At 39.8% G+C, this 288,358-nt stretch overlaps 2 protein-coding genes across 6 annotated transcripts; one reads left to right on the top strand and one right to left on the bottom strand.

Annotated features, from left to right (window-relative positions):
* Positions 1 to 75,277: 75,277 nt before the first annotated feature.
* Positions 75,278 to 250,468, top strand: fggy (FGGY carbohydrate kinase domain containing). 5 transcript variants are annotated; one of them, XM_052011828.1, is made up of 13 exons: positions 75,278 to 75,438; positions 85,489 to 85,577; positions 120,755 to 120,870; positions 148,132 to 148,260; positions 158,238 to 158,341; positions 172,649 to 172,756; positions 176,760 to 176,821; positions 184,393 to 184,540; positions 193,324 to 193,398; positions 196,129 to 196,249; positions 220,428 to 220,522; positions 244,344 to 244,405; positions 250,181 to 250,468. In XM_052011828.1, the coding sequence occupies exons 1-13, from the start codon at positions 75,310 to 75,312 to the stop codon at positions 250,260 to 250,262; spliced, it is 1,320 nt and encodes a 439-aa protein (XP_051867788.1). In that variant the 5' UTR covers positions 75,278 to 75,309; the 3' UTR covers positions 250,263 to 250,468. The 5 variants fall into 5 exon arrangements, with proteins under 5 accessions (XP_051867788.1, XP_051867783.1, XP_051867784.1 ...); XM_052011823.1 differs by lacking the exon at positions 148,132 to 148,260 and having other exon boundaries at positions 75,284 to 75,438; XM_052011824.1 differs by lacking the exon at positions 220,428 to 220,522 and having other exon boundaries at positions 75,284 to 75,438.
* A 6,092-nt stretch (positions 250,469 to 256,560) lies between these two features.
* LOC127567733 (E3 ubiquitin-protein ligase RNF170-like) lies at positions 256,561 to 274,570 on the bottom strand. The gene is made up of 6 exons (XM_052010716.1): positions 274,567 to 274,570; positions 272,908 to 272,981; positions 268,544 to 268,652; positions 260,933 to 261,006; positions 259,397 to 259,507; positions 256,561 to 257,071 (listed from the first exon to the last, which is right to left on the bottom strand). Exons 1-6 carry the CDS (start codon positions 274,568 to 274,570, stop codon positions 256,778 to 256,780), a joined length of 666 nt encoding a protein of 221 aa, XP_051866676.1. The 3' UTR covers positions 256,561 to 256,777.
* Positions 274,571 to 288,358: the final 13,788 nt, after the last annotated feature.

Genomic DNA, 288,358 nt, shown 5'->3' with positions numbered 1-288,358 from the left:
CAGACAGTCCCAAGGGAGATAGAGAGAGTAGATAGTTCAGGAACGAAACTTGTAATGGATCTTTTAAAGATCTTGTAAAGATTCCCCATCTTTAGCCAGAGGAAATTTCTGCTCATCCGGTACTCAGTGTTAAGCAAACAGTCTAATGATTTAGAGACAGTGAAGATCTTCAAGATACTCAATGCGTGACAACAGGTCATCTGCCTGATGCCTTATTTTGAACTGAAGGAGAAATTAAATTAAGGACTGTGTTCCATAAAATAGACAAACTATTCTTTGAATAAATCTCAAGCCCCAAGGTTTGGTCATGAAGACTTAGCTCAACAAAAAACAAGCTTTCCTTGTTTTGAGATGGCACAGGCACAGCCATGTGGATCCAAGTTTTCACATTGACATTCAGTTGAAGAAGGAAACAGAAATTTTATTAGATCTAATCAAGATTTGGTTTTGCTGCTCTTGGCTGAGCTTGGATCAAACAGTACAGAGAATGCTACTCATTATTTAAGACTTTTAAAATTCCTACTTATTCCCTTTTCTCTTCAGCTTTCACTGAGTCATGTTAGAATATGGTTCCAAGGCAGTGAGCAGCTGTCTGGTGCTTCATCTAACTGCCCATCCTTCATGTGTGAAGCCAGACAGTCAGTGGCAGCTGGTGATTTGACAGTGGTGACTGGAGGAAGCCAGGAAGGGAGGTGGAAATATCATAGCTGAGCCTGATGCTCATCCAAAAGCTACATTTGTACATTTTGTAGCAGGGGGTCACTAGGTGTGAAAAAGGATGAGAGACCCACCCCCCCACCACTACCTTATTTTCCCACATGTGGCATTGTCCAACCCTGACTGGCATCTTGGATGAGACCAGCTATCAGACTGAGTCTCAGACTGTAATGGTTTGTGTGGTTCAATATTACTCTGGAGAATTGCATTTACTGAATAAACCATCATGAAATTTCTAGTTCAAATTTTCCATATTTTTTGGCTGTGACACATTTAGTTAATTCTCAGGAACCTGCAGCAATTCATGTTTGACTGTTTATAACAGTGAGTGGCCAACTAGAAATTTGGAGCATGGAGTTCCAAGGCTATCTATAACTTCTAAATACTGATCATAATTGCCAGTTCTCAATCATGTAGTGATATCTGATTATATTCTGAATTACAACAAGCAGATGGGTCAATTTTAACTCTTCCTTATTGGCAGGAAAAGAATGGGTGGAACAGTTAAAATGGAGCAGCTCCATTTTCTGAGCTGTTCCTAGAATTGCTGGTTTTAACATCATGGTTTTAGTGGTGAACAAGTCTCCAGTGGGAACTTACTAGGAAAAAAATACGTTTCTATCACATACTTGGAACAGAAATGGAATTTTAATACAGCCCCAAACAGGTCGCCCTGTTCGATGGAGGTTGAGAAACTTGCGAGGCTACTGATGATATCTGAAAAAAATCTTTATTTAGCATCCATGAGTGTTTCTCCTGGCTCCAATAGAAAAATTTGATTTCTACTATCCATCATGCACTGCCCATTCCCACCAACAATGTTTAGATATTTACCACTTTTAATGTGGCAAAATGTTATGAAACACCATGATTTGACACATAAGGAGATATTAGGACAGATGAGGTAAGGACCATCTTAAAGGAGGAAACTGAGTTACAGAGACACATAGGTTTAGGGGAGGACTTCAATAGCTTAAATCCTTGGGAGCTGGAGGTACAGTGCCAGTTGCAGATTGATTCAAATCAGTGGCCTAATGAGCCAGAATTGGAGGACAACGGATTGTCTGGGAGTTTTGTGGCTTGGGGAACTTACAGAGATAGGGAAGGACAGTGCCTTGCAGATTTGAAACTAAAGGTAAAAATGTTCAAGTCAAGAATCTGCTTAACTCAAAGTTAATGCGTGTTAGCAAGCTCAGGGGTAATAGATCAATGGGAATTTGTGTAAGTTCTAACACAAGCAGTGGTGTTTTTAGATAAACTGAATTTACCAAGGGTGGAAGATGGGAAGCTAGTCGAGAGATCATGGATATGGTTGAGTGTGGACTGCAGCATTCAAATGAGGCCAGGCCATCATAATCGACCAGCCTCTGAATCAAACTCTCCCATACAATTGCTGTTGAATCCCACTGAGCTTCAGCCAGGAGTTATTATTAGGTCTAAGTAGAGTCTGAAAAACAGGACTATCAAACTAGTATAGCAAAGAGCAGTCAATCCAGGGACAGGAAATGAGGGAAATTTGGGGATGATCTCAATGATATCAGCAACGTGGGCTTAGGTAGGCAAACCTATCTATCAGACTATCACATAATTGTAACAGCATAAAATCAAATAGATCTACTCTACCCATCCCCAAATGGAGGAAGTTGCAATAGCCTAACAAAAAAGTGAACAAAAAAATTGTTTTTTTCTCCCATATCGTATCAGGACTAAGCTTGTCTACTGGGTACAATGGAACTTCCATTGGCATCAAGTTATGTGTTCAGAACAATGGTATTTAAGTGTTTCAGACAAAATCCTTTCCAGATGCAAACCTCAGATACTCTGCTGTGTAGAGGGATCATTGGGCCACTGCGGAGATCCAATGTTGGCAGTCTTGAAGCCAAAAACAGAGTTGCTTTTGTTTTTTTAAATCTGTCAGCACATTGTCAGGTTACTGTATGTCATCCTGAGGGGTGGATGGGGATGGAGAGTTTGTGCAATAATAGAATGAAAAAAAATATTGAGGCTATTATTATATGTTTGAATCTTATATCAGAACATTCAAAGACAACACCAGAAGAATTTATAAAAGAGCTAGCATTTGAAAACTCTCGCTCCCAACTCCAAATTACTGAGTTCCCAGGTAACATAACCGCAATGATGATGAATGATGTCTTAATGTGCCTCTTACTGAAGGTCTTGGCCCAATGAAGTAATCAGCATTGCAATAAAATGTTAAATAGTCAAGCCAGGATCTGCATAGTCTGTTTTCTGGCAGCAGGATCCTGGCGGAAATAGCAGTCTGACCAAAATAGTCTAAAGAATTACTTTCCTTAGAACACTTGGTGCGTCAGAAGGAGGAGAACTTTCCCCACAGACTTTGCAGGTGTTCCTGGGTCGTACCAGCTCCAGCTTCCCCCCTAAATGAAGGAACCCCTTTACCTGTCAATCACTGCAATAATCATCAGGGATTCTACTCCTTATCTCAAAATTTCAGCACATGCTCTCCAATCAGATTATGAATCTGAATGGACATTTAGGCAATTCCAGGAATTTTAATAGAACTGAAGTCCTGTGTCATGTGGTGACAAGCACATGGGAAAATCCTTCATCTTGTGTGTTCCAATCTTAATACCGGGTGGAGCTGAGTAGAAACAAAACACTGTCTCACCTTAATCACAGGATAACTGAAACAGATAGCAATATGCTTACTCTTTGGAAGAGTCATGCTTAGTTCCAAATCCCTGCTTTTTATCCATAATCCTATAATTTCCTCATCCCAGTATTTGGTCAACTCCCTTCCAAAATTACTTGTGAAATCAACTTCTTCCATCTTTTCAGGTACAGTATTCCAGATCCCTACAACAAACATGAAAACATTTCTCCCTTTGCTCTTTACATACCTTATGCCAATGATTTAAAACCTGTGGCATCTTGCCAGAAAGAACAGCCTTTTCCCATCTCCTGTAAACCTCTCATCATCCTGTATATCTCTATTGACAACCCTCTCTCTCTCAACCCCTCCTCATAACTGAAGTCCTTCAGTCATGGCAACCCTCTGATAAACCCATTCTGTTGCCTTTCTGAGGAGTGCTGCCCAGAATTGTCCATAGTACTATAGCTGAAATCTAACTGTCGAATTTAGCATGATTTTTTTCCATTTCTATTCCATTTCTCCTATTTATAAATGGAAGTCCCACATATGTTTCATTAACCAATATCCTAAAATGCTCTATAGACCTGTAAACAGAAAACCAATTGTAAGAGAACAGGATTTTGGATAAAAAGCTGGGACTTTGGAACTAAGATGATTAGAGGCCATAAAAGATATTTGGTCATTGGGACAGAGAGCATGAATGAGATACTAAACAATTACCTTACATCAGTCTTTACTAAGGAAGAAGATACTTCGGGAACCTTAGAAAGGTAAAGGTAATTGAGATTCTGAACGGGTAAACTGATAAAGAGGATGTGGTAGAAAGGCTACTGCACTTAAAGTGGATAAATCACTTGGTGCAGATTAGATGCATCTTAGGTCATGAAGGAAGTAAGAGCTATTACTATAGATACAGAAGTGGTATCTGAAGGCAGGAGATTTGCAAATTTTACAGCCTTCCTTAGATGGGGTGTCAGACAGCCCTGCTCTTGTAGATAGGATATTTGTGTGGCTCTTCCAGTTAAGCTTCTGGACAGTGGTGACTCCCAACTTATTGATGGTGGAAGATTAGGTGATGGTAATGCTACTGAATACCAAACGGTGATAGGCACTCTTGTTGCCTACCACTTTCATGGCATGAATGCTACCTGCAACTTATCAACTCATGTCCGATTTTGTCTGTCTTGAAGCATGCAGGCTCAGACTGCTTCATTTGCTAAGAAGTTGAAAATGGAATTGAACATTATGCAATTATCAGTGAACATCGTTACTTCTGACTTTATGATGAAAGGAAGATTCCTGACGAAGCAGCTGAAGAGGGTTGGGCCTAGGACCCTACCCTGAGGATGTCCTTCAGTGATATATTGGGGCTGGAATAATCGATTGTCAGCAAACACAACCTTCTTTGTTTGAGGTATGACTCTAACCATTGGAGTGCGTTCTTTTCATGCCCATAATCTTCATTTTTACCAGGATGTCTTGATGCCACACTCAGTCAAATGCCATCTTAATTTCAAAGATAGTCACTCTTGTCTCAGCTCTGGAATTCAGCTTATGGTCCACATTTGGGTCATGATTGTGATGAGGTCTGGAGTCAAGTTATCTGAGCAAAACCTGGATCCATTAAAACAGAGTGCTGTTTCTGAATCCTATTTGTTAGAAATCATTGTTCAGTGTGTTTATGGGTGCATCAAATGAAGCAATCTGCAAGGCTAGTGGTGCATCTTACAATAGAGGAAGAAGATCTATTCATTTACCTTGACCATGTGTGTGAGGTCGAGGATCCTGTACTGCACCCAGGTGTTTGGCTACTGGCACTGACTTCCAATGCAGCCTCCTGCAACTGGTGCTTGACAGAATATCTTGAGAGATCCTTGGCCCCATGGGTGTAAAATATTTTTTCTTCTCTCCACATCATCCACTCAATGGATTGAGTGACTTAGTAGAGGTGTACAAGATGATAAGAGGCAAAGATCGAGTGGACAGTCAGAGACTTTTTCCCAGTGTGACAATGGCTAACACGAGGGGACATAATTTTAAGGTGATTGGAGGAAGGTATAAGGGGGATGTCAGGGTAAGTTTTTTTTACACAGTGAGTGGTGGGTGCGTGGAACGCACTGACTGCAGAGGTTGTGGGGGCAGATACATTAAGGACATTTAAGAGACTCTTAGACACGTGAATGATAGAAAAATAGGGGGCTATGTGGGAGGGAAGGGTTAGATAGATCTTAGAGCAGGATAAAATGTCTGCACAACATTGTGGGCCAACAGGCCTGTACTGTGCTGTAGTGTTCTATGTTCAACTGACATCTGAGAAATGGGGGAAACACTCCATCTTGTGCTATTTGTAGGCATAAACCACCTCCCCTTTAAAGGATGCTCCAAATGGTGCTGACCACTCCAGGTGCTGAGGTAGACACACTCATTTCTGAGTTCAATAAAAGTGTGATGGACACTGGCTGGTTGCACCAAACACAGAAATGAGTTCTAAGCATGAATTTCCCATCCAACTTCCTCCGGCTCAAATGGTCGCAAGTTAATTATGCATTATGAGTCCTGCAATAATTTCAAACCATAATCCAAGTTCTATGCTTACAAGTTTACAAAACGTTTTTGGGTTCAATTCAATATTGTCTGCTAACGTTTTCTCATAACTTGGCTTTATCTCCTGTACAAACATTTTCAGTTCTGTCCTATACTTTCTGTAATCTTCCTGCTGATAAATTGAACTTTACTCTTGGCATCTGTCAAAGGCTTCTATTTTCTGTTTTATTTTAACTTTTACTTCCTTTGTCAACCAGGCTGCATTAACTTTGGGTGCTCTCCCTGATTCCCTGAAAGGAATATGACTAGTTCATAACTGAACTCTCTTGTCCCTGAATGCCTTTCATTGCTCTGCTATTGCTTTAACCTGTAAAAGGAACAGAGACAAAATCAAGCTGCTCTCCTGAACTAACCAAAATCTGAATGGATTCATTGTCAAGAGCCAGCCTGATGTCCTAGAGAGGGGATTACAGGTTCCAGAGCAGGAGGACAAGTTGACCTGCTGGGCTTGTCCTCCTTCTCTACATTTCACAACTCCCAACTCCCACATTCTTTTGTCTACGTTCTCACCCTCTACCTCTCCCATTCACTCGTTGACCAGTTAACCTTGTTAATAGCTATCCCCATGCTCACCCCGGTTTTACCCTATCAGAGACATACCCCTCCCCCACCCTCCCACAGTTTAACAAACTCATTTTCAGTCCGATGAAGGGTCTCCGACCTGAAACATTGACACTTTTCTCTTCTCACTGATGCGGCCTAACCTGCTAAGTAGTTCCGGCATATTCTGTTTTTGTTTTAAATTTCCAGCATCTGCAATTTTTTTTTGCTTTTCCGTCTTTTCTATTGTTGGCCAACGTTCTATGTTCTTTGTGCCTCTCAAGGAAGAAAATAGTGAGACCGCGTTTGAAAACTGGCCATTGGACAATGTTACATGTTCACCAGCTATCACACTTAATACAATTTAGTAGGTCTGACTTGAACACCAAATGAAGTTCAGTCCTTGCAATCGTTACTCAGATTTGGTGCATTAATCAAATCACTTCCAAGGCACCCCCTTGTCAACTGATAACACTAATCTTAGGAAACAAATTGCATTGATTACTTTTGTTGCTGTTCATGCAGCAATAGAAAAACTCACACATTTTTCCATTGCTTCTTTGTGGATTTCAAATGCCTTTGTGCATAATAAATTCACATCGTGATACCCAACCCTCTCAAAAATAGAACATCTGCTCATTTATCTGACTCTATTTTGTGAGGCATTACTTTGCAAATATTGGCTATCCATTTCCTACATTACATGATTTCAATGGCACTTCCTCTGTTGTAAAATACTTCAGGATATCCCATGGTTAAGAGTTGAGATATACTTTTGGTCTCCATAGTTATGAAAGGATATGCTAGGGAGTACAGTTTCAGAACAAGAGTTCACCCATTTCAGGGCGATATGAGGAGGAACTCCTTCTCTCAGATGGTAATGAATCTTTGGAATTTGTTACCCAAGAGTGCTGTGTAGACAGAGTCATTGAATGCATTCACGGCAGAGGTTGACAGAACTTTAAAAACAAGGTCCTATTGGGAGAGAGAAAGAAAGTAATGTTGAGGCCAAGATTAGATCAGCCATGATCTTAATTAATGGGGAGCAGGCTCAAAGGAGTGACTGGCCTAGTTCTGATCCTATTACTTTTGGTCTTATGCTGAGGAAGTCCTATTCAAATATGGTTTTCTTTCTGTGAATACACTTCTAGATATTACAGGGTCTGTACCAGACTGTTAGTTTCTGAAGACCTAATATTAGATAGATATTGCTGCACAACATAAGATCTTGCTGTGAGTCAGGTGGGTGATTTATGCAACCAATTAGAAAACTGGTAAGCAGCAAAAACAAAGGCTTAGTTGGTCTTATTTCTTCTGCCCTCTACCTCCGCATCTTATCTCTCCAACTTTCTTCCTTTCTCTTTAAATTGAGGTGCTAGGAACCTCTAGTTCTTCTGTGATGGAGTCTTATAATCCTAAGTAGCAGATTGTTGTCTTATCAGACCTACCAAGTTTGATCAAACAGTCTACAGCAGAGTGACACATTAATGCAAGGAAGAGTTTGGCTCATGTCCTTTGTGTGTTAGTCACTTTCCAGATTTTGCCATTGGATATTGATTATGAGTCAGGAACCTTGTTGATGTTATACCTCCATTGCCCAGAGGCAAGAAGACCAATTGCTATACGGCCAAGACAGCTCACCAGCACCTCTACTTCCTCAGGAGGCTAAAGAAATTTGGTTTGTCCCCTTTGACTCTCACCAACTTTTACCGATGCACCATAGAAAGCATCTTATCTGGATGTATCACGGCTTGGTATGGCAACTGCTCTTCCCAGGACCGCAAGAAACTGCAGAGAGTTGTGGACACAGCCCAGCGCATCACGGACACCAGCCTCCCCTCCTTGGACTCTGTCTTTACCTCTCATTGTCTTGGTGAAGCAGTCAGCATAATCAAAGACCCCACCCAGTCGGGACATTCTCTCTTCTCTCCTCTTCCATCGGGTAGAAGATACAGGAGCCTGAGGGCACGTACCACCAGACTTAAGGACAGCTTCTACCCCACTGTGATAAGACTATTGAATGGTTCCTTTATACAATGAGATGGACTATGACCTCACGATCTACCTTGTTGTGACCTTGCACCTTGTTGCACTGCACTTTCTCTGTAGCTGTGACACTTTACTCTGTACTGTTATTGTTTTTACCTGTACTACATCAATGGACTCCGTACTAACTCAATGTAACTGCACTGTGTAATGAATTGACCTGTACGATCGTATGCAAGACAAGCTTTTCACTGTACCTCGGTACAAGTGACAATAATAAACCAATACCAATAATGAGAACAACAAAGAGCAGAAATAAAATTTACCATAGTGCATAAAATTCAGGCAAGAAGTGAATGCACATTAAATACAAATATCGAAAAGTTGCATCCCTTTTGCTACACTCCTCCGTTAAATTTGTGAAAGCAAATTTCATTGTTTCCCCCACTGTTGAAATATCCTCAATGTCATCATTTTTGCTGCATTTGTGCAGTAGATATAAACTAAATGCAGTTAGTTAAGGCGAGTAAATACTATTGCAAGGACCATTTTATTGGACAATAAGCTTTAATCAACCTTTCTAGCACTACCTGGTAAAATGTACAATATTTAGCAAGATATTTTGAAGTTTGAGGGGAGATTTCTTAAAAAAAAAATCACTATATTTAAACTTGAAAAAGATCCCCCTTTTTTATTCCTTCTTAATCCAATCATTCAATCCATTTTAATTTACTTTTCTGTACCTGATTTGACATTGAACTTACTCACTTTAATTCACTTTCTTTCTCAGTGCTTCCACTATTTATTTCTCAGTCTTTATACTGTATATCAATGGTTAAGGATATACCCTGTCAGTCAACCTGTTGACTTGGGTCTCAGGTGCTCTGTTTCCCTTATTAGTTTGCACTTAGAGCAATTTTGTTAATAAGTGCTTCTTGAGCTGAATGATCCAGCGCAAACCATCAGATGCTTGGCTACACCTAACTCTGGCACGATATATTTGCCTAGTAAGCCATGAGAGCACATTTATCCCCAATTTAGAGGGAACTATAAAATTCATATCAACAAACAACCTACTGGAGTAACTCAGCATCTGAGTTCCTCCTGCATCTGTGGGGAAAAAGGAATTGTCGAAGTTTTGGGTCAAAACCCTGGATCAGGACCATAAAATTCATACATTGGTTTTAATGATCTTTACAAAATTCCTCTGAGGGACACAAAGAACGTCTCACTGTTTTCAATTAAATCAAGCCACTGTGAAGCAACCTCCTTTAATTAGCCTTTGGAGCAGCAAGACACCATTTGTTGTACCACACCCAAAATTGTCAGTTCATATTTATTTTATCATTTTTTGATAATTAACTTGTACTTGGAGTACAAGGCAGTGCCAGAGAGGTTGATTAACATTTATCATACATTAAAAGGGTCTTTGCAACAGTATTTACTAGCTTCTATACTTGGAGTGTCTGTGCGAGAAAAAACTACATGGCTGTGGGCCAAATGTCAGTGAAGTCTTAAAATAAATCACAATTAGCGTTTTATGTATCTATTATATTCCTTCAACAAAATCAATACTGAAATTCACTAAAACACATCAGTTTTAAGTCTTTCATACAATATCACTTCTGCACAGTCTAATTAATCACAAACAATTTTTTAGTTATACTTTGCCAAGTAGGATCTACAATGTGACATACAAAGATTTCTATCTTACTATTTATTTTCTTTTAAAAGGATTGGAATCCATTGCAGATATTTTTATTTCCTGTTCACTTCTCATTCCAATACATTATTTTAAAGCTCATAAACAGACTCAGTAATTTGGCTATGAAGTATTTAGGAGAACAATGATCAATTCAGTTTTGCAGAATGCAAGACTCTAGCCTTTGCATATTCAATCTTGTGCTCATCAGAGTGCAACATATTAATGCTAAAAAATGTAAAATGTTCCACTTTAGACACACAGCTAAAACACACTGGAAACACACAGCCTTTGGCATGATCTAAAATAATTTCTTTGCCTAATTTCAAAAAAGCCTATATTACTTCCTCAGTAGGACAATGTTTCTGTTTCAATATCCAGTAAGTCAACCTGTGACTTCTAAGTAAGTAGCCAAGACTCTCTTATTTTTCCTTCCCTGCTCATAAGCTTCTATTCATCCTGAACTCAGCTGCCTGTGTCCTAACTTGCACAGTCTAGTTCAGTCTTTCCTTCTGTGTGCACTTAACCACATTAACACCTGATCCAGTGATACCTCAAACTTAAAATGTCCACACGCATGTTTAAATCTCTCTATGACTTCGCCCCTTGTGTTTTTATTGCCCTAAGAAGATAAGGAAGAAGGCACATATGACAGGACAATCTTCTAGAAGAGGGAAGGAGTAAAGGGCAGAAGGGTCCTCAGCTGATAGCCATAACCAATATGAGCCTTCAGGGAGAAGTAATTGTCCACCTACTTCACCAAGCAGTAATGGTTAAGATGACTCTGCTTCTGAACTGATTTGCTGACATACTACATCCATAAATATAGTTATACAGGAGGTTCAGAACCACATTTCCATTGACTGTTAAGGTCATGATAAAATCTCATCTGCAGCATTTTACAGTATGCAGTATACTGATGCTTTAGGGAGTTCACAAACTGTCTTCAAATCAGGAAAGCAGATGTCATTATGTTTTCCCTTGGCAGAGTGCACCAGGCCACATGACCATATGGCCTCACCAGTCATCCAGGCTACGCAGTGATGCAGGACACTATTGACTGTGCTCACATCACCTTGAGGGCACTTCCATATGATTTGGAGGTGGAACACCAATGCAAGAAGGTGCAACCGGTGAGCAATCATACCAAGCACATCATGAATTTTGGCATCCAGATAATAGTTATTCTGCTTTTGCTTTGCACCAGCCTGCTGTGTGCTCCATTAAGCACTATACCAAACCAAAGATTGGGTTCTGAGAGCTAGGTCCATTCTTTGACCATCTGGTTCTTGGCTCCTGTGTAAAACCCATACACAAGAGGACATTGTACAGATAACAAAAGCCATCTTGCCACCTGTAAATTCATTGAGCAACTTTAGAAATGTTAATTAGAGCATCCATTACAAAATCCTTGGCTAGTAGTGGGGCTGAGACCATTGAAGAGAGGCGATGCTCATATTCAATCCTTCCCTCATCCCACAAAGTTTTCGGTTGGTACACCAAAAATGATATAAACACACACCTCTCACATTTTTCCATCCCACCTCAGCATAATGAAAGTCTTCTGCTTCTTTTCTTCAGATGGCCAAAAATTTCAAAAACATGTCATTATTGAACAGCAAAGCCAAAGGACACCATCACTTAATCTGATGTTCCCAGTTTCCAGCTCAGTTACAGGTAACATTTTGCAAGGGAGAGAAGATTGGCTGTGTGTAAGGAAACAGTGTAGGCATAAAAGGGTCTTTTTCAGGTTGGCAAGCTGTAACAAAGGGTATGACATAAGGACCAGTGCTGAATCCTCAGCTTTTTCTGATTTGCATCAATTGTTTGGATGGAGGCAAGGTTGCTACGTTATCTGATGACCCAGAGATAGGTAGGAAAGCAAGTTGTAAAGAGGACATAGGAGGGTGTTTGTGGTCATTATGGTTCAATTGCGGTCAGTATGTGCCAGAAATGAGATATATGTGTGAGGCCTGTTGCAGTGGTGTGCTGGAGCTGGTGGGGCACATAAAAGTTAGAACTAGTCCTGTTTGATAGAGATTATTGGGGCGTGAGTATTGGGAGCCTGGTAAATCGAGCAGTTGCTGAGGCTAGTAGTATGGTTGATAGAAGATGGATTTTGAAGAAGGGCTAAGCTGAGAGTGTTTAAAAATGAGTATTGGCTCTCTTCAATGACCTTAGCGCTACTATTTGCCAAATATTCCGTAATAGGTGTCCCAGTTAAAGCTAGCATTCTCTCACTGGTGGCTAGAGAGGGATCATCAGCTGACCTTCATCACTGAAGGTCAGCTGATGATACCTCTCTCACCCCCCAGAGAGTGAATGCTAGCTTTATTGAATTATTGAATTTTACTGCATTGAGGTGTTCAGCACAGCACATTTCAATAATGTCGCACACTTGGTGAAGGTCAGCTGACAATACTTCTCTTACCCCCAGGAAAAGAATTGACATCAACATCCACTTCTGACCCTTCTCAGGTGGAGGACCTCTCTAAAGCAGTGGCTACATTTCAAAAGTAATTAATTGGCAGCAAATCCCTTTGAGATGTACAGAATGGTAGATAAATGGAAGTCAGTTTCTTTCTTTGTCCCTTTCTTTCCTGCTCCTCTCCACCTTAGCAGAGAAGGCCTCCAGCATAGTATCGGAAATGCTGGTTGCCTCCTCACACCTCTGCCTTTCAGTCCAGTCAGCAAGCTGTGATGATGTTTGGAATCGCATACTCTGTTGGCTTAGCCACAAAGAATCTTGACTGATTTTAATTAGGGCAAGCTGGCATGAACTGGTGCTTGCCACTTATGAAATTGGATAATAGCAGGTCAGGCTAATCAGAGGAACTGGCTGGATACTGAAACCATAATAAGGAGCAAGCAGCATGCGTTTCATGCATGATCTTCATGGGTTGTGGGTTAATCGCCATAGCAATGCTAGAGCACGTTTCCCAGCACTTCAATTTATTCTGCATTATCTTTCTCACATAATTCTTTTCTTACTGCTGAGCCAACTTCCTAAGAAGATGTTCATCATCCTGTTGCTCACTGTTTTAACTTGAAAGTATGCCACAACTTGCTGAAGGGGATTCAGTCATCCAGTGCTGCACCATTCAGCCTCATCCTGTCTTCAAATATACATGCATGTGTTTCTCACTTGGATAGTGATGAAGGCACAAACTACTTTAAATGAGACACAAGAGATTCCGCAGATGCTGCAGTCTAGAGCAGTTTCTCTCTAAAGATGCTGCCTGACCTACTGAGTTCCTCCAGCATTTTGTGTGTGTAACTACTTTAACTAATTCAGGTCAAGTTAGGGTTGAGACCTATTATTTTGTTGGTCAATATTGCTCAGGTTGCAAATAATATATTTATCAGCAGAATTCAGAGTAGTTCAATTGTGTTCTGAGGAAGCATCACTGGATGATATTATCCTTTAGTATTGGCTTCTTACATAATGTTCAATCTTGTCAAATAAAATGGATGAATATAGTAGAATTTGGGAGAAGAAAGTACAACTTTCTATTGTAAAATACTACTTTTGTGTGAGAATACTAGGCATTTTATTTTGCAGTAAACATCATGCCTATGTGCATATTGAGTTCGTGCGTGTATACAGCTGACAGCATTGTCAAACCTTTGGCTTGGAAGGCCATTTTCAGGTTGAAAAGTGGCTCCACAAGCTAAAGTTGTTGCTAGCATTTCCATGCAAGTGAGGTGATGGTGCATAGAGACCACTCAGCATGACAAAGGATGAATAATGCTTATTAAACATCACTTGTGCAAAACTCTGTTGCTTATACGAGACGCATGAGATTATTAAAACAGGTCTTGCCTGGAGGACTGAAGCTGCTTCTGTGTTAATTAAAGGGTTCAAACCTATCTGGATCACTGCCAGATAATGCAAGGCATCCATCTTCCTCCAGGTCAAGGCCTCTTTAAGGCTTTTTCTGTGGGCTATTGATCTCACATAGTCCTTGGTAATGTCCTCTGCACGGTGCTCACAACCAAACATCTACCCAATCCTTGTTCCTAATAATCTGCATGAATTCTGAAGCATCCACCCAAATCCATCACCTGGATCCACCCAGTCACCTTCATGAGCTACCCCTTCCCATGACCCCAAACTACCTAGTTATCTGCATGTTACATCTCTGAACCATCCAGTTATCTCCCTGACCTACCCTGTCAACTCCTCAAACCACCCCATCAGCTGCCAGACACACCAAGTGATCTGCTGAAACCTCTCTGGCAATATTCTTGCTTTAGCATGGAGATCTGTGAAACAGCTATTGTGTCATGGTGCCTTGGGCCTCATGTTCAGTAGAATATTAGAATGTCCCTTTAGAAGCATTCCATATGGCAGACAAAATACTTCCACGGGCCAAATATTGTCCATGGGCTATAGTTTTGACACCTCTGATAGGGTACTTTCAGGTAATATGATGCACATTGATAACATTTTGCAGTCATATGATTCTGAAAGAAATAAACATTTTGACTGTTTGCTTGTCTGGAGAAGAGCCTGAGAAATGGAATATTTCCTATTGCAGGTGCTGAATATGTATTCTCAGTTGGATGCAGAAAAAAATACTCTGAACAGGCTCATCAATCTCAGGAGAACCACCCCATATATGCCAATCTGTCATCTTCCATTTCCAAATGGAAAAACTCCCTCTTTTCTTGTTTCCTCCTTACTACACTTATACTTGATATTATCCTTGCATGACACCATCACTTGTAACATTCTGGGCTGCTTATTGGATTATCTAATACTGCTGAAGGGCATTATTACCATCCTGTAGCTCTCTCTCTTGTTCATAGAAATAATGTGGGAACAGGAAAATATTCATTTGCTGTAGGTTACAGTAAATTTCAGTCCTTGAAGGGTTAATGGCATCTCAGACTCACACTATTTTACTGCCACTTTATTCCCTGATATGGTTTTTACCAGAAAGGGATTGCAGAATGTTGGTAATGATGTCAGCAATAGATGGATGATTTCCTGGCCATCACAAGATGATCTGTGCAATGAACTGCTTCTAGTTTCAGGCCTCTGTACGGTGCTCATCTGTCTGATGCAACATTTCAGGTTATGTAGTAATGCTTAATAAATAGGGAGGATGACTTAACATGGTGTGTTTTATCAGTTGGAGCTCTGATTTTTCTATAAGCTTATTGGTAATTTTATTTCACACAAGCATAGATGAATCTGTTGAAGAATTTGAAACTGCAAAGCAGCTTTAACAGAATATACTTAGAGTTCTCATGCTCGCAGTTCATAAAGCTGTTGTGCTCACAATTTATTTCTACTAATGCATTCCCTTCCTCTCTTTCAGAGGAATTTTCCCCAGGTATAATTTTCCTCATATTTGCTGAGGCTAATTGTAGCTACTGAAATTGGCTTATGGGGGATAGATCAGGAATACCTCTGATTTAATTTCCAGGTTGCTATCTGATAAACTACTAAAAGCCCATCTGGACAGTCATGCTACATTTGTCCTTGCTCAATTTGTCTCAATTTTCATTTCTACTGGAAAGCAAAATATTATCTGTTTTGTATTAGCACCTAATCACCTATTCTGCATTCAGTGAGATCATGGATGATCTGGGACCTAAGGGCCTTTGTCTCATGTCCTTAAACAATTTTAGCTAACAAAAATACATCATCAGATTTCAGATCAGCAATTGACATAGTATCAGTAGTAAAAGAATGATCATAACTTCTGAAATATTTTGCACATAATGTTGTTTCTTAACTTCACTCCTGAAAAAAATCTGCATCTAATTTTTAAAGCTAAAATTTGTAAAGGTGTAAGTTTTAACTGCTGAACATTTCAAGCATTTGCTATTTCTTATTTCTGAATTACAGCATCTGCGGCATTTTGCTTTTGTCTAGTCCTTGACTGTGTCCTCTATTTCTGGATTCCCAACAGCTACAGAAGTAGTTTCTTTCAGTCTATCCAGTCAGTTCCCCTGATATCTTGAAAGTTTTAATAAAGTCGCTCCTTTATCATCTAAATTCCTGATGGCGTAATCTCTCAAGACACATTTCACTGTGTGTTTCGATTTACATGTGACTAATAAATAAATATCTATATATCCCTGTGATTTAACCCTTGTAATCAAGACAACATTCCAGCAAATCTACACTACACACAAGGCCAGAATTTCTCATATTTTCATTCGACATAGGAGGTCATTCAGCCCATCATTAATTGCCAGCTCTCAGAGCATATGCATTAATCAAATTCCCTCATTTATTTAATCTGTAATTTATTTTCTCTCTTATGCCCATGAATGCCCTCATCTCTCCCACCACCCACCTACAGTTGTGGTAATTTACAGGAGCTAATTAATCTACCAATCAGCATGTTTTGGGGATGTGGGAGGAAACCAGAGCATCCAGAGAAAACCCATACAGTTACTGGGTGAATGTCTAAACTCCACACAGATAGCACCCTGGCTTAGGATGAAATTTGGGTCACTGAAACTGTGAAACATTGAACACAACACTCCAAGTGTGATCAGAACAGGCGTCTTTGAACACTGAGCAAAAGTCCTTGCATTGCAGCCCTCCAAATATAAAAGACAATATCTTCTTTGTCTTTTTACTTTGCACTGTCCATGCCATTTTAATGATCCATGTATTTACATGAACTAGTTCACCAAAGCGTATGAGATGATGAACTTATACACAGCTTCAACAAGGCTGAGGTCCTCTATCAACCAGTCGCTGTTGCATCATGTTACTCTCTGATAATAAAGCTTCATGGTGAGAACCCAGAAAATGTAGACCAGTTCCCATATCTCAGGAGCAACAGCTCAGCAAAGGCAGTCATCAATGATGAAATTCACCACCACCTTCAATGTAACAGCACAGCATTTAGTCAACTGACGAAGAGGGTATTTGAAAATCAAGCCCTCAAACCTGGCACAAAACTCTGGTCAACTGTGCAACAGTAGTCCCTGTTCTCCTTTATGTTTGTGATAATTGGACAACCTACAACAGGTACCTCAAGACACTGGAAATGTTGTCTCCACAAAATCCTCCAAATTCACTCAAAGAATAAATGAACCAATGCCAGTTTCCCCTCCAAGACCAACATACCCAGCACTGAGGCTCCAGTTCCTCTCACTCAGCTATGTTGGGCAGGCCACAGCACTTGCATGCCCAACACCAGGCTCCTGAAACAGATACTCTCTTCCAAGCTCTGACATGGTGCACAGCTGGACAGAGGAAAAGCTTCAAGGACATGCTCAAAGGTTCCTTGAAGAACTGCAACATATCTTCTGGCTCATGGAAATCTTTAGTCCATGGCCATCGAAGTGGAGGGGAAGCATTTGGGGTGGTACTTAGAACGGTATTTAGAACAAAGCCATGGATTAGAAGCACACAGAAGTCCTGTGTTAGCAGTCGACCACCTCACAAACCACTCACCCTTTCAGCCACCACCCGCACTATCTGTGGAAGAACTTGAAGCTCCTGCATCTCCTCATTAGACACCTCAGACCCCACAGAACCAGTTATCCTTGATCCCAAGGGACTCTCTAAGAAGAGAAGAAGAAGGTAATAAAGTGCTTCTGTATCACATTAACTTCTGGATTGAACATATTGCACATATCTTCTGTCATTTTATCCATTAACAGGCCTCACAATAACATAGATTTATCTTTTTATGTTACTAAAGGCCTTTGTGTTTGTAATAATCCTTGTGAGCAAAAGGAAACCAAGTGATGTGTATACATAGATCATTATCTGCTCTATTGATATATTGATATTTATCTACTTTATGATAATAACAGCCATTATCTACTCAATATGAAATGACTTGCAGGATTTGAGAACTTCAAGGTGATTAAAAAAAGCTGTTATTATCCTACCTTAAAATACACAAGAGGCAATTCATGATTAAAATATTAAAACATGGCTGACCTAAATAGAAGATTCTTTATTAGTTGATTAATGGTTGTGCATTCCCCCCACTTCTGCCCCCCCCCCACACACACACACTTCCCTGTGATTCAACAACTAGTTCTAAATTCTGGATAAGAAACATAAATAACTGATCCAAAAACATTACATTTGTAAAATAAATCACATATTCACAACTATCACAAATAAAAAAGCGAAATAGTAAGAGATTCTATTTATTTAAATGGAACAAAAGTTCACAAATTGAACAGTTATAAATGTATTATATCCTGGCCTGCTACGTGGATAGATTTCAAGGTCCATGAAACCTGAAGCTAAGTTAGAGAACTCTTAGCCGACTAAACAATTAGCCAATTGTTTCTTCCTTATCATTATATCTAGTGTGGTACTGTAGAGCTAGTAAGTTCAGTAGTAATAAGCTATAAAAGACATTAATCCTTCAGAAATGTGAGTTGTTTTCATTAGTCAATTTAATAAATTGCATTCAGCAATCTCTGAGGGGAACGGCAAAGCAACTCTTATACTTGAATATGAAAATCAAGTTCCATCATCTTGACGCAAAAGTGATGGAAATACAAGCAACTGATCTGCACCTGTAAAGGAATAGGCAACATAAGCCTTCGATGTTTAATTGTGTTGGCTATGTTTCTGAAACTGAAACAAGTCTGCACATGTACTATGAAACTCAGAAACACAGGACTTATGGACAGATTTGGGTGGTGGTGGAGGGAGGAGGGAGGAGGGGTGAGGGTGGAGGAGGGTGGCTGGTGGACTGGGCCAAAGGGGTGGTGAGAGGGTTTCATCAGTTCACCCAGCTATTGAACTCCCATGGAGTCCAATAGTGGAGCAGTCTTGCTGGGATTCCACAGCACTAGTCTGAGGAATTGCCACTGCTGCAGGATCTGAAATCCTATTGGTTTCAATGGGGTTTGCAAGACATGGATTTTAGGCATCAATGAGTAAGCTAATTTACTTCCTAAAAATTGCATTGCTTTACCATTTTTCTAATTATTTCTTTGTGTTTTAGGTGCTTTTAGAATTTTTTTTAAACAGTTAAGAACTTTCTTAATGCTTTACTTCAAAGTTAATATTTGTTAATAAATGTTTCTGAATGTCAGAGAGATATAAACAACCTTTAAGATCCCTGATTGTTCCAACACCAAAACAAAAGCTCCCATTCCAGCTTTGCCAGCTATCGAGGTATTTTAGGGACAGTCTCAGCAATATGGTCCAGGTTCTGTCCTAACAATGACATTGCACTCCAGGTTGTGGAGGGCCAGTGTTGTCCACTCAACTCCCACACTTACTGACATGGTAAGAGGAAAAATGGATCCACATCCACAAAAAGACTGACTTACCAAGTAAGCTTTAAAGAAAGAAACAGGGAAATGACAAAGTGAATTAGAGATAAGTCAGGTAGAGAATGTGAAATGAACTGTGGGAGAGAAAGAAAAAACACAAAATAAAAGCAAGGAAGGAAATTTTTAAAAGTCTCTAAGAAATTCACTGTTTGAAGGAATAAGACCCCATCATTTCAATTATTCCCTTTCTGAGTCAGAACGATTGATTAATAATTATTATGTTGTTAACAACATGTTGACTTCTATCAATTACCGGGTTTTATTATCTGTGTTAGTTCATTGATAATCATTGTACAATCCAACAAATTGTTATTGGGGAGACTAAAGGATGAGTTGTTTATGTGAGGCAAACAGTGAAATGGCATTTGGCAACTCTAGAAATGCTGTATTTGTTATTTCCCTGGGCTTGTTGACCAATTTGGAAATTAATATTAGATAGATATTTTACCAGGTGCCTTAATGTACCAAAGAATTTAAAAAACTAGTCTAATCTCTGCTTGATATTGATCATCTTGATGATCTAATCATGGCAGGTATCGCTTTAGTAATTTTTAGGATTAGGGTCTTTACTAAGGGTCTTTGCTTAGTACTGAACAACTAAAAGTGCAAAAGGGAAAAATTTCATCCCATCTAATCGCTAAAATGTTACTGTACCTGATCTATCCAGTGGACAGTGCAGTAATGAAATATGTCACTGGAGAAATCTACTACACTTAATTGCATAAATAGGCTCCACATAATTTAGAGCATTTTTGGGGGCAGGGGGCTTATGGACATAGAGAGGTAAGGCTAAATTACCCAAAAATCAAGAGATAGGCCTAATGACATTTTCCTGTACCTAAAATATTCATTTTGATATGGAGACTCCAAACTAAAGTGTATACATTAAGATGCAGCATTCATTATAAAATGTATTACAGAAAACAAAATAAACAGAGGGAATGAAACACTAGAAAAATATTTTTAAAAATAATCTCTAACAATAATTAAGTTCTGAAGAACTGAGACACACATTAAGAGTCATGTTATTCAGGTTTAAACAAAGACTCATATATAACTAAATGGGCTGGTCCTAAATTTCTCCGCCTTGTTTAATAGAGATCAAATGGAGAAGTGCTGCAACTTAATGCTCATTATCATAGTTTTCAATGCCAACTCAGTAGTAGGACAGGCAAATGAACAGCAGCTTCTGTATTTCTGTGTTTAATTGTGCATGTGTGAACGACAAAAGTTGCTGTTGGATTTATTCCATAATGACAATACCAGCACCAACCACAGATTCACCGTTACTCAGGAATGGAAACTTAGACCTTTACTTGGAGTTAATCATACATTTCAAAACATTGCTGTGCACTTCTATCAACCTATGCAGAGTGGAGGAAGTTTCCAGTTAATCATGCAAACAATTATTTATTGTACTTTCAATGTGTGTTTACGAGTAAGTACATACAAACTATAATTTCAATCAATGTTTTTGAGCTGATCATTCCCAAGTGTATAAACAGCTGCTGGAGAAAATAACTGAAAGTGCTTTCAAAATGAAAGGAAGGGAGAGTTTTAAAAGATGCTTCTAATTAAAACTAGGGAGCCAATGACTCAGCAAAGTATCAGTTGCAACTACTTGCAATGATACCAAAATATTTCCTCAAGCAATTTTTTGCTGCAGAAAATCATTTGCTTTATCATGCAATTAACCATCAATAACTGCTTAAAGAGCAAAATAATGCACCTTTCTTTACCTTTGTGTGTGTATATCTGTGTCTGAGTTTCTGCTTCTTTCTCTTTTGTCTGGATTTCTTCCCCTGTCATCTTCTGTCTATTTATCTGACATCTCATTTCTCAGCCAGTGAATTTTGTGGAAAGTTTCATGATTCATTTCCAAAAAATACTGGAGTTGCAATAAAAGATCGGCTACAATATTATTGAAAGGCAGTGCTGACATGAGAGGCCTAATGTCTTGCTTCTGTTTCTAATGCTTTTATATTCTTACTTTAGGGGAAACAAATTTATAAATATTGTTTCTAGTCATATGGAGCACACATTATTTGAGGGTATAATTGTTCAGTCCCTTCAGTGGAGACTTTTGGACTCAATAAACATCCAATGACATGCCTAGTGTCTTAAATACAGTCCTGATCTTCTCCACCTTACTCATGCAGTGTGGAGGTAGATAAATCAGGTGCAAGAATATTGCAAGCATGGAAAATTAAGTTGGACTCTGAAATGCAGTGGAAAACAGCAGGACTTTCTACTGACCCAAAATCCTGACCTTTGCTGTCCAGAAGAATACTGGGATTCTCAACAATATGAGCCTTCTTGGTGGCATTACAGAAAAATGTTTTCAATGAGCTGACCTCTTTCCAGCAAAACTTTATCAGCTACCTTTCTCTGGCTGATGGGGAAAATGTTCCCATATCATTATGGACTCTCACCAAAGTTTTGATGATGCACTGACCTCTTGCACTTTTGCAGGGTCAAGAGTAGAATTGCACAATAGTCCCTTTCAGACCAATGGAACTTTCCAAGGATTTTCAAATTAACTATGGTGTTGCACTGTAAATTTCAGAATTTTCTTGTGATCTTAAAATCTTTACTATGTCACAAACCTTCTAGTATTTTCAGCAAAAAGGATTCAAGATGTCAGCTAAAAAAAATTTTGGAGTAATGTGATTGGTTTGTCTACATTTTAATTAGCAATTATTGCTCAGTACTCACTTCCAACTGATGTTTGGTGCTTTCATTCTTGCCTTTTGATTTGTAAGTTTCTATGGTATTTGCCACTATTCTGTGAATATGCAATTTGGACCAATAAATTAACACTAAAAGATTTTGCTTATTTTGGATATAGTAGAATCAAGATTCTGAACTAAATCAAGGGCAAAGAACATTTATTTAGTCATTTTGTTTTAATACATTATTAGTTTGAGATGGATAACAAGTTGTACAAATTTTCAATGATAAGGAATTTATTTTAAACTCTACCTGAACAACTAAATTGAGCCTTGCTTCAATCTCTTATCTGATGGACAGTTCATGGGATTGTGCTGGACCTGCCCCACTGCCCTGAAGCTTAATGCTGTCAAAGGCCTTTGAACTGCTTTTAAATGACTCTAATAATCGGACATCAAAATCAGCTCAAATGAATATAAATAAAAAAGGAGTAAAATATTAAAATATTAGCAAATAATAAAAATACTAAAATTTAAATAAACTGTAAACCCCTAATATGCACTTTTCTCATCAATGTCAAAACCATTCAGATGATTGGATTAGCTGTCTGCATGCCAGCCAGCCAGCCCTGGTAAAGAATTTACCAGGGTTGGCTACCTGGTGTAAAGTATTTCACATCAGGTCCCTCTCTCTGGCACATCAGTGCTTCCTTGCTGGATTCAATCCACCTGCATCTGACATCCTCACCCTCCCTTGACCTGGTCACTTTGTTTGACCAAGAATACACAGAAGTCCAAATCAAACTAAACCACAAAAGGGTAACAGCTGGCTATGCCTCTGACAGTGCTGCTTTACTTTATGATTGGAAGAATATGACTGAAGAATACTATTACTTTAATTTAATTAGCAGCTGAAAGCTTAAAGTTTTAGGGGGTCTGTAAACATAGAGTCAGAGTTGTACAGCACAGAAACAGGCCCTTTGGCCCACCACATCCATGCTGAACCTTTTGCCCATCCACACTAATCACATTAAGGTTATTGGGAATTACTGTGGTATCTTGATCAGCTGGGTAAGTGGGCCAAGGAATGGCAAATGGAGTTTAATTCAAATAAGGGCGAGGTGTTAGATTTTGGGAAGTCAATCCAAGGTAGGACTTTCACAGAGAATGGTAGGGCCCAGGGGAGACTTGTAGTTCAGAGAGACCTAGGAGTACAAGTACATAGTTCCCTGAATGTGGCTCACAGGTAGACAAGGTGGTGAAGAAGGCTTTTGGCATGCTGGCCTTCATCAGTCAGGGCACTGAGTATAGAAGTTGGGAGTTTATATTGCAGTTTTACAAGATGTTGGCGAGGCCACACTTGGAGTATTGTGATCAGTTTTGGTCACCCTGCTTTCGGAAAGATGCCATTAAGTTGGAAAGAGTGCAGAAAAGATTTACAAGGATGTTGCCAAGACTCAAGGGACTGGGTTATAGGGAGATGTTGGGCAGGCTTGGTCTTTATTTGTTGGAGTGTAGGAGACTGAGGGGTGATCTTATGGAGGTGTATAAAATCATGAGGGGCATAGATAGGGTGAATGCACTCAATCTTTTTCAGAGGACTGGGGAATCAAGAACTGGAGAGCATAGGTCAATGGTGAGAGAGGAAAGATTTAATAGGCACTGAAGGGCAACTTTTTCCACATAGAGGGTGGTACATGTATGGAATGAGCTGACAGAGGAAGCAGTTAAGGTAGGTAAAATAACAACATTTAAAAGACACTTGGATAGTTACATGGATAGGAAACATCTGGAGGGATATGGGTCAAACGTAGGCAAGTGCAACTAGCTTAGATGAGGATCTTGGTCTGCATGGACAAGTTGGACTGAAGGGCCTGTTTCTGTACTGTATGACTCTATGACATTTGCCCACATTAATCCTATGTCCTTCTGTGCCTTGTCTATTCAAGTGTCTGTCCAAATGTCTCTTAAACACAGTGATTCCAACACTGGCAGTGAGTTCCAGATATCAACCACTTTCTGTGTAAAAAAAACTTTCCCCTCAAATCCTCTTTAAAACTCCATCCTCTCATCTTAAACCTATGCCCTCTTAATTTTGGTACCACTGCCACAGGAAAAAGATTCTGATTATCTACTCTTATAATTTTCTCTACCTCTACTAATATTAGCCTCCTTTGCTCCAGGGAAAACAAGCCCAACCTATCCAATCTTTCCCCATTACTAAAGTCCTCCAGTCAAAACAACATCCTGATGAGTGTTCTCTGCACTCTCTCCAGCACAATCACAGCATTCCTATAGCAGTTTGGCTACCAGAACTGCACACATCACACCAAGTGTGCTCTTACCAGTGTTTTGTAAGGTTGCAACATAATGCCCCTACTTTTATATTCTATGCCCTGACCTATGAAGGCAAGCACCTACTCACCTGTGTTGCCACTTTCAGGGAAAAATGGATTTGAAATCAAAAGGTCCCTCTGTTCATCAACATTTCTCAGTGCCTTACATGTCCTACTCCCGTATGATTTCCCAAAATGCAAACCAGTGATCATTCAACAGCAACCAAGATTCAAAAAAAAGTCTAATTATATCATAGATTACATTTAATGCAATTAATCTATAATAAATTCCCACTTAATTTTTAAAACACCAAGCTCTGCAAAAGTTTTCATGGAAAAAAACAACTCCTGTAGTCTTAACTTGCCCGATCACCAGTGCTTCAAAACATAACCATTTTCAGAGCAAGTTTCATGAACATCTCACAACAAAAAGTTTATATTGCAATGACAACGCCCATCCAAATGAGGTAAATAATTAAGAAAAATGTCACCATACACCAGATAAATCCTGCACATAAATTTGCTATCGGATGCAGTAGCCTGATTGCATGCTATACCTATATTCAAAGAATCTCTGATACATATGGAGGGATACTTAACTCTGAATATCAACATTTAATATTTACTCTCCTTTTAAAAATATTCTACTTAGAGTTTGTAAAATGATTAAGTCTGGATTAATATATATCCTTTGGATCTAATCAAGTTGCATTCATCTATTAGGTATCTGCAAATGTATATAACATAGGATAGCTAATTTTTAGAAAGAATATGTAATCATTCCAGATCCATCTGCATATGTGGGAAACTATCCAATTGTTTAAATATAAAATGGGATTTCATAATTTCAGTGATTCATGAATGCTTGTAGATACTCAGAATAATTATTAACCTTAAATTTGCTGGTGACATTTGTGGATGAACATAACGCTGAAATTCATATCAGATGTAGAATTAGGAAGAGTACATTCTGTTTTGATGTAGCCAAATGCTATGAAGGTCAATGGTTCATACATCATAAAATTACAAACAGTAATGCAATTAATCATTGAAAGTGAACATTTAGTATTCAGGGCAGAGCTGTACCTTACTCCATATTCTTGTGACTCATTTATGAAATGGATGTAAATTGAAATGTTTTATTAGTGTCTTCTTTAACCTTTTTTCTGAAAGAGAATTGAGTGGCTGATATCCAGTTCTCATTGAAGTGGGAGACCTTGAATATGTTGGCGTTCTCAGACAGCCAGACGGCCATGAAAACTTTGCTTCAAGGTCTATTACATTGGACATGAAGAAGAACTGGCAGTGGTTTCCAACCCTGTTTAAAATAAGTACACATGACCCTAAGGTGAGAGTAGAATTGGGGTGCCTTCTATGAAGAATAGCCAAGCAAAATTCAGTGCTTAAGGTCACAGATGAGAAATGTTCCATTTGGACAACAAAACAAGAGCTTATCTGAACAAAATGAGAAAAGGCAAGACTAGCACTGAAATATAATTCATATTAGGAATCCATCTCTCTGGATTGTCAAATGAAACTATGCAAATTGCAACTTCAATCTCTGCCTTTAAGAGCCTCCTCAAAATCTATGTTTTTCAGTGGACTTTGGAACACTTGATTATTTTGCCATTAGTCAGGACCACCCTTCTGATGCAAGAACATAAGGCCATAAGAAATAGAAGCCATCCAGCACCTCACTCCCACTCTGCTATCTAATGAGATTGTGGCTGATCTTTTACCTCAGCATCATTTTATAGCACTAACACTATATTCCTCAATTCACCTAATATCAATAAATCTATTGATCTTTATCACTAGCCTTTGATGAAGAAGTTTCTCCTCATCACAGTCCAGAATGACCAACCCCTTATTTTGAGATTGTTAGCTCTACTTCTAGGTACCCCACCTGGGGTAAATATTAACTCCAAGTCAACTCTTGCAAGAATTTTTGTACACTTCATTGAGTTCACTGCTCATTCTTCAGAACTGAAGAGAGTGTCTGCCCAATGTGCTGAATCTTTCCTCACACAATAAAGCTGCTCTCCTAGGAATTAACCTACTGAATATTCACTGTACTCCCACTATCAAAATTATATCCTCCTTTAGGTAGAGAGACTAGACCTTGACATAGTACTAACATCAATGCATGTGCTCATTCTTATCCAAATGATGGAAGCAAGGTCATTGATGAAGCAGTTGAAGATGGCTGGGCCTAGGACACTGCCTTGATGAACCCCTGCAGTAAGATATAGGGCTGCAAAGAGTGACCTCCAATAACCACAACCATCTTCCTTTCATGAGGCATGGCTCTACCTATTGAAATGTTTTCCTGTTGATGCCCAACGTCTTCAGTTTTATCAGACCTTTTTGATGCCACACTTAGTTAAATGTTGCCTTGATGTCATGAAGAGGCAATTTTGCCTCACCTCTGGAATTCTGCTCATTGGTCCACGTTTGCACTAAGGCTGCAGTAATTGCGTGCAGTAATGTGATTTTGACCTTAATCCTACAAAACTATGGGAGTCATAGAGGTGGTTGGTGGGTGTCTGCTCGTGGCATACGGCACTTCCATGTTCCTGATAGAAGCAATAAAAGATGCTAACTTATGTGACATCATCAGCAACCCTGCAGATGGAGCACCACATCAATTCACTATATGGCTCAGTCCAGTTCTGGATAGACTTCCACCTTGTGTCCATGACACTCATGATTAGGTTACCAGTGTCACGCCAGTAGACCAGAGGGCTGACAGGGGTATGTGGAAGTTGAATGTAAACTGCTGACCCCAGAAAATGTTGTGGAACTATACAGGTTGAAGAACCATAGAGCTTCTCTTTGACTCCCTGATGCAGTAATGTGAAGCAACCAAGGAGAAAATCAAAAAGTTCTTCAGTCTCAAACATGTTCAGAAATCAAGACAGAGTCAGAGGGAATTGATGATCCAGAAAAGTATGCAGAATCTGCTCCTCCTATAGTGAATGGGAGTGGATGTGGAGGAGGAGCTTCAAGACGTGAAGAGTCCATAAACTTTCCTCCTTGTCTCGAAACCTTCCATGGTCATTTTCTGATCCAGAGTCTGCTTCATGGAGCAGGATGAGACATGGTCACACTACTTCTTCCAAAGTTTCACAGGGAGAGCTCTGTGATCCACAGCCTTGTCAGCTCAGTAACTTGCTCTCAGCTGGACATATTGAGGATCTGCAAATCCTTCTATGCCAGTCTTTATGACCACAGACAACACAGCTTCCTGGAACATCTTATCCTGCAGAGATATTAGATGACAGGAAGCAGGAGAGTCCAGACCGGCTACTAACTCAGTGACGTTCCATCCATTCCCCTGAGATGAATACAATCCAGATGCAATGACTTACTGGCCGAGTTGTACTTGGCTCAGTGTGAATGGACAGCCTCGGAATTGTGGAAGTGTGCTCTGCTATGCTTCTAGATAGCGCCATGTCAAAATCCATTAGAAAGGGCATCATCACTCTCATCTACAAGTATACGTCTATGGGAGTGTTAGGACATCAGAAATTGGAGACCATTTCACCGTTGAATGTGTATTACAAGGTTCTGTTCATGGTCGTCACCAGTTGAGTCAAGTCTGATCTGGAGTAGGTGATTCCCCTGCACTGTAGTCAACAGGGAAATCTCCGGGTTACAATTGTCTGTGTGCAGGACAGGGGGGTAGGCATGTGCTTTTCCAGCTTGCAGCACGAGAGGCCTTTGACAGAATATCGCACAAAAACATGAAGGACGTGCTCTCCGAAATAGGCTTTGGAAATTGGATACAACTGCTCTGCACAGACAGCAGTAGTGAAGTCCAAATTAGAAGGATGGCAAATGGAAAGCTTCCCCATCAAATCTGGAGTCAGGCAAGGCTGTCCACTCTGTCTTGCTTAGGTGTTGTACCAAACCCTTTGCTGAATCTATCAGGAAGGACAAGGGTGTTAGAGGGGTGACAATGCCAGGCAGTGGAGGCACTCAGTTCAAAGCCTCCATGTACAAGGGCAACAACACTGTCTTCTGCTCGGACCCATGGTTCATCTGCAGATTGATCAATATCTGAGACTAGTTTGAACTGGCCTTGGTAGCACAGAAAGAGTGAGGCCATGTTCTTTGACAACTGGCCCAAATGGTTCTCTGTAGCCTTCACTGTCTGGTCTGACTATCTGGTTCAGAGGAGCCAGGGTGTGTGGCAAGAGTTGTCTGGAGCAGACAGCCAAGCTGAAACAGAAAATGCGAAAGTGTGAATGGTGCTCCCTTTTGATGGCAGACTAGAACCCAGTCATCAAGTGAGAAGCACTCTCAGTATTACCGTGTGTGACAGGAAAGCAACTTTGACCACAAGTGCACTATGCAGTGGCCAGCATGGTATGTCCTGCAGGCCTTATGGGAGAAGGTGATGGTGTATTCTGTGTGATGGTTACTTGAACAGACTGTTAAAGTCATTTGGCAGAATGACTCTTCACCAAAACTCACAAGCAAGCACCAAGGACCCCACCTGGCTGGGAGTGAGAGGGGCCCTCTCACTGTCAGATCCTTCCTGCACAGCTGGAGTCTTGCTTCCAATGCACATTACCCTTGAGAAAGCGGCATTGCAGATAGGACAATCATCTACCTTCTAATGGAATGTGCATTTGCCAAGAATATCTCCATGTCGAGGTCACCCAAGCAGCTGTGTAACACAGGATTTCCTGATCTACAGCCTTTACCCATGGATACATACTAAGTCACATCAATTGCCACTGGAAGATCATCAACTCAGTGAAAGATGCATTTTGCTCTGCCTAAAACTTGTTGGTTTTCCAGTATAAGGAGATGTCCACAAGAACATGATGTGAAATGACACATTCCAAGGTGCAGGAGTATGAGCTAAGGAAAACTGGAGCTTGCTGCAGCTACCACAAAGGCTCTGTGGCGAAGAGACATGACTAAAATATAACCTTCAAATAAAAAAAATCTGTAGTAAATTATATTATATAAATTATATAAATAATTACACACAGTTATTTATTTACTCTGAATTGTGTACCTGCCTTGGCTTATAACTCCAGCAAAAATAACGGTGCCTCCCAGTAAAATTGATCCTCTTCAATACCAAATAAATTCAACCATGCAAGGGAAAAATAAGTTCTGATAGTCATGTCTAGTTACATGAGGGCTATTACAGAAAAAAGTTTGGATTGTAACCCTCCCATTAGTAACATAGTTACACAAGATAAATTAATAAGGCTGCATTAACATCATGGAACAATCCAAATTGATAGTAATTAATGTAAATGCAATACTTCAGCAGAGGAAGACTGGTGGGCTGAAAACTCGGTTTCTGTGCCAAATAACTCAATGACTCTTACAGAAGAAAGTAACATAATCAAGACTTCGGGTATGTATAAAAACAATGTCTACCTACCTGCCAATCTTGTATGCTAAAGATTCAAGTCCTAGAATGGTCAAAAATTACCAGTTTGATGTCTACTGCTGTACATATATTTTTATAGAGTTATTTTTTTTATATAAATTATTGAGGCATCATAATGATGGTGTGTCATAAATTTTGTCTTAAAATATGAGGAGGTTTTATTAGACAAAAATCCCCATTTGTAATATTGAATAGATTCACTCCTCTTCTGATAGTTACCTCAAGCTAATAACACAAACCTTGGCAAACCGCGTGCAGTCATATTAAAATTAGACAGAGCATTTAAAAAGTAAGCAACCAGAATTGATTTTAATTTTGTCGAATTGCTGTCAAAGTTCAGTTGATTTTAATGGAGGTCCTGTACATTATTTACTAGTTCTTTAAAGGAAAGCAGGATATAGATCAGTTGGAAAACTGGGCAAAGCTTTGGCAGAAGGTATTTAATCCCAACAAGTGCGAGGTCTTGCATTTTGGGAACTCAAATAGAGGCAGAACATATATAGTAAATGGTAAGGCAGTAAGTCATGATGATGAACAGACGGACTTGGGTTTCAAGTCTATAGTTCCCTGAAAGTGGCAACACAGGTGGATAGGGTTATGAAGAAGGCATATGGCAATGCCTGGCTTCATAATTTGAGATAAAGAATATAAAAGTTGGGATGTTATGTTACAAAACACTGGTTAGACCGCACTTGGAGATTGTGTGCAGTTTTGGTCATCACACTATAGGGAGGATGTGGTAGCATTGGAGAGAGAGGAGAAGAGATTCACCAGGACATTGCCTGGATTGGAGAACATTAGTTATGTGGAGATATCGGATAGGCTGTAGGGATTGCTCCCCTTGGAGTGAAGGAGGCTGAGTGGTGACTTGATTGAAATATGTAAAATTATAAGATGCATAGATAGTGGTATTAAAAGCAAGGGGGTGAGGTGAGAGGAAGGAATTTTAAAGGGGATTTGTGGGGTAAATTTCTTACACAAAGTGTGGTTGATATCTGGAACTCGCTGCCAGAAGAGATGGTGGAGTCAGATACAATCACCATGTTAAAAAACATTTAGACAGACACTTGAATGGTCAAGGCACAGAAGGATATGGATGTAATTTGGGCTAATGGGATTAGTCTGGGTGGGCAAAAAGGTTGGCATGGAGGTGATGGGCTGAAGGGCCTGTTTCTGTGCTGGACAACTCTATGAGAATAATTTTGTTAAATAAATTGTAGCACATATTATGCCAGCTGTTTAAAGCCTTATTGCTTGGTGATTTTGATATTGTTGTTAATTAGCTTGGGGAACAAAGGCATATAAGGACAGCACTCTTGTAAAGTGTTGTGCAATTTGCTATAATAGGTCATTTATTATTCCATTCAGGTCTCAAGGACAAGTAGAAGCTGGGACGAAAGCCAATCCAGGACAGTAAAATACTTTTACCTGGATTAATTTTTAATTTAAAGAAATCATTTAGTTCTGAAAATTTCCAGAAGAAGAATACCACCTCATATTACCATAAATGACTTGCAGTTACAGCAAAGCCATTTGCATTACCATTTCCTGCAATGGTAACAATGAGATTCAGTAATATACCACATCAACCTAATTAAACTACCATAGTATTTGCTTGGTCTAGATTTGATCTCAACCAATAACAAAATTTTTTAGAGGGTAATCTTTGAATTTCAGTCTGACTTGTAACTTGATAGAGTAGCTTTCCCACTCACTGTGGAACTTGTCTGATTACCAATCCATTGATATCAATGGAAACCACAAGAGATGGATTCTACATGCAGTCGGTGATCTAGTCTACTTCTCAGGTGGCCTCATTTCTCTAGAAAAAAAAGCTGAAGAGGGAATTGATAGTAGTCTTCAAGTTCATGAAATGTTTTAATGGGGGAGATGTCAAAAATATGTTTCCACTCTCTACGATACTAACATCAAGTTCATAAATATAAGAACGTCTCTAATAAACAAAACAGGTAACTTAAACTAATAAGTAATTCAGGAACAGTGTCTTTGGTCACAGAATGGTTTGAACGTGGAACATATTATAATGAGATTTAATTGAAGTATATAGCATAGTGGCAGTCAGGGGAAAACTGGATAAAGATGACTGAGAAAGGCATAGTAGGTTATGCTGACTGAATGGGGTGAAACAGGATTGTAAGAGGCACATATGAACTGTTAACAATTGTACTGACCAGCCATACCAACATCTTGTTTTGTGCTGTATGTTCTATGTAATCTGTTATTGCTTACATGACAAGATGGAAAATTACCTCCAATATTTCATAGTTGAGTTATACATTTTCATCAGCTTGGCTTTGACGCAGAAGGCTTATGCTCCATTCTAGCAAGGTCATGAATTAGGGTGAAACCAGCATGTTAGCAAAATATGCTTATTCCCTCATACCATTATTGAAGGTCCTGTCAATGCAATAGCCATTTGACCACTCCAATACTCTACAGACTAGCCTCCAAGTTGCACCCACTGTAAATGCCAATTCAGTAAAAACACTTCTGTCTATTTTTTCAGGAATTTCTTTCCTAAACCTCTCACATCCTTTCAGTGTTAGTCATGAGTTAAATTCTTGCCTGAAAATTATGGGTTCAAGTTCCCAAATGTTCTTTCGTATGTATGGGGTGTTCATAAGTCGGGCTTCTGTAACCCGGTGAGGGCCCGTAACCATAAACTAAATATCTGTGAACAACAGATGCCAGTCCTGATGAAGGGTCAAACCCGAAACGTCGGCTGCCCATTTCCCTCTAGATGCTGCCTGACCCACTGAGTTTCTCCAGTGCTTTATGTGTTGCTCCAGATTTCCAGCATCTGCAGTCTCTTGTGTCTCTAAATATCTGTGAAACTGATTTTTCAATTCTTCAAATGCTTCATTATTGTCACACTGATATTTTGATTTATTTCACATTAGGCTCACAAAACCCTTATAAGTCACAGGCCTATTCCTTTATTATACTCCACTGTGGATCACATAGCATTATATATCACAACAGCTTATAATCAATGTAATCTCAGCTACACTTTTAACAGTCATTAGCACTGTTTTCAATCTACTGATACTAGAGTATGTATTATTTAAAAAATGGAACTGAAAGGATGTAATTTCACTATAGTGCTCAGATGACATCCATAAACCAGTTGAGCTTCTTTCTCCTGATTTACGATATCATCAGAGCCCCTTGAGGAAATTATAACCCTGATTACTCACTGAACCATACTTAATTAAATATGGATGGACAATCAGAATTTCTCTTTTCCCTTGATTCTTACATTGTAATTCTGTTCATGTTCCCAATACATCAAATTACTGGTAATTAACTACTATTGGAACATTTAAAAAATGTTGTTATTTTTATTTTACTTTCTAAGTTATACAAAATACTAATAACCTTTTATTTATATTACTACTTGAAACCATTTGTGAGTTTAATATTACAAATGTTATGCATGGCATCCTTTTTGTCATATTGTCATGATAAACTTAAGGTAACTCTACCATGTATCTACTTTTTATATCATACTGTTAGTATTCAGCTGCCATTATTAGTTATTAAGCTGTTAGTTCCATTGTAAATCCAACTACACGCTGTGATCTAGTACAATAATTTTCATAGCTAAGACAATCTATATCACTGGATGTTTACCTGAAAATATGCAAATTGGAAGGGCATTATTGTGTTATTACTAGAATGGATTCAATTCCTGAACGTACATATTACTAATGCAGTGTCATCATTATGGACTCATTTCTATTACGAACATTATGCATCATTTACTAGAACTTGAGTTGGCAGAATTTGCTTGTGTCATTGTGGTTGATAGATAAATTCTACTGGATATTTATAATTGCATTGATTACTTCTGTTATAAAAAATAATTGAATTGAGCTGCGATATGGGAATGTGTCTGATAGAGATCTTTAGTTATAATGATAGAAAGAGAAAACTACTTAATGGGATATCACAGCAAAAAATGGCCAAGTTCTGGAAACTAAATATAAAAGTATAGTAATTACAAAATGCTTGAAAATTGAAATAAAATGTTGGCAATACACAACAGATCAATATCTGTAAATCCAAAGGATTTGAATTGTACATTCTAAGAGTTTCAAATCTGAAATATTAACCTGTGTTTTCTCTTTGAATCTGATTGACGTGTTCTCTATTTCCAGCATCCTATTTTGCTCTTGAAAATTACATGCTTTCATAGCCTAAATTCAGCAGTGGGTAAGCAAAGAGAAGCCATTCTTAGAACTAAGAGGCAAAAGAAATAAATAATTAGAGTTCATGCGGGTAAAGGAAAGATAAACAAATGCACTTCTTAAGATTTAAAGAATGTCTGTGGATAAGAAGTATACACCTAGCATCTTTTTTTAGACATTCAGAAGGCTAAGAACTACATAATATATTAACTTAAAAGTAAGGAGATATAGTATGAGGGTCAGTGGAATAAAATGAGAGAATAATGAGTTATAACACACTCCATGGATCATACTGCTCTTTTCAACTAGCATTAGGTCTGGATTTCAAATAGGTTTTAGAGTAGGGTGGCAAGAGATATTGTTGCTGCTGGTGGAACAAAGGTAGGGTATGGGCAGTAGAGGAACAAAGAGTTTTGGCTAGAAGTGTTACACAGGAGTAAGAGATTGAAATAATGCCCAGCAAGATACAGATAAAATTAAAAACAGGGACAAGCACTTTACGTTTGAGATTTTGGGGAACCCGAAACCAATATCTGCCAGTAAGGACAATGTTAATGATCATGCAGAACCTTTAGAGAAATAGGATACAGGGAGCAGAGTTTTGATTGAGGTGCATTACAAAGATAGTAGATGGAAAGTCATAAAGAGAAACCATTGGGAGTGTGAACTCTCGAGGTGAATAAAGCACAGTAAATGTTTCATTGGCTAATGAGTTGAGGCAGGGGTGAAACAGACAGCATACCACTGTTCAAAATGGTCGACTTTGTAATGGGAGGATAAAAATGTTGAAAAAACAACCAGGGATTGTACAGGATTCCATGTTTGGAAACAATATGATTCAGCACAGATGGTGACTCGATATAGAGCATGATTAGTGGAGTCAGTGGGAGTGCACGCTGCTCACTACAGGTTATGGCAAAGTCGGGAGCAGTGGTTTAATGCCTGCACTACACCAGCCCATTCTCTTACTTTTCTTTCACAGATTTGTGGTGGTGGTGTGGGTGGGATAGGGGAGAACAGGGTGGCAGGGATGGAGTGGGATGGGCAGACAGAACATACAAAGAAGAAGGGTAGGAGGAAAAATTAAGTTACTTGCTCTGAATTGCAATGAAAAAGAGCACGGTAGTGGAAAATAGGAAGCTGAGTGGAAAGCCACCCATAAAATCCTACATAAGCACCCCCTAGCTATTTCCCCATTTCATTAATACCACCTCTCATGTGAGGTGATTTTTGCTTTCCTGCACAGCTTATGTACTTTCATCTGGAGAAATTGCTTGGCGCTAGTGAGGATATGACAAGTGATTAACAGAGAACATGGGAACCCATGAAAAAGGCAGAAGAATTGTGGAACTTATAACTCACAGTACAAACTTCAAAAGGCTGTTTTAGGAATATTACATTTACATGCAGACATGGAAGTCAATGTGTTGATACATGCAACTTGTCTACATTTCTCACTTGTCGCAATTTCAGAGAAACTTTTTATTGTTGCGGGAATTAAAAGCACCTTATATGGTAGTAATGTCATGTGGTAGTAATGAACACTCATATGGTTCAGAAGATAGACAAGTGTATAGACTCCACTTACCATATCTGCAAAAAAACTGCAGTTTCCCACAAATTGCAATTTTTTCCCTGTATCCAGAGACTGGCAGTGATCTATTTAAAATTTTTTTCAATATCTCTACATGAGGGAACTGTACTTTGATCTGACATCTCTTGCCACTGCAAAAGAATGAATGTCAGACATTCGGAACAGCATTCCTGAGACAAGAGTTATTTTTACTGTTAAGATACATCGTTATATGATTGTTCCTAATATCAAATGTCTAGCATGGATTTTGGTCAAGAAAGCATCACCGGGTATTTAAAGGAATGTACATTTTATACTTTTTTCTCTCTATTTATGCAATTCTGTATCAGCATTTTGTTTCTTGATGCTTGTCTTGGTGATGGTATAATCTATCTCTTCTAAGCACTTCTAAAGAGAGAGCAAAATTTTGGTGGCACATTAGTGATCCTGAGTAGAGATCCCTTAATTCACAAGTGGCCAATCCTTTCTCTCATTTCAGTCAATGGGTGTCCTTGCCGTAATTGCTATGACATGATTAAGAGGAGTAGTTGGCTACTCCTGATTTCTAACTGCTATACTTTCATGAAGCCCAGGGGACGTGGAAAGATAGAACAAAGAATGAGGACCTATCTTTGCTTATGTACTGGCTGCCCGTTTCTAATTAGTTGGACGGGTTTGGACAGACTTTAGCTACCACTAATTAACATAAAGCATGCTGCTCATGTGTTTTCAAGGGGACAATCCAAATAGGGGTTATCCTTCCAGGAGCTTCTTGCAACCTGAAGCCTGACCTCAACAAGGTGTCACAGTGCTGTTAAATACAAATAGTTCAATGCTTGAGGCCTCTAATTCTGAGAGTTCTTTGTTGAGGTCTGGAATTGCTACTCATTCTATGCTTTCCCAAAATCACCAGTGGCACTGCTAAGTTCTGTCAAGAACCTTTGAAGATTCCCCACAGGTTGGTAAGTGAAGCTCCTGCTAAATAAAATGGACTGACCTGGAGCTTCCTCTGAGTGGTTGGACATTTGATGTGGCAACTTGCCTGGATGCCAAACCTTCATCACCCTGAACAAATCTTCTGGTGCAAATTTCCTCAAGAAGTTTGACTTTGACCTGACTGACAAGACCAGTCAATTGCAAATGCCACAGAGATGTTTTGACAGCCAGTGAAGTCATGCTCCCAAGCTGAAATACATGCCAACATTAACTGTGGAAGTTCACACTCTGCTGCTGGGTACCACAGAATGGTGATTATCTGTATAGAGTTCCATGTGAAAGTGCTCATGATTTTCAGAACTTTCAGGCCATTTAGTGTGCAGCTTGAATGGGGTGGTTGCCGATGCAGCTTATCCTTCCTCCTGTTACAACATCCAATATTGCTTTCTATTGGTGTTTAATGCATTGCAAAGTGACTGCCTCTTAAATATATGTATCTGGGATGGTTTCCTGACAAGTGCTAATATAATGGGGCTGCTTTGTTTTATTTTCTTCCACCACATTTTCTTTTATGCATTACGCCAAGTGAATAACAACTTTTATTTATATAATAGCCTCAACAAAAAAAATCCTAAAGTGCCTCACGGAAGCATATTGTTGTTGGAGTCATTTGATACTGCTGCCAGCCTTGGTGTTAGGAAGCACACAATGCAATCTCCATTGTAATGTGCTTTTTGTCTCCTTAAATAAGAAAAGCTTCAAAGTTCCCTTCAGATTTCACAAGTGGCAACTGTTTCACTTGTGATACCTGCACATGGATGAGTTGAGAGCATCAATGCAAACTCAGTGTGTTATCTTAGATTTTATTGGCCTTCTTTTCACAAGCAATAACCAGAAAATTAGCAAATGCCATGCCCATACTACTGAATGCCACTATCAAATGCCATTAGCTAAAGACTGGGGCAACATTTCCTATTAGGCACAGAACTAGAGGTTGAATTGAAGGAACTTGTAATTTGCCCCATCCTGAATTGATGCCAGCATAAGACGTAATGCTAAAAGCAATTTCCAGTTTAAATTAACCCAGACAATCCTGAGAGTACAAAAGGCCAAACTGAAGTCCATAATGCATGATTCAACAATCCTGGTTCAGCAAGTTTGGTTAAAATTGCATTTGAACTTTTATATTTAAGGGACAGAATTCCAATCAAGGTAGAGGTCCCAGCCACTAAAAGCTTTACTTGCTGTAATCTGTGTGCAGCTACAGTTTCTCACATTCATGACATTAATGTATGATTCTATTAAAATAAAATTAATTATATAGGGATAATTGTCCATATACTGCAAACATATTACAAACCTTTGCATTGTATTTTCAGAATGTTATCTTCTCCACATATCAAGTGTTCCAACCAGTTTGGGGAAATGTTCAGGTTTCAATTCTGCAGTGCTGCACACAAATATTTGAGATGATGGAGCTATTGATTGCTGTTCCATTGATTTCAATATCGAGTAAGAAAACAGGTGGGACAAAAGAACAGAGATTAGTGTCCTCCATTTATGGCATTGATGCAAGGGACAAAAAGTTAAGATTTGTTCACTGGAATTTGTTATTTATGAAAAGTAATTACCCCATATAAGATGATAACTCCAGGATAAATATCCTTAAATTATGCTAATTGTTGTGGCATTTTTTTCTAAACAAAATCACATTGATAACACTGATTTGACACAGTTATCATTAAACCCTGAGAAGGGACTTTGAATTAACTCCAATTGATAGGACGAATATCTTCTGGTTGCAAATAACATTAGACAGTTTCAAACCAAATTCTAGACTCACCAGGATCCTAGCAGAAAACTACCAGAATATGATAATACCACTCAGAGTCTATAAAATTGATAGGATATGGAAATAGATGTAAGGACATGTGGAACAATGTAAAGGTAATTGTGCTTTGCAATTCTAATGTCATTCTGAGGAATATTGATGTTGACACTGGATGTCTAAGATCAAAAAAAATATTTAATTCTATCAATATTGACAATCCCCTCTTAAACATATTTAAATTATTTAAAAGCATTGTATGTGGTTGTCATCCATTATAAAGTTATTATTGGTCACACAAATGCAATAAAACAGGCCTAAAGAACATATCCAAAGAACCTCTATTTCTCATGAAATATTATTTGTTTCTTCTGCAGAATAATTTAGGAAGAGCAAAAAAGCTTGCAATTTAAAAAAAACTAAAAGACCATGACGGAAAAAGATAGGACTATTTTTGTAATCATTTTTAAATCATGCATGTTAATAGGCTCATAGTTTCAAATTTTCTCCACAATGTATCATTTCAAAAGAACTGTTCATGCTGTGTGGTAAAAGCACGAAGTAGGGTGGGGGAAGCAGAGTGCTCAAATTCCCAAGGGACCAGCTTAGAGTAATGAAATAAATAAGTATTGCCAGAACTGCATTACCAGCACACGCATGCCCCGTGCAAGATGAAGATAAAATGGTAACATCTGGAAAATTATATAAAATCTATATAGTATTTAAAATGAAGCTATGATGATCCATTTTTAAGAATTGCTATATGAATATGTGAACCCTAAAGGTCCAGTCTAAGAGGATAACATTTTGCTTTCCAATTGGGATTTCTGCTGAAATATACAGTAAAAGTTATAAAGGTTAATTGGAGGAATAGCAGCTATTTTTTTTTGTAGAAATGTACAAATCCATCCTTCATGCAAGATATTCACTCCTGTCCATCAACAGGACACCCTGGACACAGTATGTACTACCTAGAAAAAGCACTACATCAACTTGCCAAAACTTCTTCACAGAACCTCCCAAATGCGCAATCTTTATCTCTACAAGGGCCACAGCAGCAGACACATGAGAGTGCTACCACAAGCAAGTTCCCCTCTAAGCCACACATATATTGTTGCTTCTACTTTTTTGCTGGGTCTAAATACCAGAACTCCCTATCTAGCAGAATTGCAGGAAAAACTTCACAACAATGACTGCAGCAGTTCAAGATGGCAGCTCATAACCAAGGACAATAAACATTGGCCTCAGTAGATAGAGTCATAGAACACAGAAACAGGGCTGTTAACCTGTTGTGTCCCTGCCTGTCATCAATTATTTATCTATACAAGTCGCAGTTTCCAGCATTTGGCCCATGGTCTTCCCTGCCATGGCATTTCAATTGTTCATCTAAATACTTTGTAAATGTTGTGACAGTGCCTCAACCATCTCCTTAGGCAGTACGTTCCACACTTCAACCACACTCTGGGTGAGATTCTCCAAGTCTCCTCTAAATTTCCTACCTTATACCCATATCCACTATTTCTTTGAACTTTCCCCACACTTGAATAACTTAAAAATATTCAAAAGGAAAATAATAAATGCTTGAAATCATAAATAAAAACAGAAAATGCTTCAAGTTCTCAGCAAAACTGGCAGCCTGTATTAACAGAGAAACAGCATAAATATTTCAAGTCCTCTGATATTAATTGTTTCCGTTTCCCCAGGTGTTGTCAGAAATATTGAGCATTTCCAGCATTTTGTTTTTATTTCAAAAAAATCCATTTCCATTTTAAAAACTACTGTTGTTTCTGTTGCTAAGGATATCTGTTTTCTGATAAGAATTTCTATTTTTTAATAAACCTCTGCAACAGCAAAATCCTCCACCCTTCCTCCTCTGTAGTTATTTTTTTCCTGCTTGTTATTGGTGCACCCAGTCTTTGAATGTTTACTCCTTCTTAATCTCATCAATCCCACCCACACACAAATTTTATCGCAACTTTGCATAATAATCTATATTTTATTAAATTGTATTAAATAGGATACATTTACAGTTTCATTGCCAACTCAAGTGGTATATTTGGTCTTGACAATGTATAAAATGCTCCAAATGTCAGAAAATATGTGTTATGGTGTCCCCATTTCTTTACAGAGACTGCAGCTATCCAACTTAGAGATAAATTCAAAAATAGGCTGTTTGTTTCTATAAATGTTAAGGTCACAGTTCTATTTTTTTAATTTTTTACATTTAAAAAAATGTCTATTTTTCACTCCTGCATTCACCTTTCTTTCCCTCTATTTTGTTTCCTTTACATGATCTTATATTATATACATATGCTAACTTCCAAATCTTTTGTAGAGTGTGCTATTTTGTTTTGGTCTATGGTGTTGTGGTTTGTTCATTGTTGACCACAAAATACTGGCCATTATCTTTACATTGCCTGCCAACTAACACTATCCACGTTGGAAAGGAATAGAAATGATAAATAATTTATTTGGTATTATTGACATGATAAATGTACTCTAATGTGCTTCTCCTTGATAAATCTGTAAAATGTGTACATCCTACTACATAATTTAAGATATTGAAATGCTGTACAACTGGTTGCAGTAGCTGTAGAGGCAGTCTTTTGTTGATGAGGCAGCTCTGTTGGGATGGTTGTAGCCTTGAGCTTCCGGGTGCAGAATCTTAGTTTGTCCTTGGAATATAGGGCTGCTCAAAAATCCAGTGATTGTGTATACTACCCATAATCTGCTCTTTTCCTTAGTTCTCTGAAGGTACAGGATGCTCCCTTGATAGGTTTTTCCATGCTCTTGGTACTGGGTAACCAAACTTTGTACTTACTGATTTGTACATGTTCTCCCAATGACTGTGTGGACTTCCTCTGTCTGCTCTGGTTTCTTCCCACATTCCAAAGATGTACAGATTGGTAGGTTAAATGGTCACTGTGTGAGTAAGTGGTAGGACCTGGGAGGTGTTGGATTAATGGGCATTTGGGGAGAATAAAATGGAATTATTAGAGAATTACTGTAAGTAGTTGCTTAGTGATCTGCATGGGCTTGGTATGCTGAAAGGCCTGATTCCATGCTGTGTGACTGTATAACAAGAGCAGTTCAGAAATCATCTCCAATACACTGCTACTTAAACTCTTTGTTTTGTCAAATGTGGCAGTGGTAAGACTTCTATAATTGGAAGCCCAATCCTCACTGGCAAAGAAAATAGTTTTAAAAAGAAGTTGAAATTCTTCATACAAACCTGCATTATAGTCATATTCCCCTCATGGTTCTGAAGGTTCTTTATTACATAGTTTTACATAGAACACTACAGCACAGTACAGGCCCTTCAGCCCACAATGTTGTGCCGACATTTTATCCTGCTTTAAGATCTATCTAACCCTTCCCTCCCACACAGCTCCCTATTTTCCTATCATTCATGTGTCTCTCTAAGAGTCTCCTAAATGTCCCTAATGTATCTGCCCCCACAACCTCTGCCGGCAGTGCGTTTCATGCACCCACCACTCTCTGTGTAAAAAACTTACTCCTGACAGCCCCCTTATACCTTCCTCCAATCACCTTAAAATTATGTCCCTCGTGTTAGCCATTGTTGCCCTGGGAAAACGTCTTTGACTGTCCACTCGATCTATGCCTCTTATCATCTTGTACACCTCTATCAAGTCACCTCTCATCATCCTTCTCTCTAGCTCGCTCAACCTATCCTCATAAGACATGCTCTCCAGTCCAGGCAACACCCTGGTAAATCTCCACTGCGCCCTCTCTAAAGCTTCCACATCCTTTCTATAATGAGGCAACCAGAAGTGAACACAATACATCAAGTGTGGTCTGACCAGAGTTCTATAGAGCTGCAACATCACCTCGCGGCTCTTGGACTCAATACCCCGACTAATGAAGGCCAATACACCATACGCCTTCTTAACAACCCTATTGACCTGCGTGGAAACCTGAGGGATCTATGGGCTTGGACCCCAAGATCCCTCTGTTCCTCCACACTGCTAAGAGTCCCGCCATTAACCTTGTATTCTGCCTTCGAATTCAATCTCCCGAAGTGTATCACTTCACACTTATCCAGGTTGAACTCCATCTACCACTTCTCAGCCCAGCTCTGCATTCTATCAATATCCTGTTGTAAACTACAGCAACCTTCTACACTATCCACAACACCACCAACCTTTGTATCATCAGCAGACTTACTAACCCACCCTTCCACATCCTCATCCAAGTCATTTATAAAAATCAGAAAGAGCAGGGGTCCCAGAACAGATCCCTGCGGAACACCACTGATTACTGACCTCCAGGCAGAATACGCTCCATCTACCACCACCCTCTGTCTTCTATGGGCGAGCCAATTCTGAATTCACACAGTCAAGTTTCCCTGGATCCCATGCCTCCTGACTTTCTGAGTAAGCTTTCCATGAGGAACCTTATCAAACACCTTACTAAAATCCATGTACACCACATCTACTGCTCTACCTTCATCAATGTGCTTTGTCACATCCTCAAAGAATTCAATCAGGCTTGTGAGGCATGACCTGCCTCTCACAAAGCCATGCTGACTGTCCCTAATCAGCCTATGCTTCTCTAAATGCCCATAAATCCTGTCTCTAAGAATCTTCTCCAGTAATTTGCCCACCACTGAAGTAAGACTCACTGGTCTGTAATTTCCAGGGTTATCCCTACTTCCTTTCTTAAACAAAGGAACAACATTTGCCACCCTCCAATCATCTGGCACTACTCCTGTGGCCAGTGAGGATGCAACGATTCATCGCCAAAGGCGCAGCAATCTCTTACCTAGTGGACAATTCCTTCAGGACATCCTCCCTTTCTACAGCTGTGACACTGTCCCTGATCAGCAAAACCACTCCCCCACCTCTTTTAGCTCCACCCCTGTCCCTTTTGAAACATCTAAACCCTGGAATATCCAGCAGCCATTCCTGCCCTTGCGACAGCCAAGTCTCCGTAATGGCCACCACGTCATAGTTCCACGTACTTACCCACACTCTAAGTTTATCAGCCTTTTTCCTGATACTTCTCGCATTAGACACATTTCAGTCCATCCAATTGACTGCAATTTTGCCCTTTCAACTGCCTATCCTTCCTCACAGTCTTTCTACACTCTACATCTTACTTGTACAGTAAATGAACCAAGCTTTGAACTATCACTCTGGTTCCCATCCCCCTACCAAACTAGTTTAAACCCTCCCCAACAGTTCTAGCAAACCTGCCTGCAAGATTATTGGTCCCCCTCCATTTCAGGTGGAACCAGTCCCTTTTGTACAGGTCATACCTTTCCCAGAAGAGATCCCAATGATCAATAAATCTGAAACCCTGCCCCCTGCACCAATTTCTCAGCCACGCATTCATCTTCCAAGTCATCCTATTCTTACCTTCACTGGCATGTGGCACAGGCAGCAATCCAGAGATTACTACCCTTGAGGTCCTGCTTTTCAGCTTCCTAACTCCCTATATTCCCTCTTCAGGACCTCATCTCTTTCCCTACCTAGTTCCTTGGTACCAATATGTACCACGATCTCTGGCTGTTCACCCTCCCCCTTCAGAATGCTGTGGATCTGATCCGAGATGTCCCTGACCCTGGCACCAGCGAGGCAACATTCCATCCGGGAGTCTCTTTCACGTCCACAGTATCTCCTGTCTGCCCCCCTTACTATGGAATCCACTATCACTACCGCTCTTCTCTTCTCCCCCCTTCCCTTCTGCACCACATGACTAGGCTCGGTGCCAGAGACCTGGTCACTGCGGCTTTCCTCTGGTAGGCCGTCCCCCCCAGCAGTATCCAAAGCAGTATACCTGTTATTGAGGGGAACAGCCACAGGGGTACTCTGCACTATCTGCCTATTCTCCGTCCTTCTCCTGACAGTCACCCAGCTACCTGCCTCTTGCAGCCTCGGAGTGACTGCCTCCCTGTAGCTCTTGTCTCCCTGTACTCCCCGGTATCCCATAGGAGCTGAAGGTCATCCAGCTGCAGCTCCAGTTCCCTAACACTGTCTGTAAGGAGCTGCAGCTGGATGCACCTTGTGCAGATGTAGTTATCAGGGAGACTGGATGTCTCCCAGAACTCCCACATCTCACAAGCTGAACACACCACTGACCCTGGAGCCATTCTCACTACTCTTCATGACAGGGAACACCAAATCAAAGAAAGAAAGAAAGACACTTACTGGATACTTACCTTCGCCTCTTCTCCCTGAAGCCTCTTGAACCAAAGCCTCAGCTCCCCACTCTAACACTGGCCCACTCACACAATGGCCGCTCCGCTTATACTTGCCTCACCTTTATTTGCTGCTGTTGATAAGCCAATCAGCAGGTAACAATATGCAAATATGCCTTGTTTAGACTCTTGCAAGGTGAAACTCACCAGCTCAAGCACAGAGACTCACCTCTTTTCAAACGTCCCGCTCAAAATCTCGCTCCAACTCCCGACTCTGCAAGTCATTTATTGAAAATGCCTCTGATTCAGATTCCTAACTAAAGGCAGTCTCAGTAGTTAACAATTCCTTGGCCATAAAAAAAAAGGTAAATACTATGAGTCTGCAATCTCATGAGATCTTTCCTCTTCTCTTACTAGTTCTACTTGCTCTACATGGATGAATCGTGAACTATTTGGTGCATTTTCCACAAAGTGACCTACATTTTCTGGGGTTCTATTGTTTTTTGGAGATAGGGGAAATATTTGAATCTATTTACTCTGGCCTCTTAATCTTGAGAACAACACAAAGGGAGAAAAGTTGTAAGACTTATCTTCTGTTCAGAGATGATTAGGCAGATTTTGCACCTGTTATAAGAACAAATGTCAGCACTCACTGTTATTACTTTTAGAGACTGACAGCAGCTTCTGGTTTCTATACAGATTCACATAAAAATGAAAATCTTGAGGTTTCTATTGATGATACTCTACACCTTGACAGAGGATGTTATGACGCTCTTTACCCAGAATTAGAGAACTAAAGTGAATTCAACTTTTTATATAGACTGTTTTGGCTTTAAAAATAAGTAAAAATGATAACAACATGTTGAATGAGGAATAACATAATTTTAAACAGTGTACAAAGCCATAATTATAGCAGAGCAATCTATCACTAAAAAAATATTTTATCCACTGGGGTTTAATTTCTCAGAATAACTACTTAAAAATTCCTTGAATTCTCCAATAATAAAAAGCAATTAATTTTAAATTTATATTTCAGCCTCAACTTGCTATGTATTTCCCAATATTTATTTTGCTGTACGTAAAATGTTATGTGAAAAAATTTTTTTACTTGCAATTCTGACAATTTTTCAATCCAAATGGCTCTTCCATTTAATGATATCTGTGACAGTGCATGCCCTATGTCCTTTATACAAGGCACCAGACTGCAATTTGTCAGAAGAAATCCACACCAAAGAGCCATTTTTAGACACTAAACAATGGGTGTGCTGCTCTTAGGCAATTTTTAACCCAGTTTTACAAGTGTATGGAAATAAAAATCTACATTACCATATAAAATTTGGCATTCCAGTCTTTCACATTGCAGCTATAGGAGTGCCACTGTGGGCAAACACAATGCCAATTTAGTAGTCTTGCAAAATCAGGACTAAAGGTTATATGTGCTCACGGAATGAATTGTCCTGATATGATGTGAATGCTAGTGAGAGTCCTTCAACTCCACATTTTCTACCTCTACACTGCATTTGTGTACTCAGCCAGTCTGAAGTAACATTAGTATAATGCGATGCATTTGGGATTTTAGGACCTTGTAATAAAACTGCCAAAGTCTGCATTACTGTCTTTTAAGAGAGAAAAAAATCTTTATTCATCATTTTAACCTTTTGTAGATTAAAGTAGTATTTCTGCAACAAAATGAAAAATATAACAAGATTAGGACTTCTGCATTTTAAAAGCATTGAAGGAGGTGACAAAAAACATAAAACAAATGTGTCCAGTCTGAAGAAGTGGCAGCATGAAATAATTCAGTCTGGGCAAAGTTCACGTGTATGTGCAGAATACTAAGATCATAATGCAGGGCATTTTATCAATTCTGAGAAAATCTGCATTATTTCCTGGACTGCTATTAATCTCCTCAGTAATAAAAGTAAACGGCATTGAAAGTGAAATGTAAGTTCACAGTATGATCTTAGGCTACATTTCTAACACTACTTTATCACTTTACAGAATACCTAAGATTACAAAGTGGGCAATTTCCCAACTGCTTAACATTTTTACAATCTTTTTTGAATTTATATTAATTTTTCATAGAAATATATAATTTGGTACATGATGATACATTTTTAAGAACCATCAGTAATTAACGTGTCATCATGTACCAATTTATACCTTTCTACGATATCAGTAATTTTTAACACATTTTGAACATGGATTTATCATGTATCCTATGATCTTAACCGTTCTTCAATTCCAAAATCCCAGAGTTCACAGGCTAAAAGCCTCATAACTATGTAGAACACGTAGGTGGAACCAGGTTATGAGTGAGGCAGACTGATTCCTGGAGAACAGATGAAATGGAGCTGGAGGCACATTGGGACAGGCACAGATGAGTGAAAAAAAACAGAAATATAACTGAAGAGATCAATGGGTTGGGTAACAAGAAGGTAATGAAGCATAAAGGGCAAGGAGCCAGAACAGGAAGAATACTGAAGGATGAGGAGAGGTGCAGCTGATGATGGCCAAATCAACATAAAGCTCCTGTAGTTTGGAAATGGGGCTTGAGGTTTGAGTAATGAAAGTAGAAATAGGACTATTGCTTGGAAAACCAATATCCTAGTGCTTTTTCTTTCCCATGGGTGAAGGATGATAAGCAGTCAATTCTAGGTTATTTTTTCCTATTTGGAAAATTCAAAAAGCACTTCCTGTTGAAGGTCACACTGGTAACCCCAACACAATTTCCACATCAAGAACACATAGAATTACGTCAATTTATCTCCATTACATCACTGGATTTATTCGTAAACCTCTTATACCCAAGGCCTCTAATTATGGTCTTCTCCACAAATTAAAGCATTTTCATTATGTCCATGCTATCACAACACTTCACAGTTTTAAAGACATCCATTAGGTCTATTCAGAGACACAAAAGACTGCAGCTGCTGGAATCTGGAGCAACACAAAAGGCACTGGCAGAACTCAGCGGGCCAGGCAAGATCTATGGAGGGAAATGGACATTCAACGTTTTGGGTCAAGACCCTTCATCTGGACTGGAAAGAAAGTGGGAGATAGCCAATATTAAAAGGTGGAGGGAAGGGGTGGAGCAAGAGCTAGCAGGTGATGGGTGGATCCATTTGAGGGGGGTGGGGTGACAGGCAGATGAGGGCAGGAATGACGTCCAAAGCTAGGAGGTGATAGGTGGAAGTGGAATATGATAGGAGAGGATGGTGGAGCATGGAATAAAGGGAATGGAAGTGGGGAGGGGAAACAGTGGGAGGAGTGTATCAGTGATGGGCTGAGGGAGAGGGTGTGGGAGGGGAAAGAAATAGGGTGATGGGGCCAGTTGAATCAGGAGGAAAGAGAACAAAAAGGGGGAAAAAAAGGAAAAATAGGGGAAAAGGGACAGAGGGGGAGTGGTTACTGGAGGTCTGAGAATTCACTGCCAGGTTGGAGACTGCCCAGGTGGAATATGATGTGTTGTTCCTCATATTCTGCTTGTTCCTCATGCAGCAAAGTCTCACAGGTAAAGTTTAATCCATATTCCCAAAAATTTGCATCCATCTCAAGCTGCTGACCCCAATAAATTCTACTATTTTTGATTTAGGGTTTCTTGACCCAAAAGAAGTGGCAAGAACATTCACTTCCAAACCTCTAGAATAAGAAAATTCAAATGGGTCAAACTAGTTTATAACCAGCTCAGGGGACTGAATTATTAGACTTTGTGGGCTAGTTAATTGGGCTCACTGAAAACTAAGTTCAATGAACAAAATTCAGACACTTAATTGCTATTTCATTGGTTGCCACGGCTAGTTTAATTTTTCATAACTGTTCAGTTGAAAATAATTGGCTACCAAGTGCTTAGCAGAATAAATCACACCATCTGTGTTTGCACAAGGTTGGCTTGGTTTCTGCCCCCCCAGCACAACTCAAAGCCAGTTTGGAAACATATGTATCAAAATAAGCTGGGTATAAGGGTATGAACAGGTGTGTTCCTGCTCTGGCTGCACAAGATAATTTCAGCGTAAAGACAGCTAGAAGTCAGGGTAATAGAAAAATGAGGTTATCCTCAAGGGAAAATCACTTTGGAAAACAAAGAAGGGAGGGGGAGATATACTTGATAATGGTACTGTGAAGCAGGTGGCATTTTCTAAATAGATCCATTATGACTGTAACGTTACAATAAAATTGTACATCACTTGAACCTTATTCATTTTTGAGAACTCCTATGTAAAAACAGGAATACATCTGGAATATGAGATTTTAATTAGGCAAGTTGAAATACTAGAACTATTTTCTATAGGAAAGAGAAAGTTATAAAGCAGTTTGGTCTTGGAGAATGAGTGATACAGTATCCCAATTTAAAGTTATGAAGGAGGAAAAGTTTCTCTCTGGAGGGATTTTGGGAGACACACTAGTTAGTGCTACTGATTCACAACTCCAGGGGCCCAGATTCAAATATGATCTCGGATGCTGTGTGTGTGGAGTTTGTATATTCACTGCATGGGTTTCCACTGGATGTTCTGGTCTTCTCCCACGTTCCAGAGATGTGCTAATGAGTTAATTTGCCACAGTAAACTACCCATTAATATAGATAAGTGGCAAAAGAATTAAAGAGAAGTTCATGGACGTGTGAGAGAGAAGAGATTGTCGGGCAACAAGGAAATTAAAAGAGGGTAATAGGACAGATGTGTTTGCTCTGCTGGGAGCCAGTATAGGCTGAATGGTGACCTTTTGTTTTGCAGTAAGTAAGCAAACGTGTTTTGGCAGTGCCATTGTATCTCATGAGGGTCAATAGAGGCTATGGGAAGATAAAAGAACATACGGGACTGCAGGACTAATTTTGACTGCTGCAGCAAAACACCAGCATGGATGGATGTTTGGTCTCCTGATATAACAGATAGATAGATGTTTTGTATATTTCAGACCAACAGTCTTCAATGACCAAAGCCCATAACCAAGAGTGGTTCAGTAGCACTTGATCGAACAGTCAAAGTCCTCAAGGATACATTTGCAAGAGGGGAGTTACGAGAGATGGCGATAGAGCCAATGTTAGGGAAGATCCTATCTGACCTCATCAGTCTATTTGCTGTAAACATTTTTGTCGGTGACTTCATTGGTAAGTGCAACCATCACTCAGATCTTGTGGAGGGAGCACCAGATGCACCTGAAATAAGGTGCCAAGCTGGTAAATCTATCACCCAGGACAATGTGTAAGCTAACACATAACATATGTAAGAAAAATGGAGGATTATAGACTGCATAGGTGGGAAGGGTTAGATTGATCATGGAGTAGGTTTATATAGGTCAGCACAACATTGTGGGCCAACGGCCCGTACTGTGCTGTACTGTTCTATGTTCTATCTGAAGAAGCAGCATGCAGTAAAGAGTTAAGCAATTCCAAACCAATAAATCTGGTCAAAAATCTGCAGTTTTGCCATAAGCACTCATGAATGTAGGATAATTTACAAATTAAAGGATTCTCATAACATCTGCATGCTCAACGAATGTGGAGCGCAGCAAAAGAGTACAAAATACAAGGTCAAAGAGACAAATATCTTCAGCCAGAAATAAATGAACCTTCTCAGTTTCCTCCTGACACCGCCACACCCCTCAACCATCTCAATTTGCACCATGTGAAAACAAAATTTGATTCAGCTTTGGGCTTGACAACATACCAGTTGCTGTTTAGCAAACATGCTCTAAGATAACCACATCTCTAGACATGCTGATACTAAGCAACCACAACATTTGCACTTACTAACATAAGGGAAAATTACCCAAGCATGTTATAATCACAATAAAAGGGCAAATCCAATACAGCCAATTATCACTCCATGCGGTAGAGCAGTGGTTAGCGTAATGGTATTACAGCGCCAGCGACCTGGGTTCAATTCCGGCCGCTGTCTGTAAGGAGCTGGTACGTCCTCCCCGCGTCTGCATGGGTTTCTCCCGGGTGTTCCGGCTTCCTCCCACATTCCAAAGACGGACGGGTTAGGAAGATGTGGGCATGCTATGTTGGCGCCGGAAGTGCAGTGACAGGTGCGGGCTGCCCCCAGAACACTCTACATAAAGACACATTTCACTGTTTCGATGTACATGTGACTAATAAAGATATCTCATCTTATCTCATTATAACAGTAAGAGATGTCAACAGTATCTTCCGTAAGTAATCTGCTCAGTTTGAGCTCCAATAAAACCATTCAGTCTTGAAACTCCCACACATAAAGAGCAGCTGAGTTTTAAGGATAAATAATTCGTAGATCACAGATATTCCCAGTGGTTTAAGAGGGGAAAGCACCACATGATGCATTACTGCTTGAAAATGGTGATGGGAGCAGCACTAGGCGAAAAGCAGGTCAGACTGGTTAAAATATCCACCAATATTCATTAAGCTCAACCGCTGGCATTTGTAGCAACATGCCTAGTTCGAGTCTAGGATCCAAGGGCACAGCCTCAGAATAAGGGGACATCCCTTTAAAACTGAGATGAGGAATTTCTTCAGCCAGAGGGTGATGAATCTGTGGAATTCGTTACCACAGAGGGCCATGGAGGCCAAGTCATTGGGTGTAAAGGCAGGGATTGATAGGTTCTTATTTGGTGAGGAGGGTGAGGGTTACGGGGAGAAGGCAGGTGCAGAGGGTTGAAAAATTCAGCCAGGATGGAATGGCGGAGCAGACTCGGTGAGCCGAATGGCCTAATCCTGCCCTTATTATGTTATGGCCTCTTAATTAATTACAACCGAGCAAAAACATGAAACGATTCAATTTGGAACTGGATTCCACACCGTGATTCTGCCTCGCCGCAATCTTTGAAATTAGAAAATCAAACTGGAGATTTTAAAGCAAGTTTGGACTTTTATTTTCACCAGTGGTTCTAACTGGTGACCAGCCAAGAGGTTGCGGTGGGCCGATTGCGGGTCAAAGTACGCTTGGGTCCATCGGCTCTCCGTAGCGCGGCTGCGTCAGCTGGACCTTGGCGGCGGAGAGCGGGAGAGCACGTCCCCCGGGTACGTTACACAACTTACACTGGTGATTCACTCTCAGGCTGCCGGAAACACCGACACTGGCTGCTCCCGCGGGCACGGGAACGGGTGAACCGCGTGCACGCGCGCATTTCACCCTCTCCGCGCCACCGCCGAGCCGAGCGGTTGAAGCGCGCCGCCGCCTCTCCCCTCTCGTCTCCCTGACGACGGCCCGCGGCGTGTTGCACCCTGGGACCGGCCCAGACCTCCGGGCGACGCGTGTCCGAAGCGCGTCCACGACCCACTCCATCGACGACCAATCAACAGTAGCTGGTGAGAGCAAACACCACCCTATCCGCCCAAACACAACCACCGCCCCTGATGTCTAGAACTTGTCCGAGCCAGACTTCTGGCCTCGCTATCTCAGCGTCTGTTTGCTGGAGGTGGCGGTCTCTGTGTAGTTAAGGCCATATTTCCCCGTAGAATTGTTATTTCCCTCCCTGACTGCTGATAGCCCGGGCACAGTACTGTGTATACTGATATCCTACAGTAATGAATAGAAAATGCTGCAGATACTCAGGTTAGGCAGCGTCTTTGGAGAAATAACGCACTTGTTGCCTGACCCACTGTGTAGTTGTACAATTAATTACCAAATCCCATTCCGGGGTGGTTCACTGGTACCCTGGAGAAGGAGAGGCTGTTATGACAATTGAATTAGATAGGCTTGATTTTGGAGAGAATGCAATGGCAGAAGATCTACTCTCCGTCAAACAGGATGCCAAGCTTGCATATGGTTAGATTCAAACTTAAGACAGGGGCCAGGGAATGTGTTATAGCAAGGATATTCATAGTGTTGTGTGGCACTACAATTGTGCTAAATGGAATTGACTTGGAACAGATCTGGCGGGTCATACTGGGCATCCATATGGACATTCGGCAGCAATTGAAATATGCATCACAATCTAACCTTGTGCTCTGGTATATTCTTCACTCTACCTTTATTATCAAGCCAGGGGATCTGCCCTGGTTTAGTGAGGAATGCTGGGAGCAGCACCAGGCTTACCAAAAAATGAGGTTCCAACAGAGCGAAGCTGAAACACAGGACTGCATGCAGGACAAGCAGTAAAAACAGTACGCAATTGTGCTTTTCCAACAAATGGAGCAAATCAAAGCTCTGCAGTTCTGTCACATAAACATCTGCATGCAGTGGATGGCTGAATAGTTAAAGGAAGGAAACTCCATCTTCAATGGTGCTGTGTCCCAGTAACTGAATGATGAAGCCAAGCTTGAAGCATTCACAACCACATTCATTCAGAAGTGCCAAATGCATGATCTATGCTTCCTCCTGAGATCTCAATCAACACAGAAGCCATTCATCAGCTAATTCAATTCACTCCAGGTGATATCAAGAAATGGCTGAGAGTACCAAATGCAGCAAAGGCTTTGGGACCAGACAATATAACACCTGTGCTCCAGCATGAGCTGTGCATTGAGCAAAGCTGTTCCACTTCAGTTACAACAATGGAGTCTACCCAGAAATGTGGAAAATTGCCTAGATAGGCTCTGTTTGTAAAAAGCAGGATAAATCCAGTCTGGCCAGTTAGTTTCCAAACAGGTCCTCTCAATCATCAGCAAAGTAATGGAAGGTGTCACGGATTGTGCTATCTTGTGGCACTTGTTCACCAATTAACTGCTTACTGATGCCCAGTTCGGCTACAGACCTCACCACAGTCTTGATCCAGTTGCTGAATTCCAGAGTCGAGGTGAGTGTGACTCCCCTTGACATCAAGACAGCATTTAACTGAGTGTCGCCTCAGGGAGTTAGGATGAAACTGAAGTCAGTGGACATAAAGGGGAAAGTACTCCAATGTGTGGGATCATACCTGTCACAAAGGAAATGGTTACAGTTGTTGAAGGCCGGCTATCCAAACCCATGGAAATCACCATAGAATTTTCTCAGAGCAGTGTCATAGGCCCAGCTATCTTCAGCAGCTTTGTCAATGACCTTCCACTAGAAGATCAGAAGTAGGGATGTTTGATGATAATCACAGAATGTTCAATCCTATTTGATTTGCTCACTAAAGGAAATAAGCCATGCTGCATGCTGGAAGACTTGGACAACATTCAGGCATTAGGCTCATAAGTGGCAAGTAACATTCCTGCCACAAAGGTGCCAGGCAATGACCACCTCCAACAAGAGAGAGCCTAGACACCTATTCTTGACATTCAATGCTATTTCTAACATTGAGTCTGCATCATCAACATCCTAGGGGTCACATTTTCCAGAAACTCAGTTGGACTAGATACTGTTGCTCCAAGAGCAGGTCAGAGGCTGAGTATCCTTTGGCAAGTGTCTCACTTGCAGGCAGCCCAAAACCTTCCCACTATTTACAAGGAGAGTAATGAAGTATTCTCTACTAAGCTGGATGAATGCAACTCCACCAACACCAAGAATCTCAACACCATTCAGGACAAAACAGCCCACTTGATTGCTCCTCAGTCTGGAGGCCTAAACAATCATTTTTTCCACCACTGACACCACCTCATCAATCTTCCCTTCCAATTTGCATAGCATTTTGAAATGTATTGATGTTCCTTCTTGCTGCTGGGTCTAAATCCTGGAATTCATTCCCCAACATTATTTATTGTATGGCCACCTTCTGGTACCACAACAGAAGGGAGACATACAATAAGTAATGGCCTTTTCAATGACACGTAGTTCCCAAAAAATGAATAAATAAAAAGAAAACAATTCAAGAACAAAGATTTTGGCAAATGGCAGTGAAGGAAAAAGAGTCTGAAGGCAGTGTTTTTTTTGTGTGCCTGAGTAGAAACACTTGGGGATGTGGGGAAAATGTATAAGTATCCAGAGGCAGAATTTTATCAGCTTGAACTGATGAAGTAAGTGGAAATGTTAATTTGAACAGAGAGAGTGCTGTAGAAAATGGTACCTGTATGACTTTTATGAAAGAGGATCTAGCGCAATATCTCTGTTGCAGAGAGAACGGAGTAAGCTGACATGTTGAAAAGCCAGATGCCATTCCCCACCTTTTATTGGATTAAAAATCTAGTCATTATGAAGCATTGAATTCTTGGGATTAACTACAATGCTTTATTGTTAATGCAACAATTCTGAAGTCGATGCCTTCAACATTTATAATTCCTCCTTCAGGCTTCATTTACTTTCTCCACAAACACAGATGAAGGAATGTTTAACATACCCATTGCTTATGGTGCAAAGCCTATGTAACAACTTGTTTTCACATGCCGTGCCTTTTCTTGAGTCGACAGATATTTGGCAAATGTGTTGTTTTTTTTGAAGCTGTCAGCCTGCTTTTTCTAAGCACATGTAAACAAACGCAAGAGCCATAATGAAAAAGTTTGCAGTTGATGCAGAAATTCGCCATGTGGTTGATAATGAGGGAGAAAGCTGCAGAACTGGTTAGTGGTGTAGAAAGCTGATAAATGAAATATAGTTCAAAGAAGTGTAAGGTAATAAATGGGAAGGTAAGTAAGGGAAGAGAATATACAATAAATGATTCAAAGCTCTGAAGTATAGAGGGAATGATGGATTATGGAGTAGATGTCCACATTTCAATGAAAGTGGCAGGACAGGTTGAAAAACTAATTAAGAGACATGCAGTATTTTGTTCAAATTATGGAATATAAGATCAGCGAAGTCTTTGTCAAACAGTATAAAGACTGCAAACATATGAATAAGGAGCAGTAGGCCACTCAGCTCCTCAAGCCTCCTCCTTTCAATAAGATTATGTTTTATCTGATTGTAACCTCGACTCCACATTCCTGCTTACATGTGATAACCTTTCACTCTCTTGCATATCAAGAATCTGTCCATTTCTACCTTACAAGTATTCAGAGATTCTGCTGCCACTGCATTTCCGTAGACTCACAGTCCATTGAGATAAATAAAAAATCCTAATCCCTGTCTTATTGGGAAATACTTTATTTTTTAAAATAAATGTAGATTCTCCAAAATGAAGAAATTCACAACCCACTTAACCCACTCTGTCAAGACCCCTCAGGTCTTATTAGTTTTAATCTTATCATCTATCTTCCAAACTCCAGTGAATACAAGCCTAGTTTGTCCAACCTTTCCTTATAGATAACTTGTCCATTTCAATTATCCAATTAGGCCATAGATAGAGAACTGAATCCATCTCTGGCTATCATATTAAGTAGAGGCATGAAAGCACTAGTAGGGTACATGGAAGATTTACAAGAGTACAAGAGTAGGGAATTTTCATTATGAGAAATGATTAGCTATGCAGGAGTTATTTACTTCGGAACATCATAGGTTTTGATAGGCCTGCGGAGAGTGGAAGGATTTACTTCCCTTAGCAAAGACATTAATAACTAGGGGTATAAATCTTAGGTGCAGTAGTTGATGAAAGAGAGTTGAGGAAATTTGTTTTAACTGAGAAGTTGATGGGATCAGGACCATATTGCCTGAAAGAGTGGTAGAGGCAGAAACACAGATTCATTTACAAAGTACTTGGCTGAGTCTACGGCCAGATCAGCCATGATCTTATTGAATGGTGGAGCAGGCTCAACAGGCCAGATGGCCTAGTTCTGCTCCTATTTCTTATGTTCTTATGAGCCTCTTTCTGTGCCTTATATTTTTGTGATTCTAAATAGAACTCCCTTCTTCTTCATTGATAAGCTTTCCTCCAAAGAGAAATTTTATCTTTCAAACTACATGCTTTTCTCAAGATTTAATTCAATTTGCCATAATGTCAGTCTCCCATAATGCTGCCACACAGATTTTATGACACCTATCAAACGGCGTGGAAAATGATATGAGAAATAACTGAGGGTGGGGTAGTGGTGGTGGTGATAATAACCTGACCTGACTAGTAGAAACAAGAAGGCAGGGACTTAAATTTCCCAAGTTAATTACCCTCCAGGAAGTCACCAGCACCCTACTGTTTGAGTTTATAACCTACTCTACTGAGGACACCCAACAGAGAGTGAGGAGGTGGAGGGGAGGGCTGGGGGAGGATGGAGGCATGGAAGGAGTAGGAGGTGGATCTTTCTTTACATGTATATACAATCCTGATGTTGCTCCCATGAGACTAAGCTGCCAGATTCCCATTTCCAGCCTCCAGGTAGTCAATTCCCAAAAATATGGCCCTGTTGTTACGATTGTCAAGGCTGCAGTCTCCTTAGCCTTGCATGGTGATTTGAAAATAACCTGTCTCCCATCTGCCCCCACCCCACTCCACTGCTAAAACTGAAGGCCAAGTATGTGCATAGTAAAGAGAAATGATAACAACAAACAAAATGGAATTACTTGGGGTTGATTATTGACCACTCTTTGAAAGCTTCAGGTTAATGGGAAACATTTACCATTCAATATGCAGAATGCTGCTTTGTTGTAAAAGCAGCTGATGAATTAAATGCTGATACAAATCCAACAGTTGATATTGGCTCTTTTGAATCATTGAAAGTTACGAAACAAAACAAAAATGAGGGAAGAGCATTTAATTCATTAAGGCAGCTTCAGATGATTATTTATTATGGAATTTGCTTCTACACCACTTGTATACATTCTGTATTTCTTTGTTCATGGGTCACAGCTAAACTGGCAAAGCTTATTGTCCATTTGTAGTTGCCTTAAGTTTGTGGTTGTTGGTATCCTTGACTCGCTGTCTTTATGATAATTGTTTCCATAATAGTGTAACATAGAGACTTTCAGATATTGATTCAACATGAAGGGATTATGATATATGTTCAAATGAAGATAGTAGATGACTTGGAGAGAAACTTGGTGTGATGAGATGCTACATGACAATTTCATTCCTTTTCTTTTCAGTGTAAAGCTAGTGATAAAGGGAGGTGATATAGGAATAAACTTCCGTACTTCCTCTTTAAAATGCAGTCAGACAGATTTAAGAAATCATGAGTTTATTTTTCCAAGAAATATTGATGTTTTCCACTTGAGAATTTCATTTGATTTTAAGGCCAGGATCTTTTCTGAGTTTCTGCTTCTTCGGTTCTGCTTATCTACTGACCTTTGAGAGAAAAGATTTTGGAAGCTCCAACCTTGCCCAAGCTCTGTGAATGTTCTCCAATGAGTAGGTGAAAATAAGAAATTAAATAAGGTCCTCCCAGTTTACCAATGCCTGACTTGCGTACAGCCAGTACATACAAACACGCGTTTGGGAGACCAGTAGGATGGACTTGCCGGGTGCTGTGTGGCAGCTGGCATCTTCTGTTGTGTGCGAACTCGGTTCACGGCCACATTTCCAACTTGTGAACTGTTCAGATTACATACGGTCCACAGGAACGAAACCCTGTTGTAATCTGGGGAAGACCTGTATAGTCAGTCTCTTTATGATAATCGGATATTTCATTCCTTAAAACATAAATCATGCCAATTCCATACATTTGTAAAGTACATTGAACAAGAAGTCCCTGCATTGAGATTTTCCTCCTCTTTAAATGTCAGACACCTCACAAATTTGAATATTGAAAACAGAATTTGCTTTTCAATGGTGAAGGCAGCAAGTATTATCACTTGACAATCCAAACTGAAGGCAGCCATTGTCATTAAAAACAGGAATGTCTGGTACAACAATGTATCAATGTCAGACTACCTGGTACACTTGGTTCTTCAGGTACACTTACCATATATGCTATAGGGTGTTTAGCTGAAGGGATAGTTATAAAGCATATACTTAGTTGGATTGACTGAGGAAAAATTTAAAACAGCTGACCAACTGGGAGAAAAGTGAAAAAACGATTTAGTGTGATATATATTCTTTTAAAAAAAAGCTAGTAAATAAAAAAGTTCCCTCTTTCATGATTCAGTAAGTTTACACAGTGAAGTGGCTGAGTGACAGTGACCAGAAATATCCCAGGATTTATTCTCCAATCTGTGGCAGTCTTAGCCATGGCATGGGTGTGATGTTATTAAAATTAGTTTCAGTATTACTGCATGAGGGAGAAGAAAAACAGCCGGGATTCACACTACTGATTCCTCAGTGACCCCTGCTGGAAATGACACATTTAAATGGTTGTTGGGAAAGGAGGATGAAGCTTCATTGCAGTATCCCCAACTTGAATATCCAATCAAAGCTCTCATGCTTGAAAAATCCTGATTTGGATAAGGTACTGGTGTGTGACCAGCATCAGTGTGTTCAGCATTAAAGGAAAGGGGGGAGAAAAAAATTGGTAAGATTTTTGTAAAACAGGCATATAAAATTAACAGCAAAATGTTTCACTCAGGTGGAGAGTAAGTTCTATAGTACAAAGAACTGCAGAACTGACATGGAAGAAATTCACAACTGAATGAAAAAGAAAACATTGAGGGACAGCTTAACTGAAATGTATTCAGAGGACAGGTTGAACATAACCCATCAAAAACAATTCTGGACATTATTACAAGAAGGAAATGTAATCAGCAGTATGAACCATAAATTAATTAGATTAAATTACTGCATGGTTACCCTTCAGTCAAGGAAAATATTAAAACAGTTACTTAAGAAAATTAGTTGATTTTGTTAAAAGATAAATTGTGAAGAAACCTAGACATTAAAATAAAAATACAGAGCAAGTTATTGGTTGAAAAATTGGGACCCAGCACTGCACAGCATACTAAGTCTTCAAAATAGCAAACACTCCCATGTGGGCACTATTCCAGCCAGAAGTATACTATCTACAAAATGGATAAGTATAAGCACATTGAAATCCTTTACCTGTGCCTAAAGGAGACAGTGATCAATTTTCCATGTGCTTACACTTTGGTTGAATTTGGTGCTCCAATGTTAATTTGTCACAAGGCAGGCAATGGCTGCAGTCAAGGATATACCCACCGAACAGAACACCTGCATTAAAGAATGTAGCTTCCTCGCATATAGAACCTGAATGAACAGGAGTATTCATCCTAACGTTGAATTTATGTTCTGGGGATAAGAACGTTCGTGCTGTCAGGAAAGTTTGACTTCGAATTTTTTGCATTTTTCCAGCATTTTGGAACCACTAAAGTTCTGTTTTGTAAGCCAAACCTGGTTCCTCATGGTAATGGTAGAAAATATTTGAAGTATGAAAATAAATGTAGCTGTACTGACTTGAATACAACAGTGCATGTAAAGTTAAAATGAATGGGTTAACCCCTTCTGTTAAAATAGTGAATATAGGACAGTAAAACAAACATGCAAAGTATTCATTTGCTATTACCTGTATCAGTAATTTATAACCATGTTGTTTCTTGTGAACTTTTCAAAAAGGATTATTTTCTTCCATTGGAGATATTGGGCCAGATCTTGCTGTCCTGGTCACATACTTGCCTAGTCCAGATACAGATAGCAAATTGTGCTTGTCTGGATCCCAATAGTGTGTTTTGAGCAGCATCAGGACTTTGGGCAGAGTAGTAAGGAAGCTCCTTCCCAGGAAATGCCTTATAAGGCTTTGACACCAACAAAGCTATTGCTTCAGCTTTGTCAGTTTTAAATGCTGTGAATGGTTTTAATAGTTTTCACAATGAGATATTTAAAATTTATTAAAATTGAAGTAAATAATATAAAATAACAAAATTATGTATTATTTTTAACAAGAAGAAAAGTTAACTAAAATACCCTAAAACATAAATAATTAAGAATATTAAAGCAAGATTATTAACAAGGAACTTTATGTTCCCCCTGTCACCGATATGAACAGTCCTAGAATCCTCATTGAAATCAGTGGCTCAGGTTCAGGCCATTATACTGAGATTCCCCACTGCAATGACTGGTGAATTTTAGCAAGACTTGGCTCTGTTGCTGGAGGTTCAGTCTTCTGATTCTTATGGTAAGGCAGCAACTTCTGATTCAACAATGAGCACTCAGAAATCCTTGACTTACTGCCATTTAAATACCTATATTCAGGAGGTTCCACTAGGCATATGGACCTAAATTTTGTGCTCATTATCAGTTAGGGGTAGCATGGCAGCAATCTATTACATAATTAATATTAATGTAATTCATATTTTCCCTTGCATTTAAGACTAAATAATTAACATATGTTATAGAAAGCAAGGAATTAAGTTGAGTCCCATGGAACCCCACTCATAACAGATTTCTAGTCAGAAAAACACCTGTTAACAGTTTCAGGTTCAATATGGCAGTCTCTCTTGGATGTCATGCCTTTTGCTTTTTGACCAGCCTGCTGTAAGAGATCTTTCCAAAATCCACCTAGACTACATGAAATTCAGTGCCCTCATTAACCCTCCTCATTTCCTCCTCAAGGAATTCACTCGTTAGTTCGACAGGACCTTACCTCAACAAATGATGAATATTCCTGACTAATCTATGCCTTTTTAACTGGAAGTTTATATTGTCCTTTAGGATTGATTCCAATAATTTGGACACCACTAAAATTAAACCAACTGGCCTGTATTTACTCAGATTATCCCATCCTCTCTTCTAAAAGATTAGAAGCTAGGTTAGAAGTCTTCCAATCATCTGATGTCACTCTTGGAGCCAGGGAGGATGGAAAAAACATATGCAGAACTCGCATAATTTCATCATTTGGTTCTTTTTGCAGCCTGGGATATATTTCCAGACCGAATAGATTTATCCACCTTCAAAGATGTTGAACTTAATACTTCTTACTTTAGTATGTTTATCCTTTCCATATTTCACACTTGTTCTTAAGAACATCAAGCATCATCCCTCTCTTCTGTGAACACAGCCACAAAATATTCATAGTATTACGGAATCATAAAGTAATTACAACACAGAAGGAGGTTTTTCCCCTCATTGTGTCTGTGCTGGTTGAAAAAGAACTACCCAACCTAATCTTCACTTCGAACACTCAATCTGTAGCCCTGCATTTTGCTTTTCTTCAAGTATACATCAGGGTACTTTTAAATGTTTCTCTTTCTGCCACATTTATAGGTCTTGAATTTCAAAACCCTATCATCATCTGGGTGAAAAGACTTTTCATCTCCCCACTGGACCACCCAATAACTTTATGTCTCCTTAGTTAAAGGAAATAGATCTTTTCTATTCACTGCTTCTTGCCCACCATAATTCATACACTTCAATTAAATCAACCCTCAACCTCTTCTGTCTAATCTATCCAATCTTTCCTCATGGTTAAGCATTTCCATTCCTGGCAATATTTTCATAAATTTCCTCTGGACTTTCTCCATTAAGAATACTATCCACAGTCTCCACTTCCACATGTAGGTTAAATTTTGTCCCTAAAAAAACCCTGCTGTTTCCTTAGTTTTCCTCTTGTGGTGTATGTACTAGTAAAACACCTTTGGATTTTCTTTGATTTTACTTGCCAGTAATTTTTCATACTCTTCTTTTGCCTTCTTAATTTCACTCTTACACTTTCTGTACTTCTAGGTTTTCTGTTATATTAAGCTCTCAGCATCTTGCAGAGGCTTCCCTTATGCTTTACCATCTATGTATTTTGTCATCCCAGAGATCAGATATTTAGCAGTGCTACTCTTTCTTTGTGCAGTCATGTTTACCCTCAACCCTTGAATGTCCATGAATGCTTTTGTGCTCTGAGACTGAATAACCTTCAATTATGTGTTTCTAGTTCACTTTTCGTAAATAACTTTTCAGTCCAGTAAAATTGATCTTAGCCCAGTCTACCCAAAAGATCATTTTCCTTTTCTACGACTGTGTTAAATCCAACTGAATTATTATGAACACTATTGCCAAAATGCTCTCCTACTGATGCTCTTTCCACCTGCCCAGCTTCAATCCCTCACATTAATTGAGAATTGCCCCTTTCTTGTTAAGCTTCCTATACACTGGTTAAATATGTTACACTAGTCTTTCGCCTCTTTAAGCTGTGTCTTAATACTAACTAAAACATCATATTTTCACACCTCCATCAGCGTTTTCAACTATTCATATGCCTGATTAACTAAGCTTACACTTCGATATATGCCATTAAATGCAGCTAAACTAACCAAACTCCTTGTTTGTCTATTTTCCAATGTTTGTTCACTCGTCATTCAAAGTTCTCTATGTAATATCTTGCCTTCCATTTCAGTTCTGCTTTTCTCCCTTTAAAATCAGTGCTTAGCTTCCCATCCCCCTGACCAGCCTCTTTAAACGCTCTGCAACAACATCAGCAAACCTGCGTGTGAGGATGTTGGTCCTGGCCCTATTGGAGTGCAAATCTTCCGGTCTGTACAGTTCTCACCTTCCTCAGAATTGACTCAATGTCTAAGAAGCTAAAACCCTCCTTCCTGAACTATTTCTGTAGACACACATTCATCTTCACTGTTCTTCTATTTCCTTACTTACTGGGCTGTGGCACAGGGAACAATTGGTATATGCTACCTTTGTGGTCCTATAAATCTGCCTGCAGTACTTCATTTTCTTTTCGGCACCAATGTGGACCATGATATCTGACAGATTACACTTCACCTTCAGAATGTTCTGCAGCCATTTAGTAATGTCCTTGATTGTGGCACCAGGGAGGCACCCTGGAATCATGTCTGTGACCACAGTAACAAATGTTTTCTCCCCTAGTTATAGAATCCCCTGTAACAATTGCTGTATTGACTATCCCTCTCCCTCCTCGTATGGAGATGGCCTTGCCTGTGGTTCCCATCAGTATTTAAAACCAATTTCTGGACAGTGAACAGACACCATTTGTCTACTCTCTTTTGCAAGTATTATCCACAAAACACTCAGCCTTGTGGATGAAGTTTAATGATATCAGCTACTGCTCAAGCTTCTCCAGGTGATATTCTTTGCACCTGTGATGTTTAGGATATGGGAGGTATTCCACATTCAACTGGATATATATTCCACTGGTCTGAGGTGCCTTGTATTGAACCCTTCTATTAGATAACCCACCAAGCAGAAATAAAGTACCAGAATAGCATCTCTTTCACCTGCTTCATTAAGATCTATAGGAGCAATAGTTTGTGGAACTGGGCCCTATGTTACTCATCTGCATATGAATACATTCCAAATAGCTATGAAAGCTAAACCCTCCTGTATTTGTACCAACTAATGTTCCAAAAATCTGTGTCGTCCCCTGTTGACAATAATTACCAGGTAATCACGTCTACTGACCACCTCACTGATTGCACAAATGTCACTAGCAAATAGCCTTTTATCACTGACTAGCACTATAAAACAAACTACAAATCAAGGTCAGTTAAATTAAATGCTAACTGCATAAGTAACAAAAATTCTAAAAAAGGATCAACTACTAAAACATTTAGAGTTGCCCCACTGGTCAAAATTGCTGATTTTGTTTTCTGTATGAAAAGTACTGCGTGGAACTAGTCTCTGTGCAACTTATCTGCTTGTGCATAAACTGTAACAGACAGGTTAGAGCATGCAACCGGGTACTGCCACTTTACACAAACATGCAAATCCCTTACTCCACACAACATAATAGTATGCTGTGACAAATTGTAAATACAGGTGACCCCCGCATTAAGGGGAGGGAGGGAGCAGGTTGCATTCTTAGAAAACGGTCTGCATTGTGGTTTTCTGTAACGTGAAGCTGCGTCACCTATGCATGTTACGAAACAAAGCAACATTTGGTGTTTGTTTGTTTACTTTTTTTTCACATAAATTCCTTGTGAGCAAATTTTATTCCGTATCTCAAATTTTTGTGTAGTGATTTGTGAATTCTGTAGGGGCTAATTTAGAGTCATAGAGGAATATAGCACGGACAGAGACCATTCAGCCCAATTGGTCCGTGCTGACCACAGCATCCTCCCTGCTAGTCCCAGTTGCCTGCGTTCGGCATCTAACTGTCCAAGCCCCTCTCCTCTATGTATCTATCCAAATGCATCTTAAATGTTGCAATTGTACCCACCTCAACCACTTCCTCTGGCAGGTCATTCCAGGTACCCCCTGTAACTCAGGCCTTCCAGTCCAGGCAGCATCCTCTAAATCTCTTCTGCACCCTCTCCAGCTTGATGATGTCTTTCCTATAACAGGGTGACCAAAACTGTACACAATACACCAAGTGCGCCCTCACCAACTATTTGTATAACTGCAACATAATGTCCCTACTCCTAAGCTCCATGCCCTGATTGATGAAGGTCAGCATGCTAAACTTCTTCACCATTCTGTCTACTTGCGGAGCCACTTTCAGCGAACTGTGCACTTGTACTTCCAGGTCCCTCTGTTCCACAACACTTGTCAATGCCCTGCCATTCACTGTATAGGTCCTACCCTGGTTTGAATGTCCAAAATGCATTACCTCACACTTATCTAAGTTGAAAACCATTTGCCGTTCCTCAGCCCATCTCTTTGTAATTCATTGTAATCTGCTTCACTATCAACAAGATCCCCTAATTTAGTATCATCAGCAAATTTGCTAATCGTGACGTGCATTCACATCCAAATCATTTGCATACATAATGAATAACAGAGATCCCAACACTGACCCCTGAGGCACCCCCATTAGTCGCAGGCCTCCAGTCAGAGAACTAACCTTCAACCATCACCCTCTGCTTCCTATTATCAAGCCAATTCTGAATCCACCTTGCTAGCTCCTTCTGAATCCCATGTGACCTAACCTTCCAGATCAGCCTGCCTGAGGGACCTTGTCAAAGACCTTACTAAAGTCCATATAGACAACATCCACTGCCTTACCTTCATCTATCCCCTTAGTTACCTCTTTGAAAAACTCCAAAAGATTCATCAGACATGACCTCCCACGCACAAAACCATGCTGACTATCCCTGATCAGACCGTGACTATCCAAGTGATGATAGATCTTGTCCATCAGAATTTGCTCCAGTAACTTCCCTACAGCTGAAGTCAGGTTCACGAGCCTGTGGTTCCCTGGGCTGTCCTTGCTACCCTTCTTGAAGATTGGAATAACATTAGCCACCCTGCAGTCTTCTGGAACCTTGCCAGTGGCCAGTGATGAAGCAAATATCTCTACAAGGGCCTGTGCGATCTCTTCCCTGGCCTTCCCTAAGGTCTGGGAGTGCACTTGGTCAAGCCCTGGGGATTTACCCACCTTTAATGCACTTTAAGGCTGCAAGTACCTCCTTTCTTGTAATATACCTATGACATAAGATCTCACTACTTATTACCCTCATCTCTCTGGCATCCATGATATTCTCCTTAGTAAACACTGAGGAGAAATAGACATTAAAAACCTTGGCCATCTCCTGTGACTAAACATATTGGCGGCCCTTATGGTCTTTAAGAGGACCCGGTCTCTCCGCAGTCACCTTTTTACTGTTAATATCTCTTGGGATTATCTTTAACCTTGCCTGCCAAATCCATCTCATATCCTCTTTTTGCCCTCCTGATTTTCCTCTTAAGCCTGGTTTTAAACATTTTATATTTGTTGAGGGATTCATTTGTACCCAGCTGCCTAAAAGCAATGTACGCTTCCTTTTTTTTGCCTGACCAGAGCCTCGATATCTCTCGTCAGCCAAGATTCCCTGAACTTGGTGTCTACCCTTCACTCTAACAGGAACATGCTGCCCCTGACCTCTTGATGTGACCCTTTTAAAAGCCTCCCACTTGCCAACTGTTCCTTTGCCTTTAAATAGAGTTACTCAGTTGACCCCAGCTAGATCCTGCCTAATGCCTTCAAAGCTGGCCCTGCTCCAGTTCAGGACTTTAACCTATGGATCTGTTCTATCTTTTTCGATAACGATTTTAAAACTAATAGAATTGTGGTCACTCGACCCAAAGCGCTCCCCAACTGCCACGTCAGTTACTTGACCTGCTTCGTTCCCTTAGAGGAGGTCCAGTATTGCTCCTACCCAAGTAGGTTCCTCTAAATATTGCATGAGGAAACTTCCTTGGACAGACCACACAATTCCACCCATCCAGGCCCTTTGCACTCTGGGTGGCCCAGTTGATACCGGGAAAATTGAAATCTCCCACTAGCACTACCCTACTATTCTCACAACTATGTGCAATTTCTTGACACATCTGCTCCTCAAGTTCCCAGTGACTATTGGGGGTCCTAAAATATAGCCCTATCAAGGTGACCATCCCCTTCTTATCTCTAAGTTCTACCCAAATGGCCTCATTAACTGATCCCTCAAGAATTTCCTCTCTTAGCACTGCTGTTATGTCCTCCCTTATCAAAAAGGCAACACCCTCTTTACTCTTACGTGTTCCTTTGTCACACCTAAAGCATCGGTATCCCAAGACATTCAGCTGCCAGTCCTGCCCTCCTCTCAACCACGTTTTTGTTATGGCCACAATATCCCAGTCCCTAGAGGCAATCCGCACCCTCAGTTCGTCTGCCTTACCTTTTAAACTATGTACATTGAAGTAGATGCAATTTAAAGCAGTGGTCCTATCTGCCCTTTTACTGTAAATGACTTCCATTACCTCAGCGGCCATTACATGGGGGTTGTCTGTATGGGTATTTAAAATGAGTTGCCAAGAAATTCACTTACATTTGATTGCATTCTTTCAGAGTTGTGTAACTGAAAATTGATTTTGTTTTTCTGGAGTGAAACACAATAAATGATGTTTCTGGTTTGTTTTGCATCAGTCCAAAATTTTAACTGGACAATTTTAGGCATGAGTCACCCTTGCTACCGTGATGTGGTTTACTTTGGAGAAATGCAGAGTAACAGGGGTCATGTCCTGCCTATCGTTATGCTGGGACAGCATGGTCTTATCAGCAGTGGGACGCTTGCCTGGTATATGATTTACTTGTGTTCATTCTAGGTCTTTCTTACTTGGCAAAGTACCAATTCAACTGCCACTCCCTCCCCCAGCAATGCTCAATGATCTCCAGCCCAACCACCACCCCATGATATAGACACCCCACTGAAAATATTGATCATTGACTAGAATAGCCACTCTGATTGCAATTCCAAAATCCCCAATACCTCTTTCAAATAAATTATTGTGGCCCGATAGATCATACTCCTTTCAAACTATGCTGACCCCATTTTCCTACTTCCTGTTTCATGCTATACAGGTCTGATCCCCAATTCCCCTTTTCCAACAGTGCAGATCCGATTCCCCATCCCCTCTTCTAGCCACAACATAGACTGGATTACTTACAAAAATGTGCAACATAAAGTCACTTGGGCCTCTGGAGGAAATGAAGTTTTCAGCAGAGGGCCAATGGCCAAAATAATTGTTGCCATTCTGAGGATGCACTAGAATTTCTGGGAAAATTTATTTAAATTAAGAATAGCTTGTTTCTACTTGTACTTAACTATTCGTTTCTACCAAAGCAGTAACAAGAGTGCTGAACAAATAGTTAATGTATTCATTTTGGGAAGTGTTATCCATATTTCAAAGTGGCTGCAGCTGGTGCAGAGGGAAATAACCTTCATGACAACATCCAATACACTGCAGAGATTAATTTAGAAAAACCCTAATTTTAGTAGGCTTATTCTTTATGTGTTAAGTACTTAATTAAAACATTATAATTTGACTTTTAAAAATCAAGAGCTCATTATGGCAGTTTTCTGCTGCAAATAATAATGACTGAATGAAATAGGGCTAATTCATTTCTGTCCTCCAAATGATCTGATAGATATATTGTCTCCCATTTGTGCCTTCAGATTTGAATAGCTTTAAGTGATAACTACCCAACACGGTGAAAAAAATGTTTCTCACAGCATCAAGCTGGTGCATTAGTTGAAAAGCTAATTGTTGACAAAATAGGCTCACAGTTGCCATGTATGTAGCTTTCTAGCTTCAGCCAAAACTACTGATTGAACTTATTTTAAAAAAAATTGGATTTGGGAGTTTTTACTGGAGCTCATTGATTTCCAAACAAGGACAAGCAGAAATGTCTGCAAGAGGCTATATTTCCAATGCACAATACCATTCCCGAGTTCTGACCATAAATGAGAAGGTCTATGTTTGAGAAGGCCTGGTATGGATCCAACTTTCTTAATTTTTATTAGTGCCACTATTCTCCATACTGTTTTGATGTTGTGCAACAGTGTTTCATATGTAGAACTGATAATGCACTTTAGTCTGCTATCACTTGTTGAGCAAAAGGAAACAATTTTGTCTTCTGAATATACTCTACACCCCAGACTTTGAAATATTGAGGGAGTGACTTCAAAAAATAGATTGAGATCAAAAGAGTTTTGCTCTTTTTACTTCAAATTGTATAAGTGTCACTTTTGCCTTTATGCATGACAGCCATTTTCAGTATCGCAAATCTGAAAACTACTAGATAACAGGTTTTCCAGGGCAAATTTAGCTGCTCACCTACTTGTCTTCCAGAAATTGGGTGGCTTGTGCATACTATGTGTGTGGCCAGAAAACCACAGGGATAAACCAAAGCAAAATACTGCGAATGCCAGTAATCTCAAGTGAAGCAGAAAATGGTGGAAGTACTCTGCAGGTCAAGCAGCATATGTAAAAAGAAAAAACAATTAACACTTCAAGTTGATAACCTTTCTTTAGTTTGGCCATGAACTTAAAACTTTAACTCTGTTTTTCTCTCCACAGACTCTACTTGATGTGCTGAGTATTTCCAGAATTATCGGTTTAGTGGGTGGTGTTGAGGTTTTGTCAAGGTGAAAAGGTGCACAAGTGATGGGGAGTGATTGGAGCTGTGAATAGGTCGCAGGGAGTCAACAAGGGAGCAATAAGGAAGCAACAGAGCAGCAGCAAGTGGAGCAGTGAGAAGACAATGTGCCAAGTAGCAAGAAGATGGTGGGGGTAGTGAGAACTATGATAAATGTGTCTTTAAGCATAACAAAAAATTACAATTTGATTATGAATGGGTAAAATAAAACATGTTACTTGTGTGTAGCCCTCAGAAGTAGCTGGGATTTTAAATTTGGCCTGCCCTGCAAAAAAAATGTGCACCATAAATCCACATTCTTTTTCATACTTAAAACGAAATTGCAGTCAGCAGTGAAGCAAATTTGCGCATGGTAACCTCAAAGAAACTCCTCACAAGAACAAAAGTGCTCCCCGTAGAGGAAGCTTTTCCAACAGATCAAAAAGATTTCTGGAGTCCAGTATGCTGCAACTGGTAGGAAAATCTCTGACAGCCTTGCACTGCTCAGCGATACCATAGCCTATGTGCAGGATAGAGGGGTGGATGCCTGCCTGGTCGGTTTGGACCAGGAGAAAGCCTTGGACAGGATATCACACACATACATGTTGGATGTGCTCTCCAAAATGGGTTTTGGGGAGGGAATCAGAATTGGATCCAACTGCTCTACACAGATATCTGTAGTGCAGTCCAAATCAATGGGTGGGAGACAGATAGTTTCCTGATCAAGTCTGGAGTCTGGCAGGGTTGTCCACTCTCCCCTGTCTTGTTTGTGTGCTGCATAGAACCCTTTGCCATTAGGAAGGATGAAAGCATAAGAAGGGTGACATTGCCAGGCAGTAGAGGCACACAAGTCAAAACCTCTCCTGCTCGGAGCCACGGTTAGTTCGCAGATTGATCAGCATCTGTGACCAGTTCGAGTTGGCATCCAAGGCCAGAGTCAACCGCAATAAGAGAGAGGTCATGCTCTTCGGTAAGTGGCCCGCATGATCCAATGTCCCTTCATCGTCAGGCCTGATTACCTGAAGGTGCTGGGGATCTGGTTTGGAGGGGCTGAGATGTGTAACAAGAATTGGCTGGAGCAGATTGGAAAGGTAAAATAAAAATCTTGTTTGTGGAAATAACATTCTCTGTCAATAACTGGGAAGAACTTGGTCATCAGGTGCTATATGCTCTCAGGGCTGCTGTACCCAGGATGTCTTCCTGGGGGTCCAAGATGGAGCGAGTCTGATGGGTTACAAGTCCCCTGAGAATGGAGGCAAAAGTGTACCCAACATTGCCCTCATCCTGATGACCACCTTCATGTGTGGCTGTACCAGTTGGTGTGTGGACCCAAAGTATGTGGGCACCACGTGTCACCTTGTGCTGAGGTTTTACCTGTCCCTGGTGTTGCAGAAGATAGGTCTGGTCCCTTTACTGTGCAACACCCCAATCAGCTGGACATTGCTGCACTACCTGTCCTTTGTGGAAGAATTTTTCCAAGTAAACACCTTTGACCACAAGTCCATCAGACAGTGGTCAGCGCGGAATGTACTGCAGACACTGTGGGACAGGGACACTATGGATTCTGTGGGTTTGTTCCCTGAGCAAACGGTCCAAACCATATGGCAGAATGCCTCATTGCCAGGTCTGACCAACCAGCAACAAGACCTCGCTTGGCTGGTGGTGAGAGGTGCCCTCCCAGTCAGAGCTTTCCTCTACAGATGACATACCACCCCAAATGTACGCTTCCCTCAGGACGGCTGCGGTGGGGAAGAAATGGTCACCCACCTCTTTGCAACTGTAGATTTGCTAAGAGGGTGTGGAGTCGGATGCAAGGGTCCCCGTCCTGGTTCATCTGTAGCAGTTATTTGACAGAGGACTCTCTGATCTACGGGCTGCTCCTGGGGACACAGAACGAGACAGACATCAAGTGCTGCTGGAAGATAATCAACTCAGTGAAAGACACCCTTTGGAAATTGTTGGTCTTCCAGCACAGCGAGATGTCCGTAAGGGAATGCTGCAGACTGGCACAGTCCAGGTTGCAGGAGTATGTGCTGAGGGACGCACTGAAACTCAGTGCAACAATGCTGAGGCTCTGTGCAGAAGGACCACAGCCTAGCCTCCTTCGGCTACTGTACATGGAGTGGCAGAGTTGGATGGGGAAGCCCCTCAAACAATGAAAGGGTATCACCTCAGGGAGCCACATAAGTGGCAATGGTGCTATGTTTGTGTTTTTTTAAAAGTTTACACTGCTGAATGTGATGAATGTTAAGGTTTTGCTTTTGCTCTTTTTCATGCTCTGCATATATTTTTTTATTATGAATAAAGTATATTTTTGAAATAAAAGAAATTAACTATGATGTCACCAAACTGGCTGAGCAGCCAGTCACATTAAAGAAATCTCAGGCGGCACATCAGAAAGCAAAATGAATATTTTAAAATTAACTTTTAAACATTATACTAATAAAGAACAGAACATACATATGGTTATCATGGAACATAAAATATCATAAGTAAATATTTAATTTTTATTTTAAAATTATTTTGCTTAGAAAATGGATTGTATAGTAGTTTGTCTTTGTGAGCTGTGTTTTTATTTCTATGAAAAATAAAACATAATTGAAACTCGGAGATTTATCAGATGGATCATCAAGTCTGAATTTCGTTCTGGTTCCTCCATGTACAGAGCAACCTGGGATTTATCAATGCGTAATACATGCCTGGGCAACAGCTAGTTGTTTTCATTGATGCTTGCTTAGCCCATTCCAGTCAAGAGTCATTCATGTATAAACAGGGCTTTAAAGCACCTATGAGGCTTATTTCATTATTACTTAAAGGAGAAGAGTCAATATCACTTACCCTGTGCTTCTAATTTTACACTTACAGCACAATTGATAATCATAGTTCGATTGTATAACAGTTGAACATTTATTCATTGAGTTCATTTTCATTGGGGTGAAGAGAGACCAGATTTTGCATCATTTGAGTACCCGAATGTAAAATAATGCACTAAGTTGAAATTACTTATTTTAATTTTTGTGCATGAACTGCAGTTATTGTCTTACTTTAAGAACCATTTCAAAGTTTTTGATGTTGATTTCATTACTTAGCTCCTTGTGGAATGCTGCAACAGCTTTGGAATTATAAATCATCTATAAAGTTATTATTTCATCATTTACAGGGGAAGTTAGTTCTTCAATAAAGTTATCTGCAGGTCAGGTATTCTGCTAAATGACAAGGTGGTCATATGTTTTTCAAAATAGCTGGGACACATAGAGGCTGTACTGTGGCACAAATGGAGGAGAATAAAAATGGGATTGCTATTGCTGGTTTTTGATGATTAGTATGGATTCAGTGTGCTAAAGGGCCTGCTTCCTTGCTGTATGACTCTGACTCTATGATAATTCATATCTACATCCAAATTTAATTTTAGGTTAATTCACTTTTTAATTGTGGATAAGGAACATTATGTGAAACTTTGGAAGGAATTTCAGTGAATTAGAAGTAACAAAAATTAGATTTCTTACATTATCCCATCATTATTTTGTTATAAATGAATGATCAGATCTTTCTTATTTGTGACTTACTTACTTCATAGGTTGACTCAACATGCACTACTACATGGGGATTGATGTGGGGACTTCAAGTGTACGGGGAGCACTTGTCGACCAAAATGGCAAAGTGACGGTACAGGCTGAACAACCAATTCAGATCTGGGAGCCGCAACCAGATTACTATGAGCAGTCTTCTGCTGATATCTGGGCAGCGTGCTGTACTGTTTCAAAGGTACATATATCAAAATGTTTGCATGACAATATTGAACAAAAGACCTATTCATAGAGTAAGCTGTATTTTTGTAGCACAGGAATTCAGCACCTTGTCTACTCTGTTTAAGTCATTGAAATCTAACACTCTAGTTTTATGTCAATTCTCAATGCATTTGTAAATATTAATGACAATGATACAAGTAACCTTAGTCCATATGCCAGTTGGCGTGAGGTACATGATTATTAATGCAGAATTTCTAACTTGCTTTTAGTGAGCAATTGGCAAACAATTTCCTCTATAAAACCAAACTTTCCTGGCATGAGATGTTGAGCCATTATGATTTTTTTCTAGATGAACTGGATGTTGAGCCACTGGAAAATAGCACTGTTGTGATTATTTCTGGAACTACCTCATTTTTTTTTCTCTTTGCTGTACTTCTACATTATATTTAACTGTTTCTCAATAGCCAGAAATAGACTTTGTTACCGAGAATAATCTGTTTACTCTGGAAAGTGAGAGGCTGAGAATGATGTCCATTGCAGTAAAGTGGCACAGATAATTCCATTTGTTTGCCACTGTTACTGAACTGCCAGAAGGGCCAGCGCACTTAAGGGCTGGTGGGCTGGTCTTCATGAACACATTAAATAAAACAGCAAATGTAATCAGTGTCAAAATAACAGGCACTCTATTGCTCTTGCAGTATTTGTGATATCGCTGTGTTATCTTTCAATGACTTCATCATAGGCTGGTATGCCAGGGTTGATTTTTTAGTCTCAGTCACATACTGGTGGTACATGTTATATTTCAGTAATCGATATGTAGAACAAAATTTCTCCCTAAAATGTTCCCACATTTTAACTGGATATTGGAGGAAAAAAACGATGCCCTCTGGATAGGAGGCCTAAAATTTGGCTTTAAGTGTGACCATGGCACTGGATATCAAATGCAAAAATCCAAGAAGTTTACAGTCTTTTCGATCTGTGTTGTACATGGTATGATACACAATAGTTCTCAGCAGCTAGTTTCATATGGATTTTAAGACTATTTATTTCATGGATAGAACATGAATTGGAGGAAAAGGGGAAAAAAAAGGTATAGGCAAGAGATATTTAAAATAACGCACAATTTTGTGATTAGAATCTCTACAGTTTAGAAACTTAATTAGAAATCCACATAGGTGAATTTTGAAGAAAGACTCGGGGAGAATCAAAGAAAATTTCCAATCAGTACACAGAGAAAAATATAGATTATAATGGCAAAAATTAACATTCAATTTTATTACATTTCTTTTCATCTTTCAGAAAATAGCTCAGATGGTTGATTTGAGCCATATCCGAGGTATTGGCTTTGACGCCACCTGCTCTCTTGTTGTACTTGATGAAAACTTTGAACCTCTAGCTGTGAATGCAGGTAAATCTGTTGCTCCTTCCTATCAGAAAGATATATATCGATCTATGATATAATCCCATTCAAAACATTTCAAAGGCATTGCAGCTATAGTTGTGATAATGTTACATAACATAATTAAAAGACAAAAAAATTCATGACATGTAGTGCTTTATACAATAACATTATGTAACATGGCCAGCTTTGCTAAAAGTTAAAAACCTACCTTTGGAGCCATGCAGAGGTATATCTCCTAGAAATTGGGCTACACAATATTGTTTTCCGACTATTGACCAAGAGATTACAATTTTACAGATTGGCAGGATTGTTATGAGCCCATCCGTTCCACCCTAATTTTCCTACCAACCCTCTACCCCGGGGTAAGTTACAGGAACCAATTAATCTACCACCCAGCATGTCTTTGGGATATGGGAAGAAAGCAGAGCACCTAGGGTAAATCCATGAAGTCACAGGGAGAACAAGCAAACTCCATGTAGATAGCACTGGAGGTTAAGGTTGAATCCAAGTTGCTGGAACTGTGAGGCACCAGTACCAAACCCCTGTGGTTCAGTTATCTCCTTAGAAATCAGTCTTCATGTTAATGGCATTGAAATGTTGATCAGGCAGATTTAGTAGAAGAATGAATTAATCCATCTTGTAATTTCAAATCTTGGATCCACGTAGATTCCATCCATTGCCAAAATTAAATCTTTCCTTTACAGTGTAGAACATCTGAATATATTTTCTGGTAATTTTCAATTACTTCATAATATTTTAAAAAAGGAAAATCCAGATTCTTAGATACCGAAATCTACATTATTAATTGATTTTCTTTTTGAAAGATTTTGCCCAATAAAATACAAAACACAAGCACAGATTTTCCTGTATTTGGTTTGTTTGATATAGATTAAATTGTGTTCATTAAAGTTTATTCTAAGTACAGCATAAGATTTGCCTTCCTACAGCATGCGATAAATTGTTAGAAAATTAAGCATCAGTGCCAGAAAACATTTGCTATTTGACAATGTGTTGTAATATTTGGATTGCAGCTTCTGTTTTTTGACATATGGAATAATGCTATTAAGAGATCTGTTATCCTGTGGTTTTAATGGTTTTCTGCTACACATGATGTAGGGGTGAACAACAGGAACATTATCATGTGGATGGATCATCGAGCAGTTGATCAAGTAGACCGAATAAATCAAACAAAACACTGTGTGCTAGGCTACGTGGGTGGAGTGATGTCCCCAGAAATGCAGCCACCTAAACTTCTTTGGTTAAAAGAAGTAAGTTTTTACTTTTAAACCTGTTACCTTGCTATCAATGTGCTTCAAACAAGTAATATTGAAAAAACATTCTCAGTGAAACAAAAGTTTACAAAAATATGGATCATAACTATTTTAGTTCTGCACTTTTCTCCAGAAGGAAACTTCCCCAGACAAATAGATATTTTCAGCCCCTTTCCATTTCAGCAATACAGTATATATGATTAAAGAGAACATTTAAATATTAAGCATTTTGCATATAGGGGATTAAAATTGTAAAAGATTGTGATTGTTGTCCTTATTCAGCATGTCATTCATAGATTATCTTTTCAGGATTCATTTTCATTTTTGTTGAATGCCTCTGCATTTAATTTTCCCTTATTTTCAGCTAGAATGGTAAAACCTGGGGTTTTACTTTATAAGCAATTCCCTAGCTGAAAGGGTGGGTGGTACATTCAAAGCAGAGTTTTTAAAAGGAGATTTCTTGAGCATGGAAATTTGAGGTAATTTAAAGCAAGATTTCACTTCTGTAAAGCTTTCTTCATCACGGAGGATAAGGCAATTCAAGCACAGGTGTGCAGACTGCTGGTGGCTGTATTTGTAAGGAGTAAATGATAAATGACTCTGACATCAGATGGTATTCTGCTTTAATGTATACTTTAATAGCAGTGTTGTTCTAACCAAAAATCTAGCAGGTGTCTTCTCTGGTACTCCTAGTAAGCAGATGTCCAATTAAAACGTCTATGAATCAGCTAATTCTAGATACCATTCTTGTAGGTGACATAATTTTCATCAGGAAATGGAAAGTAAATCTTGTAAGAACTCATGATTTGCACCATCCTGTCACCCCCCTCCCCCCAAGTAAATAGCTCCTAATTTGAAGTATATTTTGTTAGGAATTTCACTTATGTGATGTAACTGAAGGTTATGTTGGCAGTTCTATAGTGGTCAGCTAACTGGGTGAGTTCTAATCCTGCCATGCCTGCCTGCTGTTGTATCCATAAACCTACCTAAAATTGTATTTTCTACAGAAGTGAAATAATCTTATTTCTGTAAATTTTGGTGAAATTACAATCTCCCACCTGTGTTCCCAGAGTAAAAGCTGAGGAACAGCAAGCCTGACAAAATATGATAGAATTCAGGTACAACGGGGTTGTTCTCAAAATGCTGCATCCTACAAATTTACACGGGGACAGGGTGAGCAGAATGAACCCAGCATGTAGGTCGGAGACACAAGAGGCTGCAGATGCTGTAAAGTAGAGCAAAAGTCAAACTTCAAAAATCAACTGATCAAGCAGCATCTGTGGAGGCAAAGGGATAGTCGACTTTTCAGATCAAGACCCTGCATCAGGACTGAGAGTGTAGAGGGAAGATAGCCAGTATAATGAGGTGAGAAGGAGGTGTGAGGCAAGGGCTGGTGCTTGATAGGTGGAACCAGGAAAGCAAGGGGATGGTGGGTAGATGGTGCGGGTGGGGGTGGAGGTGGGAAACAGTGGCTGGTGGATGATAGGTAGAGGAAGATAAGGAGCGAGGAAAAATAAAGGGCAGATGGAGCCAAGTCATCTGGAGCTTGTAGATAATTGAATCAAGAGAAGAGAGGCATTTCTAGTTTAGTCCTGGGTCCTGGCCTAGATACTGCAATGGAAAGTTGATAATATGAAAGGTCATTGACCTGAAGTGTTAATTCGCTCTCTCTCTCGCTCTCTCTCTCTCTTTCCATTTTCTGTGTATATATGAGAACTTGTAAGTTGGGATCTTGACTTTGGATACACCTGATGCAGGGTTTCAACCCAAAAACGTTGTTAATCCCTTTCCCATCACAGAACCTACTCAACCCCAGCTGATTGTTTGTTGCTCTTGACTTTGGATAACTGCTCTATACGGTGGGGTCTGTGCACTAGTGGTGCTTTGGCTTTGCTTGAGCTTGTTATTTCAGATTCTGTACGACTCTTGGGGTTTCAGGATATTAATCATTAAAAAGTTCAAAGATTGTATATTAAGGTTAAGGTGTTCATCATTATTTCTAATTAGGTGGAGCTTTGAAAGAATGTTGCGTTACAAGTATTTTCATACCTGCACAAATACTACAACAGAAATGCACCTGCTGGCAAAGGATGTGGTTAGTGTAATTTAGCCAGAAACATTACTCACATAGAATCAAGTCTTCAGATTTGTATGTCCTTCCATAATTCAGTCATGCAGTTTTTATTGACTGCATGGTCTTCAGTACCAACTATGTCTACTGGTTTTAATAATGAGTAGGCAGTGTGTTGTAAGTGACTGGGAACAGCTGACTATGGAAGTAATTCTGCTTCTTTGAGTTCATTTTCCTATTCAAGTTATGTATGAGATGTACATTATTTTATTTTAATTCTCATAAATTATTTAACTAAGTATAGACCACGGAAGCACCTTGTTCAAATTGTATTCACAATTGTAGTGAAAGCGATTCATTTTATTAAATATATTGCTTGACCGCAAAAATTGTTTGCAATAATTACTGAACTGTATTAATTAGAAATTTAATAACATGTTTATGTTTAAATTTTGGAGTTAAATTGATACCATACCAGAAATAATATATTAAACCTTTCATGTTGACATATGGCTTGTAAATGTTTGTCAGATGCAAGCTAGAATTTATTTTTTTTTGTTCCTTACTACCCTATCCAGAATAAGTTTTTCTTTCTTCATCTGGACCTAATAATGCCTGCAGCTGTGTTAATATGTGCCAAATGTGAACTAGTTTCTGTCTGATTTGAGCAGCTGGAGTCTTCTAACCTTATAAACATAGAAAAGCCACAGTAACAAGGTTCAGGATGTGAAAAATCAACAAAGCTAAGGGTCTAGCCTTAGTCCCTTAGAAATAGCTTTGTGTCAATTTTCCATGGGCATTTCTGAGTATGGTACAAAGCTATACAATCAGAAAGGTCCCAGGTTTGATCTCTAATCTGTGCTGAGGTCAGTCAGGGCAGCATTTTGAGTACTACTTTTTGCCTTATTATTCCTTGTATTAACCAGACCCACCTGGCATGACTTAGGAGCCATGTTTTTATAATGACCAACTTCTTTGCCCCTTTCATTCTGCTAGTTTTAGGGAGAAAGTACAGTAAAATGTTATATTGAGAGAACTTGACATTAGCAGAAAGCATCATGGGTTAACTAGTGCACAAGGTAAGGCATAAATCTAAAACGTTGTTTTGTGGCATGATCATCTTGAGCAATTCAACTGATGAATCAATTTAACCATGTTTCCATATACAATAGATCGTTCAAAGAAGCTTATATTGAATTACCTTAGGAGTGTATAAATTTGAAATAGTTAACCAAGATTACAATCGAAACACATGTTCAATGGAGGAAATTCTGAACTGAGGAATCAAAGGCGTAAGGTCCCCTGTATGAATTGCAGACCTGATGAAGCGCAGACCTGATGAAGCTTCTACTTTTTAAAGAGTTGTTGTACTATGCTGTGCTATGTTGTACCATTTTTTAAACAACATATACTGTAACAGAATTAGATTAGGAGAAATTGGTGTATGCATATGGCCTAGTAAATGTAACTTGGGGCATAAGCTCACAGTCGTATTCTTAGAGTTGATCTGGTGAGAGTTACCGTGAATATATGGACCTTGCACATTCACTATTCTTGATGTGTTAACAAAAGGTTATATCTTGCTATTTCTTAATTAAGTGTTTTAGACACTGCAACTGGGTTCTTATATCTTTTCATTTATAAGATTAGTAGCAGTAGCAAAAATCTGACATAGTATTATTTCCTAGCTTTCCAGGATTGCGATATACAATTGTACTAGACCAGGTGTCAATCTCCTCTTTCCTGGGCTGACAAGTTTTTCAATTTCCAGCATTGACCTCAACAGTCAATCAGGGAGATTGACAACTGTTTCTAGCTTCTCTTTTGTTTAGGATGACACCTGCATATATTGTCATCAGGTTAGCCAGAATACTGGCCAGCAGCCTTTGTACAAAAGAGAGGATATTAATGTTCAGCTAGTTTCGAATCACAGAAACAAATTTGCACAAGGTGCCAAAGCAGCTTTCGTAGTGTCTCTATCCTGTGACATTAACCTAAACCTACAATTTAATGAATGTGATGGAATGTCCACTGAGGAACAAATAAAACCCTGTGCATAATAAGCCATTATTATCCATACACCACACATCACAGCAGAGCTGTAGAAGTGCTCCAAGAGAGATTCAAGTGTTTGGTAGGTCCTATCAATGCACCTCAGATTTGTAGTGGTGTGTAGTATCCAGGAGACATGGAATTGATGAGATAAGGCATGAACAACATTCGCCAACAGATAATGAAGATCTGAGTGAATGTGAGGAAGCAGCAGAAGAAAATGGGTCATTTAAACACCTTGAGGAAGGGCAGCAAGGGATGAGTTAATCACAGAACAATTGTGTGACTTGCTTGTTTTCCTAAACTGAAAAAATAGACTGCATTTACAATTCTTGTTACATCTTTCACCCTCCTGTAATCCTATAACAAAGAACATTGATACCATTCAGCCAACTCATATATCAATGACAATGTAGACTCAGAAGCTGCCTTAAAACCACATTGCAGACCACAGAGCCAAAAGTGATTAAGATGACGAATTTAATCCCCAACACAAGAATTGATTTCAGTTCATCTCTAGTTTAGTGCCAATTCATGCTGCTTTCATATAAGAAGGTTTTCTAAATTGACTGCTCCCATGTATACCTCCCCTAGTAGCCCAAGCAAAGGTGCTGGAAGGCTGTTACCCATGCTGAGATACTTGAGATACTTATATTGGCAACTTTTGTTTTTTTGACCATTGAAAGCCAAATTACAAACCCTTGTGTCTTGGCTCCTCCTGTCCTTTTAATCCAACTAATTTCATGATACTGCACATGTTCTGCTGGAGTCCTTCATATTTTCAGTCTCAATACTGAAGTTCCTCAAAAGGACTTCGGATATCTTGTATAACTCCCTGTGAGAGGAAATCTCATTGTCTACTGCACAATAAAAATACCAACAATGTTGACTCCACAAAATCCTCCAAATTCACTGGAATGTAAACTGAACCAATGTCAGTGTCTCCCAGGCCAGCATCCACATTATTGAGGCTCCAGTTAGGTATATTTGACAGGCCATGCCCAAAACAGACACTCTATTTCAAGCTCTGTCAATGAGAAGAGATTATCAGGTGGACAGAGAATAAAAGATTCAAGGATATGCTGAAAGCCACCTTAAAGAAATGCAAGATCTCTACTGAATCCTTGGAATCTTTGGCCCATGACCACTTAAGCATTCAGGATGGTACTGAAAACCTTGAGTCCATATGTCAGGAACACACACAAGTGTAAGCAGTGGAAGGAACAGACCACTTCACAAACTAGCCACTCACTTGCCCCATTAGGCATTCATTACCTGCCCCATCTGTGGAAGAGTCCTCAGTTCCCACATTGGCTGAGCCCACAAAACAGGAATGGATTCTTAGGCATTCCTTTAATGCCGAGGGAATGCCCGATAAATTGATTTCCTTTTTGCAGCTTAGTCCCTCAAGTCCTCATCACTAAACTGCTCTGATTAGCCATGTCCTGAGCTTTCTCTGTAATCAAGATCTGCCACAGCTCTCCAGTACTTGGTGTTCATCTCATACACACTTATCTGCCACCTTACTGAGATCGCGCATCATTCCATTGATTTTGTTGGTGCTTGGTAGGAATGGACATGTTAGAAGTGCATCTTCAGGTAAATTGTTTTCTCAGATGCCTTCAACATGCTGCTGGTGCTAAAAATGGACACAAAGAAAAAGTTAAGGTGAAATTGAAAGATTAGATACTGGCAAATGCCAATATTTAGATTGCATTCAGAAACTGTGAAGCTTGGTGAAGATTTGGTAATGTTATTGAAGGACTAGATGTGACAATACAGGTGAACTGCCAACTTGACCTTCTCTAATGTTCATGACTTTTCTTGCACCACAGATCCCCAGGGATTATTTCCCTTGCATTTTTCCAGTTCAGATATAAAGCCCTTGACCTGATTCATTGACTCTTGTTTCTCTCCCCACTTGATGCTACCTGACCTTTTGGCTAGTTCCAGAATTCTGTTTTTGTTTCAGCATCTGCAGGCTTTTGCTCCTAGTACTAGAATTGGACTCAAACTGCGTTGAACATCCAGGCAATGGCAACTGTAGGACTGCAGCTTTTCAGAAGTAGTGTTTTCTTAGAAATGTGAGACGTAGTAAGATGATGAAATCTGCTGTAAAGAAGATGTGCAGAAGTAAAGCTTCATGACCCTGACTGAGAAACTCCTTCCTACAACTCCAAAGGATGGCACTATGCAGTTAATAAAAAAAATTATGCACATTTATGGGTGTCTTCCTGTCTGCTGGGAAATACAGTTCCTGACCTTTTGGCAGGATTTTGATTATCCTAACTTTTTTTCTGGCATAAAACTCCTCAAATGATAGCAACAATAGTGCAGTGCTCAAAATTTGCTTTTAACTGCACGAGTCTCAAAAATAAGCATTTCTGTTTACTCACAGAACAAACCAACATTCATTCTGCATTATCTGTTGCCTCCTGCATCCTTAAATACAACCTCATATGTGTGCTTTCACTGCTTTTCCCATGGAGGTCAGAGTCATGGTCACTGGCTGAATAGATTACAGGGAAATAAATGGGAGATTATAATTGATGGGATTGCTCTGAGAGCTGGCGTAGATTTCATGGCCCAATTGGCCTCCTTCCATGTCTTAAGGAAATATGAGGTCATGGGTGCAGGATCATTCCAAATTTCTGTTGCTGATCGCTGCTACATCTCATGGTTTGCTGCTTACTGCTACATTAAGGAGGTGAACCAAACTCCATAGTAAAAGTGAGAAGGCTTCATCTGCTCACAGATATGTGTATTTGCCTAAATTGCAGGTTCTTCCTTAGTGCAGGCAATCATAGATTGCACTCCTGTTCTTACAGAGACCTCCCTGACAACTTTCTGTCAAGACCACCTGGCTATAAAGCCAGAGAGTCTCTGGCTTCCTTGATTAAAGAACATGCTTCCTGCAGGCACTTTTTTTTCACCATCCTGTCCAGGTATTTCTGATTCCTGGGGAACACCTTCAAACCTTCTTCCTGTTGTTGCAAAATCCATTCACTTGGTAGCAATATTCCCCCAGAGCTGGAAGAGTGCTTTTTGTTTTACGTATTTCATGTTCCTTTAAGAGCTGACTGCAGAGGATGCATCTGGGAAGCTAAATGCCAGCAGCAGTGAGAACTTTCAGTAAATAATTAAGAATGTTGTGCTGAAATCGGTACTGTCAGTTTCAGTGCAGTGTTATACAGGGAAACACAACCGTGTTATTCCATGGACATTGCATTTGGCGACCTCGTTCTTCAAGTGACTTTCACAAACAGCCTTAGGATGAGCCACAAAGGCACCTTAATGTCATTACATGGTAGTTATTCAACTTCTACACCCTAATCCTTATATTTAAAAATAAAAAGAATTCTTCCATACGTGTGTTTACTAAAAAATTGCTTTGATTGTCAGTTCTGCTCAACTAAATGTGCATAGACTCCTTTCCAAAACATTTATTCTTCCTTGTCAAAGGTCAAAACACCATCTGGTGAATTTTAAGGTGGTCATTGGACTGATGCATTTGAATGCTGAAACCTTGAAACAGAAGGTCGAATTATTGAAATGTTGAATTTACTTTGCACTATCTTAAATTGTATTAGTTGTTGGAGCATATGGTCATGTTATAGAACTGAATGCGCAGAAGTGAGTACAACTGGCACCCATTACCGTTGCACAGGTTTTATTAGTTGTGATTAAAAATTAATGTCTCCTCCATAATTTAGCATATGTAACATCCCGTCACAGAATATAGGCACGAAGGTGAGAAGAAGACTGATCATTAAATCTACAATATAAGTTTCGGCAACTGTCCACGAGGTACTATTGGCAGAGGCTGAGATTAGGTTCGTAGTCTTTTTAACTGGGACTAACACATGACACAAGAAGATTCCAACTGGAAGGAGACAGAAAATTCTTCCTTGTTGAATTGAGATTTATCAGGGGCAGTGACAGTTAATAGCAATGGTATTTGATGCTCATCTTGAAGAAAGCTGGCCACATAGACTGCAGTACCACCCTGATGTCAATTTTAGCATTTCCAACATCAATTGATTTTCATGCCTCAGTTCTTGGGGATCTCTGGTATCCAGCTTTGGTGTCATCAAGTAGTCTGAGCAGCCAATCACATTCAAGAATTGTCACGGATGGCAGAAAAGGAAACTAAATATATGCCAGTTCTCCTTTTGGAGGGTCAGAGTCTCATTGACAGTGGTTCTGGACTTATGTGTTTAACAGCAAACAATCTGCTGGAGGAACTTAGAGGATTGAACAGCATCTGTTGGGGGGAAAGGAATTGTCAACATTTTGGTCCAAAACCCTGCATCAGGACAATACCAAGCTTCGACCTGAAACGTTGATAATTCCTTTCCTCCCACAGATGCTGTTTGACCCATTGAGTTCCCACAGCAAATTGTTTGTTGCTCCAGGTTCAAGCATCTGCAGTCTCTTGTGTCTCTTCTGTGTTCGACATATGTCTATAGTCTAGAAGTTGGTGCCAGTGTCAATGTGTAAGGAACAATTAATGATGACAGTTTTGCTGTCATTGAATTGCAAAATCTGAGCTACGCACTTAACTTTTTTGATGGTTCCATAGTAGTGTAGAGGTTAGTGTAACGCTATTACAGCGCCAGCGACCCAGGTTTGATTCCGGCCAAAGTCTGTAAGGATGTGTCTGTGTGGGTTTCCTCTGGGTGCTCCAGTTTCCTCCCACATTCCAAAAACGTACGAATTAGGAAGTTGTGGGCATGCTATGTTGGTGCTGGAAGCGTGGCGACACTTGCGGGCTGCCCCCAGAACACTCCACTCTACGCAAAAATATGTGTTTCACTGTGTGTTTCAATGTACATGCGACTAATAAAGAAATCTTAAAAATGAACCGGAAGTCAAAGGCATCTGATTTGCTTCACCACTGGACTTGCCACTAAGTTTAGAGTTGGAGCAGGAATGCACTGAGCTGAGGATGGATGCATTTTGTGTCTGGCTGCATCTTGTGTCTGGCTGCTCAGCTTTATTGCTGGTGTTGATTGGTTGATGTAACTTTTGACTGTGTTTGTTGACCTTCATTAAAAATCTAAGTGCAGATAAATGATTACTTTTTATTTGATGCTGTGTTTTTAATTAATTCCTAATACTTAGTGTTTTAAAGTAATTTTACTTTTTAAATTAATTTTTAAATTAAAAAATGCAGATATTTTGAACTTCTTAATTCTCTGATTGTTAGGCTGTTTAAAAACTGTTCAAAGGTCAAAAAGCCATGAATCATTTTGGGGAAGGCACCTCAGAAAATGCCACTTGAGGCCTGATCACTGCTTGCTTCTTGCCTTGTGTTGTAGGAAGGCTCCAGCAGCTAGCCCTCCAGCTTAATTTATTGCTCCCAGAGAACCACAAAAATATAATGCAAGGCATGGGTAGAGGGCCATGTCGAAGATAGTTCTGCCCAATGTTTTTTCATTCATATGAACCGTTTCCCACTTGGACTGACTTCAGCTGTAAAATGCAGAACATTGAAGAGTGATTAAAATGTTGAAAAACATAAATGGTTAGAAATTCATTCTGGCTAGATGCATCAGCAAAGCATTCTGTCTCCAATATTCAACGAAACACAATAAATTTCAAATCAATTAATTTTAAAATAACATTTAGATTCAATTTTTGCTGTGATTCTTTTAAAAATTAGAACTTTTTTAAAGAATGTGATTATGTGTTAATCTTTACATTTTTATTTGTGATTTATTATGCTAACAAATATATACGTCTTTGTAAGTGGATTAATTTACATGTAGCAGTTTATAAAAAAATGTGATAATTAGTTTTAAATATTCTGTGCAGCAGCACTTAAAATCAAAGAGACAAAAAATCTGATAAGTACCACATGAAAAGGATATTTTCTTGTTTTTGGAACGAAGTTAACTGTGTTTATTGTTTGAACTTGCCAGAAACTGCGAAGCATTTGCTGGGAAAAAGCTGGTCATTTCTTTGATCTCCCTGATTTTCTGTCTTGGAAAGCCACAGGTGCAACTACAAGGTATTTGTTTACATAAAGTCTGGTACTGCTGCAATAAAGATTGTTCATTACTCCAGTGGGAATCTTCAGGGAGAAAGAAGTAAACCATGCCAAAATGGTTGGGGGTGTTGCAGATGTAGTTTTGGCAACTTTCCAGTTGGACCTTCTGATACTGAGCCAGAAGATGAGATCATCTTGAGGCTTGAGGACAAGCTAATCCTGGACAATGTGCCTTAATTTGACAAAGTAAAGATTGTTCAGTGAAACAGTCTTTATAAATTTCCTCATGGGGTGCAGGGTGGGGGTAGAATTTGCAGGTGATGTTGTGGATTGGACCCATACTATGAAAGAGAACTGCTGTTCTCTTGGCTGACATTTGCAAACTCCCTCTTCCACTGCCTGGCATGACTCAGTGTGTCTGTACTCTCAGTAAAATAGTGGTTTCATGTGAAATATGAGAGGCATATGCAGTTTTCTATTTCAAGAAAATGATCTCAAGGAGTGAATGTGTTTCTGTTAGTTCTTGTACACAGAATCAGGATGAAATGGTTTAATGATGGGAAGATGAGAGCAAACATTGATAGTTGTCACCATATGTAATGTTACCTTCTGAGAAAACAAAATAGTAACTGGGACAAAAAAAAGATTGTAGGTTTGAACAAAAACAAAACAAGCTATTTTTGGAAATTCAGTTGTTGCACACAAGTATGTTAGAGTATTTGAAAGCATTTTAGAAGCAAGAAATTGAAATGTGATGGAAAATCTTGTGGAACATCAAATTAATTTTATATTTCACAAATGGAGGTATTCTAACTGAATATCGCCCTTTTATATAAGTAACTGTGTTACAATTTTGTATCATTGCTTAACATGTAATTGTTTTTGTAAAACTAGTGTAAAGTCTGCTCTGTGCCAGATTCTGGAGCATAAATTTCAGTCTGACATTCCAAGGCAATACCAGGAGAATGCTGGCCTGTCCAAAGTGCTGACTTTCAAATGAATTGTCAAAAAGGGGCCTTTTCTGCCTTCACAAGCGGATGTAAAAAAATCCTAGATATTCAAAGAAGAGCAGAACTCTGCAGTATTTCCTGGGTGACACCTTGCCTTTAACCACCATTTCTGAAGAATCTCTGCCAGGGCTTATCAATCCCCACTCCCTCTTGGCCTCCAGTCCCGTGCTCTCCTCTGACTCCCTCCCTCTGAATACTTCCCCATCCTTCTCCCAAATAGAACAACAGCCAGAATTCCTCCTGGCATTCAAATCCTTTCTCTCCTCATCCCCACCTATTCCCATTCCAAGTCGAAGGCTCTAAAGACCTCTGTCCCCCTAACCTTGCAAGCCTGGTCTTATGAGAGGAGGACCAGGTGGCATGCATGTACACACCATCTGTTGCAACTAATGCTTTCCACTTTGGTTGTAACTGGTGTTTAATATTGTAGCCCAATAACTAAAATAGTTGTTGGCCCACTGCATCTGTGATGTTCTAGTGGGATCCAATGGATGCACTAAAATTTCTAGATTATTATCTTGTAATTATCAATATGCCATTGTTTCCACAGGCCTGCCATATTCAAATCAGCTTTCCTTTTGTTACATTATAACTGTGACTACAGCTCAAACGCACTTTAACTTCTGAGCACTTTGGAATATCCTGAAAGAATATCATGAAATATGCTAAGTAGATACATGGTCTTCCACATTAAAAAAAATCTACCGATGCAGTGTTTTAAATGAAGTAATCTTTCAAAGGCTCTTCACAGGAATGTTTACAAAGTATCGACACTATGCTACGAAAGGAGATATCAGCGCAAATGAATATGCTTGCTTAAAGTGGTAGACATTAAGGCATGTTTCACGGGAGGAAAGAGAAATAATGGGTAGGATGTTTAGAAATGGATTCCAGAGCTTAAGGCCTCACTAGTGGAATGCACAGTTACTGATAATTTAGCTATTAAAATGGGGTTGGGGGCAAGACTTGGAAGTACTGCACCAATGAAATGTGCATAAACCATTTTAGATTTGAAAAAAAATGTTGAATTTATAATGATTGCATTACTGTATGATATGCTCTTATTTTTTTTATTCTTGGATTTAAACACTGGGATACATGCAGGGAGTTTGCTGCTGGTGATTTCTGTATTTATATCACTAACAAGCAAAAAAATGAATGGTCATGTACTCAAGTTACATACCTTATTACTAAATTGATTTTAATACATTAATTTCTTCTTCCTTTCCAGTTCACTAGTAGTATCTGTTCAAAATTTACTCTTATAATTATGTTGCCATCTACGCTTTTTGAGATTAGAGGTATATGACTTTGAAACACCCCACCAATGTGATATTTTTGACATTGTGTGCAGAATGCATACTATGTTTTGGCATGGAGGAAAATACATAAGTATTCATAAAACAGAAAGGTAATGTAAAAATTATAACAAGTATAGAATCAATTCACCAATCATGCCAGCCCAATAATTATATTTGGGAACTATTTAATATCACATATTAAAACCTTGAAATTGGATTCTATCCATTTTTTTTGCTACATCTACTGGGTGCTCAGTTTGTACAAACACCATATTGGGGGTCACCAAAGATATTGTTAAATAAGGACATCCTTGCATTAAGAACTCACTATTGTTGTTTTCTTCCATTTACAAGTGGCACATTTGTGCATTCACAGATTTGCATCTGCTGTCTCATTCATCCACTACCTATTGGGAAGCAAATCAGTGCATTAAAGTGTACTCTCCTTCATCTTATTGGCGGACTGTGTAGAAAATAGAGAGGGAGGGGCATGGAAAATGTTAGGAAGGAATACATGGGTCAGGAAGGAGAAACAGGAGATGGAGCAGGTGGGATTCAGAGACAGGGGAAAGGTGAAACAATGAATTGTACTCTGATGGGGCATTCCACACAAATGGAGTGGTTCAGATTGGGATCCTGTCTGGATACTGCCATTGTAAGCTGTGCACAAATGCTGCAATCTTTCTTAGAGCAGACTCTGAGCAAAAGAAAAACAAATGAAAATCAGTACAGGGAATCAGTGAAAATGAAATTCATGTCCCAGCAGAGACCTTTTCAGATCATATTTGTTCCTGACTTGCCATGTGATTTACACCTTGCTTAACTGTAAGAGATCAAGGAAAGTCGTAAAGTGTGACTTTTTGATTTAGTTTCTGATTGATCAGTCAGAAACTGTTACTACACACGTTTGTGACCTTATCACGTGTGTGAATGATGACAGGAAAATGGCACCCATGCAAAGGTAAATTACAAGCAGTAAATGTCCAGCCCAATTTTCGGATGGGTGGACTTTGACAGGAAATGGGTGCACACTTTAAGTATGCATAAAACACTTTTTATGTGCAATTTATGCATATACGAGATGCAATTCTTTTTCAATCCAATTTCTAGCCTTGACATTTATAATTGAAAGTCACTATTTCAAGAGGTTCCCATCAATTTTTGTGAATTTCTTTTTAATTACATAGATTTGCAGTTTTAGATAAACCCTTTCAGCTTTCTGATGTAGAACTCTACCAAAGTGAAGTCAGCAGCTAAAAGCTATATTATGTTTGGCTGAATGGAAATCTCTCCCAGGCTCCAAACTGCAGCTGACATGGGAGGAAGCCTTCCAAAGAATTAAAAATTTTCAATATTGTATTAAAGTCAAGTGATATTGTTAAGGAACAAATATTATTCTTGGGCATTGGTTTGTGCCAAACGGGTGCCATGTTTGCTTACAAAACAAAAGTAACTGCAATTTGAAACCATTTTCTTTTGGTTATGGACTGCATTGATGTATTCTGAGGGCATAGTATTCTGGCCAGTGACTTGAATGGGAATATTCATGCAGCTGATAATGTGCAACAGAATAAACTGTAGAATTGAGCTGTCCTTGCACATTACTGCTGCTGGTAAGTGATGCAAGAGATAACATCTTTGTCTCCCTTGCTAATTTGTCTTTATCCTTCTTTATATTGGCAGCAAGCTGAGTGAAGGTTTGCCATGCTTGCCTCCTGACAACTGCGTCCTCCATCATACATTCTTGGGTAGCATCCCGGCACTCCTTGAAACTTACCTCCAAGTTTTTGATGGACAACTTTATTTTTTTCTTATGCCTGTTACATTTTTACATTAAAGATGGAGTATAATCTTTAATTATACACCATTAATCAAGGTTAAGGACTGCAGTGGTTCAAGAAGGCAGTTTACTATCATCTTGGGTATACAGCGATGAGTTTTAAATGAGAAACTAGGACTGCAGATGCTGGAATCTAGATTAAAAACACTACGATGCTGGAGGAACTCAGCAGGCCAGGCAGCATCTGTGGAGAAAAGCAGGCAGTTGACGTTTCAGGTCAGGACCCTTCTTCAGGACTGAAGGTAGGAAAAGGGGAAGCCCAATATATAGGAGGGAAAAGCAGAGCAGTGATAGGTGGACAAAAAAGGGGAGGCTGGGTGGGCACAGGGATTTGCCCACCCCGTCAAAGGGACCTTTCCTTAGTGCCAGACAGATTGAAATAGCTTAATGAGGTTTTTGACTATGTAGCCATCATTGGCTTTGCATTTCTTAGCTGGCACAGTATCGGAGTCATGTAAAACCAAGTACTTCTTTAATTCCATTTTATAAAATTTTGGATCATAGAAAGAGCTAATTTGTCCTTATGCTGCCACTTTGAAAGAGGTATCCAAATTATCCCAATCTCCTGTTCTTTCTCATAGCCTTGTATTTGAGAACTTTAAAGGTGCCATAGGTATCTTTACTGTAATTATGCTAATTTTTAAATTTTTTACATTGAACATTTTTCTCTGAGAGTGACAGCTTAGGGTTAATAATAATGAATATTATAATATTATTATAATAATATAATATAATAATATTATCCCAGCAAAGAAGCACACCCAGGTATTTGATCCACATAGTTTTCTACCAAACCCCGCTATTTCTATTGACTCAGTTACACTAGGGGGTACGGATTCCCATGTTACCACTATTAGTTTCTGGTGGATGAGGATTTGGTCCAGAGTTTGTTCTGCAGATTCACAGTTCTGGATGTATATTTAATAGAAACAATGGGGGTTAAAATTTCTGGCGTTGTGGTTCAGCTCCTGTGGGTTGCCTACTCAAGAGGCAGAACCAGGATAGACTGGGTTACTGATCCATTTAGTAGCCATCATGAATTCTGATTGGGAGCAGGCAAGTCCTCAACGTGTTAGACATTTTATCAATCATCTTTAAAAATCCATATTTGGAACATCTGTGGGAAGCAATGTTGCAGTTAGCAGTCCACATATGGTGTCCTCAAATAACTGCACTGAATTTGTCAGAAATGTGAATAACAGCTGTAGGAGACTAACAATTTCTTGGCTCCATTGAAAATGATGAAAGCACGTTGTGCTACATGTTCATCATCAAAGTTTGGATCTCCTTAAAATTCACCGTAGTAGCTGAATTTTCTGATTGAAAGTAAGCTGAAGGGAAGCTGTCAAATTTTATTTTTAAGTTTAACCAAAGGAAATTTGACCATTTGTACTTATCTAACATTCAGCGTTAAGAGTGAAATTGAAAACTGATGCAATAAGGCCCATATTTTCTTCTGTTGATAATTTTAGCAAAAATACATTCAAAAGGAGGAAAGAAAGACATAGAGCTGCAACAGACTTTTTATGTGTTTGACTGCTGCTGTAAGTCTGTTTCCATCCTTAAATGTGTTCATGGAATTTAACAAAAACATTGTAATTGGTTAAAGTCGACTGTGTCTTTATCAAAAGTTATGTCAAAAAACATACATGCAGAATTAAGGTAGGGATATACAAGCAAGATGTGAGATCTAACCTGCTGCATAGAACTGATGTTAGCTTATTAAAGGAGAACATTTCTTGGCATCATGGCAGTTTTCCCACAGTGATGAAATGTCTGTATAGTATGAGAATTCTATAGTGACTAGCCAATGAAGGCATTGTTCTGCACATGTAATGGAGGCAAGAAGCCATGTGCAAAACAAATGGGGACAATGCAGGTTAGATCTCCATGATTTTTGTATGTATTTTGCTGGAAGATGAGGAGTAGATGTCGGTCCTTGTTTGCTAGCTCTAAATAGTCATTATAGTATTGGTGACCTGTCATATCCCCTCCTGATATTTGCTTCTGCTAACTTCCATGAAACTAAATATCGCAAGAGGAGCATCATGGGCAGCCATTACCACTGTAGCCATTTACTACTGGTGCCCAAATTCAAATTTCTATCCATGGTCCATATCATCAGTCTGTACTTTAGAATCTACCTCAGTCAGCCTGTACTTTAGAATTTATCCCAATTAACATATTTAGTTTTTCTATGCATGCAAAATCAAAGTGAAGGATTCTGAGCCCTGTAAGTGGATAGATTTGAAAGTTGGCATGAGGTGAAATATTTAGAAGTTGGCTGGGCATCAAGTATCCAAGACAGATTTGACAACTTCTGTATTTAAACCAAACACTCCAGACTGCTATTGGAAAATGCCCTCAGGAGAAATATGGTGTCAATTTAAATATGTTAATCTCTTAATAAAAAAAAACATCGACAGCAGTTTTGGAATCTGGCAATAAATATTGTAGCTGTGCAGATTCTTTCTTAAGTGTCTTTGTGAAAGCTATTCTAACCAGGAATTGCATTGGTTCCTTTAGGAAAGTTTGGACAAATTTTTTGTTGGGATTGTGCTAAAATAGTGACTATTGCAGTTAATATCTTTTGGTTTGAGGCTGCCCACTTGGTCACAGTATTTAGCAATTGCCCAGGCCTTGGTCATAATGAGTGCTATTCATGCAGTTGTATCAAGGAACCAAGTGAATGACTGCAGCCATCAGCACAAGAGCCCTTTGAACACAGGAGAGAGGGGATCTTTTACTTGGCTAGCTTGGCATGAAATTGCGGTTGCTACAGTCCTCTTCATTGGCAAGGCCAACAAGGCCAGAGAAGATGGTGGTAAGTTATCTTCTTGAACTGCTGAGATCTTCTGGTAAAAGAATTTCACAATGCTGTTGTAGAGGGAGTTCCAGGGTTTAGATCCAGTGAGCATGAAGGCATGGCATAGAACAGCTGGAAGCACTGAATACAACAAAGGTTCTGAGACCAGGCAATAAGATCATAGATGAAGGCAGGGTGGTAGACTTTGACAAGATCATGCATGGTAGGCTGTTCCAGAAGGTTGAGGCACATGGGATCCAGAGTGAGCTGGCTAATTGTATCTAAAATTGGCTTGCTGATAGGAAGGAGTGGGTAAAGGTGGAAGGATGCTTTTCTGATTGAATGTCTGTGACCAGTGATGTACCACAGGTGTTGCTATGGGACCCTTGTCATTTGTGGTAAATATTAATGACATGGACGTGAATGTAGGAGGTATGATTAGTAAGTTTGTGGATGACATAGTTTGATTAGTAAGTTTGTAAGTTGGTGGTTTGTGGATAGCAAGGAAGGTTGTCTAAGATTACAGCAGGATATAAATCAGATGGAAAGTTGGGCAGAGCATTTTCAGATGGAATTTAATCCCATAGTGTGAAGCAATGCATTTTGAGACGTCAGATAAGGCTAGGACATCTACAGTAAATGCTAGGGTGCTAAGGAATGTTGATGAACAGAGGGACCTTGGGATTCAAGACCATAGTACCTTGAAAGTGGCAACACAGATAAATAGGGTGACGAAGGAGTGGGGTGTGCTTGCCTTCATAGATCAGGGCATATAATATAAAAGTTGGGATGTTGCAACTTTACAGAACACTGCACTTGGAGCATTGTGTGCAATTCTGGTTGCCACGCTGTTGGAAGAATGTGACTGCGCTGGAGAGTGCAGAGGATATTCACCAGGGTGCTGCCTGGATTGGAGAACTGTAGTCATGGGGAGAGATTGGCTAGGCTAGACTTGTTTTCCTGGAGCAAAGGAGGCTGAGGTAATACCTGATAGATCTATATAAAATTACAAGAGGCATAGAAATTGTAGATAGTAAGAATCTTTTTTTCCCATGGTAGGGGTATCAAAAATGAGGGGAAATCAGTTTAAAGTGAGAGGAAGGAGTATTAAAGGGGATTTGAGGGGAAAGATTTTTACATAGAGTGGTTAATATCTGAAACTCCCTGCCAAGGGAGGTGGTGGAATCAGATACAGTCACTATGTTTAAGAGACATTTGGACAAGCACTTGAATAGGCATGGCAGAGAAAAATATGGACCTAGTATAAGCAAATGGGATTAGTCTAGATGGACAAAAAAGACAGTATGGATATGGTGAGCTGCAGGGCTGTTTCTGTGATTTTCTGTGAATTTTATGACTCTAATGTCCCAGCCGTAGGACAGCACTACAAAACTAGCCACACTTCTAGCCAAGCTGTTCTTATACAGTTGAAATACAGGACACCTACCAAACAAAGGGATATTATCAAGATAAATCCACTACGCGACTTGGAGAGGCACCTGCAGCTGATGGTGTTCCAATGTGCCTGCTGTCCTCATCCTTCTTGGTGGCAGAATCACCAGATTGGGAGGTGATGTTGGATGAGCATAGGCAAGTAACAGGTGTATTTTGTAGATGGTACATTCTGTAGCCATGGTGTATCGGTGGTGGGGAGAATTAGTGTTTAGAACAATGAGGTATCAATCAAGCAGGCCGCTTGTCTTGGATGCTTTTGAGCTTCCTGACTGTTAGTAGAGCTGCATTCAATCTATAACCAAGCATTCCTTTGGACTGCTAGTTTGTACTTTGCAGATTATAGAAAGGCTTTTGGCTGTCAGGAGGTGTGTCTCTTGCCAAAAGGTACCCAGCCTCAGACATGCTGTTTCATAATATCTAATTGGCTCATCCAGCTGAGTTTCTGGTCAGTGGTGATTCCCCATGAGGTTGATGGCGGGGCCTCAGTGATGATAATGCTTTTGAATATTAAGCATAGGTGGTTAGACTCTTGTTGTTGGTGATAATTGCTTGACACATGTTTGGTGCAAATATTTCTTGCCACTTATTTGCCCATGTGTGAATGTTATCTAGGTTTCGTTGCATTCTGACAGATGGCTTCAATTTCTGAGTATTTATGAATGGAAATGAACATTGCACAATCATCAGAAAACCACCCCACTTCTCGCCTTATGATGGAAGGAAAGTCATTGATGAAGAGTTGAATATGGTTGTGCCTAGAACTTCTGCGTCAGTGTCCTGACATTGGGATGATTAACCATAAATTGAACTCCCTTTTTGTCAGATAAGACTCCAACCATTGTAGACCTTTCCACTTGTTTTCTATTAAATTCAGGTTTAGCAGTGATGCCACATTTTTCAAATGCTGCCTTGATGTCAGGGGCCATCACTGTCATCTCCAGCTTTCAGTTCTTTGGTCCATGTCTGGAACCCAGTGGTTGTTGGCAAAACCCAAACTGAACATCAGTGAGCAGGTTATTGCAGTAAGGTCCATGAGGTTACAGGTCATGGTGGTATGAATTTCTTCTGCTGCCGATAATCCACAGCACCTCATGATTTCTCAGTTTTGAGCTGTTCTGGGTTAATCCCATTTAGCATGATGGGAGTGCCATACAACATGTTGGAGGATGTCTTTGGTGTGAAAGCTGAACTTTACCTCTACAGAGAATGTATGATTTTCACTTTTACCAATGCTGCCACTGACAAATGCATGTTTAGCTGGTAGATTGCCAAGGATGAGGTCAATTAGCTTTGAGAACCTTGCTTGCACAGTGTAAAATATGTGAAAATGTTAATGGACACATTAGTAATTTAAAAGACCATAATTATCAATACTGTATGCAGTTTACATTACATCATGTAACTTGTTTTGCTTGCTACTTTAAGATATGTTAATTTGCAGTATTCACACCTTTGTGGAAATGTAAATCATATTAGCATCCTTCCTTTCACCCACCACAGCATACTTAAATAGAAACAGTAAGTAATATTTATGTAATTTTGTAAATGCAGTTGTATGTAATTAATTTCAAATCTCTAAATACTTGAGAGTAATGAGATAACTCACAAAAATTGGTACCATTTTAGACATTTTTTATTCACAGTTTTTGATAAAGATTATGGACATTCTGAAATATTGTGCAAAACAGATATTGTAACTTTGTTGAAATCTGCACCAAATCAAATTTCATCCCTCATTCCCAGTCCTTCCCTTCTGTTTCTATTTTCACTCATTGTCATTGCAAACTCCCAGAAGATAGTAACAGATTATAGGCAAAGAAAATAACATTTTTTCATCAGTTCACAGATGAGTTTTAAATAACAATTCCCAAATGTTATTTTTACAAATGGGAATCCATGTGCAAAGCCCTTTTGGTTTTTCTTGGATACCAAATGAATTATCAGACACAAAATATATGCTTCAGGATGAAGTATTTTTTCTCGCTCCATAAAGGTATAATTTGTAACAATGTATGCAATCTAGTTGACAATATCTGAGTCGGTCATTGCTGAATGGACTATGCTGCATTTACAGTAAAACACTAATAATCCACTTTCCGATTGTTCGGCATTTAACTCACCAAGTGCTGCTTTGCGTGCTTTCTTTAACACACCGGGGTCCAGGGTTCCCATGATCCCTTCAACGTACCAGCATTCAAGGTTCTCGCTCCCTTCAACATACCAGAGCCAGGGATCTCAAGACTACCTTCAACATACTGTGTGGCCCAGGGTTCCCACACTCCCTTCAAAACATCAATGAGTTATTTTTTAATTATAGCTTGACAATATTTTTTGAGATATACTAAATCATTATCGAGGCAGAAAAATAAATTTGGAGGTTTTATAAAGTTTAGCAGTTCTTGTCCATTGATGTGAAAACGAATGTGTAAAGACTCTGTGTCATAGTCACATACTCACGTGAAAGCTTTTATTATTTAAAATACATTCACAGTGGTCACAATGACATGAAGACACCCTACTTCACTCTTTTTTCCTCCTAACCCCATAGTTCATGGGGTCATTCTTTTCCATGACTCTCCCTCTTAGTTTTTATTGGAATTCTTCCTTTCTAAATTGAAGCTTCATTCTAGCCACTCATGTAGGCACTTTACTACCTACTCCCTTCATTTCGTGTTGGTTTGCTTCTTCCTTCCGTAGTTTATATTGGTACCCTTTTTCTTCCATCTTACTTCATGTTAGCATTCTTCTTCCTTTTACAATCAATTAAAGCTGAAGTTCATCTAGCCTTTTCCCCAAGTATAAACTTGCACTATTGTGTCCTCCTTCAATTCAAAATCATGCTTTTCAAATGAGGTTCCTCAATTTCATGATGCACAAACACCTTTTCTTCTTCCCTTTTCAGCTAATACTGGTATTCTTCCTTTCCCACAGCCCCTTTCCAGTTAACACTGGCGCTTTCCTTGTTTCCTGGCTTAAGTTGGCATGCCTTCCTAATCTTTCAGTTCCTTCACTCACATTATTCAACTTCTTGGAACAGCAGTAGATGGAAAACTTGGGGTGTGCCACTTGCAGAGGAGCCAGAAGCAACACTGAGTGCAGAAGCTAGAGCCAGCAGTGAGTGGGACAAGCAATCACCACTAATTTTTGTCCACAAGTGTAGGTAATTGGACACAGTCCTAAAATTGCTGCTTGTCGTCATGAATGGGAGACTCTAACCTTGCAAGAAACAAGAAACTTAACTGATTTTCCCCCCTCCTAGCCTAAGAACTGCGATGGTCAGGAAAATCTGCTGTATTAAATAAAGATAGACAATTAAAATGCAGTGGAAGAATTCTGTAAGGAGGGCACTGGGTATGCCTGGATCAAAATGAATTGACCTCATGAAATGTCTTAATATCTTATTTGGCAGTTTATTTCTGGATTCCCATGTCATCACTAAGATCACAAGAAAGGGTTTCCAAGGCCAAAGCTCAGATGAGATGGAAAGTGAAAGGTGCCTGTGGGATGTCAGACCTACCCAGGGAAGAAAAAATATTTTAAGTAATTGAAAGGCAAAAAACTGCAGATGCTGGAAAACAGAAATAAAAACACAGAATGCTGGAAATATTCAACAGTAGAGAGAGCATCTGTGATGAGTAAAAATATCAGAGATAATGTTTCAGGTTGTCGACCTTTCATCAGAAGTAAACAAAGTGAAAAAGATAAATCAAATATGTTTTAAGTTGCGGAAAAGGAGGGGTGGAGAGAAAAAATTATTTTGTTTGTTCTCCAGTCACCCCATTTCTTTGTAATTTAAAACTTGTTTGATTTATAACTTTTCTCATTTCTGATTAAAAGTCATCAATATGAAGTGTTAATTCTGCTTTTCCTCCAGGAAAATTGCCTGACCTTCTGAGCATTTCCAGCATTTCATGTTATTATATCAGATTAACAGCATCCTCAATTTTTTGCTTTTCATTTAAAGATAGTGGATGCTGGAAATACAGCAGCTCGTGCATTATGTATGGGAAGAAGAAAATTTATTTATCTTTGCAGGCTGATAATGTTTCTGTAAAGTCCTGATACAAATTGGAGAGGCTGGTTATCTGAAATTGTAGAATTCAATGTCCTAAAGACTGTAAATTGGAAGTTGGGCTTTGTTGTATGAGAGGCCAAAGTCAGAGAGGTCGGATCAGGAATGGGATGGAGAATTAAAATGGCAGACAACTAGAATCTCACGGTCACCCATGTCGAATAAAAGGTAGTATTTTGTAAAGTGGTCACCCAGTCTATATTTGTTTACTCCCAGCTGACCCCATGTGAATGGTCATGCAAATATCACTCCAACAAAAACAATGAACGCGTCAAACTTAATTGTGAATGAATAGTTTTGGCATGTGCTCTGGATGCCAAGGAACAATTTTGCAGAATTGACCTCCATCCCTACCATAGCCACTATAACAGCCCATTTGCAACCTAGATGTCTTTTTTGATCTCAAGATGAACTTCCAGTTCCATACCTTGTCCAATACAAATGTTGCCTTTGAAACATCTTCCACATCCATCCGTGTTTCTGAAACTCTCATTGAGCCCTGTTTCACCTTCATACTTGAATTTTCCAAAGCACTCCTTGCCTTTCTCCCATCCTCCACCCTCTGTCAACCTTTGCTCATTCAACAGCCTTGCTGCCTTAAACCACTATTCATTCATCATCTCTGTCTTCACTAACCTACATTGGTTCAGTTTATAATATGTTTCTTTCATGGCCTTTTCCATTCCAAATTCCATAACATCCTGCAGTGCTATAACCTTAATCTTTTGGTTCCTCTGACGTGTGTTCTTTCAGTTCCCTCCTGTCAAATCAGGCTGTAGCTCCAGTTTCCTGTGCCCAAAAATCTGGAATTCCCACCCTAAACTCTTCTGCATCTCAACCTCTCTCTCATTTTTATGAAACGTCCTTAAAACCACTTTGACCAAGTTTCAGTCAACCCTCCTAATATTTCATTCTTTAACCTGGCACCCATTTGTTTTGATTATGGCTCTGTGAAATAATATGGGCTTTCTAATACAAGTGACCTCCAACTTACCAGGGTAGGGGTTCCATTCCTTGAAAAAAGTCCGTATCATAATTTTCCATAATGAGAAGCTGTGGCATCTGCAATGCAGGTTTATTTATTTACTTTTTTTTCCACATAAAATTCATAAGAGCAAAGTTTTATTCCATATCCCAAATTTTTTGATAGTGATTTGTGAATTTTAAAAGGGTGAATTTCTGTTCCCTTAACGTCTGTAACGTGGTGATCGGCTGTAAATGAAGTAGTCTGTTTAAATGTAAGCTATTGATGAAGCACAACAATTAAATTTGAGACTACCTTCAATCTTTCTATATCTAATCTATTAACATAAAAATTAATTTGTTGGATAAAATTTTACTGATGGCACAATCAGCATGGCTAGGAAGTTCTTGCCAGCTGTAATGCACATCACAATTACTTTCTCAGATGGACTCGATATATGGATTTATGTAAATTATACTGGTTACAGTGCAAGTTTTTACAAATGCCAATTATTAAATACACATATGCATTGATGATTTAGTGACATGATATACTGATTCCCAGAAAAACAAAAACCAAAATCACCAATAAATTGCATAATGAGCAAATGTGCCCTTTGTGAAGTCAAATTCTGATAGGATATAGACAATAAATGGTAGGGAACTTAGGAGCATTGATGAACGGAGGGACCTTGAGGTGCAAGCCCATAGTTCATTGAAAGTGGTGACACAGATAGGGCAGTGAAGAATGCATTTTATATGCTTGTCTCCATAGGCCGAATCATTGAGTATAAGAGATGGGATGTCAGGTTACAGCTGAATGCATTTGGCATGCTTGCCTTCATAGGCTGAAGCATTGAGTATAATAATTGAGGTGTCATGTTGCAATTGTACAAAACATTGGTTAGACTGCACTTGCAGCATTGTGTACAGTCTGGTTGCCACTATACAGGAAGGATATGGGAGCAACAGAAAGAGTGCAGAAGAAATTTATCAGGATGTTGACTGGAATGGAGGGTTGTGGTTATAGGGAGAGATTGTAACATGGGAGGCTGAGGGATGACCTTGTATGTTTATAAAATTATGAGGCCATAGATAGAATAGGTAATCAAAGTATTTTTCCTAGGGCACGGGAGTCTAGAACTAGAGGGCACAGCTTTAAGGTGAGAGGGGAGAAAGTCAAAGGAGATCTGAGGGGTAATTTTTTTCACACAGAGAGTGGTCATCTGGAATGAGCTGCCAGAGGAGGCAGTAGAGGCATATACAATTACAAAGTTCAGAAGACATTTAGACAGGTACATGGATAGGAAAAGCATAGAGGAATATGGGCCTAATGCAAGCAAATGGGATTATCATAGATAGGCATCACAGTGGGCATGGAAGAGGTGGGCCGAAAGGGCCCATTTCTGTGTTGTATGTTTCTATGATTGTGTGATTAACACGGCTGTTTGACCATTATTAGATAATGCATAAGTTAATATACATAAAATATGAAAATATTTTGATGGTACTGTTTAATAACTTGCAGTTTTCCTTTCATTAAAACATATATTTATTTCCTATATTTGTTGACTTGGGGAGCAAGTGGAAAAAGATCTTTCCAATTGTGACCTGGGAAGGTATCATTAGGAAGCTCAATGAACCATGCTGTGAGGGCATAGTGGGCTGTAAGGGAGTAATTCTGATTTCTATAAGTTAAATGAGCCACTCAACACAGTAAATAGCAGACATTGTAGAAAGACTGGAAAGTAGAAAGTCTAAAAATAGAGGGCATTGGTTTAAGGTGAGATGGGGAAGACTGAAAGGGGACCCGAGAGGCAACTTTTCACACAGAGGGTGATGGCTATATGGAACGAGTTGCCAGAGCAAATAGTAGCGACAGGTAAAATTACAACATTTAAATGACATTTGGACAGGTACATGGATAGGAAAGATTTGGAGAGATATGGGCCAAATGCAAGCAAATGGGACTGGCTCACAAAGAGTTGGGCCAAAGGGTCTGTTTCCATGCTGTATAACTCTATGTCTATTTTCTTCACCTGCAAATATCATAATGCATTACCATTATCGCTGCAAAACTTTCTGGAATATTATCCCTCTTGATAATGGGGGATTTATTTTTCATTCTTAACAGTAATAATCTGGGTTGGGCATGGTAATCACAATGGCAAATGTTTTTCTTCAGTTTCCAAGTTGATATAGTCTCTTTCCTGAACATAAAGTTATGCAGCCAATTCAAAAGGCCATCTAAGTGGATAAAAGAGGTAATCCCAACGTTTTGCCCCATAGTTGAGAGCTCCATTCACAGGGGAAGTGAGTCAGAATATCAGACTGTGATGGTATAGCCCTGCATCTGAACCACATTTCTGCAAGAGTGGCTTTTCTGATACAAGGATGGAGTGGCAAATTTGCCTTGGTACTGTTGAGGCTCTTTTTACAAAAAGCTATGTTTCCTTTTCTGCTCACTTACACCTTTGTATATTTTTACTTATATATAACTTGTACAGGAAAATTACCATAAGGGCACAGAAAAATGTATGGAAACTGTGTTTATAGCCTACAAAAAATGCAGATAATGGTAAAAATGGGGAGGAGTGATGTATAATAGTTAAGACTGCAAGGACGATTTAGATCAAACATGGAATTGAACAGACAAACGTTAAATTAAATTTAATATTGATAAATGCCATATTGAGTGAAAAATGTGCAACAAGTATCCATTGAATATTGAATTAGCACAGGAGAGTATAAAAATAACCTGGAGGCTACAGTAGACTGTGCTTTTTCATTGTCTAGACACTGTGGTGCAGTAATTAAAATGAACAAAATGTAGAAACACAGAGCATGAACAGTTGAAACAAGGTTTCTTTAATGCACTAGTCAAATTAGGACTATGCACATCTTTTGTGCCAAGCTGAAAATGGAAATGTATAGGTTAGATTAGAGAGGTTCAAAGAAGAATGAACTCAAGTGTACAGGAAGATGGGCTTCAAAAAAAGAGGATTAGATAAACATATTATATCGTCATTTCTGAAGCTTATAAAATATTAATGATATATATCCTGCAAATCTAGCAAGCTACTACAGAGTAATATGATGAGAAAGGTAATTTACAACAAAATAAGTTTAAAACAACTGAATGTTGTCTCTTCAAAATGTGTAAATGTTTGGAATAATTGACCAGATAAATTGGTAGAAGTATTGACATCAGGAGACTATAGTATGGAAATAGATGTTAGCTGTGAGACTAGAGGGACAAGCTAGGCAGTATAAATGACCTCTTATCAATTTATCATGTTTCATTGTCCTTGTGTTTAGTCTCAAAACATGAGTTTTCAATCTGAAACATTCCAAATTTTCACATTTAAATTTAATTTTGACCTGATTTAAAAAAAAGAATGTTTATAACACCTTTCACACCTTCAGAATGAATGAAAATACATAATACAAAAACAATTATTTTGAAGTGTTTGGAGCAAACATCGGAAACACAAAATATCACTCCATTAACAGCATTGAGATAAATGATCAATTGATTTATTTTTGGTGGTGTTCATTAGGGATTAAAAAGACACTGGATAAAATTTCCCAATACTACTCCCATCTTTGGATCAATGTACAAGTCCTCCCAGGAGGTGGCTTTTGTCAGGAGTGTACACAGATTCACAAAAATCCTGGAATAAAAAAAAGAGAGAAAATTAAGTGTTTTAGTTGAGTGTGCTGCGCCTTTCTAAAATGTAATGGAAAAAGGGGATGCAAAGTAATGTCATGTATGTTCTTTCAGTTTTCTTTGTATCTTTTTATGTAAGACTAATGCCAGACTGCATTGCTTTCATTACTTCATCACATCCCTTTTAAACTTTCCATTTGTGTTTTGTATAGGGCTGAACAATGCATCTGATAATATTTGACTCAAATACCCGAGCTAACTCCACCTTCTTCTTGTCACCATTTTCACCATAGGATTAGCATTTGTTCTTTGATGCAGCTCTTGGTTTGAGATTGTTCTCAGAAAATTCTGGGGATCCTCTGCAGTTACTTTCTGCAGAAGATCTCTATACAGTGAGCAATTATTATAGCACTCCAAGCCATGTGACAACACATGGAGGATGTTGCTTTTGAAATTCCTTAACTTTGCCATTTTCCCCAGTTCCCAGACATACTGCTATTCTTCAACACAGGAAAGAACAAGTTGTTTCATTTTATTTTTTAATAACATAATTCATTTGGAATCCCAGGATTCAATTCTTTTCTCATTGCAAGCATGAAAAAAAAATCAAATTTTGCATACAGGGTATTGATTTTTATTTATCCATGACTTTTTAAAATAAAAACAATTCTAGTGGGGCATTATATTGCAAAAGTTTGTATCCACACATATAGATTGTCAGTAGATATTAACCACTGGGTGTAGGAAAATGGAACTTCACTAATTAGCTAGCTTCCATATAAGAAAATGTTTGTTTTTAAGAGACTGATGCTAGAATCTGGAGCAATAATCTGCTGGAGGAATTCAGCAGGTTGAGCTGCATTTGTGGGAGGAAAGGAATTGTTGATGTTTCATGTTGAAACCCCAGGTCCTGATGCTGTTTGACCCACTGAGTTCCTCCAGCAGATTGTCTGTTGCTTGTTTTTAACTCCTTAAGCCTGACAATAATGGAAATCCTTTTCCAGTTTCTGTTCTACCTTTAGTTTTACTAAAAAAGTGTGTGCCAATTCACAGACCATGGACCTTTGGGAACATTACACCATAACCACTGGCAGTACATGACAACAATCTGGCTGACTTCAGATTTTCCACAGAAGGTGGCAAGAGAAAAAAAAATCAGAATAAAATAATATGAATATTTTTTCAAAAATCAAGTGCTGCATTTGTATTTATCTTATACGATCTCTGCAGAAATGGTAAATATTTTTGAAATCTCTAGCAATGATACACAGTAACCCTTGCCTGTGGCATACGAACAGATAACTCCTGTGAACTGATTTCTTCCCACCACCTGCTTAATTAGATGAGATATTCTAATTTATGAAATAAAATCCTCATCTCTGATTTTTATTGCATAAATTCTGATAATTTTGTGTCAAATTATTGCAAAGAATAAATAGAGATAGAAAAAAAAATAAAAACTTAGTTCCTTGGGACGTCCTGGGTTTCTTCCTTTTCTCTGGATGGCCCTGCAATGCTATCACAAAACCATCTGGAACTGTTGTGAAATGGTAACTAATACCAGATGAAATGCAGTAAATATCAGGGACCAGGATCTGACCAATTAAGTTCCAACATTTAATATGATATTGAAAAAGTGCAGGAACTTTCTGTTCTATATTAAAATTGAGAGGTGGCAGATGGAATACCATTACTGTGACAAATATGTTATCCTATTTTGCAAACAATAAAAGTAGTAAGCATACAGTGAAGAGGAAAACCACTGAGAAATAGGCTAAGGTAACTATTAGCTCAACTAGGCAGCATTACAGAAGAAACGTGGATGTTGATAGTAATTTTTTACTTTATGTTAACCTTCAGTAGAACTGTATAAATACAAATATTATTCATATTTGAACGCAATCAAGAAATGAAGCATAAATTATACTTGATATTGCTCTGTTTCTTCAATGTGAAGTAGTGGTTCAAGTTTCATAGTCACAAATATAGAATTTTGCTGATTTCCCCATTAGCACATTTCAGGTTGAGTAGTTTTCTGAGTATTGCGTACTCACTGATATCAACTAGCTTTGACTGATGTCATGCCTCCACCTTTTAAAAAGGAGGTAAACACTGAATCAAACCACAGATGAATTTATTTTCACAAATCAGTGTGAACTCCTGGAAATTCAATAATGAATTGGTTTAATGTAGATGTTCCTGGTACAGTAACTGCCGAATGTGCATGAGTAGTTTTGGGTTTTTGGAGAAGGCTGTATTCTGTGTCTTTTTTTTGGAAATAATTTTATTTTGGAATAAAAAAAACTCTGCCTCAATCCCTTGGGCCAATGGTCACTGAAGGCTTTGACTGTCCATTGAATGATGAGTGCTACCCATCAGGTACGCATGTAGCCTCAGAAGAGTGGTAGACAATCAGGATGTATAGACCCCTATACCATCTGCGCTGCTTGAACCTATGAATGGTAATCATAGCCAGGCCTAGGAGCAGTCAAACAAGGAGGTCGCTTGATCAGTCTCCCTCCTCTATCCTGTGGGCACAAAGATCAGGAGTGTGGCACTGAGGTGCAGACTGAATTTGAGGAGTTTCCCTTTCTGGTAATGAAAAAAGGATTGTAACTTTTTACACCTCTGTGTATGCATGGACTTCTCAGGCTACCAAAATTGCACGTTTTATGAGAGAACTTCAACCTGCTTTAAAATTCACTGCATGGAGCTGCTGTGATACTCCAACCCAAGTCCTGTTTGGAAAAGGGAACACACAGACAGAAAATGCTCTGGTAGGGATTGTGTAGTTTGGGAACCACTGCACTGAAGAATGGCAGCATGGGGACTAGTGAAGTAGACATCTTTTTTCATGGATGCCAACCATGAAATCATGGCTGGAGCAGAGGAGACTGAGGGGAAAACCTTGCCCCATGGCAAAGGTGTCCAAGACCAGATGACATAGGTTTAAGTTGAGGAGTAAGAGATTTAGGAGGATCTTAGGAAGAATTTTTCCACCCAAAGGGTCCTCTCCTACCAGATCCCTCCTCCTTCAGCCTTTTGCCTCTTCCACCTATCACCTCTCAGCTTCTTACATCATTCCTTTTCATCCCCCATCCGCCACCCACCTACCTTCCCCCTCACCTGGACTCACCCATCACCTGCCAGCTTGTGCTCCTCCCCCTCCCCCTACCTTTTTATTCTGGCTTCTGCCCTCTTCCTTTCCAGTCCTGATGAAGGGTCTCGACCTGAAATGTCGACTGTTTATTGCCCTCTGTAGATGCTGTCTGACCTGCTGAGTTCCTCCAGCATTTTGTGTGTGTTGCTGTGAAGTGAGCTCCATAGCCTAGTCCTAGGGTATACTTGCTATAGAAGGAGCACAGTGAAAATTCACCAGCTGGGTTTCTAGAACAGCATGTCTCTTATATGAGGAGAAGTTTATAAACTAGGCTTCTATCTGGAATTCAGAAGAATAAGAGATGACCTCATTGAAACGTACAAAATTCTTAGAGGGCTTGACAGAGAGCACATTTCTGTTGGCTGAAGAGTCTAGAATTGGGATTCTGAGTCTTAAAATAAAGAGCAAAAGAACAAACTGCTGGAGGAACTTAAGCAACATCTGTGGAGGGAAAAGAATGATCAATGTTTTGAGTCTAGAGCCTGCATAAAGACTGAGAGCATTGAGAGAGAATAGCCAGTATAAAGAGGAGAGGGAGAGGGGTGAGGCAGGAGCTAGAGGGGGCTTTGGAAAAAAGAAGGTAGGAAAATCCAAGTTGATAGGGGGAGAGAGAGAGAGAGAGAGGTGGTGGTGGAACACAGGGGGTAATGACCCTCGTTCCATCCACCTATCACCCACACACATCCCACAGGGTCTCCTATCCCCTCCTCTATCTGGTTCCAGCTGCCCATCAGTGCTCCCTGATCTGGTTCCGCTTATCACCCTCTAGCCTTTGTCTCTACCTTCACCATTCCCTCCCCCCACCTGGCTCCTTCTGCCATTTTTTTCCCCTGCTTGGATCCATCTGCCCATAATCCCTCACTCCACCTTGGTCCACCTGTCATCTACCAGCCCCTGCCTTACCCCTCCCCCCTTCTCTTACTGATGCAGAGCCTCGACCCAAAAAGTCGACACTTCCTTTCCTTCCACAGACAGTGCCTGACCTGCTGAGTTCCTCCAGCAATTTGTTTTTTTTTACTCCAGATTCAGCACCTGCAGTCTCTTGTGTTTCTTCTTGAAATAAAGGGTAGGTTATTTAGGACTGAAACAAGGAGAATTTTCTTTAGTGGTGAATTTTTGGAATTCATTAGGACAGTGCAGGTTTAGTTACTGATTGCATTCAAAACTGAGAACAATAGATTTCTGGATTTTAGGACAATTGAAGGATGTTGGGAAAGGATAAGAAAATAGTGTTGAGAGAGAGAGTCAGCTATGATCCTGTTGAATAGTGGAGTAAGCTAGAGGAGCCAAATATCCTTCTTCCATTCCTACTTGTTATGTTCTTATGTGGCAGGCATTTCAAAAACATATACATGGTGCCACAGGATATTTAATCAGTTTCTAGTGCTTCACTTGTGAGCAACTTGATTTTAACTTAGAAAAACTTTAATTAACTATTTACTAATGTTATTTGTATGTATCAGATAATTTCTTAGTAAATTAAATATTATTAATCTGTATAAACATCTGAGATGTGCCTGCAAGTCTGTGGATCCCAAAAAAACACATTCAAAGTGAATGCCCTCTCTGAATTGTGGTAATTTGCCCAAACTTCCCATTCTCATCTCTTCAATCTGGAGTAGTAAATTTTGTAGGTGAGACGTGCTTAATTGGATGCAAAAATCATTAACAAAGATCATTCAAAACTGATTTATAATTGATGTAACTTATATTTAAATTATCTATTTTCTTGCTCTACATCAGTTAATTTCACCTATTTTGTGCTGAAAGTACAAGCTGGAAATTCTGCAGCCAGTTCTGCTCACATAACACTGTTATGAAATGGAAGCCACAGTAAGCCTGCTCAGAGTGAGTAGACTCTGGGTACCTGCTCAGCCAGGCAAGATGACCTCAGAACCACTTTTCTGCAATCACACCATTTCCCTTGATTCACTTGATATCCAAAAATCGGTCCCAGTTGTGAATACACTCAGTGACTGAGTCTCCAAAGTCCTCTTGCATATAGAATTCCAAAGACTCATTGCTGTCTGGTGGAAGCAATTTCATTTCCCAGGTTTGGAATATCTGATTCCTTGTTTTGAGACAGTAACTCTTGGTTCAAGTCACCTCAGCATTGGTAACATGATCCCAACATCTATCCTGTCAAGTTCCAAAATTTTCTATGTTTCAATGGGATCATATCTAATTCCTCTAACCTCCTAAGAGTATAGGGCCAGACTGCCCAATATAATTCATTATCTCCATAACCTCAACTCCTTATATGGACCACATACCTGGTTGCAGCCACTAATTCCAAATCCTTTTGGCGGGTGCCCTCTCCTAGTCCGCAACCCCTGATCCTGCTCCGTAGTGAAGATTTCCCTACCCTCTTCCAGATATTGATCATTAGTGAAGATTATCTTCCCCCTAAAACAAAAAGTCGTGGCCCTGCTCATTGGTGACAAATTCTCTCTCATTCCCTGAACCCGGATCACAAACGTTCCTGGGAATCCTGCCGATCCCAGCCCACTGACTTTCCTAGGCTCTCCTCTGCCTGCCCTGTCGTCCTTCCTTCACTTGCCCCAGTTTGGTCACAGAGAGCACATTTTCCATTGTGAAGAAAGTGCTGCAACTCCTCCATTATGCTGGTGGCTCATGATCTAAATGGTCATATGAACCCCACTCTCAAATTTAAGGGGCATACCTTTGATCTTTTAAAATGACCCGATAAATTTAAGCACAATATAGCTAGTTATTAAGTGTCCAACTTAAGTCCAAATTTTTAGTACATCAATATTAAGTCATTTTGCTTTTTGAAAATAAATTGTACAAAGAGGAGTTAGAGCCTCTGAAGTTTAGTAAAACAAGAGGCCTTATTGAAAAGGTGCGAGACTGTTTTCTCAGACTAAACGATTAGCTTGTTTAAGAATTGGATGATGTCAATTTCTTAACTCAAATTGTTTTGAATCTTTACAATTTTCTACCCTAGTGGGCTGCCTTTGCTCAGCCGATGAATATGTTCAATGGTGAGATCAATTGAACTTCTGATACGAAGAAAGTCAAGAAATTAGGGGGTTCAGGGTACTTGATATGGAACTTCAGCCAAGGTCCTATTGAATGGCAACAATGACCACGCCTTGATGATATATATACTGGTTTAATTTTTTATTTTCTAAGATTTCATACTGTCCAAAAACTAAAACTTCAAGTACCATTATGAAAATTAATGAAATGCATGAATGAACATCTATCCAAAGATAATATTTTTACCAACTCGATCAATATGCCAACTATATGTCAGTTCACACCAGTCACCTTTTTCTCCTTTGTTACTTAAAAAGTTAGATGAATACTAAAAAATGGACAACAGTACTTAGATGATTGGCAAAAATGTAGATATGAAAAGTGGATTGAGCATTCATTATTCATGAGGCCAAACTTTATAAAATAGCTCTTTACTTGCCTAATGGTGAATAGTGACAGATCCTTTGAAAACAAAGCTGACTTTGGCTTGAAGCCAAAAGACAGTATTCCCTTTCGCATTTCCAGACAGATGGTTTTGAAATGGTCAATAATTAAACCAACTAACTCTGCAATTTAACGTATGCATCCTGTTCATCAAATAATCTGAGATATTTTAGTTGATTCACTGACTTAATCTGGGTTCAAGTTTGAAAGCAGAAAGAATTCTGCATGGTTTGCAGCTAATTATTCATTGTATTGTTGTCTAGTTAGTTTTTTTTTGCAAAAAAGCACAGCTGTGTGGAATTTAATACATCATATATCCAGACTGAAAAATCTATCCCCACTGTTTCTCATCCCTATGCAAAAGAGCCATTTTACATTGGATGATTTGTTGATTGGTCAACATTAAAACCTAAAATATGCAAAAATGTTTTGAAGTCACCAGTGACAATATTGTAATAATTCTAATATAAGTGGAAGGCGTAATCAAGATGCGGCCTGTGTCTGTTGGGCTTTTAATGGGTTTTTGATGAGATGTTGCCTTGTAGACTCATGACTAAGGCCACAGCATGTGGAGCATAGCCAACTAAATAATGGATTACAAACTGGCTCTCAAACTACGTAAAGGGGTTTTAGGTGGAAAATGTAAAGCTGTGTCCCAAAAATGCCACTGTTATTTAGCTCCATCAAAAATTACAGACTTAATTGCATAATGTAGTTAATGTTGAGTAATGTGCAAAGCTTCAGAAATGATGTTTAAATGGCAACTTAACTTACATTTTGGTAATTGTGTAGCATTCCGTTTTAGTAGGAGGAATAAGGATGCTACTTATTCCATGCTAAAAAACGGCAAAGGAGCAAAGGGATATGGATGTATAGATTCATAAATCATTAAAAGTAGCAACACAAGTTAATAAGGCCATTAAAGAGCAGGCAAATCACTGGGATTCAAATGCTGAGAAATTTGTTAAATTTTTTATTGGACCTTGTTTAGACCATGCTTGGAATGTAACACCAAAGGGATATTGTACATGAGGGAAAATATGCATGTGTTTACAAGGATGATAGCAGAGCTAAAAGGTGGTAACTGAGCATGCTTCTCTAGAAGAGGGAAGACTAAAAGTTAACCTAATAGATCTTCAAAGTTATGATTAATTACTACAACATAAAGTGATCGATTTAAATAGCATTGTTGGTGGCACAGCACTTAGTGCTGCTGCCTCAAAGCTCTAGAGATCTGGGTTTGATTCTGACCTTGTGCTGTCTGTATGGAGTTTGCACATTCTCTCTGTGATTGTGTGGGTTTCCCCCAGGTGTTCTAGTGTCCTCCCATATTCCAAAGATGTGCTGGCTACAAAATTATCCCTTAGTGTAAGTTAATGGCTGGAAGAATCAAAGTGGGGTTGATGGGCATATATGAGAACGAATAAATTGCAAAGGTACAGGGAAATAAGGAGAGGGAAAATGGGTTGCTGCCTTGTGACCTGGTGTGGACCTGATGGGCTATATCTCCTCTTTCTTTGGCATCAGAAAAAAGTAATATAGTTCAGGGATGGTAGTTAAGTATATAAGGAAAAACAATTAAAGCGTACTTTGAGGCATTGAAGCAAACAGAGTGGAAGGAGGCTTACATGGAGTCTAAACACTTGAGCAGCCTGGTTGGGATGAATATTCTATTCTTGTGTTGCAAATTCTGTGTGATTGGTACAGTTTACATTAAAGCTAGCATGTCAACAATGATAAAATATCATGTATTTATGACAGTTTGATATTACATATTTGCCTCCAGCAGGTGAATTGCTGGAAGCAAATCTACAGTCAAAACACTCAAAAAAAAACTTAAGCAGTAGCAAAGCCCCCTGGAATTATTTTATGTTTCCAACTGGAACTTTAGTGAGTGGCAAACATAAAGGCACCACCATTCATGGAGAAGTAGGGAGGTGCCAGATGATGTGATAACTGTTGTGGGAACCTACAAGAACACAAGAAAATAGGAGCAGGACTAGGCCTTTCAGCTAAACTCTAAAGCCTGCCCCACTTTTCAATATGATCTTGGCTGATCTGTCCCAAGCCTCTTCTGTGCCAGTTCCTCATAGCTCTGTTCCCCAGTCCTTCAAAAATTTATCTTTCACTTCTTTTTAAATACCTCCGGTGATTTAGCCTTCGCACCCCTTCAAGGTAGGATATTCCAGAGATACATCACCATCTGTGAGAAGCATGGCAAAGGTAACAAAACAACATTAATATTGATAATGTCCATATGCTGCCCAGCAATCAAACAAATGGACATTCTGGCTGGGAGTCAGAAGTGTAGAGTCTGGATATCAGTGAATAACTTGCTTCTGATGCCACAGAGCCTTTTCACCATCTACAACATACAAGTCAGGAGCATAATGAAATACTCCCCCACTTAACTGGATGAGTGCAACTTCAACGATATTCAAGAAGGCGTAAACATTTATCACCTCCACCACTATTGTACCATAGCTACAGTCTGTGCCAAGTGAAAAATGCTTTGCTAGATCACTAGGACCTCCCAAACCCTTGATTTCTACCATCAAGAAGGACCAAGGCAGCAGGTGTATGGGGACAACACAACCTGCAAATTCCCCTTCATGACACACATCATTCTGGCTAACATGACCATTCCTTCTTCATCGCCAGGTTTATATCTTGGAACTCCAAGCAAACAGCTCTTTGGGATTACTTTCACCAGGACAATGACAGATTGGCAATAATTGTTGGTATTGTTGCTTCTGCCTGTATTCTGTAAAAGAATTATGAAAAAGAATGCCAGCACCAAAAGGACACTGTGAGGTACCTTCCAATAATTGGGTGATAGAAGAAGCCTTGCAATTGTTAGTGAGAGTTAACTTGGAATGGATTTTTAGGATTGGGAGCTTTTGCTTATACTATATGCTAAGAAGTTGTTTTGCCAGCTTTCAATTGAAGCATATAGTAAGACAAGAAATTATAATCTGTAATTTACTCAACCTATGAGAAAAGAAAGTTGTGCAATGAATTTGTTAGCAAAGGATTGTGCTTATTACAACAGAACCACATGTATCTAATGTTTTAAACATACTTTGACTCGCCTGAAATATACAATCAAAAGGAATAATATGTTACATTGCAGGTGCAACATATGTCACCCAGACAGTGTCTAAAATTAGGAAACAAATTACACCAGTTACTTGGCATTCCACTGAATATGCATCATGAGTTTATTTTGGGAGCTGCTAACTCAGTGATAGAAGAACCGAGAGTGGCAAAAAAAATTGCTGGAATGTGATAATTATCAATCACTACCAGACCTGTAGTCTGATTTTTCTTTTACTGGCATGAAAAATCAATAAATAGCACAAGTTTTCAATTCAAAATGTAAGAATCTGATTAATGCTAAGTGTTGCTTATTTTGTAATCATGACACTTAAGTCTAGTTACTGTTTCACAATTTATTCTGCAACAGCATTTCTCTTACTTTCATTCTACCTTCTCCTCCTTCCTCCAATCACACCCCCATTTTCTCTGTAATCACACACAGTTGTAACTGTTTAGATGTGTTCTACCACTTTTAATAAACACTGTTTTTCTGTTCTATCTTTTTTATATTATGGATTCACGGTCTCTTTACACATTTAATATGGGGAAAGCTTTTTTCTGCTTCTTTCTTAAACAGTGACCTAACCATATCTGTCTATCACCGTCTCCCTCCATCTATTTGATTTTTTTTTCATCTTGAACAACCCTTGTTCTTTATTCCCAGTCATTTTCTCCTGGTAATGATTTTTATTTGGTTTGTTTTTTATTGGATGTGCTGAATATACTTCTTCCTGTCCTACTCCATTTTACATAGAAGACTTTGATGCTGCTTTCCCACCGTCATCCAGATTTAGGAAGTGTATTACCTCAGATTACAACCCACTTTTTCCTTCTCATGACCCACCTTAGTCTCTTCCTTTCCCTTTCTGCACTTCTGTTTCTCTTCCTGACGATAAGATTTTCACCATCATATATTGCAAGTCCTATATGACTGTTTCTCTGCCTGAGGATAAGATTTTCACCATCATATATTGCAAATCCTATATGACTGTTTCTCTGCCTGAGGATAAAATTTTCACCATCATATATTGCAAATCCTATATGACTGTTTCTCTGCCTGAGGATAAGATTTTCACCATCATATATTGCAAATCCTATATGACTGTTTCTCTGCCTGAGGATAAGATTTTCACCATCATATATTGCAAATCCTGTATGACTGTTTCTCTGCCTGAGGATAAGATTTTCACCATCATATATTGCAAATCCTATATGACTGTTTCTCTGCCTGAGGATAAGATTTTCACCATCATATATTGCAAGTCCTATATGACTGTTTCTCTGCCTGAGGATAAAATTTTCACCATCATATATTGCAAATCCTATATGACTGTTTCTCTGCCTGAGGATAAGATTTTCACCATCATATATTGCAAATCCTGTATGACTGTTTCTCTGCCTGAGGATAAGATTTTCACCAACATATTTTGCAAGTACTATATGACTGTGTGGCCAGCCACAGCTCAAATGCCATCTATAAATTTGCGATGACACTACTGTTGTTGGTAGAACCTCAGATGACGACGATGAGACGTAAAAGAGTGAGATAGATTGGCTGGTAGAGCAATGTCGCAACAACAATCTCGCACGCAACGACAGCAACACCAAGGAATTGATTGTGGACTTCAGGAAGGGGGAGTCGGGAGAGCACACACCAGTCCTCATTGAGGGGTCAGCGGTGGAAAGGGTGAGCAGCTTCAAGTTCCTGGGTGTCAACATCTCAGAGGATCTATCCTAGGCCCAACACATTGATGCGATCACGAAGAAGACAAGCCAGCGGCTCTACTTTGTTGGGAGTTTGAGGAGATTTGGTATGTCATCAAAGACTCTTGCAAATTTCTATAAGTGTACAATGGAGAGCATTCTGACTGGTTGCATCACTGCCTAGTATGGAGGCTCCAATGCACAGGATTGCAAGTCATGTAACAGATGAGAAAGTTGAAGCAAATATAGAGGTTAAAGTGAACAGGAAGGGGCAAGGCAAGGAGCAAGAAAGGTCTGATGGGCTAAATTGCATTTATTTTAATGCATGATGCCTGATAGGTAAAGCAGGTGAACTTAGGGCATGGATAGGTACATAGGATTGGGATATTATAGCTATTATGGAAACATAGTAGAGGGATGGATAGGAATTGTGGTTCACTGTTCCGGGGTACAGATGCTATAGGCATGGTAGAGGTGGAGGTAGGAGAGGGGGAGTTGCTTTATTGATTCAGGAGAATATCATAGCAGTACTTACAGAGGATATTCCTGGGGGAATATCCAATGAGGCCATATGGGTAGAATTTAGAAATAAGAATGGAGTGATCACTGTGATGGGATTGTACTTTAAGCCACCCAACAGTCAATAGTCAAATATGTAGGGAGACCACAGATAGGAATAGTAAAGTTGTAATATTGACTGGAACTTTGAAAAGTGGTGACAAAGTTTGACAGGGTGGTGAAGAAGGTGTGTGGCATGCTTGCCTTCACCATTTGGGGCAATGAGTACAAGAGTTGGGACATCATGTTACAGCTGTACAAGATGTAGGTGAGACCACACTTGGAGAGCTATGTGTACAGTTCTGGTTGCTATGCTATAGGAAGAATGTGATTAAGCAGAGAGGGTACAGAAAAGTTTTACAAGGATGTTGCTGGGATTGGAGAACGTGTTATAAGGAGAGACTGGATAGGCTGGGACTTTTTTCTCTGGAGTGAAGGAGGCTGAGGGGTGATCTTATGGAGGTTTATAAAATCATGAGGGACATAGATAAAATAGATAATTATAGTCTTTTTCCGAGGGTGGGGGAGTCTAAAACTAGAGGGCATAGGTTTAATGTGGCAGAGGAAAAATTTAAAGGGTACCTGAAGGGCAAGTTTGTCACACACAGGGTGGTGGGTATTTGGAGTGTGCTGCCAGAAGAAGTGGTAGAGGTGGGTACAGTTGCAATGTTTAAAAGACATTTGGACAGATGCATGGATAGGAAAGGTTTAGAGAGATATGGATCAAATGCAGGAAAATGGGATTAGCTCGGAAAGGTACACACATAAATGCTGGAGGAACACAGCAGGTCAGGCAGCATCTATGGAGGGAAATAAACGGTCGATGTTTCAGGCGAGGCTCTTCATCAGGACTGGGACCCTTCATCAGGATTGGGAAGTCCTGATGAAGGGTCTCGGCATGAAACGTCGACTGTTTATTTCCCTCCATAGATGCTGCATGACTTGCTGTGTTCCTCTATTATTTTGTATGTGTTACTTCAGAATCCAGCATCTGCAGAATGTCTTGTGTCTTAGCTTAGGAAGGTACTTGGTTGGCATGGACAAATTGGGCTGAAGGACCTATTTCCTTGCTGTGTAATTCTATGACTCTATAAACCTAATCCTTTTCAAAGTCTATCCAATTTCCTGTGCTGCTGTTCTCAAACTAAAGCACTACCTTTTGTGTTTAATTGTCTTTATGGTCTCATTCTGTGTATTCTTTTCTGACCCTACAACCTCAAATTGAGTGCAAAGAGAAAGCTGTTCTTTGGCCCCCTTGCAAGGCTGATTCCTGCATTCAGAATAATGTGGCCACTGAAATTCATCAGGTTGCATGGGAAGATTCACTGTAATATTGTTGCGTTCAAAAAGTGGCTGAGCTAGCCATGTAGATGATCAAGCTCCCAAGATTTGGGATGGGATTTTCTGCAACCGTCATGGCCTTGCAGTACCTGGATCTGCTTTGCTGCATTGAGTTGCCAGAATAGACCACCATGAATTTCAGAGGGTTACCAGTGAGGGTATTTGCTGAGTCATAATATTGACATAAAGTGAATAGCTCTCTGCTGCTTGTAGAAATTATACCATTGTAGAATCATAGACCGTTTGGCTTATAGTGTCGTCGTTAACCAAAAATCTATAACCCAACGGGTTGTGAATCTTCAAGTGCTTATCCAGCTACTTTTCAACTCTGGTGAGAGTTCCAGCCTCTACATCCTTTGAGGAATTTAGTTCCAGAACCTCACCGGTAGTTGAAGGGAGTTTCCAGTGGGGTTCCACAGGGCTTAGTACCAGGGCTTACCTTGTGTTAGATTTAACTGAACCAGTCCTTAATGTGAGGTTCACAATTATGAAGCTTGCTGAGACCGAGTGAGGCAGAATGCTCTAGATTACATGAAGATATCAATGGACTGATTAGATGGACACCAAAGGTGTAAATCTGGAGAACTGTGAGGTTATACATTTTGGGAGGTCAAAAAAGACAAGGGAATACACAATAAGAGTGTGGAGAACCATTCTCACAGTGCCTGTTCACAAACCCTTGAGGGTAGCAAGGCAGTTAAGTAAGACAGTTGAGAAGGCATGTGGGATTCTTGCCTTAATTGGATGAGGCATCATTTTAAGCATTAAATCTCCCCTCAGTCTGATCTGTTCCAGAGAAAACAACATCAGTGTCTCCTTACAACTACAATTTTCCAGACCTGCTGTCATGCTTGTAAAATTTCTCATAACCCTCATTATCATATCCTTCCTGTCAGTTCGTGACCAGAACTGCACATGGGACTTCATCTTCTTATGAATGCTGTATACTGTTCTATGCATCCTAGTTGCTGTTATTGAGATTGGCTGTTTTTTTAAAATTCTAGATTTTTTTATTTACTGGAAATTAAATTCCCAGTTTGCATGTTGAAATTTGATCATGAGTCGCTAATCAGTAGTTCAGAACTCTGGGTGAAAACCCAGTAACTTAACTTCTATGCTACTATAACCATCAACTGATGGTATCCATCAGAATAATTGCAGTTTAACTGACTGACCTGTTGTTAGTTGGTCTATCTCTTTCTCCCTTTTTATGAACATAAGAGGAAGAATCAGGAGGGATCCCTTTGGTCCCTTGTGACTGATCTTTTATCTCAATGCCACTTTCCTGCAGTAATCCCTATAAACCTATCATTCTTGTTCTTAAACTGGAGTATTACAGATGGAAGCTTCCTGTCCCTGTCCTTCGGCACCACGTTGGGTGGGGGGGCTTTACAGTGGCAAAGGTGACATAGAGTGGTGCAGTGTTATAGCAGTTAGTGTGACTGTCTCACAGCTCACATGAGCCAGGTTCAATCCTGATCTCAGGTACACTCCCTGCATTGAATTTGCATGTTCTCCTACTGACTGCTTGGGTTTTTCCCAGGTGCTCTGTGGTTTCCTCCCACATCCTAAAGATGTGTTGATAGGTTATTTGGTACTGTGGCAAGAGATTCAAAGAGGAATTGATAGTTATGTGAGAGGAAATAAGTTGAGAGGAAATCAAGGGAGGGATTACTCTGCTGGTGCCAGCATGGAGGTGATGGGCTGAATGACCTCCTGCATAGTAATATTGTAGCCAAAGAGCTACAACCCCTCCTATTTACCCCTTTTGCCTTTGTTGATTAAAAACTGTAAGCGGGATCGTTCAGCTGCAGCTGCTACAGGGAAGAAAGGGTCATCTAGCAGTTTACTAGACAGTTGGAAGAAATTGCATAGATAATTCATTTTGATTTTCTTTCTTTATCTAGCTAATTTTTACTTTGAAAAATCAGTTTCTATGGGCCAACCTGATGTTTGCCTTCTCGCTTTTCACATTCTGAAGAAGAGTCATTGGCATGATATCTTAACTTTGTTTCTCCTTCCATGGATGCTGCCTGACCTGCTAAGTTCTTCCAGAATTTCCTGTTTTTGTTTTGAATCCCCAGCATCAGCAAGTTTTTGCTCCAAATCCTTTATTTATACCCTGACCTGGCTTGCTTGGCACTGCACTTAAATAGATTTGTCACAAAATCAGATTCCTCATATTAAAAAGTACCGAAATGGTGAGGGCTATGAATTCAGAAAATGCTGGCAAAATTCAGCAAGGCTGGCGACATCTGTGGAAAGAGCAACAGTCAATATCTCAGATTTCCAGCATCTGTACTTTTCTTTTAATTTTCATTTGAGGACAATGAATTGTTGTGAAATTAAACTTTCAGTTCCTGGGCATTTATAAAAGGTGTTTATCAGTTTATTGACAGTGTGATTGCAATATTTATGGTGTAAATTGTTCAATCTCTATGAAAAGGAGCATACAGCGCCAGACGGCATGGCTTCCCTAAAGAGCAAGACCACTTTGAAGGCACTCGTTACTATCAAACAACTCTCTGGGCATTTGTCAATGCAACGGCAGACCAAACAGAATGAAATAATGAAGGTGAATATATGATACCTTAGCAGTGTCTACAGCCCCATCATCTTTACAGCCTTCACTTTGTCGCCATGCTTTTAGGGAGCAGACTGATGAGATGGCTGGATTCCAGGGTATGAGGGTTATTGATACCAGCAGAGAACCCTTAACAGCAAACATTTTGGGGGACACACACATTAGGCATGCTGAAACAGGTTCTGCAATCTTGACTTCATAATTGGAGTATTACTCTACAAGCCCAACATGGTGTCAGAAATCAATGGGATCTGCTATTTAAAACTTCCAGAATTATAGAGAGGAAAAACTCCTCAGTCAGGTGATCAGGAAGATGATCAGCAAGCAGAGGAGACAGCAGAAACAACTGAAGATGATGTACAGCACCAATAATGTTTATGTATGGAGCCATAAAAGGGTAGTTTGTTCTTTAGATATCAATAGAAAACTGGTGAAATGGCCATTAGCTCCTAAAGTGAAAACAGCTTCTCTTAATCTTGTTCATAATATATTGATCCTGTGAATGACATACTCTGCTGTCATTCCTTGCTATGTTATTTCACACTTCAACAACAATCACAGCGTTAACTTTTCTGCTTTCATGGAGTGAGTCTTTACATTTAAAGTATTCCTGCTGTGCTTGTCTTCTCCTTATTTATGAAAATAAAACACATGAAAAGTACAAATGAACTAATCATAATCTGATAGCTGCAGAAGGAATAATGTTATCAAATAGTAATGTGGTCAAATAAATTGCTACGTCACAATGCTAAAGGATGTTAATTCCACAATCAGCAGCAGCTTTTCACATGGATAAAAAACGTCAGCGTAAGGAAATACTGGAGCAGAGTATGAATTTCACTGCCAGGTTCTAGTAAAGAAACTATATTATCACATCTCAAATCTGATGATATTAACTAAACATGCTATCTCAAGGCTTTGTTTGACAGCTTATTTAAGATAAAAAAAATTATAATTAGAGTTTACCTGTGAGTACAAGGAAATATTCAAAGTCCTGATTCCCATGCTAGTTTTGGATGTTTGAATAGAGGTGTGAGTTAGATAGTCGCCCAGTTATCAGTAATTAAGCCTGGTATATTTTGATTCATAGATTTAATTTACATCTGCTAGCTGACTTTCTACCCCTTTCAGCTGGATAGTTGGCATTAGGCGGTAGAAAATTACTCATCTCAGTAAGTGTCTGCTGAGACCAGGATAACACCTTGATTAGTGCCAAGCTCATAAACAAAGGTCTTCTGATCTAGAACAGTAGATGAGACCTCAGCACATAGACCCAAACTTTCCTTTTGGGACTCTGAGGTGCACCAACTGAATCAATATAGAAATATACACACTGGTGATTTACAGCAGCAGATCCATTGTTTTTTTCTTATCTGGAACAAAAGTTTAGACTTTCCAACATGCATCTTCTTTCTAAATTACATTCAGCTACATATATAGAATGCTAATTTTATACAGAAAGATATCCTGGGCTTTATTAACCCACAGACAAGAAAATTGAGAGGATGCTGGTCAAAATGAAGAAATGTAGTGACAAGTGGCATATGTCCTTACAATTTCATCTATCTGTCATCATCAACCATGCTAACTCTTTAAATCACTACCTACTCCCCAATTCCCATGCTTAGTACCCAACCCTATTTAAGTTGCCTGAGTATCCTGACTCGTATACTGTTGTTGTTACTGTAAATGTACTCATCTCCTTGTAAACCTTTAACATGCAATAGAGAGTCTGCAATTCCTTTTAATGGCAAGTGAGTGACAATTGGTATATTGGAATACATTAGCAGTCTCACTTGAGGGCAAAGGGGAACTGAGAAAAAAGGAACTGTTTGAGATGGTTTTTTTATCAACAAGCTAAGACATGCAAGTCTCAAAATTCTTTCAAAATGAAATTGTCCATTCTGTAAGAAAAATGGAGGCTGTGGCAATGTATTGGGCTCCTCCGATATTTTGGAATTGATCATGCATTGGACTTCTTTTTTCCTGACGATCAGAAATTGTAAGTGATTTGGATTATCACCAACAGACATAAAAAAAACTGGCCTGACTTGATGCTGCTCGACTTGCTATTTTACCAGCATTTTCTGTTTATCATACTATAAATTTGTAAATATCAGCAATATTGTTTATGATACTGAATCAGTGAGAAATAGACAGTAACTGCTTCCTTTACCTTATTTTCTAGATCTCTCTGTACCTTGGTTTGTAAATGGACCTACTCTGCACAAACGGGCTGGGATGACTCCTTCTGGAAGCAGATTGGACTCGAAGATTTAACAGTCAACAATCATTCTAAAATAGGTACATTGCAATGACAGTTATTAACATGAATGTGTTTATTTGGGTATTTTAAAATGGGATATTTAGTATTTGTGTGCTGTTTATCATATAATAGAGATGTGTGGTTTGGTGCTGCTGCTATATATAGTTCTTATAATGAAACAAAATTCCTGGCTAATGCCTCGAGTACAGGAGGTTCTCTAATATATTCGTGTGAGATTGTTTTAGGTTCCTTCCAGTTGGCTGACCCAGGGAGTATTTTGCTTTATTTAGAAGGTGAGAAGCTTTTGGATGCATTATTGGTCCAGTAATCTAAGCTTGCCAATGAAATAAATGCAAATACACTTCTACAAATCAATATATTAAGTTTCTGGTGGTTACAGCACATTCCTATTGGCTGAAATGTGGACTAAAACTGTGGTGAATATTCAGTTTGCTTCGAACTGGAAATCCAAATTGAAAACATACGGGCATTCTAATCAGAATAATGTGTAAGTGATGTGATGTTACAAAGTTTAACTCATCAAGCACCATTTTACATTTGATTTTACCTCATAGCTTGGGCCAGGAGAAAAGTACATCTCTTTTTATGATGATAACTGCTCTGATCTGTGATAATCATGTAGCCCTCACAAAAATAATTTTACATTGCTTTCTGACTTGCTCCTTGCAGCTACTTTCCACTCCCATTTGATGTTGATGCTACTCTAAGGATAGAACATGATTATTAAAAGAAGTGGTTGTTATTGTAAGGAAATATAAAATTAGTCAAATTTTTCCCTTTTATGCTCCAACTTACTGTCCAGAAAACTGGAGCAATGGGCTTCTCTTCAGTTTTAGGATATTTGGCAAAAAATTGAGGTAACTAATACTGGCAATAATGAGATTATTGTCAATATAGTTTTGGATACACAAGATGAACAACAAAACTTAAAATGGGAATCTTCAGAGTAAAACAAGATGTTCTTCATTATATTAAAAATAACCTGGTACACTACTTGTTCACCTCTGAGGTATGGGATTTGAGTCCAGACCAACTAATGGAAGGAACATCTTCTTTTCTGCTGGCTGAAGAGCGTCTGTTGTGAAAGTAATTTGACGAACATCTTTCCACCTCATTGCCTATAATTCTAGACAAAACATAACAAAGTGTCAATTTTGTTTCAAGAGGTACTAAGTGCACTTGATGTAGGGAATGGGAAAAATACATAAAAAGTGGGTTGTGTTATTTTGGACTGTGGCAGAGGTATAGTGTATGAGTCAGAACATTGTTTTTGCTACGTATTCCCTGTACTGCTCTTCTTCTATGGGGTTATTTCTCCCCCCACCCCCCACCCATCCCCACTACTGTCCTTCCCCATTCTGCTACTTAACCTCTCTGTTGCCCCTTGCCCTTTAGGGGAAGTTATCCATAGAGTGGATGTGGGAATGTACCTTTTAAACATAAAACATAGAAAATAGGAGCAGGGGTACACCATTCAGCCCTGCAGAACTGTTAAACCATTCAAAAGAGTAATAGCTGATCATCAACATCTTTCTTACGCTTTCTTCCCACACCCCTTCATCCCTGCAGCATTAAAAAATATAATTGCTTCCTTCTTGAACATATTCAATGACTTGGCCTCCAGTGCCTTTTGTGGTGGAGAATTTCAAAGGTTCACCACTCTTCGGGTGAAGAAATTTTTCCTGATCTCTGTTTTATTGGTATTGGTTTATTATTGTCACTTGTACCGAGGTACAGTGAAAAATTTGTCTTGCATACTGATCGTACAGGTCAATTCATTACACAGTGCATTGAGGTAGTACAGAGTGCATTGAGGTAGTACAGGGTAAAAACAATAACAAAATACAAAGTGTCACAGTTACAGGGAAGTGCATTGCTGGTAGACAATAAGGTGCAAAGTCAAACAAGGTAGATTGTGAGGTCAAGAGTCCATCTCATTGTATAAGGGAACCATTCAATAGTCTTATCACCGTGGGATAGAAGCTGTCCTTGAGCCTAGTGGTATGTGCCCTCAGGCTCCTGTATCTTCTGCCTGATAGGAGAGGAGAGAAGAGAGAATGACCTGGGTGGGTGTGGTCTTTGATTATGCTGGCTGCTTCACCAAGGCAGCGAGAGGTATTGACAGAGTCCATGGAGGGGAGGCTGGTTTCTGTGATGCGCTGGGCTGTGTCCACAGCTCTCTGCAGTTTCTCGTGGTCCTGGGCAGAGCAGTTGCCATACCAAGCCATGGTGCATCCAGATAGGAGATAGGATGCGATAGAAGTTGGTGAGTGTCAAAGGGGCCATGCCAAATTTCCTTAGCCTCCTGAGGAAGTAGAGGCGCTGGTGAGCTTTCTTGGCTGTGGCGTCTACATGGCTGGACCAGGACAGGCTTTTGGTGATGTTCACTCCTGGGAACTTGAAGCTCTCAACCCTCTTGACCTCAGCACCATTGATGTAGCCCCCTTTGATGTAGCATGTACACCGCCCCCTTTCCTGAAGTCAATGACGAGCTCTTTTGTTTTGCTGACATTGATAGGAAGGTAGTTGTCGTGACACCATGTCACTAAGCTCTCTATCTCCTTCCTGTATTCTGACTCATCATTATTTGAGATACAGCCTACTACGGTGATATCATCTGCAAACTTATAGCTGGAGTTAGAGCAGAATCTGGCCACACAGTCATGAGTATATAGAGAGTAGAGTAGAGGTCTGAGGACGCAGCCGTGTGGGGCACCAGTGTTGAGAATAATTGTGTTGGAGGTATTGCTGCCTATCTTCACTGATTGCAATCTGTTGGTCAGAAAGTCAAGGATCCAGTTACAGAGGGAGGTGTTGAATCCCAGGTCTTGGAGTTTGGTGACCAGTTTGCTTGAAATTATAGTATTGAAGGTGGAGCTGTAGTCAATAAACAATAGTCTAACGTAGGTGTCTTTGCTGTCCAGATGCTCCAGAGATGAGTGTAGGGCCAGGGAAATGGCATCCGCTGTGGACCTGTTTCGGCGATAGGCGAATTGCAGTGGGTCAAGATTGTCTGGTAGGCTGGAGTTGATGCGTGCCATGACCAGCCTCTCAAAGCACTTCATGATGGTGGATGTCAGAGCCACTGGTCGGTAGTCATTAAGGCATGTTACCTTGTTTTTCTTCAGTACTGGGATGATAGTAGTCTTCTTAAAATAGGTGGGAACCTCAGATTGAAGCAGGGAGAGGTTAAATACATCTGTAAATACCCCCACCAGCTGATCAGCACAAAATCTGAGCACACGGCCAGGGACACCATCTGGGCCAGATGCTTTCCTTGGGTTCACTCTCTGGAAAACTGATCTTATGTCCTCGATGGTGACCACAGGTTCAGTTGCATTGGAGGCTGTCAGGGTGGGTGGTGACAATCTACTTTCCTTCTGTTCAAAACGTGCATAGAATGTGTTAAGCTCATCAGGAAGGGATGTGCTTTTGTTAGCTATGCAGCCTGTCTTCGTTTTGTAGCCCATTATAGCATGTAAGCCCTGCCATTATCTGACGACTGGTCTGGGATTTTGAATCGGTATCGTCTCTTGGCATTCCTGATGGCTTTCCGGAGGTCATATCTCAATTTCTTGTAAAGGTCAGGGTCACCAGATTTGAATGCAGCAGTCCTTGACTTCAGTAAGGTGTGGATCTCCCAGTTCATCCATGATTTCAGGTTTGGGAACACCCGTATTGTCCTCTTTGGTACACAGTCCTCAACACACTTGCTGATAAAGTCTGTGATGGTGGTGACATACTCATCAAGGCTGGCAGCTGAGTCTTTGAACATGGACCAGTCCACTGACTCAAAGCAGTTGCCTAGAAGCTCATCTATTTCCTCAGACCAGCACTGCATGACTCTCTGTACTGGATCCTCCCGTTTCAGTTTCTGTTTGTATGCAGGGAGAAGGAGCACAGCCTGGTGGTCAGATTTACCAAAATGAGGGCGAGGGGTGGCTCGGAAGGCATCTTTGATGGTTGTATAGCAATAGTCAAGGGTGTTAGGGCCCCTGGTGGAGCAGGAGACGTGCTAGTAGTACTTTGGTAACACACTCTTGAGCTTGGCCTGGTTGAAGTCACCTGCAATAATGAAGAGGGCCTCAGGGTATCCTGTCTCAAGGTTGTTGACCACAGAGTATAGTTCATTGAGTGTAGGCTTCATGTCAGTCTGTGGTGGGATGTAGACTGCCATCAGGATAGCTGAAGTGAACTCCCATGCCAGGTAGTATGGTTGACACTTCCCTGTTAGATATTCCAGGCTGGGTGAGCAGGATTGACACGTCCAAGGACCACAACTTATTGATTAAAAAGTTAGGATTTTATAGATTTCTATGAAAACTCCTCTCGTTCTTCTAAACTTCTATGAATATGGGCCTAATCAAATCAATGTCTCATTATTGTATCAGTCCAAGGACCACAGAAATCAGTCTAATAAACATTTGTTGTATTCCCTCCATGATAAGGAGATCACTCAACACTCCATCTGGGGTCTCATCAAGGCCCATTTGCAATGTATCATTTGCCTTTCCAGCTGCTTACTGCACCTGAACATTGCTTTCAGTGACTGATGCATAAGGACACTCAGGTCTGGCTGTACCTCCTCTTTTCCCAATTTATCACCATTCAGATAATAATGTCTTTTTACAACCAAAGCAGATAACTGCACATTCGTTCACATTATAGTGCATCTGCCAATTTGCCTACGTCACATTGGAGCTTCACTGATTCTAATCACCACTCATATTATTCCACCACCCCCCTCCCAGCTTTCTGTCATATGTAAGCTTGGAAATTATACATTTAGTTCCCTCATCCAAATCATTGATATATATTGATATATACTGTGAATAACTGGGGTCCAGGCATTGATTCCTGCAACTCTGCACTGTTCATCACCTGGAAAGAGACTCATTTGTTCCAACTCTTTGTTTCCTGTCTGTTAACCAATTCTCAATCTATGCCAGTATATCCCCCCACCCCTCACTCCATCCCATGGGCTTTAATTTTGCACACCAACCTCTAACATAGGACCTTATCAAAAGCATTCTGAAAGTCCAAATACACCACATCTACTAGCTCTCCCATGTCCATTCTACTAATTACATCTTCAAAAAATTCCAGTAGATTTACTCAGTATAATTTATCTTCCATCAATCCACGTTGACTTTGTCCAATCTTGTGAATGATTTCCAAGTGTTCAGTTATTACATCTTTTATAGTATTTTCCAGTATTTTCATCACAATTAAGATGAGGCTAAATGATCTGGAAATCCGTGTTTTTATTCTCTCCTTTTTAAATAGTGGGGTTTCCTTTGCCACCCTACAATCTGTAGGTACTGTTCCAGAGATTTTTGGAAGATGACCACAATTACATCTACTATTTCCAGGTCCACTTCATAGTTCCCTGGGATGCAGATTATCAGGCCTGATGATCTGTCAGTCTTAAACCCAAGTGTTTTCCGTAGCACTATTTCTTTACTAATCTGATTTATTTTGGTTCCTTCCTGTTACCAGACCCTGATTTCCTAATATATCTGGGAGGCTATTTATGTCCTCCTTTTTGAAGACAGAACCAAAGTATATGTTTAATTCTTCAGCCACTTTCTTTTAATCCCAATTGTAATTTCCCCTGCTTCTGACTGCAGGGGATCTACATTTGCCTTCACTAATCTTTTTTCTTCATGTGTTCCTTGCACAAGAAACACAGAAAGATAGTCTGCAGGCAGAACAAGGAATTAGGAGGGCAAATGAAATATTGGCTTTTATTGCAGGAGAGATAATGGACAAAAGTATGTTGAGTCCTTGAGTATATCCAAGGATGAGATAGGTGGACCATTGGACGACAGAGGACTTAGGTCTAATGAGGATTAGCCAGTAAAGTGGAGTTAAAGCCAATGATCAAATTAGTAATTTTATTATTGTATTGGGGTATTATGCTTTGACAGATGTGATTTTTTTTTGCTTTCAAGGAATCCTGGAATAGATATCCTGGAATATCTATTCCACTGTGTAATCTTAGATTGTTATTTATTTCTTCACAGTAATTAATCAGCTAACTTGCAGAAAACAGACATGTTATCTTGCATGAGAATCATTCAGTATTAAGGCTTAGCAACCATGAAATGCATATTCAGTTTTGTACTCCAGCTCAATTATCTTGTCAAGTACAGGCATGACTTTTCATTTTATGCATTTAAAGATGCCAAAAACCTTGAAAATTCAAATAACTTTTTGCTTATGCAGGATTCTGAAGTAATACATTATTACTGGTGAATATTATTAAGTGGAATTATGTGAAATCTGAAATGAAAACAGGAAGTTCAGTTCAGGCAGCATCTATGGAGAGACAAACAGAATTGATGTTTCAATTCAATGATTTTTCTTCAGAACTGGAAAAGTGAGAAAGTAATCGTGTTTTATGAAAGAGAGGGTGGAAAGAACAAAAGGAATCTCTGTGATAGAGTAGAGAATATACAAGAATGTAGGTGACATAAATGTGTTGGTCCCATCTAAGGGAGGGTGTTAGATGCTTGTTAACCATAGCTAATCTAGCTGGAGAAGGTATACATAGAGAAAGATGGATGAGCGTAGAAGGAAGAGAAAAAGAAAAAATAAATGATGCTATGACGTTGAGATGCAGAACACAGCAATTGCTGGAAATCTGAAAAAAAATTGGAAATATTCATTATTTCTTTAGCAACTTTAGAGAGAGAAAAACTGACTTAATATTGCAGCTAGATGACCTGACATCACCTACCAGCCCCTGTCTCATCCTTCCCTCTCACCTCTTTGTACCGACTATCTTCCCTTTACACTCTCAATCCTGATGCAGGGTTACAACCCGATACATTGACCATCCCTTTGCTTCCACAGATGCTGCTTGACCCACTGAGTTCCTTCATTGAAAGAGGCTTTGAGCACATGAGCAGGAGTATTTTACTATAGTTACACAGAGCAATGGTTAGACTACACCTGGAGTATTATGTACAGTTTCAATCTCCTTAGTTAAGAAAGGGAAAGACTGCAACAAAGATCCTTTGGACTGATTTGTGGATGGTTGCATTGTCATATGAGGCGAGATTAGTTCAGTAGGTTTGTATTCACTAGATTTTAGAAGAGTGAGAGGAGATCTTACTGAAATGTACACAATTGTGACAGGACTTGATGGGCTGAATGCAGGGAAAACGCTTCCCCTAGTGTGATGTCCGGAACGAAGGATGACCATCTTAGGATATGGGGTAAGACATTTAGTACTGACATGAGGACAAATTTCTTTACTCAGAAAGTGGTGAAACTATGGAATTCCCCACACAGAAGGAAGTGGAGGGGAAGTCACTGAACATATTTCAGGAGATAGATTTCTAGACACAAAAGGCATTGAGGGATATGGAGAGTGCATGGGAATAAGGTATTGAGGTAGAGGATCTACTATGATCATATTCAATGCCAGAGGAGGCTGAAAAGACCGCAAGGCCTACTCCTGTTCCTGTTTTTTATGTTTGTATGTTCTATGTGCATTTAAGTGGAGAAGGGGTGAAAACAGAATGCAGGAAGTGAAGTAGACATGATTGAAAGCCCAGTCAACCATAGTAGAGGGAAGGGCATGGCTAAGAACTAACTTAACTATACCTTCTCCCATCCTGCATTTAGGATCTTAATCCTTCTAGTTTCGCCGACTCTGTTGTAGCTGTTCTGATGATGAAACTTTCCACACCAGTGCTTTTGAGATGTTTTCCTTTTCTCCTCTGAAGAAAGATTGGGCAGGCTAAGCATGTAACCATTGGAGCTTAAAAGGGTGGGAGGGGTCTTAATTGAAACATATGAGATCCTGAGAGATCTTGACAAGGTGAATGTGAGAAGATGTTTCCTTTTGAGAACTGAGGGTCACGATTTAAAAATGAGGGTCACCCATTTAAGATAGAGATTAAGCCACATTTTTTCTCTCAGCGAGTCATGACTCTTTGGAACTCTTCTTCAAAGGGCAATGGAAGCAGAGTCTGAACATTTTAAGACAGAGGTAGACAGATTCTCAATAAGAAAGAGGATGAGAGCTTATGGGGTAGGTAGAAATACAGTGCTGAGGTTACAGCCATGATCTTATTGGATGGTAGAACAGGCTGAGTGGCCAGCTTCTGATCCTAACTTGTATGGTTGTATATAGTTTGGGTCCCAGTAGCAGTTGTGTTTCCCAAAATAAAAATGCTATCTGAGTTGTTGGAAAAAGTAAAATGGGGGGTGGGGGTGGTGCAAGGCACGTTAACAGCAAAATGGATGCCCTATACCTATCAGTGGATATCCACTCACACTCATTTACACACTTGAGGTAAGCATGTCTTGTTTTGGAAAACAGTTAGTGCTTATGAAGACCTCACTTCCTGAAGGACCAGAGTCAATTAGGCCAAAGGTATCAGAATGAGAAATGAATTCCTGATGAACTGTGATATTGGACACTCCAGTCATTGCCTTTTGTTCTGCGAGTAATACTGAACAAAGAAGAATATTTCAGGGAATTAATACCCCACTCTCAACAGGCACTTTTCCCTAATGCTACCGTTGATATCTGCAGATTCTATTACATCTTCCTGCAACAATTATGTGGAAGTGTCCTAAAAACCTTTGAGCTATTACACAGCTAACTACAGAGTTATGCTAGTTGCTGCAAGGATATATGCAACACATAGAATTGACATATTCAGTCATGGTACTGGTGAATAATGGCCAGAATCTTGGCTGAATTTATGAATGTGCCTTCCCTCCTCAGACCTACCTCTATTGCATAGCCGTGAAACATGAGTTTTGATCCTAGGCTATCCATCCCTTGCCTACAGATTCATAGCTGATGTAGGCTTCCGACCACTTCATTTATCAAATTTCTCCTGTAAAGAATGGCCTGCATCAGTATATTACCTTGCATAACCCAGTGCACTTTACAGTCCTTCAAAAATGTAACCATTGTTGTAATACGGGAATCATAACAGCCATTTTGTACTTACAGAGATTCTACAAATAGCAATATGAATATAACCAGCTAATCTGTTTCAGCAATATTAATTGAAGGATAGTATTGGCCACGACCCTGAGGTGAACTCTCTAGAGCTTTTTATTGTTTAAATGTAAACTCTTAAACTCTCATGTCATCTGTTCTACAAAGTTTGCTGATTTTCTATGCTGATGAGAACCCTTCATTTTAGGTCTTTTTTTCTCCTTAGCAGCTGTTCATTTTTATTGTAGTGGATGAACTGTTTAAATTGTAGGGTTACACCCTTACAACAGAACAAAGCCGTAAAAAAACCTATTGGTAAAGTGTTTCCCTGGGCCAAGCATTCAGTCAAGGCTGAGGCTCTTCTGTTCCATTGCAACCCTCATAATTCCTGGAATGCAACTTCCCTGGGATACTGGTGGCCTCTCCTTATCTCCACCTCTTCATTAGTTGCAGTAAATGGACTGGAAATCTAAATTGTTATAATTACATAATTTTGCAGAGAAGATGAACAGTTAGTACTTCACCTAAAGCTTGCTACCCCGTGATGTTATAAAATTAATATGTCTAGAATAAATATTCCTGCACTAAATAAACTGCAATTCCTATAAAATATTTTTAGTTTAAGTGTTAATGCAGATTATGATAATTTATGACACAATGTTTAAATTGAAGGCTATAGTAAGACAAATGGCATTAAGTCTTTGCTCTGTGAGATAATGTTTGTGCAGTATTTTCTTTATTGATATTTTATTCACTTGGTCATTTCCATTTAGTCAGCAATAAATTTTGTTACCAATCCCACCAATGTAAATTAAAGTTGCCAGACAGATTAATGATCAGTAGCAGGTTTAAACAGGGTTGCTCCTGTTCTTGTAAAAATTCCAGAATACTTCTTCAATTCTAAGTGATATTTTTTTGGCAGTAATAAGATCTATTGGTGCATGTTATCTATCTCCTTAGTACACTATAAAATAAACAGAATGATAGGTGCAAGGAATCAGCTGCAATTAGAGTGCTTGGTAATTCTAATGGAGATTTTGCACCATGGACAAAAAAGATAAAAAGAGTAGTTGCTCCTCCCAGGCTCCCCATACTTCCAAACAGTCCACAATAATGTCTTGGCCATCCCAACTAGATGTACATCAAGAAAGCTGAAAATTTATTGAGTGCCCAGAGCCTGTAAAATCAATCAACCCTTACCTTATTTTTCAAGAACGAAGGTAAGTAGTGCCTTCTCCAGACCAGATGAAGGGTCTTGACCCAAGAAGCCAACTATCCATTTCCCTCCACAGATGCTGCCTGACCCGCTGAGTTCCTCTAGCATCTTACTTATTTCTCCAGGTCCCGGTGTCTGCAGTCTCTTGTGTCTCTTTAGATGAATCAGCATTGTGTTTCTCTGACTGTATCCAGCAAATTGACCTTTTCAATGTATGGGATACACCTATCAAACAATAGTGTTTTCACAGCACCTATGCATTCTGTTTAATCTGCAAATGACTTCTTTTACCACTGAAATGTATAGATTTGAGTGCTGTGGTCTTGTATACTGATGCCTATCTTTTTGTGGCAGCTGAAAACCTCAACAATTTGAAAGCTTACTAACAGCGGTGCTTTTTTTTTGCAAAACTTTTAAATTTAGTGTTCAAGATTTAATGTCATGGTGATTGTTGTACCATTTAACAAACAATGATTTCTTGAAGTAAGCCTCTGCCTTGGCCAGCCATCTCAAGCACATTTTTTTCCTCTTGCAGATTTTCAGTGAATCAACACCATGTGTAATCACAGTGAGTCTAGGCAATTGTATCAACTGCTGACATATACACTAATAATCCAGAAGCTATATTGTTTACAAGAATCTGCTCACTGAATTAAGAAGAGTCTTGACCATGCTTGAAGCTCTTTTTAAGATGGAAGCCAATGACCACAGAGATCAGAATTTACAGATTAAAGTGGCTAGAATATTGCAGTCAAATAGCAGAGGAGTCTGAAGTATTAATTGGTAATGAGATAAGTGTCTAATTCATTTACATAAACAACTTTTGATTCCTGGGAGAATCATTTCCACTTGGCCTTTTGTGGAACCTCTTGTGATAGGTTATCTTATATAAGCCTGCATTTTACTGAGTGGAGCCAATTTACCACATTTGCTACTGAGATTCCCCATTGTCCTGCACTTACCTGGTTTATATCCACAAGGTCAAACTTGCTTGCTGGGATTACCATAGAACCTTGTTGGCAAGGCCTTTTATAGCTCCAGGGCTTCACATAATGTAATTGTGCCATAAAAGCATACAATATCATTGAAACAATCTTTAAGAAAACTCTCAAATACTGTATGAATGTACCATACTGTAGTACAAGGACAAAGGAGGGAATTTATGTCTGGAGCCAGAGCAAGTGGACAAGGTACTAAGCAGGTACTTCACATTAGTATTCACCCAGGAGAAGGCCACGGAGGTTAATGAGATCAGTGATGGGTATGTTGATATTCGAATGCATGTTGGTATCAAAAAGGAGATGTCGGAGCTCTTGAAGAACACTTAACTGGATGTCCCCAGGGCCTGATGGTATCTATCCCGGGTTAATGTGAGTGACAAGAGAGGAGATTGCTGGGTCTGTGATCTCTGTATCCTCCTTAGCCACAGGCAAGGTCCCAGAGGACTGGAGAACAGCCAGTTCTGTGACAGTAAAGACAACCAGGAAATTATAGGCCGGTGAGCCTTACATCAGCGGTCGGGAAATTATTGGAGAAGATTCTCAGAGATAGGATTCACTTGCATCTGGAAAAGCATAGACTTATTAGGGATAGTCAGTATGGGTTTGTGTGGGGCAAGTCATGTCTTACAAATGACTGAGTTTTTTTGAGGAGGTGACAAAGATGATTGATGAGGGGAGAGCATGGAGAGGGGAAGGCTTTAAATAAGGTCCCTCATGGTAGGCTGATCCAGAAAATTAAGGCACATGGGATCCATGGAGACTTAGTAGATTGATTTCAAAATTGGCTTGACCACAGAAGACAGAGGGTAATGGTGGAGGGGTGTTATTTTGACTAAAGGTCTGTGACCAGTGTGTTCCACAAGGAGCAGTGCTGGGATCTCTGTTGTTTGTGATGTTTATAAATGATTTGGATGAAAATGTAGGTGGGCTAATTAGTAAGTTTGCAGGTGACACAAAAATTGGCAGAGTAGTAGATAGTGAGGATGTTTGTCAAAGGATTCAGCAGGATATAGACCAGTTGGAAATGTGGGTGGAGAAATACGGCAGACGGAGTTTAACCTGGAGAAGCGTGAGGTGTGCACTTTGAGAGGTTAAATGTAAGAGGAAAGCATACAGTAAATGGCAGGATCCTTGAGCATTGATGTACAGAGGGATCTGGAGGTGCAAGTCCATAGCTCCCTGAAAGTGGCAACACAAGTGCATAGGGTGGTAAAGAAGGAATAGGCTGCTTATCTTCATCGATTGAGGCATTGAGTATAAAAGAAGGGAAGTTGTGTTGCAATTGTATAAAACTTTGGTTAGGCCATATTTGGAGTCTTGTGTTCAGTTCTGGTCACTGTCGAAAGGATGTGGAGGCTTTGGAGAGGGTGCAGAAGAGGTTCATCAGGATGTTGCCTGGATTAGAGGTTGGACAAACTTGGATTGTTTTCTCTGGGGCATTGCGAGCTGCAGGTTGACCTGAAGTATATAAAATTATGAAAGGCACAGATAGGGTAGATAGTCAGGGTCGTTTTCACAGGATGGAAATGTTAGATACTAGGTTTAAGGTGAGAGGGGGAACTGTTTAAAGGAAGTTTACCAAGTAAGTTTTTTACACATAGAGTGGTAGGTGCCTGGAATGCACTGCTGGGGAAGTGGTGGAAGCAGATATGATAGTAACGTTTAAAAGGCATATAGATGGGCACATGAACATGCAGAAAATGGAGGGATATAGACCATGTGCAGGCAGATGGAATTAGAATCGGCATTGTCGGCACAGTCATGGTGGGCTGAAAGGCCTGTTTCTGTGCTGTACTGTTCTCTGTTCTCAATGTTTGTCAGCCATACAGATGTAAATGCAATTAGTAAAATCAAATAAAAGTTATAATTCATTATAAATATTCACTTCTTAAGGAACAAAAATTAAAATGCAATAAGAGCAGAAATAGAGCAGTTCAGAAAGAAGTAGGAATACTAATCATTGTTGGGATAAAATACGAGCATGCTTGATATGTATGACTGGTAGTGCATGTAGCCCTATCATTAGCTCCAGCAATATTTGTAGAATTAAAAATTGCAAAGCTATTGTGCATAAAACTCATTTCAGATCCCAAGATCATGTGAATTAAGTTTGGAGCCTTAACGTGCTTTAAGAGCATGAGGGATTGTGAGTGCCATTATGAAAAGGGCACTGAAAGGCATGCCTATGCCCTCATATTGAAACTTGCTTCTTAAATAAGCCAAATGTAGCAGTGTTGTTCATGGATCATGTATTTTTTGATGCGAATGATAACTTAATTTACAAGGACCACAGGAGTATTATAATTAAATAAATTCTGAAAGGTGGCTTCATCTGAAAATGTACTCACTTTCCTATGAATATTTTATGCTGAGCTATTTACATGGGCATCTGCTTGTACTTCTGAATGAGCAGACATTTTCTGCAACTAAATATTCAGAAGATTGAAACCATTGCCTTTAGTTCCAGCTGTAAGTTCTGCTCTCTAATCTACAACTCCAGCCCTCTCTAACTAGTTTCTAGGCTGAAACAGACCAACTGTGACCCTAGAATCGTATTTAGCTCTGAAATAAAATACTGAACAAACATTTGCTTTATTACCAGGTCATCTCTATTACATAGCCTATTTTTTGCTGCTGCCTCAGCACACCTACTGCTGAAATTCTCATCTATTCTTTATAGAATCATTGCAAATTTACATCACAGTGGGAAGCAATTCAGTCCATTAGTTCTATGCCAGTTGAGAAGAGCCACCCTACCTAAACTTACCTTACAGCAATTGATCCATAGGCCTGCAGGTCACAACTCCTGAAGTACACATCAAGAATTGATTCCAGTAGTATGCCCAACACTCAAGTTTCAATAACTGGCTTATAATTATCTTTCCCTCCCTTTTTAAACAACATTAGCAGTCGACCAACACTTCAGCACCATTCATGTAGGGATGTTTAAAAAGACCTTTGGCAATCTCGCCCCTTGTTTCTTTAATATCCCAGGATACATCTCATCCAGACCAATGATTTAGCCACTTCTAAAGGTGCTTTCATTCCTTAAAATATATATCCAATCTTTCACACACCTCCTCCTAAGCTATAACATCAGCAGTTGTAGCCTCTTTATGTCCTCTTAAAACTTACTTTCCTACCTATCTCTGTGTCATGAGCAAATTTAACAACTTTACCCTTGGCATCTTCTTCCACATCACTTATATAAATTGTAAAAAGTTAAGGCCTAGCTCAGATCCCTGTGGCACACTACATACTACATCTTGCCAACCAAAGCAAGACCCATTTATGCCTACACCTAGTTTCCTGTTAGCCAGCCAAACTTCTGTCCATGCCAGTATGTTACGCCTACATCATGAGCTTTTATTTTCCATGTAAACCTTTGAATGCAGCACCCTTATTAAATGCCTCCTGGAAACTAAATATATTACATCCACTGGTTTCCCTAGATCTGCAGCACATGTTACTTTTTCAAAGAACTCCAATAAACTAGTCAAATATAATTTCTCTTTCTCGGAACTACATTGACTTTGCCCGATTACCTTGAATTTTTCACAGTATCCTCCTGTAACATTCTTTAGTACTGTCAAAGTCCCAAACTCTGTAATTTTCCTCTGAATCTCTACATTTCTGCCTTTTGTTTTTACAGCTACCCCCCCACCACCCCCCCCCCACACACACACACACACACACACACACACACACACACACACACACACACACACACACACACACACACACACACTCCCAGCTTGTTGTGGAGGAGTTGCACCTTCCTGCTGAAGCTGCCCCTCACTTCAGCTCCATATTGCATCTTGACAGAGTTTGGCAGTGAGATTGTGAGAACAAGGGATAACTGGAATGTGATGGAACCAGACTAAAGTAAGAGGACAGTTTTAAGAATGGGCCGTAGTCTTTAAAAGATGTTTGTGAATTGTTATCTCCTAATATTTGTGATCTCACAATGAGTCATTTCCTGTGTATTGGGAGCACAATTTTGATATTTAAGTTAGCAACATTATGTGAATGGCCAGTTCAGGCACAGCACACATCCATATTACAGCAGTTGCAATGTACCTGTGCCAAAGTTCCAGTATCAAACCTTTTGTAATTTGTAATAGCTGGCACTAAAAATCACTCAGAAATTAGACAACTGAATGAGAAAGCATGCAAATGTGTAAACGTAAAAATACCATTGACCTTTGTTTGGCTATCCATTCTGGACTGTTCTGCCTTATTTCCACCTTTCTCTTTCTCAAAACTTATGGGTTTCTTCCCAGGAATTCATTAATTTCCGAATGGAATGCTGTTCCTTTGTCAGCACTTTCTGCACATGTTGATAAATCTAACCTATAAGTTAAAAGCCTTAAATGCTCTAAAGTTATTTTTGTTATATTTAATTTTTAGAGTCCTCTTGGCATGCATAAAATGTCCTGAGCGCTAAATGTGTACTTGCATTTTGAAGCAACTTTGAGTACTGACCAGGATGCTCATCTGCTTGACTCATTATCAGGGTGTTCACTTATGCTCAAAAGACCTGACAAGGTGGGTCTTTATGATTGTTTTTCATGTAGAGATTGCCTCAGGAGTGAGATGTCTTCCTCTGGGAACTTGATTCCCAACGCTTCAGTGTTGTACAGCCCAGTGCGTTCACAGAATGGCTTTGAGAGCTGGTGAGGTCTTACTGCCCCGGCTCGCTGGCAAAATTGGAACTGTTATTGGGGCATTGAAGGTTTGTCACTGTTGCTGGCATTCAGAAATATCCAGTAGCACATAGGACCAATTTATACATTTAAAACTGTTAAACATATTAAATATATAAATTTAATTTACACAACACTTTAAAAAAACTCCTGTGTATTGGGAGCACAATTTTGATATTTAAATTAACTGAAGACAATTATAAACATTGAAACTATCTGAAATAAATAGGAAAAGTTCTGCTTATCTTTCTCCTTGCAGTAGATGTCTCCCATTAATTTGAATGAGGCTTTCATCAGGTTTAGTCTATCACAGGTTCAGTGGGCAAATTGCTAGCCCATCAGTTGGGAAGTCTATGATGGTTCCTGCGACCCTGTTGGGCTCCATTGGTCCAGCAGAGGGGCAGCTAGCAGCCAAGGCCAGGGTGGAAAATGCCGTTGCTAGATTATTTTCACATCATTGCTGGAAACCAAGACATCTGGAGGGAAGCAGGAAAATACCAGCATTACCACTGGAGTAAGCATGGAAGTTCCAGACCTATCTACCTTTTGCCTCCTTCTGTGGTACCTCATTATAGAGCAGTTTTGTTTTTATCTTGTACTCAACCAAAGCCCAATCATGTGAAGTACTAAAATGAATATCTTGGATTAGCAGTTATGTAAATTGGGAAACACTAAGCTGTGGAAAGCACTGTAACCCCTGAAATATTCAAGAGTATATTCCATAAAAATATTCTTTTGTAGCACTGATTTCTATCATATGCTTTGGGATTTCAACTAACCCAGCCAGATGGGGTAAAACTATCTCAGACAGCTGATGAAGCCCCAAGTGACATTTGTGCTGTCTGAAACCATCTAAATTCACAGCACAACCTGTCTTCTAGCTCTGTTCAGTTGGCACTGATTCAGTGATGCTATATGGGAACTGGGGAAAGTGGGAGCTGTTCTCTACACAACTTGGTGGAGAGATTATAAAGGTTGCTATCCATTGGATTAGTATCATTAAATGCCTGATTTACAAATTTGTGATACTTTGAGTTTCTTTAAAGTAAAAACTCTACGGGTTCTGCACCATATATCATATCTTGGCACTTCATTCTTCATTTTGATGTAAATATTGGCTCTGAAATTACACTTTGGATGTTCATGAATGAGCACTCAATACAAAATTCCTCACTGTATGTTATATTTGTTGTAACATGAACCCTTCAGTTTAGGTGGGTTAAACATATATTTCCAACTGTACAAAAACACTCTAATTCTAATTGTTTCTGTAAATATTAGACAGAATTGGAAGATACTTTTTGAAAATTAAGTTTTCTTCATCCCTACTCAGTAAATGATGCTGAGATCTGCTTCCACAAGTGTTGCTTTCCCTGTTCTTTTACGCAAATGGCTGTTTTTCAGAACTGAAACTGGCTAATCTAGCTAATCATGCAGGACCATGGAATCATGGAGATGCCTTCAAGCAACTGTTATGGCTGCCAATCAGCAATAGGAACACTGACTGAACTTCCCATTTCTAATTCAGAACACGAAGAGTAATTGTAGTGTTTAGTACCGACCTTACTAACCCAGCACAGACACAACGTCACAAAACAAGGTATGCCGTTTATCCATTAGACCATCAAAACAAAAACCTCTTCTATGATTTCAACAAAAGAACGATTACACTGCTTGAATGACTATTGGAGATGTATGGATGAGAAGATGGGTTCAGTTTTTATTCTTCCGTCTTATTTTGAGATTCCTTCATTGCCTTCCCTCAAATAAGAAAGTGAACACACAGACTATACCTAGATGTACAATTTAGTTGGTATTTAAGAATTGATGAAATGGCTTAATTCCTTCCCCCCGCTAGCCACCACCCCCCCCCAAATGTCTCAGGACTAATGTTATGAACTTGCATTGCCAACATTGAACTTAGTGTGATCGAAGCCATAGCAAAAACTTTTGTGAAGAGTCGGGCAGAGCTAGTGGATTATTCCAATAAGAACAAAAGCTTACAAACGGACAAATCACGTGCAGCCTTTGACAAGGCGCCGCACATGAGGCTGCTAAGCAAGATATGTAGGAGCCCATGGTATTACAGGAAAGGTACCAGCATGGATAGAAGATTGGCTGACTGGCAGAAGACAAAGAGTGGGAATAAAGGTGGCCTTTCTTGATTGGCTGATCGTGACTAGTGGTGTTCTGCAGGGGTCGGTATTGGGTTCACTACTTTTCACGTTATATGTTAATGATCTGGATGACAGAATTGATGACTACCGACCAGTGGCTCTGACATCCACCATCATGTAGTGCTTTGAGAGGCTGGTGATGGCACACATCAACTCCAGCCTCCTAGACAACCTCGACCCACTGCAATTCGCCTATCGCTGAAACAAGTCTACAGCGGATGCCATCTCCCTGGCCCTACAGTAAAAACACCTACTTTAGACTATTGTTTATTGACTACAGCTCCGTCTTCAATACTATAATTCCAAGCAAACTCATAACCAAACTCCAAGACCTGGGACTCAACACCTCCCTCTGTAACTGGATCCTTGACTTTCTGTCTAACAGATCGCAATCAGTGAGGATAGGCAGCAATACCTCCAGCACAAATACTCTCAACACTGGTGCTCCACAAGGCTGTGTCCTCAGCCCTTCACTCTGCTCCCTATATACTCATGACTGCGTGGCCAGATTCTGCTCTAACTCCATCTACAAGTTTGCAGATGATACCACTGTAGTAGACAATATCTCAAATAATGAGGAGACGGGGTACAGGAAGGAGATAGAGAGCTTAATGACACGGTGTCATGACAACAACCTTTCCCTCAATGTCAACAAAACAAAAGAGCTGGTCATTGGCTTCAGGAAAGGGAGTGGTGTACATGCACCTGTCTACATCAACGGTGCTGAGGTCGAGAGGGTTGAAAGCTTCAAGTTCCTAGGAGTGAACATCACCAATAGCCTGTCCTAGTCCAATCACGTAGATACCAAGGCCAAGAAAGCTCACCAGCATCTCTACTTCCTCAGGAGGCTAAAGAAATTTGGTATGTCCCCTTTGGCACTCACCAACTTTTATCAATGCACCATAGAAAGCATCCTATCTGGATGCATCACAGCTTGGTATGGCAACTGCTCTGCCTAAGACTGCAAGAAACTGCAGAGTGTTGTGGACACAGCCCAGCGCGTCACGGAAACCTGCCTCCCCTCCATGGACTCTGTCTTTACCTTTCACTGCCTTGGTGAAGCAGCCAACATAATCAAAGACCCCACCTACCCGGGTCATTCTCTCTTCTCTCCTCTCCCATCAGGCAGAAGATACAGGAGCCTGAGGGCACATACCACCAGGCTCAAGGACAGCTTCTATCCCACTGTAATAAGACTATTGAATGGTTCCTTTATGCAATGAGATGGACTCTTGACCTCACAATCTACCTTGTTTGACCTTGCACCTTATTGTCTACCTGCACTGCACTTCCTCTGTAGCTGTGACACATTACTTTGTACTGTTACTGTTCTACCTGTACTACCTCAGTGCACTCTGTACTAACTCAATGTAACTGCACTGTGTAATGAATTGACCTGTACGATCGGTATGCAAGACAAGTTTTTCACTGTACCTTGGTACAAGTGACAATAATAAACCAGTACCAATTTGTGGCCAAGTTTGCAGATGATACAAAGATAGGTGGAGGGGCAGGTAGTGTTGAGGAAGCAGGGAGTCTGCAGAAGGACTTGGACAGGTTGGGCAAAGAAGTGGCAGATAGAATACAACGTAATGAAGTGTATGTTCATGAACTTTGGTAGAAGGAATAAAGGTTTAGACTAGTTTCTAAATGGGGAGTGAATTCAGAAATCGGAAGTGCAAAGGGACTTGGAAGTCCGTGAGCAGGATTCCCTAAAGGTTAACTTGCAGGTTGAGTCGGTAGTAAAGAATGCAGATGCAATATTTGCATTTATTTCGAGAGGACTAGAATATAAAAGCAAGGATGTAATGCTGAAGCTTTATAAGGCAATGGTCAGACCACATTTGGAGTATTGTGAGCAGTTTTGGACCCCATATCTAAGGAAGGATGTGCTGGCATTGGAGAGGGTCCAGAGGAGGTTTACGAGAATGATTCCGGGAATGAAAGGCTTAACACATGACGAGTGTTTGATGGCTCTGGGCCTGTACTTGCTGGAGTTTAGAAGAATGAGTGGGGATCTCATTGAAACCTACTGAATATTGAAAGGCATGGATAGAGTGGACCAAAGGGCATAGCCTCAGGATAGAAGGACGTCCCTTTCGAACAGAGATGAGGAGGAATTTCTTTAGCCAGAGGGTGGTGGGTGAATCAGTGTAATTCATTGTCATAGACAGCTGTGGAGGCCAAGCTATTAGGTATATTTAAAGCGGACGTCGATAAATTCTTGATTAGTATGGGCACCAAAGGTTACGGGAGAAGGCAAGAGAATGGGATTGAGAGGGAAAAATGAAGCAGCTATGATCGAATGGCAGAGTAGAATCGATGGGCTGAATGACCTAATTCTGCTTCTATGTCTGATGGTCTTACCTCTGCAGTGGAAGCATTAATGCAGAAAATCTACTATTTAATCTGAAGTTTTAAATGCATTTGCACTGCACCTCCCCGAGGCAAGTTGAGGAAAGATCAGCTTTACAAAGGGGAGTTTAAATCCAGCATGCATGTGAGTGCAGAGTTTTTGTTGCTGATGTTTAATTGTGGGATACAAATTCTGACTCTGAATTGGTATTTACTTGCCGTTGAGTTTTGTAACCTTGGAACACACAAACATTCAGCTTTTCCACCCTGTTCTGGTTCCAAAACAAGTTTAAAGATATTTTGTTATCGCATGTTGTTTGTGGTGGATACAAATCTCTGTTGCCATGGAAAAATCCCACAACTGTTTGATTTAAAGGGTGGAGTCTTGAAGGTAAAGCACCTTAAACTGGCTTATTGCCATCCTAATGTGGTTGTTTTGCTCTTACAGCAAAAAAGTTACCACCTTGACATTGTACTGGGCAGAAGCTTAGGCAGCTTTTTTATATACAAGAAGACATTCTAATTTCCAAGAATAAGTCCTACTATTATGTTCTTCACTTTAGACAGGGTGTCCATGTTCATTAACCACTGAAAGCATACTGCATGCTCAATTGGTAAAGGCAAAGAAAATGATTGTGAAATGAAAATGGCCTGTGTCTAAAATAAGCAGTAGGCTCCCCTGCATATTTAATGAGCGAACCTACTGTATGTCTGAGATCTCTTTTGCAAGGTTCCTTTCAGAAAATTGTTTCTATGTGTTGTTAGTTGGAACTAGAATAAAGGATATATGTTTGACTACTAAGTTGAGCAAACATGCTGCTTCTGGTCGCTTCCAACTGCTTACCCAAATGACTCCCTACGATCCAATCACCTCTCCCAAAACCTACCATGAATTGCATCTGGTGCTTCTTTATATGAAGGAAGCCATGTCAGGATGCCCTGCAGGTGTCTGTAGCTCACCAGTCTCATTAACTCAGGCTTAAGGTTTAATACTGTATAGTGTGTATTACAGGGACACCCATCACAGCACAGATATTGCTTCTAGTGCTCAGTTTGTGCTGCCTACCTGTTTCTCAGTCAGTTTTTATTACAGGAAATTAAGCAATTTGTGAAAACATGACATATTTTTAAATCATAGAAAGTTTACAATACAGTAGGCCATTGGCCCCATTGTATCTATGCCAGATGAGAAAGTTACCCAATGCAATCCAGCCTTCCAACATTAGGTCTGTAGCTCTGCAGGTCATTGCTCTTCCATTACAAATCCAAACACCTTTTAAATGTATGAGGGTTTCTGCCTCCACCATCCTCTCAGGCAGTGAGCTCCTGACCTCTATCTGCACTGAACAAAAAATGTTGATCAGACAAAATATGTTTACCTGAAGTTGAAAGCTTTCCTCCTTCCTGTTAACCAAGAGTAATTTTTGTATCATTTGCAAACATTTTATCATGTCCCCTAGAAATAAGCCTGAGTCATTAAAATGTACATCAGAAAGGATGGAACTGGGTATGGAGCCTTGTGGAACCCCACTGGTAAACAGCTTTCAAGTCACAAAATTCTCATCAGTCAATACCCTCTTCTTCCTGCAGCAACACACAAAGGTTCTGGAAGAACTCAGTGGGTCAGGCAGCATCTATGGAGGGAAATGGACAGTTGACGTTTCAGGTCGAGACCATTAATCTAGACCATCTATTTCCCTCCATAGATGCTGCCAGACCCACTGAGTTCCTCTAGCGCCTCTGTGTGTTGCTCCAGATTTCCAGCATCTTCAGTCTCTTCTTCCTGCCACTGAGCCAACTTTGGATCTAATTTGCCATTCTTCTTTAGATCCTATGCATACTTACTTCTCTTGCTCTAAGAACAGAAAAACCAGGAACAGAAATAGGCCTGTCAGAACCTGGAGGCTGTTCTGTCATTCAATAAGATCATGGACAATCCAATCTTGGCCTCAACACCACTTTCCTGTTCTTTTCCCATAACCCTTGATTTCCTTTTAGTCCACTTTGAGACCTTGTCAAACAGTTGCTATAATTTATTTCATAACTGTATTTATATGAAACGGCTTAATTTATAAATGATTTTGAATGAACAGGATCATGGTGCTTTAACTTTGTAAAGCCCTTGAATTACCTCAGACTTTTTACCTCTCTACTTTCATTAATGCAAGGATTTTTAAAAAAATTCTTACTCAGATTCTAGGCATTGCAGGCTAGATCAGTCTTTATTGCCCAAGTATAATTGCCCTTGAGAAGGCAAGTTGCCTTCTTAAGCTACTGCAGTCCTGGTGAATGTACTCCCACAGTGGTGTTGGGTAGTTCTGGGATTTAGACTGAGTATCAATGAAGAACCGGTGATTATATTTCCAAGTCAGGATGGTGTGCAACTTGGAGGAGAACTTGCAAGTGATGGTGTTCTGCCCTTATCCTTCTTGAGAGGTGCTGTTGGGGTAGCCTGGGAAAGTAACTGTGTTGTATTTTGTGGACGGTACACACTGCAGCCACTGTACATTGTTGGAGGGAATGAATGTTTGGAGTGGTTGATGAGGTGCCAAATCAGTGGGTTGCTTTTCTTGGATGGTGTCAAGCTTCTTAAGAGTTGTTGCCACTGCACTTATCCAGACAAGTGGAGAGTATTGCATCATGCTCCTGACTTGTGCCTTGTAGATGGTGGAAAGGCTTTGGGGTGTCAGGAGCTGAACTACTTGCCACAGGATATCCAGACTCTGATTTGCTCTTATGGCCATGGTATTAATGCAGCTGGTCCAGCAGAGTCACTGGTCAATGTTGACCCCCCAGAATATTGATGGTAGGGTTTTCAGTGAGGGTGGAAACCTTGCTGGGGTTTTTGTAAAATAATTTTAGAAGGCTTAACTGTATCATGGCTTAGACTGGGAACCTACATCAATGAAAGTTAACCACAAAGTGGTCTTGATATGAACCATCTCCAGCTTTCTTTTCAAAAAAATAAAGACTGTTATGTTTTCTGAATCTTGTGCTTGGTTGGAGATAAATAACAGTTAAAAAAATACTCTGTTTTCTCCTGAAGACAGCTTTATATGCACTGGGAACTTCCATTAACCAAACCATTTTGTTTTTTACCTGTGCCCCATGTGAATATGATTGGAACCAATTCCAGACATACCTTTTACCTATGCCTGCAACTTATCAAAGCTATTTCTTGCTGAAGGTATGCAGGATCAGGGAAAGGATATTTTCAGCCAAGTGTGCAAGGTCCAAGTACTTATCCTGTAAAGAGAGAGTTTTTTTTTTGCAATCCATTGTCCAAAACCATTTAATGAGACGTAAGCAAGGATAATGTACTTTTCAGAGGGCTGAAAAAGAAAATGTAAAATGTGTATGTACAACATTAAAGAAAATCACAAGGGAAATATTTAAACAAAATCATTGGAAAGGGGAGGGGAAAAAAATCACACAAAACTGACAGCTCTCCTTAAATGAAAACACAATTTACTTTGAACATTTAACTGAAAAAAACTCCATTCTAAATTCATTTTATCCACTTAGACAGACTGAGTGCCTTTTCAGTTACCAAAGCAAATATTCTGAGTGACATAAAAGCCCATCAAGGTGACTCTGATGAGTAGTCTCAACCCCAAAATAATGCTTATTGCCAAGAATATAGTGCTGAAGAACATTTCTTTAATTCATTCTTGGGAGGTGGTTGTCTCTGGCAAGTTGAGCAGTTATTTTCCATCCCTTGTTTTCCTCAGAAGATGGCAAAAGGCCTTCACATTGAACCACTGCAAACCATGCGGTGCAGCGGTTTAATGCAGCTGAGTAGACTGCTAAGCCACTTAAAAGTCAACCACAATGGTATGGAACTGGAGTTGCATATAGGCCAGTCTGGGATAATAACACCAGGTTTCCTTCCTCAGAGGACATTAATGAAGTCATTGGGTTTTTAGAAGAATTTGACAGCTTCAATTGATTGATAGTGGCTTTTTTATTTCCAGATTTTTAAAAATAGAATTCAGATTCTCAAATGGTGGCATCAATATTATGTTACTGGATTGATAATCCAGAGAGCTGACTAATTACCCAGACATATGAATTGAAATCCCACCATGGCTTGGGTGAGTGGCGCTCAAATCACACATAAAATGCTCAATATTTTTTCAAGAAAAAAACAGCCACTGGTTTGGCATCTCATTCACCACCTTAAATATTTACTCCCTCTACCATTGGCACACCATATTTGCCATCTGTAATCTCCACAAGATTCATAATGACAACTTGCCAAGGCTTTGACAGCAAGTCATCAACCCTTTCCTTCAACCACTTTGGAGGACAAGGAGAATAGTTGCATGGGGACATTACTATTTGCAATTCACACACTAATTTGACTTTGAAATATATTGTGGCTACTTCATTATCAGTGAGTCAGATTCACTGAATCTTTACCACATGGACTCAGCAGTTCATAGAGTTATGTAGCATGGAAACAGGCCCTTCGGCCCAATTCATCTATGCTAATTCATCTGAGCTAGTCCCATTTACCTGCATTTTGCCCATATCCCTTTTATCCTTTCCTATCCATATACCTGTCCAAATGTCTTTTCAACATTGTAATTGTACCTGGCTCTACAGTTCCCTCTGGCAGCTTGTTGCATATACCCACTATCCTCTGCATGAAAAAGTTGTCCCTCAGATCCATTTTAAATCTTTCCCCTCTCATCTTAAGTCTATATCTTCTAGTTTTAGACGCCTCTACCCTGGGAAAAAGACTGTGAGCATCCACTTTATTTATGACCTACATGATTCTATATACTTCCATAAGGTCACCCCTCAACCTCTTACACTCCAGGAAAAAAGTCCCAGCCTATCCAACCTCTCTTTACATCTCAAGCCCTCCAGTTCCGGTAACATCCTTGTGAACCTTTTCTACATCTTTTCTAGTTTAATGACATCCTTCCAATAGCTGGGTGACTAGAACTGCTAAATAAACTCATGTGGTCTCACCAATGATTTGTATAGTTCCAACATGAAGCCCCAACTCTGTACTCATTGCCCCGACTGAGGAACGCAAACATGCCAAATGACTTCTTCACCACCTTGACTACCCGTGTTGCCACTTCCAGGGAACTATTTACCTGTACCCCGGGTCTCTCTGTTCTACAACACTCCTTCGGGTCCTACCATTTACTATGTAGGTCCTGCCCTGGTTTAACTTACCAAAATGCAACACTTCGCACTTGACTGAGTTAAATTCCATCTGCCATTTCTTGGCCCACTTCCCCAGTTCATCTTTTGTAATCTGAGATAACTTTCTTCACTGTCCACTACACCACCAATTGTATTGTCATCCGCAAATTTAGTAACGATGTTAGCAAGATTGTCGTCCAAATTGTTCATATAGATGACAAACAACAGTAGACGCAGCACTGATCCCTGTGGCACAACACTGGTCACAGGCCTCTAATCTGAATATAGCCTACTACCACTCTCTGTCTCCTTCCACCAAGCCAATTTTGTATCCAATTGGCTGGCTCACCCTGGATCCCATGTGAGCTAACCTTCCAGACCAGTTTACCATCCAGGACTTTGCCAAAGGCCTTGCTAAAGTCCGTGTAGACGATGTCTACTGCCCACCCTCATCAATCCTCTTCAAAAAACTCAGTCAAGTTGGTGAGACACGATTTCCCATGCACAAAGTCATGCTGACTATCCTTTATCAGTCCTTGCCTTTCCAAATGCTGGTATATCCTGTCCCTCAGAAGCCCCTCCAGTAACTTTCCCACCACTGATGTTAGGCTCACCAGACTGCAGTTCCCTGGCGTGTTGTGCAGCTCTTCTTAAATAAAAGAAAAATGCTCATTACAATCTTTCTATAAAAAATTAACCTCTACCTTGGTGGTAATCCCTACATTCCATTAATAGGAATTAAAAATAAAATGGCATGGTGGGATTTGAACTCATCTTTTTGGATTACTAATCTAATACCGTAATCATTACACTGCATGCATTGCGAGTATTTTAAGGAATTTCTAAATTTTTAAGGGAGTAATTTCCTCAGGTAACTTTAGATACTTTCTGTCATTAAGTCAGGTATTTTGTTATGGAGAATATCATCTGTGCTGGGCTTCACTGAAGAACAAGTGGGCAATGTTATAGCAGCCAAAATAAACTAAAATAGATTCATGATCAATCCATTGTCTGTTAATGGGTAAGCTACAATTTGGCCAAGCTCCTGGATAAAAGAAAATTAGGTACATTATTTGTGGTCCGTAGCTACCAGTGATTCCTGATAGAAAGTGCACACCCATGTTGGTGAGGACAAAATGAAGCTTGACTTTGATGCATTGTGCAAATGAATAGTTTATGGGTTGCCATTGTCTAATCTCAAATGTGAACAATACCATGTGTGAAGGATCCAGGTGCTGCTGGAAACATGAAACCATGCCCTAATGTGAAATAAATACTTCAGGCAACAAGGGAAAACTTGAAAAAGATGAAAGATAATGGTGGGATAAAACTACAAGTGATTGCTTTGCATCATGAATTGGGTTGAGGAGGTTAGTGTGCCTCGTTCACAGCCTGCAGGGTTTTCCATGCACTACTATAATATTATTTGGCCATACGGTATGCAGGTTCTATATTTAAAGTGGAACTAATAATGCCTAAATTACTAGAAACAATAATGTTGCAAAACACCTCAGGAATTCAGAGGTTAAGAGAGATTTTGCAAGAGAAGCAGGTATTAATTTTCAGTTTATTCATTTCAAAAGTTTTAACATCTGTAAATTTCAATAACTTGTCTAAATGAACCTGTCTCAGGCCTACATGAATGCAATGTTTGTTCTATTACCCAAAAATTTCTTTTTCTGTCTGGTCCAGGGAATCATGTGTTGTCTCCTGGCAGCCGAGTGGGAAATGGCTTGACATCAGTTGCTGCTCAAGAGCTGGGGCTATCCAAGGGAATTGCTGTGGCAGCATCTCTGATCGATGCCCATGCTGGAGGTTTAGGTATTTTCAAAAAAGGGGGTGGGAGCTAAATAGTGGAAGATTTTAACATTATTTTAAGGAACATTATTTTATTGGATCATGTCATTGGTTATATTTTTTATTAATCTTAAGGAAATTTTATTCCAAATTGTTGTTTTTATTGTCGGTGCAGCAATTAGAAAAGAAGGAAAGCTGAAAGTGTTGTATAACAGAAATAAAATCATGAAAAACTGGGAAGTACTGTGGAACAATACTTTCCAAAATCACAGAACATGTTATTAGCTGTTCAATTATTTATCTCTTTTAAAATTCAGGATCGATGGTATTATCTCTCAGTGGTGGTCTTGTTGCTGTACTCATGTGGCATGGTCTAGGGGGAATGATAGCAAAGACAGAGTTATTTTGTAAATACTTTGATGCTGTAATGGGAGAGGTTATAGAATGAAAGTTCTAGGATGGGTTGTATGTTCTTCCTCATCTTGATGAATAAGAAGCGCATATGCAGAAGTGTGAATTATGAGTGGTCTGCAGCTCTGGAACAACTTAAACGCTTTAATGGGCTTGGACATGTTATATACCTGTTATTAACCAAGTAGCATTATATGACCTTTCATTGAGCCATCAACACAAACAATATATACTTTGACTCCCTTCTCCATTTTTGCTGCACCCAAAAATTCAGGTACAGACCACTTCAGTATATGTATATACTTACTTCTGTCGATACTCAATACTGCACTGAAATCTCTCATGTCTAAAATGAGCTGTCCTTATACACTCTCTGTCATCTACAGCATCTGACAACTTCAAAGACTTGGACAGCTTTTCCCATAATTTCTAGGTCACCACTGCAATGTGTTTCTATGTAATAGGATCTCTCCCAGGCACCACCGGGGACATTTGCCAGATAGTCCAGACTGCAGATCATTCCTGTACAAAGCAAGTGAGTGACGCCTTGATTGCAGGAAAACACCTTCAAAACTTTCCCAGTGGAAAGATGACATTCACTCAAAAGGGTACAGAACATTCATTGCCTGGCAGACATCCCAAGAGTTCATTCAGACTCATATATATAGAGCTCATGCAGCCTTCAGAGCTCCCTACTGTAACCCCAGTGCATAAATCAAAGGACAGAGATCTACTTGCTAATGCCATAGAATTTTTTTTGTGTACGTCAATGTATAATATTTAAGGAAAATCCATGATGTTTTTATTCTGCAGTAATTCACAATGTCTGACTTTAACAATTTTCAGAGAATTAGCAGATGATTGCTGGTAGACCAGGACTATTCTTCGTAGCCTTGGATCATGATCCAGTTTGGAAATCACCCCCCCCCCCCCCCCCCACAACATAGTAGCAAACACAGTGATGCCCATTGTTAGTGCACCATAGTGATGTTCTGCAATGTTTGTTTAGTTAGGACCACTGAGGAGAAGGTGCTGCTCTGGTCAATTTCTCTGAAACCATACACTCAAGCTACACACTATTAATATTTGTTGATTCAAAGATAATTGAGAACATAGTGGGAAAGATCAGACTCAAGGTACGCAACAGAACATGAAGACAAGCATAGACTGAGAGAATTTAAAGATGTGAAAATTGGTTTGGAATTGTGAGGGGCAGCAATTTTCAGACAAAAATGTTTTGCTGCACTGTATTTCACCTAATTTGGAACAGGAAATAAGTTTGAGGAAAATGAGTTTTGATATCAGAGAAAGTAATGTTCAAGGACATTACAGCAGCAGACAGAATGAAGGGGACAAGTAGAATTAGTAGCAAAAAATAAGCTGCAGGAGGAACTCAGCGGGTCAGGCAGCGTCTGTGGAGGGAAATGGACAGTCAATGTATTGCATTGAGACCCATCATCTGGACTGAAAGAGTAGAGGGGAGATAGTCAGTATAAAGAGGTGAGGGAGAGGGGTGGGTAAGAGCTGGCAAGTGATGTGTGGATCCAGGTGAGGAGGGCTTGATTGGCAAATGGAGTCAGGTGGGGGAGGGAGGGATGGAGATAGCAACAGAGGCGGAAGGTGATAAGTGGAGACAACAAAGTGCTGCAGATTATGGAATCTGATAAGAAAGGAAGGTGAAGAGTGGAACCAAATAAGGGAGGGATGGTGGACAGATGCGAACAGTGGAGAGTGGGGATAGGGACTCAGTGAGAAGGATGTGCAGGTGATGGGCAGATGGAATAGGTGGGGAAGGGGAAAGAAACTAGGTGATAGGGGGCTGGTTGTGATAGTTTTGGGGAAAAGGGAGTGTGTGAGAGGACAGTCAATAAGAAGGACAGAGAAAGGGACAGAGGGGGAGCAAGTTAACTGACACTGGAGAACTTAATGCATGTCAGGTTGTAGACTACTCTGGCGGAATATGAGGTGCTCTTGGAGTACAGTTCTGGTCTCCTTACTTGAGGAGAGAGATACTGGCTTTGGATGCAGTGCAGAGGAGGTTCACCAGGTTGATTCTGGAGATGAGGGGGTTAGCCTATGAGGAGAGATTGAGTCGCCTGGGACTATATCCGCTGGAATTCAGAATGAGAGAGGATCTTATAGATACATATAAAATTATGAAAGGGATAAATGAGATAGAAGCAGGAAGGTTGTTTCCACTGGTGGTGGGACTAAAACTAGGGGACATAGCCTCAAGATTCGGGGGGAATTTAGGATGGAGATGAGGAGAAACTGCTTTTCCCAGAATCTGTGGAATTCTCTGCCCAGGGAAGCAGTAGAGGCTACCTAATTAAGTATATTTAAGACACAGTTAGATAGATTTTTGGGTAGTAAGGGAATTAAAGGTTCTGGGGAAAAGGCAGGTAGGTTGATCTGAGTCCACGGCCAGATCAGCCATGATCTTATTGAATGGCAGAGCAGGTTCGATGGGCCAGATGGCCTAATCCTGCTCCTATTTCTTATGTTCTTCTTCAGGGCATACATTGAATGTACTTGACCCCGTGTGCATGCCCAAAGACCTCCATGTTTGACGCACAAAGAACCCGAACAAATTTTATGAACTGCAAAACCTGTGTAATGATTTACTTTTAGATTAAATTAGATCAAATGTTTTTGCATAAAAACAGTTTGCTATACCAAAGAATTTAAATGCCCCTGGACATGTAAAATCAAATAGTTAAACAGGGCATCTGGATGTTATACTCCCTTTAAATGACAATAATCATAGAAACTTTTCACAGAATCATAATACTTCTTAGTTTTGTTCTAAATTGTGAAGTGTTTATTCATTGCTAAAACTTGATCTCAATTGTTTCTCATTCTGTATTGTATCACTTAAAAGTATTAAGTGTTAAAAATAACGTGACTAAGTGTAATGTGAAACAAAGGCTATCCACTGGTCTTGGGATTATATTGCTCTTAGTGTTCCTGAGTCCTGTTATCAAGGTTACTGGCTAAGGTTTGGTTTCTGTCCCAGAATGATTCACCCACAGACGCATGACTCACAGAGTACTGCTTGTTTGAGGGACTCTCCCTCTGTCTGTGCTACTGAGGAACAGAGCTCCCTTTCCTATCTGCATATCTCAGACAGGATGCAGAGGCATAGAATACTACCACAGATAACTGCTTGCAGGGACTGGTAGTACCATCTGGGATTACAAAGAATAGAACATTCTTTCAGGGGACTTTCTTTGAAAAAAAACACCAGCTTAATTTACATGCTTCAAATAATGTCCACTGTTCTGTTCCCTTCTCCTTCAGATCCACAACACTTTTTTTTATAAAAAATGTATATTACTATATCAAATAACTTTGTTAGCTATCAATAATTAATAACACAAAAGAATTAATAATAGTTTATAATCTCAGGTGTGCAACAGATTCCTTTTTATTTATTTTAATGTTTTTCTCTTTGCTTTTAATCTATCCTTTAAATTCTCCTTTTCTACCCTAAGTTCAAGCTTCTACCAGCACCAGTGCTGAACCAAGGAAATGAAAATTGTGCAGGGAAGGGCATGTATACTGACAACACTTGGAATTTTCACTTGTCATTTGGGATAACAATTAGGCTGTGCTCAGTCTCTTTACTGAGGACACAAAGATGGCAAGTTTCCAAGGTAGGGGTTCACCTGTTCTGAGCTGATAGTTTGTTGCTTTATGGAATAGTGCTTTGGAGCATTTACAGTTTTCTATATTGCATTGAATTGGAAGTTTCCTTTGTATCCCAAAATAGGTACAAAGCCTATTAGAATGTAATGTGCTTAAATCCTATTGGATGAGGAATGGGCAATTTTACAGGGCTTTTCCTTGTGACTGGTTTGGCCTCTGATAGAGTGAATGTTCTTTAAAATTGAATAATTATATCAATTGCTAATTTATAGAGTAGAGAAGGAGAATTATATCCAGTAATAGTCAACATGTTGTGGAAAGTAAGAGAAGAGATTGGGGGTGAAGTGGAGGAAACTCATATGATATGCCCACATACAGCAAGGCATGTTGAATGGAATTTTAATCCCAGTGCAATGGATAGAGGAGAAGCCTCAGTGAAGGGGAGCAAAGTTGCAAACTCTAGAAGGGAAAGTTTGGTTGAGGATAGGATAATTAATGGCATGACTGTGCAAATGTCAGAAGTATAGAGTAGATATGGAACATATGTAATAGGAGCAGAGCAGAATTAAGCCTTTTAGTTCTTTGAGCCTTCACTGGCATTTAATAAGATTCTTTCAGTATTCAATAATCTAACAGTCTCTGTCTGGAGCAACCACAACTGACAGGAGCAGAACATTCCAAAAGTTTATAATACTTTGAGTGAACATATTTTCCCATCTCAGTCCTAACTGCCTGGTTCCTTATTGTGAGATTGCAACTTGGGCTCCCTTTTAAAAAAAAGCTTACAACATAAGTATATTGCAGTAATACTAGGCACCTAGTCACTGCACCTCCTCCAGCTAGAAAACCCACCAAAATTGGGTGATTGATTATCAGAGTAGAAAATTGGGGTTAAAACAAATCATTATGGGAATTCTATGTTTTTTCTTCTTCTTCAAAGGCAGCCCCTGGGAATTGAGGGTGACTTGCTTTCATTTCAATTTTATGTCCACTCATTTGGTTGATAAGGCCAATGTTGGAACAGCTGACTCTTCCACAGATAGGGCAGGAGGTACCCAATGGGGTGAGAGGTGGATAGGTTTTGAGGTGTGCTCCTTCCACTGCTTATACAGGGCTTCCATGTGCTTCCAATGCATGGACTTCAGGTACACAATACCACCCTGAATGCTTCTTCTTCACTTGAGTGGTTGTGGATCAGAGACTCTCAGGAGTCAGTGGGATGTTGCATTTCTTCACGGAGGCTTTGAGAATAATCTTTTCCTCTGTCTGCATCATGATCTTCTCCTTTGACAGAGGTCAGAATTGGATGTGAGTTTTGGTTGTCTTATGTCAGGCATTTGAATGTCTTGCCTTGCTCAACAGAGCCAACTGAGTATAATTACGAGTTTGGAATGTTGTCTTGGTAGAGGACACTGCTGTTGGTTCACTTATCCTTCCACTAATTTTGAAGTTTTACAGCATTGCACATCTACCACCAGAAAGCCAAATGAAAATCCCAGGCTACCGTAGAATGTTTTTCTTCATTCTAAAGCTTCATTCTAAAACCATGTATTGCATGGTTGCTGATCCTTTGATATGCTTGGTGGAGTGGTAGGAAGTGGGTTGACAGCAAACAGTTCTCTTATGTGTCATGCATACACTTATGGTATTTATCAAATAAAAAAAAAGAATATCCACCCACAACATTTGTCATATATGAAATAGAACTGCTGGTAATATTGCCGTTACACGGACTACCCATAGATAGGTGTTAGTTGACTTAACTGGCAACCACATGATTATGGGCTTTTTGTGGTACTTAAGATACATTTTCAAAATTATTTATAAATGCAGAAATTCCACCCAAACATTTAACTCACATTGAAATAATTCAAGAAAAGAATGAAATACTGCATTGATAGATTCATTGATACCAGCAGTGTTGTTTCAAACTGTCTATGGAAGGGCATGGAGACATTTAACCCTGATAGGGATGCAGAATATTGTAGTCATTTACTGTCTTTAATGCAAAACACATGCCAGTTTATGTTTGTTTTTAGCTGCTGATTATTGCATTGTAAACCATGTAGGTGAGCAGCAAATGAGACTTCTGTAAGTGATGTACAGAGTTTATATTTTAGTGCAATTTCCAGGGAACAGGCCCACTAATCATACAATTAGAGGCATCATTAAAGTCATCATTTGTGGACATTCTGTTGCTGCATAGCATTATCTGGTGATCTGGCTTTGAAAATGCCAGCCATAAAGAATACATATTTGAATATTGCATCCAGGATTGCTGGGTGGTGATTAGCATCTTAAAAATCATGAGAAGGACACCAATGAATCATTTTAGTCATTCTTTGACAATTTTTCCAAATTTTAATAAATTTCCCCGCACCCTTTAGGTTGTCATGAGTCTTTGAGTCAATTATATTATTCTTCTCCATCTGACACCAATAGATATTACAATAGGAACAACCTTTTCTGAGGTGCGAGAGAGAAGGAATAAGGAATGTTGGGGAGGTCAGGCATTGCATGAGTTGCTGTATCCACTCCTGTAACTTCAGCAGGATATGCCTCACTTTGGTATCCATCCTCACACTTTGGGGTGCTTAGAATGATCTTTAAGCTTTATGAAACAAATGAAAAGAAATATAAGGGAAAAATGTAGGGTTTGTCATATGAATAATGATTGAGTAGATTGAGTCAGTATTCTCTGGAGTTTAGAACAATATTGGGATATCTCATTGGGTATATGAAATTCTCGAAGGACTTGACAGGTTGGATGCAGGAAGGATTCCCAGTTTCCCTGGCTGCAGTCTAGAATCAGGGAGCACAGCATGAAAATAGGCCATTAGGAGATGAAGAGAAATTTCTTCAATTGGAGGGAATTCTCTACTGCAGAGGGCTGTGAGGCTCAGCCATTACGTTCACTCAAAATAGAGATCGATAGATTTTGGGATATTATGAGAAGCAAGAAAAATGAGGGTAATGCTGAAAAATGATCAACCAAAATCTTAATGACTGGCAAAGCAGGTTCACAGGTCCATGTGGCCTACTTTTCTCTTATTTATTATGTTATCATTATGGAACTCCCAGGGGTAGGTACTTTCCCTGAAAAAACATTAATAACTTGGATTTGGGTATATAGGCAACAATTTCAAATTTTGCAAAGAACCAAAACGTAGAAGTATAATGAACAATTAGGCAATATTGAGAGGCTTCAAGGGGATGTAGATAGCCTGATGGAATGGGCAGGCATGTGACAGCTGATATTTAACACAGCTATGCAAGTATGTACAATTGATTCTTCTTGGTAAGACCAAAGAGGAGAGGCAATATAACATAAACAGAACAGTTCTAAAGCAGATACAGGCTCAGAGAGACCTGGTGGTACATGTACATAAATCTTTGGAGGATTCATTAAAACGTGATTAAACAACAAACAGGACCCTGGGCTTTATAAATAGAGGGATGGAGAAAAGAAGATGAAGAAGTTGTGCTGAACCCCAGGCTTAGCAAACTGAGAAGTGATCCCACTGAAATATGCAAGATTCTGAGAGGTGTTCAAAGGGTAAGTGTGGAAAATCTGGAAACAAAGGACAATCATCCAGTCAGTCATTTAGAATGAGATAAGAGGTAATTTCTCTACACAGTTGTAAATCTTTGGAATTTTCTGCAAGTGGATGCTCTATCAATGAGTATGTACAAGGCTGAGATTGTTGGATATTTCGATACTAAGATAGGATATGGATCGGTTATGAATCCTTAATGACACATTAGGTTTGAGAAATTGAATGGTCTACTTCAGTTTCAATTTCTTATGTTATTTCTGTCAGAATTTTGTTCTCTTTATCCTGCAAGAATTCTGCTTAAAAAAGACTTACATTTATATAGTGCCTTCATGACCTCAGAACATTTCTAATCACTTCATGGCCAATGAAGAATATATTATATAGATCTATATATAATACATATACAAAAATATTGTCATTTTTGGAGTGTCCACAACAAGCTCCCATAAAGAGCACTAATGATAATGACTAGGTACTCTGTTTTAACTATTGAAGGAAAGTATTTGCCATGATATTTGACTTTAACAATTTAATTATAAAGCGTAGGTACCATTGTCTTCCAAAGTTTCTCAGTTAGGAGAAATTAGCTAAACTTCTGTGAAATATGTTGGACAGCCTATTCAAATACTGTCCACAGTTTTCTAAGCTTATTGCACTAATAACCTAAATATCTCTCTCCTAGCTCTTCACGTGGTTGGACTGTCTATGCCACAGCACTCTTCATATATCCTAGATCATCATATAGATTGGATTGCCTACACAAACACCCTTTACATTTACTATATACAAAAGAACATCTTACAGCAAGCACGAATCAACAATGTCCTGAAGAATCCTCAGCATGCTTACTTTTCTCCTTTTAGACTCAAACACAATGTGAGCACAGTAGCATAGTAGGTAGTGCTGCTACCTAACAGTACCAGTAACCTGGTTCAGTCCTGGCATCAGTGTTTGTGTGAAGTTTGAACATTTTCTCTGTGAATGTGTGATTTCCCCCAGGTGCTCCGGTTTCCTCCCACATCCCAAATATGTGCTGGTTGGTGTAAATTATCTGGTGTAAGTGATTCCTTTGTGGACTGGGAAAAGAGGATGGTGAGAATCAGAGGGAAGCTAATGGGCATGTGAGAGATAATAGGCTACAGAGGAAATATGTAGGGGAATGAGATTGATGGGATTGCAGGCATTGATACAGTGGGCTGAATGGCCTCTTTCTGTGTTGTAACGAAAGATAAAAATGAATTGCTATTCATTTGAAATAGATAAAGAATTTCACTTTCCAGAACTCATTTGTTTATGACAAAGATCAAGGATTTTTGACATTGTTGAGCATCTCACAAATTTATTGTTTTGCATAGGCTTTCACTGTAAGGGATATTTACTTGTCCCTTATGGTTTTCAGAATCTTTTGGCTTTTGTTATTTTGTTACATCATGTTTCACAACATGGCTCCTGCTAATTGAAGGTATTTTTGCAATAAGAGATTGAATTAAGCAACGTAAACTGTATTGCAAAATGAAAGTTTGGAGCTGAAAAAACTGAATTGTCAGATAATTTGAATGATATGACTGCAGGATAATCAGCATTTGGCTGTAGGTGTTTGTAATATCATGGTCATATCTGAGCTACACTGTCAGAAAAAATTAATGTAGTTTTAACTCAAAGAAAACCTTTGTTCTACACTATAAGCCAGTGATTAAATGGAAATGCAGGAAAAAAATTACAAATAGTATAACTGATTGTGATAGAAACATATTTGTATCAAACCTTGCACAAAGTAGCTTGACATTACAGTCTTCGCCTTGGAACAAATCCAATCACAAAATGCTAAGTATAAACCCAAATTCTGATCTGCTAATACTTTGGTTTCATAAAATTAAATACTGTATTTCATAGAAAATACTTCCAGAGAAAATATTTCATGTCCATAGTTTATACAGACACATCTAATATTTTACCTAATTACAGTCAATACATTTGACTATTACTCTTATGATATTCATATTGAGGAATATTCTTTATTGCTTACTTTATATATTTCATATACATACTGATTTATTCAGGCAAAATACTACTTGCAGCATTGAGGTTATATTGGGTTGTTGACACCATGGCCACACATGTTTATTGTGCGCTTGTGTCCACTTCTCATGTTTCTGGTGAAATGCTGTTATTTTACTGTTCTTTTGTATTGTAACTCTGAAAGACTGGTGTAAGATGCTAACGGAATAAAAGTTACCCAAAATGCAGGAAAATGCGGCTAGTATAGATAAATATAATGGTCAACACAGAAATGGTGGGCCAAAGGGCCTATTTCTGTGCTGTATGAGTCTATGTATTTTATCAATTGATTATCTCTTTCTCAGGAAAGATGTTTTGTTTCCGTAGGTGTGATTGGGGCAGATGTAAGAGGTTCCAACTTGCCTTGTGAGAACAAGCCAATTACTTCAAGGCTTGCTCTCATCTGTGGAACATCCTCCTGTCATATGGGGGTAAGGAATTTTATCTTGATAAACAACTAATTCTAATATAAACGTAACACTGTAAACGTAAATTCAAATTTTTGATAATAGTGAATGATTAACCAGGTGTACTCACCAAAACATAATGAAAGTATTTGTGTTATAGTATGTAATTCAAATAATTTAACAGCTAACCATAAGCAATTTCATTAACAAGTTAATTAATGCATTGTAAATTCAGGCTGATACACAAATTTAATTCCATAATACAGTGCACAAAAAGCTGAAAATGTATAGGTGGCAAAAAACACCAATGAGTGACATTTACCTTTATCACCATTTTGCCACGCCTAATTGAGTTATATTATTATCATTTAATGATTCGGAATACAATTTGGGAATTGAGAGGTAGTTTGTTACTTAATAAATATTGGTGATGCCACTCTCAATCAAGGCTTCTGGAATTTCATTTAAAAAGTTAGGTGCAGATAAACTCAGCCTCCAAGTGGAAATGTGTGTTTTCTGTGGGCATGTGCTATGATGGCTCTTTCAGTACACTGTATCCCTGTTTACCAAGTTGGGTACAGTAGTGCTTAACCTGCTGCACCAAAATCTACAAAAGCTGCTGCTGAAAAGAGAGAAAATTGGAAGTGAAGCATAACATAATCCTACTACATACTGTATTTACTGTGAGCAAGGAGGATAAATGTGAACATAAGAAATAGGAGTCAAAGTTCAAAGTCAAATTCAAGTTTATTGTCATAACGAGCAAGTTAATTGGCCCCTCACTTCTGTTGTTCTGTTCAATAAGGTCATAGTTGATCTTTTACCTCAGTGCCACTTCCCCATACTAACCCTATGTCCCTTGATTCCCTCAGTATCTCTGTTGTGAATATACTTGGCAACTGAGCCTCCACACCCCTCCTGGATAGAAAATTCTACAGATTCACTGCTCTCTGGGTGAAGGGATTTTTCTCAACTGTATCCTGAAAGGCTAACTGGTATTTTGCTACTGACTCCTGGTTCTAGACACCACACCCTTGAGAAACATCATCCCTCCCAAGCCCTATAAAAACTTCACAAGTCTCAATGAGATCACTTCTCACTGTTCCAAACTCTAGGCAAAGTCTGCTTAATCTCTCCTCATAGAACAATCGTCCATCCCAGGAATCAAACTGGTGAACCTTCGTTTCATTTCTTCTACCACAGCTGTTTCAGTAAAACTCTGAGAATCCAGCAAACACGGGACTTTGGTGATGCTGGATTGGCAGATTTTCTAGACAATTTAATGTTATTTCTCATAATACCACTATCTTTTAATTCACTTATTTTTTAGATGCTACACAATATGATAATAAATTTTACAGTGAACCAGGTAAGGTGAAAGGGAATGCAATAACTGGGGGCCTGGTATGTCAGAGGGAGCACAAGAACCAGTATCCTGGTGACTAGAAAGGCAGTGTGGGAGCTGGACCCCAGTGAGTAGAAAGAGAGTGTAGGAACCGAGGGCTCAGTGAGTGAAGTGGAGCATGGGAGCTGGGGCCCCGATGAGTGGAAAGCCAATGTGGGAACTGGGACCTCAGTGAGTGGAAAGAGAGTGTGGAAAACATTACCATGTGAACCAGATTGCAAGCAATTGGGATTCCTGAATAGTGGATGATGTATTATTGGAGTTGTACATGGCCCTCCTTTGGTCGGGAGATCAGACCTATTCCAGGCGAGGTCTCAAGTGTGTCTTATATAATTTTAGCAAGATACCTTTGCTCTTTTACTCAGATCCATTTGTACTAAAGGTTCACATATCATTTGGCTTCCTAATACTTGCAGTATCTACATGTTACTTTCAGTGATTTGTGTACAAGGACACCCAGGTCTCTCTGAATTTCTCGTCTTAAACACCTCGATTAAGACGTTGGCCAAGCACTATTACTGTCACAAGAGGCCACCAATTTCAATCTAACGATGTTTTAAAAATAACCAGTGATGATTAAAAAAAAACTTACAACATTATTTCCTTTATTGGCTTGGGCATAGTATATAAGAGCAGGGAGTTTATGCTAGGATTGCATGCAACACCAGCTAAGCCAAAGCTTGAGAACTGGCTAAGGTTGTAATCACCACATTGCAGGAAAGATGTGATTTCACTGGAGATGCCTTAAAGTCAATTTGTAAGGATTTACAAAAATGCTACCAAAACGGCAAAATTTTAGTTTTAAGGAAGACTGGATATGCTTGGTTGTTTTCTTTGGGTCAGACATTGCCAAGGGAAGACAATTAATTAAGATGTATAAAATCATGAAAGGCCTAGGTAGACTAAATAGGAAGGATCCATTTCCTTTAGTAGTGTGTCAAAAACCAGGAGGTGTAGATTTTAAAAGAAGGCTTAGAAGGGAGGTGAAGAAATTTTTTTCAAAACGGGGATGGGAGGAACTCACTGCCTGAAAGGGTGGTAGAGGCAGAAACCCTCAGTACATTTAAAAACTATTCTGATATGTTCCTAGAACCATAACGTCCAAGTCTACCAAGTGGTGGAAGGTGGGCTAAGGTCAGGTAGCTCTTTTTCAAGTGGCACTGATGTAATGGCCAAATGGGCTCCTTCTGACTTGTAAATTTTGTATGACACTATTCAATGAAGAAACGAGACACCATACTTGTAATAGCTCATTTTCAATACATTAAGGTTGTTTGACAGTAATTGAAAATTATCATGCTGTTAAAAAAATCCTTAAATTGAAATGGACAAGCACTTACTTCCTGTGTCTAATTTACTTTGTAAGTACCAACAAGCACAGGAACTTCATGCCATTCTGTGTAATTGAATAGTGAGTCACATAGCATGACAGCAAAGCTCAGGGCAGAGCCCTTCATCTGAAAACAACTTCTGTATTTTCTTATTTGAACATTTATCTGCACTCATCTGAAGTCATGGCTTAATATTTATTCTCAATGATTCTATTAGTTGTCAAATGCAAAAGGTTCTTAGTTGTAATGCACCCTTTAGGTGTGATTTTTAATGTTCCTGTCACACAGGTTTGCAAAACCCAACAATTCAAGGTCATGTTTTGTTTCAAAGTGCCCCAAGGCAGTGGCGATAAATGCTTGGAATTAATTTACTGCAATGAGAGGCCTGTCTGATCAAGCTGGTGTTCAAACTGCTTTTGATCAGCTTCAGGTGTACCCAGCCTTAATGCATCACCAACAATCACACCTTTGTAAGATGATCTGCAAAATAGAACTGCTCTGTACATGAACTGATGGACTTGTTTTATCCTGGTAATGCAAATAAAACTGTGTATTGACTATAATAACAGGGATTTGAAAGATGATAGAGCAACAATTAAAGAGCACTGGTCATGAGATTTTATTGATGAGATCCATGAACAAATCTGTAGATCTGTTGTGGATTTTAGAGGTCAGTAAACTCAGGTGCTCTAAGTGACTTAGGTAAATGCATTATTTCTTAGTGCTTTTTGTTTAATAGTTGAATGTGTGACTCACCTGTATCTTGTATGTGTTGGACAGCTGAGAACCTCAGCAGTTATATATACGATGACCATATTTCAAATGAGCAGTGAGGCAAATAGAAATAATAGTTATTCTCCATCCATTGATACCTAGTAGTTGCTTTTAATATTTGCAACAAAATATGCATCCCTTTTGCACAGAATTTGCTTTATTTTTTACCATGGAAATGTTCAGGAATCCAATTGAATGTTTGCATTAGTTGGTAACTTGAGTCTTTAAAAGAACTCTTAGGGAAAATTAGTTCTCATGTGCAGTGTTAAAATTACAGTGCTGCTACAAGGTGGAATAAAACAGTCGGTGTGCAGAGATGCCACTATCAGCCATTTTGTTTTGTTAGTGTGGTGGCAGGGATCAGGGAACAGAATGTCTCCATCAGGTCTGTTCCTGAACTGGAGGTAGGTGAGCCCCCTCATATTTTTTAAAATATAAGCCTCCAAAAATGACACGGTAGAATATTCTGTGAATTTTTTTTGATTCTGACACTGATCCTAAAGAAAATATCTTATGCACCTGCTGTCATCAAAATATATTAAAATGTGTCAAAACTAAAAAGTACCTTTGAAATGGAGACTCTATAGTACCATAGTTAAAAGTTGTAGAAATTTTCTCTCAATTTACCCAATAGAAATGAACATCAAGAGCAAGGTATACTGGAAAGCTAAGCAGATATTGCTTATTTTTCACCATCACCAAATCAAAACTATTCCCATTGCATGTTGTGACTCATGGAAATACACTCTCTGATAGTATTATTTTATGAAGGCCACATAAGTTCATTATCATTACAAAATTTTCAATACTGAAGTCACGCCAAAAGCACATCAGCCGACAATTTGTTGGAAACAACATCCAAGGCCAGAAAAGGAGAGTGGCCTTGAGTATGGAAATAAATATTGATGGCAATTTAAAAATGATGATTTACCTGCAGATTTAAAACACACAATTTCTCAATAAAGTTTTAAGCATTTAGCATTCCATATGCATTTTGAAGATTTATTCCTCAGGTCCTAAATTGTTGATGGAGATGTAATAGGCTAAATTGGATAGCCCTAGCAGTTCATCCTGCTGTGGCGGCCTCTGCTTTTTCTCCCAGTCATGTTACAGTGCAATGGGAATGCATATTAATACAATCATGCAGAAGTCTTGAAGTCAAGACTTTCATTCAGCGCCTGGCACATTGCTCCTTGTACAATCGGACCCAACCACCATTTGAAATCAAACAAAAGCTAACCTCCAGATTTTTGGAAATGCTTTTTATCTAACACTGGTGGGGTTTCCTTCTTGCTCTTGTAGACATGTTCAGCTGTTGGAGGCTTTTGCTGGAATGTTGAGCTGCAATTTGGCAGCTCTGGTGTCAAATAAGTGCTGCATGCTGATTGACGTCTGGATCTGCCTGCTCTGCATACTTCTGCCAATGACCTTACCAGTATGACAGTCAATGCATTTTAGGCCACAAATGTGCACCGGTGATTGTTTGCCTTAATGAAATTAATTGTAAGTGGTAGTGCACATGTAGCAGGTGTAATCGGGCTGAATTATATAGCTGCAGGATTTGTTCATAAATGGATGAAAAGTTACAAATGTGTGATGGATGAAAGTGTAGGTGAGGATGTTTGAACATCATACTCTGAAATGAATTGTGATTTATGTTGTAGTGTGAGAATGCCTGAAATCATACTGTATAGAAACTCAACTTTAAAGTTGTAACTTTTGAACTGTTAATACTCTGATGTCAATATTGTGTGTATATGTGGCCTAGAGTAAAGCTACAATTTGCTTCAAAAATGCTGCTCACCTTCAGAAGTCAGGGAATGCCAATTAAGTGATGTGCCCCTCCACGATTATCTGTTGTGACTGTGTGCATGACTGAATTGCTGTCCCAGAGGTCTTTTGAAATCCAGATGTTATAATTTACAACCCCTTCCTTCGGCAGTGTGCTGTACAATACCAGTGTTACTTTGGTTGTCACAGCTTTGATATGATATCTACCCAGGATGGGGAGGAGGTAGGGAATGCTGAAACATCCTTCACATTTTGTGGATCATACAATGTCCGTCATGTAGACAGTGTGCCAGTATCATGCCAGAGGTTTCCAAAGTCTTCTTTATGTTCTTCCTTCCATGTAGTTTAACTCCTCTGATAACAGACCCACCAAACAACTTGGACATGCGTGCACCAAAATCCCAAACTTTCTGCCATTAATGCTGCTGAATGCCGGCTGTTCTGGTCAGAATGAACTGTGGTCCTGAGGCTGATTATGTATCATGATCCACAGACACATCTTCCTGCATGTAATTTGGTAATATTTTAATAAACTTTGTTTAAATTATCATCAGATGTTCAAGCTGCTATTTCAGAATTTTGTTAACCATTTATGTCCTTAAAAACAGTTGGTTTAAGGAGATAAGCTGTTGGTTTGTTGACCTTGATGGCAGTTACCAATTTGGACTCATGGCCATTTGTGGCAGAAAATTAATTAGAACTGAAGATTGAAAATGCTGCGGTGCTCCAGCAAATCTGAGCTCTGGTTATTAAAGTTGCCAAATACCCATTACTGCCTTAATTTGGAGCTTGATGAGTGAGAATATAAAGGTAAATTAAATGTATCCTCTAAGATAGCTGAGCAGAGCAGAACAAGGAAATTTGTTTTAAAGGTATCAGTCTATTAATTCCACTGTATAGTGCCATATTTCTGTGTCACATCAAAAATTCAATCGCTGAGTGTGTTCAAGCATTTAGGAAGCCATTTTCCTACTGCCTTGAGTGAACAGCAGGTCTGGCATGCATATGACTCTCTGATGCACCGAAGCTACCAGTTATGGACAGTGAAGTCATGAGGTGCAGTTTTTGATGGCAGTTGCACAGAAATAGTTCTGTGCTTATCACACCGATGTACACCTTGACTGGAATACTGAGGCCTGCTTTAGCGTTAATTTATAAAGGGCTGACATTAGCTGGTTTGCTGCCAGGGGTCTGAGGTGTCTATTGTCTTCCAGGTAGATTCGCCTTTAAGTTCTTCTCTTATTTTCTGTTCCCTCTCCATTGCTTTGCATTTGTCATTATTTCATAGTCCTCTGCCAAAAGCCTGCTCATACTTGCTTCTCTGTCTAACCTCAGAATGGGCTCCCAATCACAGGGATATATCAGATTCAATGACCTGGCACTATTGGTCAAAGTCAGAGGATACATCTTCAAGTGCCTTATCCAAACAATTGCTTCACTACTTAGGCACTGCTCAATTCACCATAGCCACATTATTTACCTATCAAAATACTCTGTCAGTCATGACTCTTACCTAACATTTGCAAGCTCTACCACACCAAGGCATTTAGAAGTGCTGGAAGCTAAACATTGGCGCATGACAGCTTGCAAGTTTTGTAAATTCACCATGATGGATAGTCTAACACCCAAACATTGGACATTAATAATCTGTGTTTTATGCTGTGAATTCTTAAATCCAGGTTCATGTTCATTCTAGCTGGTGTAGTGATAATTATGTACCAATTAGTATCAATGATTCTAAGTAACCCCTGTTGGAAACTGAATGTCCATGTATCAACTCAGGACAGGTTGTTTATTCGCTGCTTGCACGCAAACAGTCTCAATTTGGGAGGAGTATTGGAAGACTGCCAGCATTCTCCTAACTATACTCAGCATGTAAAAGCACCTTTAGGAGAGAATGTTGAAAAACAAAAAAAAACAAAGTATCCAATTAATTGCTATTTTTGCCAATTCTAGTCCTACTTCTATGCACACACAATGAATGATGCTAACATTTTTAAACATTGTAGGCAGTTACACAGTTATTCCTATATAGAAACTGAGTACGTAAGAAATTGTAACAAGAGTAGGCTATGCACTCCCCCAAGCCATACAATGAGACCACGGTTGGATTTGATCTTCAGCCCTATCTCCACTTTGCTGCCCAGCCCACATAACATTTGATTCTCTCATTGTCCAAATGTCTTTCTATCTCAACCTTGAATATACTTGATAACTCAGCATCCATAACTCTCTGGGGTAGAGAATTCTCTCTGAGGGATTGCATCTGTACTGACATACTATTCTATTGTTTGTTTATAGTGAGAGAGAGAAGAGTTTCATCTGTTGTTATATTGGCTGCTGTCATAGCTTCTCATAAATCATGGTGAGGAAGTGCTTTTCCATGATCTCAGTCTGATTGCACTGAGTTTTCATCCCTTAAAAATTAAGGCTTCCCTGTTCTTGCAATATCTTCATTTGGCAGTATAACCATCAATGAAAGTCACCAATTATAAACTGTTGACTTCAACATTTAAATTTAGGATTGGAAGTTGGTCTCCTCGAATGAGCTGCATGTGAGGAATGTTTTAATGCATATTATGCAAGTTTTATACATCCACCTCTAAATGTTTCCCAGCTTTAACTACAAATTTTAATGATTTGGATTATACCGTTTGAAAATAAGGCATTCATGTTTGAAAATCTGGATTAGGAGGGGATTTGGGACCTAATTGTGGATTACCGTAATTTGGACACCAGCAGATGCTAAAACATACAGCTGAGTGTTAGCACTGATTAGGAACAATATTCATTCGGCTGTATGTATTTCTTCTAATGAGACAATTCCTTTGGATCAAGGATAACATATTTCCACTCTGATTTAGTAGGTTCTGAGGCAGCTAATGAGGCTAATGTGGGAACTGCAGATCCTTTCACAGATGAAGCATACGATAGTGAGGTAATGCAGTTCTGAGTGCTCCCGATGCTTGGTCAAAAGCTTCTCACATGCTTCTTTTCCATTTTGAGTGGTGATAATCATAAATACCCAGTTGGCATGTTTCATTTCTTCAAGGCGGCTTTGAACACATCCTTGAATCTTTTTCTCTGCATCATTCTGTCTTGGAATAGAATGTTCATTTCATGAAATTGGGCACAAAAATGATGAGTGTAGCTGACAGTGTAAAAATACTGGAGATGTTGACCTGGGAGAGGACCCTGACTTATCCCATTGAATTTGGAGGATTTGTGGAGACACATTAGTGGACTTTTCCAGTACCTTGAGATAATTGCTGTAGGGTATTCAAGGAAGCATATAGGAGGACAAAGACCCTCTGCTAACTTGTCCCTACTGCGCAATACTGCCCTATGATAATAATGGTTCATGACAAGACCATAAAACCATTTCCCACATCTTGGGAGCCACCTCTCAGCGGAGACAGACATAGATGATGAAATACACCGTTGCCTTCAATGTGCCAAAACAGCCTTTGGATGACAAAGGAAGAGAGTATATGAAGATCAAGGCCCCAGACAGCGCTCAAAACTCAAGTTGTATGTTCTGTTAAAGGTACAGAGTGGTCATTGTACAAAAGCAGGATTCAGCATTAGAGTGAGAAGATTTGGAGGTTTCTGAACATGACCTGTGAAGAAGGTTCAGAAGACTAAGGTAACCTGCACCTAGAGAGGGAAGGAATTCACCTTGCTTCTTTTTCCTCTGGTCCATATCTCTTGCAGCTTTCAGTGCATCCCTGTCTGGTCTCATGTCCTCCAAGTCCTTCTGCAGTTCAAAGGGACATCTTTCTAAGATGCTGAGATATACAATGAGGTACAGCAATAATTTTAGATAAAATCTTCTGAAAATTCCCAGAGTAAAAGTTGCTTTAATATAGTGAAGTCTTGACAAAGCTCCACAGAAAATGCCTCAATGTTTTTCAAATGTGCTGTTCAAACTTTCTGGAGTGAGTGAGCATGAATAGATCAACATTGTCTCCAACAATTTGCTTATGAACTAGTCCCTATTAGGAGAAAATGTGGTTTGTGCTAGCTGTTCCATGTAAGATCTTTAATATTTGACAGTGGCGAAACTCCATGGCAAATAACCCCTTATGTATTGTCTAGGCTGGTCCTAACAGAAACTTTAACTCCTTTACCAAGATAGCACCTTGAACTAAACATTGGCTGAAATTGACACTTAATATTGACAATATTTTAGAATATAGAACAAAGAGTAGTACAGCTCTGTACAGGCCCTTCGGCCCACGATGTTGTGCCAACTTATATAAACTCCTACTCCATGATCAATCTAACCTTTCCCTCCTACAGTGCCCATAACCCTCCATTTTCCTTACATCCATGTGCATACCTAAGAGTCTTTTAAATTTCCCTATTGTATCAGCCTCTACCACCACCCCCGGCAGTGCATTCCAGGCAACCACCACTCTCTGTGTAAAACACCTACCTCTGACATCTCCCCTAAACTTTCCTCCTCTGACCTTAAACTGATGTCCTCTGGTATTGTCTATTGCCACCCTGGGGAAAAGGTGCTGGCTGTCTACTCTATCTATTACCCCTCATAATCTTATACACCTCTATCAAGTTACCTGTCATCCTGTGTCTCTCCAAAGAGAAAAGCCCCAGCTCGCTCAACCTTTCGTCATAAGACATATTCTCTAATCCAAGCAACATCCTGGTAAATCTCCTTTGCACTCTTTCTAAAGCTTTCACACTCTTCTTATAATGAGGTGATCATAACTCAACACAGTACCCTACGTGTGGTCAAAGCAGAGCTTTGTAGAGCTGTAACATTACCTTATGGCTCTTGAACTCAATCCCCCAATTAATAAAGGCCAGCACACCATACACCTTCTTAACCACCCTATCAACTTGCGCGGCAACTTTGAGGGATCTATGGACTTAGACCCCAAGATCCTTCTGTTCCTCCACACTGCTAAGAATCCTGCCATTATTCTTGTATTCCACCTTCAAGTCCGTTCTTCCAAAGTGTATCACTTCATACTTTTCCGAATTGAACTTCATCTGCCACTTCTCTGCCCAACTCTGTATCCTGTCTATAACCCGTTGTAACCTGCGACAACCTGCTACACTATTCATAACCCCTCTAATCTTCCTGCCATCCGCAAACCTACTAACCCATCCCTCCACTTCCTCATCCAAGTCATTTATTAAAATCACAAAGAGCAGAGGTCCCAGAACAGATCCCTGTGGAACAGCACTAGTCACCAACCTCTGGGCAGAATACTGTCCATCTACTACCACCCTCTGCCTTCTGTGGGCAAGCCAATTCCGAATCCATGCAGCCAAGTTTCCATGGATCCCATGCCTCATTAATTTCTGGATGAGCCTACCATGGGGAAACTTGTCAAATGCCTTACTAAAGTCCATCTACATCAAATCCACCACTCTACCTTCATCAATTTGTTTTGTCAACTCCTTGAAAAGCTCATTTAGGCTCGTGAGGCACAACCTGCCCCTCACAAAGCCATGCTGACTATCCCGAGTAAGACTATGCTTCTTCAAATGCTTGTAAATCCTGTCCCTAAGAATCCTCTCCAATAGCTTGCCCAACACTGACATAAGACTCACTGGTCTGTAATTCCTAGGATTATCCCTGTTACCTTTCTTGAACAAGGAAACAATACTTGCCATCATCCAGTCCTCTGGTACCACTCCTGTGGCCAGGGAGGATGCAAAGATCATCATCAATGCCCCAGCAATCTCTTCCCTTGCTTCCCATAGTAACCTGGGGTATATCCCATCTGGCCCCAGAGACTTATCTATCCTAATGTTTTTCAGAAGCTCCAACACTACCTCTTCCTTAACCTCAACATGCTCCAGCATATTATTCTGTTCTTTGCTGACGTCACGTCCGTCAAAGTCCCTCTCCCTGGTGATCACTGAAGCAAAGTATTCATTAATGACCTCTCCTCCACTACCTCCATGCACGTTCTCCCCCTTTATCCCTGAACAATCCTACCCTCACTCGAGTCATCTCCTGTTCTTCATGTATGTGTAGAATGCCTTGGGATTTTCCTTAATCCTACACACCAAGGCCTTCTTATGTCCTCTTCTAGCTCTCCTAAGTGTCGTCTTAAGCTTCTTCCTGGCTACCTTATAATTGTCAAGAGCCTTGCCTGATTTTTGCTTCCTAAACCTTAAGTATGCTTCCTTCTTCCTCTTGACTAAATGTTTCACCTCTCATGGTTCCTTTACCCTGCCATCCTTTCCCTGTGTCAGTGGGACAAACCTATCCAGAACCCCATGCAAGTGTTCCCTAAACAGCCTCCACATTTCTCCTGTGTATTTCCCTCTGAACATCTCTTCCCATTTTACGCTCCCAATATCCTGCCTAATACCGTCACAATTAGCCCTTACCCAATTAAAAACATCCCATATCGTCTGCTCCTATCCTTGTCCATGGCTATGTTAAAGGTCAGGGAGTTGTGGTCCCTATCTCAGAAATATTCACCCACTGACCAGGTTCATTGCCTAGTACTAGATCCAGTATGGCCTCTCCACTAGTCGGCCTGTCCACATACTGTGTCAGGAATCCTTCCTGGACACACCTAACAAATTCTGCCCCATCTAATCCTTTTGCACTAAGGAGGTGCCAATCAATATTAGGGAAGCTGAAGTCTCCCATGACAACAACCCTGTTATTTTTGCATCTTTCCAAAATCTGCCCACTTATCTGCTCCTCAGTGTCCCAGTGGCTATTGGGGGGCCTATAGAATACTCCCAATAGAGTGATTGCTCCCTTTCTTTTCCTGACTTCCACCCACATTGACTCAGTAGATGATCCCTCCACAATGTCCTCCCTTTCTGCAGCTGTGATACTATCCCTGATTAGCAATGCCACCCCCCCCCCTTCTTTACCTCCCTCCCTATCCCTTATGAAACATCTAAACCCAATCTAACATCAAGCACCCAATCCTGCCCTTGTGACAGCCAAATCTCTGTAATGGCCACAACATTATAATTCCATATACTCTTAAGTTCATCACCCTTATTCTTAATACTTCTTGCATTAAAGTAAATACATTTCAACCCATCCGACTGACTGCGTTTATGCCCTATCCACTGCCTATCTTTCCTCACAGTCTCTCTGCACATTGCATCTACCTTTTCACCAACTGCTCCATCATCTGACTTAACACTCTGGTTCACATCCCCCTACCAACTTAGTTTAAACCCTCCCCAACAGTTCTAGCAAACCTGCCCGCATTTTGGCTAACTTATCACTGATTTTAAGTAAAGTTTCAGTCTGTAGTGGAGAGTTCATTGTTCAAGTAGCTGAGAGGGGATCAAACTCTGGCTAACATTATTCTACTTCTTACCAGGCTCAACATTTCCAAAAAAAAGGACCTCTCTCAAATGCAGAGAAGAATTTTCACTTAGCTGATGAGTCCAGGGATGGGGGACACAGTTTCAGAATAAGGGACAGGCAATTAAAGACAAAATGAGGAGAAATTTTGTCACTGAGAGGATGGTGAATCTTTGGAATCCTCCACCTCAGAGGCTGTAGAGGCCCAGTCCTCGTGTTCATTTAAAAAGAGATTGATAGATTGTCGGAGATGAAGAGAATCCAGGGATAGAGGGAAAGTGATGTAAAATGGTGCTGAGAGAAGATTAACCATAAGGTGCAAGTTTGAACTTATTCTCCTAGTTCTTATGTGCTTATATTCTAAAGCAAGACCTGTATTCCTCAATCTGTGAAATAAACATTAACTGAAGTGTTAGTAATGGTATCATTTATGTGGCGTTTCATTACATTAAGCTGGCTCAAAGTGCTTTAAAATAATAAGCTACTTATCATGTTACATTGGCAAAAAGCAGCAGTATGCATGAACGAAGTCCTGAAAGCAACAATGAAATATATAACCAGTTAATCTGTTTTTTTTATCCTATTATTGGAAGCAGGGATGTTGCCACCTTTGTTCTTTTTTAAACAAAGGCATGAAGATATCCAATCTCTTCTTTGATCATTGTTATGGATCTTTAACTTTTTGTTGAGCCACTTGAAAAGTCAGATGAATTTTCATTTAATTGTTTATCCTAAAAGCAGTGAATTATATTTTGACTTTCATATGGGTATCCAGCAGTGTGTACTGGCAATTTGTGTTTGAACTAGCTGGCAGACCCAATCTAATTTGATTTTCAGGGTTCGTCAGCAGCCACAAATGAGCTGACCCATTATAGAGCACAAATTACCGAGTTTGGACAGCCAAATCCCATGCCCCCACAAAAAAATAAACAAAAATGAGACTTTAAAAGAAATCAGCTGGTATAAATATGTGAAATATGGATTTTATTTTATTTATCTGTATATCATTAAACCTGATCAATAAATTAAATGCTATAAACAAAACCTACTGTTGTAAACAGACAGTGCTCCAGCCACCCTTTGTAAGGGCTCTTCCATGATGGCATCAGGAGTGCCATAGTAAAGTGGGCTTGAGTGAACCAGCTTAGTTATTGAACCAGTAGTGCTTTGTTTACTCTAGGTCGGCTAACTGAAAAAACAGGGCTGTTGTTTCTAATAATCTAATGCAGCTCTCAGTAATGTACTTTTGTGTCAGCTTTCTTTACTGGTTAATGTGGGTCTAAAGCCCATACCTTTTGATTCAGAAATAAAAATGCTATCAACAAACTGTGCTGATGGAATGTTACATGGAATAGCAGGATATAAGTTTGGGGTTAACACAGATTTTAAACTGCACTCACAATACTATTTGTGTAACATTTGAAGAGATTCTAGGAAGCTAAAATGACACTGAACATTTGGTAACAAATTAACTACATTTTTAATTTGGGCATTTCTGCAGAGGTAACTTTTCTGAAGTACTCATTAAATTTAAAATGTTAAATGATATATGCATTTCCTATTTCAACTAGCATCCTTAATTCTACATTTACACTTACAAGCAACAAAGTTCAACTACTGGAGTAGATAGCATAATGTGGCCTCAGCAACTGATACTCCATTCATGCTATAATTTAATCTAGTCTTAACATTTTTACCTTTATCCCCAGATTAGTAAAAGTCCAATATTTGTGCCTGGTGTTTGGGGCCCTTATTACTCCGCTATGGTACCTGATCTATGGTTAAATGAAGGTGGACAGAGTGCTACAGGAAAACTGGTAAGAAAACTCCCAAAACGGTAGTTATAGAGTCTTGTGAGAAGGAATGTATTTTGTATTTTAGGTGCATACTGAACTTAGGAAACATCACTGAAATATCTGCATACACTCAGGTTTGATCATGACTTTTTGTTTAACCACATATGTTTTACAATATTTTTAAATTCCTGATTATTTTAAGTAAGCAATTCAGAAAACTGAAGAATAATAGACCACAAGAAACAAGAATATTTTCGGATTAATAGTAAGTGGTAGAAAATTAATTCTTTCAATCTTCTGGAAATTTTTGACCATTATTGCCACAAATTTAACAACATTACTGCTCTTGTCTGTCTATGTGCCCTTAATTTTAAAAAAACTCTAAACTAAACTGACTTTCTGCGTCACGTTTTCTGTTTTTCTGTTGTGTATCATGTTAGTTGTATTGCAATATTTAGCCACCATTATATATTTATAAGTGTTGGTTTTGCCTGGAAATTCACCCCTATTCCATGGTGCCAAATGTTCTTTAGCACATTATACTCTGGCTCCACACTGCCAATACTCTATGATCATTTAATGCGACCAAGCAGCCGTGAACTTCTAGACATTGTGGCCATATTTTGAAGCAATTGTATGAAATGGTTTGCCAAACATAGCAGCGTGTAAATAATTTGGTATAATTATAAATGGTAAAGGAAAAACTCATTTCACTTCATTTCATTTACTGAATGCTGCTGTTTTAAATTTCTCACCACAGGTGGTCATGCTTTTAGATATGTAGACCCTAAGCTCTTCTCCTCCTCTCCACCTCTCTCCTAAGATATTCAATAAAACCAAAATAAAAGTGTTACATTTGTTGATAATGCCCCGTGAAAACCCTTTTGACATTTTTCTAAATTAAAAATATTATACATGCAAAATATTGTTATTTAAGCGAGCATGCTAGCCATTGATTAAGGATGAATTGCTGGTCAAGATGTTCTTCCCCCATCCTCTATAACTTCAAGTAATGACAAGGTGTAGCGGCCCGGACCCGCAGGACTCGAACCGCCATCTGTGGCCGCGGACGCATGCGCAGGAGTGCAATGTGACCTAACTGCAACGCGGACTAACCGCGGGGCGGGCCTTCCGGCGGGGACCACATGTCACGTCCGCCGGAGAGGCTCTCAGTTACTTTGGCGAGCGCGCGCGCTTTGTTTGAGTCAGTAAAGTGTGCTCCAGTCCAGCCGCCGGTCTCTGCATTTTCTTTCCTGCCACGCACCGCGTTCGGCTACATTTGGTGACCCCGATGCTCCCAGACGGCATCTGGAACCCGAAACATGAATCCCAACGACTTGCACAACGCAATCTCGCTCAAGCTCCCAACTTTCTGGGCTGCTCAGCCCCATGTTTGGTTCGAGCAGGCTGAGGCCCAGTTCAACATCAGAGGCATTACAGCCGACGCCATGCGGTACTACTATGTGGTCAGTGTGCTCGACCAGGACATGGCAGCGCGGATCATCGACTTCCTGCACCATCCACCTATGGAGGACAGGTACATTAAAACCAAGGCACTCCTCCTCCGCACTTTCGGACTCTCCCGCCACGAACAAGCCGCGCGGCTCCTGCGCATGGACAGCCTGGGCGACCGCAAGCCATCTGAACTGATGGATAACATGCTGGCACTCATGGATGGCCATAAACCCTGCCCGTCTCCTGGGGTGCCAGGTATATCTTCACCATGGTCGACAGGTTCACCAGGTGGCCGGAAGCCGTGCCGCTAGCGGACACATCCATGGAGTCCTGTGCCAGGACGCTCATCGTAAACTGGATCGCCAGGTTCGGACTTCCAGCGGACATCACCTCCGACAGCGGGGCACAGTTCACGTCAGGGTTGTGGACAGCACTGGCACAGCTCCTGGGCACCCATTTACACCACACCACAGCGTACCACCCACAGGCCAACGGTTTGGTCGAGCGTTTCCACAGGCACCTCAAGTCAGCCCTGATGGCGCGCCTCAGAGGGCCCAACTGGGCAGATGAACTTCCCTGGGTTCTACTGGGCATCCACACGGCCCCCCAGGAGGACCTGGGCACCTTCTCAGCGGAGTTGGTTTACGGCACCCCCCTGACGGTTCCGGGCAAGTTCGTGCCGGAGGCCCAAGGTCCAGCAGGGACTCCGGCGGAAGTGCTGACGAAGCTGCGGGACAAGGTGGGGAGCCTGGTACTGGTTCCAACCTCCAGACATGGCACTACACCGACTTTTGTTCCTAGGGATCTCAGGGACTGTGAGTACATTTTCATTCGCAGGGGTATGCACAAGTCCCCTCTGCAGAGGCTGTACGAAGGACCCTTCAAAGTGATCTGGCACAACGGATCTACATGTGTCGTGAAGGTGGGGGGCCACCAAGAGACCTTCACAGTGGACCGCCTCAAACCGGCACATTTGGACATCAGACAGCCCGTGAAGGTGCCCTCACCGCGCCAGAGGGGCAGGCCACCCAAGGCGGACACACAGACTAGGGATCCCACGCCCCCAATGGGCGATTCTGGGGGGGGGGGGGGTAGCGGCCCGGACCTGCAGGACTCGAACCGCCATTGGCGGCTGCGGGCGCATGCGCGGGAGCGTGACGCGAACTAACTGCGACGCGGACTAACCGCGGGGCGGGCCTTCCGGCGGGGACCGCACATCACATCTGCCGGAGAGGCCCTCGGTTACTTTGGCGTGCGCACGTGCTTTGTTTGAGTCAGTAAAGTGTGATCCAGTCCAGCCGCCGGTCTCTGCGTTTTTTTTCCTGCCACGCGCCGCGTTCGGCTACAAAGGGATCATTAATTTCTTCCTTAAAAGATAAACAGAAAAATATAAAACCCTGAACAATCCAGCATCCTCTGGTTGAGCACTAATTATTGTTTAAGGCTTGGAATGAGGCCTTAATAGCAGGAGTAACACTGTGGAGACAAATTAATGCTTCTATATTGATTTATAAAGATATAGTTGCAGAATGTTGGAAGATTTTCTGATTTTCAGAGGCAGGAAGGTTGTTTCCACTAGTAGGTGAGACTAGAAGTAGGGGACATAGCTTCAAGTTTCAGGAGAGTAGATTTAGGACAGAGATGAGAAGAAACTGCTTTTCCCAGAGAGTGGTGAATCTGTGGCATTCTCTGCCCAGGGAAGCAGTAGAGGCTACCTCATTAAATATATTTAAGACACAGTTAGATGGATTTTTGCATAGTAGGGGAATCAAGGGTTATGGGGAAAAGGTAGGTAGGTGGATCTGAGTCCACAGCCTAATTAGCCATGATCTTATTGAAAGGCGGAGCAGGCTCGACAGGCCAGATGGCCTACTCCTGCTCCTATTCCTTATGTTCTTTTGTTCATCTATCTGAATCAAAAAATAAGATTACAAATACGACATGACAATTCCGGTGTAAATTGCATGCTCAAGCCATGAGCAATGCCTTGAACCACAATGTTTTTTAATGGAGTCAGAAGTAAGAGTTCTACCAACTGGGCATGGGTTTTGCTGGACTGAAACTGTTACTTCTCATTTCTGAGACAATGTGAATCATCATTGGCACCACTGAAACAAAAAGAGTATGAAGATTGTCTATTATAGCTGGGTAAATCCTTCAAATTTCACACTTATAATATTCAATCCACTTCACATAACCATCATTATTATTCATGTTGTAAATATGTTGTTTTCAGTTTCAATCCTAATGTGGTTCTTATTTGATTTTATAAAATTATTAAAAGATTCTAAATTTCAATAATTCAACCAGGGAAACACTTAATCTTATGCTGTATGTAAAAAAAGATAAACCCAGTGTTTATAACAACTTTGAGGCACTTACAAAAAGCACACAAAAGAATTCTCCATTCACCAGCCAGTCTCTATTTCCAGCGTTACCCAGTAATTTTGTACTGAAGCTATACTGAGGAAGATTGACATTTTGAAAATGAGTATAATCAATTGAACTTTACAGATCTTACTTATTCTGAAAGCTAACAGCCTTGCTACAATGTGTTTCTTTGTTTTAGATAGAACATGTTGTTAAAAGTCATGCTGCATTCCCAGAACTGGAGTCCAATGCCAAGGCCAGGTCTGTCTAGCTCTTATAGCCTGGTGGCAATGCTTACCTTCCCACTTTTTTAAAGATTATCAGAATGAATGCTGCTCTGGATGAATAGAAGCTTTTCTGCTGTGCTGGAATGTGTACTTTATTGGGACATATTTGACTTTTCTTTACAGTAGTATTTTCTTCATTTAGTTAAATTTTTTAACCATTTTTTATGATGTGAGCTTCACTAGCAAGGCCAACGTTTATTGCCCTTGTTATTGCAAACTATAATAGCAGCAATTAGAATTTTGCATCAGAATGTTTTGGCAAAGTTAGGATAAAACATCATTATGTTCAAAAAATTGTGTACAAATTTACCTACTGCTGTAGTTATTACCAATTAAAAATCTAATGCAAATCCAATTGAAGAAATAAGATTATTTATCTCAGAATGCCTGGCAATTACCGTTGACAATATTATTGAACAATTTGTTTGTATAGCGTTCATGTAAATGTCCAAAGAAAAGTCACATGAACATGTTAAGCATTAGTTCCCTAACATTTCCAAAAATAATTAATGATCTTATATGTCTACACATATTAAGAATTGCTTGCGAAACATACTAAAGGGCCAGTTTTCTGAATATGTGCTCCCAACACAGCTGTCCCCATGGAAAAAAGGCATATCAGGAAATCATGGGTCTGTTAGCAACTTTCTTTGAGGCATTAATTTTCCAATTTGCGGTATTATAACATACTCTTAAGTGTCCAATTTAATATGAATAGGATGAGATCATGCTGTGTATAATTAGCATGTAAATATGTTCTAATCTGCTATCACAAAACATCCAACATGCTCTGTGTATTTAATAATTTTTAGTTTCCAGGCTTTAAACTTCTCTTTCTCACCATTAGCATCTAGTTCCACTGAAACATCAGTCCCACCCCAGGGCAGTCCAAGACCCTTTGCTACTTCTTTTAATGGAGGCCCTACCTGTCCCTGTCCCCATCCACCTCCACCAGCCTCTGGCTGAATTTGGATTAAACAATTTCTCCTTTGACTTCATTCACTTTCACTAAGTAAGCAAGAGAAACGTTATTGGTCCTATCCACATCAGTCTTTTCATATGGACCATTCGTTGTTGTAGCCCATTTCAATTCGCCCCTCTCAGCTCTTTTCCCAGTATGTTGATGGCTATATTGATACTGTTTCTTACTCTTGGAAATTTTCACCAACTTTGATAAATATAATCTTCCTTGACCTCACTTTAGTCCAAAGTGGCCTACTTTTGATTTTGAAACTGTGAAACATATTTCTGTACTGTTTAGCCAGGAAAACCATTGTCCTCATATCTACCCTGTAGCGTTCTCTAAGAACCTTGTACATTTTAATGAGGTCACCTCTTAGTCTCCTAAACTCTGGAGAACAAAGGCCTAGCCTATTCATTCTCTCTTTACATGACTAAACCATAATTCCAAGAACCTGTCTGGTGAATTTTTAGGTGAGGACATCAAAATTTCACATAATACTCCAGGTGTGGTTTCTCCAAGGCCCTATGTAATTGTAGTAACACCTTTATTCTTATACTCGATTCCTCTTACAATAAAGGACAATAACATACAATTTGCTTTTGTTATTCCTTATTGCATCTGCATGTTAGCTTTCAAACCTTTGTACAAGGACACCCAAGTCCTTAAAATATCAACGTTTCCCATTCTGTCACCATTTAAAACATATTCATTATTTCTGTTTGTACTGCTTAAGTGGATAACTTCACATGTCTCCATATTTGCTGGGTCTTTGCTCATTTATTTAGCTTACCCTTATCCCTTTAAAGCCTCTTTGTGTCCTCATCATTTAGTACATTGCCACACAGTTTTGTGTCATCAGGAAACATGGTAATGTTTCATTTGATCCCCACAGTCAAATTATGGATTTAGGTTGTGAATTGTTGGGACATAACCATCAGGCAATATGATATCCCCCTAGTCAGAGCCTGCCAACCTGTGAAAAACCTGTTAATCCCTTTTCTTTGTTTTTTATCTGATCACCAACTGCCCAACCACAATCATATATTACCTTTAATTCCATGTGCTCTAACTTTGTTCGTCAACTTCCTATGTGTGGTTTTACCCAAAGCCTTTTGAAAATCCAAATATACTACGTCCACCTGTGCCTCTTCATCTCCTCTACCAGGAAAATCTTCAAAGAACTCCAATAGATTAGTTAAACAGAATTTAATTTTCCAATTCCATGTTAACTCTACTCAGTCATTTAACTTGTCTTGCTATCACATCCTTTATTATAGTTTCCAGCAATTTTTCTGACTACTGATGTAAAGAGACAGGACACTGTTAATGGCAAGACCCTTAACAGTGCTGATGAGCAGAGGGATCTTGGAGTCCAAGTTCATAGCTCCCTGAAAGTGGCTACACAGGTTGATAGGGTGGTAAAGAAGGCATATGGCATGCTTGCCTTCATTAGTCGAAGCACTGAATTCAAGAGTCAGGAAGTTATGCTGCAGCTTTATAAAACTTTAGTTAGGCTGCATCTGGAGTATTGCATTCATTTCTGGATGCCCCATTATAGGAAGGATGTTGAGGCTTTGGAGAGGGTGCAGAAGAGGTTTACCAAGATGCTTCCTGGATCAGAGGGCTGGTGCTATGAGGATAGGTTGGACAAACGTGGGTTGTTCTCTCTAGAGCAGCGGAGGCTGAGGGGAGATCTGATAGAGGTTTATAAGATTATGAGAGGCATTGATAGTCAGCCAGTATCTTTCCCCCAGGGTTGAAATGTCTAATACCAGAGGGCATGCATTTAAGGTGATAAGGGTAAGTTCAAAGGAGATATGTGGGGCAAGTTTTTTTACCCAGAGAGTGATGGGTGTCTGGAATGCACTGCCTGGGGCGGTGGTGGAGGCAAATACGATAGGGGCGTTCAAGAATAAGATAGGCACGTGAATGTGAGGGAAATGGTAGGAAATGGACATTGTGTAGGCAGAAGGGATTAGTTTAGTTGGGCATTTTATTATTAATGTAATTGATTCAGCGCAATATTGTGGGCCGAAGGGTCTGTTCCTGTGCAGTACTGTTCTATGTTCTATGTCAGACTAACAGGTTGGCAGTTTCCTGTTTCCTTTCTTCCTCCCTCCTTAATTTTTTAAAGCTTTACAGCCACCTTTTTTGACTCTTTTTCTTAGACTGTCCTTACAGATTGAAGATAACTTGCTTCCACTCAGATCTTGTGGGGTAGTTGGGTGGATAGTTTGTGAGGTGAGCACTCCTTCTGCTGTCTGCATTGGTCTTCCATGTGCTCCCAATGCATTTACTTGAGGTTTTCAATACCATCCCAAATGCTTCTTCTCCACTCTGAGTCATCAAGGACCAGGATCCCCAAGAATCAGAGTGGATGTGCATATTTTCAATGAGGTTTTTTGAACCCATTGTTAAATCTTTACTTCTCTCTACCTCGTAACCTCTCCCTGTGAAGAGCTCAGAATAGAGTCTCTGTTTCAGCAGGCTGGTGTCAGGTATGCAGACACAGTGGCCTACCCAGTGCAGCCAGCCAAGTATAATTAGGGCCTCAGTGCTTCGTGAGTTATTTTTAATTGTGCCTAATCAGATATTGTGATGGTCAGCAGCAGAGGGTAACTAAGATGTTCAATTATTGGTGAATGTTGAATGTGAATGTTGCAAAAATGGGTATTCCTCTTGGCTCCATTCATAAGTATCAGCCTGAAAGATAGGGGCTGGGTTGCATCCTCCCTTACTCTTCTTACTCCAGATCTTTAGCTGCTAACCGTATAGCTAGTGACAAGGTGCTTATGGTTGCGAGGATTACACACCAAGGTAACTGCTACAGAGCTTTTATGTGACATGATGACTACCAATGTACGGATGATGCATTTATTCTGTGGAGGATTCAACTGTGTCATTAGCAGAAAGCCCTTGTTCCCCAATAGTCACCCATGGTTTACTAAGTAACAAAGTTCAGCTGGCAGAGTAGACTACAACAGAATGAAGATAGTGACTGCTGCCTGCCTTCTGGCCATTGACCTGCTTGATTTATTGCATTCGAGAACACTCCAGCTATGGTAAGGGAGTGAAATCTTGGTTCCGGTGTAGATGATCTGCACACATTCATTGATATGTTGCAACATGAGGTGGCAGTCCCAGCAGAGTTGGCTGCTCTCTCAGCTCTTGCTCTCCGACAGACCAGAACAAGAAGTACTCAGCTCTCCTTGTATAGAGAGCAACACAGGACAACAAATAGCAAGGTGTTACATATAACATCCAGCTCCTCCTTGGAAGGAGCCCGAGGCATGTAAGCTTATTGCTGTGGTTCTTATAGCTCTGAGGTTACAACTGTGTCTGCACAAGCAGCAGCTTTTGTTTCGAATGTCTTTTAGTGAAACTTGGACATGAAAGAAAATTACTCCCTGAATGCCTTGAGCAGGTTTGGCATTTTCCCCTCCTCCTTCTGCCTGTTTCAACAGCTTATTCTACTCTGTGTGCCCTCTGCCTGTGCAAGGGAATGTTTCAGAGTAAATGGTTTGTGCAGCTCTGGAGTCAGGAGAAAGTCCATCAATACCTGCCACACCCCTTCCTGTAGCCTGTAACAACTGAGTCAGCTATAGAAAGCTCCCAGCAAATAGAATTATAGTAATAAGCAGGAGTAGTAAATCATCAATTAATAGGTGATTAATGGACAATCTCTTTACAAAACAATGTTGTTGCTGGTGAGTGGGGCTTTGGTGTTGGTTTTAGGAGGTGGAGGTAGTTATTGAAAGGGTAGGGAGGTAGGGATGGGGGCTGGTGGCATGATCCGTCCTGTAGGTGAAAAATGTATTCACCCCTTCATGGAAAGCTGTTAGTGAGAACTTCAAACTTCCAAATTGTAGAGCTAGTGCCGGATATGAATTACATGCTGATTAATGTCATGCCTATTTCTGGCACCTCTTCAATGTGAATATGCTAATATCTACACTAATGTTCTATCCTGTGTGATTTACACCATGAATGCACAAGTGTGCCACAGACTCCATTTGAGGCTTTCAGGATACTTTCAATGCCCAACAAACTGGCACTGATGATTCTAATTTCTTATTGGTTAGCATATTTCCATCTCAAACAATTTTCTCATTCTGGCAAAAGGATATCAATCTGAGATTTTGTTCCTTTTTCCTCTCGGCAGGTGCTGCCTGACCTGCTGAGTATTTCCAGAATTTTCTCTTTTTATTATATAAACCTGCTACTGTTTTCAGGTAGAGTTCCTTCATCTACTATTTCAATACTGATAAAATTCCATTTAAAATACGTAGTTTAATACATAATTCAATATTATATTATTAGATTTAAATGATACGTAATATTTCACAGCATGGTTTCATCTCAGAAGAAATATGAGGTGCATTTTAGTTATTATATATGCAAAATGCAAGCAAGGATAGTAGCAATGAAAATATCTTGTGCTTTAAAAGTATCTGATGAGGCAGCTTAGCTGTCAGAAAATCCATCAATCATGAAAACCATATCCATGAATAGGTAATGAAGTCCTTTAATCTTTATTAATCAAGTCAGTGTAGTTTATGCATTCCTAAATTTTTAGTACTTTTCTATTCTATACTTGCCTAGGCCTGTGAAAGTTGTATCTCCAAAATTCCAACCATTGTTCTTGTATGTGAATTCAACTTCATTGAGGATAGGCTGTCAGAGCTAAGTTAGTTTATTTCCCAAAGGAACTGTGAGTGCCATTAAACTCCAATTCATGGGAGTGAGTTAACATGGAAATAATGACTTTGATAATCTTAATTTCCAAATGCATCCACATAAAATATGGCTTTTTGCCATCTTCGTATTTTATTTTCATTCTTGATATACCCCCTGTTTCTAATCTGATCAATTTAAATGCTACCTCTTACAATTAAGACAGAGAAAACAGGCACAAAGTAACTGTTTCTGGTTTTCTGAGTGTGAATCTATAGCAGCAAGAATATTAGGCTTATCAAAGGTACCTTTCATACATACTATTGAAAAACTGAACTGTGTCATTGATAGCAAAATTAAAGCACATGACCCAGAATTTCTTGAAAACCCATGATATACCACCACAAATGTACAATACAATACTAATTCCAGCACAGAAGGTAAACAAATAAGTGTGAAATAAGTGAATTTTGCCAATATTTGTGTCATACCTGAGTTTCCTCAATCTTCTATGTTAATGAGCATTACCAATTTACCAATTACCAATTCTCTTACCAATTTCATCTGTGACTAATTAAAAGGTACATTTTATGGCTTCATAATTGAAAATAATTAAAAGCTGAATAATTTCTACTGTTGTAGTTTCATTAAAGCATTGTGTATAACTGATGATTTGATGACTTCAAATGTTAATTTTCTTGCAAAAAGAGGGGCTTAAATGCTATGAAGTGTCACAGCTTCCTTGACTTCAAATGATTTTTACATTCCAGAAAATGGCAGGAAAATTTGGTACTTGTGCTTGTTTGCCAAATTGGCACAGGAACTGCTATAAATTTTGGCATGACTTGTCAGTTATTTTAGGTCTTCCAATTGAACATGCAAATCCTTGGAAGTAATAAGCTTCAATTATCAGCATGCGATAAAAACAAGGAGTCCTTCAATAGTGATGTGAACATAGGTATAGAGTGAAAATTGGATTAATATGAGGTTTATATGTAACTGTGAGATCTCTGAAATAATATAAGTTGAATGATTTGCACATTCTGAGTACCCAGAATTTTGTACCCTTGAAAATGCAGTTAACTATTTTCCATTGTGCAATAAATTTAACATATTTTGTTAACCAACATCATAAAATGTGTTACCCTGCAATGGCCTCCACACTTACAAAACTTTTTTTAACATAGTGTTCACAATTAGTGTAGTTGACTTGAAGTTGGATACTTTTATCCATGTTTTTGGATTATTTTGCCCTCCATTTACACCACATTCCACAAAGTGAACTTTAGAATTTTTGAGTAAAGCAGATCAACATACAGCATAACTGGTGAAATAAGATATAAATTGGGTTTACAATCTCTGTTATCTTTGGTTTGTTTCTCCCTGGCTGAATAAAGTTCCCTTTTAATCAATCCTGGTTAAGGTGTGTCTATACATTGGTTGTTAGTGTTGGGTGTGGGATGGTTGCTTGTTGAAAAATAGAACATTTAAACTTCTAAGGACATTGAGAGGGGAATAAAGATGAATAATCATTTGGAGGATAAGTCCTTAATTTCAGCAAGAAATATTTGTCTTAAGCAGATATCATTTAAAGACTATAACTTTGAATACATTTGAACTCCATTTTAAAAGAAACAGTAGGAAAGACGCTTCACAGAGTATATATTTAGTTTTTGTGCATATTTTCATTTACATACATGCCTTGAATGTGCCCCAGTGACTTTAAAGTGTAAACATGGGCACTTAAGTTTTTTTTCGATGCAAAACATAAGCCCACTCTTTAAAAATCTCATATAATTTTATTCCCAAAATGACAGCAATTAAATGACCACTTTTATTCTTGGCTTATAACTGAGCAATGTTATAGTTATAAATGGTTGATTTCAGAATGTTTTCTTTTCTTTTAGTGGGAAAAATGTCTACATGTACTTAAACTGTCACCTGGAGTCCATTAAAAAGTGTTCTGCTGTGGGCATGCTAACAGTTGATTTACATGTTTGGCCTGATTTCCATGGTAACAGATCTCCCTTTGCAGATTCTACCCTAAAGGGCATGGTAGGTACATTTCACTGTTACAAAGAAGCCTTTTACAGCTTTGGTTTGAAACAATGACAAAGTTTTCTAAAAAAAATGTATAAAATGTGTTTCTAGCTGCCAAATTGATTGATTTTTGTTGAAGTAATTTCTTTTTATCAGTGTGTGCTGACATATTTTACTTCATTAGCTGCCTTTTCCCATTTATTAGGCTTAAGGTTGCTATCTGTTTCATTATTGTTTTCTGCTAATCCAGAATATCTGAGTTTTTTTAAAATTTTCAATATAGTTTGTGTTCTGAACAGCAAATTGAGAGAGTAATAGTTTCTTTCTTCCTTAAAGCAGTGAAAATGTAAGTTTTCAAAGAACAATGAGCACAACAGGAATGTGATTAGATTTTTTAGTTTTGTTTTATTTGTTTAGTCTTGCTGTCAAGAGCCCTCTCATGTGCTTGGCCTACTGAGAAAGACAAGGCTGCACATGCTTGAACCATCTGTTGAGTCATAGTCTCTTAACAAATAGCTTGATTCTGGCAGCACATGAACTTAAGAACTTAGGAACTTAAGAACTTAAGAAATAGCAGCAAAAGTAGCCATGTGGCCTCTTGAGACTATTCTGTGTTCAATAAGATCAGAGCTAATCCAACCTTATTACTTACTACAACATGGAAGGAGGCCATGGACAAAAATTGGCCTATCTTGGCCTTGAATATATTCAGTGATTCTGCCTTTAGAGTTTTCTGGGGTATTTAATATCTAAGGTTCATGATCCTCTGAGTGAAGAAATTCCATCTCATCTCCATCTTGATTGAACAAACCCTTTGTCTAAAACTATGCCTTCCATTTCGAGGTTCCTGCGTTTGAGGAATCCCTTCAGAAGATCACCTTTAATAAGATCACCTTTTATTCTTAAAATCTCAAACGAGTATGGGCCTAACCTACTTAACTACCTCAAAAGATAACTCTTTCTTTCCAGGAGTCATCCTGGTGAACCTTGAACTCCCTCCAAAGAAAGTATAAGAAAACCAAAACTATACACAGGATTCGTAGCATCATCTCACCAATGTTCTGTATAACTGTGGCAAGACTTCTCTACATTTATATTCCATCTCCTTTGCAATAGAGGCCAACATTTCAATTGCTTTTCAAATTATTTGCTGTATCTGCATGCTAATGTTCTGTTTTTTTGTATGCAAGGACACCCAGATTCTTTTGTACTGCATTCTGATTTTCTATTCTTCCTATCAAAGTGGATAATCTCACACTTCTCCCCATTATATTCCATCTGCCAAACTTTACCCACTTGCCTACCAATCTATACCCTCTTTACATTCGCATCTGTCTTTGAATCATCAGCAAATTTCACTATATACTCAGCCCTTTAAACTATGTCATTGATGTATATTGTAAATAGCTGAAGCCCCATCACTGATCCCTCTGGCATTATAGAATGTAGAACAGTACAGCACAGACAGGCCCTTCAGCCCACAATGTTGTGCTGATGTAGCTATTCCCTCCTACCTTTTCTCAAAGCCCAGGTCTTATCAGGTGGGCAGCAGATTGAAAATGGGAATCCTGAGGTAGCTTGGTGACCTTTACCCACAAGAACGCCTGCTGACTACGATGGTGTCCTACAACTTCTGGGTGGGAAGGATTGGGATCTGCAAGGATAGGCTGCCATGGACCCAGAACCTTTTTTTTTCTAGTGGAGAAATCCCACTCCTACAAAATTATTTCCTAACTTACCTTTTCTGCATTTCTATCGTCTGTAAAAGTGAAAGGGAGATGCTAAGTTCAGACTGAGATCAGCTCTGCCATTATGTATATATATCACTGCACCTCAATTGTCTTCAAAAAAAAGCCTACCAGCTGAATGAGGCAGATATTCTGAGTGCTCAGCAATAGGCCCCCTTCAAATTGGCAATGGGACAAATGTGGAAGTTAATAAGGAAGTAAGGAACTCCTGGGCCCATCTTTATGTCTAATCTCAGCCAATTTTACCAAATGAAAATTGAACCAGTTGAAGAAAAACTGCACATCCTGGTCCAAGTGAAGAGATCACAATAAACATTATTTGGTATTTTATATTTTAGAGATTGAAGAGAAAATGGGAGCAGAGTAGCAGTCACAGTGTCATATAGCACAGAAACAGGCCATTTGGCCCAGCATGTCTATTGCCACCCTTGTACCCATCCACACGAATTCCATTTAACCGCATGGTGTTCTGCTTCACCCTGCCCCTCTCTCCCTGCCTCTCTGTCTCCCTGCCTTAACCTGCAGTGCACTCCTTGGTTAGTTGCCCTGTCCCTGATTCACCCTACGCGATCCACCAAGCCCCCGCCCTTTGAGGTCCGCATCCATTCTCACGGTTGAGTCTGCTTGAGTGCCACCCTGTGGCCGATTACAGTTGCTCATTCCTTGGTTTGTGGCTCTTCTGCTCGGTCTATCTGTTCACCCTACATGGTCAGCTAGGCCGTCACCCTTTCAGGTCCGCGTACACATTGACGTTTTCCATTCAGGTCCGCTTGAGCTCCATCCTGCCTTCTCCCTTTCACATCTGCCCGAACCATACCCTGACTTCTCCCTTTCAGTCCTCTTGAGCCCCACCCTACCTGCCCGCACCTAGTTTGCCAGATCCCCTCAGGATCATCCTGCTCCTTCTTGCGCCTCTCCCTGCCGCCCTCTACCTCTGTGCCCCCGTAGTACGTTGTCGTTTCCCACTGCCGGTTATGCTAGTTATAGTTTGCTGTCTGAAAATGGCTATTTATTTCAACTCTTTTTTTCTGTTGATTAGCCAGTCCTCGATCCATGTTAATCCATTACCCCCAATGCCATTACTTTTTTTGTGACAGATCAATGAATGTCTTCTAGTGCTTTAAATGCACTGTACGTACTGGTTCCCCTTTATCCATCTTGCTCATTACATCCTCAAAGAACTGCAGTTAATTTGTGAAATGTTATTTTCCCATCATAAATACATGTTGATGCTGCTTGATTGTATGATAATTTTCTAAACATTTTGCTACTGTTTCCTTCTTGATGAACTCCCTGATTTTCCCAGTGCCAGATGTCAGACTTATTGGCCTGTAGTTTCCTGCTTTCTGTCACCCTTCTGGTTATTCCCTACATATTGAATGTTTCACTCAGAGGTGAGATCTGCATGTATCTGAAATACAACTACACCAGATTAATTTAAACTTAGATTTTGTATTGTGTTCAGAGACATTCCATTGCAAGCAACATGTTAAACTCAGCTAGTATGAACATAGTTCTGTGAGGAGGTAGAAAAGGAAAAAGCAGCAGTCAGCCACAGAGCAAGGTAAAGGATCATCTAAATAAAAGCAAAACAAAGTAGGGGGGCATCAAAAGATCCTGCATGAGAGACACAGGAATGTAACAGCAACAGCAATGACAGAAGAATGACATATCAAATCGGGGAAAGAGGAAGGATTGTGTGCTCAGGATTATATGTATGTTTTAACTTGCTATTGCCCAGTTGTAAAACCATGCATCCATTCAGACAACCGAGGCATTTCACATTGTGCAGTTAGTCCAGTTTAAGTCCAACTGAGTGGCAAGATTTCGAAATTACTGTTAAAACTTCAGCCACTCATAGTTTTACAGCACTGGACTGCACAGAAGGAGTGATCCTGCTCACAACCTCAACCACTGAGCTAAGCAGAAAATATTCCATTGCATCCTTTATTTATGTTGTATAGGGAGTGGAAAGGGTTTAGGGAGTCAGCAGGTGAACTGCACTTCAGAATACCCACCCTACAGCCACTACTGATACTTACAGTATTTATGTGGCTGCCCACTTCAGTTTCTGATCAGTGTTGTTGTTAGTGAGAAAATTTAGCAATCCAAGTAACTTCCCTGTCTCATACCATTAGAGCAAACCAGTCCTTGAAGACTGAATGAACTGAAATGCATTCTTTTAAAAAGGATTTAAAAAAATCCTTTTTGGAAGAAATGGTATTAAAAAGCCAGAGGATGGATAGGCATTGTTCTGTCAGTCAAAGAAAGATGATGATGATTTACTTGATTATTTGGCTGGATTTTGTGTAATATGTAAAATATATTCTGAGTTTGTTCCTCTATTTTTTTCATCATTATTAATTTTGAACATGTGAATTGACTGATGAGGTGATTACATTACGGAATGTTAAAAATAATGCATGTGGAAATTTGCTGAAATATAACATAATAGTTTTATTTTATTTCACTGTTATAGAAATGACCTAGTCTTGAATACTGAAAGAAAGCATTATAAATAAAGCATACATTTAAAATAAAAGGACAGATAAGAGGTAACTGGATTATTTTATGAAAAAAAACAAGATGCTGGAGAAACTCAGCAGGCCAGGCAGCATCCATGGAGAAAAACAGATGGTCAGTGCTTCAGGTCAGGACCCTTCCTCAGGACCCTGTACTCCTCAAGAGTCTTGAGGAAGGGTCCTGATCTGAAATGTTGACCATCTATTTTACTCCACGGATGCTGCCTGGCTTGCTGAGTTCCTCCAGCATCTTGTTGTTTTTTCATCTAGGTTTCAGCATCTGCAGTCCTTTGTTTTTCTAACTGGATAATTTTATGTTTTTCCCAGCAAAAAACAGCAGTTTGTAGTTTTACTGTGCAAGCACATCCACGTGCACAATGCAATTGAATCTTAAATGAAAAATAACAGCAATTTTATACTTGCAATTTTCTTTCCAGCCCATCTGAATATAATGTATTGGTTTATTATTGTCACATGTACTGAGATGCAATGAAAAGCTTTTGTTTTGCATGCCATCAAGACAGATCATGCCATACATAATTATCTCGAGTTAGTAAAAAGAAAACTGAATGCAAAATATAGTGTTGCAGTTTAAAAAAGTGCAATGCAGGTAGACAAATAAAGTACAAGGACTATGACAAGGTAGTTTGGGAGATCCAGAGTACAAGAGTTCATCTTTTAGCATATGACAGGTCCGTTCAAGAATCTGCTAACAGTGGGATAGAAGCTGCTCTTGAGTCTGGTGGTACATGCTTTCAAACTTTTGTATATTCTGCTTGACAGGAGAGGGGAGAAGAGAGAAGGCTTGGGAGGGGTCCTTAGCTGCTTTCCCGAGGCAGTGGGAAGTGTTGATGGAATCAGTGGAGGGGAGGTTGTTTTGTGTGATGGACTGGACTGCATTCACAACTCTCTGCAAATTCTTAATTGTGCTAACAGTTGAAGGTCACCAGACATGCACAGTATGCCACACACAATTAGACAATTTTTGAGATATTTACTTGCATGTGCAAGCCCATGAGCAACGTGAACCACTATTGCAGAAGCAGGCCTTCAGTAGGTGATTCCAGCATTAGTAAGGTTGCAAAGAGATTAGTCCATGGAGTCTAGAGCTAGCATTTGGCTGCCAGTTATACAGTATCATATAGTCAAATCTTGCCCCTTACTGCAGCTGTCTCTTGGGATCCCCATGTCCCCATCAACTTGACCTCCGTTCACCACCCGATCCAGACCCTGAAACCATCATCTCAACCAAAACCAGGTAAATGAAACCCCTTCCTGGTAACCAATGCCTAAGGGCCTGACTTTAACCCATCCCACAGGCTAAGTTTAAAACAGGAAGTTTAGAAGGGAAGAAGCAAGTGACATCTTTTTTTAAAAATGTATTAAAGATTTGATATTCAACAGGGGCCAAACTCCCATCCCAGTTATGTCTCTAGTGTGATTTTCCATTTATTTAATTGAATGGCAAGTTTCCCACAAATACACGTTACAGTCGCTCTTGTCGGTATTTTGATTAAATGTGTTTCCTGCAGCTATATCACCAAAACTGCTGCTATTTGATGTGTGCAGAAAATCAATGAAATTAGTAAATATTTACCAAAACAGACAGATTTCACTGATAGGACCTCAGATATGCAGTAGTATCAAACCCTAAAAAGAGGTAACATCAGCAAGGATAACAATATCTAATTGGTTATCCAGTCTTTAGTTATAAAACACGGAATCCTAAGTATTTTTTTAAATTATGCATTCACATAAAATTTAAATACATTTTTCAAAAAGGAAAATAACATATTTGGCAAGAAATAACTTTTAAAAAGCCCTGATAGATGCTGCCTTTATTAAACAGTTTGAATATCTATAAGCAAAGAAGACAGACTTTGATTATTTAGTTACTTGTGTTTAGTCATGTGGAATAGTTAAATAATTGCACAGTTCCTGAAATCTCCTTGGAGGTTCCTAGAGACCATTTTATGGTAAAACTCTGATAATGTGACGATTTGGAAATCATGATGGGTTGGCAAGTGGCTCACCAGGTGAGGTTTGCCACGGTCCCTTCCAACTTACCAGGGAGCCAGTTCCCTGCTCCCATTGAACCCACCTGGGTCCCAGTTTGTCAAAAAATATTAATGATTTGGAAGAGAATATAGGCATGATTAGTAAGGTTGCAGATGACACCAAAATTGCAGAGTGAAGAAAGTTGCCTCAGGTTACAACAGATTGTAGATCAACTGGAAAAGTGGGAAGGGAATGGCAGATGGAATTTAACTCAGAGAAGTGCGAAGTGATACATTTTGGGAAGTTAAACCAGGGCAGGATGTACACATGAATGGCAAGTCACTGGGGGTTGTTGTTGAACAGAGAGACCTTGGGGAACAAGTACATAGTTCCCTGAAAATGGAACCATAGGTAGACCGGGTGGTGGAGAAGGAGTATGACATGCTTGCCTTCATCGGTAGAAGCATTGAGTACAAGAGTTGGGATGTCATGTTACAGTTGTACTAAACATTGGTGAGACCACACATGGAGTATTGTGTACAGTTCTGGTCACCACACTTTAGGAAGGATGTGATTAAGCTAGAGAGGATGCAGGAAAGGTTGCCTGGACTGGAGGGCTTGAGTTACAAGGAGAGATTGGATAGGCCGGGAATCTTTTCCCTAGAGCGAAGGAGGCTGAGGAGTGATCTTATGAAGGTTTATAAAACTATGAGGGGCATAGCTATGAAAGATGGTCACAGTTTTTTTTTTCCCAGGGTAGGGGAGTCTAAAACTAGAGGGCATAAGTTTAAGGTGAGAAGGGAAAGATTTAAAGGGGACCTGAGGGACAAGTTTTTCACATCGAGGATGGTGGATATATGGCATGAGCTGCCAGAGGAGCTGGTAGAGGTGGGTACAATCATGACATTTAAAAGACATTTGGACAGGAATAGTTCAGAGGGTTATGGGCCAAACGCAGGCAAATAGGGTTAGCATAGATAATTGGTCAGCATGGGCTCAAGGGTCTATTTCTGCGCTGTATAACTCTATGAATCAATATCAAAAGTGCATTGGGATATTAATGGGAATAACATTCAGTCATCCAGAAAATCTGCTAGTCCAGCACCACAAAAGTGCTGACTATGTTGGATGTTCAGAGTTTTACTGTGTATTGAATACAGCATTTGACCTCTATCTTTTCCACCCAAGCCTTCCCAGTGGTAACCTTTCGGGGTTAATTTCATGTTGATTATTAAGGAATAGCAATGGCACGATGAGGCCTTTTTCTCTCTTTACAATATTTTTATTGAATCCATGAAAAAAGAATACAGAGTACATGCATCAAGAAAGAGAATAAAAATACTACTGAATATGTTGTATTAAATCGTACTTAGATTACAATACTCTAAATTAATAATCACATATAGTAGTTAGTTAATAAAGGAAGAAAAAATTGAAATATTTTACTATAAAAAGAAATCTACTCCCACTACCAAAACCCGAAGCTGTTAGATGGAAAAAAACAAGGAAAAAGTTTTAAAAACGTAACCGTGTCGGCCAATATCTGCATTTTAGTCCCCAAATCAGAGATTTTAAAAATAATTCAAAAAAGGTCCCCACAGGGTTTGAAAGTCTAGGTTAGGTTCAAAAACTGAACAGCGAATCTTCTCTAGATTCAAGTATGACATAACATCCCGTAACCATTGAGCATGAGTAGGCGGAGTAACTTCCTTCCATTTAAGCAATACAGCTCTCCTGGCTATAAGAGGAATAAAAGCCAGAATATGTAAATCAGAAGTCTTCAAAGTTATATCTTTATCTCCAACAATCCCAAATAGTGCAGTCAAAGGATTAAGTTTAAAATTTATTTTGAAAAGTACAGAAAAAAGTATGAAAGACCTCTGTCCAATATTTTTTAAGACTCTGACATGTCCAAAACATGTGAATTAAGGAAGCCACTCCGTTATTGTATTTGTCACAGTAAGGAGATATGTCAGAATAAAAACGGGATAATTTATCTTTAGACAAGTGAACTCTATGGACCACTTTAAACTGAAGGAGAGAATGATGAGCACATAATGACAAAGTATTAACTAACTTGAAAATTTCATTCCAAGTTTCCTCGGAAATTGACATCTGCAAATCTTGTTCCCAAAAGTTTTTAATTTTATCTAGTGGCACCTTACTTATCCCTAGTAATCTGTCGTAAATATTAGATATTGAGCCATCCTGAAAAGGTTCCAAATTAAAAATTACATCTAATAAATCCTTATCAGGACCCAAAGGAAAAGATTGTAATTGAGATCGAAGAAAATCTCTAATTTGTAAATATCTAAAAAAATGAGTTTTTGGTAAATTATACTTGGTAGACAATTGTTCAAATGAAGAAAGGTTTCCTCCAACAAACAGATCTTGAAAACCTTTTTTTCAAGATCTTGAAAGGCCTTTTTTAAATTCATTGTTTCCTAATTATGCCAAAATGAAATAGAAAAGGCAGCAATTGTACTTTTGAACTGAGTGGTAATAAAGTACCTTTCTCTTTTACCAACAGATAACTGGATTAGCACTGTCCAACAGTCTTGATGATCTTGCTAAGCTGTACTTAGCTACAGTTCAAGCAATAGCAGTAAGTAAGGTTTTAAATCATTCTATATTTTGAAGTACTATACATACTTCCATGGAGGAATGACATTTTCTCATTATTGGTACAACATTATCTTCATTCGTTAAAGCGATCATAGGATAATAGAACATTGCCAGAAATCAGACCATAGGTGGGACCAAACCTAAATTCACCAAGTTCCTGCTCAGAAGTTTCTGCCAAATTTATCTTCAGACACATGATTATGTGATGACAACTCAACTTTGATATTTACTTCTAATTTGCACTACATCACTGTAGTTTAAAAACCTGAAGGTATTTGGCAGCTTAAGTAATGTTTACATACTTGTAAGGAAAATTTATAACCCATATCCATTTCTTGGAGCAGTTAGCTATGCTAGAATGTCAGATTACAAAAGCTTTAAACCCGTTTAGATCACAAGATAACTAAAGGTGAGAAAACTCGCTGGTACATCCTAATTCACCACATGGAAACAGACAAATTTCTAACATTGCTTCTTGAATGATTCCAAAATATTGGTATCATCACTCTCCCTGGGATATATTGATTACTCTTTGAGGAAGAATTTCCTGATATCAGTTCTGAATTACATTTGAAATAAATTATGCTAATTGAACTCCAGTAGTTTATGCCTAAATGGTAAATTGAAGATAAGACTGAATAAACATTGATTTTTCTTACAATTACTGGAATTCTGACTTCCTTCACTAATACTAATGATTACACTATCCTGATTCTGGTCTCTTCAGGATAGATTCTGACATTGCTAACTTAACAATGGCATCTCAATGATATTTGGACCTGAAGCCCATTGTTTTTGCACCTATGTTTTTTTCAAAGATGTTTAAACTAAATGAGCTAAGGTGTGGCTTATTCTACTATCATAGATTTTCCACCTGTAAACTGTGACTTTTTAACCCCTTGTTTCCATAAATTATGCAGATTCACTGCTCATAAAGAGCTAGAATATGCTGGAGTCTAGCTTGCAGTACCGTGAGGTAGCCTGTGTACTGTACTGTGGATGTGGTGAATGTAGTGCACATGCTTCTGAACTCCTGCTCTTCCCCTGGACACCACTGAGTCCACTGGGATTCTATTAGTTGCTGAGTTGAGGAACTGGAGACATTCATGCAAAAAAAACAAAACTGCTAGAAGAACTCAGTGGGTCAGGCAACATCCATAGAGGGCAATGGACAATCAACCTTTCGGGTTGAGATCCTTCATCTGGACTGAAAAAGTAAAGTGTCTCCATTTGGGCACATTTCATATCTGGTCCTTCATTGTTATGCCAACCATTGAAACAACTAAAATTCTAATGGGGCTTGACAGGATCGGTGCAGAAATGATGCTTCCCAGTATCAGGAGCTTCAAAATAAAGAGGACTGAGTTGAGAAGAAATGTCTTCACCCAGAAGGTAGTAAATCTTTGGAATTCACTACCCATAAGGGCTATAGAGATTCATTCACTTAGTATATTCAGAACAGAGAATGATATATTTTTTAATAATAAGGGAATCAAGAGATATGGGATTAGTACAGAAAAGTGGCATTGAGGCAGAAGATCAATTAAGATCTTATTGAATGGTATGCAGGTATGAGGGGCTGAATGGTCTGCCACTGCTTTTCTTATCAGGTCACCAACCTTCATTTGAAAGGTAAGTTTAGGTTAGTTTTTTATTTTACCGTGTATTTAGCTTTTTATTTCATTAACAGCTGTTTAATATACATTTAAATATTTTCATTTTTTAATATATTAAGTATCTCTGATCATGGAGAAAGTGAAAATAACTTCAGAAAACACAACAATAAGTTGTGGACCGGATTGAGTGCAATCCAGCCAAATGTTTTCTTCATTGTCACAATCACAATTATACACTTAGAGGAAATATACAAAATGTTCTTAAAGAGGAAATGTGTTAACATGGCATAACAATACACAACAATGCTGTGCTACCACAAGTAATTACAATCAGATTTGCTTAGTTTATTCATTACAACTTGTCTGTTAGTGGGAAATAAAAAACATGCTTTTACACCAAAGTGGATTCTCTTACCTGAGTGAAACAATAGATCTAACTATTGTTCGGTATTTCTAACTTCTCCACTTCAGTGGAAGCTTTGAGTTTTTGCGCAAAATAACCTGACTGCCCTCCCAGTATCTTATTATCCTCCCTGTGATATGAAGCATTCACAACCCTGTTCAACCATAGATGCTGAATAGACAATACATCTCAGATTTGCCTAAGATCCCCATTTTTGCAGATCTCAGTCTTCAGCCAATTCAGTGCACTCTATATGATAGCAATAAAAAGCTGAGAACTCTTGTGTAACAAAGATGACAGAACCAGACAACGTCCCAGCTGTAGTACCAAAGACCTGCACTCCAGAACTATCTGTGGCCTCTAGCCAAGCAGTTCCAGTACACTTAAACACTGGCATCTACGTAACAATATGGAAAATTGCCCAGGTTTGTTCTGTTCACAATGAGCAGGACAAATCCAATCTGGCTAATAACCAATCGGACTGCACTAAACCTCATCAAGCCTTGGTCCAAATATGGACCAAAGAGTTGAATTCCAGAACTGAAGGATGACTGACTGCTCTTGACATCAAGGCACTATCTGACCCACTGTGGCATCAGGGAGCTCTGGTAAAACTAAAGTCATTGGACATAAAATAAATATTTTGATAAATTCTGTATTTAAATTGATTATTGTATTTTCTTTTATCCAGCTGGGAACCCGTCACATTTTGGAAACAATGCAGAATGCAGGACATCAAATCAATACACTCTTTATGTGTGGTGGATTGAGCAAGAATCTCCTGTTTGTCCAGATGCATTCAGACATCTCAGGTTAGTAAGTGGGGAGAAGGTAAAAGGAAAGTAAAAGAGGAAATTTGGCAATTTGGGAGGCTAAATTTTTTCTAAACAGAGCAAAGATCATAATTACTTCACTGATTAACAAATGGAGAAAAAGCATGATGACCTGAAGGTAAAGAAGGAAGCTGCAATGAATCAGTAAGACATATGCAAGAGCTACAGTCGGGGTGGGGGTGGGGGGTGCAGTTTGACTTGGCATTGATGTACACCGGTGGAATGATCAGAATTTCACAGGCCACCACCTTGTGACATTACAATCTGTCACAAACAGTCTTGTTCTCTGTTGGTGTTTCCTCTCAGCAGAATCTACTCTGTTAGGAACAAGTAAACAGAAAGAAGCCAAACAGCACTTCAGTGCTGTTCCACATGACAGATCTTACCTAGTTTTGTATCACCTCTGCCTCAGAATTAAACCATCATTATTGAATTATGCTCCGAAAACAAGGAGAATATTCCTTATTTGTAGTATGATATCTTTCTAAAGTTGAAACTAAGTTCTAAAAAAATATATGTAGCGAGGCTGGCAGTATCTGTGAAAAGGGAAAGGTAGGATGAACATTTCAGGTCAATGATTTCTGTCATAACATGGAGCTAAATAGTCCTTAAGGAAGTTCAATGTCAAAGAAATGAAACTGGGGAAGAAAGCAAATATCTCTCCTCATTAACACTTGCATGCCACATTTTCTCTTACAATGCTACCATCAAATATGTGTTCCTTCCCTCACCTCTTAATATTACCAAATGGCCAGTCATCCTAGCGAGGCCTGATCCAATTCCTCATCACCCCAACATTTGCTCTCCTTTCCTGAGCAATCTTAGATTGTGAGTACAAGAGGATGGATAATTGGGACGTGGTGCAAGTTGGGAGCAGAGCATTAGATGATCTAAAGACAGTAAAGGTGGAAGCTGAGAGATAGCTGGAGATCATTGGAATAGCCAACCCTGGAGGTAACAAAATGGTCAAATACTCAGTCCACTATGAAATAGCTGGTCTCATTTTGAGGTTCTGGGCAGTAACTTCAAGGTAAACAATCATCAACCTAAAATACTATGCCAGTTTCTTTTTCTATAGATGCTGCCTGACCTGATGAGTATGTCCAACATTTTCTGTTTTTATCTCAGACTTCCAGCATCGGCAGATTTTTTTTGCTTTTCTATTACTTCATAGGACTCTGATTGCATTGTTTTCAGTGGCGACTGCTTTGCATTCTTGAATTTGGCACTGACCATATCTTTGGTATTAATAGAACAAAAAGATTGTATATTCCATTTTAAGACTGTTGTCACCCAAAAGGAGTGGAGATCTGCTTGATCATATAAGACTACTTGCAGAATATCAGAAAATACCTTTAGTTCAGAAGTGTTCCTTGACATGCTTTCTATTTTATTTGAAGCTTAGCAAACATCCACTGTTCCTTTGCAATTCAGAGTAGAATGTAGAATCAAAAGCAAAAATCTCCTCTTAAAATAAAATGTTTATATATAATGACTTGGGATTAAGTTAAAACCAGAAGGTTTTGCTAATGCTGAAAACTCGCCAGTTATCCAAACAAAACATTGGACAAAGGTCTTGATTTTGAGACATGGAAATCCCCACAAAGCAAACCTGGAATTCACAGGGCAAAGGTCAGGAGCCAGAAACTCTCCTGACTGATCCTGTTTAAAAAGATTAGCAAAGAGCAAATCTGGAGATTCAGTTTCTCTCTACATCATCAGACCACTCTTTGATGTGGTTACAGAATCATCTATTTAAAAAACACAATTCTTATCCAAAATTCCCATTAAAATTTGAGAATCATTTGTACTGATATATTTGGGAAAACCAGGTAGTCATCTTTGGAAACATAAAAAATGTTTTCCTGAATGCTAATGACATCCTTAAGCTATGTTAGAGGATGTTCTTTACTTAAGAGCTATTTTCATTTCTTTCAAAGTTAACTTTTGCAGTTCCTTATAGCTAATTTTTAATGGGACAGAAAAATAAAATACTGAAGAAAGGATGAAAATTGAATCTTAAAATGGGTAAAGAGTTGAAAATTAAATATAATTAGATAAATGTTTAAAAACAATAAATTTTAAGCAAAAAGCAAGAAATATTATTTCCCAGGAGAGCATTAATCATTAAACTGTGAACTGTACTTTAATTGAGAATGGTCTCCACAACATATGTTTTTAATCAAGACAACGTTTATACTGAAAGGACTGATTTTGTTTTAAGGTAGTTGATTGAAGATCAAGTTAATATTGATCTATATTTTGAATTTCTATATAAATCTGACAGTTTTCATGGGTTTTTAAAAGTATCAGGTACAGAATCTAATACCATTGTGCATGTTTTTGGGGGCACTAAGGTTGCTATTTAAATGGTATCTGATGCAAGTGGTTACATCAGGAGAAATACTGGTGAAGAACTTGGTACACACACAACCAACTACCAGAACCATGTGTTACGGACTCAGTGAAAGTCCCTTTAAGGTAGAGAGTGTGTGTGTATGTGTGTGTGGGGCGTGCTTACGTCAATAGAAGATAAAGGACGTAATGACGTTGAAGAAGAAGTAGAAGAAGAAGAGAGAGAGAGAGAGAAGGGAAAGAGACACCAGCCTGCTTGTTTTCTCTATCGATGGATGAGAAACAGTAACTGTGTTTGCCACTGAAATCCATGTATGGAAGTTGGAAGTAATCCGGTGCAGTTCACTTTGTTGCTGACCTGTAGAAGGAAACAGGTATTTGTGTGTGGACGACCACGATTCGGATGCTTTTCGGGGTGAGGAAGTCACTACCGAGTAAACACTGAAGTGTCGTTTGGGTTCCATCGTGGAACATTTGGATTTCGTATGTACTCTCTCTCTGTTTCTCTACGTCTATGTCTTATCTTCAGACAATGGTGGTTGTTGAAGAAGCCCTTGCTCATGTTTCACCTTATGGCTTGCGGAACTGAACTTTAAGAACCATTCCGGAACTGGGAATTTTGGACTTTGCCACACACACACACGAAGAGTTTAGTTTTGGGGTTAACGTTCAAGGTTTAACATTTTTGAATTCTAACATACTAACATTTTTACTTTTATTTTACGTATTATCATAAGTAGTAATTAATAAAATAGTTTTTAACACTGAATCATGCTCAGTGTGTTTCTTTTGTTGCTGGTTCGTGACACATGTAATAAAATACACCCAGCAGAGAAAGAAACCTGCTCCATGGCTACATAAAGGGATTATCAACTACCTTCTTGATGGTGGAAATTTCCTCACAAATACATGGATTGTGCTGATTGCTTACTGACAGTTCCATGGAGAACAACTAGCTGGTTGTAGTGTTCAGATTAACATGTTCCTGACTTTGATGACTGTGCATTGCAATGCATAGGTCAAGAGCACACTGGAAATTAAATATCAGTGCACTTGACTTCCCATTGCATCATTAGACTCAGCACTGAATCCAGGAGTACAGCGCAAAATACTGAGCTGAGGGGCCTAATGCACTTTGCATTTGGCCACACATTTGAATAGGGTCACTGACCTGAACTGAAAAAGTAAATGCAGCTGCATGATTTGTTTTCGTTATTTATTTTACTCAATCTTAATTTATTTTACTTAACTTCTACAACTTAAACTGAATTTTTAAAAATTATTTAAATCTTTTTTGACCATTTTTAATTGTATCTGTTATCGTGGACATTTAGAAGCAGTTTGAAAGATCTTAGGCAACAGTGAGGCATTAAAAGCCCATCAGGGTGGTCCAGGACTGAGACCTCAGGGTCTGTTCCCTGAAGTCTAGTTGCTCCTTGCAAGCTGCTCCACTACAGAGGATGTTTGTGGCAGCGAGACCTCCAGCTGAAATAGACGTTCGGGGACATGAAAAGTAAGTGCTGATAAGTGAAGCCACAGGGATAGAGAGCAGGTGTTCAGGTTGACATGCACACGCAACGGTGAAGATCAACCACAATCTGGTGAAGTATTGAAAAGATTGAAGCCATTGCCAGTGGACTCCACAAACTCCATTCCCTAGCTGTCAAACTTCTCCACGGTAATGGTCTGAACGTGACTCCATGTTTTACAAACTTGTCATTTTGACCCAAAGGTATGCTTGGGATCACATATTCACACCTTGAAAAATCACCTCCTCTACAGTGTTCTATTCCACCTCTGTTGGAAAACCTCTTTGTTCCATTAGCAGCATTTAAAAGGCACTAGGACAGGAATGTGGATAGGAAAGCTTTAGAGAGAGATGGGCCAAATGCAGGCAAATGGCACTAGCTTAGATGTGAATCTTGGTTGGCATGGACCAGCTGGGCCGAAGTGCCGGTTTCCATGCTGTATGACTGCCCCAGGTAATCTGGTTCTGAAACACTCATCATTGTCTCATTAACATTAAGTCAATTTAAAGATTTTCTTCCTTGTTTCCAAATCCCTCCATAGCTTCACCCCTTCTTTTCTCCTGCAGACATACTTATGCTCCTCCATTTTTGGTCTCTTGATCATCTCCAAATTTAATCACTGCGCATCTAGCAGCTCTGCTTTCAACTGCCAAAGCCCTAAGCCCTTGAATTTCCTTGAAAAGTACTCTACTTCACAAACCCTCTTTCTTCCTTCAAGGCACTTAAATTTCTTCCTTTAAATTGTACCTCTTTGGCCAAGCTTTGACTCATCCCCTCCAATATCTTATTTGGCTCAGTGTCATTTTCTTATGATAAGTCTTATGTGAACCACTTTGGGATGTTTTACTAGGGTAAAACTGATGAATAAGTATGTTGTTTTTGTAATTGTTTTTAGATCTTTCCTGTTTGGTTTATCATTTTACACGTGTTTGGTGCCTGCTAGAACTCTTTAAAGTTGCTCCAATCTTTAGGCAGTGTGGTAGATCCTGAAGGACTTTGACCTGTGCAAACCATTTGATCCCAGACTTGGGTACACAAGTAGGGATTCTCCTTGGAATGCAGCGTGACTAAGAAAACAAGCAGAAGCAACACAGCAGAGCAAATTGGAAGAAGGAGAAGGAGAAGAAAGGCATTCAGCTGTGGGAGATATCCACACATGAGGCTGGAAAATGAATTTAGAGAAAATCCATTTGTCCTTTTTAATGTATAAATAGACCAAAAAGCATTTTGGGCATGGTTTGCCATATTTACTTACATTTCCTCATGAAGTCCCCCCATTATGAAATTGGAATGATACTTCCTGTCGTAATTCACTCTGATGGCAGTCATTTCCCCATCATATGTTGCACATGTAATCATGCCATCAACATGCGCAATGCATGTTATTTAATTAATGGCAGAAGTTGGATCAAAAATATCATGATTTGCAACATGTGTTATTCACATGTCGTTAAACAAAGAGCTTGTCCCAGGAGACCCATGTATCATAAACCCCACCCCCACCCCCATTTCTCATCAGCACTGTCAAAAGTGCAAATGTGGCATTGTTCTTGTCTGTCCAACAAACAGAATTGTTGTGCAAATGACCATTAGCAAAGTGGTTTATGTGTGAAACATATAGGTTGGCTTTTAACATCTCTTAAAATTCACAAATCCCGATGACACTTTGTTAAAGCAAGGGTGTCTTAATTTCTTGATTTCTTTGGATCACTTCTGATTTGGCATTTAACCTTGTACACCACTATAATTACTATTATCCGCAGCTATTATCTGCCAAATCTGCCTGCTATTCCAGGATCATTCTGGAATGCAAGGATAACATGGATTATTTTCTCCACTGCAGCCTGTCTTCTTTAATCCCTCTCCACTTTGTCCTCCAGTCTCACCCACACATTGAGCACACCAACACTGGATGCAATTCAATTCCTTGGCAACAGTGTACAGAAAGCATTTCTTCTACTTGAATCTTAATAAGAAACAGTGAGTTAAATGTCTGTGTTTCAGTGTAGATATCCTTTCTGAAATCTGCCCCCTTGAATGAGGCTCACATTCCCATGGTGTGTCAGGATCACTGTGGAATGACTTTTATCTGTCAAGGTGCTTCCAGGCTGGAGTCCAACCTCAATCAAGAAGAGTTCAGTATATCTCACTCTCTCTTGCCATAGAAGGTGAACAGAATGAACACACTGCAACAAGAGCATTATTTTGCTTATCCTTTGGGCAGGGTGCACTTGACTGCACACATGTTGTTTTGCGAATGCACTGTGTCAGCTCTGAGATGCACTGCAAGCTGATGGGATTGCACTCCGTCAAGGTCCATCTGCTGTGTAATCAGTCGTGGGCCCCAAATCATGCAGGTCCATGTCCAGTGTCCTGGTACCTCTAATCACAGTTTCACTTTGCAGTAGTGTGTTGTGTCATCTGCATTTGATTTACCATGACAATCCAAAAGGTAGTTAAGCAACAGGGTTATCTGCAAAAGTGGCTTGGGTGTACAACCAGCACATAGAGAAAGCCATGCTGCCGTACACCCCAATGGTGTGCCGAAATAACTCACCTTTGCTAGGAATCATGGTGATCTTCCGTTTGCTGCCCAACTCTCATTATAGAGCAGGGTCCTTACCACCAACTACAGAGTGGATAACTGAGAATCAGGAGGAGAGAGTTAATTTCTATAGTCTGGGATAAGCTTACCTGAGAAAGACTCATCCAACAATAATAACAGGAAATACAACCATTCACTAACCACAGTACAACTTACCTTTCCTTCTTCATTCAGCTGCTGATCACTATGCCACCCTGTAGTATGAAAGGCCAGGGGTCAGATGGCAGTGACAACACTACTGACCCCCATGGTCAGATGATAGCATTGCCTATCGGGTTGGAAGCTACACCACTGTCAATCAAGGGTCCGGTTCCACCCCACCCATCAAGAGCATACCTAAGGATTGGCTTGTAACTCACCTTTGTTCTTGACCCTGAATCATTGGCTTGTTTGAATTACCTGAACGGGCTCCACCCAGCTACAGCCCTATAAAAGATGGTACACGTGGGCAGTTTGCTCTCTTTTCCGATTGCTGCCAGCGTCGAGACCACAGGTGAGAGGGTGCACTTCCACAGGGGTCTAGGAGTGTCCTAAGTAGATTCCCAGTAGTGTAGAGCTGTTGTTTGTCCAGATTCAGGGGGTTCAGACAACGTATTTTTTCATTCCCTGATTGTACTAGTTCGTTGCGTGTGCATGCGTGTTTGTGTGTGAGCTTGTGTGCACTTCACCTCTGTTGCGACTCCCCCCACGTTTCACGATCACCCGAGTGCGAGTGTGCATTTGTTCCTTCTCACTCTGTTCCCGCGTCTCTTGGTAAATAAAATTCTCCTATTTGAAGTACAAAGGCTGTGTGTCCAGATACCTCTACCTTGAAGATTCAAAAGAACCTTTCTCATAACACACCCACTTCATAACAACAAACAGGAAAGCCAGAGTAAATCTAAGCATACCATAATAATAGAGAAATCAACTAACACTCCCTCAGTACTTGTCTTTCATGTGCCTCTGCCAGTCTCAGTGCTGCTATGCAGTATAAAACCAGTAACTGCAGCATGGCTGGTTGAAAGGTGCTGACCTTCAAAGGTGGTGGGGTGGGGGGAGTGGGGTGACTGTAGAGGTCTTGGAGGATGACTGAAGAATTCTGGAGCTGAGTGGCAGTGATGGGAGGTATTTTTGTGGACTGCCACTGTCAGTCCATGATTTGTTTTTCCATGCATGAATGGAGAACCAATGTGATATTTTGGTTAAGGCTTACAACAGGTTAAACTATTATCACCAGTTTCTTGGAGTTAGGGATGATCACATAAACAAAATGTTTTAGAGATGGTAAAATAATGTGATGAGTTGGCATTTATGCCAACAGCTTTGACTCCATTTGCTGAAGTTTTTTTGAATAGCAGTATAAACTTTTATCAAGCATCCACACATTCCAAATAACCTATAATGCCACTAACTGACATTAAGTGTGTTTTTGTTGTATTTAGAGAACAAATTAAGTACGTCAATGATATTAACCTTTTATTATTGTTTCACCTCAAAAATATGTTCTTAATATGTTTGTTCACACATTTACTGAGAAGATCTATTCCTTCTTTGACTATACCTGGGTATTTCCTTGGAGATGCTCCCATTCTGCCATCATAACTAGGCCAGATAAGCTTATACATGTAAACTTGCTTTTCCATGGTACTTCCAGCCCTGGCCCTACACACATCTCTGGAACATCAAGGCAGTAAAGACACCTACGTTAAACTATTTTTTATTGACTACAGCTCCGCCTTCAATACTATAATTCCAAGCAAGCTCATCACCAAACTCTATCCTGGCCTGTCCTAGTCCAACCACGTAGACGCCATGGCCAAGAAAACTCAACAGTGCCTCTACTTCCTCAGGAGGCTAAAGAAATTGGGCATGTCCCCATTGACAATCACAACTTTTATCGATGCACCATAGAAAGCATCCTATCTGGATGCATCACGGCTTGGTATGGCAACTGCTCTGCCCAGGACCACAAGAAACTGCAGAGAGTTGTGGACACAGCCCAGTGCATCACGGAAACCAGCCTCTCTCCCATATACCGGCTCGCGGCCTTGGTGAAGCAGCCAGCATAATCAAGGACCACACCCACCCGGGTCATTCTCTCTTCTCTCCTTTCCCATCAGGCAGAAGATACAGGAGCCTGAGGGCACGTACCACCAGGCTCAAGGACAGCTTCGATCCCATGGTGATAAGACTATTGAACGGTTCCTTTATATGATGAGATGGACTCTTGACTTCACAATCTACCTTGTTTGACCTTGCACCTTATTGTCTACCTGCACGGCACTTCCCTGTAGCTGTGACACTTTACTCTGTACTCTGTTATTGTTTTTACCTGTACTACCTCAATGCACTCTGTACCAACTCAATGTATCTGCACTGTGTAATGAATTGATCTGTACGAATGGTATGCAAGACAAGTTTTTCACTGTACCTCGGTACAAGTGACAATAATAAACCAATCTCAATCCCAAAGTATATGAGAAGTAGAGGCAGGATTGGCCATTTGGCCCCATTCAATAAGATCATGGCTGAACTTCATATACCTCAGCACTATTTTCCTGCACTAACCCCATATTCCCTTTATCAAATTTATCAGTCTCTGTCTTGAATATATTGAGTGACTGAGAGTTGATACTTCCAAAGCTTCACTACCCTCTAGATAAATAATTTGAGTCATAGAGTCATACAGCATGGAAATAGGCCCTACGGCCCAACTGGTCCACGCTATCCAAGATGCCCATATAAGCTAGTCCAATTTGCCTGCATTTAGCCCATATTCCTCTCAACGTTTCCTATCCATGTACCCATCCAAGTGTCTTTTAAATGTTATTAATTTACCTGCCTCAGCTGCTTCCCCTGGCAGACCACCCTCTGGTTGAAAAAGTTGCCCTTCAGGTTCCTGTTAAATCTCTCTTCTCTTACCTTGAACTTATGCCCTCTAGTTCTTGATTCCCCAACCCTGGAAAAAAGACTGTGTGCGTTCACCCTATTTATGCCCCTCATGATTTTATACACCTCAGTCTCCTACACTCCAAGGAATAAAGTCCTAGACTGCCCAACCTCTCCCTGTAACTCAGGCCCTTGAGTCCTGGCAACATTTTTGTAAATCTTCTTTGCACTCTTTTCAGCTTAATGACATCTTTCCTATAACAGGGTAACCAAATCTGTACATAATACTCCAGGTGTGGCCTCACCAACGTCTTGTACAACTGCAATATAACATTCCAACTTTTATACTTAATGCCCATACTAATGAAGGCCAGCATGTGAAAAAAAACCTTCTGTCACTTTCAGGGAACCATGGACTTGTACTCCTCAGTCCCTCTGTCCTGCAACACTCTATAGAGGCCTATGATTCGCTGTGAAAGACCTACCCTGATTTGTCTTCCCAAAATGCAACACCTCACAGTTATCTGAATTAAACTTAGCTAAGTGGGCCATTCCTCAGTCCACATACCTAGCTGATCAAGATCCCTCTGAAATTGCTGAACCATCTTCATTGTCCTTGATACCACCTATTATAGTGGCATCTGCAATTTCTTCTCATCATTTTCATGAATGAGCAATCCCTGCTTTAAGCCCTGGTTCCAGAGTTGCCAGCCAGGGGAAATACATCTCCACATCTCTCACATCAAGTCCCGTGAGAATTTTCTATGTTTCAGTAAGATCGTCCCTCATTCTTTAAAACTGAAGAGATTACAGGCACAATCTGCTTAATCTCTCTTCGTACAACAAACCTTCCATCCCAAGAGGTACTTGCATTAGAGTGGAAACAGTTCTGAGGAATGTCTTGATCAATGTTGCTATTTTCCATATCAGCTCAGCTTTGAGTGAGATGGCTGAGGATTTTTCTCCATCATGATTATTATTAAATAGCTGAATTAAGAAACTGTAATTTTCATTTTTCCACCACATGCAGTTTTTTTCTTTTTCTTAAAGTGTGCAATTTATGCTAATTTTACAATTACTTCATTTGATATTGTTTGTTTTTGTTGAAACTATAGTACTGAATTGTTAGAGGTGTTGACATCACATCAAGGCCTCATGATGATCTTGAGGACATATAACAGAAGTTATATTGATGCTATTCCTTGATACTTGTAATATAGGATGTAAAGGTGATGATCATTAATCATTGTGCATCACAATCTATATTCTATCTGCCTTGCCCTTCCTCTTTGCCCCCATCCTCCCATTTCCCCCAGACAAACAATTGACAACTTGCTCCTTCTTTCTGTTTGCATCAGGACTGGCCACTTTTAGCTGCCATCCCTCTTTCCATCTGTCCTTCATTTGTATATTCTGGCCTGCTGGGCAGTCTGCTTTTGCCTGACTATGCAACAATACTGAGACTTCAGCACATTGGCAACACATTTCACAGACAAAGGAGCTTACAACAGCTTGTTTAATGGCTTCATTATTTGACCCTACTACAGACATTTCCTTTCTTCCACCCATTGCTCTCCCCAATCTTCCCTGCTACCTGGACTAACTTTTTTTTCACTTTCTCAGTTCTGACGAAGGGTCCCAGACCTGAAATGTTACAGATTTTTTTTACAGATGCTGAGTTTTTCTAGCATTTTCTATTTTTGTAACTGATATTCCTGGTCTGCACGTCTGACTACAGTGCACAACGTCTTGATACTTGGCTCCTTCTCATCACCTTTACGTTCTATATTACAAGTATCAAGGAACAGCATCAATATAACTTATGTTATATGTCCTCAAGATGACCCAGAGGTCATCATGAGGCCTTGATGTGATGTCACCACCTCTAACAATTCAGTACTATAGTTTCAACATAAACAATGTGCTCAAACCCAGAGCAGGGTTTGAACTTAGACTTACTGATTCGATGCTGACCATCAATGAACTAAACTAACAGTAAACATTTTCAGCTATGTTGAAACAACAATTAATCCATTAATATGATGATTAAAAAAATTGATTCAGTGCTGTACTTGATGGAGTTCTTCTATGTTATGGGCAGTGAGCCACACAGTGCATCTAATTTCATAAAGTATATCAGGCTCTCTTGACTGGATGTGTGTTGTCCACTAAGCCAATTAAAGTTCCCAAAAATATAATTAGACATCAACTATAATAAAGATGCAACATCTGAAATGCACTTTTACTGATTGATTCATTTAGCTATTGGCTCAGAGAGCTGCCTTTACTCACTGCACCAAATTCAGGAAAAAAAAGGGGTCTAATGCCCTTCTTGTTCCTTCCTCATCACTTGCGCAGAAGTTTTGAAATCTGGAGCTGGATCTGTACCTGTAGTTGATGCAGGCCTGTGTGTCTCCTGAAAGATTTATGATGTCTGCAACTGGGTTCCTGCTTCCTTCTCTGCTTTCCAGCATAAAGTGCAGCTGGGGGATGCCGTGTCCCAGGGAAAACCAAGGGCCAGGAAATTCATCCCTCAGGTAGAACTATAGAAGGACTCCATTCAGCCCATTCTGCCTGCAGCAGCTCTTTGAAAGTGTTCTCCCCAGAGATTGTATAAAGCATTTCATTTTGGGGATCTTGGTTATTGTCTTCCAGTTCCTACTGTGTCGCTTCCCTTCTCATATCCATGTGTTGTTCACAAATGCATTCTGTTGTTTTGATGCATTATAATTCAGCTGATTAATCACAAAGGAAATCACAGTCAGTTCTTAAAGACCCATTTTCCTTGGTGGACTAAATGTTTCCCTTGCAAGGCTATTGTATAGTGTGTCTCTGATATGAGAATTCTTCTTAGTATTTCCCGCAGATTTTGGAATAGGATATGAATGATCATAATAATGTGTCAGTCAGTCAGTGTACTCCATGGATAATAATTAAAAAGAATGAAAAGGATACTTTCACTTATATAGTATTTTTCCTTTTTGGGTACCCAAATCATATGGGAATGAGAATTTTTGAATTGTAGTCACTGCTGTAAAGTTGGAAATAAAACAAGCAGTTTGTGCACTGCAAACTCCCTTGTATAGCAATCTGATCCTGGCCAGATGATCTTTTTTATTGTTGTTGATTAACACGGTATATTTTACTTCCACCTGAGAAAGGAGTTCCAGTTTAATGTTTCATCTGAAAGACAGCAGCTCTGGCAATGCAGCACTCTATCCATACTGCCATGGAGTGTAATCTTGCACAGTTTAACAGGGCCAGAATATAATACCCCATATATAAAGCTAATAATTTCGGATGCAGGACATTATAGAACTCTGAACATTTCTGAAGCCAGACCTAGAAAATAAAGACACATACACTTCTATCAGTTCCTGTCAAGATACCATTGCTTTGAATTTTTACAGTAATGTGCCTCTCAAAGAGGCATAATGCATTATTTGCCAAATCTCTCACTGTATCACGTTGGCCCACAATGAAAGGGGAGTGCATTACCCGACTACCAGAATATGTTCTCTTCCCACATCCTTGATCCTTTAGAATAACCTCCAACCCCTTTAATCTCTCACCCTTCCCCCACACCCCACACCTACCACTTCTCCAGTGATCTCCTTAAAGCTGCCCCATTTTGAACCCTCAATTCCTAAATGTCCCTATTTATTTCCACCATGTAGTTTTGTGCTGGAAACCATAGAAGTTATTTGGCATGTGGTGATATTCTAAATTAATTTTCTTTATAACAATTGGCCCTTCCCAATTTCTTTTTGCACTAGGTATCCCACTATTCAATAATAAGTGCAAGGGGCTACCACTCAGAGAACCAAGAATCAGAGCTGTATGATATAGTTCTTCTATAGGACCGAAGCACATGCCAGACTCTAGACATTCTCTTGGAGGACCATGCTAGTGGAACAGGACAGACCCTATCAGGCTGTCCAGGATCATAGAATTATGGGCTATTTCAGCCCACCTCACCCATGCCGACCATGATGCCTATCTATGCTAATCCCATTTGCCTGCATTAGGCCTGGATCCTTTTACACTTTTCCTGTCCAAGTACCTGTTCAAATGCCTTTTAAATGTTGTAATTGTATCTGCCTCCACCACCTCCTTTGACAGCTCATTCCAAATAACCACCACCCTCCATGTGAAAAAACTTAGCCCTCGGATCTCCTTTAAATTTCTCTCCTCACACCTTAAACCTGTGCCCTCTGGTTCTAGACTCCGCTGCCTTGGGAAAAAAAATTCTGACTAAATATCCTATTGATGCCCCCACAACTTTATAAACCTTCATAAGGCCACCCGTCAGGCTCCTACATTCCAGTGAGAATAAACCCAGCCTATCCAGTCTCCCCTTATAACTACAGCTCTCCATTCCAGGCAACACCCTGGTGAATCTCTTCTGTACTCTCCCTATTGCTACCACATCCTTTCTATAGTATGGTGACCAGAACTGGATACAATACTGTAAGTTTGGCCTGACCAATGTTTTGTACAGCTGCAATCTGACATCCCAACCCTTGTACTTATTCCTTGGCCAATGAAGGCAAGCATGCCAAATGCCGCCTTCACTATCCTATTCATCTGTGTCACCATTTTCAGGGAACTATGAACTTGCACCCCATGAATACATCAGGTTCCTACTAGTTATATGTCCTACCAGAATTTGACTTCCCAAAGTGCATTACCTCACACTTATCTGGATTAAATTCCATCTGCCATTGCTCTGCCCGACTTTCCAGCTGATCTATGCCCCACTGTATCCTTTGTTTTCTGTGACTCCACCAATTTCCACACCGTCTAGAAACTTACTATTCAGATCACCTGCATTCACACCCAGGTCATTTATATATATTACAAATAATAAACATCTCAGCATCAATCCCTGCAGTACACTACTTGTTATACAGTTCTGGTCAGAAAAACACCCATCCACCACAACCCTCTGCCTCCTATCTAGTTTGTCAATAAACTTTGGAACCAATATGCCTTAACCTTCTGGGCCAGCCTACTCTGCGGGATCTTGTCAAAAACCTTACTGAAGTGCATGTAAACTATGTCTACTGCACTGGCTTCATCGATTTTCTTTGTTACCTATTGAAAAAACTTGATCAGATTTGTGAGGAATCATCTTCGCTGCACAAAATCATACTGACTCCTCCTAGTCAATCCCTGCCTTTTCAAGTGAATATAAATCCTGCCCTTCAGTATTTTCTCCAACAACTTCCTTATCACTGATGTAAGGCTCACTGGCCTGTAGTTTCCAGGTTCATTTCATGCTGAGGTCACTTCATGACTCCTTTCTGCTCTCCTAATTTCCATCTTGTTCTCTCCTGTATCCCCTGTAAACCTCAAAGGACTCGGTTTTCTATACCTGATAGATGCTTTCTTCTTTTCACTGATCAAATCTTCAATATCCTTTGTTAACCAGGGTTCCTTGAACTTACCATCTTTGCTTCTTACCCTTACAGGACTCTTTTAAACGCTTTCCACCTACTGGATGTTGTTTTCCTCCCTAACCGTTGCTTCCAATCTACTTAATCTACTTATGCCAAGTCCAGTCTTGTACTATCGAAACCTGCCTTCCCCCAGTTTTGGATCCTAAGTTGAGAACCAACATTATCTTTTTCCAGGACAACCTTGAAGCTTACATTTTATTGTCACTGTTCTCAAATGGTTCCTCCACAGACTCTTCTATCACTTTTCTATCGTCATTTCCTAAGATAAGGTCCTTCAAAACCTAGTTGGTTTAATAGGTGAATTTAATGTCTATCTATATATATAAATTTTCATCATGATCATGTCATAACAAGATACAGCAACTATAAGTACAATATTTAGCAGATGTGTATTGTGCTGCCACAGAATTCCCATTTTATCAGGATCAGTATTATGCTACCATATAATCTGTATAATTATTATTGGGAACATCATGAAAAATAAACTTTTTTTATCCAGGGTATTGGCAGAGAGAGTGGAAACTGTGTAGCATGCTTGAAATGCACTGTCAGCCCTGCAGGGAGGCTTAGGCTTGTCTTTGCATGTGGCTTTTATCAGATTGTTTGTAAAAAGATCTCTCACAACACCCCTGTCTATCATTTATCATGTGCTGCAGATTCATTTCGGATGTAAGCTGTTTAAGCAGTAAACCATATAAGTACTCTGCTCTGGGTCAATGATAAAATTATTCAATCATTGGCATAAAAGGAATATTTTAACTGCAATTTACAATAAAGGAGCATTCTTTCTTTATTTTGCTGGGCATATGATCAACAGGTGGGAGCACGGTGGGAAATTTGGGGTGCTCTTTTACTTTAAGAATACAGTGCAGTGGGACTGATCTGAATTTTCCTCTACCCCAAGAGAATTTATCTGTGCCTTTTATCCCATTGTCAGGATTGGTTTCATTTATGCTGGTAAGGAACACAGGAGGGAAAAAGATTTTTGGCTTTGATATATAGAGGCTAGTTTTAAGCAATATATGGTAACAGATTAACTTGTTTCTGATGGTTATATGGAATCAATTTATTCTTTGTTCTACTTTGTCTTTTAAATTTGCCAAAATTCTAGGTGGGTTTGACTTCCATTACCTCTAATTTTATTTAGCATACTTTAGGCATGGTAAATAGTAAAAGTTGTAAGCAGGGAGCGATGTGATATGCCAACTTTCTAAACCGTGGAATGGTGGAAGGTGGATTAATAAGGGCGTTCCCCCACACCAGGGAGTAAAGAGCAAAATGCAAGCCAAATATTTTATAGAGCAAGGGAAAATCAGACCGCCTTCTACCTTCCATGCAGGGTTCCTTGGTTAAAGCCTGGGTCTAAGTTTGACTCTGCCAATGAATGCTAGATGACTGGTGAAGGGACAGAGATGTAAAAGTAGCTTCAAACAAGAAATATCATACCAAAAGTTGCAGCGAGATTTTGAAAATGTGTCATCTTGAGATGATTAAACAGTTGTTTGTAATCAGGATTTTTGAAACATTGTTGGAAACCCTACCTCACTGCATCAAAAATTTGCATTTACATGGCACCTGTTTCACAGAAGCATAGTCGCACAAAAATGGATGCTAAGAGAAAGGAGTGACAGTAGGAATAGTGACTAAAACCTCAAAAGACAAGATTGAGATGGTGAGATAGAACCTGCAAGAACAGAGACATCAGGGAGAGCAATAGGACCAGAGAATGTTGCAGAAAAAATAGGAGCAAAACCATAAATGGATTTGCACAGAAGTTGAGAAATTTGCATTTGAAGCACTGAAGGACTAGAAGCCAATGTGGTACAGGGTTTCATAGTTGAGCAAAATTTGATAATGTATAAAATGCTAATGTCAAAATTTTGTTTGATCTGGTTTGTTGATGGTGAAGGGTAGAAAGCATAGATGAAAGTTTTTGCAGGTTGAGGCAAGTAACTTTACTGAGATGAAAGATGGTGTTGTTTGTGATGAAGAAGATGTGGAGACTGAAGCTTAAGCTCAAATCGGGCATCAAAATTGTGAATTGTCTGTTCTGAACCTGAGAGACTGGCCTAAGCTGGACATGGAATTGATGATGAAAGTACAGATGATGGCGGACTTCAAAAATGATGGAACCTAAATCTTAAAGTCTCAAAAATGGACTGCAAAGAGTAATTAACTGTACCCTGCCCTATTGATTATAAAGCAGGCAACAAGGCAATTCAAGAATTTGAAGATCCAGCCGACACTAAACCCACTGCTTGTTAGCTGTGTCAGCTGGATACATCAGCAGGCAGCTAATATCCTCAGTGCCTAGCTCCAGTTGAAGCAGATGCACAATTATTAAAGCTTGCTTGCATCTCTTCTGATTTTGATTCTTAAACCATTGTGCCTGGAGCAGGTACTGGTAGTTGTGAAGGAGATGAATCTAACCTGAGAAAAAAATGAAGGGTGACACAACCTGGGATAAAGTGGGGGTCCAAGGTTTTCAGATGCACCACTAGAGGCCAGGGTAGAAGAGGTGAAAAGCAGGCGACATATCATCCCTTGCCATGGGGTCAAGAGCTCTTCCAAACACAGGTTCAAAATGCAGTGGGGGCAGATGGATTCTGAGTCATGCCAGGACTCAAGACCTGAAGGCAATATAACTCTGCAAGGTGCAATAATCTTTTGCCAGTGGTCAAGGTCAATTAATGCATCTTTAAGGACCATATCTCACCAGCTGCAATACTAGCTTCAGACACTGTTCAATTCACCACTCTCCTAGCACTCACCTACCAACATTCTATCAGTCCCGAATGATATTTAACATTTCTATGCTGCACATACTTAGCACTATGGAAGGCTCACACCCACATCACAGGTTGTACACATTGCCAGTTTTCCTACCATGACAACTGCATCACCCAAACAGATTGTACAACTCTCAGCAGTACAGTTCCATCCATTTTGGAGGATAAGATGGTGCACAACCGAAGGCAGCAGGAGCTAACTGGTGGGGTCATTTGCACTTGCATGTCTCAACCCTGAAGAAGTCACTGTGCTGGCGATGATAGGAATGGCCATTGCTAACGCTATCTCCACCCTTAGGACTGAAACTATAAAAGATGACAGTGTCATCAAATTAAATCCTCCTTCTCACATCCCACCCCACCTCAGCCCACACACTCTGCTGACTTACAAGCCACAGATTGTGTAACCAATCACCTCCTACTTCTCCCTGCTGGCTTCGTCATCCTTATATCTCATCCCTTTTTCATTTTAGACACCCAGGAATTGCAGCCTGTTCTATTTGCCCTCTGTTCATTTTCCCAATCACCTGTATTCCAAGAGGAATGTTTGTTAATGTATCCATGTTGTGAGCAACTGGCTTAAGCAAACGCTGTGAAATCAGCAAATAGTCCAACATCATCTGCCACATCATTGCCTGTGAATCTTTGCAACATGAAAAATCATTAGAAAGCACCAAACACTTGCAGAATCTTAGCAACAGCAAGAGGAAATCCAGCAGCAAGGGGTTTAGAGTACAAAAGTAAGGAAGTCTTAAGCAATTATATAGTGCTTCAGTGAGACAACTGGAAAACTGTGACCTTTTCAGTCTCTATGTCAGAGGAAGGATAAATTTATCTCACAGTCAAAGTTTATTGTCATATGCACAAGTATATGAAAGCACAGGTAAAAAACTTACTTGCAGTGGTATCACAGGTACATAGCATTGGAAACACAACATTCACAAGAAAAACATAAATTATACAAGAAAGAACACAAAACAAAAAAAAGTCAGTGTAGAATGATTGGATTGTACTTTGGGGGGAAAATAGAGAAAGACTGGTCACTATGTACTGGAGTTTAAAAGAATGAGCAATGATCATAAGAGATTCTGAGAGGGATTGGCAGGATAAATGCTGAGAGATGGAGAATCTGGAGTTAGGAACTGTAATCCTAGGATAGAGGAATTGCCCTTTAGGACTGGGATGAGGAGAAATTTTGTTGTTTGGAGAATTGTAAATCTTTGAAGACCTCTTCCATAGTGTGTCTTGGATGCTAAGTCGTTGAGTCTATTCAAGGCTGAGATCAATAGATGTTTTTGACTCAGAAAATCAAACAGTAAGGGGATCAGGTGGGAAGGTAAAGTTGATGTGGAGGATTTTATTCAATGGTGAAGCAGGCTCTTGGGCAAAATGGCCTACATCTTTTCATAGGTACTTAATCCTAAATAGCAAACAAAACTTATAATGAAAGCAGAAAATACTCGAAATATTCAACAGGTTAGTGGAGAGAGAAACAGGTTAACATTTCAGAACATTTTAGTCAGGACTGGAAAAATGACTGAAAAATGTGTGTTTAAGTTGCATGGAAAGGCAAGGATTGGAGTGGACAAAGAGACGATCCAATGATAGGAGATCAAGGTTGTCCAGGTGACACAACTCACGATTATTTTCAGTGATATCTAGTTTGTCATTGCTGATCTGTTTGCAGGAATGTCCATAGAGGGAGAGGAATGAGGGCAGCTCAGAAGCTAAAACAAACAGTAACAAAATACGGGAACCATGAGATGCAGAACACAGCAGTTGCTGGCAATCTGAAATAAAGATAAAACTGGAAAATCGGTAGATCAGCTATAATCTGTGGAGAGAGAAAAACTGAGTTAATGTTACAGATGGATGACCTTGCGTCAGAATTGACCAGTTCTGACACATACAGGGAAGCCTGTTTATCTGAAATTCTTGAATTTAATATTGAAATATTGAAATGCAAGAACTGCAGTGTGCCTAGATGGAAGATGCTGTTCTTGAGCCTATATTGGGTTTTGTTGGAACAGTGTAGGTAACCATAGAGAATGATCAGAGAAGGAGTTGGGTGTAGAATTAAAGTGAGGCAACTGAAAACTCAGGGTCACACTTGCAGACTGAACAGAAGTATTCTGCAATCTGTGTTTGAATTATCCTATTTCGAAGCGACCACATTATGAGCATTGAATGCAATTGGAAGAAGTACAAGTGAATTGGTGCTTCACTTGGAAGGACTGTTTGTGTCTCGGGGTGGCAGGAAGGAATAATGGCTGTGGTTGAAAAAGGAAATGGTTGATGGAGATGGAAGAACAAGAACTCAGTGAGGTAGATGTCATTTAGTAAGCCATAACAGTACCACCTTTGCTAGGAGATTTGATGACAATATTGAAGTTGATTCTTGATAAGTGGAGTGCTGCAAACTCAGAGAGAGGGAGATGAAAGTGAGTAAGACCCATGGAAAATTTGAGATGGTTAACATTGTGTCAGCAGATGATACATTTTTAATTGAAAAGCAAATAATTGCTGGTGCTGGAAATCTGAAATAAAAATCGAAAATGCTGTAAATGGGCAGCAAGTCAGGCAGCATCCATGAAGGGAGAAAAATACATTTTTGGTTGATGGCTTTTCTTCATAACAAGGCAGAATTAGAAAACAAGGATGAATTAAGTTTTAAAACCTGAAATGTTAGCTTTGTTTCACTCTCCACAGATTCTGGCTAACTTACTGAGTATTTCTGGTATTTTCTCTTTTTATTTCAGTCTTCCAGTATCTGCAGCATTTTGCTTTGGAATTACATTTCACTAGATTGCCTATGCAATTTTGCCCTTATCTTAATCTCACAATTATTCAAATTCTTAACTATCCCTTTGTCATTGCTAGACTTTACAACACCACTGGTCTGCTTGGTGGCTTCCTGTAAACTCTATCTTACCCTGAACTCAGTTGTCTGCAGCTTGTCCAATTGGCCCATCACTCTGATGCCATTGCATCACATTGGAAACACTCATTTCCTCAGGTATCGCCATGGTTTTAGCCACCACAAACCACTACACCAACTCTTTGTCTGTAGTTCTATTGTGCCTTATGAACCCTTTTGCATGTCAGATCTTTAGCTCTGGCCCCTTACACATTCCTTGCTTTTATCACAGCACTGGCAGTAGAGCCTTCATTCTCCAAGGCCTGACTATCTACTAGGCTCCACTTCTCACTGTCTTGAGTATCATTCTCAGAATCCATCCATTCAACTAAGCTTTTAGTTATCTATCCCATCAACTTCTTCTACAGCCTGTTGATGATTTCTGCCAACAACATTTATTTTTATACATAAAGCCACTGCATAAATGCAGATAGTTTGTTTTTGTTGTTGAGATAGAAATAGTTGGCAAAATGCAGAATCCACATGCCTGTGCAACAATGAAGAGTAAACACAAATGTTCCTATGAAAGCACAGAATAAGCAAAATTATGAACTATGTCAGTGAACGTATGCTCTGCTTTACTTTGAGGACCAGGTATCTTTAGAAGCTGTGGTTTGTACCAAAAAGTCAAATATTCATGTATGAAATCAAATAAACATTTGAGTTATGCTTGTTTCAGAAATTATAAATGTGTTCTTAGTCAATATGCTTGGTGATTTGCGATAATTCTGTATTGTGAGGGCACTTTAATAATGGGAGACCTTTTGCCTAGAAATTAGACATTACCTTTAAATGGTGTGCTAAATGAGTGCTGCATTTACACAGAAGATAGAACAATACAGCACAGCAGTAGGTCCTTTGGCCCACAATGTCTGTGCCATCCAAACTGATCCCATCTGCCTGTACATGGTCTGTATACCTCCATTCCCTGCCTGTTGATGTGCCTGTCTAAATGCCTCTTAAATGTTACTCATGCCAGTTGTGGAGACTCCATGTAATCACAAAATTAGTAAAGGTTACCTATAAAAAATTATTAGGATATTTTTTTTCCACTTTGACGTTGCATTAAAATAAGACTTGTAGGATTCCCAATGGGAGCTCTTCCAAGCTTCGGAACTGCTGTGTCAAGGCTACTAGGTCCCATGGGAAATGGGTCAGATCCTTTAGAAGCATCTCTTTGGCAGTTACATTATCTGAGGTAAAGTCTGTGATGGAGTTGAGGAAAAATCCACAGGAGAGAGAACGCTTATATTCAGACTGGACATCCATACACTTTTCCCCCACCCATGGTCATTGCCATTGATCCTTTCCTGTGCGGTGGATGGCCCTTACCATTGCAGGGCATGGGCTCATAAATCTGTCGGGAACACAGCGTGTTTGTATGCTGTGATTATAAGCAATAACCGCAATAATATCGGCTGCGGTGTCTTGGTCGAGGGCGCTCACCATGTAATAGTACTTGGTGTCATCCCTGGTGATCTGGCGAATCTGGAACTGGGCCTCGGCCTAGTCGAACCAGACACAGGGCCGGAGGGTCCAGAAGGTGGGCAGTTTAAGGGCTACTGCCTGTACCTCTTGTTGTGCAGACATTGTGGGTCCAAAAACGTTTGGGCCCATCAGGGTCACCAATGTAGTGGCTAGCTACACACTACAAAATGAAGACACAGAGTCGCTGGTTCGAAATCAGAAGTCGAAAAGAACGACAGGGGCGCGGTGCGCCTTTAGTATCCCAAAACTTCCCGCGCTACAGTCCCTGCGCTGACGTCACGCGCGGGTCACCTGACCTTCCCGCGCGCGGGCTTTCCTAGCCCGATGATGGGGAAGAAGGAGGGCCCCACGCCATCTTGGATTGGGGCCTCCGACAACGGTCGCGATGTTGGGAGCCGGTTCGATGCCGGTGCGGTGAGTCGCTACACAACAATATTTTTTTCAATGCAGAGAACAATCCTAATTCAGTCAGGCACATGCATAGGCCAACTCAGCAGTGGAGACAAAAGAGACTGCAGACGTAGCAATCTGGAGCAAAAAAAAATTAACTGCTGATGGAATTTAACGGGTCAAGCAGCATCTGTGGAGGCAGAGGGATGAACCTGATGTATGGGCTCAACCCGAAACATCAACCATCCCTCTGCCTCCACAGGTGCTACCTGACCTGCTGAGTTCCTCCAGCAGTTTGTATTTTGCTCCAAAACAGAAGTGTTACAGTTAATAACATCTATTTGTTAACTTTCTGACTGGTTTGCTCCTTGTTTTATTAGGAATATACAATACAAGTTGTAGGTTGCACAATCTTGCTTCAATTTCTGTCAGAAAGGCAGAAAGGACTGATGCACACATCAATGATGTCATAATGCTGCAGAAATGATGCCCTGTGCAAGAGTGGATTGAGACCAGGAGTGCTTAGTCCATTTTCCCAATGTGTAGGACTTTAACCAGAAATGAGTTGAAAAGATGTGCCGAACAAATTTTATGCATAATAACAGGCACATAGTTAGGTTCAATTTCTAGGCTGTTATGTTGTATCCCCATTGCCCTGCAGTGGATGATTGGCACAAAAATAAAAATGGCTTCATTTGCAGAGGTCCACTTGTTATACTGCCGAATTGTGAGTGCTTTCATTCACACGTTTGAATACAGTTATATTTACACTGACTTTTCATTTGCTTTGCTTCTATTTTTATAGATTTCTCATCTGCTAGGCATTCACTAGTTAGTGTTCAACATTTGAAAACAGCAGTGGCAGAATTAACGCCTTGAGCAGCACTTAAGATCAGTTCATTTGGATTACAATAATATTGGCTGGATTTTATGGGGAAATCCGAACAGTTCTGCATGGAACTACTGGAATTTCCTCTTGTAAATGGCAAAAGTTCTTGTTCTTTGCGTGTCTATGTGAATACTGGCAATTCCCCTTATGTGCTCCAAAGATGGAGTGCAAAGTTACAGCAGTTACTCTGGGGAATCCACTTAAAGATCCTGTACTTAGAATAGGTTAGAACTGGTTCAGGAAGTTCTCCTCCATTTATTTTCAATGGAGGAAGACTGCAAGATATTAAGGTATTAGTACTTTAACAATATTTTAATTTATTCAAGTACCTTTCAATATTTGTAGTGTTAAGTATTAAATGTTTTAGCTTTATATTTCCTTGCATTCAGTACTTCTGAATGCCAGAAACATCCAGAATCATTTATGCTCTTTTGACAGCCAGCCCTGTTAGAAGGCAAGGCTAAACTGGTTGTCAATGATATTATTTTCAGGATTTTCATGGGTGTGGTTTGTTTTAGCACCTCATGATCTTTATATTTCAAAAATAAACTTTATTCATAAAAATATATACAGGAAATACAATACAATTAGTGCACATCTTTCATTACATTCACTGTGTCTCACCTCGCAGTATCTTGCCACTGAGGTTACAGCTGAGAAGTTGGCATCAGGTATCCGCATTTGGGCAATGCAATCTTTTCTCATTAGGTTAGTAAACAGTGAGCAAATTTTGAGCTGATATGAATAATTTAATGTAATAATGCAAATATAGATTATGGTGAGGATTAATATAGGACATAGTTTCTTAAACTACTCTGATGCTGTATTGCATATAACACAGACATTAAAATATCTTATTTAGGTATGCCAATCGTCCTTGCCGAGGAGGTGGAGTCAGTTTTAGTGGGCGCTGCTATTCTGGGAGCCTATGCCTCAGGGGACTTTAAATCTATACAGGTATGGCTTTATTAGAAAATGTTGTTGTTCATTTAGTGTTGAAAATATTCCTGTTGATGGGTCTACCTGCATCATATTCACAACTATTCAATACCTCACAAAAGATCAGCGTTTAATGCCTTGATTTTCATTGCTGAACAGAGAACATGTTAAAAGTGAACTGTGTTTACCTGCCATCCTCATTGTTTCTTCTTAATGGTTATTAATTAAGGTTGTGAGAAGGGAATGCCCAGTGGACCAGTGTGTTCTAGTGAACTGTACCATAAAATGGGACAGCAGTGTGATGGGTTATTCTGCAGTTCCATCCACATTAAATTTCCAATCTCAGCAATGCATTGAGGTGCCAGTTGGAGTCAATGTTTCCCTAAAGGGAAGCCTGCAAGTCTAGCCAGCCTGGGTTATTCTAGTGCATTACCCAGCAGGCAGTGACACAGCAAAACACTTAACACAAGTGCCTGACGTACCATTGCACAGTTAGGTAATGGCTTACACTGTAAAGGAAAGAAAAGTACAATATTAAAAACAGAAGCATTTTGAAAATGTTACAAAAAACAAGGTGTTATATTTAAGTACTTTGGATAGTTATGACCTGCCAGAAAGAGGATTACCTCTTTTAAATAAGCTGAAAGGAATATTAGAGTGTGATGTTTTTCAAAAGGCAGAAAGAACAGAAGCCCCTTGTGCTTTTGCTGTTTACTGATACCTGACACCAGCTGACATCTGTTGCCCTTCTCTTCTGGTGGAAGCTTATGGCATTTAACATTTACACATGTCCACAGTGCAGAAGTGCATTGATATAAAATCCCAAAGATCATTATCATAAATGTAGCTTCTGCAGCCTGCCAGACTTGGCATAATCTGCAGATGCCACAGTTTATACCATGCTTGCTCACTGACTATAACATGATATCTCAGAAAAACAAAGAGTGCAATGTGATTCAATATCAGCCTTTGATTTAAAATACAAGCTCTTTGAAGGTCTTGGGAACATGTATATGCTATAAATTAAATATTCCAGATTTTTTCAGATTTTCATGAATTTCCCTAAAAATAGAAAGTAATTTGTAATGTTTTACAGCTGCTGTATAATACAAAGCATGCATATACAATGCTAGTTTGGAATATGCAGATATGCTACAATAGTTAGACCAAGAAAGCTGGGAATGGTGATTTACTTTCAGGTTTCTTTCCTTTTCTACTGAAAGTATGATAGCAGACAGTCCCAAAAATCATGCCATTCCTCCACAACTTGAAACAAATGGTGCTTATGTGTGAACCTGGGCAATAATTGTTGGTAGGGCATTCCATTAAGTAAGGATATCTTCACTCGTGCCATTTCCATGTGAGGGTTCATGGGGATGGGGGAGGTGTTTAGACATGGATCAAAAATGGGAACTGACTTTGCCCATCTATAGCCAACACTGATGAAGCCAATTACTGCTTGAGACCTTAATTAAAACATTAAAGCATTCAAACATGATCCTTTAATCTAGTGGAAAACAAATACTCCAACAAATAAAAATAATGTAACCTTTTTTGCAAAATTTGTATAAAAATACTTATGGAGGAAGAAAATCCATTACAACCACCTGTGTTAAAACTGGGCCGCACTGAGTGTGAAACCTGGACAAGAATATTGAGAGCACTGCTATGTTTCATGTACAGCAAAATACAGCTCAAGGTGACACACCTTTGGATATTTTCAATCCTGACACATAAAGCATTTTTCAATAACATTGGCAAGAAAAAAATATCTATGATTAGTGCTGAATGGCACCTGGTATGAACTAAACACCATTTAATAAGTGTAACCTATTATTTGGGTGGAGTACTGGTTCATACTAAGGACTATGAAAGGCTTCATCAAAACAGAGCTAAAGCTAGTCTGAGAAAAAGAAATAGCAGACTTAACAAAAAACAAACATCCTTTGACCTTGTACTGATTTCAGTGCAAACCGACACATAATAATCTTATTTTCTGTTTTCTTAACCTTTTCAGTATAAGGCAAGCCAAAACAGTGTGAAGGATTTCAAATTAATAGGAATTCCAGAAATTCTGAGACATGACTATATCTTAGTTTTAATGCTTGCTTTATCAGCCAGGGAATTTAAGTGTTAATTTTTGCTGAGGCTATATTTCTTTGCGCCGTACTGAGTAGTACACTCTCTGGTTCAATTGGTGGGACCTCCTGAACTCTTGCTGTGTCACTAGATCATTGTGTGAAAAGGACCATTGACACAGAGAAAAGATAGATTATGATTTTTTAATGAGAAAAGTACAGTGAACAGTGAGCAGGAGATGGAAGCTTGCCCCAATTTCTTTACATGAAGCTGCTTTCAGGATTCTTGCCCCTGTCCTGACTGTACTTCATTAGAGTGTCCTCTGGTATTTTTGGTAACCTACAGCCTTATTATTTACAAAGTATTGACATGTGTTGCATTTGCAACACAGAATCAGACCATTCAGCTAATTTAGTGCCCATCAGTGTTGATGCTCCACATAAGCTTTCTCCCACAGCTCTTCAACTCATTGTCAGTGATCCTTCAAATGGAGGATTATCTCCACCATGGCTCTCATTTCAATCTGATCCTAGAACCACTGGCAAGTGTTAATTTACCTTTTTCATTTCAGTTTTGAGGGAAATACTCTCTTCAAAGCAACTACCCATATAATGTAGGTTTTGGTGCCATTAAGATAAGTTAGTGGCCTGATCTTCCCAGTTCATGGTTATTTTCTTAAGGTATGCCTTCAGTGTGTCTTTGTAAGATTTCCTTTGGTCACGCTGAAAAACCTCTGGTTGTGAACCGAAAGTGCATGGCTTGTTTGGGGACTCGAGAGTGGAGCTTTCATACACAACTTCCAATCTAGTTGATTTTATACCTAAGTTTTACTTCCTCAATGCTTGTGACATTAGTTTTGGCCTCAGACAATTGTTAGTACAGTGTTCTTCCTACTTAGTTTGGAAGCTTTTTGGAAGCTTAATTTGGAAAAATAAATCACGTATTGTTTAGTTATATTATCTCAGATTGGTGGTGTTAGAGTTACAAAATATTGGCTGGAAAATCCAGAGAAATGCCAGCACTTGTGCAATTCACTCCATAATTGCCAGGAAGGTATGGACTTCCACCTGGATACAAAAGACCCAAGCCTCTTGACAGGTTCTCAGCACAGGTTTTCTGACTGTGCTATGATGTTGGATTCCTCTTGGAGTTCAATGGCTGACCACCAACTTCCTGCAATTTTCCAGCAATTACACTAGGGAATCTGCCTGTGGAACAGGTGCCAGGTTAACCATGGTGCATGTTCTGTGACTTCATTCATTTCCATGAAGAAGGGAAACTGCAAGCAAACAAGCTAAGTTTTAATTAACTTTTATTTGTTTGAATTAACTTGAATTAGTTAATTATTTTGGTGTTTTGCGGTATTTTTCAATGTTTAAACTTATTTATTTATTTTTGTGATTATGATAACTTTGAATAGTTTCTGAGTGTTTTGAATGTTTATTTATGGCAGCTGTCAAGGCATTCCTGTGGATAGGACTTGCGATAATGGCCAGAGGGCCCTGTACTGTTGGAGGCAATTGCTGCCGGAAAATCCACTCCAGCTAAATGTGGACCCAGAGGGCTCATTTGCTGCTGCCAGGGAATTCCTGACCAATATCTATAGATGATTGACTAGTTATACCAATTTAGTTTGTTCCCCTTGTCTGGACCAAATTTAACTCCAAGGTTAACTAAGGTTCCCAGTACAAATGATCGAAGTACCTTAGTGCTTGTCTGAATACTGGAGTTAGTCTTCAGACAGTGAAGTTTCTTGTCACCCTGAATGTCCTATTAATTATTGACCAAAGAAGGTGAATTAAATGCAGTTCCTGGAGATTGAGAAAATCTCAGTGTTCCAACTCAAGGCAAACTTCTGAAAGGTCCTGGCCTGTTGAATGTATTTGCTTAATTGATTAATTTATCAATTCTTAGGATTGTTAATGTTTAACATTAACAATTTGGGGAGAAAATTTGTCATATTACAATTGAATAGTATTAAGAAAGTAACAGAACATGGGGAAATGTGACAGAAAAGCACAAACACTTACACCAGGAGAAGAAAATAGATTGATTTGTGTTTTATTTGAACACTACTGGCAAGTCTACTGTACACTTGATGTTAATCTGTTTCATTTTTTTCTGCGAGATTGCTCAACCAGTAGACCTGTTTAGCTGTTATGCCTCCCTTTCCACTCCTTTAACTAATCAGTCACTCCTTCTGCCTAACCTTTTATTTCTTTGGTTCTTTTCATTTTGCAGTCTCTTATTTTATTTATAACTCATTTACTATTTAACCAGCTCTATTTTCATCAAATACTTTACAGATAGATCTATGGCATAATCTCAGTGAATGTGTGTGTGGCTACTTCCAAAAGACCCTGGAAATTTTTACTATTGTTCAAATTTTGTGTAATCCATCACCATGTGAGATACTGCAGAGACCTTGACATTCCTTCCACTGGCATTTAAGTGCTAAATGTCTGAGACAAAGAGGCCTCCAGCACTGTGAAAACATAATCCACGTAAAATATTTCAAAGGTTGGATTTCTGTATTTAACAGCTTGTTACGCAATGTGGATTCATCATTGAGCAGGCGTATTAATACCATGATACCTCAAAACCAGAAAATGGAGTGAAAAGGGACTGTGGACGTCATGAGTGTGGTGTACTGGTTAGACCAAGGTGCACTTCAAAGCATCTTTCCATTTTAACCAACCCAAATCTATGTAGAAAATCCATGCCATTAAGTGTAGGAAAAGGAGAACAGGCAACTTATTGGGACTGTGTATTTCCATTTCCATGCAAAAGCAAACATTTCTGGCCATTGGGTGAATCTATAAAGAAAGTAATGTAGTGAAGTACCATTGACATTCAGTGTGCCTTATCAGACAACTGTTTTACAAATCTTTTTCTTTTGCTGAATCTCTGAAGTAAAATCACATGAAGTGACTGTAAGACCAGGGATAGAACTGCCTGTGATATTAATCTGAGAAGTGATACCACTGATCTTCCACGGAGTGAAATGCTGAATGTAACTGCCCCTTTTGTGCTACTTAGAATTTTTTGAAGTTGTAAAAAGAGATCAAATTTTACAGCTAGCTGAGCTGGTTATAGTACCTATTTTAATCCTTACATGAGCATTATTATGTAGAGCAAATTGCCAATAAATTGGACCCATTTGCCCTTTCGATGCATAAATCATGCAAAAAAAAGTGTTTCAGGCCTGTTTTAAAGCATTTCCACCATTTCCTGTTGAAGTTTGTAATTGGTCCAGGCTCTTACATGTTGCAATTCACCCTAATTTGTGTGGCACACTAAGAACAGAAATTGAATCAAGAGTCATGCTTACAAACTTCATAACTAACTCACAATGAAAGTAGAGAACTGTGCATGAACTTAGGTGACCAATGAGACATCGTAACATATAAAAGACTGTCTCCTGTAATTTTTATTTGAAAAATATTTTTTGCTGGCAGTTCTCTGTAAAGATGGTGGGGTCTGGAAACTGTTAACTAGAGCCCACAGACCCCTCAGTCTGTGGACCCAATGTTGCCACTGATTGCAGTGGCTTGGAGCCAGCCTCAGCCAAAGGGCATCACTAGACCACTCCCTGAGAGACTTGTATGTCATTACACTGTTTGCCTCCCCACCCCTCAGCTCCCTATTTTCCATTACTGCCCCCCCACCACCATGCTCTGTCATTTTAAAAGTTCTGATCTGCCACGAGTCAGCACATGCTTGTTATTGCAGCTGTAGTCAGTACGATCAAGGTGTTACCCGATAAAGGGGAGTAAATTACAATAATGAATTATAAAGCAAGGATGTCCGAATTTCATGTTTTTATATGACCAGATTTGGCGTTACAACTATACATCACAGCGAAATGCATAAAGTCAATTTTTAGGTAAATCTCTCCAGGGTGAACTTGTGATGATGTTGACAAAGAGTTTGCATTTGTCCACTGTTAATAAATAATTCCAGTGAGCATCTGTATCTTGACCAAATGTTGGCTTGTTCTTTTGAGAACTTGAGTAGCATGTTTGATTAATATTGTTGATGCCTCACTAGGATGTAATTTCTTTACCTTTAAGCTTAAGAAATATTGGATAATTAATACCCATTTCCCCCTGCTGTTTGCAATATGTTGTAGTTGAAACAATGAAGATGGTTATATTCAAAATATCTAATATTAACTCTGTTAAGATCTCCTTAATCTATGACATGTATCACAGTCTTTGTAAATTAATATTTCATTGGAAGATATTCAAGTCCTTGAATATAAACATCTTAGGCTTCTATTTTAACCCAGAGGCAGAGGACTATGTTCTGCAGGTTCTGGGAGCCCTTTGATGCCTCAATCAATTATCATGAGTTCAAAAATGTGAGTGTTGGTTTTTCAGTATCTTAAAATTTCTTTAATAGCTATACACCTGCATCTCTGGATTGCTATCAAAAATGGCAATCTTTTTCCTTTCTGGTCAATGATATTGAGCTTTTCAATTTGTCTCACTCTCTTGTCCTTTCCTGATAAACATTAAAGTTGGAAAGTATGCAATAAGGGGAATGAAACCATTAGTGCAAAATCTGGTCAGTGACCAACAAAAGATTCGGTTATTGAACTTCTCGGTTTCTAATTGCAAAGTGAATATTGAATCACATTGAACCATATTCATACTGGCCAAAGAAGGTATGCCAGTATCAGAATCAGATATATTATCACATCTGAGATGACATGAAATTTGTTGTTTTGCAACAGCTGTACAATGCAAAGACATAAAAATTACTTTAAATTACAAAATAAATAAATAAATAGTGGAAAAAAGGAATAATGAAGTAGTGGTCATGGGTTCATGGATCATTCAGAAATCTGATAGTGGAGGGGAAAAATGCACTGCCAGGTGTGGTGGTGGAAGCAAATATGATAGAGACGTTTAAGAGGCTCTTAGATAGGCACATGAATGTGCAGAGTATGGAGGGATATGAACATTGTTTAGGCAGCAGGAATTCCTTCAGTTAGGTGTATAATTACTACTTCACTTAGTTTGGCACAACATCAGAGGCCAAAGGGCCTGTTCCTGTGCTGTCCTGTTCTCTCTATGATTCTGAATTGTGGGTCTTCAGGCTCCTGCATCTCCTCCCTGATGGTAGTAGCAAGAAGAGGACTTGTCCCAGATGGTGAGGGTCCTTAGTGACAGATGCCCTCTTCTTGAGGCACTGCCTCTTGAAGATCTCCTTGATGTTGGGGAGTGCGTTGGAGCCTCCATACCAGGCTGTGATGCAACAGTCAGAATGTTCCCCATTGCACATCTGTAGAAATGTGCAAGAGTCTTTGGTGACATGCCAATTCTCCTCAAACTCCTAACGAAGTAGAGCCACTGGTGTGCCTTCTTCGTGATTGCATCAATATGTTGGGCCCAGGATAGATCCCAGGATGACTCCCATAAACTTGAAGCAGCTCACCCTTTCCACTGCTGACCCCTCAATGAGGACTGGTTTGTGTTCTCCTGACTTCCACTTTCAAAAGTCTACAATCAATTCCTTGATCTTGTTGATGTTGGAGTGTGAGGTTGCTGTTGCAACACCGATTTTTATTAAACAAATGGAGCATCATGGCACAATGAAATGTAACAATAACAATCATTGAACCAAAGTGAAAACTCCTTCCTTGAAAATGCATATTGCGTGGTGAAGCAAACCATTTGGCTGGTAGAGGCAGATACATTAGGGACATTTAAGAGACTCTTAGATAGGCACATAGATGACAGAAAAAAGGAGGGGTATGTGGGAGCAAATGGTTAGATTGATCTTAGAGTAGGATAAAAGGTCAGCACAACATCGTGGGCCGAAGGGCCTGCTTAATTGGCTGCTGAAATTAATCTGCCTTTATTAACCAAGTTCAGGTCACATGCAGAATCTGGGCAGCAGCTATATTAGCATGAATTCAGCAACCAATTTAGTAAGCAGTAAGTGTTGTACTGTGCTGTAATGTTCTATGTTCTAACTATAGCATGAACTACAGGCAGGAATGATGTTAAAGCATTGAAATGGATTGAACTTGCATAATTGTTTGTGTTGATGATATTTAGTTTAAGGTGCATACCTTGCCTCAGAAGGATCAATTCAGTACAGGACTATTTTATGTATTTCTCGATGCGTTTCATTGAAGATTGCTTAACGCAAAACAGATTGTTGCAAAATTAGTCTAACTCTCTAATTATTTGTCCTCTGAAAATTAATGATTGTTAAAAGCAAACTGAGAAAGTGACCATTATTAAGGTTCTTAGTTGCACCATTATGACTACTTCAGAGTTTCCTTTTATTCATCTTTAGATCCGTGACACGTTGTTTGCATTAATTATGCAATAATGCCACCTACTGTAAAGTGCTTAAAATTACAGATGTTTCTCTTTTGTAGAAAGCATTGGAAATTGGCTGCTGGAATTATCTGCCTTTATTAACCAAGTTCAGGTCACATGCAGAATCTGGGCAGCAGATATATTAGCATGAATTCAGCAACCAATTTAGTAAACCGTAAGTGATGTACTGCCTCAGTACAAATCTAGCAAGCATCGATACCAAATAGCCTGAAACTCTTAAAGGATAGCTAACTGGTGGTGGAAGTTATTTTGAAGACTTTTGCACATTGCTGGAAGGGATACTGGAATGCAGGCATCCATATTTTCTAGTACAACTTTGGAGGCCTTGGTAAGGAAGATAAAGAGTTGTTTACCCACTGGGGCCAGGAAGTTCTCCAGACACAAAACAAGCAGCAATCTGAGGAGGTAACAAATGAGTTAAATGTGAAATGTCAAATACAAGTAAATGGACACAGTACCTCAGTAGTTTGAAGACCCCACATTGCCATTGCCCCCCAGTGAACACAAAACAGCCCTTTGTTTATTGTATCCAGATATCTTAAAAACAAATGGCTCAGAACGAATAGGTCGTAACTGCTACCTATGTATTGAACACCTACCAACCTAATCTTTCTCAAATGATTAGAGACCAGCAAGATATTCAGGGAGCAAAATTGGTTCCAGTTCTTGTACAGCTCCAATTCTTGTTGGGTACTCTCAGGCAAAGTACTTGTAGCTGATGGATCCCTGCAGTATTGGGAAGATCCCAATGAGAAAATAATTAATTCACTTTCCTAGATTATAGACCACTGGTTACTTTCCTTATGCAGTAGATTGATACAAATTGATATTTATTACTGATGTCAACATTACAGCCTGGATGGGCCCTGAGGCAAAGAAATTATATCTTTAGTGCTGATGACAATGTGGTTCCAGATCTGCAATGTGGTTGCAGCATGTGGCAAATCTCAGTGTGTACCTCCTTCAAGGAGGAGATCCTTCTTGCACTGTTCCTCACCAGGCTGAATGTAGAACTGTTCCTTAAACTTACCTTAGTAGATAGCTATTTGAGTGTCTTTTTGGACCTCCTTCTCCGTGTTCTTGCAGGTTGTCCTGGTGTGTGGGCCTTCTCTTCATTCTCCCTCTTATGGTGTAGCCATCCAAGCCCTCATGTCTGACAACAGCACTCTCTCAACGCTTTCCCCAGATTGTAGTGAATCTTTGGAATTCTCTATCTTAGAGAACTGTGGAGTCTCAGTTACTGAGTTTACTTAAGACAGGGAACAGAAGAAAAAGAAGCAGGAGTAGACACAAAAAATTCTGCAGATGCTGGAATCTGGAGCAACACACACAAATGCTGGAGGAACCCAACAGGTCAGACAGCATCTATGGAGGGAAATAAACAGTCGACATTTCGGGCCGAGACCCTTCATCAGAACTGGTAAGGAAGAGGGCAGAAGCTGGAATAAGAAGGTCAGAAGAGGGGGAGGAGCACACGCAGGCAGAGGATGGGTGAGTTCAGGTGAAAGGGGGAAGGTAGGTGGGTGGGGGAGGGGGAGAAGATGTAATAAGCTGGAGTAGGCCATTCAACTCCTTGTGACCACTCCACCAGCCAATTTGATCATGGCTGATCTTTTACCTCAGCATTACTTTCGTCTAATAACTCCATATCACTTGATTGCATAAATATCTAAAAATCTATTGATCTCTGTCTTCAGTATACTATGTTTCTGTCTCCCCAAGTGTTCCTGACCTGCTCAGAATTTTCAGTATATTCTATTTTTATTTATAACAATACATATCCAGTTGGCAGCCAGGCCCTGGTCCTCCTTGTCAGCTTGTCTACTCCTTTGTTTATCCTTAGACAAACTCTGCCGCAATACTAGTAAGTTAACCAGGCCAAACTGCTGGGTAGCAGCTAAACTCTTGCAGGTGCAAAGAACCAGAAGTCTATAGTCACCAGGCATCTTAATGATCTCCACATAAGTAACTACAACCTTCCCTGAGCTGAACACATTGCAGAAACATTTTCAGTAGTGAGTTTGAAAATTGACTGCAATAAAGATCTCAGGATTGACGATTTTAGGAGCTTTGTTTTTGGGTCAGGGATTAGGCAGGTTTCAGGAATCACTGAACAATTTTAGTATAAGGTGCTGCTGTGACTCTCCTTTCTACTAATTACCCTGACCTTCACTGTCCAATGGTGATTGGTGGAGATCTGCTTTCTCCAACTGCACTCTTTCTGTCGGGCAAGCTTGTGAATGATGCACAATGCACAACAGGACTTTGATGTGGGAAATTTATTGGTGGGTTTGGTATAGAGCTCCCTGACTTGTCCACCCATACATCTGCTTTAATACCTCTGCCAATAAGTGACAAAGCAGGGCCTTTTGGTCCAGCAGGCAGCAGTTCCTGATGCAGGTTGCCGCATGGATTTGTAACAGTCTGCATGATAAAGAGTAACAACTGGCTACACTGCCAAAGAAAAGCTGAGGAAATTGACATTTGGCCTATGTTATTCCTCCACTGGATATTGTCACCTACAAGCATATCTCCTCATTGCATTCTGCCTATTGGCACACGCCCTGCTCATGCTGGTTCCTGAGGCTTTTGGTGCTGTCCTCTTCTCTGGCTGTTGCTGCATCCAAATAAAATTGGAATGATAAACAGTAGAGCTTTCTGAAGGTACTAAAGCAAAAAAAAGTGATAAAGAAGTAATTTTGTGCTCCCAATCCTAGCAGTCCAAATGGAACATGGGTGTACAGGCACTGCAGAATGCCCTTTAAATACCGCTTTGACTTGCTGCCAACTTAGACAATGGGTGGGACTTCCATCTTGAAAATAGCGCTGGGCTCCTGTGTTGCAACTGGTTGCTCAGGAAAGCTGAGTAAACTGCAGTGTTGACTTTAGGGTGCTGGTAACGTTATAAGCTATTTGGCTGTAAGTGGTCTAACATATATGTAAACAGAAGGTGAGTTTTTGGTACTCAGACTACGGAGGATGTTGGATATTTTAGTAAATGGAGCTCATTTTACCCCCTTGCTAAGTGCCTTTCCAGAACTGTAGAGTTGAGACTAGTAGATCAGCAATGAATCATTTTGTTTCCAGCATGTAGCTAGTCAGTTTGTGTCTCTTTTTCCCCCCTGCTATTGCTAATGCCAACCAGTTAATTCTTCATCTGTGAATTATGGCCAGTGGAAAATGCACACTGTGAGCTCGTCAGGCATTTCTGAACTATTGTATTACTGTTAATGCAAAATGGCACTCTTCCAAATCAATTTTGTTTGCGTGCTTCATACCTACTGCTCTTAAGTGAAGGCTGAGTGTATATAAAATATCTTTTTTCATTTATGTAGGGCAAGCTTTTCATTTATGTAGGGCAAACTCAATTTTTCATTTCACAGAATTGTACTGCATCACCAGCTGTTTAGGGGAAAACATGTTATAATATAAAATGAACTACAATCCACACCCATACTTCAAAATAATTAATACATATGAATAACAGTGACTGAAGCATTGACTTGTTTCTGTATAGCTCATGATCTGCACAGATGATACATTGCTAATAATGTCGTTGTTTTATTGATGCTAATGTAATACAGGGTAATTTACCCACCTCCCCCAAACTAACTGTGAACTTCCTACTTATGACTTAACCACAATAGATTCAGGGTGGGTGGGATAGCAGTGGAACCAAGTGCCCCACTGTGCAGAGACGCCTCAATAATTATAACACATAAGTGAAGCTTCATGTTTCAGAATTTTGGGGCCTTCTAAATTTAATGGTGGTTAGCTGTATTTCCAAGGACTCTGTGTCTCTGTCTCCTCAGCGCCACGTCCCTGCTCCTGGTTTGCCCTGCACGGTCCGCTAAGTCATCACCCTTTGAGGTCCGCTGGAACTCTACCTTGCGTTCCCCCTTCAGGTCCAAACGGCCTTCTCCCTTTCAGGTCTGCTTCAGCTCCACCCTGCCTTATTCCTTTCAGGTCTGCTTGGGTTCAATCATACTGTCTCCCTTTCAGGTCCGCTTCTCAACCACTCGCACCTCTCCTCAGGTCCGATTAAACTGCACCGCGCCTGGTCCGCACCCAGTTTGCCAAATCCACTCCGGCTCATCCCGCTGCCTCTGCGCTTCTCCCCGCCACCCGCTCCCTCTGTGCCCCATGCGGTTCGCTCCCGCTTCGCTCACCTGGTGCGCTGGCTCCTCACCCTGCACCCCTTCACACTTCGCTGCCCCATTCCAATCACCCTGCTTCACCATGCGGCCGATTACCGATGCGCATTCCCTGGTTAGTTGTCCCTTCGCTTTGTGCATCCCTGCAGTTGGTTCGCCCTACATGGTCCGCTAGGCCATCACAGGTCCGCTTCCTTTTTCCTTTCAGGTCCGCTTGAGCTCCATCGTGCCGTCTTCCTTGCAGGTCCGGTTAAGCTCTACCCTGCTTTTTACCCTTTCAGGTCCGTTTAGTTCCACCCTGCCAGGTTCCTTTTAGGTCCCAATGTCATTTGCAAGGAAGTTGTATATATATTTGAAAAGGAAATATTGCCTGGTTGTGAAGAGAAGAGCAAGAGCATGGGACCAGTTGGATGCCTCTTTCACATCATTGCTGGGCCAAATTGTCTTCCTATGTGCTGAATGATTTCTATGTTTCTAAGAGGGAAACCAAATGTCCTCAGATACTTCATTAATTTGCTTGGAATAATAAGAGTGAGTTTAAACCAAATTTATGACGAAGACATCGTATTGTAGTCTTTTTAGAAGATTTTTTCCAGAGAATTTGAACAAATTTTATGTTTTTATTTTTGGTACTTCATCCACTAAAATGTCTGTAAAATGAAAAGACAGAAAATTCTTCGGGTAGACACCCGGATTTCTGATTTGCATTCCCTATAGACGAGGTTCTGTACTGCAAGCACAAATTTATAATGTTAGCTCTTAGGTTTCAAAGGCATTTTTACACCACCGTCCCTCTCCAGACACCAGCCGATTCCCAGAAAACAGATCTAATGCCAGATAGCCTTTATTCCCATTGAGCTTCAGACTTTGAAGAGCCATCTTTGTTTTCTCTGTTCAAGAATGAGAGAAGTATTTTACCTATGCATCAGAATGAGGAATTTATATTTTCAAGTTCTATGGCAGTACATAAATAACCCTTCAGATAAGTGTTCATATCTTATCTGTTTCAAAGAATGTAGCCCAAATTATGATGAACTGTATAGGTTAACCTCAGGCCACAATACATTCTTTGAGAATAAGCCTGTTTAAATTGGATGGTGTATTATGCTGTTTAATGGGCTTCTAAATACTGGCATGTATCATTTTTGTCGTTGTTTTCATTTTCCCCAGACAGTTATTGAGATTGCTTGAGCTAAAGTAGAAGTAAAATGGCATTTTGATCTTTCCAAACCAATGGCATCTTTGTTCCAGCACTGGCAATAGCAAGATTGCTTTGGAATACTATGCAACAAAGACACAGTCATCATGAATGGTTTCTGTTTGTACCAGTCTCTCTTTTTGTCATTAAGTATTTTTGAAGTTTTATTTTCTTCCCAGAGTTTAACCTTGGATCATTGCCAGTCAGTCAAAATGCCATCAGAAATTTTTATAGATTTTTTTTTCCTTTTCAAAATAACAGCAACTTATAAATGAAATATTGAGCTATTTAAAACTAGACTGAAAAGAAAGGGGACTCTCAGACAGTGATTGGTTTGTAATTGAGAGGCATATTAATCTGTTTTTGCACAGTCTTTAACCCTTTTATCACTAAGAATTTTAGGAATTTACTTTCTTTATTAAAATAAACAATAAAAATTATTTGATCTATTTGATCCTAATTCATAAGGAATGGGTTAAACATTGCTGAGGAATAGCTATTGAGGCCAACATCTCCCTGAGGCATATTATCCATATCCATAAAGTACAAAATAGCCTGTTATAACAGAAAATGTATATATATCTTGATCAAGATCAGATCTTACTGTATTTATTTCCCAATATTTTATTTATAATTTTATGATATAGCTCTATGCGATACACCAAGAGGATACTCATAGGCTACAGGAAGATATTGAACAGTTTGGTACAATGGGTGTAACAATGGCAGATAGAATTCAATCCTGATAAGTGCAAGGTGATGCACTTTGGGAGGACCAATCACGGTAGGACGTACACAATGAATGGTGTGATTAGGGAATATTGACAAACAGAGGGACCTTGGTATACAAGTCCAAAGATCCCTGAAGGGAGCAGCACAGGTAGATAAGATGGTGAAGAAGAGATATGGGATACACGCCTTCATTAGCTAGGGCCTAGAAAAAAGAGCAGGGAGGTTACGTTACAATTTTATAAAACATTGCTTCAGCCATAACTGGTGTACCATGTACAGAATCAGATTTATTATCATTGACATATGACGTGAAATTTGTTGCTTTGAGGCAGCAGTACAGTGCAAAGACGTAAAATCTATAAATCACAAAAAAAAGTGCAAAAATAGGAATAATGAGGTAGTGTTCATGGGTTCATGGACTGTTCAGAAATCTGATGATGGAGGGAAAGAAGCTGTTCCTGAATTATTGAGTGTGGGTCTTCGAGCTCCTGTATCTCCTCCCTGATGGTAGTAATGAGAAGAGGGCATGTCCCAGATGGTGAGGGCCCTTAATGATAGATGCCACCTTCTTGAGGCACAGCCTCTTGAAGATGTCCTCGATGGTGGAGATGCTGTGTCCATGATGGAGCTGGCTGAGTCAATAACCCTCTGCAGCCTCTTGCGATCCTGTGCATTGGAGGCTCCTTAGCAGGCTGTAATGCAACCAGTCAGAATGCTCTCCACCGTACATCTATAGAAATTTGTAAGACCCTTTGGTGACATACCAAATCTCCTCAAACTCCAAATGAAGTAGAGCCGATGGCATGCCTTCTTCATGATTGCATCAGTGTGTTGGGCCCAAGATAGATCCTCTGAGATGTTGACACCCAGGAACTTGAAGCTGCTCACCCTTTCCACTGCTGACCCCTCAATGAGGACTGGCGCGTGTCCTCCCGACTTCCCCTTCCTGAAGTCCACAATCAGTTCCTTGATCTTACTGACGTTGAGTGTGAGGTTGTTGTTGCAACACCATTCAACCAGCCGATCTATCTCACTCCTGTGAGCCTTGGTTGCCACACTGTAAGAAGGGTGTTGTTGCACTTGAGAGAAGATACATCAGGATGTGGCATGGAATGGCGTGCTTAACTTATGAGGATAGGATGGGTTTGTTTTCCTTGGCATGCAGAAGGTGGAGAGGAAGTATAGAAAATTATGAGGGGCATACAAAGGGTAGATAGTAGGAAACCTTTCCCCATAGGAGAGGTTGCAAAAGCTGGAGGGCATAAGTTTAGGGTAAGGGGTAAGAGATTTAGGGGGGATCTGAAGAAGAAATTTTTCAGCTAGAGGGTGTTTGGGATCTGGAACACACTGTAAGTGGGAGATGGGGACAGGCACTCTCACAACATGACAAGTATCTATATGAGCACTCGAATCACCAAAGCATAGAAGGCTATGGACTAAATGCTGGTAAATGGAATTAGTATTGTTAGATTCGACTGTTTTAATTAGTCTTTTAACATGTATATTGTTTAATACAACTCAAGTGGCTGCACAAGGAATGGCCGCTTACTAGCTTATTGGTTCGTCCGTCAGGTGAATATGTGGTTTTTTTCATTGGTTGGTTTGGCCACAGGTATCTAATAGGTTTGCTGATTGGACTATTGTTAGCTAAAGAGCAACTCTTATCTCAGGTATAAAAGGTGTCACTTTTTATTAATCTCTCTCTTGCTCTCCTCCCCCCTGGCCTGAGCTCATCTTTTGTTCCCTTTGTCTTGGCTCATCAAAGCCAGTGCCATGTGCTCTGTGACTGTTCCTTTGTTTTAAACTTTTCCAATAAAACTTTGTGAAGCACCAAGTTGTTTTCAACTCATTCCTGGACTCCTGAAAGAACCTGTGGATTCAAAAATAACCAGATCTGACAGTATAGATTGGTAGGTGATGAGAGGCATGGGCATGGTGGACTGACAGGCCTCTTTCTGTAGGACTCTGTGATTCAGTGGCCAAAGGATTTCACTTCTGGTATTGTACTGACGCAGTTCGTAGAAAATTATTTGTGCACTACTTTAATGCAACTATTAATTCTGTTTTGTATGAGTACATTTGTTAACAAATTTCAAAAGGAAACTGAACTTAATAATATGCAGCAATAATATAATTTTGAAATATTTTAAGAGACTTGTCAGGAGATACAAGAAAAATATATAGTACTCAGAAAAGGTACATAAAAATGAAACTTATTTGAGGCTAGATTGGGTGGCATTGAAAACAGAAGCTAGGATCACGATGGATGTTAATGCTTCCATTGGACCCAGACAAAATTTGCCTGCAACCTCATTAATGTAACTTCAACAATCTGTCAACACTAACTGTGCTGTGCATTGTCTTAGCAGATATCAATAGGGCCCAATAACACCAGCTCAGGTGAGCCAGCAATGACTAAAGCTTGTCTGAATCTTTTAAAGAGATGAGTTTTAGTGACAACTGGTGAGGTAAGTCATTCCACAGGTGTTAGGTTTCTGGAAGAGAGACTAAAAAGGGGTGAGAGTGGGCACCCACATTTTCCAAGATAGCTTCAGAAGTCTTGGTGGACAAGATTGAGAGGAGGTGAGAATTCCCATAGTGAATAAGGTTAGGAAGCCCTGTTGGCACAGAAGGAAACGCAGTATGGGGATGTTGTAACTGAGAATATGATGAGGCAACCCTAAGGGACCTGTGTGCAGAGTTGCATGAAGTTTAATAACCTCACATGTGATTGTCAGTGAGCCTTCAAATGCCATCTTGCACAGTGTTCCAGACAATACACCTCTATCGCCCACCCACCAGTAGTCTCTAACAAGACTGAGACCTCACTCTTATCAGTGCTCCAAGCCCCACACCATATCTTGCATCTTGCACATTTGCCAGCTTTCACCCATAGCGTGCACCTTACTCAGTCGCTCACTTCCCTCTTCCCTTGCTCTTGAAGGAAAACATGGCATCAACTGGTACCAGCAGCATTAAGTTGGCTAAGAATGAGCTTGCACCCAATGGCTCTTCTTCCTGAAGGATGCTGCCCATTATAGGAGGAGCTATCACAGAGTCCATGGCCCATAGCTGTGCAGGAGCCATTGAAGTTGACAGTATGTTCAAACCTAATCCTTTCTCATATCCCACAAGCCTCTTTTCTCACTAGTCTCTTCTGACTCACAAGTTTCAGATATTATTGACATGCTCTTTTCATTTGCTTCTCCCCACCACCATCACTCACCATAACCTCTACCCTTGTGCCTTTCTCTTTTTAGCTAGTCACGCACTCCCACATGGCCAGCCAACAGCAGCTCAGCACAAGGGAGCATTGAAGATGGCACACCATCATTCAATCTGGCACTTGCACCTCAGATGCTAACTCACTGGTAAGAGTTCCCATTGTGGCAGGATATGCATCTGGTGAAACATTGAGCAAGACTTCCTGCAGCCAGGAATAAGGGAAAGGCTAGCCCAGGTGCCAGCTTCCTAATGGCTGGGATCGCACACTTGTTCTCCTCAAATGACTACTGCGATAGGGCAGTCTACGAAAGAAGGCTGATAGTTATATCCTAGTAAATACTTGCTGCATTAATTGAGCTGCTGAAAAACAATGCAAGGAATACCAAAGAGAATTGGGGAGTCCACCAGAAATCTAGTGCCAGGCTTTGCATTGAGCCTGGAACCCATCCTTTCCATTATGTAAGTCATAGTCATTTCAACACTTCTTGAGTCTGATAGCTGATCTTTCAGTTTCCATTGAAGCAGAAGCCACTGAGCATGGTGCTTAAAGAGGCTTTATAATTTTACAGCAGGCTGAACGTCACCAGATTACAGTGATTGCTGAGGACAAGTGAGGAAGGCCAGTAGTTTGCTAGACTTGCTCTTCTCTCTTAGTATACAGAATTTGTGTCATTAGCCAGCTATCCCAAGACTGTTGCTTTTCATGGTGAAAGGATGTGGTCTTATTCTGAGCCTTTTAGACCCAGAGCTGTTTGAAGTTGTCCTTCAAGGTGATTTCCAGCTTCTTCCATTGCATGTCAGCAACCTACATCCAGTTACTTAGGAGGCAGTCAGAAAGCCAAAGGAAGGCAAGCACTGAGGGAAACTGCAACAATAACTAGTTGATAATTGTCCAAATTTAGTCTTGGTTGAATGCAAGGATTTGTCTTCCTGATGCTCTTTCTGCTCGTCTTGCTCCTCCAACTCTTTTCCACAGCTGCTGGAAAACTTATTGCCAGCTTGTGAAGGGTCCAACAGAGCGCAACAAATCTGGAAACTTCTACGGTGTAGCGCATGTTAGTTGTAGAGTGGTCATGGCAGCAGAAGCATTGCATTGGAACACCAACGGACTACTCGATATTGTTGCAGACAGCAGTAAGGCTCTTGGTGTGTGAACATTCCCTTATAGCGTGGTGCAGATTCCCCTATTGTATGAACGTTTGCTTTTTGTGTGATGTAAATTGAGATCCAGGTGATTGCCCTTGTCCCTAAGTAGCTTCTGCATGGTGGCTCAAAGATAAAAGGCACAACAGGCTGTCACAAAGAGCTGTGACTGTTCCCTGATCTCGGCATTCACTACTTCAGGACTCCACTGTCTGGTGGCAACAGGGTTTGTAAAAAGCTTAAAAGTTAGGACAAAATATTGACTTTGGCTGTACCGCTCATCAGAGATTTCTGAAGCTGTGACACATTCTCCAATTTGGCACCTCCCTACAACACACTCCCCTTCAAATTAATTGCAACATGAGTAACTTCCATTTATATAGTGTCCTTTACGTCGCAAAGTTGTCCCAATAAGCTTCACAGATGGTTGAAAATGGGTGTGAGGTAGGGGCAGGTAGTTACCGTTCACAGGGCCCAGCTGGCAGTTGAAATATTATTAATGTGGAATTTGTAACTGCTGGCCACACAAAATTACTTCTGACTTTTATTTTTCAGGCCCCTTCTCCTTTACTGCCCAACAGGAAAACAGCAGCAGTCACATTTTGTAGTAAGCCCAGCAAATTACTCCCTTAGAATTGTAGCATTTTCTGGTCAGGTCTACTCAACATGAAAGATCTAGATAAGCATTGTTTACTTTAAGAAGAAACCAGCAGCATAGTACAGACAATAATTTGGTTGAGTCTTCTCCTGGAATACTTTTTTTTATCAGGTAGCATTTCACCTGGATTTGTGGCACTAAATAATTGAAAGAGAGACCAGTGAGCCACTGCTAATACTGTCACCACCTAAAAAGACTTAAATACAACATAAGGACAATTGCAAACTCAAATAAATTGCACATTGTCATCATTCTCCACTACCCTTTCCATTCCCCAGAGTGCTGTAAAAGTGTACCTTGAAACCATTAATTAAAAAAAACGTCTTGGAAGTAATGATTAGTTTAAATTAGCAGAAAGGAAATAGACTGTATTTTAATTCAGATAACACATATAAGTTAATGGCAAGTGGTTTTGATCCAACTTTTGTAATAAATTAATGAAACATTTCATCAAACAGTATAAGATGTCAATGGATACAATAGTTACTTAATGCTTATGGCAATCTTTTCATTATATTATTTTCTTTGTCAGCTGATTGACGATTCTGGCCAAGGACTTCAGATAGTGAACAATGGTATTTAATAGTAGAAAGTTTTGGAATCTTTTGTCTTCCTTGTTACAAAGAGGTAAAAAATTATCTCTCTAAAACAAGTGACACAGATGTATTTTGCATTTAAACGAACATTAACATGCCTTATATTTTATGAAATACATATACAGATGTGAAAACAAAAAAGCTGGAATGCTTAGGTCAGGTAGCATCTGTGGAGTGAGAGACAGGGGTAATGTTTTGGGTTGGTAATCTTGTATTTTTGTCTGGTATTCTTCACTTAAAAGAAGATCTTGGAGCCTTTTTATGATCAAGGCTTATAGTGTACTGGAAAAGGAATGTTTTATGAGGAGTCCAAAGTGTATCAGGGCCAAGAGTAGTGCAATAAACAAGACTTCACAAATTGCACTATTTTAATCAGATAATCCAGTGTCCTCAGCTACATTGTTCAGCAACAATCGATTTTACCACCTAAGGAATGAAAGCACCAGACGCTGTACTATTTAAAGTAGAGCATGTTTGGTTTTCTTTGACTTCATTTGTAAGTATACTTCCATTCACATGGTTACAACAGCCAGTCCAAAATCATGCACATGCAATCACAACTCATTACATGCTGCATACTGACAATTATCGCATGGTGGTTTAACAACTAGAACTCTTTTTTTATTCTTCTGCAGAAGACAATCCAAAACCGAAGGAGAATCTTTATAGGTGCAGACCAGAGGTGACTGGAATAGCTGACTGGAACATCTTGCCCATTATGTCTGCTTCTCTTTCATTCAATACTGCCTGACCTGTCAAGTGTTTCCAAAATTTCCAGCATCTGCAATATCTTGCTTTTTTTTCACTGACACACAGCATGAAGGGAAAGACAAGTGGGATCTTGGCAACTGGACATCCATCCTGTGTTCCACCTTAGCTGTTAGGTTTAATGATACAGATCTCATGAAATCAGATTAAGAAGCAATAGTCTTGAAGCATCCATGCAGGGATGGAGCAGCTTTCTTGTTGCATTTGCTCAGTGTTAGATATTTCACAGTACCTTGGATCTCCATAAAATGCACAGCAACTCCAGAAACAGTTGTAATGCTCACTCGGCAGAGATGTTGATGGCAGTCATGTTTCTCCCAGAGATGCCTAGACTGATGGCATCAGTGGCTGCTGGATGAGGGCATGCTCCCTCTGGGTTTACCTATGGAGAACCCTGAGAGGACTTAAGTTGTGTCATTGATGCCATTAAATCTCCTGACATACATATCCGTGACCATATTGAAGCCTCTCTAGTAATGGTGGGATGTCTGGATTGAGAAGGAAGGTGATGACTTCTTTCAAGACAGTAATACAATCCTTTCTCTTGCTAGTATTATTGGCAGAACACATGCAAATCTAGGCTGCTCCTGCAGTAAGAGAAACCATGGAACTGTGCAGGTTGATCACAGGACACGGCTGCTAGGAGACAAATGACACCTTAATCACAAGAGACATTAATTCACACACCACTACAAGCCACCCTGTCACCAAAATAGCATGTAAAAGATATGCAAGGCTACCATAAGTGACACTTGTATTCACAACAGACACTCAGCCTGTTAATAGATAATGTTTGGTTAACAGGAACACAAGCTCCAACCTTAACTAGCAGTGAGGCATGGGAAACCAGTAAGATCCCCTCCATCCCACCTCAGGATGGTTTGAGGGAACCTCCACTTCTTCCTTGAACAGAAGCCTAACCGGTTCCTCTCCACCAACACACTCATTAGCCCGGCTGAACTTGTCCTCATATTGAACAATTTCTCCTTCAACTCCACTCACTTTCCCCAGATCAAAGGTATAGCTATGGGCACTCGGGTGGCCCCAAGCTACATCCGCCAGTCTTTTCATGGGATATGAGGAATATTCTTTGCTTCAGTCCTACTCAGGCCCTATTCTTTTTCCAGTACATGGACTCTATTGGTGCAGTTTCCTGACTCATGTAGAACTTGAAAATGTCATTACTTTTGCTGCCATTTATTCTCACCTTCACATCATTTATCTCTGGTTCTTCCCTTTCCTTTCTGGGTATCTCTATTTGCAGCTCAGGGGATAGATAGGCTTGTCACCAACATCCACAACAAGTCCACAGACTCCTGGATTATACTTCCTCCCACCCTGCCTCCTGTAAATACTCCATTTCAATCTCCCAGTTCCTCTGTCTCTGTCAAATTTTCTCTGATAATGAGACATTCTACACCCTGAAGTATCTTTCTTCTCCCTGAACCATGGCTGGCTCCCTACCATGGTGGACAGAGCCCTTTACCACATCTCATCTATTTCCCACACCTCGCTCTCTCTCCTTCTGCTCCCGAGCAGTGCAAGAACAGAGTTCCCCTGGTACTCTCCTTCCACCTCAGCAGCCTCCACATTCAATGGATCATTCTTCACATTTTCTGCCAGGTCCGAGATTCCACCACAGACACGTAGTCCCTTCCCCTCCCCTCCACTTTCAGCATTTTGAAGGGATCGCTCTCTTCATGATTCCCTGGTCCTCTCTTCTGTCCCCACTTACCATTCCCATCTTATGACACTTCCCCTTGCAAATATAGGAGATGCTACACCTGCCATCTTGCCTCTTCCCCTCTAACAATCCAAGGACCCAACTGTCTTTCCAGGTGAAGCAGCGATTCACTTGTGCTTCTTCCAATCTAGTGTACTGCATTGGGTGCTTACTGTGGAGCATCTGCACTCGGGCAGCTGGAATGACCCTGAGCTTCCAGTTGCCCGCCACTTTAATTCATCAGCCCACTCCCACTCTGAACCTTCTGCACTGTTACAACAAGTACCAACACAAGCTTGAAGAACAACACTTCATCGTCCGTCTGGACAGGACTTGATATTGTTTTTATCAGCTTTTCATCAACTCACTCTTTCTGTTTGTATCAGAACTGGCCACTGCTGCATGCCACCATTATGGCTCAATTTTTCTTTTTTTCTTTTATTTTCTATAGGCCGCCCTGCTGTATATGTCCAGCAGGCTTACCATTAGCAACACATTACACAGATAAAGAAGCTTAATCTGATCGTAACTGCCTCTTAACTGCCACAGCACATCCACTCTCATCCCATTAGAGATATTCCTTCTGGTTCACCCATTCTCCCCACCACCCTACATCTTCTCTGCAACCTAAACTAACTAGTTTTACCTTTCTCCTACGTCAGAAGAAGGATCCCAGACCTGAAGTGTTACCTGATTTTCTGCCTAACGTGCTGATTATTTCTAACATTTTCTGTTTTTAAGGTCCACATTAATTTACTTCTGTGAAACGCTGGTGATTTTTATTCTGGGCCTCAGTTTGAAGGGCAAATCTTACAAGATTTAGCGAAGTGGCTTAGTAGGCCAAGTGGTCCTATGATACACCATGCACTACAGAATTATTGTGTTCTTTCTTTTCCAGGTCTTTGATCAAAAATGTATCATTATAATTAGCATGACATTTATATTAAATGGAATAACTTAGTAGACTGTATAATGGGGAAAAAACAGACTGCTGGAGGAACTCGGTGGGTCAAGCAGCATCTATGGAGACAGAGGGATAGTCGATGTGTCGGGTTGACACCCCACATCAGGATCTCAGCCTAAAATATCGACCATCCCTTTGGCTCCATAGATGGTGTCTAACCCACCGAGTCCCTCTGGCAGTTTTTTGCTCCAGATCTTGTGTCTCTGTATAATAGGAAACTTTTTTCACTGTATTCAACAGGAAGCTATGGAAAGAATGGGAAAGATTGGAAAAATAATTTATCCAGACCTGGAGCAAAAGAGGTAATTAATCTTAAAATCTTCATAGTTTGAGTTATTTTTCATTTTACTACCCTTCATGAATATTTCCCAGTCAAGACGACAAGTAGCCCTATCTGTTTGCCAATGCCTGACACATGCTGCCCTCTACAGGGACAGTCATCGGTTTCATTACAGAGGTGGCAGAACTCCTTAAAAGCAGGTTCAGCGCCAGGTAAAAGGAAACAGGAAGGGTAACACATAAACCAGAGGGACACATTAAACATGCACATTATACACATTGGATGTACATTATTGGGAGGGCCAAAATAAAAACAGAAATTACTGCAAACACTCAGCAGGTCAGGCAGCATTGTGGAAAGAGAAGCAGAATTAAGACTTCAGATTGAAGGCCCTTTATGAGAACTCGGAAAGAAGGAGCACACGATATTTTTAAGGGAGAGGGATAGATAGGGCAAAGGAAATATCTCTTATCGGGTGAGGCCAGGGTTGTGTGGTGATGTGGTGATGGAGGGGAGAGGAAACTGTCCTTATGGTCTGATCTCATTGAAGGCAGTGGAAATAGTGAAGGATGGAAAGTAATGACCTAGAAAGCTCTATCTATGCTCTAGGAGAAGGGGAGAAGGGGGTGAGAACAGAGGTGTAGTCCCTCTGATAGGCAATCAGTGGCTCTATCCACTAGGGTAGATGATAGCCACACTTAAGAAAGAAGAAAGACATCTCAGAGGCACTTATGTGGAAAGCCTCATATAATGGAGACAGAGTAACTAGAAGAATGGCATGGAGTCCTTACAGGGGGACTGTGGTAAGTATAGTAGGAACCTCTGAGCTTATAATGAATGTTTATCACTCACCTATCCTGTGAGGTAGAGACAGAGAGATCCAGAAAGGGAGGGGAAAAGTCGGAGATGGACCATGTGAAGGTGAGAGCAGGATGAAGAATGGCAGCAAAAGTAGTGACATTTTCAAATTTCACATATCTCACAAAAAGATTGGTGTAGCATTGACCCGTGCTGCACCTTTAGTCAGGTGAATGTAAGTGGAGTTGGAGGACAAGTTGTTCAATGTGAGAAAGCGGTCGGTCTGGCAACTGCATATGTTGGTGAAGAACTGGTTGGGCCTCTGTTCAAGGAAGAAGCAGAGTGCCCTCCAACATCCTGGTGTGTGATGGAGTGCAGGGCGATTGTACGTCTGTGATAAAGGTGAGCTAGTTGGGATGAGGAAATTAGAAACTGTTGGCATCTGAGGTATCACAAATGTATGGGAAAGGATGGGACCGGAGAAGAATGGAATGAATCAAGATAGGAAGAAATAAGTTTGGCAGGAAAAGAGCAGGTGAAACAATGGGTCTGCCCAAACAGTCCTTATTTTTAATCTTGGACAGAAGGTAGAAATTGGCTGTGTAGGGTTGAAAGACTGTAAAGCTGGAAGCTGTTGGAGGGAGTATTCTCTGAGAAAATAGGGTCTGTGAATGTCTGAGGGAATATGGCTTGATGTTCAGTGATGAGGTAATGGTCCAGAGGGAGGCATGAGGAGGTACTCCTGAGCTAACATTTGGCCTCTGCAAGATAGACATCAGTTCACCAGATCACAAAAGCCATTGAATCATAGAGAAATACAGCACAGAAACAGGCTGTTCAGCCCATTGTGTCAGTGTAGCCATTGTGTGTATATATAACTAATCCCATTTTCTAGCACTTGGTTAGTAATCCCCCATGCCATGGCTTATCATGTGCTCATCTATATACTTCTTAAATGTTGTGACTGTACCTGCCTCTACCACCCCTTCAGGCAGTGCATTCCAGATTTCAACCACGCTCTGGGTGAATTCCTCAAATCCTCTCTAAATCTCCTACCTCTTAGCGTAAATCTTTGCTCTCTGGTTGTAGACACCTCTGCTATGGGAACAGTTTTTCATAATGTTGTAATTCCCAATCAGAAATCCCCCTCAGCTTTTTCCACTTCAAGGTAAAAAAACCCAGTTACACAGTATTTCAGCTGTAGCCTAACCAATGTTTTATAAAGTTGTAGCATAACCTTCCTACGCTCTAGCAAATGAAGGCAACTATCCTGTTTGCCTTCGTAACTACCTTAGATAAGATATCTTTATTTCCTCCAGGTGCTCCGGTTTCCTCCCACATTCCAAAGACATACAGGTTAGGAAGTTGTGGGCACACTATGTTGGCACCAGAAGTGTAGCAACATCTGCGGGCTGCCCCCAGAACACTCTATGCAAAAGGTGCATTTCACTGTATGTTTCGATGTACATGTGACTAATAAAGATATCTGATCTGATCTGATATTAGTCATATGTACATCGAAACACACAGTGAAATACATCTTCTGTGTAGAGTGTTCTGGGGGCAGCCCGCAAGTGTCACCACGCTTCCGGCACCAACATAGCATGCCCACAACTTCCTAACCCATACGTCTTTGGAACGTGGGAGGAAACCGGATCCCGGAGGAAACCCACGCAGACATGGGGAGAATATATGAACTCCTTACAGAGGCCAGAATCAAACCCGGGTCAGTGGCGCTGTAATAGCATTACACTAACCGCTACACTACCGTGCCTGCCCAATCCTTATCGCCTCTGCTGCTGCTTCAGGGATCCTTGGTTCTGTACATCCAGCTCCCTCTGTTCCTGAGTACTTCCTAGACTCCTACCATTCACCATTCCTACATCCTAACTTTATTAGCGCTTGTCGCTGTGGCTCACAGGCCTCCAATCGCAAAAACAACAACCATCAATCACTGCCTCCTATCAGCAAGCCAAATTCAGATCTAGTTAGCCAAATTGCCCTGGATCTCATTGTCTCTTACCTCTTGTTACTGGGTATGTTGATGATATCAGGGACAATGTTAATCCTACTGTCCTGCCAGGTTATTGACCGTAGCTTCCTTCACTGCTATAACCTGTTACCTATCCATCCCTTCCCTTCACCCACCGTTTCTGCAACTTAAAGCTTACCAACTAACTTGTTTTTTTCTTTCCCAGTTTTGACAAAGAGACTTCAATCTAAAGCATTAACTCTGTTTCTCTTCCCACAAATACTGCCTGACCTGCTGCGTGTTGCCAGCATTTTCTGTTTTTATTTCAGATTCCCAGCACCTGCAGTTTTTGATTTTCTTTTACTAGAAAGTCCTATACCCTGCTTGGCACACACACTCATCCTTGGGGACAGGAAAAGAAAACAGAGAATGCTTTGATGTTGTAAAGAGATGTTTAAATGACAAAAAAAATCAATGGTGTAAGACAAAAAGAAATAAATAATGAGGTGAATTAGAGACAAATATATATATCCAGAAGAACTGTGAAATGTTAAAGTAGCAGTGAAGAAAGGCATGATCAAAAATCTGGAAGTACAAAAGGGTTAACATTACCCCATGATGTGTTTCCACTTACAGTAAAAGTCCAAAGTGGATGGTCTATCTTGTACTGCTTCTGGTATTAATGATCAGTTGATAATAAATATATATTAACAATACATATAAGAAGTTTATTGCTTGGCCCCTGGCATGTGATCCGTGTTAATCTGTTTATATGATCAAATAATGGTTTGGCAAATGCAGGCTTGGTGGTGGAAAATGACGTTATTAATAATGCTCTAACAATACAAAACCTCATGAATGTAGTAACACATGGTACATACACTTGTTAGAGTAGTGCTCTGTATTATGGAAAAGCCATGGGTATCAAACAATGTCTTGTAAAACTTGCCGAGCTTTACGATGCAATTTGTTAAGATATTCTGGGGCACACAAGAACAGAGGGGTCATTCTACTGTTTCTATTTCTGCACGTAATAACATGTTACACTCTTGAAAAAGGTTATTGTCCTTGAAATCTTTTACGATGCCCTGTTAAGGGCATTACATTTCAACATTACTTAAAACACCCAAATAAAATAATCAGCCCCCTCTTTTGCCAAAAAAAAAATCAAAGTTTGTGGTCATTAAGACTTTTCTACTGATCTGATATAGATGGTTGCACATATGAAGATCTTTCCCAATTCGCTTTTTACATTAGCTTGGAAAATCCCATTACTTTTACTGTGAGGATCTCTCTGACTTCTTATCCTCTGTTAAATTTGCCTCTCACATGTTATTTCCATAATTGCTTAAACTTCATGTCGCATACTGGGATTGATTCAATTGCTCTACCAAGAGTTGGCATGAACTCAATCAGCCAAATGGTCTCCCTCTATGCTACATTGACTCTATAACAAAGGTGACAATACAGCAATTTTGTTTATCTGGTGGTATCCAGTTGCTGTCAATGCTGTCATTGCCACTTCCATTGAAGAGGCCACAAATCAGGCAAGGGCTGGCATCTTGCTACAGTGAGAAGCAGAAAAATAATCATTCTTCAAATGTCAATTCAGCTATGACATGGAGCAGCCAAATCATATTCAAAAGAAGGAAGTTGCCATATGTGATGAAGTTACACAGATGCAAGTCATTTCTTACCTGCCTTTTCTAAATCGGTATTTAATCAGTTTCTCCTTGACTTCATCCACACTCCCCACCCCCCACCCCCTTCTTTGGAAATTCCCTTGATCTTTGCTTGCAACACAATGTGATTAGATTTCTGATATCAAGGGTCTCCAGCCCATTTTCTTCTCCTTTGGAAATAAGCAAACCTCCCCAATACAAAGCAAAGTCAGTCTGTCTGCCACAATAGCAGTTTAGGTAGTGAAACAGCTTTTCATCTGATCAATCACCTAAAACCAAAGGAATTTCAGCTCTGTTTCAAATTCCGTCTTTTACAATCTAGCAAGTATAAAACACAACACTTCTAAATCCTTTGAAGTGAGATTATCAAACATATTTAATTGCACTCCAGACATGTACACAGTTTACAATGGGAAACAGATGTCCTCAGTACAATGCTGAATGTCCTGGCAGATGATAACGCTCCACATACTGGTATCATTTTTACAAACATATAAACCACACAGACCTTTTTTTACATAATGATACAGTATAGTTCATTAAATCAGGGAAAGAAACCCATTTAATCTTTCAAGTAATTTCTAGTAGCAATTTAAAGTTCATTACACAGCTTCTAAAGTTTCTTAATTTCCAACTACCTCATAAATTGCACAATCAATAACTGCAATAAATAAAAAGAAAGTGATTTCAGACCTTTGATCCAATATTATGATTCATTCGGTGGTCAGATATCATTTGAGTTTTGTTGCTAAATTGAACCTCTCTATTAGACTGCAACCTAATCTGAACCCCTTTATTAGATTGCAGTTCAAATTCACTTCCTGCCCTCCTTTTCACAAAATGACTTTCATGTACCCTTCATGCCTTTTATGGATAAATAGGTGCATTTATAGTTTTGGTTTTATGCTGGTTTCACAAAAAAATTGCCAATAGCCTGAAGCGTTTGAGTAAAAGTTACTCAGCCACTGAACACAGTACAAAAACTGCTGGGACAAGGCAGTTTTTCATCCACCATTGAAACACAACACAGGAAACATCTGGGGCCCAAACTTTTGCAGGCACGCATGTTGTCCATCATTCCCATGTGTCTGCTCATCTATGCTGCATAGAGGAAATCTCAGGGGAAACGGGTTTTAGCCTAAGGACCAATAAAGTTTGTCTGGTGTTGTTGTTTGGTTGCTATAAATGTGCCCAATCTTCAAATACAGAGACACATTTCTGTAATGGAATATCATTTAAATCATATATGCAATCTCTCAAATGAAACAAGTTGGACCAAAACAACTAGAATCACTTCAAGGAGGTTATATTTTATTATTAAAATCGTCTTACTACATTTTTGTAGGTATTATGACAGCAAATATAAAGTTTTCCTGAAGCTTGTTGATCACCAGAGGGAATACAGAACTATCATGCAAAACATCTGATTGCCACAGCATTCTAGAGAAAATGGCCAGAGTTCATTCAAAATCTTTTACAACTTTCCAAGTGAAATTACGGTTACTAGATTGCTGTCTTTGTTCTTTATGAGAAAGATTATACTGTGTAAAACATAAACTTAAATTTTGGATGATTCATTTGGAAGAAATGTTACATTGTGTATTCCAAATAAAAAAAACATTTAATGTGAAAACAGTTAATGTGCAGTCAGTTTCACTTTTGTATTAACATTAAACTATCTTGTAAATCAGATGTTAATACCAGGGAGACTCACACTGATGTCAAGTTGTTCCTGAACTGAAGTTCAAGCTGCATGTGCACTGAAAGTGGTATGGCAGTTTTGCTTTGCACTAATGCTACCATTGTAAATGCACAAAAATATGTTAAATTATTGTATGTCATTGATTTATTACTTGGAACCAAGGACTTTACAAGGTTATAATAAACCAACGCTAAGAGTCTTTAATTGTAAGAAAACACAAGGCCTGCTTTTAACACCACCCCAATATTAGGAGCAGGCTTGATTTGGTAGGGTCCAGGAGGTATTCAAAATAATGGTTGAGATACTTCATACTGCTTTCCCAGCACATTTGTGCCAGCAATCTATTTAATTGTCATGTTTCCTGCAATTCTGGAGCCACCTGCTTGCAGCCTCATCATTACATAATTGTCGGTTTGTTCAGACCTGACATGATCCAATCTACTGATTACAACAGCTGTACTGATGCCTGACCACCCCCATCTTCCCTTCTCCCAGTGACTGAAACCAGAGGAGACCCAGGTAAGCTATTATTTTTATTTCTGGAAAGATTCCTTGCTGGTTGAGAGGAATATCCCTTCCTGCAATCATGGATCCATGATTTTCTACTGCACTCCTGACTTTAATCCATTGAGAAAAATTAAAATGTGTTGTCTGAGTTGAAAAGGCAGGAGGTTCACCTTAGCACTGTTGTTGTGGTTTTCTATGCATGCAGGCACATGCTTGCATACTTATGGCCTCATTTTAGATTGGACCTTAAGTTGTTCATCTAACCCGTAATTTTAGAGTAAACTGCAGAAACTCAAAATATGGAAACATAGTCACTGGAACTCAGCCAGTAGATTATGATCGGGTTCTTGATGGTCAGCATGGACTCATGGGCCAAAGGGCCTCTTTCCGCACTGTATCTCTCTATGACTCTATTATCATTTACTAAACCTACTTCAACGTACCGGGGGCAGCACGGTAGCGTAGCGGTTAGCGCAACGCTATTACAGCGCCAGCGATCAGGTTTCGATTCCCGTCACTGTCTGTAAGAAGTTTGTACGTTCTCCCATGTCTGCGTGGATTTCCTCCGGGTGCTCCGGTTTCCTCCCACATTCTAAAGATGTACGGGTAGGTTAATTTGGGATTTAAAATGGGCGGCACGGACTCGTTGGGCCGAAAGGGCCTGTTATCACGCTGTAAATAAAATTTAATTTAATTTAATTAAAAAACGTGGAAGAGAGAATAAATGCTGGATTTGGTGAACTGAAGGTAATGGAAACGCAAAGCAATTCCTCCTCTATTAGTTTGTCTGCCCTTTCCTATTACAATACTGCCATTGCAGGCACCTTTAACTTGGTAGATATACTCAACATAAGTTAAGTGCCACTGGTGGTGTAAGTTGTTTCTGGTGGTGAGCCATGTGTCCACATTTCTGCAAGCCACATGCAAGTTAGATGTTTAACCTGCTTGCCATATGCACAGTTTTTGCAATGCTGCCTTATACAGATACAGCATCAGAAAAGACTTGGAGGGAGAAATTTAAAGCAGCTTACATTGATATCATGCAGTTCTTTCTTTGTTGTTTTGTGTGCATTTAAAGACACCATGAAATATCAAAATGCAGAAGCTAGTTCCAGGAACCTCAGCACAAATTAGTAGAGGCCTATAGCAGTTCCCGGAAAGTAAGAAGGTTTACCAGTTTCTTATAGATGGCATTTTAGGCCAAAAACAATTCCTTGTTACCCCTATTTTGCTTTTACTGTTGTAATTCTATTGATCTCTGTTACATTCCTGCTTTTTTCTTTTACTACTTTGACTTGCTTTTGAAAATATTTAAATAAATCTGAAGGATTTTGATTTTGTTCACCGTGGAACTATTTATTGCTGAGTGCTATTCCTGGTATCCGCATTAAATGGCATTCTGCCAGATGAGCAAAGACAGAAAGACGGCCACAAAGATCCAAGAAAACAATGGGAGCAAATTTCTCCTACGGCTCCCCTGATGTGATTTTTGGCAGAGCAACACAGATTAACTGGAAAAATAGTGCAAACAGTGTCCACACCATTTTTGTCGGTTTCCTTGATGACCACAGAATCTCTGGAAATCTGCCTTCACTCTGTTTTAGCTGATGCTCTTTCCTGATTATCGCATGAATTATCTAATACCAGTAGCGAAAGTTCAATTCTCACACTGCAACTTGTAGTCACGAATTTCTCAGTAACAGCCAATGAGGTTGTGCAGGTGACTCAACACAGAGTAGTACTAATGTGGGTCTATGAACAAACTTTGACAGTATGGACCAGCCTGGACAAATGTCTAAACGAAGCTATACAGCCATTGTACAAGAGTCAGAGAGCACAGAAACAGGCCCTTCAGCCCAACTGGTCTATGCCAATTAAGATTCCCATTTGCTCACCTTTGACCCTCTAATCCTTTAAATGTTGTTAATGCACCTGCCTCAACCACTTCCTCCGGCAGCTCGTTGCATATACTGACCACCCTCGGGGTGAAAAGCTTGCCCCTTAGGTTCCATTTAAATCTCTCCCCTCTCACCCTAAACCCATGTCCTCTGGTTCTCGATTTCCCCAACCCTGGGAAAAAGACTGTGTGCATTCACCCTATCTGTGCCCCTCATGATTTTATACACCTCTATAAGATCACCCCTTATTCTCCTACACTCCAGTGAATAAAGTCCCAACCTGCTCAATCTTTCTCCATAACTCAGTTCCTTGAGTCCTGGCAATGTCTTCATAAACTCCTCTGCACTCTTTCCAGCTTAATGGCATCTTCCCTACAGTGGCATGACCAAAATTGAACACAATATTCCCAAAGCGGCCTCACCAACATCTTGTACAACTGCAATAAACCATCCCAACATCTATACTCAATGCCCTGACTGATGAAGACCAGCGGGCCAAAAACCTTCTTCACCCACCCTCTCTACCTGCGATGCCAGTTTCAGGGAACCATGTACTTGTACTGCCAGGTCCCTCTTCTACAACACTCTCCAGGGCCCTACCATTCACTGTGAAAGACCTACCCTCCTTTGTCTTCCCAATTTGACCATTCCATTGGGTCCAGGTCAACTTTTGTCAAAAAGAAAACAATCCTTTCATTGTGCCCATCAACAGCTCTCAAAATGGTTGGAAGTCAGATGTGGTTATTTCTATGAAACTTGAATGCACCATAGAAATGTTGGTAAGAGCTCTGCTACGCATGAATAACAGCTGAACTAGTGTTCAACAATGGACCACAGATCACTTTGGATTTATTCAAGAGTTTGATGTATCAGCTTCAAACATATTGGTTCATCTGTATCCAACTAGACTGCAGAGAGACCTGTATGTATGTTGAAAAAAGCCTCAAAGAGGCAAGTATTCCAAGATTATTCTATCTTCAGGATGGATCATCGATTGGTAACTTCTTGCTCAAGTACCCTATGACTCTAAACTCTACACTTTTTTTCCTGGAGAGTTGTTAATCCATCATTGTCCTTGAACATCATTTAAGCCTGGTACTGTCTAAATAGGAGTATAGAAAGGCAGCAATTGAAGCAGAAAGCAACTTTGAGAGAGAGAGAGTCATCAAACCATGGAGCAAATTTGAGAGTCAGCAATGGGACCTCAAAGTAATCTAAATCTGTACTCTGAGAAGGCATTTAGTTCAGAAATCATCGGAAATATTATCATGATTATGGTGAATTCATGTCTATGGTTGCTGAAGTAATGTATTGACGATGAATCTATTGCTGATGTCAATACAGAGAATTATTATTCAAAAGTTAGATAATAGTCAAGATGTTGTCAAGAGGTTTAGAAGAAATCTTGATCTAAGAATAATGTACTTACACCCTGATAAAATAATAAAACCTATGTTTACTTGGATATAAATACCTTTAGAACCTAAATCAGTTTCATAGATACTTGACAAAACAACAGTGAATCTCAAAGGGATTAATTGCAGAAACAAGGATGAAAGTGTTTCTTCATTTCCCCTTTACCCTCTTCTGTGTTATAGCAGCCAAGTGTCTCTTTAATATTCCAATAGCTGTATGGTGGGCACAACTGGCGCACCACTGTAGTCATGGGTGCATGCTTTTATTGTATCTGAATGCATATCAAGATTCTGGATGAGCTCATGGCAAAATTCAAGCAACAGAGCCCCATTGTAGTCAACTTACACAGGTTTCCTGAAACATGTTCAAGTACAACTGGTCTGCCTGAAAACAGGAACAGTGGCATAAGAACAGCCAAGTGAGTCATCTAGTATGCAACTGGAGCTATTTTGTGGGTTTGCCTTTTTAAAATTGGATAGAATTAGAATATGGATGAGAACCATGAAGCTGTGCATCGCAACTAGCATCAATACCATTTACTCTGCATCCTCCTGATTAGTTTGATGCCACTACTCAATATTAATGGGCTGGCAGGATGGATGATACTTCCTGTCTTGATAAGAGATGAAGATCCAGCTGGTTTCCCTTTGTCGGCAGGGCCATGGTAGACAGGAAATGCAGCCGACAGCTGACTTGGGACATAATCACCAAAAGAGCTAAATAGCAAGAGCCTCGTATACACATTCATCAGCCAGCTATCTCGCTGGGGCTGCAATCTCCTAGGACTGTAGTCAGCTAGCAGTTGAGCACATACTGGGTCACAGTGAAAACATACGGGACATTTTCATGTTTTTAGCACCCTGATTTATAAATTGTACATGTTGAACAATAGAAGTTCCAAAGCAAGTCCTAGCTAATTGTCTTCTGTGTCATTCTTGGCCCCTTTTGTTCATGTCTTCCCAAACTTCTGTCATATTAAAGTTTCTTTCCCCCAGTAATCACCAGACTCACTTCCTCTATGGGCAGCACCTTTTTACTCCATAAATTGCCTTTTCAAATAACTCCAGACCTTTTGGGTACCTTTTGCTTCCCCTGATATTCTCTGACTTCATTGAGACTCGTTTGCACAGGGCATCATATTCCTGCACAAATAATTCTGGTAGATTTCACTCCAGTCTGATGAAAGGAATGTATGTGTACATTTAGAGCAGTTCATGTGCAGCATAATTGACAGTAAGTAACATGATACTGCCTCTTCTTGTTTTTTTCACTTTAAACAATGTAATTAGAGCCAAAGCAATTTTGGTTTTGAAGAGGTGAAAGGGTGAAGCTGTTACACAGAGATTCAATGTTGTGACTGTAAAACTTACAAAGCATATTAATAGTTTAACAAATATTCACTCCATGTATTTTCCTGGAATCCCACTTCCAAATATAAGTGTAATGGAATATTATAGGCTGCTATTTTAATCAACATAATATGAAATATTGACACGTGCACATTAAGAGAGAGCATTTGGACAGAAGAGGATATAACAGAGTGACTGACTTTTAGTAGAATTAAACAACATGCATAATATTGAAGTTGGAAAGAGATACTGATAGCAAGACAGATTCATTTTCATGTTTAAAGCTTTCCTGTAAGACCAGTTTGACAGGGAACTTATCACTTATTGAGAACGTAGAACAGTATAGCACAGGAAGAGGCTCTTCAGCCCACCATGTATGCACTGACCATGATACAAATCTAAACTAATACCCCTGCCCGCACATGGCCTGTATCCCATTATTACTTGCCCATGTATCAGTCTAAATGCCTCTTAAACATTGCTATTGTATCTGCTTCTACCACCTGCCCTGAGGCAGGTATCACCTGTGTAAAAGAACTTGCCTCAAATCTCCTTTCCCCTTCTCACCTGCCCTTGAGTATTTTATGTTTCCTCTGGGGGAAAAGACACTGACTACTACCCTATCTACGTCTCTCATAATTTTATATACTTCTATCAGGTTGTCCCTCAGCTTCCGACGCTCCAGAGGAAAAAAAGGCCTAAGTTTGTCCGACCTCTTCTTAGAGCTAATACACTCCAATTCACTCTACCAATCTCAAAATAATACTTGATTTTTTTGTTTTTAAACAGATGTCATTACATAAAGATAATAATAGGATTAAAAACATTATCAGTTTGGACTCCCAAGGTTTTTGGAAATGTATTTTATACTTATCAGTGAAATACATAAATAGTTACAGATTTATTGACCTAAAAACAGTTTTGGGGAACTGGTTATGATTCTTACAAACAAGGATGTTATATACCAAGCAACAGTAACCTTAAAAGTCTATGTACAGCTATCAATTCACATCGCTAAAGCATATTTACAGTTTTACTGAACATTTGCCAGACATGGTCCACATTCCTGGTTATAGACTTTGGCTTGTGGTGTTTGTTCGCCTCGTTTCTTCTAGCCCCATCTGCTGGCCAATATTAATAATGCAGGAAAGCAAGAGGATTACAACAGTCAAATCATCAAAGGTCCTCAAGATCCCATTGAATGTTTCAGGTATTATATCAAGAGGAGAAGTGAAGTGGACGATGGCTCCAAAGAAACAAATTGCAATCCTCAAACAGAAGATCCACACCAATCCAGCCATTGTCAAGAGCCCTCTGAAAACCAACTGGAGCAACAGTGGCATGTCGAAGACATAATCTGTAAACTGATCAAAAGCATAAGATGTTACAGGGAACAAGAATGACTTGACAATGTGCAGTAACTAAATTACACTTAGGAGAATTTATAATGGGGAATAAGAAAATGGTAGGGATAATAAATAGTCTGCAGAAGGGCTTGGACAAGTTGGGAGAATGGGCAAAGAAGTGGCAGATGGAACACAGTGTAGGGAAATGTACGGTCATGCACTTTGGTAGAAGGAATAAAGGCATAGACTATTTTCTAAACGGGGAGCAAATTCAGAAATTGGAGATGCGAAGGGACTTGGGAATCCTAGTGCAGGATTCCCTGAAGGTTAACTTGCAGGTTGAGTCGATAGTAAGGAAGGCAAATGCAATGTTAGCATTCATTTCGAGAGGACTAGAATATAAAAGCAATGATGTAATGCTGAGTCTTTATAAGGTGTTGGTCAGACCACATCTGGAGTATTGTGAGCAGTTTTGCGCCCCATCTCTAAGGAAGGATATGCTGGCATTGGAGAGGGTCCAGAGGAGGTTTACAAGAATGATCCTGGGAATAAAAGGGTTAAAATATGAGGACTGTTTGATGGTTCTGACCCTGTACTCGCTGGAGTTTAGAAGGATGAGTGGGGATCTCATTGAAACTTACTGAATATTGAAAGGCCTGGATAGGGTGGACATGGAGAGGATGCTTCCAGTAGTGGGAAAGTCTAGGACCAGAGGGCACAGCCTCAAGATAGAAGGTCATCTCTTTAGAACAGAGATGAGGAGGAATTTCTTTAGCCAAAGGGTGGTGAATCCGTGGAATTCATTGCCACAGATGGCTGTGGAGGCCAAGTCATTGGGTATATTTAAAGTGGAGGTCGATAGGTTCTAGATTAGTAAGGGAGTCAAAGTTTACAGGGAGAAGGCAGGAGAATGAGGTTGAGAGGGAAAAATAAATCAGCTATGATCGAATGGTGGAGCAAACTAATGGGCTGAATGGCCTAATTCTGCTCCTACGTCTTATGGTCTTAAATACATAGTCTCTCCTTGTGGAAGAAAATACAAAAAATCTGCTAAAACCAAAGAGTCTAGTGAGAATGAGGGAAATTAGTGTTAGTATATAAAAAAAAGGTACTAGAAAAATTAATAATATTGAAAACCATTAAAACCTAGTGATCTACATCCCAAAATTTACAAAGGGATAGCTAAAGGATGCTCTGGCTATCATCTAAATTTTATAGATTCTAGAATGGTTCCTGCAGGAAGTCCTGCTACAAAACCTGGAGGTCTGCAGTGTTGATCTCTTTATTTAAGGAAGGATTTGCCCTGAGAGATGATGCACTACATGTTCACTAAACATGTTGTTTTCACTTAATATGCGATTTTCTAAATAACCTCTTTGCTGTCTTCATGCCTGAAGCCCTCTCACTTGAAACAGATGAAAATCTCATGAAATATTTATCTTGGGGGCCTCTGCCATTCTTACAATTATCATTTAGATCAGCAACTAGTTGTTTATTGAAGACACAAACTAACCGTCCTTTACAGGGACCAATGCAGATCACTTCAGAAGTAGTTTCATATCTGCTTTGTTTGTGAATCCTGTGGATAATGCATGTTATGGCTCCCCCATGAATCTTCCTGTTTGTTTCACAACTCTCCATATTACCCCACCACCTCCACTCCTCCAGATTATTTCTCTATACCTTGTCCATACCAGTTTAGCAGCTCCACAGAGCACTGATACTTTGATTATATCATTTAAATGAGGCATACTCTATCCACAGATGATGCCTGACCCACTAAGCATTTTGAGGATTCTGTGTTTTAATTTCAGATTTCCAGCATCTGCAGTGTTTTATATTTTGGTTAAAGAACAAGTTGTTGGTGCATGCAGATTCCTTTGCTGAATTACCTGAGAAAAAAACAAAGTTGCCAGTTCAAACCAAACCTGAGATAATAAAAACAGAAGTGCTGGAAATACTCAGCAGGTCAGGCCGCATCTGTGGAAAGAGAAATCGGAAATGTTACCTCTCTTTCTCTTCCCACAGAAGTGGCCTCATCTGAGGAATTTTTCCAGCATTTCTAATTTTACTCCAGATTTCCAGCATCTGCAGTTTTTGGTTATTTTCACCAAAGCATAATAAAGTAGGATATATAAAATCTTGTTAAGCACTGAACATTTTCATTATTCTTTAGTTTTTCTTGTTATATAGATCTAAAGATTTGCTTTGTATTCCAAGGAATTTGACAAAGGTCACACATGATTTGCCTTAATTTGTCCAATTTGATCTCACAAGATAACATGAAATTGTGGTGGTTCTCCCACACTTAACAATAGATGTATTTTCAAAGAGTAGGCTTACAGGTCGAGGCTGTCCAGAGAAACGCTTGTTGTAGTCTCTAATATCTTGGAGGATCTGCTGCCCGTGCCATTCCTGGTTATTCTCATGGGACAGACTACAGAGCAGGCTCACCTGAAATAAAGGGAAACATAATCATCTCTATTCTTATGAGCATAGACGTAAAAGAATGAAGTGGGCTTTTGCTTTGCTCAGTGGTGGTTTACGTTCAGAGGGATTATAGTGATCTATTCCTGTTAATTGATCATTCCCACCCCCAGCTGTTGATTACCTGGATAATTTGAACTTAAATTTCACTAAAAAGTTTCCTCTTCCATCGGGAAGAAGATACAGGAGCCTGAGGGCACGTACCACCAGACTTAAGGACAGCTTCTACCCCACTATGATAAGAATATTGAACGGTTCCCTTATACAATGAGATGGACTGTGACCTCACGATCTACCTTGTTATGACCTTGCACCTTATTGCACTGCACTTTCTCTGTAGCTGCGACACTTTACTCTGTACTGTTATTGTTTTTACCTGTACTACATCAATGCACTCTGTACTAACTCAATGTAACTGCACTGTGTAATGAATTGACCTGTACGATCGGTTTGTAAGACAAGCTTTTCACTGTACCCCAGTACAAGTGACAATAATAAACCAATACCAATAAAAAGAAGTCTGTTTTAATTGATAATCAAAATGTTTTACACAAAAAACATTGAATTAGTGGTATTAATTATTGATTAGCATAATATTCAGTGTTTTTTTGCACATTGATTATATTGACTGAAGTGTCAACATACAGGATATTCTCAGACCTTAGGCTGGGCCTTCCACCCACCCAGTACTGATAAAGCCAGACTTAGTTGCAGTGTCTATGATATTCAAATCATTCCAAACAAGGCCTTACTGAAGGTAATTTGGAAGATATGCATCAACTGGAAAAAGGTTGCTTGGCTGTGGTACATGTGATGGCCATTCAAAAGAAACATGGCTAATAAGAGACCTATAGACTTTAATAGTAGATATTTTATTAAAGTAAGGACTCATTCTAGATCAAAATTAAGACCGACTAGAAAGGCTGGACCTGCTCCTTATCTTCACAATCATCTGTGTCTTAAACAGGGAAGGGGCCTGGGCTATGGTACTACTTGTAGATGTATAGGCATGTTCTCTTGATTTTCAAGATGACTTTAATCCCTAAACCAATCCCATTAAAACTTTTTAATGAGCTTGCTATTACTGGTGATTGCGGGATCTAGCTGCCTGTAAATTTGCCTCCATATCTGGTTATTGACCAACACTTAGGGTAACCTTGTGACCACTCCCTTGCTAAGCTTAACTGCAAGTCAGCCTGAAGCCCAAGGTTTGGGCAGGTGCTTCAGCCACATCTTTGCCTTCATACTTGACAGCAGGGCCAATAAATTTCCACCCCCATATCTCCAACAACCTGTAGTAATGATGCATGCCCGCAGCTGCACTGGCACTTTGGCCTCCATTTCAAATATTTATTAGATTCAATATAATTCATAGTTTCTTTTCATTCATACCTTTCTCCGGCATAGAGGGCAGCTTACAGGTCCTAACCAAGACCCATGTCTCCAATATGCAATTAAACATGGTCCTGTTGGTAAAAGAACACCAGAAAATAATACCGTTTAACGATTATGAGCTTAAATACTGCTCTTTAACCTCAAGAAATCTAGGTGTAAAATCAGTTCAATCTTTTAGGAGGTTTTGACAATCTTAACCTAATTCTAAAAATGCATTAAAATAAATGTCCAGAATTTGGCACAAACTGGCATTAAAACTGTAATAAAAATATCAGTACCCTGTAATCAGCCAGCAATTGACTCTCACGGATTACTTGGCTCCATACAGTAAGCAATTGCATATTCCTTGTTCACATGGATGTTACATAGCTACAGTCCAAGACAAGCCTTTATCTTAAAGCTTTATCTTAAAGTGTAGCTCCTGCAAACATCCTGGAAATATAACCCATTTGCATTTAAGCTTTAAGTACTCTGAAATTGGAATTCTGCATATGTATTCATTTTTGAGCATAGTTGGCCTATAACATGGCTGGCTGAGGTGGATAACTTTTCTCTACCAATGAAGAGAATATTTATATAATTTATTACCCACCTGTATGATAAGTCAAACTAGCAAAGTGAACTAAAATCAAGAGCAGACCAAACTGGGTAGTGATGCCAAATCCCCTTGCCCAAAACATTAGTAAACTAATTGGGGTTTGCTGAATGTTCATCAGTTTTCAGAGTCATTTCTCTTAAGTTTTATTAAAGCTAATTACTATGATTTGAATTCACGATTAGCAGATTACAGGTCCACAAGCATGATCACAATTTATGTGAATGTTCTTATAAATGGCTTAAAGAGGAATTAATCTCACATGGATTATTGGTATTGGTATTGGTTTATTATTGTCACTTGTACCGAGGTACAGTGAAAAACTTGTCTTGCATACCAATCATACAGATCAATTAATTGCACAGTACACATTAGAAATAATGTATTCCAAATGGTTATCTAAACTCTCCTTCTGAAAACACTAAATCTTTATTTTTCATCAATAGAAAGTGTTTTTGGTTAATCAATGCAGAAAAGTCAATTGCAGTCACAGACAGCTAGAAATTATGTCTCTCTGTCTCTCTGGAAAATAATTGGGAGTTCAAGCTAACTAACAAAGGTAATTTATTAAACAGAAGAAAAGTTTGCAATGTCAGGTCAGCATTACTTTCTTCCACAGAGGTAGAAGGACTTTCTGGCAAGTTCCATACCAAACATTATTGCAACATACAGAGAGCGGCTAATCAAATAGTACAATTTTTGAAATGGTAAAACTTTAATACTGCAATGATTGTTAACCAATATTACATACAACACACCTTTCATCCTTCCTTTAATAAAGAAAAATTAAAAGGAAATAAAAACACACAAATAGCCAGAATAATTGTCACATCTCTCTCAGGTGGGGCAGAAACTTGCTCAGATAGTTGCTGGTTCAACCTCTGTTGTTTCTCTGTGTATCTGCCCATTGGGCTCTAAGTTTCCAGTCATGGCCAAATTCAACCTTTTCCACTGTTTCTCCTCCATCAGCTAAGATCTTTGCCTGTTGAGATCTTCAAGTGTAGCATCCAATCTTTGTTGAAATTCCTCTCGGGCTACATCAATTCCAAGTCCATAGCTCCCTGAACGTGGCCGCTCAAATTGACAGGGTGGTAGAGAAGGTGAATGGCATGCTTGCCTTTATTAATACAGGCGCTGAGTTCAAGAGTCAGGGAGTTATGTTGCAGCTTTGTAAAGCTCTGGTTAGGTCACACCTGGAGTATTGCATTCAATTCTGGTTGCCCCACTATATGAAGGATGTGGAGGTTATGGAGAGGGTGCAGAAGAGGTTTACCAGGATGCTGCTGGGATTAGAGGGCATGTGTTATAAGATGAGGTTTGTTTACCCTGAAGCAGCAAAGGCTGAGGGAAGGCTGAATAGAAGTTTATAAAATTATGAGAGGGATAGACAAGGTAGACAGCTGGTATCTTTTTCACAGGGTCGAAATGTCTAATACTAGAGGGCATTCATTTAAGGTGAGGGGGGAAAGTTCAAAGGAGATGTGCAGGGCAGAGAGTGGTAGGTGTCTGGAATGTGCTGTCAGGGGTGATGTGGAGGCAGATACGATAGAGGCATCCAAGAGGCTCTTAGATGAGCACATAAATATGTAGAGAATGGAGGGATATGGGGTGCAGGCAGATGGGATTAGGCGTCATTAGCTTAATTAGTTTGGCACAACATCGTGGGCCGAAGGACCTGTTCCTGTGCTGTACTGTTCCATAATTCTGAGTGACAATCTTCTCCAATGCTATCTACCAAATGGTATGTTGAATCAGGTTGTGTGTGAGCTCCTCATTGAGCTTTTACATGCCTGAACATTCTTTGCATCCAATATGCTAAAAATTATTGCTCTGCTTGTGTCTGACAAAATGTAGTGGCTCCTCTTTATTTGACCATAGGAATATACAAACATATGAATCAGAAGTAGCAGTCAGCCATTTGGTCCCTCAAGCCTGCTCCACCATTTAATAAGATTATGGCTCCATTTCGAGTCATAGAATCACAGAGCGCAGAAAAGGCTTTGCAGCCTACCATAGCTGCACCGACCATTGCATCCATCCATACTAATTCCCTTTACCTGTATTAAATCCATAGCCTCTATACCTTGGCAGTTCAAGTGCTTGTCTTAGAAGCTTCTTAGATGTTGCGAGAGTGTATGTCTTCACCACCCATACTGGCAGTACAATCCAGATTCCAACCATTCTCTGCATTTAAAAACATCCTTCTCAGATCCCCTCTAAAATTCCTACCTCTTACCTTAAACTTATGCCCTCTTCAACACCTCTACACTGTAACTGGCTGGACTCCACAAATAATCCAATCTCTGATGAGCCTTTAAATCTGCCAACAACCTTCACTCTGTTAAGACAATATCAAAGGAGTCTCCCTGCTTCTGGTTGGGTGTGAAGAACAAGTCAACTGTTCTATTTCCAGGCAGACTGTGAATTGCTTGTAATGCATCTGATGCATTCTCGAGGGTCTCATCTGAGGGCTTTATGTACAGTACTGTTCTTTCCCCTTGTGTCTATTGAGATACAGTATATCTTTATTGGCTATTCTCTGGTTTGTCTGCCATGGCCATTTCTCTATACAGTGCAAGCTCCTTCTTCCACTGTCTCTATACATTAGACAAGTAATTTCTCAGGAAATCCAATGGCTTAGAAGGCTTTATTTGTTCCATTTGTTCCTTTCCTCTGTTCATAAACAGACAGCTCACTTTCTCTCAGCATTCATCCATGTGTTATCTCATTTAGGAGAAATCACACCCTGGTGTTGACATTTCCATTCCATTTCAGACACTGTGTCTAATTTTCATCATTTCATTCACCAACGTTTATTTATTCTGTCTCTGTCTGTCTGTCTCTCTATCGTAGTTAAGGTACTTTATTACGCAAAATTAAAACTTACAATGTCAGGACAGAATGGATTTCTTCCATTGAGACACAATTTTTGCAAGTTCTACACTTATCACATGGTATAATTATTAAAGTGGTGTAACCTTAAAGCATCTATGATTGTTAACAATTGTTACTGAAGTTATACAGAGTGACTTTGTATGATATGTTAAAATAATTTATCTTTTGCAAAGATCAACTTTCACGTGACACATTAATTATTTCAAAAATATACCTATTTTGGATGTGCAAGCCCATTACACTGTGCTATTTGTGTGAATCTTTGGTTCATAATTACAAGGATGTCTATCATGTTGTCGTATTGCTATTGTGCCAGAAAATAACATAATTTTCCAGCTTGAACTGTAGTTCAAAAGTTTCCTGACTAATTTGCATATCAGCAGGTGCTAATTCAGGGATAATCTGCACCTAGTAAAATGAGTGTAAATTAGCTGAAATCCTGGGAAATTTGAGTGCAACAATGGTACAACTCTTCATTAGGATTTGGTAGGTTCTTGTCTTGGAAATGAAAGCTTTAATTGTACCACACATTTTCTTTCACAGTTCTGTTCAAGTCTCTCCACAAGACCTCGAGTTCACATTTCTATTCTGTACTCTAACAGACCATAGAACAAAAATGCATACATTCTATCTTTCAGGCAGAGGGAAATGTTGTGCTATATCCTTCTTATGTTGTGAACAGGTGAAATGTGATGTGTATAAGCAGTGATATTTAAAACATTGCAAAACAATGCAGTGGATATCCAGGTAAATGGTAGAATTTGCTCCTTTGAATAAACCTTCCCCATCACTACATTGTAATGGAGAAAGATTTATCAAGAATGCACCAGTGGAAGGCATCAAAGGTTGATGTAGTGAGTGCTGTGGATGGGCAACAGTGGGTAATAAAACTCTGATTTACTCTAAGAGTTCAGATGACATCATAAGTCAAAAGAGAGAAGTCTGACTGAATTTATTAGGGTTACTTGACTCCAAGAATAAATTATAATCTTGTACTTTCCAATACATCTGTTTTCAAATGGATGCCATGGTTCCAATAAGAGAAAAATAACAGTTAATGGCATGGTTGAACTGACACTGGATGAAAATATAAATAGCTATTGCCATTATTACCAGATGATGTGGTAATATGATGTACTAGGAGTGCAGAACAGCAATGCTTCATTCAGTGCAAAATGCATTGCATGGGCATCAAAGAATTATACCAGCACTGGCATTGGGCTCAGTCAAGTGGGCCAGTAGATCGCTTGACGAATCTGTGGATAAAATACAGGTTTGTGATCTAAACTAGAGAGTGCCCAAATAGGGGTGGTGGGTATCATTCGACATGATTAACCCATTTGACTGGGTGCAGATTGCACACAGAATTAATGCTGCCTGCATGTTATAATGACCACAGAATCCAGCAAACAGGGGTACAATTTCACGAGCGCCAAAAGACCAAGATGGTCTGCACTACTTTAAGTGTGCATCCCTTAATGGGTCGGTGCATTGGGGCTGCAGTGGTGTGCAGATTGTAACTTCTGAGAAAAAGGATGACTTGCATGGGAGACAGCTGGCTCCATGATTTTGAATGCTGCACTGGAGGCATTGGTGGACAAAACAAAAAGGAGATGTTCTGTATGTATGGACAACAGGAGGCGCTCCAAACATGCATTCTAATGGCAGTGAGGAGTCCAGCCTTGAACATGGTACCGAGGGCTGAGCTCTGGTGGCTGCGAGAAGATGGAGGGTTTAGCAGGCCACCATGAAGCTTGAGACCTGCTCTGCTGACTTCTCCAGGGCTGCTCCTGAGGGGTTCAGAGAATGGTACGGATGGGTGACCTGATTCAGCCCACCTGTGGCAGTGACACTTTTGTTAGTTGTGCATTGCCCTGGTGTGCATGGGCTCCACACTGGATTTGAACCATTTGATTAGTAGTTAGGCTTTGTGAGCTGATAGCCTCTGTTTGATATGTTGTGGAGGATCAAATGCGGAGGGAACTAGTGCAAGATGAAAGCAATGCGACTGCTACCAAAATATCAGCATACTGGGTATTGACCTGCATAATGGGCTGGATATGGTCACACACCCACTTTTGAGTTTCTATTTGGCACCCACAATGCACCATGCCTGCAGGTGATGGCACCTAGCACCACTGGAAAGCTTGCACACTTTGCACGTTCACTCCACCTGCTCCTCTCTGGGATTGAAGAATTTGTGCACAAGTATGTCTGTGACCTCCCTTATATAATAGTGTACACAAAACTCTGAAACATTGCAAATACCTCCAACCCCAGGCTGGTGGACACTCATGGTCATAGTGACGGCAAAGTAGATGTGATGACAGCCCTCTCCCCCCTCTCTCTTTGAGCAATGTGTCCCATTCTGCATGCTTTCTGCTTATCCTCCAAGTCTGAGGGGAATGCTTTCCACTGCACCCAAGTATGGAAATACTTGATTTGTGCAGAAGCCTTGAAGTCAAGACAAAATGCTTCAGCTTCTAGCAAATCTCCCCCTGCAGACTTCAGCTGCTTCTGGAAGCACTAGAACAGGTTGAACAGGGTAATCAGCAAATGACCAGCAAGAACCTGATGGTAACTTTTAAATAGCAGAGATTGGGCTTCTACCTGATGCTACGGGCTTGATCCTGGAAACATGATACTGGCTGTCAACTTTGAGTTCCAGTTTGGAAGTCCTGTGTCAAATCAACTTTGAGCATCAATTGACATCATGGCCTGCTTACACTATACACTTCCAGACAGAAGACAGCCCACTGCCCTAGGTAGCCGCTCAGCATTCTTTGTGTTCAGTAATAGAGTCATAGAGCAATACAGCATGGATACAGGCCCTTCGGCCCAATGAGTCTATGCTGACAACGGTGCCCACCCAGCTAGTCACAATTTCCTGTGTTCACCCCATTATCCCATTATCCTTCTAAGACCCACCCCTCCATGTACCTATCCAAGTGCTTCTTAAATGATACTATTGTACCTGCCTCAGCCACTTTCCCTGGCATCTCATTCCATATACTCACCACCTTCTGTGTGGAAAAAGTTGCCCCTCGGGTTCCTTTCACCCTAAACCTATGCCCCCTAGTTTTGGACCCCGCTACCCTGGGGAAAAGACTGTTACCATTCACCTTATCTATGCTCCTCATAATTTTAAACATTTCTATAAGGTCGGCCCTCATTCTCTTACATTCCAAGGAATAAAGATCCAGCCAGGCCAACCCTCTCCCTATAACTCAGGCCCTCTAGTCCTGGCAACAAGTTGAAGTGTTGGGATACCCTAAATAGCCCTTCTGGACACCAAATCATGAAGGAAGCAAACTAAGCTTGAATGGTTACAAAGTGACTTAGCGTGAGAATATGTAGTAGTGGTGATTTGCATGTTTTTTTTTAAGGGGAAGCAGCATAGAATATACAAGTGTGAGCATGCCTTAAAGATTGGTGTGTACCACATAATATAACTTTTGATACATTGTTGGATCATCCACAGCTGAAGTTGAATATTGACTATCTTCAGTAAAGGATATTTGTTGCTTGTCTTAGTGAACTGCAACATAAAATGAACACTACATGCCCTATGTACTCAGTCTGTAGTATGTACCCAAGTTAGTGTATTTGATATACAAGCATAGACAGGAAGTATCAGTAGAAGTATTTGAACATAGCGGAAGGCATAACTCAGTCTGATTCTCTTTTTGACCAATATCCAAAAACGTTTCTGGTCAGAAGCAAACAGCAGCAGTGCTGAGTGGCTATGGGTTAAACAATAGGACCTTCCTAATCTACAGCGCACCACATAGTTAACTCAACTAATGCTTTCATTTTCATAGTGTTATTTTAAATTATTTTAAATGCTCCAATGTGTAAGGTTACCAAAGAAATAAAAGATCATGTTGATTAGATTTACTTTCACCACAGCTACGAGGAAGTCCTAAATGAATGGCAGCAGCCTCAATTTAAAAAAAAGAGAAAAGAGCAATGGATATGCTTTGTATGTGCTTTGTATCATTGGCAAGATCTAATTAAGGAGGTGGGAAATGGAAGGAAACATCTCCCATCCCTCACACTCCCGCAAGAAATGACCTTAGTACAGTGCAGAGAATGTAATTTCACATAGTGAAACCTACCACAAAATAAATGACCACAGCTGGTTTCCACAGGAAATGTGGGAACTTGGAGACAAATGGGACACTGGAGATCACCATGGAAACAAGACTTTGAACAAGTTTGCAATTCCTGCCACAAAACATAAGAAATATTTAATAATTTTTAAGCGTCAGTGTTGAACCTATAGTTTCTATTGAATAGTTATTCAGAATATTTGCAAATGTGACAGTTTTGATACTCAAAGATTAGGTTTGAAATCATTGATAAACATGAACTTATTATAATTCCTCTGTCAAATATTACAAGATCAAATAAAATGAGTTGATGTAAATAATTAACTTTAATTGACATAAAATATTGATTGGTTTAGGTAGCTGGTATTAAAATAAACTAATATTTCAAGTATTAGATATTATAGCACAATATGTATGTCATCTTTGGAAAATCTCCACCTAAGGATAAATGCCTCCTTGCCTTTGTAGGTCTATTCAGGAGTGGGACCTATTTCTATGGGTTTTCAGCTTTATATTTATCCTGCTATAGTTTTCAGTGCCATCTCGGTCCCTCCATGTGAGTTCTTCAGGTGACACTGCAGCTGAGAGCTCATGGCAATATTTGGAAATAATCTGGATCAATATAGAAACATACAGATTATGCAAGCTGCACTCTCACAGTGCAGGAAAACTCCAATTATCTGGCACCCTTGGGATTTTGGTAGTGCCGGATGAGCAAGTTTTTTGGACTATTGGATGTTACTCCTCTACACTCCTACCCAATATACTTTTATTTCACTTATCTTACACGTTACACAGTAGTATAATAAACTTTCCAGTAAAGCTAATGAGCTTAAAGGGAGCAGGAAATATACTAGCTTCTGCACTCCGGCTCCAGCTGCAAGGTGACACACGTACCTGATGCCAACCCCAGCTCCAGCCACACAACCAGTCCCACTCTGGTCACACCCTCTTGCTTGCACTCTGAGGATGATACTCAATGAAATAAGTGTGTCTGTTCCTGAACTGTAGAACTGCAAGTGCAGATCTTCCCCTGGCAGTCCGAGTCCAGCTTAGAGACTCAGAGGTTGGATTTATAGTCGGACTGCCAGGCACCACCAATGATAGAGCCAAACTGTGCTATTAAATGGCTGCATTCTTCAAAGTGTAGGATAGCATTTTTCTGACAGTGTGAGCTTCTATAGTAACCCCTAAAGCTTCTGAGTAGAAAGCTAATCCATTGATTGAAAATAGAGCTTTGAGCTAAGTAGATCCAAAGAATCCTGCATGACAACACCCATTTTTGCTGGATGTTACGATGCTTTTGTCCTTCTGGATTCTGCCCACCCCAATTTCTTCAAGCAAGTTTCTGAAATAACCATGTCTTGTGGGTGATGCAGTGTATCTGCAGTTTTTGTCTACACAGGCCTGTCTGTGGGTTGCTAGAACAACACCTGATGTACTGTAGCAGGGCATTTGCTTCCAACAAGAGTTGCAATTGACTGATGTTTGGGTCCAGCAGGGGCTCTTGGAGAGGGTCTGCCCATCCTTATGCTATGACCTATTCATCTTCAAAGTCCAAAGAGAGTTTGACTTGTAGATTTCTGGGGATTTTTGACAGTTGTGAAGCGCAGAAGGGAGCATCAGGAGGGTCAGCCTTTGCAGAACTCCTCAAGCAGGCACGGTAGTGTAGTGGTTAGCATAATGCTTTACAGCGCCAGTGACCAGGGTTCAAATCCGGCCACTGTCTGTAAGGAGTTTGTACGTTCTCCCCCTGGCTGCATGGGTTTCCTCCAGGTGCTCTGGTTTCCTCCCACATTCCAAAGATGTATGGGTTAGGTTGTGGGCATGCTATGTTGGCGCCGGAAGTGTGGCGACACTTGTGGGCTGCCCCTCAAATCACTACATAAAAAGATATATTTCACTGTGTGTTTCGATGTACATGTGACTAATAAAGATATACTAATATGAGAGTCACGTTAGAGAGTTAGCAATGTGCTGATGCCAAAGGAAGTGAAGGGAGTGGCTGTCTGTTTCATTGTCGGCATTTATCAGGTCAATGAATTTCATTGTAACTGTAGGAGTAAGAAGGTTGGTTGGCACTTAATGTCTCTGCTAGGGGAAGGGCGAAGTCACCACAGTTTCATTAAGGGGAGGTCTTGCCTGACAAATCTATTAGAATTCTTTAAGGAGGTAATGAGCTGGTTAGACAAAGGAGAGTCGATAGACATTATTTACTTGGATTTTCAGAAGGCCTTTGGCAAGGTACTGCACGCAAGGCTGCTAAACGCGATGAGAGCCCGTTGTGTTAGAGGCAAGGTACTGACGTGGACAGAAGATTGGCTGACTGGCAGAAGGCAGAGAGTGCGGATGAAGGGGTACTTTTCAGAATGGCTGCCAGTGACTTGCGGAGCTTTCTAGGGGTCAGTGTTGGGACCACAATTTTTCACTTCATACATTAATGATCTGGATGAGGGAACTGATGGCTTTGTGGCCAAGTTTGCAGACAATACCAAGATAGGTGGAGGGACAGGTAGTGTTGTGGAGGCAGGGAATCTGCAAAAGGACTTGGACAAGTTAGGAAAGTGGGCAAAGAAGTGCCAGATGGAATACAACGTAGGGAAGTGTGGGGTTATGCACTTTGGTGGGAAGAATAAAGGTGTGGACTATTTTCTAAATCTAATTCAGAAATCAGATGTACAAAGGGACTTGGGAACCCTAATTCTGGATTCCCTTGTTAACTTAGAGGTTGAGTTGGTAGTAAGGAAGGGAAATGCAATCATTTCAAGAGGACTAGGATATACTGTAAAAGCAAGGAGGTACTGCTGAGGCTTTATAAGGCATTGGTCAGGCTGCATTTTGAATAATGTGAGCAGTTTTGGGCCTCTTATCTAAGGAAAGATCTGCTGGCCCTGGAGACGATCCAGAGGAGGTTCACAAGAATGATCCCTGGAATGAAAGGCTTAACATATGAGGAGCATTTGATGGCTCTGGGCCTGTACTTGCTAGAGTTTAGAATGATAAGGAGGGATCTCATTGAAACCTACCGAATACTGGAAGGCCTGAATAGAGTGGACATGGACGTTTCCATTAGTAGGAGAGTCTAGAATCCAAGGGCACAGCCTCAGAATAAATGGAACATTCCTTCAGATCTGAGATGAGAGGAATTTCTTCAGCCAGAGGATGGTGAATCTGTGGAATTCACTGCTGCGGAGGGCTTCGGAGGCCAAGTCATTGGGTGTATTACAGAGATCAACAGGTTCTTGATTGGTAAAGGGGTTAAGGGTTACGGGGAGAAGGTGGAAAAAGATTAGCCATGATTGAATAGGAGAGCAGACTCGATGGGCCAAATGGCCTAATTCTGCTCCTATATCTCATGGCCTTTTGCTGTCACTCTTCACAATGCTGTCTTCTGATGTTGCATCTCACTATCATCTTGGCGTTTCTCTTTGCTGCATTTCAGCAAGGGGCTTCTTAGATCAGACTAATTGAACTTTGAGACTCTTCTCTACCAATTATTTACTACTCCAATAGAAAAGATTATTTAAAAGCTTCTTTTAATTTTAAATAAGCTATTTCCAACTACCAGCAAGCATTGTATTTAGTTTTGAAAGAGGTTCACCATTTCCCAACTATTGGTAATTGTGAATGCTGATTAATAAAACTTGCACCTCAAGTTCCTCCCTTGCCCACCCCCACCATGTTGGTCTCACCTTTCACAGAAAATAAGTAAATGCAAAATAAGCAACTGTGGGATCCCTGCTGGACTGAAGCAGCAGAGGACTGCACCGGAGATGGTGCAGAGGAGACTGAGCAGCTGTTGCCTGGGATGGAGCATTTCGTTAATGAGGCCGAGTTTATTTTCCCTGGAGCAGAGGGCGGACCTGATAAAAGTATACAAAATTATGAGGGACACAGGGTCAAAAGTAGGAAACTTTTCCCCATGGCAGAGTGATCTAAAACCAAGAGGGCATAGCTAGAGGTTTAGCGGGGATCCGAGGAGGATTTTTTTCATCCAGATGGTGGTTGGAAACTGGAACGCACTGTCTGAGTGGATGGTGGACATTTATGTATCTGAGTGAGTACTTGAATCACTAAGACATGGAAGGCTCTGGATCAAGTGCTGGTAACTGTGATTAGTGGAGATGGGTAATTGATGGTCAGTATAGAAATGGTGGGCTAACGCTTGTTGCTCTGCTGAATGACCGTATAACTCTATGATTCTAAGATCATTCTTGATAAATAGCCTTCATTCCAGAGGAACTGGTCACAAGTAAATGCGTGAGTTTAAGTCACAAAATGTAGGAAACCAACATAAGCCATTCATTTGAAAAGCTGGTTTACAGCACCATAAAGACTGAGCATTGTAGTTTATTATTAAATACACTCACCAAGTAACTATTGTTGTAGCTGTCCCTTGGCTGGCCTGAGCACTGATTCGTCAGACCTTTTGCCTTTCTGTGTTCTTAGTTTGATTGAATCTGAAAGACAAAAGTTTTTTTTTAAAAAAATAGGAAGGTAAGTCTTGTACGGAGAAAGCTTATGTATTCAATTATATAAAGAGTTTAATCAACACGTTTATTGATGTCTTATTTTTTAATTTAAAATTAAAAAAAAACTTTTTTTCTTTAATTTCTCAAACTAAAACATTTAAAATGAGCCCAAACTTTCCTGCCCTAAAACAGCTTCCTCCTTCAGTTCCCCATCCATAAAGAGATTTATTTGAGGCTGACATGGTAAATGACTGATATTGTTGCAAATTTGATACCTCAGGGGTTTTCTTGGCTCTTCCCTCTGAAGTTTAAAGTGAACAAACTGAAGAACTTGTGTGGAAATTTACTCTCTGTATATTTAACTTGGCTTAGTAAATAGGCTTTTAAAATGATTTCTCCAGGACAAAGGGCATTCTTTCATGTTGCTTTTTATCATAGAAAGTTTGAAATTATTGACCAAACATTGGAAAGATAGTGAAAATACTTAAAGCCATTAACCTCTGCTATTTAATCTTCAATCTCAACTTATATTTTGATTTTGTGACCATTAGTTGAAACATTGAGCTAATCCAAATTTTGGGAAGAATTACAGGATTCGGAGGAAGCCAGTTGTTCTGTCTACTCATCACATTGCTGTAGGTGGAACTTGACCAGAAGAAGGCAGCTGCATTTCCTGACATGACGATAGTGGCTAGACTCATAAGGTTGTAAAGGTGCTATACGTGAACATGTTTTCTCTTCAGCTAAGCAGTCTAGGATTTGTGATTTCAAAACTTTATGGAAAAAATTAACAATTGTGAATTTTTACCTACTTGTCTCTTGAGTTCTACTAGATTTAATTTTCTTAAAGATTTTCTCAACTATGGACTACTTTAAGAAGTAGTTATAGAGTCATAGAGTCACACAGCATGGAAACGGTCCCTTTGGCCCAACTGGTCCATGCCAACCAAGATTCCCATCTAAACTAATCCCATTTGCCCATGTTTGGCCCATTATCTCTCTAAAGCTTTCCTATCCATGTATCTGTCCAAGTACCACTTCCTCTGGCAGCTCATTCCATAAAAGTTCTCTGAAAACTTTCTCACTGCACCCTTCACCTCTCCCCCCCCCCCGCCAAACAAACACACACACTCTCTCTCTCTCTCTCTCTCCCCCCCTCTCTCCCTCCCTCCCTCTCTCCCTCCTTCCCTCTCTCCCTCCCTCCCTCCACTGGTCTTATCTGGAACACACTTCCAGTATATGATAACACCCACATTACCCAAATTTCATTCACAGCTTGTAAGGGTTACATAAAAACATAGAAATAGGAGCATGATTTGGCCCTTCAAGCCTTCTCCACTATTCAATAAGATCATAGCTGATCATCCAAATTCAGAACCCTCTTTAAGCTTTCTTCCCATATCCCTTGATCCCTCTAGCCCTCAAAAAAAAATGTAACTCCTTCTTGAATATATCTAATGATTTGGCTTCCTCTGCTTTCTGTGGTGGAGAATTCCACAAGTTCACCACTCTCTGGGATAAGAAATTTCTCCTCATCTCAGTCCTGAATGGGCTTACCCATTATCCTACAATGTGACCTCTATCCTGGAATCCCCTGCCATTGGGAGCAATCTTCCTGCATCTAATCTGTCCAGTCCTGTTAGAATGTTGTAGGTTTTTATTAGATCCCCTCTCATTCCTCTAAATTCTAGTGAATACAAGCTTAAATAACCCAATCTCTCCTTGTACGTCAGTTCTGCCAAACCAGGAATCAGTCTAGTTTTGTTTGTATACTGCAACCAAAGTAGGGTTTCATCATATCATGCCTGTAATATCAAAAAAAATTCCAGTTAGAAACTACGGATTGCTCCAAAATTATTAATTAACTTTGATTCCTGTCATTTATTACAAATCCCATTTGTGACCTTGTAGTCCTTTCAGTGTGGAATTTTTTTGCTCACTGAAAGCCAAACATCAAGTGACTCTTGACTTCAAGTTCAAGTTTATTGTCAGAGGCCTACATACCCAGGGTATAAATGCCATGAAAATTAGCTTTCTGCAGCATCATCTCAGTACCTTACAAGTATGACAAACGTTAGCATAAACTTAAATTATATGTACATCGATACAATCCAAGTTGAGGCATCAGTGGTCACATTAAGACGATTGAGTCCAGCACCTCTCAACTAGAAATGGGATTCTTCCTCCAATTGATACATTGATTTTTTTAAAAACCAAAACAAGATTCTGGATCTGTGCTAGAAATGTGTGCATGACAGATGAGGACAGAATTGTACTCCTCTGTCAATTTGCCTAAAACATCTCTTCCAGCATACATCTGATCACGCGAAGACAGTGAGGACTGCATTTATATAATCTCTTTCTCAACCTCTTTACAGCCATTGAAGTGTCTCAGAAGCACAGTCACTCGCGCAAGGTAGGAGCTGTGGAGGCCAATTTGTGTTGATGTTCTGATGACAACTTGAAAATAACACATCTTCTCGTGGAGAAAATCTATGTCCATTTTCTGAACTGGGAGTCTTGTTTTCTCTTGGTTTTCAGTCACTGAATGATCCTCTTACTGATAACTGGCAACTGTAGATTAAATAATATTAACTGGAGTAGTTAGAGGAGTGGGTGTTGCTTGCTCCTTGTGAGATTTTGAAGTTTTGTTTTTCTTCTGACACTGGAGCTGCATGATTTACCATGACTGGATTTACTGAAGCAGTTTTTTTTTGGGGGGGTGGATTCCGTCAGTTGTACCATGAGATAGTAAAAGTCAAAATCATTACAAAAGTTTCTTTGAAAGTTTACAGTTATGGACAGCACAGTGGTGCAACAAATAGCACTGCTGCCTCACAGCTCCTGTGTCATGGGTTGATTTCTGACCTCCACATTACCTGTTGTATCATGGATGGAATGAACAGAACACATTTTCGCTGCAAGTGACATTGCAGAAGGGAAAAAGAAGTCCATATTCTGACACGTACAAGTTCATGAAAACCATGCTGACTTCAGCCAAACCAAGAAGGTAAGACCTTTGAAGACTGGGCTGAACTAGTTGAACAGCATTCATGCCTCCACTTCCCGAGCCATGGTGCAATGGTCCAAATTTAACAGCCAAAATCAGTATCCAAGTTAAAATGCTGCAGACACTGAGACACGTTGCTGAACATTTGAACATGATACAAGTTGGGGAAGATGTTGCAGGATCATGGATAGTCTGTATTGTGCATACTCCGGGAGAGGAAACTGAATTGCCAGCAATGGAGTCAGCAGTCAAACAAACACAGGATTTGCAACCTTAACCAGCAAAGGTTTAGAGCATGAACAAAATTGGGAACTCAGTCTTTGGCATCTTCGGGAAAAGGAGAGACCACCCAAAGGGGAAATGATGCCATTGTGACAGGATGCAACGTCAAGTTAACAAATGCAGACACAAAGCATCAGTTTGTTATAATTGTGGTTTCAAGGGGGCACTTGTCAACAGTTGCTTTAAAGTAAAGAAAAACCATGGGAAACTTGAGCAACCAAACAATTTGGAATCTGCTGTGATGAGTAAAAGGTCTTATTCACAAGAACTAAGTAAAAACACGTTGTAATCTGACGCATCATATAAACTGTTCACTCTAATCAACATTATACTGAACCTTACTGTATATCAGTATATATTGAAGGGAAGTTTGTATCAATGGAAATTGATGCCGGTGCTGCAGTATCAATGATGCATGAGCAAGAACTTGAGTAACATTTGCCAGATGATACTGTGGAGCCCAAAGAATCATCTGAATTCCTTTGTATCTAAACTAGGAAAGGATCAAAGTGTTCAGGATGTGCAAAGTTAAGGTGAGAAGCAGTGAAGTTTAAGTAAAGCTTTTTTCCGATTGTTTCTGGGCAAGGATCCACTTAATAGGCTGGAACTAGCTATCGAAGATAAAGCCCGGTTAGGCAAAGGAAGGTCAAGACCATGAAAAAACTGTGTGTATCAATTGTGCTTCACGAATAACCCAAGGTGTTTTATGATGAACTTAGATGCCTTCAAGTTATCTGAAAGCAAAAAAAATTCTTGAAATCTCAAATAGAACGAGAAGTTTCTGGAAATGCTCAGCAGGTCAGGCACCACTGGCGAACAGAAACAGAATTAACATTTCAGGTAGATGACATTTCATCAAAACTGGGGAAAGTGAGAAAAGTGTGTTTTAGATTGCAGAGGAGGGGGAGGATAAAGAAAACAAAGGGAATGTCTGCGATCGGGTGGAGACTGAAATTCAGGTTACGTGTATGGTGCTGGCGCCATCTGAGAGAGGGTGGTGATGTCATTTCAATCACAAATGATCTGTCTGAAGAAGATGTACGGAGAGGGAGATGTACGTAAAGGGAGATGATGTACGTAGAGGGAGATGATGTACGTAGAGGGAGATGTACGTAGAGGGAGATGATGTACGTAGAGGGAGATGATGTACGTAGAGGGAGATGTACGTAGAGGGAGATGATGTACGTAGAGGGAGACATACGTAGAGGGAGATGATGTATGTAGAGGGAGATGATTGAGAACAGAGGAGAAAGAAAAAAGTTGGAGCTTTGGAAAAATTAAAAACTGCAGGTGCTGAAAATTGGAAATAAACAAAAAACACTAGAAAAAACCAGTAAATTGAGTTGTAATTGGACCAGGGTGTTGAGGAGGTCTTCACCTGGCTAATCTTATCTTCTATAGAAACTTACCCGGATAAGAAAATAGTTTCGTTAGAATAACTGGCTGAGAAAAAGATGTGTCCAGAGATGCAACAAAGACGCCCAGTTTTGGCTACCACTTTTTTATACTGCATCAATGACTACATTTACAAAAATGTTTTATTAGTAACAAAACACTTTGGAAGAATGGCCACCTTCAATGATATAAGGAAATATGAAATAGACATCTTTCTAGTATAGTAGGAAAATAACAAAAAGATGTATTGAAATTACACCAAAAGAATGCAGCATGAAATCTGATACATAGTTACAATAGTCATCTATGTATAATAAGCTCAGCTAAAAAGTATGCTAATGCATTTCACTGGAAAAAAAAACAGCAAAATAAACTTGACCATGCACAAAATTGGGATGATTCAGTAAAAAATCAGCTACTTAGAAAAATGATATCCACAAAAATATAATGAGGATTCATGCTACATTATCACTTTCCAAGTGACATAATAATCATTTCTTACCTTATTTCCTTACTGTTGGGGCAAAAGTAATGTTGCTGCAACATCCTGCAGTGGGATTGTGCACTAGCAAGTAGAATATCCACAGTTCACTGGAACTGCCTGATAATATTCTTCAAACTTCAATTGACAAACTCATTCATCTTAATTAAATATTAACAAAAATAACAACATTCAATAAAGGCATGGAAGCACTTAGAAAATCCCATTCCACGGGAACTAAATTTCATTCAAATTCCTTGGTTAATGACTGATAGAACATGCAAGATGACGAAGTAGCTCACTGTTCAAAGATTAGCTCTGGCATTAAAGTAGGTGTTAAGGTATTTTGATCATGTGACATTTGACCGATAAACTTTGAGTTAATTTGCGGACCAGACAATGGCACCATTTAAATTGGTACAATTTGCCAGTAATCTATGGATAAATTTTTAAAATTAAACACTGGTAATTACAGACAATAAAAGCCTCAAATTCGCTGTGATACTAATAGGATGTGAATAACATATATTGCTTTTGGTTCATGAATCAGTACAGAATTTTGAAGAATAGGTACCCCTTGGATTGTGAATCTCACTGGTTTTTGGACAGCTTGCACTCCTCCACCATTAGCTTTGTGGAGAAATACATCTCACCCTTAACCTCTCTACATTTCAAAACATTGCTGCATTTTCACAATAATTTCTCATTTTACTAAACTTCCCACAGAAAGTTTAAAAAGGTATAAGTGCCCATTTAGCACCAATTGCAATTGTTAATCCATGCAATCAACCCTGTTGAGCCAGAAAGCGAACAATAGAATTATGGAGCCCTGTTTCTTCAAGTTGTGAATTGTTAGAGATTATTAAAATGTCTGATTTTTCTTTTTCTTTACTTTTCCATTTTGTCTCTTTTTCCTTTCTATCTCGATCCCATTTTACTTTTCTTTTTGAAATTCCTACGTCTTTATCAAATTTAACATGTAGCTGTTCCTCCTCCTCAGACCTCACTTTGTTCTTGATCCTTTAATATCATTGTTTAAGGAGATGCTTTATTTTTTTTCACCGAGGTTTCAAATGTCCTGATGTCCTTACAGTGACTTGCACTTCCAGCAACTTTGTGGGGAAAAACATTTTAGAGCTAATAACAAATCTAACTATCAATGTGCCCTGTGTGGTACTCTACTCCAGCAATTCTGGGTAATTTGCTATTCCAGAAAGAAATACTACTGTAAAGGAATTATATTCACAAAGTGAATATGCAAGATGTTTGAACAAATTAGAAGCCATTAGACAATAGTTCTATGGGTTTATTTTATTAGAAGCAAAAGGCATAATGTTGTTTCTCTTTTGAAATACTACTTAGCAGTACAAATTAGGAATTAAGACTAAACCAGCGGAAAGCACCAGTATTTATATTAGATAAAAGCAAATAATATTTTCAGAGATTGTGTAATACTTTGTTGATGTATTTCCTGTAGTACCATGCAAACAAGACATGATACAGAATCTTTCATTGAAGGTTACTGAGATTTATAAAGGCAGTTTAAACAAATATAGTAGGCTATTGACCTACAATCAGAGTTATGAACATGGCTGTAGTGTACAAATGCACCTGCATATGAATGCTTAACATGCAAGTCAATATGAAAATGAGTGATTTCTATTGCATTATCTTTTTGAAAACCTGCATAAGTTGCCTTGTAAGAAACCTTTCTAAAAATGTAACTTCTCAGCTGACAAAGCAATCACAAATTCAGTATAACTGCCAAGAGGCCAAAACAAAATCAGCTACATTTTTCAGGCTTTGCTTTTTTAAAAAAAATCCAATTCAGGAGATTTTGCAAAGTTAAATTTCAAAATGTTGGCAGCATTTATCCACTTGTAATTCTCAGAATGGTTATCAAAGCAATCAGGGGAGTAGAATGACAGGAATGACCCTTAATTTCAGCCTCAACTTTGCTACGTTCTTGTCCGTGAATTTGAAGTTTATGGTTCAAGCTCCAGTTTATTTGGAATAATTTAGACAGTGATGGTGGGGGGGGGGGGGGGGGGGGGGGGGGGGGGGAAGGAGAGCAGGGACACAATGGGTGAATACCTGCAATTGTCTGACCTGGATCAACATAAAAGCTATGCTTCAAGTTCATTATTGTGCAACCAGAGCTGGAAGTTATTCCACAGGTTTGGAAAGTTTGGAAGAAACTGGCAAAGCAAGAATAAGAGCAGAGACACAAGAATAAGAGCAGAGACACACAAAATGCTGGAGAATCTCAGCAAGTCAGGCAGCATTCATGGAGGGAAATAAACAGTCAACATTTCGGGTCGAAACCCTTCATCAGGACTGGTCTTGGCCAGTTTTGTGTGTATTGCTCCATGTTCCAGCATCTGAAGAATCTCTTGTGTCTACAATGAGAGAAGAGACCTTTGCTTTCAGATATGGTTCAGAAACCCTTGATTGATAAGATGGATTAAAGAAAAGAGATTCTTCACCCACAAGGTCCATGGAAGGACTCCTGATAAATAGCCAAGTTACAATGGGAGGGTACTGCTAATGAGCTTCATTACAGGAATGAAGATCCAAAATATTGACATATTGGCACAAGAAATGTAATTATTAATGTTCTATAAAGGTTCATCATGATTTCCTTCCTTTGGTATTCTGCGCCTTTATTCATGAAGCCCAGGGTCCCATTTGCTCTTTCAACCACTTTTTCAACCTGTCCTGCCACATTCACCATACATCGCACACATATCCCCAATTTTTTTGGTCGTTCTCCACTTTTAGAGTTGTACCCCTGGTTTACATTGCCTCTTTTCATTTTTCCTATCAAAATGTAACATTTCCCATCCTCAGCACAAAATTTCAGCTGCCACTTATCCGCCCATTCAACCCTTTTCTTCATGCCACCTTGAAAGTATTTTACTCTCTTCAAGATTCATTATACTGTATCATCTGCAAATTTAGGAATTGTGCCCTACATATACATGCCCAGCATATTATGAACAGGAATGATCTTTGTACCAAAGACTGGGAAACTCCACAGTACATGCCCTTCCAGTTTGAAAAATCAATCATTCTCTATTACTTTCTGTTTCCTGTTACCTACTTTGCTGGGTTTATCCTTGGATTTTTTTTTCAAGAGGGTAATGTTTACAATTTAAGGTATCAGCCCTGAATTCATAATTATCTAGAAGCTTATGACCAGCTTCTCTGCATTTCCTCCCTTACTTTCCGCAGCAGTCTAGGATGCAAAACATCAGATGATTTATCCATTTTGAATGCTATTAGTCTTTTTGGTATTTCCTATTTATTGATTATTAGCTCGTTCTAAATCTTAACTCCATTATCTTTTGTTGAGGCTCCAACAGCATCTTCCCTGTTAAAGACTGATATAATATCCTCATTTAGTCTGTTAGCCATGCTCTCTCCATGAACAGATTTCCATTTTGGTCTCTGATCAGCCCTACTTCTCCTCTCTCAACCTTTTCCCATTCATGCCGATAAGATGTTTCTGCATTCCCTTTTATATTTGTTGCCAGTCTTTTCTCGTGTTTACTCTTTGCATCTCTTGTTTCCTTTTTCACTTTCCACCCCCCCCCCCACCCCGCTCCCCCAACTTCCATTTGGCCTTTCTTATTTCCCCAGACACAAGTCCAGCAATTCTGCCTTCCCCACTGTGCCTGAAACATACTGACCTCTTGCTCAAGTCTCTTGAGCACATTTCAGTAACACCTCCTACTTGCTCCTTATTTCAGTGCTTTCGCAGTCTACCTTTGGATAGCTGAAGTCCCTTACTATCACTACTTTTGCATTTATCCATAATTTCTGTGCAGATTTGCTCCCTAAGCTCCTTCCCACCAGTTGATGGCCTTTCAAATAATTCAAGAACTGTGATTGCACCTTAATTGTTTCTTTCTTCCATCCTGTGATCATTGCAGGACACCCTATCTCTGCAGCGCTACAATGTTGTCCTTAATCAATACCTCCTTGCTCTCCTTCCCAATCTTTCCTAAATATCTTCATATCTGTTCTGTCTTTATTTTTCAGTCAGGTCTCTTATTATCATGACATCATAATTCCATAGGAGTAACTGTGCCCACAGTACATCAACTTTGCTAAATATGCTTCTCGCGTTTACATAATTGCACGGTAAAACCTTCTTGTACTCTCCACTTGTCCATTTCTGTCTAAAAACCTAATACTTCTTGTTCTGGTGCTATTTCTCCCTCCCAATTCTTCATGCACTTTTTTACTCCTTGCCAATGCTACCTTGTTGTTCCCCTCCACCTGCTGAATTGGTTCTATAGTCAAGTATGGACCACAGTGCCATCAGCTATTTGTTACGTACCAGCAACACATGTATAAGTGTTAGAAGCTATTTTATTAATAACTACTTATGATAATAAGAAAAATAAAAGTAAAAATGTTATAATGTTAGAAGTAAAAAAAAAGTTAGATCTTAAACATTAACCCCAAAAACTAAACTCGAAGTGTGTGTGTGGCAAATTCCCAAACTCCAAGTCCAGGAATAGTTCTCAAAGTTCAGTTCAGCAAGCCGTAAGGTGAAACGTGAGCAAAGGCTTCTGCAAAACCACCATTGATGGAAGAGAAAATGTAGAGAGAAAATAGAGAGAAATTATGAAATCCAAATGTTCCATGATGGAACCCATACGACACCTCAGTCACTGATGATCTTCACTGCTTTGTTCCGAAGTATCTGCCACCCCAAAGGCATTCAAGACGTGGCCGTCCACACAAATACCTGTTTCCTTCTACAGGTTAACAACAAAAAGGACTCCACTGGATTATTCCAAAAATCCATACGTGGATTGCAGTGACAGACACAGTTATTGTTTTTCATCCATCTATACAGAGACCAGCAGGCAGGGTGTCTCTCTCCCTCTCTTTTCTCTAACTCTGACTGAACCAAAACATCAGCATGTCCTTATCTCCTGTATTTGTCGTAATCACGCCACACACACACACACACACACACACACACACACACACACAACTGTGCTATGTCTTAAAGGGACATTCACCAATAGTAACCTAATCTGTAACATATTTCTCAGGCTCCAAAACCCAGAGCTCCAGTTCCTCCACTTGATGACACTCCCTGCACTGGTAATTGTCCAGAGCATTCTTGAAGAAACGCAACATCCCCATTGACTCCTGGGAATCTCTGGCTCTTGATTGTTCAAAGCGGAGAAGGAACATTCTGAGTGATACAAAGAACCCCGAGGCCATTCATAGAGTGACCCTGTGTGAATTGCTGAAGAAACAGATCACCTCACAAACTACCCACCCACGTGTCCCACTGGTCACCACCAGCCCCATCTCTGGAAGATTCTGCGATCCCCACAATGGCCTCATTAGTCACCTCCGAACCCACTAAACCAGAGTGGAAGCAAGTCATCATCAATCCCACGTTACTACCCAAAGAAAGATTTGTCCAGGACACAGGATGCATTCTGGAATTCCCACATGGCACAGGATTTGTATTCCATAGGTCTGAAGTGCCCCCAAACTTCTATTTCTTGGATTAACTCAATTTATGGCAGTATAATAAACTCTATATTTAAAGTACAATTATATACTTAAAATACTTATTATTTGACTTACCCTGAACAAACTTTCTAAATTCCACTGTTCTTTGTCCAAACCAAATGTTTGTTTAAACTCACCAGGCCTCTGCTTCCTGTGCTCTTTTTTAAACTCACCAGGACCGTTTCCTGTACTGCTTTTACTCATTTGGACTCTTGTTTTCTGAGTTCCTGCTCACCCCTCTACAATCGTGTACAGGATTCTGCAGCCACCCTTTCCAGCATGTAAGTGGTAGCTGGCTCTTTTTTTATTCATTCATTTGGACCAGTGTGAAGCACCAGTGCTTCAGATTCTATTACAAAGACCATCCAACATTCAAGTACTGCAGTGGAAGCTCAAAATTCCATCTAGGAGGTTCAGCAGCCTACCATACAAGCTCAACCAGCTACAGTCATGCAGTGACTTGTCTTCCCAGCACATTGTTAGGAATGCTGAGGTCCCGCTCCACAGGAAATGGCACTGGCTGCTTGGAGTGTAATTTGACTGTGCACTCTCAAGATGACAGCATTCCCGATCTCACCACTGCCACTCTGCCAGTGTCCATGCCAGCTCAGACTGCCAGTGCTGTTAGTCTTAGAGCTGGGCTTCCAAGCCCAGATCTATTTGAGAATGTCCTGCAAAGCCACCCACAGTTTCCACATTATGGTCAGCTGTCACTCACAGCAATGTTGCAGCCACTAGGGGAGCACTGTGCAGGAGCCATATGGTAGGCAAAAATATATTAAAGACAATACATTCAGAGCACTAAGGGTGTGCATGTAATTGTATGAGGTTTGTCTTGTATAAATAGGATTTGGTTTGAGCTTCTATTCTCAGTCGTGGTTAAGCCCATGACAAGATAACCAAGAACAATGTCATAGAGTCTTACAGCATGGAAACAGGCCCTTCGGCCCAACTCGTCCATGCTGACTGTGTTGCCCAGCGAGCTAGTCCCATCTGCCTTCATTTAGCCCATAGTCCTCTAAATCTCCCCTATCCATGTACTTATCTAGATAGCTTTTAAATGTTGCTAATGTGCCCACCTCAACCACTATATTTCTGGCAGCTCATTCCAAATATGCACCACCCTTTGTGTGAAGAAGCTGCCCCTGATATCCCGTTTAAATCTCTCACCTATGATCTTAAACCTGTGCCCTCTTGTTTTTAGGACGTCCTCCCTGGGAAAAAGACTATGTGCTTTCACCCTGTCCAAGTCCCTCATGATCTTGTATACCTCTATCAGGTCACCCCTCAATCTCCTATGTTCCAGGGAATAAAGTCCTAGTCTAAGCAACCTCTCTTTGTAGCCCAGGCCCCCAAGTCCAGGCAACATCCTGGTAAATCTTTTCTGCACTCTTTCTAGTTTAATAACATCTCAACAGGGTGACTTAAAAACTCTACACAATACTCCAAGTGAGGCCTCACCAACATCTTGTATAACTGCGACATAACTTTCCAACTCCTATACTCAGTGCCCTGACCGATGAAGGCCAGTGCACTAAACACCTTCTTCACCACCCTATCTACCTGAGACGCCTCTTTCAGTGAACTTTGCACTTGCGCTCCTAGGTCCCTCTGGGACTCCCCAGGGCCCTACCATTCATTGTACAAGTCCTACCCTGGTTTGATCTCCCAAAATGCACTCTCTCACATTTATCAGGATTGAAAGTCATTTGCCAATCCTCAGCCCCATGTACCTAGCTGATCAAGATCCCCCTGTAATTTTTCATAACCTTCTACATTGTTTACACCAGCTATTTTAGTATCATCTGCAAATTTACTAACCATGCCTTGTACACTTACATCCAAATTGTTGATATAAATTACAAACAACAAAGGTCCCAGCACCAACCCCTGTGGCAGACCACTTGACACAGGCCTCCAGTCCGAGAAACAACCCTCGACCATCACCCTCTGCTTCCTACCACTGAGCCAATTATGAATCCAATCTGCTATCTCCCCCTGGATCCCATGTGATCTAATCTTCCAGACTAGCCTGCCATGAGGGACCTTGTCAAAGGCCTTGCTAAAGTCCATTTAGACAACATCCACTGCCCTACCCTCTTGTTTACCTCCTTGAAGAACTCCAAGAGATTTGTCAGACGTGACTTCCCATGCACAAAGCCGTGCTGACTGTCCCAAATTAGACCCTGTCTTTCCAAATGCTGATAGATCCTGTCCCTCAGAATACCTTCCAGCAATTTACCAACCACCAAAGTCAGACTCACCGGCCTGTAGTTTTCTGGCTTTTTTTTGCTACTCTTTTTAAATAATGGTACCACGTTAGCCAGTCTCCAGTCCTCTGGAACCTCACCTGTGGCCAGAGATGAAGCGAAAATCCCTGCAAGGGCCTCCACAATTTCTTCTCTAGCTTCCCACAAGGTTCAAGAATGCACCAGGTCAGGGTCTGGAGATTTATCCACCTTAATGCACATTAAGGCCTCCAATACGCCCTCCTTGATAATTTATATGTGATCTAAGACACCACCACTCATTTCCCTCATTTCCTTAGCCGCCATCATTTTCTCCACAGTAAAAATCTCAAGAGAAATATTCATTAAATATCTCTCCCATTTCCTTTAGTTCCACACACAGATGGCCATGTTGATTTTTAAGGGGATCTATTCTCTCCCAGCTACCCTTTTACTCTTAATATACCAATAGAATCTCTTGGGATTTTGCCTCACCTTGCCTTCCAGATCCTTCTCATATCCTCTTTTTGCCCTCCCAACTTCTCTCTTAAGTGCACTCCTACTTCTTGCAGTCATCAAGAGATTCACTAGTTCCAAATTGCTTATGCACAGTGTATGCCTCCCTCTTTTTCTTAACCAGAGCCTCAATATCTCTTGTCAACCAGGGTTCCTGAAACCTACCAGCCTTGCCCTTCACCCGAACAGGAACATATAGGCCCTGAACTCTTGACATCACACTTTTAAAGGCTTCCACTTGGCAGGAGTTCCTTTCCCTGCTAAGAATCTCACCCAAACAACCCCTGTAAGATCCCACCTACTGGCTCCAAAATTTGCTCTGCCCCAGAGGAAATATAAAATGGCAACTCTATCGAGAGGATTGGCAAATTTGCATTTCAAGCAAATCCCCCATGAACTGTTCTAGTCCTTGTGATTAAGGTAATCTCTCAATCAGGTTGTGAAGGGACTTGCAGGATTTTTACCCAATGACAATGGAAGACAATGGAAGAACAATAATTTATTTGCATTTGGAATAGTGAGTAACTAGTTAGTTCACACCTGAGCAGCTCTGGACCCAACACATTTGGAATAATTGTTATTTGGAGATATAACAACTTTGAGCATGGATTCTATTAGTGTTCTCATTCCTGGGTGCGCATCCTGAGCACAAAGCAAGATACAAATGTATATCTCTTTAAATTGAACCATTCGATTATTGAGCACTACAAAGTAGAGGTTAATCTACACCTATTCAAAGACCTGGTTAGATCACACCTTGAACACTGTGACCAATTCTGGGCATCACATATTTGGAAGGATCTTTTTGTCCCCCAGGAAGCACAATGTAGATTTACCAGAATGATACCCAAACCTCAATCATTAATTTACATGGAGAGATAATACAACTTGGCATTGAATTCCCTGGAATTTAGAATGGTTGAAGGGTGAGTTAATTGAAGTTTTGAAGATATCTGGGACTCTGGCGTGGTCGAGGAATCTGGTTCAAGGTAGCATGGTGTAAAGGTTAGAGCCAGGTCCAAATGCCACCAATTGATAACCACAGCCACCAGAAAACTATTCAATTATTGATTCTTTCCAAGGCCACCATTTGGAGAACAGCAAGTATCAGAAAATAAACCAAACTGTTCAATTTTTCTGTTTTCTTTCAGCAGCCTTTTAATTTCCCAGCCAGCTGTGAAGTGATGAATTATAGCCAGAATAGCAAGTTGGATGATCTTAGTGGTCAGCTAAAAGAAGCTACATCGATAAACCTGTTCACACTCTTGGTTTCTATTCAGCATGATATTTTAAAAACTTCTGTTTTGTTTGCAGCAATGTCTTCTGCAAGTTTAGGGAAGCCTATTCCTGCCGAGTTTATAGGTATTGAATTACCACCGGGCTTCCGAATATGAAGGGCTACTTGGTTGTCTGCCTTCCTGGTTTTCAAAAGGAGACCACGACTTAGTTGTGGAACAGGTTTTTCTGCGAAGATTTCAGCTTTACACTACTTCTCATAATATTGCATCACAGAGCACCACGTGCACTTGTGTCATGGCCCAGTTTGGCTGACAAAGATTTGTTTGCCTTTTTGTTTCAGAAAAACTTTTTTCGCACCACCTTCACCCACAATCTCTCTGCTGAAGTATTAATGTCAGCTTTATTATTTGAGAATTCTGTTGTCTGGGGCAGAGTCTTTGCATTCCTCACGAGTGGAATTTCTGCATATGAAGAAAGGAATAAAGTTTTATTTTCATTCTCTATTCCATGGCTGATGGCCAAGATCCAAGGTCATCTGCTTGTATCTGTAATTCTGCCACTATTTAAAATGTGTATTGGAATTTGATGGTGTGTCAGCTCTTTAATTAAAAAAAACATAGTAATATGGATGTTGTTGGCAAGGTTGGCATT

Source organism: Pristis pectinata, chromosome 3, assembly GCF_009764475.1.
Source record: "Pristis pectinata isolate sPriPec2 chromosome 3, sPriPec2.1.pri, whole genome shotgun sequence".
In the NCBI taxonomy this organism is placed as follows: Eukaryota; Metazoa; Chordata; class Chondrichthyes; order Rhinopristiformes; family Pristidae; genus Pristis; species Pristis pectinata.
The sequence above is the reverse complement of the archived record's forward strand: the minus strand, read 5'-3'. Positions and strand labels throughout refer to the sequence as shown.

What these genes read in the sequence shown, in the direction of transcription:
- fggy (XM_052011828.1), top strand. Translation starts at nt 75,310, where the DNA reads ATGTGGATGGATCATCGAGCAGTTGATCAAGTAGACCGAATAAATCAA. An exon ending in CTACAGTTCAAGCAATAGCA is followed by an intron (nt 193,399 to 196,128) that starts GTAAGTAAGGTT and finishes TCTTTTATCCAG; the next exon opens with CTGGGAACCCGTCACATTTT. An exon ending in CCAGACCTGGAGCAAAAGAG is followed by an intron (nt 244,406 to 250,180) that starts GTAATTAATCTT and finishes ACATTTTTGTAG; the next exon opens with GTATTATGACAGCAAATATA.
- LOC127567733 (XM_052010716.1), bottom strand. An exon ending in GCCCTCTATGCCGGAGAAAG is followed by an intron (nt 259,508 to 260,932) that starts GTATGAATGAAA and finishes CCTTTATTTCAG; the next exon opens with GTGAGCCTGCTCTGTAGTCT. An exon ending in TCTCTGGACAGCCTCGACCT is followed by an intron (nt 257,072 to 259,396) that starts GTAAGCCTACTC and finishes GCTTTTGATCAG; the next exon opens with TTTACAGATTATGTCTTCGA.